The 278065-nt window shown below is 39.0% G+C and overlaps 4 protein-coding genes across 21 annotated transcripts; 3 read left to right on the forward strand and 1 right to left on the reverse strand.

The window, feature by feature from the left end:
- Window positions 1-5660: 5660 nt before the first annotated feature.
- VEZT (vezatin, adherens junctions transmembrane protein) lies at window positions 5661-107032 on the reverse strand. 8 transcript variants are annotated; one of them, XM_074827035.1, is made up of 12 exons: window positions 106924-107032; window positions 90611-90745; window positions 83223-83312; window positions 80572-80747; window positions 77170-77445; window positions 71979-72128; window positions 63119-63266; window positions 59684-60015; window positions 58850-59043; window positions 53498-53598; window positions 52144-52351; window positions 5661-5683 (listed from the first exon to the last, which is right to left on the reverse strand). In XM_074827035.1, exons 1-12 carry the CDS (start codon window positions 106957-106959, stop codon window positions 5676-5678), a joined length of 1854 nt encoding a protein of 617 aa, XP_074683136.1. In that variant the 5' UTR covers window positions 106960-107032; the 3' UTR covers window positions 5661-5675. The 8 variants fall into 8 exon arrangements, with proteins under 8 accessions (XP_074683136.1, XP_074683135.1, XP_074683132.1 ...); XM_074827034.1 differs by lacking the exon at window positions 5661-5683 and adding an exon at window positions 9716-9842; XM_074827031.1 differs by lacking the exon at window positions 5661-5683 and adding an exon at window positions 22246-22296.
- A 268-nt stretch (window positions 107033-107300) lies between these two features.
- FGD6 (FYVE, RhoGEF and PH domain containing 6) lies at window positions 107301-181540 on the forward strand. 4 transcript variants are annotated; one of them, XR_012623558.1, is made up of 21 exons: window positions 107301-107416; window positions 116993-119435; window positions 136085-136232; window positions 139675-139742; window positions 139833-139863; window positions 148196-148347; window positions 149172-149328; window positions 150555-150642; window positions 156233-156283; window positions 159369-159427; window positions 159551-159622; window positions 160129-160197; window positions 161864-161947; window positions 163119-163198; window positions 168754-168856; window positions 169377-169523; window positions 170376-170478; window positions 172018-172145; window positions 172857-172985; window positions 173189-173351; window positions 175521-175649. XR_012623558.1 is itself a non-coding variant. In XM_074827036.1 (21 exons), the coding sequence occupies exons 1-21, from the start codon at window positions 107404-107406 to the stop codon at window positions 178405-178407; spliced, it is 4311 nt and encodes a 1436-aa protein (XP_074683137.1). In that variant the 5' UTR covers window positions 107301-107403; the 3' UTR covers window positions 178408-181540. The 4 variants fall into 4 exon arrangements, 1 of the variants encoding a protein (XP_074683137.1); XM_074827036.1 differs by lacking the exon at window positions 173189-173351 and adding an exon at window positions 178371-181540 and having other exon boundaries at window positions 175521-175669; XR_012623557.1 differs by having other exon boundaries at window positions 172857-173235; window positions 175521-175656.
- A 2738-nt stretch (window positions 181541-184278) lies between these two features.
- Window positions 184279-239969, forward strand: NR2C1 (nuclear receptor subfamily 2 group C member 1). 8 transcript variants are annotated; one of them, XM_074827037.1, is made up of 15 exons: window positions 184286-184491; window positions 203144-203219; window positions 207777-207884; window positions 212632-212862; window positions 216258-216339; window positions 219097-219276; window positions 221601-221748; window positions 221850-221940; window positions 223239-223423; window positions 226862-227024; window positions 229085-229206; window positions 232367-232506; window positions 234439-234576; window positions 238771-238876; window positions 239410-239969. In XM_074827037.1, the coding sequence occupies exons 2-15, from the start codon at window positions 203166-203168 to the stop codon at window positions 239582-239584; spliced, it is 1923 nt and encodes a 640-aa protein (XP_074683138.1). In that variant the 5' UTR covers window positions 184286-184491; window positions 203144-203165; the 3' UTR covers window positions 239585-239969. The 8 variants fall into 8 exon arrangements, with proteins under 8 accessions (XP_074683145.1, XP_074683138.1, XP_074683143.1 ...); XM_074827044.1 differs by lacking the exons at window positions 238771-238876; window positions 239410-239969 and adding an exon at window positions 235345-238760 and having other exon boundaries at window positions 184279-184491; XM_074827042.1 differs by lacking the exon at window positions 212632-212862 and having other exon boundaries at window positions 184287-184491.
- Window positions 239970-250319: 10350 nt separating this feature from the next.
- Window positions 250320-266485, forward strand: NDUFA12 (NADH:ubiquinone oxidoreductase subunit A12). The gene is made up of 4 exons (XM_074827046.1): window positions 250320-250485; window positions 255183-255265; window positions 256217-256304; window positions 266213-266485. Exons 1-4 carry the CDS (start codon window positions 250397-250399, stop codon window positions 266391-266393), a joined length of 441 nt encoding a protein of 146 aa, XP_074683147.1. The 5' UTR covers window positions 250320-250396; the 3' UTR covers window positions 266394-266485.
- The last annotated feature ends 11580 nt before the right edge of the window (window positions 266486-278065 follow it).

Genomic DNA, 278065 nt, shown 5'->3' on the forward strand with positions numbered 1-278065 from the left:
TGAAATGCTTTGCTGTAGTGTTGCATGCTCTTGGTGTCTTTGAGCTATCAAATTTGTAAGAGTATTGATTCTACCTTTAGCTCTTGTGCCCACAGGCAGCCTCTTTATTCTGTCTCAGTGATCCTGAGATCGTGCACACTTCCCTTCAGCGCTCCACCAGTGGATCTGCCAGTGCACTGTATAGTCAGGCAGCTGTTGGAGTTTTCTTAATCACAGATGAACATCTAAAGGGTCGAAAGGGAGTTAGTTTCCACTAAACTCTCCCTACCCTTTCCGGTCTCTTGGGAGCTCCCATTTGCTTGGTCTGTTGTCACAGCTTTATTTTTTATTTGGTGAAGGGAATGCCCAGCAGCAGGCCATGCATTTCTGTGACTGCAATTCTAACCCACTGAATTCTTGTTTCTGACTCACTTGCTTTTCAATTTGTTCATAGTGAAACAGTAAATCTAGGGAAACTGAGCTTCCCTGCATTAATTTTAACGATTGCTTGGTCCACTCTTTAGCAGTCTGTGTCTGTAGCCGTTCTTTATCACTTCATTTGGACTTTCACATCAAGTAATCTGGTTTCTTGATAATAATCATTGCAACAGATGTTCAGACTGAATAGAAATTACACCCTGACCATTCATCTTGGGCAAATTCTCACCTTTTTAGAAAATCGAGTGGAGTGAGAGCAACTGAGAATCTACAGAAGTTAAGGAACTTCTGAAGTGCTAAGGCTTGGACAATAAGCCCAAGCCAGAGTTGACCTACAGATGAATCCTGTACATTTTATAACTGATAACCATTGTGCTAATAGGTATTATACTAAGTTATAGCAAACCATCTATTTTGATGTAAAAGGTGGGAATACTGAAGCCTGAGCAACAGGCCCTGAACTAAAACTGCTAACTCTGTATGTAGTCATTAATGAAATATGCATAGAAGATGTAGCTTAAACATCATAAAACATGTCTATCTTGAACGTATCCTTATATTTCTTTATGTGTGAGCAAGATAACAAGGCCACAGAAACAGTTGTCTGGCCTTGTGACCTTGCTCATAAATTAACTAGATAAGCAGGGAAACTCCCTTAGCTAATCCCTTAAGCCCTGGCCAGGCTCTGGGGGAAACCTAACATGAGATGAAAACCAGATATTTCTGCTTAAAACAAAGGTGCCAGCTATTCTGGCTTACTGATTTTTAGGTATATAAGGCTGGACCCGCTCACAGCGACTTTGGAAGCCTCACCTACGGGTGGACGCACCGCGTAGGATTTCCCACTTGCCGGGACAGGCTCTCCAAATCCTCGCTGTAACCGGGGCTGCCCAGCGACTGCGGATCTGGATGATGGTAAAGTATGCAAGTGGTGATGTATCTTTCTTAACCACTATTCTCTCTCTCAAGTAGTAATGATCTGATGCATTACCCTGTATTTTCCTATTTGTTTAAGTGCACTGTTCTGTCTTTTCTTACTGTATGTTTTCTGTATTATTCTGTTATATTATTTAGTTATTTCTAGTAAAATACGCCTGCTCTTTTCACTCTGGTGTCTGAGTTTAATTGATATCCCTGATCAGCAAAACAACTTCTTCCTCCACACTCCCACAGGCCTTCTGAAATCATCCACAAATGCTGCAAATGTGAACTAACTAAAATATACCTGCCACAGTGCAGCTGCAACCACAGATCTCTTACAGAAATGCACACTAAAAGAACCAGCCCCTGCTGGTCAAAGTGATGCATGGCTTAATTTTCCAACTACTCCAGATTGCTGCTGAGAATAGTTAAAGAGTCTGCATTACTTGCATCCCTTTTCAGCAGTGATCCTGGGCTGTACACAAGTCAGTGACTGGGATTGATGTGGGAAGTTAAGGTAGTTCATCTGAAGGTCTAACCTGAAATTTATCTGAATAATCAGTTTTTCTGTACACCCATCTTCTTCCTAGACATAATTTTCTGGTTTTGAGTTGAAGGCGTGTAGAATGCACATTCCCTCTTTCTCCCATTGTATTCTTCAAGGCAAAGAATCTGTTTAATCTGTTTAAGAAGGCAATTCCAAAGCTTCATCACTTTGTATTCATATGAATGACCCTTACATTCTGTTGACAGATGCCATAGAACAGGACTGACATTAACATCAGTCTTTACTTATGCATCTAACTCTAATCTCTCATTCTGTTTCTCTAGGTTGGATTTTCCAACTTTCTGACTTGAATTCTGAAGATGTTCACCAGAAGCTGCCTTATGTGTGGGCACTGGAGAGGTTAGAACAAATTCAAAACCAAATGTAACAAACAGAGGTTTTTACTTCCATAAGCAAAATTAGAATAAATGGCAATGTTTTCATGATGTAGAATACAGATTATGGGAGACCACTTAACCAAACCAACACGTAGTCTGGAGAGTATTATTGCTTTGAAAACTCCTAGGGTTGCGCTTAACATTTCACTATTCATGAGAGAGAAACATATACTTTTATTTTAGCTACTGTAATGGAAGATAAGAATTATCTCAACAGAGACATTTTCGGGGATTAGTGGTGAGACAATGTTTTCAGATTATGATTAATCTGCACATAAACTTTCCAACAGTTGTGAAAAACTGTTTGAATTTCTTTTGCAAATGAAACCACGCTCCAAGAAAATAATTTTGCATTTTGATAATTTGCTGTGATCTGTAGCCTGTTGCCTTGCCAGGACCTGAAAGAAGATTGACATAGATATTGTGGCTTTAGAGTTCTTTATGATGCTTATACTTAAGTTTTCTATTTTTACATAGCACAAGATAGCCTTAAAACCCTGGAGGCTCCCCATGGAGAACTGGTCATGTGTTTAAAATGTATGGTAGCTTCCAAATGTATCAGCCATTCTGTGAGTACCAACTATAGTGCTAAAATAGTATTAAGGGATGGAGGAGAAATAGTTAAGATTTAGTTTCCTGTCAGAAATAGCTAAGATTTACCCTGCCTGATCAATTCTCTGAGAAAGAAGTACTGGAATTTATAAAGCAGGCTAGTTTTAAATGAAAAAAAAAATTGCTGATAACTCATTATAAACATTAATTACTTGCAAGGACAGTTATTAAAGTTAACCTGTATAATTTTGTATCTACAGCACAGTTTCTGAATTTCAGCTGTTATGCATCCTGCTATTTAACTGGCAAAATTATAAATGTATTCAGCTTTAATAAAATCAGCATTGTATCTTAGGTGAAAAATCATCATTCATAATAATAGGTTTAGCAGCTAGTGGCTGTATAAAATCAAGCAGTTTTCAGCGTGTAAGAGTGTATATGCTACAATGTATTGTACATTGTACAATATAGTATACTAGCATATTATTCATTGTGGAATGGGTTAGTATCACTGCTTTATTTCTTGGGGAACTGAGTAGCCTGAAGTCCGAAAGAATTGATGCTGCAGCTAAAACTGGAGCTTGCATTGTTTGACCAACCTCTGTATGTCACCCTCCAATAGCTATATAATGTGCTTGCAAAGCCAAGAAAAATAAAAGCAACGAAAAAGCTTAATATTTGCAGCTCATACTGGAAACATTGTATTTTCTTAGAATTACCGGTTTTAGAGAACACACTGAAATGTGTCTGTCCTTCATCCTCCTGGATTCTGGGTTTTGATACACCCCAGCCTGCAGTTGTTAAGAACTGGATAGAGCTCATCCAGACACTGAGGATACCTGTGGTTGTCTGTGGTACAACTGTTCTGGGGTCTGCCATATTACTGTTCCCAAAAGCTCTGCAGTCAGCTGATTTAATCATCTAATTGAAGACAACATTTATGCCACAAATAGGGTCATAGGGTCTCCCTACAAGAAAAGTGTTTACTTTCACAGGACTTGAGCATGTTTTCAGGATTTGCAGACCCTGTTGGCCCATCAGGTTGGAAGTAAAATGCTGCTCCTCATATTGCAATACCCTGATGCTGTCACCAGATTCCTGTGTCAACGCCATGAGAGTTGGCTTAGTGTTCTTGAATATTTATGCTTAGCCTGGTCAGCAAAAAGTTTATACTAAGCAATATTTTATGGTGAAATTGAAACAGCAAGAAAAATTGGCTTGAAGACAAAAATATTCCTTTGATTTCTATCAGCTGATGTTTTACATAATTAGCTTGCCTCAAAATTGCCCAGCTTTTGTTCTAATTTTTTTCCTTTAATGGTTTTATTTACCTAATACTACTGTGATGACCTACACATTTTTATAACTGCTTAAAGACTAATTGATAAAAGTATGGATGCATGCACTCATATATACATGTAGAATACTACACGCAGAACGTCCTAGGTTTGGGTTAATTTAGCCAACCTCAAATTCTCTGCTTCTTTCTCAAGATCAGTCATAGGACTGAAATAGATATAAGTTTGGCCGTTAGATAAAGAAATGTTTAAATATTTAAGTATTGTTCTTTCTCAGGAGGATGAAGCAAGCAGTATCAATGAAGAGTAGCACAATAGGTGTATGGAATCCAGGATAGTAAAGGTGAAGGAAAAATATCAGTTAGACAGACTTTCAACAGGGGTGAATTTGACTGCCCCTCAGCATCAAAGGTTCTCTGCTAGGTACATGTGTAGAGGGTTGGTGCAGTCAGTTCTAGTGCCAGCTTAACCACAGGTGAATTATGTGATCTTGGGCAATGTACTTGATGCTTTTCTGTCTGCGAGCAATGTGTTTAATAATACCTATCATCAATGTTTACAAAGCTCCTGAGATTCTCATGTGAAAAACAAGTTAGAAAAGTGCAAAATCATATCATTAGCTATAGAGAGGTCCTAATGAAAGGCTATTGATGAAACAAAAGAGAAATCTGCCACTTCAGGCTGATATTGCTTGGGGAGGGAATTGGGAGATCAGCAGGTTCTTCTGCATTAAGTAGGAAGGAGGAGATTAGAGAAGAACAATCATTCAGGCGCATTTTACTCATACTGTAGCTGAAGATATAAACCTAGTGACTTGCTAAGATAATTGGAAGTATACAATAGCTGAGACTTTAAACCAGAAATTTTCATAGTCACGCTGGCCATGCTGATCAGTAAGAAGTCTGAACCTCCACACTCTACTGCAACTCATGGGCTGAGTCCATTCACAAAGCACTGAAATGTCTGTAGCAAATTTAACAGGCGATGGGGCTGTTCACTGATGCTTGTGAGGCTGCCTGAATTTCTAGCTAAATTGGTAACCTTGATAATTTCTACCTCAGCTGAGAAACTCACAAATTAAGGTATGTTTTCTGCTTCAGTCAACCTTCATTCTAAACTAATGGAAGTATTGCCTGATGATTCTGCTGAGCAAGAACTAATCAGAGGTGTAATTTTTTTCCTCCCTCATGTAAACAGAGAGGAGCAAACATCCAAGCTGAAAGAAGTAGGGTCTGACAAACCAATTATTCTCCGGCATTATGGTGATCATAGAGAAGAAACTTTCTCCAAGACATGGAAGGTTCAGACTGGCATGACTGTCACACCAGAGCTGAAATATGGCAAACCTCAGATCCCAGTGGTCAAGAAAGCAGGAACAGCACAGAGAAAACTGCACTATGGGCTGAACGATGGTTCATCTTTCATTTAATATCCTTTCTGTTTACACAGCAGATATGAATTCTAGCAAGAGTGTGAGGAGTAGTGGGAGAACTTCTACAGGGGGAGGACTCGGACAACGTGTAGCTGAACAGCTTCCAAGACTCAACTACCTGAAAAAGAACAAGACATCATTCTTTTGTTTCTTATCAGACTGTATTTATATGGTACCAGCGCTATAGCCAGCTAGTCAGATTATAACAACAAAGCCCAATATGTGTCAGGTGGGTGGACGTGCCTCAGAAAGAAACATTCCAGAATGAAAAATGCAGTTACAAGTTAGTGTCATCAAACTGCAATCCATTTAGAGTATAACCTCATCTTGAACAAAGATCACTTTATCAGTCAAACCAGTTCAAAACCAGTTCAAACTGGATTAGGAACAGTCTGCTCTGTCACAGGGAAAACCACCAAAGATATTGTGCTTCATAAACATATATCTGATTCATATGTTGCTCCTGTGAAGGTCACTTTTGGCCTCTACCAGCCATGTTAGCTTAGCCAGGTGGGTGGACTGTACTGAGAGCTCTTCCCATCCTCCATCCCTCCCAACTCACATGTTCAAGGAAGGACATGACTGGGTTAGTAGCTTGACTTATCTGTATGCACCTGGACCGAAAACACCCAGGATATAGAGCTGATAGAGAGTGTTAGACCCTGTGTTCTCTGCCAGAGCATGTAACAGAAGCCATGAAACTGGAGAATGATAAGTTAACTCCTTGACTGTCATTTTAGCTATCCTTCTGAGTATCTTGCTGTTTGCCAGAGCTGCTGCAATCTCCCATGTGGGGGTTTCTATACCAACATATTTAGCGCTTCCCCAGATCACTCTATAGTTGGAACTTTCACCCCTTTTGGACATGGCAGCATCTGCCTTCCTAGCAGGTAGGTAGATGCACTATGAGCACTTCCCTGATGCTACAAATTAGAGCAGAGAGCATGAAGTTATACAAGGATGTGAATAATGTTCAAAACCATAACTGAAATGAGAAAGGTGATATGTTGTGCAACACAATTTTTTTTTCTGCAGCTTAGTGTCATGTCTTAGTTGGGTGCCTAACAATGGGTTGGGTTTATTTTGGTTGGTTGTTTTTCATCTACCCTCTTCACTCCAAAAAGTAAAGCCAGGCATAGTCTTTGGTGACCAAACTTTCGTTCAGACAGACTGAGAGTCCATGGAGAATTTGGCATTGGAGGAGGCTGACATCTACATGTATGGGAAGATGAAAACCACTATTTCCATCTTGTTTGCAGGTCACCTAGAGGTGAAGGAATGTGGAGGTGCAGGAACCTGTCCCATCTACAAGTCCCCTCTAGGAGTCAAATGCCACCATTTTTTCAAGCATCCCAAAAGCACTATGTTATCTAAATTGCTACGCTAGACAGAAGTCACTTTGAAAACTGAACTTCTCATTTGTGAAACCAATGCTGTGAGGATAGGATGCACTTTGGTTTACTAGAAAATTTACACATACAAAGGAGACAACAGACAATTGGGAGCCAGCCTTCTGGCTGCCTTGAGTGCGTGACATGAGCTGCACGTGGATATTCCACACAGACAAAATGCAGACACCCTTTTCCCCCCTCCCCTGCTGCCACTTAGTGCCTCACAATGCAGTGCATTATACAGGTCATAAAAAGAGCTGATCAAATGCTATTTGTTGTATGTATTGTTCAATCATCATTATGATTTTCTGTATTAAGAATTGGCATAACTTTATGGAGAAAGTAGGAGTACTGACATAATTTGGAATAATTTACACACAACTAAGAACTTTGTGCCTGGCTACCACCAAGTATTTGCAGAGTTGTTTGGTCCCTCCCTCTATTTAAATGTGTCTGAGTGACTTCTCTGTCCCTTCCAGCTCCTTTTTCTATGGTCTGTTGTTAATAAGGATGGAAATTAAGACTATAATTGCCTTCACTTAGATCTTAGTTAGATGCATGTTTTAAGAAAAGTCCTTTAAAAAGTATTGCTCATGGTTTTGCATTTTCATCTTGATTCTATTTCTTTCACTGGGTTTTATTTATTCTCCCAGGTTTGCGTTACATCATCTCGTTAACACAGTTGTAGGGATTTGTTTGGATACTTATCCTTCTATACAGCTTTCTTCCTTTTGTGGGTGGGTTCGCTATCTAAAGGGACATAGATTGGTCTGTCATTAAAAACCTGTCTAACAAAAGCTGAAAGATGAACACTGATATTCTCAATATCCTCTGTGTTGATTTCAAATGCAGTTGTAAAGAGCAGATCCCCACTTGTGGAAAGCATACACACAGGTGATTTTTTCTGAAGTTTCAGGCCCACTAGACCATGTAAATTGTACATCAACAGTTCTCTTCTGGGTAACGTTACTATCTGTTTGTATCTCTCTGTGTAGTTCTCTGCACCTTTACATGATACGAAAAAAGATTATCATTGATTCTTACTTACAGCACAGCCTTTTCCTTGTTATGCTCCTTTAGTGACTTTGGAGTACTCAAGACATCTGGAATCAAAATTTCATTCTGTGCAGAGAGGAACAGTAGCTATAAATGAGGGACACATTAACTTGCAGCTTCATTTTTAAAGAAGTCAACTTCATTGGCTTACCATCCTGAATGAGCTCTTGAGATTGGAGAAATATGTTTTATCAGAGCTATGCAGAGAAAGATTGTTCAGCTCTTGTATAAAAGGACTTTAAAAGGAGTTCAGTGCCCTCATAACTAGTGGAAGGAGCTGACCCTTGTTTATAAAAAAAAGATGAGAAGTCCAAAATATTTAAAAACACCATTTTTAAACAATTCTCAATTAGGATATAAAATCAAACCAAGCAAATTTACCTACACCAGCCAACCTTACATTATGAAAAGCAAGCAAAAATACACCGAAAATATAAGGTGCAAACATTAAATCTCAGGATTCCTGGTGCTTTGTCCTTGTTAATATGTATGCATTTATTTTTCAAAACCCAGTGGAAACTCAAGAAAAAACATATCTTTTATTAAAGATTCAGTTGCTGTATTCAGTTAAGTTGTGAGAAAAAACAGCAAACCCAGGGCTATCCCTGGTACTTTAAACAATAAACCCCAAAACTTTCCAATTCCCTGTGTCCAGGGAAGACCATCAATACACAGAATCCACTTAAAAAAACTTCTGATGACCTGAGGACATTTTCTATGTGTTTCAAAATTTTTGTCTTTCTGCAGGTCACCAAGTGTTACTTGGGTATGGATAGAAAAAAGAATCATCAGAATATATATTATTCTTAATAAATATTAAGGATAGAGACATAAAAATGTTCCTGAAACTGTCAACTGAAGGCTCAGACATGAATGGTATCTACATGCCATTTTATCTCATTTGTTTCTTCCTTTAAATTTACAAAAGAATTTGAAGTGTTTTAGAACTCCTAGGAATGTACTAGTAAGTGGAAATGGTATGAAAATCACACCATTTGACATGTTTCTTTTTAATTTGAATTATTAAAACAAGTATTTAACCTGACTCTTTTGTCTGTATCACAGGGATAATAATTTATACCTGCCTCAGAGGCCTGTAGCATGTGAAAAGCTCGATGAAGCAGCGGATATGCAAAGAGGTTTTTAATTAAAGTCTTGTAGATCAAAGGGAGTTTCTTGGATTCCTTAGATTTTACTGAGATACACCAGGAAAAACAGGTTTCATATTTCTGCTTGTTTACAGCAACACTGTAACAGTGATGTTTAATCAGGAAGGAGGTCTGGTGACTAATAAAAAAGAAGAAGTGGTCAGAGAATGGAAATGGCCTCGGAATGGCAAGCTTGCTCAGCCAGTTATAGCACAGGTAGTATTCATTGCTTTACTTTTCTTAAAGTTGTTCATACCTCTTTTTTGTTAATTTCACATCTTCTGGTCTCTCTGAGGTGTCTTAATTGCAAGGAACATGATGTTTGCATTTCTTCTTCTTTATCACATTATTTACAAAGAATGGCTCTCCCAACAGCCTCTACATGAGGTATTGTTACCTCTGTTTTACTCATGTGGCATCTTACCGAGAAGAAGGAAAAGCAAATTGCCTAGAACTGTGGTAACTCAGGATTTCAATAAAAGAGGCTTATCTTTCCTGCTGGAAGCATCTTGGAAGAGTCTTTTCTGAACTTGGGAATATGAATGAACCATTAGTCATTTTTCTTTTGGGCATGTTCCGTAGCAGGCCAGTTGTTTGCCTTACTTCAGGCCTGATCCAACTTCCACTGAAGGCCATGAATATCTCCCACTGCTTTGTAGTTACCAGAACTGGATCTACCACACTGCAAAAATACCAGAAACAAAGGTAAAAGATTTGTGACCCAGGTCAGTAAGCGTGCCTACAGGCACAGAGTTTGTAAACACACCCATTATTTGCAGGGGTTGGATCAGGTGATTTTTTTAACTCCTTGCTACCTAATATAGAGGCATACAAGGCACACATAAGACCCTGACAGAATGACAGGTAGCCAAAGTCACAGCAGGTTTTCTTTACTTGGCTCATACTACCAGTCTGGCAGCTGACGTGAAGGAATAACTTCAAACAAATGGCAATAAAATTCTTACAGCTGCTATGACAGATATTCTTATACGGGGTTGGACTTGTGTGTTTACTCTGTAAAATCTGCAAGAGTTTGAGACTTCCAGAATATCATGATGTATCTGCAGTTTTGGTTTTTACAAAGTCTGTAAAAATTAAAGAAGGTAATTATTGAAAGAGTTTGGGTTATCAAATACAGAGTATAGAATGTTACAGAGTATAGAATGTGAATTACGTGCTATATCAAAGTAATCTGATGTTCTTCAAGAGCCACATGAAAATGGAGATTAGTAAAGCTGTTAGTTTTTGCAAGATAATATTTACTTTGTTTGAATGGGTAGGAGTGTCAGAGGCTGGAAAAGGCTGGTGCAAACTGGTTTTTGGATTAGGTGGAAGTGGTCCCAAGTCCCCAGCTTGGTCTCACCAGGGCATCCTTCATGGTCTGTGTGCACAGACAATGCTAAAGGCTTTAGTGACCATGATTTTAAGAAAGTACTTTGTATGTGTCAAAGTGCTAATTCTTTACTGGGGACTAAACATTGTCCAAATCCTGCCCAGTCTCACCAACAACAGTCGTTAAAGGGCAAGCAAGGACTAGAGGTTCCCGAGTCTGTCCATGCCTGACCCCACAACCTCTGCCTCAGAAGTATACATACTTTCCTGAGTGGTTTGAAGTAGGAGAGTTTCTCAGGTCTTCCTGCTGTACAGCATCACCTTCCAAAACAGTCTCAGTACATATGCTTTGGGTAGGAGTCATCTGGGAGCTGTCTCTGTCCACAGTTTTCATGCTACAAACTGACTTTGCAGGATTCAAATGAGAGTGACAGCACTAAAACTTCATTGTAGACTTAAGCCTAGAGTAACTGATCATTCCCTCACCTATGACCAACTGTCTTGAACAACCCTGTGAGACTTCAGTCTGCCTCTTCCATTCAAACATAAATACAAAAACTTGGTAGAGTTAGTAAATCTCCTTTTTTGCTCTTTCAGGTTAATGAATACATCACAGTGAGGATTGCAGGGCGCTTTGCAATTAGCTTGGTCTACAAGTGGCAACATGAAAGTGTGTGCTTGTCTTTGTCACCATTGCAGGGTGCGGCTCTTCCACAGTTAGAAGAATTGGTATGTCGTAACTGCTACAGTATTGCATTTTTTGAAGGCACTTTAAAAATATTTTTTGCTCTGCAAACTCTGGAATTGATGAGCTTTCCCATAAAATACACTTCCCAAGTTTATTTCCTTTTCAGAGTGCTAAGTACAAGGCCACAGAGTGATCAGGTAAGAGCTTCTAGAGACTAAACATAAACTCCTGTGAATTTATGCCAATGTCCACCTATATAGGTCTGGCCCGAAGGGACAGTTATTTCTATGTACTTAGGTTCCTATTTCTGCCTTTTTTTTCTGGCCTATTTCCTTAATTATTTAATGTATTACCTGTTCACAACCATTGGTGATTAAGTCCCTAATGCCCTATATCCAGTGTTTATAGGTGCAGCTAGAACACCAATGAATCTTCATCTTTGTTCAGAAAGGATGGTTAAATATTACCTGTAATTTATCTAGAATTCTCTGGTCTACCAGGCAGAATACTAAGTGCATTGACAGCCCATTTTGAGGTAGGTATAACTTATTGTGCCATAGATGGAGAGTACTGAATGAAGTCCCAAGAAATCCTGATCTAAATCTTTCTGTTCTTCAATTCCATGCAGTGAGCTGGCTGTCCAGCTAGGCTAATCATCCAGCCAAAACCCTACATTTTAATGGCAAATGCTGTCTTATAGTTTGGCTGAAACATTCTGCTCATAAAATAGATTTCTTATGTGATTTGGGAGTCAGGAAAAAGATAGTTACGAAACAGTTGTTGGAAAAGCGGAAGAAATCTGTGATCCAAGTAAAACAAAATTCTGCCTGTTCAGAGTTTATTTCCTTCTTCCTGTTATGTATGAAAATATAGAAAACGTAAAAGCACACATTGCAGGTCTATAAAAGGCATGTATACATGTCTCATTGATTTTAAGAGAAATTTAGATTAACTCCTGAACTTCTGAGAAATTCAATTTGTTGGAGTTATTAAATGGCATTTTGTAAGAGTTCCACAATGTGTAGCTCAGAGGCTTAGATGTTAGAATGCTGTCCGTGGAACTACTACAACTAACATCACCATCATTAGCAAAAAACCCCCCAACTTCTCACTCACATACTTTTCTGCTAATCTGAGCAATGAAGCATTCTAAATGATGGAAGATAAAAGTATTAAATTAACATATTCAAAATCTAACATAATTTTTATTTGTTTGGAAACAAATAATCAATCTATGTTTCATAAGCTGGACCTTAGTTTTTTTAAACAGTTAGGCAGTTCTTTGATTAAAGAAGACTGAGGAGCTTTTAATACTTCCTTAATAAACTCTAATCCCTCTGTTACACTGGGATGAGAATCAATACCTTATTCCTTCTAATTCTGGAAATGGCTGGGCCATAACAATGATAGAGCTAGTTCTGAGTCCCTGTAAGACTGCCATCTGAAATGCCACCAGAACAAGGCTTTCTATACAGAAGAATGGAGAAATTAAGCCTCTCTCAAAGTAGAACTAGGGAAGATGAAGCATCATGAGGAATTCACTGGATATCTTTCCCTGGTGGAATTGGAAGGCTCACTGCTCTGAGGGACTACAAGGAAATAGGGAGAATTGGTAGAGCAAGAATAAGTCTTTTGGCTCATTCACACCCTTGAGTGGGTGTTTAGAATTTATACAATTCTCAGTTCAGACCTACTTCTTTACACACAAAGCCTTCCTTGACACAGCACTGAGGCGGAGAATTTGATTTAAGAGGATTTGACTTTAAATAGCTGACATAGCAAATTCCATCTGGAAAAAATTATAGAAAATATATGGCAGGCAGCTAAGGTCTGAGTCAGAGAGAACCTGTGTCTTCAATTACTCTACTGGCACGAGGGTGTGTCTGTAAAAACCTATGAAGAAGGTATGACCAAAAGCTTTTATTGAGTCATTTTAGTTTGATTATGGGTGTCAACTCATTAAGAGATACTCCAGCAACACATACCAGATGTATATGGTATTCTGCAGTCTTACCGTCCTCCCTCCTCCAAGCAGATTTATCTAATTTTAAACACTACTGATCCAAAAGAAACAACTATTTTGAAAGGTCAGGCTTTTTTGAAAATGGTATGAGAAAGTGGCATTTGCTTACATCAGAATATCAGCTGCAGTTAGTGGCATTTTAAATACTTGTACCTGTTATTTCATTATAGATTAACTGACAACACCAAAAATGCTCTAAACTTTGAGGTAAATCAGCATTTGTCTTTGTACTTTGCCCTTCGTTTCTTATTAATGAAAAGGATCTTTCCTCTGAATTTTAAACAGTGCCTCTTACTTATAGTCAGCAAGAATCTCTTGGTAAATCTTTTTCTCTTCCAAAAGTCAAATAATCTCCTTTTATAGCAATTAAAATAGCTCTAATTTTTTTTCAGTTGTCAGCAATCCAAATAATTAAAGACAGTGCACAGTTAAACCTTGTAAAACAACAAACATTTAAATGCCACACAGTGAAAACTGTAAATCATCACAGCAGAAGAGATGAATACTCTCTTTAAAGCCAGTTAAGCATACTGGGTATTTGTCTTTCTTCAAGTGATAGATTCTAAGACTAATACCATTCTTTTTGGAGTCCCATTAGCATCTACTTTCATGTTAATGCTCTCTTTGAATGTTCTTCACCCCAAGAGCTCTCCTGCACTAAGCATGGACATCATTACAAGGAGTTGGACAATAGACAATGTAATCCATATCCTACTGCCGGTTACACCTTTAGAAACCAGTTAATCCTTTCAACTTTTTCTGCCCTAAGTAAGCATAGCATAATCAGAGATCATTAAAACCAGATATATATTGCCGCTACCTGTCACTCAGTAGTTCCCTACCATCTATATTTTCCACCAGCAGAAAATTATTTTCCTCAAAGCTGAAATAATTTGGACAAACTATTAGAAATTTAGAGGAGATTATAGTTCATTCTAAGGAAATTCTTCTGAATGCCCTTTGCAGGGGCAAATCTAAAAGAGAAAGAGGAGTATTTTCAGGTAGATTTAAGTTAATAGTCACACTGTGGCATGGTAGAATCTGTAACATTTTTAGAGAAACAGAATGTTGGCATGCAAACTAAGATTTTGTTAAAATATAAATAAAAAATAGTTACATTAACCTTCAGCAAGTAAGCAGACGAATTGCAAGTAGAGAAGAAGATATTAGGCTGATGTTGATTTATGCAAGAAATTAACAAGACCAAAATCTGCATAGAATGAAAAATACACTTCAATCTTAACTGGAGAGAATCCTACAGCTCTGGAGAAGAGTGGGTGATCTAGTATCTACCCCAGTTTAAAGAATTAGGAAAACAAAAATAAAACCACAGCAGTCATGCTATAGCTACATTCTGTCTGGGAAAAAAAAAAAAAATCTCAAGAAGAACAATATTCAACATGTTTATTTTTAATTTAAAAGTATTTCATTTAAGGTATGAAGTAGATATTCTGTGTGAAATTAATTTTATAGTAATTTGAAGTTACATCTATATTTTTCAGAGGGGCCTAACTTTGTTAGTTGTTAGTTTTATTTTTCCATAGCTATGAAGGGCTCTTTCAAACATACACTGATGTATGACTTATTGTTTGTAAAATGTTACTATGTCTATCACACCATTACTATGTATGTTCAGAACAAATTAAAGGTAGAGTGTTTGTTTGGAATGCAAAGATTTAAATGGTGCTAGATTCAGTGAAAAATCTAGCAGCTATATCTGCTTCATGCATTTTTTTTTTTTTTTTGCATAGTGCAATCTTTTTTGTCCACCAGAGTTTTCATGAGCCCAGTCAAGCAGACAAATAGTAAGAGCATTTACTCTGCTTTTCAGTATTTATAGTCTCTTTGTCCAGGCTAGAAGAGAGCAGGATTCGCTATTGCAACTATTCTCCAACAACAATTGAGTTGGCTAAAGGTTCCTTTTTAAATTACACCTCCTTCTATCAATAACTTGTACTTAGAAGGTGTTTGTATCTCTGGGGCATCTAATAGTGTTATGCCAGCATCAGCATCATTGAACACCAGATGGAATCATTAAGTTCTTTAATTTGTTTTTCCGTTGTTATTTTTAAAGCCAAAGTTGACAGAGCTGTTGATGAAAAATGAAGTTCCAGAGGCAACTGTAAGCCACATAAATGACATCAGTGCGGCCAGAGAACTGAGGAATTTGCAGAGGAAGATCCGGAGCATTGTGGATGACTGGCTGCAGTATTATCGCACAGCCCTAGGTCAGACACGGTTAGAAAACAGCTGGGGATGTGGGTTTATGAGCTTGTTTCTCTATCAGCAGGTACCACAGTAGACTAAATAGTCGTTTGAAAGTCAGCCCTAGACTGACCATCAGAGAATACTGACACTGCTGGCTTGAACACTGAACTAGACAGGAGGCCAATGGGCAACCTGTTACTCAAATTGGTGAGCAAGTACAAGGAATACATAGTTCCTCTGGGGACAGCACATATGTCTATGTTGAGTGTTTCCATACAGCATGGCATTAAAATTGCCAGGCAAGTGCTGAAGAATCCCACTCCACAACTGACAGTAGTAGAGCTGTGTCAGAGTGCCACTGTATTTGGACTGATCAGTCCTACAGGGATGGGGACATTTAGCCCAGATGCAGCAGCATGTTAACACACTCTACAGTTCCCAGGGCCAGGCTAATACCTCTGTATGGTACTTAGCACTGAGCTGAGCACATTGACTTGGTCAGGGGTTGCTGCAGTGAGGTACATTGCATAGTACAGACATGCCCTGTGTAGATCCTTGAGATATATTTGGGTTGAACGGACAGTGGATTCCAGTCCTGTACTGAGGAAACTACTGGGGACAATGGGACAGGTAATGACCTGTCTGATTCCCTACTTCCCTTTTAGTACAGCTTTTGTTAGACTGAGACTGTGGAGATGGAGGAAGAAAGGTTTGGAAAAGTGAAGGAAACAAGTGTGTAGTAACTAAAAACCTTTTTTGAAGACTGTTGCTCTCTATGCATTAGCTATAACATTTAAATGAACTACCTGATAAAGTAATCCACTGTGAGTTCATGTAACTGCTGTCCGCATGAAAGCCAGGCATGGGCAGAAGGCTAATATAAACTTGATTTCAGCCTTGAATGGAATGAAATTGGTTTAGAGAGCTCATGCTGGTGCATTACATGCCATGGGAATCATTCTGTGAGTGCTTGATGCATAAAAGTCTCCTTAAGAATACAAACAAACTCTATAAGAACATGCTGCGGTTTACTGAACCAGTGGTTCAGAATGGTTCAGTAAAATTGGCACTGTCTGAATTCTGTCTTTGCTGATTAATTTAGAAAAAGATACATTCCATATATTGGAGTCCTCTTATGGTGAAGACAGTTTGAGCATCACCATGTTCCTTTGGCAGGATTCATTTTCCCTCTTCTACTTTGTCAACATCATCGTCAACACTGATGTTTTCTTCTGCATTATAATCTAGTCACCATTAAAAACAGCCAACCTACCTAATCCAACAGTAGGGAACTGGTTCTGAGCAGGAAGAGGGAGGTATAAAAGGGTGAGGACCAGATTTAAGATCTACCTAAGTTAAGGGAGGGGATCCTTCCCCTCTACTTAGCACTACTGAGGCCATACCTGAGTACTGTGTTCAGTTCTGGGCTCCCTTGTACAAGAGAGACATGGACATACTGGAGACAGTCCAGTGAAGGGCCATGAAGATGATGAAGAGACTGGAGCATCTCTCCTATGAGGAAAGGCGGAGAGAGCTGGGAACTGTTCAGCCTGGAGAAGAGAGGCTTGGGGGATCTCATCGATGTATGTAAATACCTGACAGGAGGATACATAGAGGATGGAGCCAGGCTCTTCTCAGTGGTGCTCAGTGACAGGACCAGAGGCAATGGGCAGGAACTGAAATACAGGAGGTTCCCTCTGAACATCAGAAAACACTTTTTCACTGTGAGGGGGACCAAGCACTGGAATGGGTTGCCCAGAGAGGTTGTGGAGTTTCCCACCTTGGGAGATATTCAAAAGCCAACTGGACATGGTCCTGGGCTGTAGGTGGCCCTGCCTGAGCAGGGGAGCTGGACCAGACGACCTCCAGAGGTCCCTTCCAACTTCAACCATTCCGTGATTCTGCAATTGTGTGCTTAACTTTCACTGTTAATTTTCCAGTTTGGCTCACACAGCAGATGAGTTACATTTATAAGTGCAAAAACACCATCAGTTACCAAATCAGGGCCTACTTTGTCACTGATTTCAGCAGTGGTGGTGTATTTCAGGAATTGACTGCATACGCCTTCAGAAAATGTCTGACCTTCCTCTGCAACCCTTAAGGAAGGGCATAATTCAGTCTGCAGATGCTCTTCCAGTTACTTCAGGTATGCAGAGATCACAAGGGAAGAGGAAAGAGAACAGCCAAGCTCCCAAGTCAGAAGTGCCTCTCCACCTAGATCAAATGCAGTCGCCTCCTCCTTACAGCATGCAGCAGGAACCATACTCTTATCCTCCCAGGTAAATGAGGGGCACAAAGTGAGGAGATGAAAGAACTACTTTTCCCCCAAGTCACTAAATGGTTCTTTTAGGATTGCTTACTTATGCTACACATAAGAATTTACATTCTTTTCCCATGAGATGTTATTATCAATACCTCAGGGCCTTCATATATCCCTGTATGATACTCTAAAAGCAGCAGTTGCAAAGGTTTGGAAAAATACCCATGTTAGATCTTTAAATACTATTTCAGCAAATCAGATTAACCTGTTCTTACTATCAGCTACATTTTTGATAGTAACATCCAAAAAACTCTCTTTGGGAGCAGTGCCTCACTACACCAGCATTTATGAAGCTGCAAGCCCTGTGTGTCATGTGCTTGAATGATGCTCTGCTCTTCCAAGTGCCACTACCTGCCAAGTATAATAGATAGAAAATATGAACTTCAGACTTGCTTTTTAAGAGTTTATTTAGAGTCGTAGTCATACAATTTTGTTTCACTTCTTAAAAATGTGTAAGGAAAGTCAGAGAAATGGAGGGAATATTGTTTTCAGCATCTTTCCTGAGTCCTTGATTTTTCAAGCAAGACAGTCTGTATTTGATTTCAAATTATCTGATAGTCTCAGACAAATGTCTTTTTAATCAATCCATTAAAGCAAAGAGGTTTGCAATATCCTTAGCAATTATCTGAAACTGACTTCATGCATCCATGGCATATCTTACTAATGCAAGATGCTTGTCTGTTTTGTTTTGCCATTAAACTTTCACTTACTTGCTGTTATTTTCTCATACAGGGCTTCTGTTCTATTAAACAGTAATACCAAATCAGAGAAGCTGCGTACAACTCAGTTCAATGTAAACAAAAGAAGGAATGTACTGTATGTCATTAATTCACGGTAAGGAAATCTAAGCTAAGATTGGACAATGATGGCTCCAGTGTAAATATTGATGGTAGTAGTTTACTAGCAGTTCATTTCTGGATATGGTTAAGTAGTTCACCTAGGCCTCCAAGCTGTTAACCATTGCATAGTATGCATTGCATATGGATCAAAAGCAGTAGTAACTTTTCAAACCCAAGTAATCCACAATTGTCATTCATGTTGTGTCTGCAGTTTCTCATAACAGGAAAACAAGGTGACATGATTTCTCACTGTATTTTTGGTAGCTCAAGGTTCCCTTGTGTCTTTGAGGCAACTTTGTTTTTATTGATACCTTTCCTACGGGTGAATAGCAACAGTGCTTTTTTACAGACTCAACGATGTCTGAAAATGAGCAAAGTTAAAGGAACAAAGTACTTTTAATTTCATACGACTAGTCTGTAGCTCAACTAATAAAGTAAAAATACCGTAAATCTCAAGTATTTTATTATTGATCCTAGTATGATGAAATTGTAATCTTGTTTTACATACATGTGAAGCTGAAAACCCAAATTTTGCACATTCTCCTGCTGTCTGTGAGATCAGTTATGGTCTCTTTTCCTTGATCCATTTATTTTAGGCTTACTTCCTTTTTCCTTCTGCTCTCTCCAGCACAACATCTAATTGAGGCCAGTGCTTCTCATAGCTCTCTCTCCTTTAATGCTTTTCTTTTGGCACAGCCATTTAGAGATTGTTCCAACATCCCCAAATACAGCAACAATCTTTACATTAGCTTCAGAAGGCCACAGGGGAGGCCTGTGGGCTTTAGAGTCTATTGGTTTTTTTTCTGGTCTAAACCTTTCGTAGAATTTGCTCTCACTATGAGGAAGCTGTGTTCAAAAGGTACCATCATCTAGAGCAGGTTCTTACTGATGACATAATGTCTTCACTAGAGATCTAGAGATAAGGCTCTGGAATCTGGCACTCCTGCTGCCTGCTTTACAGGAGCAAACAACCTACAGAATCCCCCCAAAAATGCTGAAGGACTTCTCAAACAAATTAGTCTTCACCACACTCATGAAAGACAAATAACACCAACACACATAGCACATACACATGAATATAAAATGAGTATACTACAATCAGCTGTCTGAGATAAGAGGTACCTATGAGACCTTCAAATAATTAGGGAGGAGCCTTTGAAGTCTGCGCTTGGCTGCTGCCAAAGCCTGCCTGGCTAGCTCATCTGGTTAAAGCACATCCCTCTTTCTCCTGCCGGCTTGGTTTCAGAGGCTGTGTTTTGGCAGAAGCCAGGAGCTCCACAGAACTCATGGTTGCATCAGACCTTAAGAAACACCTGAAACACTTAGATGACTGCATGCCTTACATAACAGGGGATGACTGGGCCTAGGCCTCTCATTTATAGCAATGACTTTAAATTATTCTTCAATCTGTACTTGATTTATTTGACAATCTAACTTGCTAACACTTTCCCCTATATTTTCTCTTCCTCGTGGCAGGGACAAACTGTGGGTCAGATCCCAGGCTGCTTGTCCTGCTGTGATTCGAAGAATTATGATGGGGGAGGAAGGAAAGACATGCAGGTGCAGTAACCATCGGATTCCCTGTGTGTCAGACCTGGAATATGATCACCTCATTAACAATCAGATGTCTTTTAAGGAGCAGATTATAGTGGTCTGTGTCTCATCTTCTTCACAAATAAACAAGGATCCTAGTGAAGACAAGATAGAGCAGCTGTATAAAAGAAAGAACAAGAACAGAAGTATGCCATGTGCTCAGGTGGGTTTTATCAGACAGTAAATAGTTTTTCCAACACATGATTGAAAACTTTAAAGACTCTTTTTGGAATAATTTTCTGTTTATCTGGTTGCTAAAATATCTTGAAAAGTTGTGTCACCGGAAATGTCTAATTGGCACCAACTCCAAATATGTGTTCTATAGGAAATTTAATATTAAAAAAATACTTCCAAAGTAGGAAAAAAGTTTAGAAATGCTAGTTTCCTACAAAACCAGGCTATTTTAAAAAAGCCTGTTTCTGAAAACTAAATATTACTTGAATCCATATCTCTGAATATGGAGTAAATTGCTATTCCTAACTTAGAGGAATTCCTCGCATCATTCTTTTTTCTGGAACAGCTGAGGGAGTAACCCTGAATAATCCCTTGGTGTAGAGCAGGGACCTCAAACCTTGATGGAAAATCCCTAGAATTGAGTTTGGAGGGGCTTTCTAACTCTGTGGCACAGTACTAGGAAACCCTGTGGAGTGTGTGTGTGGCTACTGTGGCCTTGTGGGCCCCAAGGATTAGTAACCACAACAATCTTTTGCATCAGTTGAGCAGAAACCTGTGATTTGGTAGCAGTGTGACAAAATACCTTGTTTTGTTGAAACATTTTGGCTTCCAGGAATCAGCACTTTGTAATAAAAATGAATAAAAAAAAATTTCACACAGAATCATGCTGCTAGAAAATTTCAAACCAGTTCATTTTCCTTACAGTATAAACTTAGTGAGTAGTGATTAATGCAAGACTCTGTCCTCACATTCTCATGGCCAAGTACTAAGGAAATCACAGCACAAAGTGTCTTTGTATAAGTCTGTATTTAGAAGGACTGGAAATACAAGTTAAAGTTTGGAAGGGCAAAAAGGCAAATGATAGGTAATATGATAAACACTTTAAAACAAGGAATGTTTTTTGTTTCAATGTCCCCCAGACATTGTCTATTCTTAAAATTACCTGAAAATTTCTCAGTAAAGCTAGCAGTGGAAGTGGTAGTAGAGACTCAAAAGGCTTTTTTATCATCTTGACATAGTGGGCACAACAGTAAACATCAGTGACTGCTGTATTCAAAATCTTCCGCTTGTCACTAGACATTAGCGGAGCTGCACTGAAATTAAAATGTTAAGAGGATTTGAGTCTGCGTAGATGCAGCTTCAGTACCAACTAAGGCATTAAAATTACTTCTTTTGCTATGTCTTATTTGTCCATTCCTTGAGAAACTGGTCACACAGTAACTATAATTTCTGATTTGCATTTGAAAAAGTTAGCACAGAAGGGGTCAAATTCTGGCCTTCACGAAGTCTTTGGGAACAAACTCCCATGCATTTCAGCACAAGCAGAATTTTTTGGCCAAGAAGCAAAGGCTAAATCTGAATTAAATATCTACATTTTATATAAAGAGAAGAGGAAGGAAGTAAGGGTGTTTTCAGACTTTAATTTTCATATTGTTCTTTCCTCCTGGAGGCCTGGAAAACCTCAGGCCCAAAAACCTATTTGGGAAATCAGTGGAAAAAAGGCTTGTGTATTGCCTCCTTGTCCCACAATGTGGTCCTGTAGTGGGCCCCTGTCCACTAATGGCAGGAGCACAAGAGTTCTAGAAGCCAGGATTCCAGAGGATTATGACAAATCCATAAGGAGACTGCACAGTGACCAGCTACCACCCCCGTTCTCACAACTATGAAGTCTAGTTTTATAAATCAGAGGACCTGTTTCTTTTAAGAAGAGAGGAAGCCACCCACAAAGAGAAACTGAGAAATTTAGAAGCCTCTGTCATCAAACTTACAGTGTAAAGAGCCATTGCTACCTGGTCTGAAAGAGAATTCAGTTAAGTTCATAAGAACTTGTTTAGAAGGAAAGTTACTAGCTTAATCAGTTGGGCAAAATTTACCACCTACTTGATTATATAATTGTACTTCCTTTGTTGCTTCAGGGTCATCTGGATTCCTTTCGCCTCCTCAGATATGATACCGCTTCTGCAGATGCATTGACAGACCGTAAGGGTTCCTTACTGGAAAAGAGACATAATGTAGCTCCTGGCATGTTTTTGGTATGTTAAAACTATTATCTCAATTATTTAACTTTTAATGCCATTACTGTGATCTGATTAGAAATGAGTGACTTTGGGATTGCTCCATGTCATGAGTATTTGGGCCATCAGGAGAGTGGAATGCTTATCTTCCTTCTTGAGGAATACTGAGTGTTGTCCCAGCAGCCCCAGCTCTTCTTTATCTGTTAGTAGTTCAGGATTTACAATGCATCAGGTCAGTCTCATTCCACTGCAAAGGGCAAGGAGCACATGCTAGTTGCCACAGCATTAGAAAAGGAACATGATTTCTTCCACTGAACTTCACAGGTTAGATTTAGCCATCTATATGCACTTAACCCCATTTCGGCTTCATCTGTGGCAAAAAGTCTTGAAGCACATCACATAACAGCATGTTTTAGTCTTTAAAAAAAGAAAACTTTTGTTTTCCAACATTCTGAGAAGTACTCTTTCCAAATCAGGAAAAAGTCTAAGATGAAACATGCACTGAAGTTAGTTTCAAGTATTTGTATAGTTTTCATATGTGGTCAGGAAACATTATAATTTCTTGCAAGAGATTAACTCATAGGTGATTTATCCTATTGAAGTTTTGCATGCAAAGCATACATTGCATGTTTGGAAATACATTACTGTAACACTGTGAAGAAAGGATTCTCCAGGTCTTGTTCGCCTCTGTTGACAAGCTGTTCACCTCTGTCGCAAGCTGTTATTAGGCTAAGAAAATGCAATCTTGTTTTGCATTGCACAGAATTGCATTGTAATTGGATTTTAATAATCCTCACATCTTTCCATAAACACCAGCACAAACACTGTTTTACTTGGTTATTTTAGTACTTTCTCCCAGTAGAAGAGAGTGCCCACTAATTGTTGTTTGGTTATTCTTTGTTCACTTCCTAATAACAGTGAGGAACAAGTACTGCTTCCTGTGTTTGCTCTGCACATTTTTAGTAGTGGCCGTGGCATTAGAACAGAAGACCTTTCAAATATTGTCTCATCTTAACTACTGTAAAATTAAGGCTATTTCTGTCAGTTAGGAACGAGCTATTCCTGCAGAAAGAAAAACTTCTCTACATGACACTTACCTGTGATCAACTTCCCTGTCCACTGGGTGACACCAGCAGCCTATCCGACATTGTTTAGCTGTGTATAATACCGCAGAACACTTCTGAAGAAGATTAAATTCTTAAGCATACAGCTTCTTTTTTCCTGGTAATATTAATAACATTTTCTTTCTTCTCTGCTGGCAAAGTGATATAAATAAACGGGAAAAACAAAATGCAGAAAACTTCTTCCAAACCTACTACCTGTAGTTTACAAAGCTGAAGGAGACAAAGTGGGAAATGCTCGGTAAAATACACAATGAACTGAGGGCCTGCTGTAGAGAAAGATGAAGATGACGTGCTTTAGTATGAATGTCCCACAGTTGATGAAAGTGATTGTTAACAGCTCTGAGGAACTCGGGTAACCAATTATTGAGGCGCAGTTTAATTCTTTTCCATATTAGCTTTTTGCATTCCCATATGAAAATAATTTATTATTTTTGAAAGAAAAATCAGGATAACAGGCTATTTTCGTTGTGGCTGATGAACTGATTAATCCTTAGAACATCTCAGAAACTACTTTTGTTTTAAAAATCATTTAAAGACATTCTATAGTATATGTGCAGCATTTTGTTTCATTTTGGTTTGTTTGTTTTTTTAACTTTACCTGTAATTCAGTGCTACAAAGATTAGCCACCAGTACAAGCTCAGTTTCAGTCAGTACCAGCCATATATAAACAAAAGATGCATGAGGAGTAAGACCTGAAACCTAATTAACCTGTCAGCATGGTCTTAATTACTATTTTTAAAAACTGAATGGTAAAGACAAGGTGGCTATTTCTTTTGCTTGAACAAGAAACTCACCATTGTTTAAGGAAGAATGGAGTTTGGTTTTAGAAGGAATGTGTTAATAGTCCTTTCTATCGATGTGCATAATGTCTCTCAGATGGTAAATAATCAGTCCAAGCAAACAAAAAGTCCCAAAGGTATGAGCTACTTCACCTGGCATAGTGAACATCCTATACAGATGGAGCCTTCTTTGCTGTTTCCTGGGAGGTATTCATCCCATCCTCAAGCAATTTCCAGTCAGACTCACCCAGCTGTTACCATGCTCAGCCAGAACAGCTTTATCTACAAGAGCAGTAGCTATTCAGAACAGTTTTACAGGACTGGCTTTGAAGGGCAGACTTTACCAAAGCTGTACTGCAGGACTCAAGCATTCTCTAGGGTCCAGGGAGCACTAAGGAAACCTGCTAGAAGTAGCAGCTCCAGCTCTCCTTATGTTATCTGCATACAGTACTGACTTGCAAAGACCAGGAGAAAGATAAGAAGCTGTCAAATGCAACTCTACCAGAAGTCATTTCCAGAGCAGCTCAAAAGCAAAATAATAGGTAATGTTCAGAAGTTCTGGAACATAAAATAGGCTATGGTTCTTTTCTGTTGGACAAAAGCATGACCTCTGCTGAAGAACTGGGACTGGCCTGATTGCAGTTTAGAAGTAATAATCATTAAGAATGAAGTCACTACATTTAGGGTAGAAACACAACTCTCATTTTTTTGTAGTTCTGAAAAATAGGACATGACAAAATGCCAGGTCACACTTGATTGTCTGGAACGTTCAAAGCTGATCACAGAGAGCTCCAGAAGGATTGTGCAATGTTCAGTAATTGATAATCAGTTGGTGTATGAAATTCACTGTCAATAAGTGCAGAGTAATTTACATGGGGGAAAAGAATCATAATTACTTATACAGATGCAAAGATGGACACAATAGCTCTTAACACTGAAGTAAGAGATCTAAGACTCACTCGTTGTCATATCCCTGAAAACTTCGGATCAGTGCTCTGCAATGGTCATAATGCAAGCAGAATGTTAGTTAAAGGGTAAATAAAACATTCCTGAGATTCTGGTACACAGCACGTGACTGTCTTCACTGCATCTCAAAAAAGGATATAATATGGAAGGGCTATTCGTATAAGGAAGGGCTAAATAGGGTAACTTACAAAAGAGACTGAGACAAGATATGAGAAAGTTCTATAAAGCAAAAATGGCATGGCAAAGGAATAAGAAATAATTATTGTTTCTTAAAACACAGGCACCAATGAAGAGATAAGCAGCAGATCTGAAGTAAAAGGAAGTTCTTTTTCTCATAGCACATCATTAAATTGTGGAACTTTTTGCCACAGGATGTTGTCGAGGCCAAAAGCATAAATGTGTTCAAAATGGAAATAGATACATTCCTGAAGGTTAGCTCCATTGGCAGCTATCAAATGTGATGGCCCAGACACAGCTTTTGGTTGAGGAAATCCCTGAATCGTTAACTGCTTATGGCTGATATGGTCACAAAGAATAGGATTTTCTTATAAATGTTCTTCCACTCCTCCCCCAGCTACCAGCCACTGGCAAGGATGGGATATTGGCCAGGTTAGATGAGCCTTTGGTATAATCCTGCACAGCTGCTTTTACACCAGCATGTGCAAGGCTGTTGCTTTAATTGGGGTAAAACTTCAATAAAAGGATTAGGGAGGGAAATGCAGAATTCATGAGGAGAAAGTTCTTTGCCTCTGAAATCATCCTCAGCTACATATATCAAACAATTTTGTATAGTTTAATTTGTAAAGCTTCAGTAAAGCAAAGTTAATGTTCCCAGGAAGGGAAGGTCTCTCTCAAACTGTGTAAAAGTAGGATTAAAAATGTACTTAATTTTACATGCTTTCTTCTTGAGCCATAGAACTAATTTCCTCTGGCCCATGGGAATTTCTTCAAATGATCAGGAAAAAAACTTCAAAATGAAACACAATTGTCCTCTGTGTCTAATGAATCAAAAGACTACCCTTAGTACACTGAGAAGGACAAAGTCCATCCTTAATTTCCTACTAAAATAACTATTGTTCAGCTAAATAAATACAAGCGAGTTTAAGAGAGGGAATTCATGGCTTCAAAGAAAAAGAACTGAGTTTAAGTTTTAATGAACGTATTAGGCAAGAAGGAAATGTTGTATGATATTAAACATTTGCTTTTAGACAGATTTCTATATAGTCTTTTAGATGCCTCAAGGAAATGGTTTTACAGAAGCACTACAATAACGCAGTTGCTCCCAGGGGCAGTTGCTTCTCTCTGATCATGGCATGCACTTCCTGCCATATGGACAATTGCTCTCTCTCCCCCTGCCCCCCTAAAGATCTTCAGCCAGGACTTAATTCCTGTGCCTTCAAAATGTTAGGGAGCTGCTGTGTGTTTGAGGGGCAGGAGGCAGAAGGGAACCAAAGTTTTTATTTTATTTGTAAGACGTGGCTTTTCAAAAGCATTGTTTGTGCTGAGTTTAAAAAAACACAACCACCAAACACCAAACATTCCTGCTGTTTTCTTTCCCATAGGATTTTCATTCCTCTTTTTTCCAAAGTAGATGCCTTTTCTGGGTAGTTTACAAATTTATAATCGTACATTGCAAATAAATTACTAGGATAACAAATATATGAATCTAACAATAACAAAGCATGGTGTGCTTACATACATATACACACCCAAACACACACTGCTGTTCCACTTTAAGAATTAACTTAAGCCAATATACTTGTTTTCATCCATCAGTGCTGTACTACACAGAATGATGATTAAATATTGTGGGAGCTAGCTGAAGGGAACTGACATCAAATGATTACATTTCTAGATTTATAATTATCTCTGGATGTGACTGACTGAGTGCTAGCAGCACAATTCTTAAAGATTGCATTTTCCAATTTCTGGAGCATGTCAGACTGACACCGATGCAATGGAGGGAAGAAGGCAGCCTGAGGTCAAAACCAAATCCATGGGTCTGGAAATGTGTTCCTGCACTTGAAGAATGCAAAATGAGCTGTGGAAGTTACTTACATTTACTTAGCTCTCACTTGCAGTGAGGACACATAGTCACAGATGGAAAGCAGCAGCTTTAGATTTCAATCCATTTGTCCAGATTGTCTGTTTATCCCAAACAATAACAAAGGTAACTGACCTCTCCAGCAAGCAGCAGTGTGCCTGGTTTGTGTCATTGGTAACTGGCTAAGTATGAAACACAGACAGAAGTCCCCCAAATACATGAGGAAGCTAGAAGAGGAAAAATAAAAACAAAGCAGGAAGGGGAAAAAGCTTGCCCTTAGTAACACCTGCTGCATTTGCCTTTAGTGGTGAGACTCACACACACCTATAAACAGGTATCTGTGGAGAAATCAGCCATACAAGCATAGATGCAAGGCCTCAGGTGAAGAGCAGGAGAATCCATGGTTTTTCCCCCCCAAGATGTGAATATGTACAAGACTTCCAGAAAAGGTCAGGTGAAACCAGTCTGACATTAACCTATCCCAAACTTCTCCTTCCCCAGCCAGTGTTCTAGCATGCAGGTTTAAATGGGAAATATAATAAAGATTTCATTAAATCCACTAGTGAGTTTTTAATTGCCATTCCTAGATGACTACAGGTCGAAAATATTGAAACAGCATAGCGATAAGGGGCAGTACACATTTATAACTGGTTGTACAAGGGACACTAAGCTATCAGTATGAGAAACTTCACAGATGAGATTTTCTTGATTCTTCTCCCTTGAAAAACAGAGTACTGCCCTGAAAACGGTGAGGGAAAATCACACCAATGCATTTAATTCCAGCTGATCTCAAGATCCAAAATTTTTTAAACGAAGTCTGGGTTCTGTAATTTCATTTGCCTTGCCGCCTTGCTGGCTTCGTAAGTGCACTCATTATGATACAGACTGAATGCTTTGAGCTGATTCTGCAGCTTATCAATAGCATGGAGGGAATTCAGGCCATTCAGTGAGTTTGGACTTCTCTGGATTCAAGAGTTGAATGAGAGTCCTCTGGGAATATAATTCAGAATTGTTTCTGCCATTTTCTGCTGCAGATAATCCAAGATGACAATGTTTTTAATCATTTTTCTCTGGTAAAAGTAATGCTTATGAAATAGCCCAGGATGTGGAATCCTCTATTTATACACAGAACCTAACAATACACTCAGCAACTGTTTGTACAGTTTTCTGTTTCAAAAAGCTGTTCTGGAAAGGCCATAGTCAGGAACTTACACGATAATCATCTCTATGCTGCTTCTACTCATGACTTCTTTGACTAACTAAGAATGCTGGTTTGCTCACTGTCTGGTGATAATGTACTTGTTTGCTTATTAACCATTAAATTATTCATTATCTCATTCCAAATTACTCAGCCAAGCAGCCATCAAACAATACATTTTTGTTACTGTCATCCTACTGAAAAGGCAACTTTTGATTTCAGTTAGGCCTTTAGTTAGGCAGATCTTCTGCAATGACAGTTCTTCATTTCATTCATAGTCTAGAAACAATCTCAAGAGGACATATAGCCTCACCATTTTCACCAGTACAAAATCAACTCTGTCAGTGCTATTATGGAGACAAAAGATGGTACAGGCCTGACAAAAGCTGTAGACATCTACAAAACAGACCTTTAGACTCAAACTGGATTTCTGAAGTCTTTCACAGCCCCTGAAGAGAAACGGGCACTTCCACAGTGCAGTTAATCTCCTGCCAATGTATGGTGGAAGTGGCTCAAATGCATCACATGCTGGAAATGCCTGTTTCTCTCTTGTGGCATTCAGCCATAGGTGAGGTGAATTCCACTCTCGCTGCTTAAGCTGTTCATAAAGACTCAGTGATAGAGAAGCCATAATATCCTTACAAAAATATATCTGAATGCTTTATACTCATACTGCTTGACAGCTTTTTGTATTTAATCTGTCTTCCCGCAGTTAAAGCACATTATTTCTTGCTCTGTTTATCATAGACATGGAAAACAGGCCATTCTCTTTCTTTCTGTAGCAGGTCATACTTCTATGTTCCTTCGGCCTCCTGTATACTCCCACACTCAGTCTTCACGTCTGTATACTAAACAAGCACATGTTATGCAACCATTCTTTACAGGTCATATCTTCTGGAGCTCTGGTCATTCCCCTTGCTTTCCTGCCAATTCTTGCTGGTTGATACACATTTGGCCACTCCAGCACTGCTGAGCTTACAAGTTATACTTTGTATTTCACAGCTTAGATTCCTATTTGCACAACCCACAATGATTAAAAGTTGCATGTCATCATCAGCACAGATAATCTATAACATGAAAAGGACAGCTCAACCTTCTTGTTTGTACATTACCAGCCCGAGAAGGGTGGTACTGCAAAACCCAAACAGATAACAAAGCTTTCATTAAATGTATTTCAACGCTGGTGATTAAATTTAAATGAACTTTAGCATGATCAAATAATTTTTACTTGAACATCTGAACAGACGTGCACATATACACATGATTTTGTCAATTGTTTCTCTAAGGGGCAATTTGAATCAACAGAACTGTTTTTATAATATGAACATGTGAAGTTTGCTAATCTGCATGAAATATTCCTAGACAGAAGCAAGAAGGAAATTAACCTTGAGAATGACCGTCTAGGTCAAAAAAGCCAGGGAAAGAGAACTTGTGGTAACTTGAAGACAGCCTCATTTTAATCCTTCAGTAGCTGGAAAGATTCAGAAGGACACATAAGGGAAAAAGTATGGGCTGAACTCCCAAAATCCCAACTATGGATTGCTTAATGTCTGTGTTTAATATCTAAAAGTTCCCCTTCTCCCAAAGGTTAAAAGGAATCAGGACGGAAATATATATGCTTATAAAACCAATCTGCTGTTGCCAATAATAAAACTATTTTTTTGACTTTTTTTAATGTTCTGACATATCACTGCTCTGAAGTTCAGAATTTCTTTAGTATTAAAGTTCATCTTTGACCTTTCACCTTTTTATGTGGAAGAATTAGTCAGGGAGAAAAAAACATTCCTCTTTGCCCTGGCTTGCTTATTATGACTCCTTCAAGAATTTCAGTCTGAGGCTATTTGCCAGAACTATGTTTAGTTCTGAGAGGAGAAAGAACCTCCCCCACTCCAAAATGCCGCCATCCAAATTTATCTCTTGGCTTTCACTAAAGACGGGTTTTAAACCACTCTGGATTAAATTTACCCCAGTAGGGGTAAAAGAGCTTTGCTATGCCAGGTTATACCTACTGAGAAAAGTTGACCTTCAGAACTGCTTCTAACAAACCTTCTTATTCTATAAATTCCTGGTGTTTTAGGAGTGAACCAAGCCAAAAAGATACCCCATAGAAGATAAAATTATTACTCATGCCATAAAATGCCAGCCTGTGAAAGTCACATGCTACAGAAGGTCATAATGAGAGTGACAGGAATTTGAAAAACACTGGAAAACTTTGACTGGTAACATTTATGTATTATGCAAGCAAAGCAAAGCACAGCTTCAAGCATACTTGAATTTTATGCTTGAAGGCACAAATTGATTGCTTGTGGTGGAAGGAATAATGAAATTCCTCCGTGTCATAACATCACAGAATCAACCAGGTGAATTGTAATGGAAAGGGCTACATTCCTCTGACAGCGACAGTGATTGCCAGAGGCAGCCTTCTTATTTATATTCACTTAGAAAAGTTTCAATGCATTGTGTATTCATACATCAGATCATCTTTGGAATAGATTTATCTATCCCTTCTATCAGACTCTTCATTTTGTACAATTACAGAACACATATGTATCAGAGAATAGCAGTGTCATTTTCAAAGCATTCTGTAGGCAATCCTGTGGTGGCAAAAGGTTCCTTCCCTATCTGCTTGTTATAATTTTCATCATTAGCCAAACTGAAACAGAGTCAGAGCTCTACGTGAAATAACAAACCTGCACCCCCACCACATTTTGGCAGTAGGACAATGCCAGTGGCAAAACAGTCCCAACATGAGAGGAGTGTTGTGTGTTGCTTCCTTATCAACGTGGCAGTGAAAGGCACTTAAATTGGACAACACAACATGTAAGGGCTTGCAGCAGCAAGAAGAAGCTAATTCAAGTTATCTGTATGGGGAACCCAAAGGCTAGAAGAGACCAGGCAGTGGTGCCCAAACCAAAGCACAAATCCCTGGCATGTGGAGCAAGGGAGTAAGCTGGTCTGTAGGTGGGTGGAGGTTTCTTCTCTGTGCTCCTGCCTCAGACAAGGAAAGAACATGCAGAACTGAGGGAGAATGATAATAGAGATAACAGAGAAGTATGAGAGACTGGACATCAGATCAGAAGGATCTGCGTAATGAGAAATACAATAGGGAAGGGGAGATAAGACCAATTATGGGAAGCAGATGAAGCATTGGTTATGAAAAAGGTAAGAAGCAGGGAAAGAAACATAGGTACAAGTAAACTATGAGTAAGAAACTAAAAAGAGAATAGGAAAATCAAGAGAGAGTCAGGAAAATCAGAACGAATGCAAAGAGTTCGCCTGAAGGGGAAAACACACAGACATAAAGGGGTACATATATCCAGAGAATCAGTAGCTCAGGCCAAACGTTACGGTCATTTTCACCTCCTGACATACACTCAAAATTATAAGGAGAGCTTACAGGATTCCTGTTGTTATGATGCTGACACTGCTTACAACTCTGGATTTAAGCAAGGGAGCAGAGAAATTTGGACCTGTGCCATAGTGTACCATGTATTAAACTGTTCATCACTTCCAAATCTGCACTGCTGTGAGCACTCCTCTCACAATCAGGTCAACAGAGCTGTTCATAGTAATGAGACAAGTGACTTGACTGAAAGAAAAATGTTTCAGAGTTGAGTAAAAGACTGCTATCATAATAACTTTTACCTATAAAACTGCAAGATGCATGATACAAAATGTTTTTTCTCCCTTTCCATTACCCACAGGCAAAAGCAACTTTCTATGTCATGGTCATTACTGCTTATATTACAGATGAATACATATTGGTGTGAGCATAAGATGAAGACAATTCAGTGGTCCTCTGGATTTCCTTCTAGTGAATACATCCATTGTTACTTGAATATGCATTACCCTGAAGTATTCAGAGTCCTGACTTGGAGTCCTGCATGCTGAGCTTCCATGAAATAAGTCAAATATTTCCAATTGTGTAACACTGGTAACATCCCACAACACAAGCAGCTTTGGATAGTACACCAGCTTAAATGACTCTTATAGTTTTAAATTCAATGAAGCCAATTTTCATTTAAACAAAGGCTCCTTTACTCTGCCAGAACAATGACACAGGCCTTCATGTCAGTGAGGATCTGGCCCAACTATGTCACTGTTTCTTTACTGACTGAGAAAAGGCTGTTTCTCTCACCTTCATTCTTTTTATATCTATTATTTCAACAGGCTTTTCTTCAAGCCCTAATTGTGAGATCATCCATATGGTCCATCTGTGTGAAACAAGTCTTTGCAACATGTTGAAAAAGTATTTATATTTTCTTGAACTTGCTCTGGTAATTTTGAGTCTGGGGACATTGAAACCAAAAGGCCCAACCCAACAAACTGATCCTAAACCAACAGAAATACTCTAAAAATCCAAAAGGCTGCCTCCTTTCAGTTGTTGAGATCTTACTACAAAATGCATCATTAATCTGACTTGTTTAAGAATTCTATGTTCCACACAAAACAGGATTTGGCTTTTAACTTGTCTGTTTTGTGGAAGATGTCATAAGATATTCATCGACAAATGACAGCTTCAGGAAATATGCAAATGATTGACACATCATGAAATATACTTCAGAATCAAAACCAAGTTCGAAATTGTGGAAATAGTGTTGAAAAATGTTTCTGGATCTTTCAGAACAGCTCTGAATTAGCTTTAGTCTCCTGGTTTACTTTTCCAGGGAGAGAAAATTGCTGAAGTTTCAGATTTTGCGCACATTTTGAATCCTTATGGCTTTGAACATCAGGCCTAGTTAATTCCTGTAGGTTTGCAATCACTTGTCAAATGATTTTGGTCACCTCTCTTCTCTAGAAAACTGTTTCCAATGAGATACAGTATTTAAACAGGAAAGTTCATTGCTACTTATAAAAGTTTAGAAGTAGGATACCCTACTTCTATTCCTTTTCAGTAAAAAAACAAACAAAAATTTAGTTAACATATGCAAAAGAAAAAAACCAAACAGCTGTTTTTTCCTATGCCTAACGTATTTGTCTGTGTTCATCTTCAAATACATCATGTTATGCCATACCTAAACTGAAATATTATCTGGATGGATGGTGGTGAGTTTTGGTAGTCCATGAAGCAGCATGCAAAATGTTGGTTTATACACTCCAGTGTGCTCTGTTTTGAAATCTTGGAGGGACTAGAAACATGTGAATATTATTTTTTAATTTCTTAAATGAAATAAAGTATTTTACATAACAAAATCATGAAAGGTGAAAGCTGTAAGCCATAGTAAGTTGTAAGTCAGGCTACCTAACAAACAACCTTCTGTGTTTGTTTCTCAACCTATCATCTTCGTTTAGAATAAGGGGTTGCTCTTGCCAATTCTGCAATTTTTTTGTTCTCTTTGGCAGATGTACATTCAAGGAAAGCTACTCTTTGCCAACTATATTTTCAATGGGTACAGCAAGTCAACTAAAGACCTTCAAAAACAAATAGCTCAGACAAGGAGTGATTATCGCATGGGTTACTGTCTTCCAAGTGATTTCAAGTTCAGGTATTTCTTTTATCATCATGGTTTTTAAATCACTTCATTCTGACACCTTTGGCTTCTTTGTTCATTTTCTTAAACATAAAGCACTCAGAGCAGCAAGTACAGCAGTCAATATCAAAGCCTTTGCACCTTTTTGTTGTGTTTACAAGTTCTCCATCTTGTATATTCCTTCCTGTCTAATTCAACAGTTAGGACTGTCTAACCCTAACTGCTGAGCTACAGCATCTTTACTGGCAGTTGCTGGCAAGGAGGAAATAACAAAACAGAGGTGAAGGTCCTGGGCACATCCCTCATTTCTTTTGTGCATGTCTGACTAAGACTGACTTGGTTTATGGGCTGTTCTATTTACATTTTGGCACTATCCATAAAAATTTAATTGCAATTAAAGGACCAATTACTTTTGTCGGGTGTCTTCTGGCAACTAGCTTCTTCATTTAATTAATAGTTGCAGGGAAGCTTTAGAAGCATAACCTGGAGAAATAGCAGCACATGGTCAACTATTTCACAGCTGCATACTGAGCGATACAGCTCACAGAGGGAGCATTCCCAGGAGCTAAAGCATATGCTGCAACAGTTAGCTCTCTTGTAGGAGTTTCCAAAGCAGAAACAAAGACAGGCAGAAAGAGGAAATAATTGCAAATTTTGCAATGTATTTATTACTTAGCTTTTAGGAACCGTATAATTATTTTTAATTTAGGGGTACTGCAAACCAGTAATCAAACTGGAATGTCAGAGTGCCTGGTACGAATGCAAAGGCCACTGCATTCCACTACTGATGTAACCAATACATCTTGCAGGGTGTGATGATGATGATGCTCTATTAAACTACTGTTAATAGCTGAGAAGCAGTTGACAGCAGTGACAGCAAAGAAGAACACAGGATATAGCCCAAAAAGAAGTGTGCAGTCTTTTGCTGAGCTGCTCTTAGCTAGCTTTCACCAGTCACGGAAGGTCTGTTCCTTTCTTGTATTTCTTTTTAGCTTAACAAAACAATGTATTTCATTTATATTGAACAACAGCAGCAAACAGCACATACTATAGTTGTAGTCCATTCTTCTCTGAAGAAAGCTTGTCATTTCACATGTGTACACAGAATAATTACTGGAATAGTAGAGAAGTCAGGGATTAAATATGACAGGTAATTAACAGTAGCATTTTCTAGCGCATTAATTACTGGCCTACTGTGTTTCCCTCCAAGTCCGTGGCAAGCTTTCTTGATTGCAGTCAGGACAGATTAGCTTTAGGCTGGGTGTTTTGCAAATGCTTCTCTGAGTGACTAGAAAGGCTGCGCTGGCCTGTGGAATTCCGTGTGATGGTTCTTCTCTGCACTAGAATTTTCCTAAGTATTTCCCACTGTGGCATTATCCCTAAATGCAACTTTAGAAGCAAATGTACGCAGTCACACAGATGGGCATTTGACTAACCTAAATCTAAGCATAACCAATGTCACATGTGGTTGGAGCCAGCGTGGTTATTCTACACGTTTTTCTGCTCCTTGCTACCACAGTGCCGTGACAAGAAATCCTTAAATGCTACCAGTGGGACATTCCACAGGGTTTGTGCACGGACAGGCTGTGAGCACATGGGCAGGTGCAACTGGGGGTACAAAACCAGTTTTAATGTAGGAGAGGGTGATGAAGAGTCTGAGAGAAAACCAAGGCTAGGTGACATAGCTATTTCTATATACACTACTATAATTATATAGGTAGTGCTAAAGATGTGATTAATTTAATCCTTAAGTGTCTAATTACAGATGAAACAGTAGGTTCTCCAAGAGCAGATACTCCTGGTATTTTCCCTCTTGTCAGCTGATCTCCCAACCTCAAAACTGCCAAATACTAAACACATAGGTGCATGTGCATGGTCTGTTCACCTTCTTTATTTCGATACCTTGGATCCACTGTAAAGGACCTTTGAACTCTTCCCTCCTGCATACCATGCTGTGGAACAGATACTATTCAGAGGGCAGCTGTAGCTCAAGGAAGATCCTGCACTGCTAAAAAGGGATTAGCATCAGTGAAACACTGAAAATCTTGCTTTTCGCTGGGAGGATAAAAGAAGCACTATCCTTTCTCTATCTGTTCATGAAGTGATTTCTTGGGAGACGGCATTTTCTTGTTTGGGAAGTAAGCAAACAGGTCCTACCCTGCATTCATTTTTTCCTCTTCATCTGCCTGGAAGATGAGTTAAGCATGGCGACAGCATAGAGAACTGACTGACTTAAGTTGAAGGCCACATTTCTAGGAAAAAAGTGCTCTTAGATCCCTCTTCCAAATCTCAGCTCAAAACTTGCTTCGCTCAGGAAGACCAGGGGTTTCTTAGCAAATGTCAGCAGAAACAACCATCCATGAGACACATGGACTTCATCTCTCAGTACATTTTTTGTGTCTCGTCCATTTGTTTATACCATGGGTATCCCATTCTAGGTTTCTTCTTCACTATCTTATAAAAGTATGGACTATGCTGCAAAATAACCCTAGGGAAGCTTAATACAGTAGAATTGATTACATGTTGAGATCAGTGGAACAATATAATAGAAGTCTGAATGACTGGCTTTTTAGGACTGGTCTGGCTCCATCTCAGCCAGACTCACTACACCAGACCAGGTTACCTGATAGGGTGTGAGTATTTCCAGTATGAAGCAGCACAGTAGAAGGATGAGAAGAACAGGTTTTAATGAGAGAAAGGAGAAATACAGCAATACAGCTGATACAAAAAAGTACACAATATAACACAAGTGTCTAATAAATTAGCAGAGAACTTGAGAAACAGGAAGAAAGTTTCAGATGGTTGAAGAAAGAGGCTTGCTCAAAAAGATACAATCTTAAGTCTTCAGAGAGATATATATACATTCTTGGCAGTATAGGAAACGTACAGTTCTTACATAGAAAATACTGACTGTCTGAAGTGGTAGTATCAATTCCTGAAGAATATTTGCATATGGTACATTATGAAGAATACACACAGGCAATTTAGCATTCAAAAAATCTCCAAGTAAAGGAAAACATTGCGGACCCCTCTTGGTAAACACACTTCTCCTTCTAACAGCAGCAACTGGACCTGTTCAGTATTCCATATGAAAACAAACAAACAAACCTGGAAATACCAAAGAATAAGCAAGACCTTTTGTACTGCACAAGAATTATGCACCAATTAGGCAGCAAGATTCAATACATAAGAATAAATACTCCTGCCTCACCAAGCTTCCCCTTGCCTTTCAAGATCAAATTATTTCCCTTCCTCCCCAGTTATCTCTGAGCTTTCCTTCCTGGGGATATGAATTAGGTGAGACTGAGTCATACCTAAGTAAGAAGAGCGGTCAACAGCTGTTAACCTTAAAACCAATACAGGGAAAGTTTAGAGGAAGAGGTGTGCATCAGCCACAGCTCCTAACATCAGCAGAACACAGCCTTTGTTCTAATAATAACATGTAAGCACTATGAGGGAGACACAGAGCTTCAAGATAAAAGGAGCCAGTCTGTATTGTTGCCACTATTTTGGCACTTTTGAAGCATACAGAGGAAGACATCTCCTGCAGAGTACCTACACCTGGTTCCTAGGTTAAAGATCTACCTGCTACCAGTCTCCTCAACTGACACATTATTCTCTTCCTAAAGCCCCACCAACTAGCCATTTCTGTGATGCTAAAAGGGATTCTGCTAATATTTGCCACATGGTTGCACAGCATACAGGTCTCCAAAAGATGATGGGAAGATGCAACTGGAAGCATATGACACACAGAAGAACATTCTTTCTTCAGTCATCACTTATTTAGACAAGAGTAACCAGTGTTCATTACTAAAGTGCTTGTACTAAGGAGCCAGCAAAATATACTGCAGAAACTAACTATTGCCAGGATTGCTTAAAATTAATTTCATCTTCGGGATGAAAGAGGAATTATAAATAAACTTCTGTATAAAAGATCAAACAAAGTGCTGATACAGCATTTATGTGTCCCTGTAAAAGCATTCCCTATTCCATTCAATCATTACTAATTGAAGGATAGGTAAGTCACATCCACGCCACCTAGGCAGCTGTCAGGGATACAGGATAAGGAGAAAAAGCGATACATGGAGTAGTGGGGCAGAATTTTACTACAGATGCTGAAGAAATAATAGCAACCAAAAAGACTTTGAAAGTGATTAGCATTACAATTGAGAAAACGACTTCTGAAACTGGGGAAACCCAGCCAAAAATTGTTTAAAATGGCTTAAAAATAATCCTGGTGATGCACATCATCAAATACGTAAAAAATACTTTAGGACCTGATTCATATCCATGGGAAAAAGGAAGGAGGTAAAGTGGGAAAGTAAGGAAAAGAGAACCAAAAGGGTTTGGGAAAATATCACAGGCAAGAAACCCTATCACAAAGAAAGGACAGAAAACCTGCCTGAGGCTGATCTAATCAACTGTGTTTAAAGCAGCATCAGCAACTGGCAGGGTAGGTGCAGAAGAGGCTCCCAGTGGAGCCAAACCACACAGGTTTTCAGTGTAGTTGAAGGAGAGACTAACATCATACAGAGCTTAAAGGAAGAGATATGGAGATTGATTTATATACAGCTTGATACACCAGCACAGCAGGATCTAGTCTTTCTGTGGAAATGAAATGTAGATAAAATAGAGGGTTTTTTAAGAGCTGCTGAAGACTACCAGTCTGGTGAACGTTTCATGTCTCCACTTCACACTGAAGAGAAATTGTGGATCTTTCCCAGCGGCTGCAAACTTCAGCATGTATCACATGTGATTTTCCTCTGTAGCCCTGCCAGAAGTCTTCTGCTGCATTTTGTCTTTTAAATATTTCTTCTTATATTTTAGCTCTCATTTATTAACCAGTTAAACAGCAGCTTATCAAGATTCTTTTCTTTCCCTTCCTTGTGGTTTCCTTGGCAATCTATGCTGCCCTTAGGCCCTGTTTTGGGAGACTCTAAGACTTAGCAGGCAGGAAATGTTGAGGAACATGTATTTGTTAACATGCTTAAGACAGGGCAGATGGGCACACAGGCACTCACAGCAGCTCAGGGGCAGAGCCTTGGTAAGAGAAAACAAAGTTAAATAGCTTTTCTAATTAAGGGTGTAAAATCAGCATGCATTTTAAATACCTCCATACAGCCTGCCTGGCAGAACAGAATTCAGTTCTTTTGCCATTAGACAGCAAGAATTAAGTTTTTGTTTACCTTCTGAGTAAGTAACTAGGAAGTTTGATATGAGAAAAATAGTTCTTTGCTAGACAAGCCTTTCAGTGTGATACCTGGCAATACGCATGTACAATATGAAGACTGGTGGGTGTATATATATACATATATATAAAAAAACCCTCACACAAACCCCTCAAATTAAGTTAAGGAACAATCCATTAATGCTGCTCAATAAAAATTCAAAATGGTTCAATTCAGGTGAGGTTTAGTAGTAATTGTGTTCTGAAAACATGTGCTCCTTGACAGTGGGAAAGGTTTAAGCATGACTGCTAGATCCCAGAGCTTCCAGAGCTCAAGGCTAGGCAGCCGTGGAGCCAAAGCACATTGGCATAGCAGCCAGAGAGCTTGTTTCCAGCCCCCACTGCAGGAAGAAGCAAGCTTGTTCAGGGGAACGCAGACTCAGCCATAACTCTGCCACACTCCTGTTGGAAACAACAAGTAAAGCTCATGTAATGAGGAACATGTGTTCAAACATCAGTCTTGCTGAGGAGACATTACCATCTTATGATCATTAAGGAGGGAGATTTCTGGAAGTGAATGTTCTGAAGTCCAGAAAGGAACAGGAGGGCCAGATTGAAATGCAGGTCAAAGCTCCTTGGAAATAAAATCAGGACAGACAAGTTATCAGCCCTAAGAATCTTTCTGTTTACAAGTTTATGACTGGGAATGTGCAGCAGCACATTGGTGTGGATCTCCTGTAACCTGCCATTTCATAAAGTTTAGACAACAGGTTCAGAAATGAAGAGGAAAAGTGGCCAAGTTCCTAAAGAGCTGGCAGCAGAATGAGTAAGAGCTCAAAACTGCTAAGAGGGAAGAGAAACACCACCAGAGGAAAGACAGACCTAGCAAAAACTGGAGCTTTGAAAGATACCTGCAGAGTCATCAAGCCTGCCTCAGCACCCCCATAATCAATCACCTCAGTACAAGCCTTCCCAGAAGTGGTCAAACCAGAAGAGCTTCTCCAGCCCATGCCCAAGTCCCATCTTTTGCAGTGTGGCCTCTAATGTTTAAGCTTCTATTGGAGATATATTACCTGGTGCATTACAGGATAGTAACCTAGGTGAGAAACAAACAAACCCCCCCCCACCCCAACTGGTTTGTGTGGCCTATGAAGATGAAAGCTGAGAAGGGAAAAGTTTATGAGTGGGATTGTGTATGGCATGGATGCTGCAACAGACCAAGACAGAGACAGTAAACCTCAAATGCTTGTGAGGCATCCTGCTCCCGTATAGGTTTCACTCAGCACCGTTCCATGATCTCTACAAGCTCTGCAGACCTCGAGCACACAGGTGCATGCAGACTGACTGTGAACACTCACGCTAGAACATTAAAAACTTTGAGTACAATGTCATACTGAGCAATGCAGGAACAGACAGCATGAACTTGTTTAAATCTGACCAGCTGTGGCTTTGGATGAAAGATCTGGAGGACAATTCATAGATTTCTGGCTTATATTCCATAATACATTTAAAGCCTATTATTATTATTTTAGAAACAGAGATATCAAACATTATAAAACAGCCCTCATTTATGGTGCTTTTATTGAGATCAAATGCATGATGACTACTGAAGATATTAAGCACTAACTTTTCTCTCTTCTTTTTTTTTTTTTATTTAGGAATGGACCTCTTTTTAATAGCACAAAGTAACGGAAAGCATTGGTCACTCTCTATTTGGAAATTTGAGATTATTTTCAGTTCTCGTCCATGCAGCTGGAGAAGGTCAGGAAGCAGTCTTTAAATACTAAGATTTGAGCAAAAATCAAGCCAACTAATGACACTTATTTGGGGACCTTGTACTAGAATTTACAGTGATTTCTAAAACACAACTGGTGTTTTTCAGTAAGCCAGAATTATGTATAAAAGCCAATATACACCAAAAGTGTGGTATAAATTCAAGCTGCTATACATTACTATTTCCATTTTGACTGTAGTACTCTCCATTATGGTGTCCACCTTCTGTTTCAGTTCTCACGTCAACTGGGAAAGTTAGCATACATTTCTAGATCTAGTCATTCCAATGCTGAAGATACAGAAGAATCAAGCTGTGTTACAAACACACACAAAAAGAATTTGTGTATTATTTTAAAATCTGAACCTCTTAAGAGTGGTTGTAAAGGGAGAGGAGCATGGGTGTCAAGACAGACCAGAAGGGTTAAAACAGTAAGCAGAAAAAGAACATGCATGATAATTTCAGTTTTACTGTCAGTATAATAAACAGTCCATAGATACTCTGTGGAGTAAGACACAACAGGTCTTGGGCAGCCTAGGCCTGAAGAACAAAAAAAATGGAGTCAAAATGAGTGAGGAAAATAATGAGTGGCATCATCCTCAATCAACAGAAAATATGGAGATGAAGGAAGCAACATATGGAGTTGAGTTTATGCCACTTCAGTACAGATGCTAATGATGTAACTCACAGCATGTAAACATTAATTCAAACCGATTTAAATTTGAGCTATGGCATTCCTCCTCATCACCCAGGCATGTATTCCCTCCTGCTCCCCTGAAATGCTACTACTGCTCTTTCAACCACACGATGAATTAGTCGAGGGAGCCAGCTGCAAGTTATAGCAGTGGTGCATTTTCAGCCAGATCCATGTCCTGAATCACTGAGTTATTACAAAATCCAGCCTAAAGGGGGGACTGAGATTGCAAGGCCGTGGCAGGGCTGTGGCAGCCTGGACCTGGACTGGTTTAAGCTGCTATAGAATGGCATCCCCTAAAGCAGACTGTCTGTGAGGCCTTTCAGATTTAAAGCTGAGAAGGTATAAAGGTCAAAGTATGCTGATCATGTGAAAGTATTCAAGTATGGTCCTATTCAACCCTTTTAAAATAAGCCACTTTGTAACAGAGAAACAAACTCTTTTTCCTCATCTACTAAATTATATTCACTTCTTCAAAATCCTGTGTTCAATCCAGAAAGTGTAATGTGGGCTAACAGAGCATTCAAGCTGTTGAGTCAAGTTTTATTCTGACAAACCTGCCCATAACTAAAGAGACGGCAGTGTGAAAGGTGAGGCAGAGTATCGAGAACAGTTACATACTGATCTGTAGCTCAAACTATACTGCTGTATCCATCTACAAATATTCATGGTAGGTAGATTTCACCCCTACCTATGACCACGTCTTATCATCACAGTTACAGTACCATTACTGCTTATCTGATTACTGCACAAATTTCCAAGTCAAATAAAATTCAAGGTGGTAAAATTAAAACATACATGAGGGAATTGAATATCATGAGAATACGAATAAAGCATAAACCTCCAAGCATTTCAAAAATTAATCACAGAAGCCTTCCGTTTGATCCCTGATATCTATATATCCACTGCCATGTTTCTTGTGAGATAATATATTTTGTGATACAAGCTTATTCATCAGAGACCAGAACAGCTCTGAAAAGTCAAGCTGAAATTGAAACAAGTGTTGTTTGGCATCTTTAGTTTGTGTTAGACCAGGTGGCAGCTGTTGGAAGATCATTTTGATTTAACAACTTTTTGTTTTGTTAGCAAAGAAAAACATTGCCAGCCAAATCCTGCTGACAGTGAATAAATATTTCTCCTCTGTTAGACCAAATATTTATATTTGTCATCCTAATAGCTAGGGGTAAAGGATCAGAGAAGATTTTTTTTCCTATATGGACTCAAATATATTTGAATGCTTCAGTGGTTTATGCAAGGTGATTATTACTCTAACTTCAGCACTGCTGAGGTTACGTCTGGAGTACTTCAAAAACTGGACAGATTTCTAAGGAAAGCAATCAAAAGGTGGAAAACATGACCTCTGCAGAAGGACTGAGAGAAGTGGGCTTGCTCAGTTTAAAAAAGAAAATTAAAAACCATAATATTGACAAATCTTCTTGTTTGTAAAAGACTGTAATAAAGATGAGTGCATAGTGGCATTGGGACTAGTGATAATTGACCAAACATGAGACTGAAGAAATTTATGGAAGAGAATTCCGTGGGGACATGTGAAGCTGACAGTCACTACCACTGGCTCAACAAGTCCCTGGCCACAAATTATTGGGGAGTACCCTGGGGAAACATCACTACATGATCTCCCTTTTCTCATACTCTTCCCTCAGCATCTGCTACTAGTCCCTCTCCCAGACAAGATCCCAGAGTAGCCTGACCCTTTACACTGACCAAGTGCCATTCTCACACCCTGCCCGCTTTTTCAGATAAGACAGTACGAAAACCTGTTAATTCTAAAGAGTAATTAGCCCTGGGAACAAGCCACTTGCAGAGCAACAGCAGCCCTTCACTAAATACTTTAAAGAACAAGGGCAGTTTAGTATATTTGACCCCTTGTTTCTGTTAAGAAAAAGGAAAAAAAGAAAAAAAAGGGATAGAATACAAGATTACGAAGTTCAGTGTGGGCCAACAACTCTACACAGTCCACCACTTAAATGTTTTTTTACTAACAAAGAAATTAGTAAGACAGTTGCAAATTCTGCACATCAGATACACGTAAAATTTCCAATATTGTAAACAGTCGGGTCACACACAGATAGGCGTGCTCATCACAAAGTCTGAAGCCTCAGTAAAACTCGCTACTCTACCAGATTCCATCTTCTATTTAGAAAAATAAGTGCAAGATTCAGTGATGTCTAGTAAACCTCTGTCAAGAGTAAAACTCTCATTACCGCAACTGATAGCAGAAGCCTTCACATTTGCGAATCTTGCTTATAGCTGACACAAGCACATTTGACTCTATTTGAAAGATGCTCGGTTATCTGTAATTCTCAAAATTTGCTTCCATTACACTGCTATTTCATTTCTGTCATGAAGACAACAGACCTAAAAAAAGGGACAGATCTTTGCCCCCATTTAAGCCTTTACCTAGATTGTTAGCTGTAAAGTTAAGTGACATAAAAGATGTAGTGCTAGATTGTAATCCAACCTAAGAAGTAAATATTGTCTGTGGAGTGCCTTCCAGGTAGGACAGGAGAAGAAATGATTTAACCCTATATAATTACTTCCTTCTTTACAACTTCACAGAGCTGCTAATTGGAAATGGAATAGGGAAAATGCATTTATTGGTAGCTCTGCTCTTCACAAAGAACTTTGGCTGCTGCTATCCTTTGGCATAACCCATTATTTAGCACGGATTTCCTGATTAACACATTTCAAAAAGTTACAAAGCTTGAAGAAGTTTTGTTTTCACAAAAATCCCTATCTAGGGTAATGAGCTGAAGAACACAGGACAGCACTCAGACCTTGACATGCTCAATATATTAACACAACTCTTTAGCGCTAATGCATATTTCAGTGTGTGCATACATATTAAATGCAACAACAAATTATGATTGCCAAGAAATCTGTCAGGTTCATGAAGGAATCTACAGCATGTACGCACAGTCCTTTCAAATGACATAAGAAAATCTGGATTCTAACAGACTATTTCTATGTAGATGGAACTTGGTTATCAAATCAAGGGAAGCCATGCTTTGTGTGCTGCACACTGTTAGCCATAATTTTCTGCAGGGAGAATATTAAATAAATCAAAAGAAATGATTGACCAAAATAACTGATGGCCGTTATATATAGCTGTGATGAGAGGCAGAGAAAGCAAGTGAGCCCAGGTGTTCGTATGTGTAGCTTCTAAGACTGCATTAAGTAAGACCATAGAAATTAGTTAAATTGCTTGTAGAAAATCTATTTGTTCAAAGTAGGATCAGAACTTGCTCCAAAAAGTCATCCTTTGATCATACCCATGTCTAATGTTAAGTCTGCAATTTCACACTATACCACCTTTGCCAATAATGTAAATGTGAACAATCCTGAGTCTCACGCCAGGAACACAGTATGTGCTGATACAGCTGTTTGGAGGTAAATGCTGTAAACTGCATCACTGCAATAAGAACGGTGAAAAGTAACCTCTAGAAAGAGTGGATTTTTGACCCAAGTAGACTAATGAGCTGGTTTATAACATGGCCACAAAACCCTGTGTTGACCCAGCTGATAAGTGAAAATGAACAAATGATGGGGTTTCTTAGGCCAGTTTCATCACCAAGACCAGCGTATTATAAAACTTGGTCCCAAGTGAGCCACCAAAGTAGATTCTCCAGATCTTTTACTAAGGACTGCAGCAAAGGAATAAAGAGCTAACAACTGTTATAAATGTGAGATCTGAAGCCTATTTTAGTAGCAATGCAAAGCACTCAGGCTACTACTGACTTCATCCAAAACTGAGAACAGTGATAACTCATATCCTAAATCTGATCATTTTTCCAGGTTGGTATCATAGCCATACAGATTGTAAACTAAGGTTTGAATCCCATGGGAAAAGTTCAGGAGTATCACTTCTGGGATACACAACATCAGATCATGAGATGCTGGTGGATGAGTTCATGAAAAAAATAGTAATGGAACATACATTTAGGCAGAACAATTAGCTAAGAACAAAAAATATCTGGGCACTTTGTGAACTCAAGGATCTCAAGTCAAGGATGAGGAAGACTTCTTTTCCAGAAGCATGGACAATGCTTCAAACACAATTTATCCAAAGCAGTTGTTCTAGACTTGGTAAAAAAACCTGCTTACCACAGAGAAAATAAAACAGTGTTTCATCATCTTAGCCTAACCTTTACAGGTTACAGAAGAATGTACTCTACCACTAAGAGGAGGCTTAGCTTCTGAATACACTATGCGAAGCATTCTTTTTTCTTTTACGAGTTCCCCAAGACATCATCCATTCAGCTTCCAGTCACCTACACAAAATTAAGGGCACAGAACACAGTATTACTGGTTAATGAAAAATGGCAAAACATTCTCTTCCCAAAATCCGTGTGTGAGGGAGAATACCGACATAACATTGTGAAAGAACAGTGTAAGTCACACTCCCTTCCCTATCAGTTGACATCTACCTCTTTACGGTCTGTGAAAAAACCCACATATTTAACAGCATTCATACAAAATCACTAATAGAAGAGACAGAGGGTGAAAAAAAGCTCTTGTTTTCTGACATACGGTCAAGAGTGCCACCCTAAGTTGCTGACCTTCATCAGCTTCCCCAACTCCCGCAACAGCATCCAAGGAAAGATATTGTGCCAAACCACTTGCATCTAAAAATCCCTTTATAGAATCAGCAAGAGACAATAAATCCCCTAAGTAACAGATGAGGTGTCTTGTGACTGGAAATGTATCCAGGCCCAAGGAGAGCATTCCGTACAAAGAGGCAGCACTCTTGCCATTAGAGACATGAGGCCTTTGTTTCATTTTGTGTCAGAGGGCAAAAGGAAGAGAAGGCAGTGAAACCATTAACCAGCTCCTCTGTGAGGTGAGCATCCATTTGCTGCTCCTCGTAACACCACCACAGAGAAAGAAAACAACTCACACAACCTCATACCAAACATCCACACTTCAGTGTCAACTAAGTTACAAGATACACCTTAGAAAATACACAATTCTTGTTCTCTCATGGATTCTTAATCACACAGGTTATAGTTGTGATCTAAGGAAAAATGACAGAACATCAGGGAAAAGCAAGTATGCTGTTTAAACAAAGTACTGTATGTTGTTAAGCACTCAGATGATTTTGCTTTAAGAAAATTACTTCAGGACATAAACAAAAATGTACCAACAATCATTACATCAAATCAAACAATTATATTAAGGTTCAATTTACAAAAGGTTAACAAATAATTAATAGCTGTTTTAATAAATAGGTGTTTACTTCTCATCTATTAATAATCCAACAGATAGCTTCTAGCTGCCTACAGTACTTTCTACTGATGTGTTTCTAACCCTCCCTAACATATACTACACATGAATTACCATGAATTACAAGATCTAGAAATCATTTATTAACCCTTCATAAAATTCTACATAAACCTTAATATGAAGCATGACTAACTTTATACTATTTCAGCCCCATACCCCAGGACACATCAAATACTAGCTCTTTCAAGTTTTTATTTAAAATTCTACATTTTAGTTGGGAGCCACATCACTAGTCACAGAATCACAAATGCCTACGGTGGCTTAGCCAACACACTGCAGAGACAAGTAGTGAAACAAAAGTGGTGGGGAAAGATCACAGGGAACAGTTCAGGTTCTTCCAAAAGAAATGTCCTGGCTTTTTTGTTGGAACAAACATCGATACCACGATAGCAGAATCAGAGAGCAAAAAAACCAGTCTGTTGTGATTCAAGACATTGTTTTTCCTTCTTTTTAGAACCAAAAAACCCACAATACATTATAATATAAATAAATAAAACAGAAAACAGAAAGGTAAATTCCAAAACCCACCACTAGGATCTTAAAAAGGGAACAGCCAACTATTTCTTGGATGCAGCCTACACTTCTCTTACCTGCAAATTTTCAATATACTTAGAAGTCCTATTTAGTGTATCAGACTTAGGGAACAAGATGCATTATATTTAGGTCTCCTTTTTTTCCATCCAGTATCTTCAAACCCGCACCTTAGTTTTTTCCATAAAATTGCCTGCTGTTGGTTTAACAATGTTCAGCTCAGACTTATACTTTTCCTTCATTTTCAGAGCCTCTATCTTCATTCTCACAGGCCTCCCCAAGGTCTTCACGCTCCTGTGTCTTCTCTTCCTCCTCCTCCTCATCCTCCTCCTCATCTCCAAAAGTCTCTTCTTGCATTGTAGTAAAAGTGAAAGACCTGGCAGCAACTTGTGCAGCCAGACCAGATGTGAAGTTTAAATCTGTTGATATGTGGAGCTGGGCCAGCCTATGCTTGATTTTTGAATGTAATGCATCCTTAGGTGGAGACTGTGAAACCTCTACTCCATCCATATTGCTTGGCTTGAGTTCTTCAATTTTACCTTCATGCTGATAACACATTCTTTCTTCAGCCCCTGTAGAAATACCTTCATCAGCAGTACTGTCTTTGTTTTTCTCCATCTCAGGATCTTCATACAAGTATTCTGTCCTGCTTTTATCAGCAGCATTCACTTTTTGATTAGAGTCTTTTTCTTCAGATTTATCACAACTTTGGCTGCAGTCCTGATTTTCTGTATCTGAATTCATATGTGATTCCATATTATTTGGTAGCTTCAGCAGTTCTACAGGAGACAAGGGTTTCACTGCAGCTTAAAAAGGGGGAAAAAAATTAAATGATAACTAAAAGCAAGCTGCTATATATAAATAATTTATTTGTGTCTGAAAAGATGCAAGATTGTAAGGGTCAAAATGGCTTAAAAAAACCCCAAAACAACAAAAACCACAATCAAACAAAAATTAAAATAAAACAGTGTTTTCTAATCACAAAGCTGAAGTGAAATGTGATAGCTACTTGTTGTAACTACTCCTTAAAATCTGTGGCATAAAGAGACAGCACAAAATTGATGATGCTTAAAACTGGCATCAAACACAGATGATGCATTCAATGTTAAAGTAAAAACCAAGAAAAACTACTGCACTGTATACAGATAAGAACTTTCTTCGTTTTAAACAACAGTTTACCTAATCCATTAAAGACAGCTGGTACATGAAAAAGTCCTCATAGGCAATATCTGATCTCATACACCACAACATATAAATACAACACGTGTTCATACAGTCAGGTAAGGTGTCCTCACAAATAAAGTGTGGTTTAATTTAGCCTCTCTTGAAGTTAGTAGCAGCAGCGAGTCCCATTGCCAGCAACGGGATGCTTGCCAGGAAGTCTCTCCTCCCAGTGTTAAGGGTTAGTATAACTTGGTACAATCACTTCTTGAAGAACAGACGTCTTTCTTTTTAAGAAAACGATATAATGTCCATTTCCAAGTAACAGATTCCCTAAACTGCAGTAGCTCCATTAGAGTAGCAGCACGAACATAAATGAGAGCGGCAACAGCAGATTCCCAAGTAGCATTTCCCTCTCTAATTCCATTCTGACTTTACCCCTGTAAGCAGAGATGAAAATAACTCTGGGAAATACACAAACTTTTCATGGGAAACAAAATTTACGGTATTGATTTTTCCATCGCATCCTATTTTAGTAATATTTACTTTAGCTAGCTGAAGGCAGGCACATCATTGTGGTTGTCACATTGATAATTATTGTCATTATCACACTGAAAGACTGTGGCTTCAAATTTGTATTGTATTGTTTGTTTTAAAACCTTGTATACCAAAGGAGCACTGCACCAGATTCATCTCTATTGTTAATTGGGTAGTTCTCTCCCCATCTTGTAAAAAACATGCTCCTGCTTATTTCTGCCCATTTGCTTGAAGAGGCAGGAATATGCACAGTAATCTTATCATTTGGGAGCGAACTCGTTGCCTACTTCCTCTAAAGAATACTTCCAAAGCCAAAATTTCTTGAAAAAACCCAGATACTTCAGATTGGTAGCTGGCCAATTTGCTGAGTTGATTAGTTAATAAGGAAGATGGAATTCATCAATTCTCAGAGTGTAGCTTCCCAACTCTGAGAAACAGCTGTATAAGAACTATTGTATGGACAAGGTGGGAGAAGGGGAAACAGCTGGGTACAACACAACCACTGCCAGAATGAACTTTTTTGGGGGGAGACGTTAGAGGAAAGACTAGAAGTGATTTTGCACCAGAAGAAAGTTGTTTTACAACATTTGGCTGGCAAATGAAAACGAAGCCCCTCACAACTTCACAGACCTCTTCAAAGGCACTTCCATTTTACTGGCTCAAGAGGACGAAAAATATAAGGTCACCAACACTTCCGTAAATTACCTACCGCCCATAAATTATCTACTGTAAGCAGTATTACCATGGTGCTGGGCCTTGGCAAATTTGCTTTAGTGTGGTGCTCTGCTAAGATGGTGTTTTTCTTCTGGAATTCAACCTATCATCTCCAGTTGACTTCATGCTGTGTTCTTTAGACATATCAACTTGCTTGGGGCTGACCTCTTTTATGTGGAAACCCTCACTAGCTCCTCCTTCAATGAACCAAAAACCTTAACAAATCACAATGGCTTGCTGGGTGCCTTGACTAACAGACTAAAGCCTTTGAATTTTTCAGGATCTTTTTTTACAGTAATCACAAGTTAGGAGAACACAGGATTTCTGGAATACAATCGTCCTGTAAAAGCAAGATTTAAGAGAGCTATGGAAAAGTGTGATATCATGGCCATCCGTTGGCTTGGGCCAATGAAGAACAAGAATATGAATCCTTCTGAGTTTAAATCTTCCAGATAAAGTAAGCCACAAATGTGGAAAACACAGCTTACAAAAATGTTTCTTCAAGGAATGACTTGTGTGTATGGATAAATTAAAGTCTGCAGCAATAATATGGCAGGGTTCATTATGTCATATTTAACTGACTTGTGGTTTTTTTGAAGACATACTGAAGAAATTCCTTAAAAAACAGTAGAAGATGTTATGCCTGCTGTCCATATCAGTCTTTCAGATTAGACCCACACAGTCTCTGAGCCAAAAGGAGACAATATTAATTACTTTCATGAACTGCCCTCATGTTTTCCAGTTTTGTACAGGATGGAAGTAATCAATGATCAGTCTTAGGCAGTTGGAGGAAATCACACTTTCCTCCCTCCCCACCACTGAATCTCTAATCCTAAAACAATGTAGTGCCTATACATGGAAAGGAACCAACATGAACCACAAAGGCTTTCAGGTGAATTGTTACTGAAGACTACAGGAGTCAGCTGACTCTTTCCAGCTATGGCCACAAATGACCTGAGGATATACAGATGTGGACAGGTATCACGTGTAAAACTAGATAAGGAAATACCCTATGAAAGCTCTCCTGACAAGAACTCTTTCTGCAGCAGTCACTAGATCTGTCAAGACTTGAACTGGAGGTAGGATTCCTTCCTCCTCCCTTCAGCAAGGAGTAAGGGAAGACTAGAAGAGATTTATGTGAAGAGTTGTGTGGTGTCACATCTAACATAGAATACAGAAACCCTGTTCTTGAGCAGACTGATGCAATCTGATGTCTTAGGTTTTTTTAACTCAACTTATAAGTCAGTACCAATGGCCAAGTGACTTCTTTTACCATAGCTAAATGGACATGAAGTAAGTTGTGAAGAACAGATATTTTTGTGGATTTGATGTCAACAGAAACAGTCTCATAAATAGGTATGGTCTGTTACTGTGTGTTCCCAATAAATTATTAAAAGATGCAATCCATGGTCTTTTTTTCTGGTAGACACTGGCAGAGGCAGAATCCTTGGATATGTTGCCAGACTTGAGGGTTGGTTTTCGTAACACAGAACTTGAAACTTTTTAGAGGGCTTTTCCTAACCTGTCTTTAAGAGGAAGGAATGAAAATGGGAAAAAGAAGGGAAAAAGGAAAAGACGAACTACTGCCAATTTTGAAGATAATAAATCAAACAGCTCAAGCAGTGAAAAGAATCAGGGTGTACCCAGTCTTATTGCTGGAACAGAGACAGACTGGTTGAGGCAAGAGAAATTTTCATATTCCTGCCTTCAAGTGCAAGTGGATGGAGCAGTTCTCACAGTTGGTAAAGGCTAGTTTGGAAGAACTCTTCTTGTTAAGTGCTTTTTTGTTGTTTGTTTTTTTTTTTTTTTTTTAAACCCATATTCTATATACTTACTTTCTCATGGAAACAAAAGCCAGTCTTACTCTTTTATGACCCTTTAATATTGCAAAGTGTAGCTCTTCACTTTAACCTATATGTTTTTGTAAATCTAGGATAATCTCTGATGGTTTCTTTAAATTCTGGGAAGTAATTTATTTATTTATGCACCCTGATTAAAATTCATATTTACTGGAAAGCCATGAAAGAAAGTCAGTTCAGTTTGCATGGTTTATAGCCTGACAGTTCTCTTTATGCTTTCTTAATATTTTGTGTGTTTAATATTTTAGCTCAATATTTTGTTTAGAGCCAAATTCCCATTTCTCTGACTTCAATAAATAGTAAAATGATTGTTACAAGTAATATGAAGAGATGGAATAGCAAACTAAGGCCACACAGATCTACCAAAGACATTACTATAGCTAAGCACTGTCCAAATTCTAACATAGTCAGAAGTTGATGGCAGACACCCACCCTTTCTTAGAAAGGCATTAATTTTCAAAAGCAATGCTTACCATGGTCACTGAATAGCAGCTGTTTCCATTTCTGTCTTTCTATTTCTGAAGCTTTAAATCCCAGTACAGATTTCAATTCTTGTAATACCCTCTTAGATTCTTGTCTCTCTCGTTCTTGTCTCTCTCTTTCTTCCTGGGAAAAGCAGTAAAAATCTTCCCGTTTGTATTCATTCTCCGTATCTGAATAATCAACATATGCTTCCAATTCCTACAGAAAATAAGAAAAATAATATTTGATCTTCACTGTTAGTGTAGACCCTTGTCCTACAATCTGATGCATGATCAAGTGATCTCAACACAAGCCAACAACAGTAATAGGATGGAGTCCTGTTTGAGTAGAGCCAGTGGATCTGACACTGCTCTCAGTTATATTTGTATAATTTTGGAGCAAGCCCACTCATTGAAAGTTAACATTACTGCAGTCATCTAGGATTTACTTCCGTACACAAGTATGATCAAGTGCTATACCTTGAAAATGGGAGTCCATTTCCCCATAATTACAGGTGGAAACAAGCAATGCCAATGTGGGTTTCTTTTTTTTTTTTTTTTTCAAATTTACACCGTAAGGAATTCTTCCTCAATCAGGCATCTTGCTAATTTAACTTCTGTAAATCCCTAGTAAGAGGATGTTGAGAATAGCAAACTCCTCCAATTTTAACTATATTGGCTTACAAGCATGAAAAAACAGAGCTCCATTTATGTTGTTACAGACAGCCAGTAAAGTTATTAGTCCGAGCAATTTGTTATGGAAAAAAATCTAGAAGGAGGCTTGGGAGAAGGTGAGGGCATGGGTGCTTTCAGAATGCATCTCCCACTCAGGTCTGGGATGGAGGAGGCCAGCCTCTCTCCAAGACAGCCCAACACACGAGTTCTTCAAACACCACAAAACTGTCCAGTGTCACAGTCTGTTTTAGGTATCCAAAACTGCAGAGATTACTCAAACTGAAGTCAGGCTGGTTTGTTCTGGAGCTTGTCACTTTTGTATCTGTGTCAGTTCATCTAACAATATGGAAGTAGGACTCTATTTTATATACCGCCTTTTAGCAATTCATATTTTTTTTCTATGTTACTCTGACTTGTGTTGCTGCTCTGTTTTTGTCACTTACTTCTAATGATATATATGAGAAGAAGTGAATGCTAGTGCTCTTTTTTCCAGGATGGGGAATACCTCCCCATGGAACAGCAAAAGGAATATACATAATCTTTTTCTCGAAGTCCAGTTATGAAATGGCACTGGTTGCCTACTGGATCTGTCTTGGCAAGACAAGAAGATCACTGCACAAGCAACTGAAAAAGGAATGGATACAGCAAACAAGCCCTAATTATTCTTTCAAATGGTCCTCTTTTTTTTTACCTGCTCTTCAGGGATTGGATCTTTGTTTTCTATGTATAGGGCAGGCTGTGTTAAAGGTACTGTAGTACGCTGTAGGTTGTCACAGGAAACTTCAAGTTTGCCTTTAGAGGGAAAGAAGAAAAGGGATTAAAAAAAAGAAAAAGATTGAGTGTTGAATGATGTTTTTGACTCATTCAGGCAGGATTGACACACATGAAAATAACGGTGAGAAGGCTGGTTAGAATACATTGAAACACCATGTTAGAGAGCACTTAAATAACAGCTATTTTGATATAAGCTGGGTCTGATGAAGTTCATCTTGAAATACTTAAACTAGCAAATCTCAAAATTTTTATCGACTTTGAAAACCTGCAGATGGCAAGAAAAATTGGTAAAACCAAAAAACAGACTTGGTGCCCAAATTTAAAAAGAGAAGTAAAATAGAAAAATTATAGGCAAATCAGCATCAAATCATTGGAAAATATTGGAAGAAATAACCAAGCAAAATTTGCAGGAAGCTATTTGGAAGGTAGCAAAGAGAGGTGTGACAGCCAGTGGAGGTTTGCTGAAAACAGAAGATGTCAAATCACTCCAATTTCATTTTTCAATGCAGTAACAGGTCTTATGAATAAAAAGAAGCCAAAGACATTCTGCATTTTGTTTTCAGTATGGCTTTTGACACGGTGTCATGACATACTCGTAGGCAAAATGCATAGGCCAGGAGAAGTTTGTATTGGGTGCATAGAACAGTCTCTTGGCTAATCAGCGTAGTTACCATTTTCAGACAGGAAAATATATTGAGTGAGGATTTGTCTCAAGTCCAATACTCTTTAATATTTCCAACGGGTGAAAGAAAAGTGCTTCAGCTCATTAAATCTGCTGACATTGGGATAATCTGCAAGGATACTGAAGGGCACAATTAGAATCAAAAATAATACTGGAAACTCAGAGATACGGCCCAGGAAGAACTCTATTTCAGATACAGCAGTTTGGTGACAGTGGCTGCAAATTTCTGTGCTTTGGTACAGTCAAATGTACAAATATATGACAACTGACTGGGAAGCACCACTGCAAAAAAGATGTGAGGAGCCTAACAGCCAACTATACCCTGCTGCAAACAAAAAGCAAAACTACATACTAGTACACATAAACAACAGCACTGACTGTTAGACACATGAAATTACATTTCTACTCTGGCACTGATCAGGCTGTGGATGGAACATAGAGCCCAGTCTGGGGCTACTTCATTCAATAGTATTGTGGACCAACTAGAGGGAGTCTGGAGGAAATCAGTGGAAATGATCAGAGGACTAAATAAAGTATAGTCGTCAGGGAAGACCTGAAGGACACAGAGTCATGTGGAGAAGATAGAAAAAACCATATTAACTGTCTTCAAAAATATAAGAGCTATAAAGAGGAAATGGGTTTCCATTGTGGGTAGATCAAAAGTACCGCTTTTAAATTGCAGCAAGAGCTATTTAAATTCAGTAATAACTTTCTGCTGGTAATGGAGTTAAGTGCTGGAATAGATGCCTGGAAATACTGTAAAATGTCTCTAAAGAGAGGTTTGTAGAAACAGGTAAACAACATTTATTCACAAACACTAATTTACCCTTGAGAAGGGCAAATGGGCTAGATGACCTTGCCAAGCCCCACCTATCCCTCTTTTCAATTTCTAATCTATACACTGAACACTTAGGGAAAATAGGCAGCTCACATTAATGACAATTTTAGTGGTGCTCAGTTACTTGCTTTTGCAAACAAGGAAAGTATGTAATTCCCTAGTTGCCTGGGCTGAGCTAAAGATTTGACATTCCAGAAGTATCTAAATGCAAAGTTTAAAAGAAAGGTGAAGCACGTTGTGAAATTTGACACATGGAAAATTGACAGAAGATACTTATCAAGCCCCCTTGTCCATTGCATAACTCTGCCTTGTAATAAAAACATTTTAATAATAATAATGACAGCAACAATAGAAATATGCTCCTGAAGGTATGAAGACAAATTTGGAAGAGTATATGGAAGTTACCAAATAAAAGCTTGCCTTCCCAAATCAGGAGTAAACCAGCTGTTCTCATGTGTACAGACTGCTCTGTTTGCCACCTATATGGGATGATGCCATTGCTAAGGATATGCTTCAAGATCATGAATTCACAGTGTTTAACTAAAACTGCTGCCGTGCAGTGGATCAAAGGACTGCAAGATCCAGGAGCTTGCAGCAAAGTGCTATGGCCTTGCTCTTATGAATATCTAAAAAAGTTGTATACATTTGCAAAGATAGAGACAGTTTAAAAGAAAAGAGCATTGAATTTAAACAGTTTAAGGGATATTATTTCAAAGATCATTAAAACAACACTGTAACTAGCCACAAAGGGTACCCCATTCTGTAAAATTAGCAGCAGATTACTGCATGCTTAAATTGTCAAGGCCTTAAGTGGTAAATCAGTTTTATCAGTGATAAAAAAAGGTGAAAGAATAAAGAGAAGATGACTGAAAGTCTAGAATCAGCTTATGTTGGAAATAAGCAAAGATCTACATGTAGATCAATGACAGATAACTCTATCATTGCCCAATGAATTTAAGTAGAGGTGAATTCCCCTCAAGGTGCTAAAGCCCCACTTGCTCTCAGGCTCTTCTCTATCTGATAGGATCAGTGACTAACGGCACTGGTTCCAGATACTAAGTCCTGTAAACAAAGAGGCCAAACGGCATTCGCTAACTATATACTATAATATATGCTAGTATACTATATACTATAATATATGCTAGTACCCATGAAAAACTGATGGGAGTGTATGAATGTTCAGTCAGTTAGACTTCAAGGCCTGGCTTTGACAGAGTTTGACACAATGAACTATTTAACATAGCTGTGAGAAACCTGCTTTGACACAGAATGATTTAGGGCAAGAAGTATGTAGTGCTTATGGAAGGAGACTTATCTGTTTAAGCAGAAAACAACTAAAGATCACAAAACTGCTCTGAAAATAAGTGATAGGCAGCTATACATGATGCCTCAACTAGGACAGCCCACAGTTCAAAACAGCTCCTTAGTGGTTGGAAACTTTCAACTCCTGGTTCAACAACAGCACTCTGATGCTGGATGGACCAATATGTTCCCAGTTTCTTCCTCTCTGAGGAGCAACATGGGCCCTTTGCTGCTGCAACTGCTGAGCTGACTTCTACTTCTCATGGAAGAAAACCTTCCCATGCTGAGAGCAATAGGAACAAAGACAGACAAGCAAAGATATGGTTTTGCTCAGTATATAAACATGGTAAGAATGAAACCCAAGCAAACAGTAAATTTAAATACTGGATACATTTGTATTTATAGATAAAGAAAAAAGACTTACTTTGTTTAAATACTAAGCACAATTACGAGATACTGCTAAAAATATTTAACAAATACATACAGCTTTTAGGTAATGAAGTATTTCCTCTCAAAACTGGGTCTAAGCCATCACAAACAGCTGCCTCTTCAACAGTGTTCATAACTGACATTGAAAATGGTATTTCTACTGCTCTACTGGTTGAACTAGTTAGTTGAACTAAACATCTATTGCAGCAAATGTGCTGGGCATCCACTTAGACACAATGGTTTACTACCACGGGGTTCTCACTACAGGTCTTCTCAAAAGATTGATTTAGTTTTGGATAATAGTGTATAAAGACAAAAGAAAGATGTGCTTAGCTGCTATATTATTTCAGCAGGAAGGTGTCTTCTTCCAAAGAGCTTTCAGGAAGCATTGAAAAAAAACCCAAGATGATTTAATGAAGTAATTCACATAATCATAACTGACAGCCAGCTGTTAAGATTTGTAGAAACACAGCAGAAGAATTAGATTTGATTTCATGCACAGCTTGAAAAGGTCAGCTCACAGAAGCTGGTCTGCTTAGAAATACATCAGGAAAGTCAAAGTAGTCAGATAAAAATAGTTTTCCATGACCAACATAATTTAAAAGTAGCTCCTGTGGAGTAATTCAGTAAACTTGTTGTCAGATAGAGATTCAACACCAGCACATTTCCAGGGAAGTCACTGGGCAAAAGTGAAAGTGAAGGATTTTTGAATTTTTTATTTCCCACACAATCCCTCCCTTCTAGATCACACACTAGGTTATTTTTGTACTGAACTTTAAAAGGAAGCAAGTTACAATAAAAGTGCCTGCTGTGATATTTATACACAAAGTAAAAATAAAACTAAAATCACTAAAAATACTATGGCATGCAGTCTAGAAGAGCATTTAAGGAAAGGGGAAAAAAAAATAATCAGTGGAACTCCTGGTTGTTGAGGGCATCAACAAAACACAACAGGTCAGTACATGCAAATGCATCAGACCATCTAATATCCTCACAGGTTGTTTTACACAGCACTGAGACGGAAGTTGTAAGACTAGACTATCAGGCCAAGTACACACAAATTTGGTTATACTGTGTCTGTACCTGCACGGAGCCTGCATTAGGCCTCCCAGTGCTCCCAGTTCTGATGTAAGCATGAACAAGGTCAGCTTGCACACCTCTAGGCCCACAGCAGTCTATCTATCTACTGGATATCCCACCCATGTATCATTAAGGGCTTAGCTCACTACAGATTTGGATTTCTGTAGGTAACTTGCTGATACCCCAAGTCATAATTTTCCTAATGCAGTCTCCATTACCAGCATTTTTCAGTTGCTGGCCTGTGCCTTCCTAGGACAGTAAAAAAGCTCCTGGAAAAAAGAAAGTTTAGAAATTATAGGTTCAACTCCATGTCAGGAGAGCCTAAGCTCACTTCCATTACTTAAGCTAATTATGATTCACAAGGAGAACCGCATGGGTAGTACAGGTCACTGAGGAGAGGGACATGAGGCAAAACATTGGGATATGGGCTCAGTATGACTTTTAAGCACACAGAAGATTAGCTCAGTCTGTCTCAGAGAGCAGGTAAATGGGTATTATACGCTCAACACATCTTCTACAATTTAAAATGTTCCAGGAAATGTTAATGTCAAGAAAGTTTCATGACAATGCCATTGTCATTGCAATTAACTATGAATTTTTACACAGTAAATAAATGAAAATCTCAGGGATGGTTCATTAAAATCCTACCCCTTCACATGTGATTCACCACTATCGGTCTACACCTGGAAATGTAACAATCTGAATCCACAGGTCTAACAGACTGAGTTAACATGTTTACATTTTTTGCTGAAACAAAAGCTTCAAGGTCATCACAATGAAAAAGTCTGACATATGTATATAGTTTTCCAGGCTGTATAGTTGTAAGACCTTCTTCAGCTAAAATTCTGATACATGGGCTGACCACTGTTTTGATCCTTTTGACCATTCCATCTCTAGAGTGTATCCCATTAGTTGTTAAATTTCTCTCTCACATTTACCTTTTTTATTCGGGTTTCTTCCACTCATTTTTTCCACCTGAGAAATGGCTTCTTCCCAGCAGCTGTTGCTTGCCTGGATATGAGGCTGAATAAACTTTAGTTTTTGTTCCAGAACCTGATGGGCTTCTGTTGTCAACTCAGGTGTCTCCTTAGTGCTAACAAGTTTCTCAAGTTCATCCTCAAGAATTATTACCCTAAGTGATGAGGAGGTGAAAGGAAATAAGTAAGAATAAATACTTGACTTCATCATTCCTTCGAGTATTTCATTTAATATCCTGTTAATTTCTTCAAGTTTTAAGAATCTAACTCAGCCAACTGCTCAAAGATGACCCAAAATTTTAAAAATAAGATGCTTTTCTCCACATCAAGATACATTGCTCTCCTGCATTCACTATAGTAATTCTTACATATAAGATTAAAGGAGTAGGACAGTTTCAACTATTTCACCAAGGCAGTGAGGAATCTTTAAAAATATTTACTAGGTAGTTACTATGAGCTAAACTTTCTTATAAAGCATTTGGTATGTTGCAAAATTGATGAAAGATGTTTTCAGATTTTTTTCAAGGGAGTGACAGAAGTGAGGCAAGATCTTAATGCACTGCTTAGCTTTGAATTTTCACCAGATACTTAAATAACCAGGAAACAATATCAGATTCCATATTGAACCAAGGATCTTTGACCCCCTACTATGTGAAGTATATGCCTATCATTGCAATGACTATACATATCTGCCTTTTATGGTTTTAATCTGGGATACAAGCTGACAACTCAAAGAACTCAAGTCTGAAGCCTTCTTCCTACAGGCATATTCTCATAATTCATGTGTAAACTTACTCATTGAGCAGTGCCTTGAGATGAAGCTGCAAGCTGCGTACCGCTGCCTGAAGACTGTTCAGCTCTCTTGACTTCTGCTTTGTTCTGGTTGGCCATTCAAAACCCGACTGATGCTGAGTTTCAAAGTATCGATAAAACTCATAGCTTCGCTTAAGCTCCTCTAAGCAGGCAGCGTGTGTATGAGGTAGGCCTTGAGTCACATCAGACAAGATATGATGAGGCAGCCGTTCAGGGGAGACCAAGGGCTTGGGGGACGCGTTGGCTGGGGAGAGGAGCAGCACCAGCCTCCTGAAGAATTCTGAACTCTGCCCTACCCAGAGCTGAAAGAGGACCTGCAAAACAGGGTACAGTTAGCTCTGTGCACCTGGGAAGACAGCCAGCATCCAAAGTAAATGTACAGATACACCATAGGAAAACATTCCTTGGCCAGCAACAGGAACTTTGAAAAACTGAGAAAATCCGCTGAATGTCTTCGAAGGGTATCCCAGACCATGTGGGGTTCAGATTTTGTGAACCTTAGGTGACTGTTAATTCTTCGATGAAGGATATTACATGCAATTATGCTCGGAAGGGTGTCAGAGGCCTAAAAACTCGTATTCTCATCAGGCAGTTTCATTATTTGCTATAATCTCCACATACCCTACAGCTCATAAAGGGCTGCCCAAATTCCAGTTGAAGCAAAGCTGTTGTTTCTATGATCTACTGACTACCACGCTGCCCCACACCCAACCTCAAAACACGAGTCTAACTGCAGTGTACTTCAACAAAAAAAATTCTACATCTGAAGAAAGCCGTGCTGTTAACTTAATATTTTTTTTTTTTCCAGTCAAAGTGAAAAATTTCACCAATACCACTAAGGCAAGAAAGGCTTATAAGAAATGAATTGATTCACAGTGTTATATATGGTACAAAAGAGGTCAGTCCATCTGGGAGCAAGGAAACGCTCTATTTCAATTTCTTGAGAACTTCCACTTCCAATGAAACTAAAAGAACTGTTTTCTTAATTTAGAGAAGACTGTTGGCTCAGTAGACCATGACAGAGCAGTAGCATCTTGTATCTCTAAAATGAAAAGGAAAGGTTATGACACTTTTCTCTGCAATACTGGCCCTTACTAAAAGGGACCAACTGTAGGTGGCTATGAGGTGTAGTCTGAAATCTGTTCTCAAGCGTTTCAGACCAAGGAAGATGAAGTAATTACTCATCACGCTTTTTTCCACCCCACCTTCAGCTACAAAATAGGACTAACAATGTACTTGCACTGTGATTTTGGATCCACAGGATTTGAAATAATATATTTAGATTTTTGTACTCATACTACTATGGACAAGTAGCAGTTTTTTCCACTGTGCAAACAATCAAGAGCAAAACATTCAGAATAGTAACACAAAAAATGAAATGCCTTCAGACAGATGTGGTCTGATATACCTCAAGGGTATATAAAAAAATACTCGGATGCAAACTAATATTCCAAAAGAAAAAAAAATTTCTCAATTTACAGAAGATGGTTATGAGAAGAAAGAACACAGAATGATATGAAATTAATTTGGGGCACACATGCAAAACTGATTTAGCTGGGTGCTAAAACAAAAAGCAAACAAATGGGCAGCAATCACCCAAATGTCCCTGAAGGTGTGGTGCTCTGGATAGAAAGTTAAGAGCTCATGCTATAATAAGCACAAAAGAAGACCAATCCCTTCCACCAGACATAAGGCAAAAGCAGTGATAAAGTAGCACACAAAAGTAGTGGACTCCAGGAATTGATAATAATAATCCAAAACCTACCTGAAAAAAGGCACAATGGTGAGAGAAAAGGAAATTTCAGATGTTTAGGGTTGCAAATAGCTTGCTCTGCCAATGAATTCTGATGATTTTTACTGACAATTAAATTTTACCCAAAACATCCAGCTGGCTCTCCTCAGCTTGAATCAGTATTTTTTCTTAAGCCAAAAATTTTCACTCTTTAAATTGGTTTAGCTCAAGGACAAGGCAGCCAGAAGACACAGGCTACATTTGTCATACGGCCTAGACATGGGCTTGAATGAAAATGAAAATATTAACCAAATCTGGATACACACCTGTATTCTACCTGCATTTTAATATACAGACAAGTTCTTTCAAATTAAAAAAAAAACTGAAGAGGACTGGACATAAATCCAGGGCTTGCAACACAAATATGTCCCAAGGTTATCGAAGTACATCTATTTTATTATCTATGCCAGAATCTGTTTAAGGACTGATTTATGTTAATTTAGCTTGGTTCAACTACACTGCACCTAGCCTACATGGAGTTAAGGTAAACTGAGATCTACTAGTTGTGAGCTTAACTGTACTCTGAAAGCATCCCAACCAGTTGAACTAAAACAGATTTCAGCTAAATTACTGCAAATTGCAGGTAAACAAAGACTTAGCTTACAAGCTTGGGCACCTCTGACTAGCTGCTTGTGCTTAAAAAGAAGTGGGTAAATAAATGGGATGAATGGTTACAACTAGAACTTCAGCTAATGAAAAGACAAAAAAAAAAAAATTCCAAAAGTTTACATCTGATGTAGCTCCTAGTTTACAACTAGTTAGACAAAGCCTCAAAACTTAGCAATCACTATTACTGGTAACATTCACTGTCAGAATAAAAGAAGTCAAGGTCTAGGAATTAAGTGAATAAAATGTAACAAGAGCCAACCCCACAGAAACACAGAAGTCAGATAATAATGGAATTTTCCATTAAAAAAATAATGTTAAAAGGGAACTGCCTCAGCGGAGAACCACTAGAGTGTGGAAGGCTTGCATTCAAATTAGATCTTCTTTCCAATTGCAAACATTGACTCATGCAAATTAAAAATACCTAACATCTCAAAACAAAATAGATAAAAAGGCCATTATATGGTTGTCATTCTGTTCAGTTAAATGTTTTTCAAAGATCAAAGAACCACACTGGCTCATGGCAGCAGGGGTCCAAGCTTATGATTTCTACTCCTCACTGTAACTAAATGCAGCTATTCCCCTTGGCAATTACAACTAATTTATATCTTATGATGTTTCTCTTTTTATTCAAGTCAAGAGATTAGCTAAATAAGATGTAAGTACAAATCTGGAAATTATTTTATTCAGCTGGGAATCAAGTGAAATCAGAGAGCAAAAAATCATGTTTAAGAAGGATATTGATCAAGCTGACTATAAAACACTGGCTTGAATTTACAGGATTTGCCAAAAAAAAAAAAAGCTAATGTATTGTGCAACTTCTCTTCAACTATATGCAAAAAAAATCACCTAAATGCCAATAAATGTAGAAACACATGATATGAGACTAATTACATCTCCCCCTCAGTTGACTGTGTTACTACAGGCTAGTACAAACAAGCCACAGGGCTTCACAACAGCTGAAAGAGATTTTCACCAGGAGCCTGTGTGGATGCGTCTGTCCTTCTAGGGTAGGTTACCTTGAGCGCAGGCAAGCTGAAGCCATCAGTTAGATTGTGTGCCTCCTCTTCAGAGACCTGCTCTTCGCTCAGTCCCAGACCCAGCTCCTTAAACGGGACTACACAGATGTAGCTGGTCACGTTGTCACTCTCTGAGTTCAGAGGGTAGGTTTAGCTGGAGTTAAGGTGGTTAACAAAGCAACTTTTGCATTAAACACACAGAAAAGGAAAAAAACCACCTAATGAGGTTTCTTATTTCTGGCAATTTGTATGAAAGCACATACATTCCACCCAAACTCACCTGAATCCTGTCTAATTGAATGTTTTGCAATCCTTGTTCAGAGCACAAGTTTTAAAGGCTCTTAGAAGGATGAGAGATAAGACACTGACAAAACACCTTTGGCTAAATACAAAGATATAAAAAGAAACAAAACAGATTAATGAAAAATCCCTGCATCCCTTTCAAGTCAGGAAAATATCTTATCTTTAAATATTAAGTTTCTAAGAAGTAGCTCATGTCAGTCTTAAACCAGAAATCATATATTTAACAGAGGAAAGAGAACAATTGTGCAATTTTAAGTTTCAAAGGTAGCCTGTGTTAGAGACCAAACTCAGGATGATGCAAATTCCCTGCGAGTTCTGTCTGTGGAGGAACCACCCAGAGATCTCCACAATAACTGCTCTTTGACATTTCAGACAGTACTGTGAAGAACAGGAGCTCCCCGACTGTCATACTATTAATTTTATTGATTAAATCGCTGTAAAACCACCACGATCTTGGCAGGAACAGTGGCGAACTGCTACCTACCAACACTATTCAGCATATTTAAACTTTGAATATGAGAATGTACATTTCCAGTCATCAGAAATGCTTAAAAAGTAGGAAGCAAGCACGATATAACTGATACCAGAAGACAGATAAAAATACTTCATAGACTAGGCAGCATTTATCTTAGAATAGCACTAATTTTAGGCTGGGGAAGGGGGAGGAGGAACAGTTCAAGATTTCTGCACATTTTGGATAGTTACCCAGTCACAAAATAATACAATTTGCTGTAAAATAGAAATGTACAACTTATAGTCATAAGCACATTTGTTGCACAGAAATACATAAAAAATAGTATTTGTGAAGCATTCACGAAAATAAGGCCTTAATTTTAACTATGTTTTTTTCATTTATATTTTGATTTACAAACTGAAGACTCTCATCTCTTGGGGCACATAAAGATGATTACAAGCACCTGTCTCCTGTCCAACTAATGTGTTTTCTGGGGAAGCTACAAGTCCCATCCACTTTGACTCCCAAATTTTCCATGTGCTAAATCCTCATAGGATTAAACTTGTAATAATGGTTTGCCCAAGAACATTTTTACCACTTGAGTAAAAGAACATTGCATAAAATAGTATTTCTGTGGCCCAGAAAACAGCAATATTAAGTGTCCAGGCGCTAAACAAACAACTACATTTCTCCCTAATTTCTACCCTAAATCTAGGAAGAAAGAAGCTTATTAAGTTTATTCTCCAAAGCCTGAGTGCAGACAAAAACCTGCAAGGAAAATCACTCAGAAACAGAATATATTGTTGCCAAGCAGCTGCTGCCTCACATAAACATGGTGTCTATTCTAAGTTAACCTGACAGCAGGCCCAGCAGATGGAGCACATGGGACGAGGATGGGAACTCCCATCAGAGATTGAAAAGGCAGGTCAAAACCCTTCAGGGTCAGTTATCTCAGGCCAGTTATTCCTTGTTAATCTTTTCCTGCAACAAGACATTTCCAACAACAGGAACACTATTAAAAAGCAGTTTGGACACATGTGAATTTGTAAGTCGTGCTAAAAAAATATTCCTAGGGAACCTCTCAAATGTGTGGTCTGACCAAAGGAGCCACTTACTGATATTACGTCTCAGCTAGGGATTCCCAGTGGACTCACACACCTCCTTCCTGCCTTGCCCCCTCTATTGTAGCCCTCCCACTCCCATTTCTATGTGACAGATGAAAGCAGTGAACTGATCCCATGTCCCATTAGCTTCCTAAGGACTAAACCTTTAGAAAGTTTAAACACATACACACAAACATATACACAAACACACATCCTTCATGTGCTTTGCTCTAAAACGCAGGAACTTTTAGTGCTAATGTTTTCTATTAAAGTGAAAATACAGTAACTAACCATAGGTTAGTTACATTTTTCTATGTCCTTGTGAAAACATTCTATTCATCTGTTTAACTTATATTCCTTATTAGCCTGGAAGAAGGCAAAGCTACTTAAAAATAAACTGTCAAATCCAGAATAAAATATCTGTATCATGGATGTCTAACCTGTCAGGAGGCAGATCTTATTTACCTATACAAAAGCAAGAACAGAACACTAATGTGTCCCTGTACATAACAATTTAATATTCATACTTTGCTCTGCAAAAGCACATTCCCATCTGAAAATCTAACAGGAGGGTCTCACAATATCACTGAGAAATCCAAGCTGCTCCTTTACAAAATTTTCACCTGCTCACCAGGCGGGAAGGGATGAGCTCAGTAAGCATGTGATAAACTGACCGGTCAAGGGAGAAACATCACACTGAAAAATACCCAAGTATCTTTACTCAGACCTTCCAGCATTGGATTTGTTATTTAGGCTTTTATGAGCCAAAGAGGATACTACTTTTTGTTTAGCTTACCGTTTTCTTGTGTGAGCTTTCGCAGAATCATCTAGGTTGGAAGGGACCTTGAAGATCATCCAGTCCAACCGTTGACCTAGCACTGACAGATCCCAACTACACCATATCCCTCAGCGCTATGTCGACCCTACTCTTAAACACCTCCAGGGATGGGGACTCCACCACTGCCCTGGGCAGCCCATTCCAACACCTAACAACCCGTTCTGTAAAGAAATACTTCCTAATATCTAGTCTAAAACTTCCCTGGTGCAACTTGAGGCCATTCCCTCTTGTCCTATCGCTTGTTACTTGGTTAAAGAGACTCATCCCCAGCTCTCTGCAACCTCCTTTCAGGTAGCTGTAGAGGGCGATGAGGTCTCCCCTCAGCCTCCTCTTCTCCAGACTAAACAACCCCAGTTCCCTCAGCCGCTCCTCGTACGACATGTGCTCCAGACCCTTCACCAGCTTTGTTGCCCTTCTCTGGACACGCTCGAGTAATTCAATGTCCTTTTTGTACTGAGGGGCCCAAAACTGAACACAGTCATCGAGGTGTGGCCTCACCAGTGCCGAGTACAGGGGTAAGATCACTTCCCTGTCCCTGCTGGCCACACTATTTCTGATACAGGCCAGGATGCCATTGGCCTTTTTGGCAACCTGGGCACACTGCTGGCTCATGTTCAGCCGGCTGTCAATCAACACCCCCAGGTCCCTCTCTGACTGGCAGCTCTCCAGCCACTCCTCCCCAAGCCTGTAGCGCTGCTGGGGGTTGTTGTGGCTGAAGTGCAGCACCCGGCATTTGGCCTTATTGAAACTCCTACAGTTGGCCTTAGCCCATTGCTCCAGCCTGTCCAGATCTCTCTGCAGAGCCTCCCTACCCTCGAGCAGATCAACACTCCCACCCAACTTGGTGTCATCTGCAAACTTACTGAGGGTGCACTCGATCCCCTCGTCTAGATCATCAATAAAGATGTTAAACAGGAGTGGCCCCAAAACCGAGCCCTGGGGGACACCACTCGTGACCGGCTGCCAACTGGATTTAACTCCATTCACCACCACTCTTTGGGCCCGGCCATCCAGCCAGTTTTTTTACCCAGCAAAGCGTGTGCCCATCCAAGCCTCGAGCAGCCAGTTTTGCCAGGAGAATGCTGTCTTTCTCTTTCCCAACTTAAAGGTATGTGTTTTTCAAACATTTCATGATGCAATAACTAAATTTTTACAGAGAAGGAATAATTTTTTACTAGATTTACTAGAGGAAATTTGCAAGTTTCCCTGTGCTCAGTGCATCTCAAAAACATGGAATGTATTTTATATCCATTTCACCTTAATGGAGTAAGGTATCATTCAGTTTAAAATACTGCTATCCAATGTCTGTGTTTATAACGCTATTTATGCCTTGTCATCAGAGAATGACACCTTACACTTACAACAAAATTAAAGTTTTTTCAGTTTATATGGTCCAATGCCCAGGTCCTACCTATCAATATAGTTCAATAAAATGGAGTATCGCACCATCTTGCACCAGCTGAGAATAATTAATACCATCCAGTAACATAAGCTACATAATTTCCTCCATCCAGCTTGCATATAATTAAATCATTGAATAAACCATAGATTTCCATGACACAGAACCCACAAGGCTCTAGAGTATAAAAATATTAAGGAACTAGCATGCCAACTGAAGTACTGCCCGAGTTACTACACAATTCAATGGAGTGTAGTGCAGAGATCTGTTGAACTAGTAGTGATTGGTCTGCAAAACATCCTGTAAATACTTAACCCAAAATGCCTAATTTCTAGTTTAAACTTTTGCCATTGCATCCTGCTATATCCTTATCTTCCAGATTCAAAGAGAAATACTCTTCTCTTTTCTCCCTTCTGACTTTTTCTTCTATGATTTTGAGCAATGTACTCTTGCCGATATGAACAAATCAGAATAAGAACGTCATGAGAAAATGCTGAATTGTTTCTGTAAGTACCCAACTGCCCCTTCACATAAAATGTAATGAATATGACTTTCCATCTCATTAAATTACTGGTCCACCAAGTTTGATACAAATGCCCGGTGTAAGGCTGAAGTATAATTGTATTTTTTTTTCTATTTTACATGGGAACAAATTTTAATTAGGACAGTATTAGTTTATTCTACTCACTGAAGGGAGCTGTCTAGCTAAAATATTACTAAGCTTCTATTTTTACTGAAGCAAGTAATGACAACATATCAAGCTCATGCAATTTGTATTGACATGGATAAAACTGTGAATTAAGATTTTTAATTCTCTGTAACAGGTTCATCAGACAGACCTCCCTCTAACACGTTTGAGATAAATATTAACATAAGAGCCTAATTTGCTGCAGGTATTTTGGCTGGAGAAATAATACTGATGGTTATAAAATCTACACCTAATGGATTAGCATAGATCAATATATCCCTTAACATTTAAGATGCTTTTACTAATTTATTGTTACTTAGTCACTCATTTGTGTCTACAATTAATACTTAAATTAGACAGTTTTTAAGACTCAGCCCAACAGTTACCAGCTCAGCCCCTCAAGTATATTTGTTACAACTTCAAGAGAGAAAAGGAAGAAAAGTGGCTTAAGTTCAAAGCAGTTTCCCTTTGGCTTCCGATAGGATTAGTCTTACTGATTCAAAGTATGAATTTGAGACTTATCTCAGAAATAATCAAGTATATTAAAGTATATGTTTAGCAACCTACTCAAGATTACTAACAAAAAAATCTCTCCAGGCAGTGTAAAATAAAGAAAAATAAGCTTTGCAGTTTGCATTTTTTGACAAAATGAGATACAAATCTATAAATGTTTTTAAGATTAAACATTTCTTTATTTTACTGCATAGTTTTAAAGATCTAGATTTTGCTTATTTCTGAACACTTTTTTGACTTAACATTACATGCATGTAACCTGTCTTAGAAAACAGTTCTTAGAAGGCTGTTCAGCTGATTTTGTTAAGCACACGATTTTCAAAGTAGAGAAAATTATCAGTCCTTATGAAGCCATGAGTAAATTGATCTTGTTGCAAATTATTTTTGAAAGGGATATTCTGACATAGTAAGCTTGAAAAATAATTCAGCTACAGATATTTCTAAGAAGTTCTGAATATATAAGAATGTTTTAAATGGAAGCTTAAATCAAAGTATACCTTTTACTACATTAGTAAATTTAATACCATTTTCTAGAATAATTTAACCATTATATCTAATAATAGGCATGTCTCAGTTCAAGTCATGTTTACCATAGCCTTAAGGCAACAATTATCTTCACTCCACTCTAAACTTCAATCTCAAATTTCCAGGTTTATTATAAGAAACACACGGATGAAGGAAAATAGGACATACTTCACATTATCATCCTTTTGTAGGCCTGTATACCACTCAGAAGGCCCAGTCACAGACAAGGACCTTATTTTGATAACCGGACATCACACAGAAAGCATCTCTGGAGTCAAAGGCTCACCGCTGTTGTTGAATGACAAGTATCATGCCCACGTTGCAGTATCAACTGAAAACTGTCAACCAAGGAAAGCAAACTGTAATATAGAAGGTTATGTCCCATTTACACATGCACATAAATGTTTCCATGAAATGTGCACTCCATGGTTCAAAGCAGTGTCTGTCCTATGTATTTGTTCACACTGTTAAGAAATTATTACTTCCTTATTCTTTAAAGAGAAAAATCACCTGGAAGAATGATCAGCCATCAGTTAAAATGGAACTAAGACTTGATATTTAGTGTACTAGCTGGGAAGATTCAATTTTTATTGCTGTTGAGACTACGAGGTGTTTCACATATTAAATTTATACTGAAAATTGTTCCAAGCAAAAATAATTCTGTTTTTCACTTGCCTAAATACAGAAATACATCTGCTCCGCAACAAAAATACAAAGCAATATCCAGTAAAACAAAAAATATTTTTTTAAAACAGTATTATGACTAACCAGGGAAAATAGGTTTTGGGTTTTTTTAATGTAATCTTCTAATACTAATCCAAATTTTAAATATTTGGAATGTTTCTCTAGTATCTTTAAAAAAAGCATTTTGTTTGCTGTTGCCAGTGTAAATCACTAACAGTGCTACTGGATTCATGTCTCTCACAATGCGCAGAAAAAGCATATTTCAAATAGCAATTCCTACTCAACCTAGAGGAGTTAAAGTCAAGGAGATCTGATTTTGTGCAAAGCAGAACTTACTAAAAAGAACTGTAAAAGTCAGAATTGGGACCTCACTTTCAGACTTTGGATGGGAGTTCCTTTTCTTTAACTTATCAACATTCCTTTCCTTCAATTTATCACCTCACTTTATTTAATCTCTCTAGTTCCTCTTTCTCCTTGCTGTAGGCCAGATTTGTGCTAACAATCTGATGACGGACAAGGGCATTAATGTTGTCACAAGTGGCAGCTGTGAATGCTTTTGACATGAAGGAATCTTTGTCCCTTCCAGCATAATAGTACTATTTAATTGCACAAGGCACTGGAATCTATTTGAAAGATGCTCCTTGCCATCAATACCCATGTAATACACATAACATTTTCAGGCATTCATGATATGCAGGGAAAAATTCAAACTAAGGCAACTTGCAATTACCTTAAAGCTGCTCTTAATTATCTTGGTGGGGAGGAGGAATCCTTCATTCACCTTCCTCACGTTTAAATTACTTACTTTCAGTTTTCATGCACTGCAAAATTGGCTCAGCCTGCATCTCAGCTCACATGCTACCACTGTTTTTGCCACTACATTCTGCACAAATATAATGCTTCCCTTTCCATTTGTCAAGAACTATATACACATAACTTCAATAAATTTTTGGCAGTTTATTACTGCTGGACCTTACTACTGTGACACCTTTGTGAAAATTTGGCATAATGGTACTTGCATCTTTAAAATATTTCAGAGACAGATATAAATGTCAAATTATCCAAAGTAAACAAAATTTTATTTTCTCCCATTCCTTAATTTAAAAGCCACAGTCTAATACATGCCAATATTCCTTGAACCTGTAACTTCCCCTGCCACAGCAACAATCTACACACCTGTCATAACCACTGCTGGACTGACTTCCCCGACGCTGAAGGATATTTGGGAAGGCCATGTTAACTGATCCTGTTTTCAGATCTCTCTTCCCATGTTCTTAGAAGTGATTCTTGATTATTTCCAAGCTAGGTATCAATTGCTTTTATTAACGTGTCTGAACCAGAGTTTTTTTTTCTTTCTTGACATAGCAAATACACCTTACTCCTCACAGCTAAGAGTGGTCTTGAGCCCACAATGAGGATGCCTATCCCTACACAACTTACTATTTTGCAAAGAAATACTCATTTCCTTCAAAATTAATTCATGCACCTGTAGCTTTGTGTGCCTCTGTGTGTGTACACATCATCACTCAATATATCCATCCATTTGCCAGGCAAGATATATCAGTCAAATATTTTCCAGTAAGACAAAACAAGTAATTTGTCGTGACGGATTTTCAACTCTCACATTACCACCAGCTTTTGTTTCCCTGCATGTGTTTTTTCAGATCAGGAACATATCTGTTTTATTCTTTGCTGCAGCATGAAGAAATTGTTATTTCCTATATAGTACAGTAAGTACAATAAACACAGAAAAAACCCTTGAAATGCTAGTGCCATTAAGGAAAGTATACAATTCACTGAAGAAATACAGATGACACTTCACAAAATGGAATCTGAACAAAGTGTTCTGCTTTGATTCAGAGTAGAAACTCCTCACTCTTAATGTGCCTTTTGGCTAATTAATGTAATCAGAGTTTCACCCAGCTTGTCTGAAACAGGAAATCAACTTACCTTTGAACACTGGGATGTCGAGTGGAAGGTCATACTGTTCAGAGAAGAGAGTATTTTGGTGCAAGGGAAAGAGACAGTTAAGAGGAATTATAAAACAAAGTCCTGAAGGACTCTGAAACACATTATGAGTACTCGCACCAAAGGCATGGGTGTCAGTAACAGGGACAATGTTTTCAGTGCACAGAATCTTATCTCACACTGCACAGCACACAAAAATACAAAGATTTAAAGAGTGTTCCAAACCAAGCATAAGTCCCAGTTTACTATGCTACCTTTTCTTTATCTTGTTTAGATATGTAATTAGATACTGTATGTTTCTAGATATACTAATTCTAAACATTGTCACAATTACAGGTAGGAAGCATAGAATATCTGAACTCATGGGTTTTTACAAAAAGGATATTTTTTCAGCATGTATAGAGTAGCCAGTCTTGAAGCTCGAAAGTTGGCTCTGACAGATCGATAAACAGCTTTCCGGAGACCAATAAGATGCTGACTAGGATGCTGTCCAGCTTTATTAAATGGGCAAGCGGCACTGACCCTGTCAAGCAAACTTGAAAAGTAAAATGTGATACAACTGTACAGATGTCCTAAAGTATTTTTAAAAGACAGTACATCAGATTTTCTTACTCCATTACTTAGAAAACTTTTTCAAACCACCCAGTAACTATGAGAACAAAAAAAATTCCATCATATTAATGACATATTTAACCAAAATTTCAGGTAAGCAGCCAGGATTCCTCAGTAGACAGCCTGATTCTGTTCTCATCTGAGCCATGGCAAAACTCCTGAGGATATTTGTCTTCTCCAAAGTTTTCCAAAATGATACACTAAGGCCATAACATTATCCCTGATACAAAACTATCACAAGCCCACTGTAAGCTTTGGAAGTTTTAACACACAGATATTTAACATATACCTCTTTATATGCAAACTTGTTCTTTAAATAATTCTTGCAGAAAAAGCGTGCTACTACATATTGCTCTTCATGCAAAACACTATATTCTTTCAACCTTCTCCATGCAGAATCTTCTCTAGGTCAACAGAAATATTGATTGGTGACATAGATTTTATCATCATGCAATGAATTACAGCTGTGTTTATGGGAGTCTGACAGGTAACATAAGAAATGCAGACAACCCTAAAAGCATATTTGAAAATATATTTTGGTGTCCACATATTCAGGTGAATGCACCATTTAAAAGAAACTGTGCCATTTGCCTATTAGAATATGCTTCCAAATGGCTTTAGAACTGTAAGAAATTGCCTCATCTGGAAATAAACTGAATTGTGAACTGGGTGAATGTTAAACATGTCTGTGCAACATTAAGCTGTAGGAAAGTAAAAAAAGATTAATATCCAGTTACATCTATTCATATACAGTCTGATGCCAAATCTATGACTGCAACACTGAAAACAGTGCATTCTACTTGCTGGGACTGTTTTTACTAGAATCAACTCAGGAATGGATGTAGTGTGGACAACAGGATGATGAATTGTGATGAGTTGTTGGCTGGACTGGAAGCCTGCTTCTGCTTTCACCTTTCCCAGGGCACGGTGAGGAGATGATTTCATGTCCACAGTCACTTAAAAGGGAAAAGCACACAGGGTATCTGGCAAGACCAAGGTGGGTTGCTGCATTGGTAACTATTTCTGCAGCCCATCTGACTGAAGAGCTAAGCCAGTAGATCTGACCCTGCTGGAAAAATATCAGTCCTACTGCACGTGCTTAGCTGGACCGAGAAGGGAGATAACTTATCACCTTCACTGTCAAATATGAAAAGCAATGCAGCCCACCCAGTGAGCAAGGCTGGACACATATCAGTATGTTAAACATGATTAACACAAGGAGATTCATGCCAAATACTGCAGTTAAATTGAATACGCTAGCTGAAATACCCTATTAAAATATCCATGTACCATATTAAATTATGTGAGTGATAATAAAATGGTTTATATAACATCTCAGAAAGTACTTTAAAACATAAATAAAAACAAACTATGTTAATTTCAACTTCTAAACATAAATTTAAAATGCTAGTCCTGCCATACATTCCACTAGGGAACACACCACGTAATATAGTACGTGCCAATCTCTAATGTTTCCCTAGCTTTTGAAGGTAAGAACTGGAGGTATTTATGGATAAACTCTCACATCAGTTTGTAGACTCAAGGCCTGAGTGAACTGTCCGAAGCAGGCTCAAAGAAAAGGAGCAATATCCTTCTACTGTAAAAAAGAGAGAGAAATCTATGTTCTGCTACAGCAATGTAAACATTTCCAGCTCCTACACAGAACACATATAGCACAACTCACGCGCAGCATGTGTTGCCAGTATTCAGCAAAACAATTTGCTTTACCTCTCAGAAGGCTTGTTTCAGTGGTTTTTTATAAAATAATTCTTCTTTATTCCAGTAATCTTAAATTAGTATAACTTGCTATAAATGTCTATGTGCCAGACATGCCATATGCCTAACCTCCTTATGTTCCATTTATCTTCTGTATATTTTATTTGGACTTATGCAAAGCTGATAACATTTTGTATGAGCCACAAACAGCAAGAAGAAAAAAAGGTTGACGGTCAATTTCCTCTTTCCTACTGCCCCAAACCCATTTTACTTGTAGAGAACAGTGATGTATTTCTCCATTAATCTCACAAGCCAAATTTTAAATCGGCTCTCAACTTTTTAACAAACTTGTATAGACACATTAATAAAAACCTATTACTGCACTCCAGTATGAAAGCAGTTCTATAAAGATGCTATATATATACCAATATGTGATTGTAGAGCTTGATTCTAGTTTAAAATATAGTAAAAAGGAAGCATTTTGGAGAAAAGCTCATTATTTCGGTGACAGACAAGGAAATAACTACTTGGTGCTTATTGCTGCAGCCTTTCATTACTCATTCCTACAGTTTTTATTTTATAATGTGCAAGACAACAGACATACTTTCATTACCCAGTGGAAATCCCAGGCTGCAGCGGGTGATCAGGCTTCATTTGTCTAATTGCAAATGAAGCAATTAGACAGAAATACTGCCATTCTGCTGGAGCAGAGCACTGCCCTACCTTGGCTACACAATTTCTGCAATCCAAACCACCCTGGTGAGGTCTCGGCCATCTCTGCATCGCAGAGCTTTACCATGCAGACATACCTGAAACGCCAACAGCAGTGTTAAACACTTCTGAAGGCCATTCTGAAATCAGAATATCCAGTTGCTTTTGAGAGCAGCTAATATAACAGAGGCCTGACAGGGTTCGTAGTTCCTTTTCTAAGGTGCTGCTGTGGGGTTTTTTTGTGTGGGAGGGGGATGAAGGCAAAATGATGCTTGAACTGGTTAAGCATATAGCAGTCACTACCATGCAGTAGTAAATCAGTGAAGCGGTGGACAACTGACCAAAATCTCATCAAGAACAATTTAACATTTACAGAGACAGTCAAATATCAATTAACAAGGGGCAAATAGGGTAGAATAAAGCAAAGTCATAGATATTTCAAAGCATATGTAAATTAGCCTACAAGAACACAGCAATGGATGGTGCAATGGGGAGAAAAAAACAGCAGTGGAACACAAGGAACTTCAGGTCAAAGCTGCAGACCTAGGCTTGCCATATCAGAGTTTGGCTAAGTACAGCTAGCCAAAATCTGAACTCACTACTATTTAAATGTCAGCTTTGGTATCTTTCCATTCACAACATGGTTAATGCACAGTCCAAACTAAGCTGAGCTAGCAGTATACTAAAACAGCAACATACATGTCATCGAACAGGGTGCTGTGCTACCTGGTTGAAATCCCATTCCTTCAAGGATGTAAAATGACACAGGAAGGTACTCAGCAGCTTTTCAGATGCAATCATTTCTATTGCCACATGACTCTTTCTGAACAGGCATTAAGACTTTGACAAGGTTACTACAAGAGAACATACTAAACTTTGTTTTGCTAATGTTTACTGTGACAAAATTCTGGAAGAAGAAAGGGGTAGATATTTTTTTGGATCACACATGAAGCGCTATCTCAAGCAAAGAATTTCATGGTGCCTTGTGCAGCAGCATCTTTTGCATACGTGGATGCAGAAAAGGACACTGTGGAGTTATAACTTCCTCCAGGCTACACAAACCAAAACCTATACAGCACTGACTTCATACTGGACAACTGTTCCAATGAGGATACTGGCACAGCCAGACTTCTCCCACTCCATCCATACTCCAAAGTCTTTTGAAAAGCTTGCCAAAGCTTTAAGTAAAGAGGCTATTAGATCAAGCATCAGCTTGAAGACCAGTCTGGTTTTTGTTAATCTGTTATCTAAGATATGTAGTAAAAGAACAAGGCACCAACAACTTAGACATTGACCACAAGTTCATTTGCTTAAACTCAGGAAAAAATCCAAATGTTTTTCTCATTTGTAATTTGGACAAGCCCTAACAATAATTTCTCTTAAGAACCCATTTGCAAAGATAAGACTGCCTATTGCTTAACTATATGCTTCTTCAGCAAAAAAACAAACCAAAACAAAACACACAGCTAGGCAGACTGAAGACGTGCTTATGCATTCCAAAGGGAGAATGAAACATTTCCTCAGTGAAGCATACTGAAGGTATCTCAAGCTAGAAAATTAATTCAAAATGTTAAGTCTACAGTTTCAAGCTTGGATGTAAAAACATTTGCCTGAGTGAAGAATAGTTGGTCTAGCATGAACAATTTCTTGGTGCACACAAGGGAATTTTTTGTTGTTTTTAGAAACAAATCAACTGGATTTTAGCTGTCAGTGCTTCCCACCTCCTTTTAACCTTAAGTCTAACTGGCACATATCTAACCATAGGTTGTTACAAGGGAAAAGCATACATGGCAATTAGAGTGCACAGAAGCGGGCCCGTTGGCTTTGGGATCACTGCATACACTGAACATGTTCTGATGTTCTTCCACATAGTAAATAAGCAAAAATCATCCAATAGCTACAAAAGCTAAATAACCAGGAACACTTTCATGTCCCTTAAGCGGACAAGAGGCAAATTCAGCAGCAGATAATATAAGAATCTAAACATCTCAACAATTGTATGCAAGAAAAAAAAGAGTAATGTAAACTTTATTTGAGGTGGGAAATGACCTTTGATGGTCTTTGCTGATTGCTGTGTTGTCATTACTTCGGACTGTTACTTATTAAATAAAACCAGAATGGTTTTCATGTCATTTTGTTTCTACAATATGAATGACTGCTTGCAGGTCAGTTTATTTGGTAATAGATACAAAAAACCCTCAACCAACCAACCCTCTAAATGACTCCCAAAATAGTTAACTAAATTGGTTCAAAATCCATTTATTCACGTATTTCATTGCTAGCAGAGCAGATTTCAAAGGCATATGAGTTTTGTGAGGCTTAATTCTCCTTCAGGTTGCAGGGTTTTAACACTGAGTTGTTAGAATTCATACTTTTAGTATGAATGGTAATTATACTATTTTATGGAAATAAAAAGCTTTAAGTATTATGTTTTTCAGTAACTCCACTTGTTATGGGAGACAGTGTAACAAGACAATTTTAGAAGAAATCTGACTTGAATGGATCTGTGTATTAAATAAAGTGAAATATAGACTCACAGGGTAAATCCTCTGGAAATTACTTCAGTCTCTTGAATGAGTCGTAGAGCTTTCCTCACGAGATTAGTAAATGCTCGGCTATTCGCCACTGTTTCTTCCAGCTGGATACAGTATTTTCGCAGAGACATTTGCAGCTTGGCTGTCCTCCATGTGCCCCACACTCGAAAGACTGCATAGACAAGCAGAACTAGTCCCCACAGCAGCCACGATGATTCCTTCCACCATGAAGGGAGCATAAGCAGTGCACTTACAAAGGCAAGAAACAGCGAGACATCCCTGCACACAGAGAAAGTATTGTCAACCACAGATTCCTGAGGTCAAACAAGTGGAAAAATCATTAAGATTTCAGTTACATTTGAGATGACAACATTTTATTAAGGGGCTTTTATGTAGGTCCTGAAGGGAGCTGTAAACACCAAAAACTATTCCTAGTGGCAGATTCAGATGTATACATACATGATATTGGTTGGTATACTCTAAGGAAATATTTCTCCAACTTTTTTATGGCACAAGTAGAAGAATGATGCACCACTTTGAAAGGTCAGTTTCTCTTACATATATGACTTCTTTAAAAAAAAAAAAAAAAAGAAAAGAAAATAGAAAAAGAAAAAAACCTGGCTACTCAGCATTATAAGCCAGGGTGTGTAGGAACTGGAATATCCGTACTTCCAGGTTCAAGAGTACAGTAGGGAAGGGCATGTTTCTTTTGGTAACAAAACCCTCAAGTAATGCCAGCTTTATTTTTTCAGAGTCTGACTCATTTAACTTGGACATCAACACACCACTAGTTTTTAACACATTTTTATAAAGATGGCTTGTATAATAATTTTAAATAATGTGGCAACTTTTGAAAATCCTTAAGGAATTACTAGTGGCTCAGTTCAGTTATTTCTCAAGGACATTTTAAAAACTTCATAAAGCTGTTATTTTCATCTAGAAAAATTCAACAAAAATAAGTAACTGCTAGAAAACACACCGTGTTTCTTGTGTAGTATTATAGTTGCAGTTTCATAAAATTATGACAGTCTTCACAGAGTTGGATGGGATATGGGCTTCAAGGTGCATAACAACTTTACTTTTGCAGAATTTTTTGAAAGAAAAATATTCACTTTCTTCGCTCTTAAAGCTGCATGTCCTGTATTTAATTTTGGAAGTATTCACAAGGAATATTTTCCCATTTCTAAAATAAGACATGATCTCTGGGTTTCTATTTTCTGGACAGTTTTGTGGCTGTATTTCAACAAGCTTTACAAGTATTAACTCTTCAAGGCTACTGATAGGTTTCAGTAAAGGTCCAGGGTTAAAATATTCCAGATATGTAATTAACTTTAAAAAGGACAGACACACAGTCTATCACTTCTTTGGTACATTAAAAAAAATAAATCGCACAAAAAAATTTAATCACAACAATGAAAGACTGGAAGGGATTTAAGAGCTCACTTTGTCTATTTTTGGTTTCTGGTCAACCCAGATCACTGCAGACAGACTGAAGAAGAAAATGGAGACTCCACAAGCCACCCAGGTAGCTATTTCAACTCATAAGTATCCTTAGAGTTCAAAAGATTTCCCCCAAGTCCAGTCTGAATCATTGGGAAATTAATCACATTATTTTTCCTCATATCCTTCCCTCTTCTGAACAGAATAAACAATTGATCACCACCTTCTTATTAACTACCCTCTATACACTGTAACACTGTCCCACCCCACCTCAATTTTCTCCATTTTGGCCAGACAATCCTAGCACACTCTAGTGTTCCTGAAAGATTACATTTTCTCAACTGATCACTCTTCTTTTCCTGTTCTGGACTGTCTCTAAATTACCTGTGCCTCTCCAAGTGTGGCATCCAAAACCAGACGCTGTAGTCTAACACAAGGCTTAGGGAAACAGACAGAAAAGTAACCCCCTGTGTCCTGCATATAACAAGGAGACCAGGATAAGGTTTGCCATTTTCTGAATAATTTACTGACTCATTCAATTTATGCTCTGCAATGATGTGCATATCCTTTTCTGAAGTAGTACTGCATACCCAATTATTCACCACTTTGTGTTTGTTAATTTAATTTTTCCTTCCCAAGTGTAGCAGTAGACTTCTGTTTTTATTGACTTTTTATTGAGCTACTTTTGAACTCCACTCTGTCAAAATACTTACAAACTTGGTGTCATCTGTAAGCTAAGCAATATTCACAGATTTTGTAAGTGTACTTTATCATCTGAGCAGTTAAAGAAACAATGAATAGAGCTAGGACCAGGACAAACTACTGGAAAAATCTCATTCAAAAGTTCCCTTCTTTGACAGAGATCATTAATAATGACATATTACAACTTAAACAGTTGGGTTTTTTAGCCTGCTGTGGCTTTATAATAATTTTATCTATCTTCCTAACATAGGTATGAAAACATAGCACTGGACTGTGTTAGGAGATATTTTTATCTACTGATTTCTGTCCATTTCTGAAAAAGTCACTCTGTCAGAACACCCACCGTCCTTGTTATTTTTCAGATACAGGTGGTAGCTGTTCAGCCACTGCTGCAGCTAGCTCCTTCAGTATTGTAGGGTGAATTTCACCAGCCTCTGCTGGTTTGAATGCATCTTATTTAAATATACTGTAGTCTGTTCTTCTGGTATTCTACATCCTGTCCTGGTTTAACTAGGATAGGGTTAAGTTTCCCCAGCAGTGGGGGGAAGCTCTAGCTGGGTTATTCAATACCATGCTGACCTCATGTCCTGGCGCCCAAGCGCGGCAGCGGGGGAGAGTCGGTGAACGCGTGTGTTATGCCTTCTCTCTGCTCTCGCTGTTGTATCGGTAGATATCTTGCTCTGTTCATTGTTATTACTGTTATTGTTGTTGTTTGTTGTGTTGCTGTTGCACTGTTGTATTAAACCTCTCCTTATCTCAGCCCCGGGGCTTTGTATTTCACTCCCTTTGTGGGGGAGGGGCAGCGGCCGCGTGGTCTCAGACCCCGGCAGGGATTAAACCACCACAATCCAAAAATTAATTGTACGCACCCACCCAACGTATTTTATGAAGATCAAAGCAAAGAAAATACTTTTCAATTCAGTCTTCACAATCATATCTCATTTATCAAAATCACCATTGTATAGCTTTAGAAATTAATGAATTAATCAACCATGTTAGTTCTTCCTTATAGCACATAATAGGGTTTGGAAGTATCCATTCATGTTCATGTAGCTGTCTCAAGTCTAAAACTCACTCTTTCAATAAAATGCCAGAGGAAAAAAACATGCTTATACCAAAATTTGGGGACTAGGGTACCAAAAACTCAAAGACCTGAGAAAAAAAAAGGAGTTACTTTATTGCTGCATTTTACATAAAGAACACACAACATATTTTTTGCTTGTTTCTCAGTGAATATAGTGGTAGATATTCTCTGTACAATACCAAATATTAGGAGTTGCTAGGGAGCGTAGCGTTGGAAGCTGTCTGTTTTCCTGTTGCTTACACTGCCCTGCAGACAGGATACTGGGGTCAAGGAATTCAATCAGTTCCACATCCTCCTGCAGCAGAACTTCCTGTTGCAGGATGGTACGGAGCGTGTCAAATCGAAATCCAACATCCTTACCACAAATGGGCAGGAGAAAAAACAGGCATTAGTGAAGAATATGCAAATTCTTAAAATTAAGTTTGCAGAACAAGAAAAACACCCAGACACTCTACTGACACAATCTACTCCCAAAGACTACAGGAATGTTCCACATATATCACAAGTAGCTACTTCGTTTTTATTAAACTTGCTTAACTTTAAAAACTCACATACTACCTAACAGTTCAGACTTGCAGGATGCATCACACTGACTTTGTGGTCTGACCTAGATAGTAACAATACCTGGAAACATGCCACAGATTATGCCAATATATTTGCGTAAGAATCAGAGAGGTACTATATCTATCAGAAGATCATTAATAAAAAGCAAACACTTTTTTTTTTTTTAAGCCATGAAATAATTTACATCATTAACAAACAAAAATTAGAAAGAGTAAGAGAGAGATTAGAAATTAGTCAACAAAAAGTCACCTGTGGACACCATAACAGTAGGGTCAATGCACTGCTCTCAAGCCCCAAGACAAGGCAGTGAAGTCCTCTCCTGCAGGATTCTGTGCCTTTCCCAAGGGAACTTGATCTAAACATGCAATAGCATGGGACTCTGAAGACCTCACACTTGCTGAACTCCAGGCAAACTTCAGGGAGTTACTTGTGGATTTGATGCCAGGATAAGCATTTATTATTTTTTTCACTACAACTATAGCTCTTCAAGACAAATACACAGCTCTTGAAGACAAATGTATCCATCAGAGAAGTCCCCTGAAGTTTTACTTTGCATACTGCACCAAACTATAATTACAGAACACTTCAACTTAAGAATGTCATAACAAAACCCAGTAAACACTGAACATGTGCATCTTTGCATCTAGCCAGATTACAGGACGGAAAGGAGAGTATTTCTGAAAACCCTCCAATAGAAGCTGTTAACAGAAGTTATGACATTTCACAGTACAAAATATGTTTAGTTCTGTCATTGACAGAATGAGATTCTTTATGAAACCATAATATAGCTAGTCAAAAGTTTAATTCCATACATTGATGTCACTTGAGGTAACTTGCATTCTACTTTTAATGGAAAACATGTTTCAGGATTGTGTGCAAGAGGAAACTCTTCCCTCTTCCGATGCATCCTGTGTCATTTCAGTACCCTACTGTAGCAAGCAGCAGGAGAAACATGTTTTCCATATTCTTTGGTTGTGTCTCCATCTCAAGAAAGTAAGGCTAAAAAAAGCTGTTAAGATAACACCTTTGATTCATAGGGGAAGATGGAGAAAGAAAAAAGACAACCAAAGATCGCTAATAAGTTTCAGAGGAAATTTTGTCCTCTTGAGATAAGGGAGGAGAGAGAGCAACTGGACTCAGCAGAACTCTCTGAGAAATGGAAACCCCTAACTTCTCATGTTGCTCAACATCTTTTTTTTTAAGCTACATTTGAAGACATCATCCCTACATCATGTTAGAAAAAAATAAATCAAAATTCTAACTTTTAGATTCTGGAACAGTCTGACTAATGTGACATTTGCAAGCCAGACTAGGAACTTCAAGCAGCTGGGTGCAAGTTAAAGCACATCTCAGACAAGCCCAAGCTAGAGACTGAACTGGCTAGAAAGTGGCGCTGCAGAGAACGGGTGTAAAGGCAGCACAAAACTATTTTTAACTATCTAAGGTAGAACTATCACCCTTCAGGTCTACCCCACACAGGCTGACTTCGGCCCTAAAAGTTCCTGCAGGCTCCAAGGAGTAGGAGAATACAACTCCTGGTGAGGCAGATGGACACCCAGCTGGCTTCTGAACTGCAGAGATGAGAGCACATAGGTAGTACAGAGACCTGTTCTTGCCTCTCCCTACAGCCAGGCTGCTACACAGATGTCACCTGCTCTTAATGGTAACTGTTCTGAAGCACTGTAATGGAGGTGCCTTAGTTTGCTTCATTTTTCCCAGATGCAGAAGAACTGTGGACAGCAGTGCAGAAACAAATAGGCCAGAATGGGTCCAGGAGTAGTAGACTGCACTGTGGTGGAGTTTCAGCTCCGGCTAAAAAGCTGAAACAGAGGGTGAAGCAATACTCAGATAAAGCTCTAGAGCCTTCTGTCTTGAGCTGTGTCTGCAAGGCACGAGGCTGCAACATATGGACTTTCTCAGTCAGTGTCTCCACGCTGCCTTCTACTGAAGGGGGTAGCTAGGTTAATTCCTTTCAGCTTTCAAGATTTTCTTTAATTTCCCACACATTTTATTTTAATTTCTCTTCCACATTTTGAACATCTTCAACCTGGCTACTGATACTGTTCCTGTTCTTGTGTGCCCAATTTGCCTGGCACAGCAGCTCTGAAAACCAGAATCAATATTATCTGAAGAATAAGTAGAACTCTTAGAGCCAAAACGAACAATACAGACCAAAGATGGTGCTCAGAGGATGAGGTACGGAGGAGAGGAAGACTTGTGGATCAGGAAAGGAAATGGGGAAAAAAAAAAAACAGTGATCACTTACCAGTCGGTGAAGTATGTCATCATTTTTCTTATACTGTAGAAAAGGAAACCAACTTCTAAAGAACTCAACTAGTTTTGACAGGATGCTTTGCTGAAGGGAACAGAAATTATGCCAATTAAAAAAAAAAAACAAAGCCAAAAATAAATAAATAACAACAGACAATTCCTTTATTTCTGCATTTGCTTTTCTTGTTAACTCAGACTTAAGTACCTCTAAGGAAGTTTCGCTTACTCTGTCTGGCCTAACTTCAGAGTACGCTAAGGGAACATCTGCTTCCCGTCAGCTTGCCTGTACACAGGCACGTGAAATAAAGCTTTCAGTAACCCCACCTATTTGGAGCATAATGGATTGTTATGTTGTACTGTTAAAAATAACTACAGCTAGAATTAGTTTGATCTCAAATTGGCAGCTACTACATCAATATGAAAGACTTTCTCACTCCTTGAGAATAAAAAAAAACAGGTTAAATGGCTGACAGGGACTGAAGAAAAGTAAAAGACCAGAAGAGGAACAACCTCTCTTTGGAAGGCCACTGCAGCTTGGAGACAAGGCTCTGGAGGATTTGTGAACAGAGACAGGGAAGAGTGACTGTAAGAAGAGGAACTGTGCCAGAAACTCCCTGTCCCAACCAGCATGTGCTATCAGGTACTTTATCTCCATGCTGCTTCCCATGCAACCTAAATCCACACTTTCATCTGAGCTGTAAACACAACTTTGAACACCACTAATTAGAGGACTCCCTCTCGGTCATCACACATTTTACTCCTGTATCTTCCTAAAATGTGGTGCATGAGAGATTGTAATTAAACACATGCATGATTTGGCTTCATTCTGTAGCCATTCAATGAAAAAAAAATGAGTTTTTGACACACACTATATATCTATTTTCCTCAGACTAGGCTGACAGGAAGTATTTTTCAAAATATTTACTTACACATATTTCATGAATTCTGAGGCCCTACCTCTTAATCTTCAGACTGCTAACCTTCAGACTGCTGACATGCAATACAATCAAACAAAATGCATGCCAAAAAAAAATTAATTGTAGAGCACTTACATTTTGTGGCATACTGTTTCAAAATAAAAAAACCCAAAACCCAAACAGATTATAATAGCTTAATGTATAAAGGGAGTCTGTATTGGATCAGATTCTTCTGTCTCTCCTTCGTTTTTTTTTTTTTTTTTTTTTCCCTTTTTTTTCCCCAGCTATAAAGGTAGGAAACAGAAGAGTAAAACCAAGTAACATGAGCTTGGAGCTTTGTGGTTAGCCCTGTGATCAGCCCGAGAGCCCTCTGAAAGGCAGTGTGAAACAAGTTTGATGCAGCAAGCCAGGGCAGAAGGGCTTTGAGTAACATCAGAAATTGTTACCCTAAATCCCTTATGCCTCAACAATTTTTGAAATAACTTACTTTAGCATCCATTTAGGTAACCTAACTCAAGTTTTTCTTTACGTATGTCTCATCTTTCTATGTTAGAAATTGCAGACCTATGCCAAAAGGAAGTGTTTTTAGGTCAGCGGAGAGACAAAGCAGTAATAGGGGTTTCAAAATGATAGCGAGCTATCCCAGCAATCCATAGTTCTTAGACTGGAATAAATCCAAGTGATTGTATTTTGATGTTGCTCAAGAGCACTGACATAAGTTGGAAGAGGAGAAGAGTATCACAAACTGCAACACTAGGTTATCTTCCAAGTTTCTTGTCAAGTGATGCAAAATAAAACAAAATTTTCCCATTACAATTTGTAGAAAATTGAGATTCAGTAAAGGTCCTTGCTCTGCATCTGAGTTGCAGACAGATACTTCGTTCAGAATTACTTTTCCCTGTACTTTGAAAGCAGAGTACAGAAAGAATTTCCATTTACTATTTCAAATTATGCTTCTTGGAGCCTACCATTTTCAATGCTTAGCCTTCATAAGTCTGGGTTTTTATCATGAACATTTGAACCTACACCAAGGATAATTTCAAACTGCTACCAGCTGAGTAAACTAGACTGTGGAATTACTTAAAAAAACCCCACACTAGTGTGCTACATAAGTAATCTTTTGGTTTATTTTCCATGTTTTAGTTTAAAAATAAAAATCTGAGCTTGCATAAACACTCAACAGGCATGTTAGTGCTTGAAAACACAAAACAAGACAACCCACTGTCTTGGGCTGTGACCCAGTAGAGTACAGTAACACATTAAATTATTCAGATCCTTTGAATAGTGTCTCACAGTTTGCATTCCCATTGGGAGTGTTACTGACAAGTAAAACAACTTTCATCAACACACAAGTCAGGTCATGTTGCCAATGCTTCTGGAGCATTCTTCTTACAACTTTAGAACACCACTCAGTCAAACTCGCTGTAAACTGAATAACAAAGATGTATAACTCCTAATATTGAAAAATATAGCATAGGACATGCACGTTTTAGGTACATTCATTTGAATCTAAAATAAAATTCTAAGGACTATTTATCTCTTGTACAGGATGAACCTGAAATGGCAAACTAGCAGGTATCTAAAATATCACCATTCCCATTGGCACCTTCCAATTCTATGCACTTCAGAAAGAAGATACTGCTAAATATTAAATACCTCCCAACTACCCAGAGCTAGCATTAACGGGTGGGAGCCCTAGACAAAGGCAAAGGACTGGCCTCTCTGCCTTTCCACATCAGATCACCTGCACAGCTACTGAGGGGTAGCCCCAACACAATCCTCAGTAGCTGCCTCTAGCACCAGCCCTGTTCTAGTGATGAAATATTATCACATCTAAGATGGGATAAGGTGTGACAGTATAATAAATTTAAATATTCAGATATGCACAGCCGTCCAGGAAAATGACCGAGAAAGGAAAAAGGTAAATGGGAAGAAACACATTCCTTAAAGATCAAGTAGAATTACCTAAATAGGACTTAATTCCAGAAAACAGGTCTACAAGTTCTTGCAAACAGTGATTTGAGTACCAAATGATCATGAGACCAGATGTTTAGCTGTAACTTTCTCCAGAGATTGGTACAGCCAGAAACACTGCACATGTAAATACTGTGCTAAAACACATCTCTCTACTCCCTCAGATGGGAGCTTGGCATTTCATCAGCCCTCAGAACACAACCTTGAAGCACCTTTACACCTTTTCAGCTCAATGTTCATTAAGACCATGTTCTGATTAAAAAAACCCACCAAAACCACACACACAGAGATCTATAACTCTATGTGCTTCAAATTCAACCGACGCCTCTGCCTTTTGTTAAGCCTGAACCAAGCTCTGCTTAGCAGGACAGCAAGACACAGCAGCAATGTTGTATCAGTCATTAGGAACCTCTTTTTTTTTCCAGATGTGTTTTTTCAGTCCCTGAAGATCCCAAACTACATCTTTGCCTTGCCAAAATCTTGCTGTATGTCACCATATCTGCATCTGCAAAGAGTTCCTACTTGACTGAATACAAGAGGAGTAAACAATCTCAACTCAAAGACAAAGCAATACTGCAGCTTTTCTATTTTTATTTTAATAAAGTGTTTAAGGCATTTGTAATCTTGCTTTTCAGAACAGAAGGAAAACGATGTACACATACTAGGCATCAATCAGCATGAATCATCATCTACTCTCTGTGATTGTATTCTGCATTACACTAAGCCTCAACTAAGATCATTTTATGTTAGGACTGTGAGTAGGTACATATTCAGAACTCAGAAATCATTTGTTTCCCAGACATTTTATAATTTCAGTAGACTAGGCCAGCGAAGGTTGAGAGAAAGGAAGTGATAACAGTATCATGTAAAAATGAGGAAATGATTGGATGGGAGTGTAAATGATTTGCCTGTACGTCATACAAAAGTTTCAACAAAGCCTCAGATACTCCTAAATCCAGTCTACTTTAAACGTGTGGCCAGCTGCCTCTCCCTCATTCTCTTTCCTTTTGAGACACCCTACCAAAATGGCACACAGAAATCAAACAACAAAAACAGACTTTCCTACATCAGAATACAAAAGAAAAGTGTTAATGTTCCCAAACAGGTACTGGAACAGCAGCAGGAAGAACCTATGACATTTTATCACTAGAAATTTCACACAGGTTTCTTCCTTATTTCCACTACATATCCTTGTCTAGACAGAGATGAGACAATGTGAATGTCATCCTAGTATTTGCAAGACATGGACAGCCCATTTTCACACACCCACTCCCTTCAAGGTGCAAGGCAATCCATGACAAATTACTTCTACATCTGACACAATACTGGAGGACTTGCTCCCAACACAACAAAATCAAGTGCAAAATGCTTAAGGGGAAAAAACAGAATACCTGAGGCTTTTAAAAGCAGTATATCTTAATATTTTTGAGGTTCTTAACCCCATGGCACTTTTGTAATAAATGTGGTGGAAATTATATATATGAACACAGCATCATACTGCTTTACTGATTTCCACAAAAGTAATTATGCAAAATAAAGTAATGCAGCTAACAAGTGATAGTCCATGTATTACTTCATAGTAATAAACAGATAATCAGCCAGTGAAATACGTCAACCTAATTTTCAATTAACAGTGGTTTAATTAAAGTCTTCCTGCACTAAGCCAGAATAGGTATCTTCATTGTAAATGTACCACAAAACTGCCAATAGTTTTAAAGCTATTTTCTCAAGTGGTTTCTTGAGAGTTATGGTGAGTGCCAGCTGCCAATTCGAAAAAGTAAGGGTAGCAGACCTAATATTTCCATGAATACTTTTAAAGGTAGTCTATATTAAATTATAAAAAATTGTGAATTAAACCCTGAATTAAATTCAGCCTTGCCTTGTGACCGATAGAAGCAATCATTATTACAAATGTAATAGCTATCCACATCAAGAGTAACTAGAAATCAATTTATTCACTAAATTTAAAATAATCTTACATTAGAGAAACCAGCCAAGGAAGCATGGAGACACTGCAAGAATCACTTCTCCTCCTCCCCTCAGTTACTCTGTTTTCTGGGCTCACAAATCCCCAGCACACTAGACTGGAGTTCTGTATGAAGATCCTTCATAATTTTTTCTACATGATTGCTAACTCTTTGAAAAGCTTTAAACTCTACAAGAACACAGCTGAACAGTACTAAATTTGGGGATTCTTATTACAGTATGATTATTTTTTACAGGCTGTCTAATCCATGTGCTGGGCACACAGTGGTACTTACTGGTCTGCTCAATGTGTATGCACCCTGCATCTTATCTACATGGTCATCTTTGACCAGAAAGTGGGGCATGAGAGAAAGGAGACATAGCACACTTCCACAGGACTGACTACAAGTCTCATAAACTGGGGACTGAGGCTGTGAAGCAAAGTGTGCAGTGCACTTGTCCAACAGGTAAACACAAACTATGCCCAATCTATCCATGAAGATAGACTCCAACAGGACTGAAGACCAAAGCAAAACGTTTCATGTTTTATTATCCTGTCTTTTCAAATGGACTGATGAGTGTGTGAGGAAGCTTATATAGTCTATACAAAGAATGGTTGAAATTAATATCACTATGTGAAAATATGACCCATCAACACTTCTCTGAATACTGCTAGATGAATACTGCAACTTCTAAATTTCCACTTCAAAGACTGTGCATGTCAGTCTTTTCAAGTACACCATACTATTGCAAACATTTCAAAAAACACATTCTTCCCCCAGATCAGAAAAAAAATTGACTGATGTTATCCACATCAATCCACATACTTCTGAATCCTACCCCACCTAAGATCCTACACAGGGCAGAATAGATTAAAAATGCCACAAGAAAAAAATACTTCTGACCTAAAACAAGGGAGGAACAAGAGGGACACGTACAAAACTGGAAAAATGTTGTTGAAATAAAGCCTAACTGTGTCTATTACTCAGCTAATTCCTTAAAGCATCTGAGAACTGAGTAATGGATATACGTCAAGATGGCATTATTTGAGAAAAGATCCTAAGAAAAGCATCAGCTCTCCTCATTTGCCATATGATCCCCCATCCACCAAAACCTGCAAGGAGACCTTCTGGAGATCTCAGGGCCACTCATATCATATTGCCTGTGTTTGGGAAAAACAGGATGCTCTCCCCAGTTCACTGCCAGCCAATTGTGAGGGTGGAACATTGTAGAGCAGAGAAGCAGCAGGGGTTACAAACAAGAGGAAAGGGGTTGTGATCCTCTGATTTGAAGATGGCTGAGGTATAAAGCAAGAATGAACAACACAAAAACTGAACTCCAGTGGAAGGTTAAAAGCCACAGCAGGCAAGAATCAGATGACCTAAGGTGCACAAAAATGGAAGCTCCTGTAGATATGGGGAGAGAGGAGAAAGAAATGGTAATTCTTCAGAGTCAACGCATCAACCCATGAATGCTTTGTTTGGGTTTCTCCCTGTGAGGTGCTGTCCATCTCAGCCTGCAGTGGCCAGGACAGAGAAGTCTACATGGAGGCCTCTTTTTTCCCCCCTGACTTAGCACATAGTGGAGCATGTCCACTGAAAATTGAACTCTCCACTGTGGAAGTGAAAGAGGTAGGCAGAAAATAACTGCTCTTTGCATGCTCCATCTAGGTGCTATGGAGAAGATAGACAGACTACTGAATTTTCAATATACTTGTTGCAAAGAGATTCCTACATTAGCTGCCTCAGGAGAGGAATTTCCTCACCCACACTACAGCTCCTTGTCTGAATCACACTGCCTGTACACTACCAATAACAGTAAAATACCATTTAATTTTAATATGGAAAACAAAAAATGTGTAGGTGTAGTAGGTGTTAAATGGCCAAATTCTCAAGCATAATTTTAATAACAAAACGTTTTAAAAAGATCCACAAGTCTTTACTTAAAATGACAGAGAAATAAGAAGTCTGAGCTAATCAGCTGATGATCCTTGTCAGCTGTTACTGTTAGAAAATTGCCATAACCTAAGCACAGTTCTCCTATCTCATTCAGATTGGTTATTGTATTTATACTTCCCAGAAATCCACTTTCTTAAAACGTTTTGTCACAGATTAAGCAATATTTAGCAACTGAATGCCAGAGAAGGGCTGGGAACTATAAATATTTTGTTCCAGAAAATTACAGGTTTTATTCCCAGAACATCATGCCAAGCTAACATAATAATATCCAGTAAATAAGATAACTTAAAACACTAAAAAAATTCATTGTCAAAGTCTCTTGCTTCACTAGCTTACATAAGTGCAAAGAAACACTCCAAACTATACTGGTAAACCATGCATTTCCAAACATACTTGCAGATAAGATATGACAACTGGTTGGGGCTTTTTTTGGTTTTGTTTTCTTTTTTTTTTTTTTTTTTTAAAATACAGTAAGAAATTCATGTTTATCCCCTCTGATTTTGCCTATTTGAGAAGTAATGTGGTTGTGTTTTGAGAAGAGAAATACTCAGGAACAGGAGAGTGCTCACTTTCTGGGCAGCATGCACAGTCCGCTCTTTCTGTCTTTCCGCTGCTGCACATTGCTCTGCCTTCTGCGACACAGATGAACATACTTCAAAATCTGTGTGTCCCAAATCCTGCAGATATTGGTAGAGTGGGGAATTCTGAAAGAGTTAAATAAGGAAAGTAAGAAAAAACAATGTTAAAAATCATTCCCCATTTCCCACAAAACACAACCGCACAAATATAGCAACCACACAACTAGCAATGAATGGACTGAGAGCAGCCCTGCACAGGCCTTTGGGATAGTAGTGGATGAAAAATTGGACATGAGCCAGCAATGTGCACACGTAGCCCCGAAAGCCAACCATATCCTGGGCTGCATCGAGAAGTGTGGCCAGCAGGTTGAGGGAGGTGGTTCTCCCTCTGGTGAGAACCCACCTGGAGTACTTTGTTCAGCTCTGGGGCCCTCAGCACAAGAAAGACATGGATCTGTTGGAGTGGGTTCAGAGGAGGACCACGAAAACAATCACAGGACTGAAACACCTCTCCTATGAGGAAAGGCTGAGAGTATTGGGGTTGTTCAGCCTGGAGAAGAGAAGGCTCCAGGAAGACCTTAGTGTAGTCTTTCAATAATTAAAGGGGGCTTATAAGAAAGACAGAGGCAGACTTTTTACCAAGGCCTGTCGTGACAGGACAGGGGAGAACACCTTTAAACTAAAAGAGGGAAGATTTAGATTAGATATAAGGAAGAATATTTTCACAGTGAAGGTGGTGAGACACTGGCACAGGCTGCCCAGAGAAGTTGTGGATGCCCCCCTCCCTGGAAGTGTTCAAGGCCAGGTTGGTCAGGGCTTTGAGCAACCTGGTCTAGTGGAAGGTCCATGGCAGGGGGGTTGGACTAGATGGTCTTTAAGGGTCCCTTCCAACCCAAACCCTTCTGTGATTCTATGCAACTGGAAAAAAAAAATCCCACAGTTAATAGCAAAGAAGCCAGAATTTTACTTTAAATATCCCCCTTAAGTTTTATCCTGACCATAACGAACAAGGCTGTAAGACAGTCAACATACAAAACAACGTGATGAAAAATAAGCATGCAACCAATCAAATCTTTCCACAGCAATATTTTTTCTAGGTTATCTGATAGGGTTCTTTAGCTTATAACTTACATGTTTTCAATAAATAGTGTATTGGGTAATATATTTTAAAATATTATTGTGTGACTTCTGAACATTTAATGACAGTTTTCCTAAAGTTTATAAAAATTGAATAGACTATACTTTGAACCACTTCTACTGAAACAAACTTTAAAACTAGAGCACTTTTCAAACTTTAATAAATGAAACCTCAGTGTAACCTGACTAGGTACCTACAAAGTGTTTTACAGAAATGGAAAAACGAGTTAGAAAAAGGCTTCTGCTCTCTCCAAGGACAGTACTAGCACTTCTGGCAAAGGAGTATCACAGTTATTTAAAAAAACCCCACAAAACAAAAAAAAGACCCAACCCAGCTTTTTTAAGCTGCTGACAAAACTACTAATTTACAAAAAGTCCTTAATAAAACTTCTTAGAGAAAGTATGGAATTCTGATTGCCAGAAAGTGGGTTTTTACATGTTTAGATAGTTATCTGTATAGACTTCTGAAATTTCTTGTTGTCACCTACATTAGATACCTAGATTTACTTAACTCTTATTTTTCTGTTTGCAACCACATATATGGCAGTATCTAAGACAGATTTGACGGAAAGGACATTTATGCTAACTCCAGTTCTACTCAGGACACGTAAAGAGACTTCGTTTTTAAGAAAACCTCTTAGCAATCAGTCTTAAATAGCCTAGTTAGTTTGGGATGCATTCTGAATGCTGAAAAATTTTATCAACATCCCACACTAGTCTGTGAACACTAGCAAACTGCATAGGAAGATCACAAACAATTTTAAAAATCATAACATACTATCAGTAACAAAAATACTGTAAATAAAAATTTAAAACTTTACAGTAAATAATGCACAGAAGTCTGCAGAAACAACCACCAACAGAACATCTACTACAAATTGTTACATTAACTATCATTATCTTTCTGGTGTAAATTGCAAAGGTGACCCATCCACTACAACCGTGTACCAATATGGCCAAATCTCAAATGACTGCTTGCCATACAATAAAACTTGGAAGCAATCATTTGTATTAGCCGACAAATTAAACTTGTTACCTCTAGGGATTTTTTTTTTAACCCCATCACCAAAGTACTATTTTGATCACTTTTACCTATTTAAAGTATGAAAAGTCACAGTTTGCACGCTCTGCTTGAGTTACTCACAACACATTCAGCGTCCAGTCATTACGTGAAACTCAAACATTCGTACCAACTCACAGGTACAGACAATACCCCTCACCCACAACGACAATGATTGTGCAAAATATTAGGACAGGTTAATGACTCACTTCCTTGTGGGAATTTTTCCAGCGTGACAATTCAATCCTATCTTTTTTTCTAAGTACCCTTCCCTCATGGTTAGGCTTCTGTTTTAAATGCATCTAACTCTAATTAAACAATGTGCTGTTCTGGACTGCCTGGAAAGAAGGTATGTTCCTCCTTAATGAGAACATGACACTGTACCAGAATTACTTAACTAAAATGGAAAAGAAAACATAATAGAGTAGAATACTTCTCTTATTTAAGACACTGTTAAATTCACTTAATAACTTCAGGACAAAACTCAGAATGCGAATGGATATGCATGACCTTGTCTTCTTAAAAAAGTTTTCATACAGAGCCAGGCTGTGCACTGGCAGTGCACCTGGAACAACCTGAACACTCTAACATGAGAGGCTTTAGGGTAGCATGAAGATTTCAGCCAGAACCAGCCAGAACTTTTCCCATTTAGACAAAGACACATAGACAAAACAGTGAGTGAACAGAGAATGTTTTATTCAAAATCATAGTTCGATGCTCGCTCCAGGCAGGACTCCAAGGAAATCATATCCTGGCTCTTGGCAGACCTGTCCATCATCTTGATCATACTTGTCACAAGCAAGGCCAGCCATCATCTGACACATGACTATTCTTGTACCTTACTGGTACTCACCTATATACAGACAGCTCACAAAATAAACTAAATATACCGAGGAGTTTTTCCACTATATCTCAGGGTGAACCTTGCTTTGGGGTCCATGATGAGATAATCTTCTAAAAGCTCATCAAGAAAACCGGTCTAATGCTGCTTAGATTGGTTCCATTTCCCCATAAAAATGGATGAAGGAAGGCAGAGAGAGAGACAGACAGAGACTATGTCCACTGAAGACAGAATTAGCTAAAATCCTGAATGCTACATTTAGTAAGTGAAATATTGCATAGATGTAAGAATGACCAATTCTCCCCTCTTACTGGGTATCTGGCAACATCAAAACCTTCCATCTAACTGTAATTAGTACATTTTCTACTCTACAGAAATAAATACACTATCTCTCCAAATGTTAATGAAACTTTAGTCCCTAGCTAGGATGGATAATTTTATTTGTTCTTGTAATCAAGGTGGAATACAGGCACTTTACTAGGTTTTACATAATTCCTTTTGATTCACTTTTTGAAAGTTTTACAGGGTCTCATTATGGGTAGATCTGCAATTGTTTATCACTGCTCAGAACCAGAAATCAGTTTTCTGATTATTGAGTTAGCAAATGATCACTGATTGAAATTTAACTTGAATATTTATCACATATTCCTTCAAGTACATAAGGATTCTCCTCTTTCAGTTTCTCAGAAAGTACTCTGGCTACAATAATCCTCCTTTAACACATTTCTCTGGCTGCCCATGCTTTCTCTTTCCCATTCTTTTCTAAAAGATTAGTAACATAATTTAAGTGCACACTGGAAAACCTCATTTTTTTATTAACTCAAATGACCAAGAACTATACTGTGACTAAATTCCCTTATGCTGTAAGTAAAATCACATTGTTGCCCATTCTGAATACATTAGTAGCCTGCAAGATGTGGGCAAAGAAAGCACTGAAGTGTGTTGAGGCCCTTGTGAAATTAGATTATTAAGAACCTTAATGAACCGAACATAAAATTCTCCCATTAAGAGTGAGGTCTCTTGCGTAGCATACTCAGCTGTACATTTTGCTCAGAAAATTTGAAGATTACACTCCTATCAGAAATATCACTGATGGCATCTATACATTGGCCTGTGCTAACATAAACACACACTATTTATTTATTTATTTACTGCTCAACTTTAACTTCTACTGACAAGCCTGTCACCGGTAAAGCTGTTTGGTCTGTATAACTCACTGATGATGTATCCACCAGTCTACAGCAAATTTCGCCCATGACATATGTAAGTAATGGCTAGAATATCCAGTAAAAGAATTTTTAAAGGTTGAAGGGTAGATTTTATGTATGTGAACATGAAAGTTCCAATATTATCAAAGAATCAGAAAATTAATAATGCAACTACAGAATTGCAATGAGATACCATTAAAATATCCTATTCTATATACTGTTTGTTTCAATACAAGAAACTAAAGTATTATATTTAATGCTTACAAAGCATTTTTCATCTGCACAGTTTTAAAAACCATAATTAAATCTCATAATGTGTCTGATATCCCACAAATTATAGCTCTGAATTTCTAGCTTACATCCTTACGCAAACTTCTCACTCCTAAATTCATTATTTCCCATAAAAAAGACCACAGATATGCATATATTCCTGCACATGCACTTCTGTAAGAAAAGTTCCTTGGTTTCAATTCAGCCTGTCATTCATCAGCATTGTCAGGCTCAGCTGTTTTCACCTGCAAATACAATGATAATAGTAAAAAAAAAAAAAAAAAAAATCTACTTCTTGATTGGGGAAAATAGAAGAGATCTGGTTTTTTTCCTCCCAATTTTCTTTGCCCAAAATTCATGCATTCTTTTTTTCAACAGTCCAACATTAAAAAAAAAAAAAAAAAGAGCAACTGATTTTACATTTCTGCATATATTATAGATACTATACTTTTAGTTTAAGAAATTCAGGATATATGAGAAAGTTTATCCTTGCAAGCAGTAATAGGTTGTAATGTAAAAAAATATAATTTAGACTTGAGAGAAAACTTTTATGTTAGGATGTGAAGTAAAGGGACAGTAAGGTTGTTTCAGTGGATGGCATGAAAAGGAAATTTAAAATACAAAATCTCATCTTCCTAGCAATACAGTACCATATTATTCTGGAAGAATCTATTTCCATGTATTTATGAATCTTTAATTTCAACCACTCTCAGATAATAACTAGAATAGTTACTATTACTCATGTTTGACAGTCAGGTTTGTTTATTTATTTCTAGTTGTCTCTGATAGAATAACATGGTAATGAATCATTTACAAAGTAGAGAAGAAAAAAAAAGTTAATAATTCAGCTTATTGTTATGTTACCATCATACTACCAGTTACTGATGGGAAATATCTAAAGTAAGTGAGGATACCAAGACAGGATTTTTCAGCAATATGCTGTATTTATTTCTGAAGTTTCTTCTAAGTTTCTTCTTCTTCTAAGTCACTTTCTGAGACCACCTAGATACAAGAGACAGGCGTTACATTTACAGCCAGGGAATTTTTTTATTATGTTATTTGTCCAAAATGTGGGCTGGAAATGTAAAACAGTTCCAGGACAGACAGAAAACAAAATGTCATTATTCTTTGGTGTATTTCATACAGATTATACATGGAAAATCTTGTTAAGTAAAGCAAGGTAGTCAGAAACTGTTGATGTACTGAGTAGGAATATACTTTTTGCAAATTTTAAGAATTAGGGTTTTCTGGGGACTGAGCAGACACTGACAACAAAAGACACTTATCTTTCTATGACTTTTCTAATTCACTACAGTCAGTCATATTGCAAAGCCATTCAACTGTAACTAGATATTTATAGTATAGGTTTATATAAGCTCCCGTTTCCAGAATCAAGAAAGAAAATCCTTTCCTCCTCATTCATAACTCCCTGAGCGTATTTATATTAGATACATACTACCAAAATTTGTTTAACTCACATACATATGTTTAATTACAACTCTCCTTTCTTCATTGTTGAAAGTGGTTGAGTCTCATTCTAAACTCAAGATATATTATGCAGAATTAAAGAACAGTCCACTAAATCAGTTTTGTTCTTTAACCCTTTCTCAGTGCTTACTTTAATGCCACTGGCCATACAGCACTTACTTGGTTGCAAAAAAAAAAAAAAAAAAAAAAAAAAAAATCACCTAAACTGAAGACTAAATATCATGTTTGCAACTCTAAGCCTACAGTAAAAAAAATACAAAAAACCCAAAACCAAGCCAAACGTTAAAAGATAATCAAACATGTAACATTGCCTACTGCTATGTCATGGAAAGGTTGTTATAGTAGAGAATTCCCTAGCTTCAGGAAAGAGCTTACTTTTGATAGATATCTACTCAAACACTTACATCTATAGCAGCCTTGTAAGCACAGACATTGCACTTCAGTATGTGAGGTATTTTGTGTGTATTCTGAGAGAAACCTTTGCAATCACAAACCAGATTAAGACACTGTTAGCTTTCATAGTCTTGTTACAATAGCAGCTGAAAATCAAAGCCACACCCAAATTATTTTTGCTGATGCATCATGAAGTAAATGACTCAGGATTTCTCCATTAAAGGCAGGGGCTTCCCACACCCAGTGCTCTTTACTATGATAAAATTTACCACCTAGTAAACCCCTACTCTAGTTTCCAACCATAGCTAATGGAACAGATGAACCTTAAAAGTAATATTTAATGCCATTTCACAAAATAAGAGGTTTAAAGATCTCTTCTTAAAATATGTATATGTTTTTCCAAAGCTGAGGTTTCCACTATGCCAAAACCACTGAGGGAGCCTAAATCACCTCCAAAATAAGTTATAAATTATCAACTAAAAGAAAAAAAAAACAAACATTTCTATCACAGTGACAGCAAAGTCTAAGATATGCTGAACAGGTGGCTAAACTCAGAACAAAATAAACAGTATTGAAATCTCACCCCGCCTCTCAAAACACAGATTTGAAGAAGTTGAGCTAACACTCACAGACAGCGCGATCTTTGTCTCCTGGAAGAGGGTATTCCATTTTTCTCTTCGGTACCGCTCCCATGCACCTGACAGAATCTCACCCGCCTCCCCGTTTCTTTCCACTTGTCCCTCCAGGATGACCCGAGCCGAGGATGAGAAGCAGCTGTCAGTGTAATTGCACCTGTGCCCCTCCACAGTAGCATTTTCCTGACGGCATCAGCGGATGCAGTTTGAAACTTCCCAGGACTGTGCGATTTCTCCTGACTAATGTGGCTTTCTCACTGGGGGGAGGGAGACGAGGATGACAGATTGCTAAAGGCTTTTAAAAAGATACTGCTTGAAAGAATTACTGCACATCGATCTTCTATATAGCCATTAATAAGACCTTCCAAGCAAGAGTATTTAAAAGCCTTGGTCATATTCTCCTGGCTGGTAACCACCTCCTCCTGTGCTCCAACTGACAAAGAGCCAGGCACTGACAGGGCTAATATTAGACAATGAGTTCAAGGCAGCGAAAGAGTCATTTAAATTTCCTATTCTGCTTTCACTGCCACAGGAGCATAGACCTCTCCAGCACTACTGTACCACTTGTTTTAGAAGCAGGCTCTCAAGAACTTCTGAAGCCATTAATCTGTTACTGTTCCCAGCTATTTTCTGCACGCACCCACATGTCCTGAAGAGTTAGGAAAGTTTTATAGTCTGTGTATAGTTCTGTATCACTGGATCTATAACGTAAGGAAGCTTTTTCCTTTGCATTTTCAATGGGTGCTTGCACATTACTGCCATTGTGGAAAAATCTTAGAAAGAAATATTATGTACTAGAAAAAGCCCTGAAACTCACTGAGAGCTCTGGATTATTTACCTGTTCAGAAGTGGACCTGTGAATACAGGTGAAAAGCTGAGCAGTACCTTTCTGAAAAGGACAGAGATGAAGAATACCTGAAAAACTGGAAGTGGTAAACATCACCTTCCCTGGAGGATGGGGTAACAGGCCAGCCAGACTCTATACCTGGAGCTTTAGGTGGGAAGTCACTGATCACACAGGTCATTGGCCTAGCCTGATACAGGAAAACTGGTTTGGTTTATAGCAGTTACTAACAACTCATAGATTTTACCCTTCACTTACATTCAAAACTAAATTAATGAAATTAATGCATCTGACTGGTAAAACTTGTGGAATATTTCAGAAACATTTTGGAAATCTCTTTAAAACACCAGCTCCAAAGAATTAACTTGTTTATCCATTGTTAATTCTGACTCCTAATGGCAACACACTATAAGCAAACATCTTGACTGAAGTGAAACATATGCAAGAAACAAGAGACATTATAAAGCCTAAAAGAAAAGTACAGTGAGTCATTTCTTTTATTCAAGTGTCTTAAGGAAGTTGATTCATGACTTGAAGTTGTGAGAGCAGTACTGTGGTATTAACCCTCCTGTAAATGTGACCCCAGAGTAATTAACACAGAGGAGGGTTAAAAAATTTTTGGACCAACAGACCTCAAAATTTACTATGGATCATCATGTACTTTTATCTTCAAATTTTCTGTTAAAAATAATAAAGGCAATATGGGCTTACACACCATACAGCCCATTTAATACTTTTCTCTATTCGTCCAGATACAACATTAGTGTTATCCAAAAACACCTGATGAGTTTACCTGGCCTTTGCAACAACCAGACTGTTCTTTATACAGTTTTAAGCTTGCAGTTTCTTTTATTTTCTCTCCAGTATCACCTGCCTCACAGTCATGTGATGAAAAGGAGTACAGCCTGTCTGTCCTCCCCTTCCTTAGTGGACTGCTGAGAAACAAAATATCCCAAATAGTCCATCCCTCACTAGTCCAGGTGCCTCTACAGTACACTGCAATTTGTAGCAGAGATAACCAACCCAGGCTGCATTTACATGGTCAATTTAATCAGCTATTACCAGTGGGTGCAGATGGAAGCTGCAGTACCATTTTAGAACACTAATGGTAATATTTATACAGCCAAATGGTGAGATGGAACAAGGTACTGATCTGGTTGTAAAAAAAATAAAAGCCACCTTTTTTTTTTTCTCTTTCTCTTTCTTAGCCAGGTTAGTTTATAGTCTAATCAGTCTCCTGAGCCAGCTTACAGCATCACTCACAAATCCAGGTGCCAGCATAAGGAAGAAGATGAGAATAAACTGGAAAAGAGTCAACCCTGAATACCTCTCCGACAACAGCCCACTCTTCAGGCAGACAATGCATAGTCTCAGAACCAGTTCATCAGAATGACAAGTAAACTCTGGTTTTGACAGAACTGTGTATTTAAAATTGGCTTTATTTCATGCATATATATATATAAAATGAGAGTACTACATCTTTCATCCACTCAATATTCAGTGAGAAAAATCCTGTTGAGGGAGCATTACTAACACTACCATTGAAGTTATGTCAGTGTTCTTTTTCAGTTTCTTCTTTTTCCTAATGTATAATGTTTGAGATGTTATTTTTTTGAATACAACATTTATAAGCCTGATGCTTGACAAAGATCACATTACTTTGCAAGTCCTAAAATTTTCAGGTTTTTGAATGAATATGACTTAAAATTTTCATCACAACAAAAGGTTTCTGAGGTTAGGTTTCCTGGCATTTTCATTTGGTTGGTTCATTTTTTAAACAAAATAATTTTAGAACAGCTCAATTTAGGTGGAGAAAGCATTTGTGGAAACAAACACCACTGAGTGTTCTGATAAAAGCTACGTTTGGTTTAAAAGGGTTCAGATAAGCATCTCCATTTAGTGATGCCCCAGTATTCTAAGCAAAGAAATATCTTATTTTAGACATGTTTCACTATTGTAGGCACACAGTGAACACATCAGCTAAAGGCTGTTCTGAATATAGTTGTATTATACTGGGAAATGGTAGTGCCTCTTGCCAGAATCTTTCTTAAATCTTACAGAAATCTGCATATCAGAACATTCTATGTAGTCACCGTCCATGCCCCTCAGCACCAAGCAGCATCTTGGCTTGTTGCCTAAATAAGCAGTGAGATGCCTTCCTGAACCTGACATTTGAACGCATTATGATGTTGCCCAATATTTCCCAAGTACTTCTGTCTCATATCCCTCCTAAACGGACTCCACCATACCTACCTCCTCCCCACACAGGCCAGACCCAGTGCCATGTAGTTGCCAGCTCTGCTGAGCCCTGGTGCTTCCTTTCTCTCTCAGGATGGCATGCTGCTTGTAAAGCACTTCTCCACTGTTTTCAGAACTCATTTTTCACATTAGCTTCTTCCACTACAGGAAGAAGATAGAGAATGCAGACCATGTCTTGGCCAATCTCTGGAAAGAGTAATTCCATTTCTGTGCATATTTCCCCCCAATGATGGGAAGATGACAGCTTGAGCAAGGGCTGGCTGTGAAATGAGAGCACCTGTTATACATTCAGAATCTTTGTTCCAAGTTTGTGGGTTCCAATTGTAGGTTCAGTAGAGCTGTGTTCAATATTTCACATAGATATAAACTTTTGAATTTGGACATGAGATTTTTGACTCTCTTTGTGTTCATTCCCAGCTTGTTTTCTTTTTAAATGCAGATTAGTATGGACTCTGAGATTGGGTGCAGATAGATGAGCCAAAGAAAGTCTCATTTTGTTAATTTGGTATTATTCTCCCATTTGCACAAAACAAAATTTGAAGGCAGGAAAGATACATATACAATTTATATTGTATTTTTCAGTCTGGGATTTCTAATGGGACAAACAGTAAATCCCAAATTTAAAAGTCTGAAGTCATACTAATGATCAGATCTTCTAGAACTAGAATAAAAGATTAGATTCCCTACCATCATGACACTCAGCCAGCCTTTAGTGGGGCTATTCCTTAACATGTATTTCCATTAGTACTGAAATAGCTAACGAATAGCAACTTTACGTAAATAATATGGACAGAACTGGTTGTAAGAATGGCACAAGATTCATGAGTCAATTAAAACAATGCCTCAAGTGAGGAGAGTTTTCTTTCCTAAGTAAAAAAAAAAAAAAAATCAGAGATGTTTATGGCAATGAAATTAATTCAACACTACATTTTACACAATTCTACATGCAAGGCCTTATATTTCAAACATTGTGTATGAAAAAGCCCTTAAAAATAGAAGGTGGTGGAAGTTTGACATTGCACTAAAAAAAGGAGATTTTGACATGCACAATCTGATGAAAAATCTTGCACGGATTATCTTTCTTCTGCAAACACAGCATTAAAATGGAAAACAACAAACGTCAGCTCCAATTCTTCCACCAGAACCATACAGAACATACATCTGACACAACCAGGAAGACTTTCTGGGATTAGGTTCCAACAACAGAACAACAGGCTGAGTGAACCTGAAGGAGGAGCATCTCACACATGAGGAAAGGCTGAGAGAGCTGGGAACTGTTCAGCCTGGAGAAGAGAGGCTTGGGGGATCTCATCGATGTATGTAAATACCTGACAGGAGGATACATAGAGGATGGAGCCAGGCTCTTCTCAGTGGTGCTCAGTGACAGGACCAGAGGCAATGGGCAGGAACTGAAATACAGGAGGTTCCCTCTGAACATCAGAAAACACTTTCACTGTGAGGGGGACCAAGCACTGGAATGGGTTGCCCAGAGAGGTTGTGGAGTCTCCATCCTTGGGAAGATATTCAGAAGTCAACTGGACATGGTCCTGTGCTCTAGGTGGCCCTGCCTGAGCACGGGGGTTGGACCAGATGACCTCCAGAGGTCCCTCCTAACCTCAACCACTCTGTGATTCTGTGAGCATAGCCTTAATATCTATCCACATGTGAAAAACAAACTTGCACAAGCTCATTAAAATATAGGACAAATGACTCAGCTGGAAGCAGAAATTGGGAACTGAAAATGCACTCAAAGAGCAGTGTTTGGATTACCTTCATCCCAGTGTTCTGAAAGAATGGGCACAGGAGATCAGAGATCCAGCAGAAAGGATTTTTAATAAATCTCTAAACTCAAAAGTGGAAAAAAACTAACATAGTGCATACATTTACAAGGAAAAAAAAAAAGGCAATAAGGAGTATGTCAGGCCTATGAATCTGATCAAAAGTCAGCATGCTACTGAGAATAATTATTATTTCTTGCAAAATTCAAAGACAAAGAAGAAAACAGATGATCATCAAAGAAGATATCACATGGGTTCACCAGAGGAGGATTGTGCCAAACTCACTCAACATCTTTCTTTGAAGAGACATTTAATTTGTCTAGATAAAGGAAATGCAGGAAGTTTATATGGACTTTTTATACTGTGCCATATGATGTATGGACTTTTGATACTGTGCCACATCAGTTAAGATGAAAAAGATGGGAAAGGAACCAAATATGTAGATGGCAGAGATAACTGGGTTATGCTGAACGGAAAGCTATCAGATCAGAAACAGGTTACTAATGGAGTTCCTAAAGAATGAGTCTTTGGTCAAAGCTTTTGAATTTTCTTTAATTAACCTTATAACAAAAAAAGCATGCCAACAAAATTTCCCAATAACATCAAGTATCATCATATATGCAGAAAAGGATTGAAGCATCATACAAAAGGAACTGGATAACCTTGAGTGGGCATGCAATTTAACAGTAGACAACAGCAAGACCTTACAGAGAGGGATTAATAAAAACAAACTCTCCAATAACGCAGAAGCTGTTCACAAAAATAAGGACAGACATTAAGTGGTTACCCTATCACATCACATTACAACAAGTCAAACAGTATGAAGACTTGAAAAAGTTGTTGGCAGTCCGAGGATACAAGAAACAAAGTATTCCCAGAAGAAGCACATGAAAATAGTTGTACAAGACCCCAGCAAGAACACCGATTACCATGCTGCAAACTCAGGTAACTAAAGATGAACTCAAACTGGAGTAGATGTAAAAAACCCCAACAAACAAACAAACCAAAAACCAAACAAAAAATGAAGAAGAGGAAAATCTGTTTTGTAAAAGGAAGCTAAAATATATTGGATTATTCAGTTTAGCAAAATTCTTAGCCCAGATAAGATTGCTTTCTATGAATACATGAGGAGAGGTAAATTCTAGAGAACTATAAGAACTATATATGCTAATGGACAATAGTAGCAGAAGTGCGAGTAGGTATATAGTGGCCATCAATAAATTTCAAACCAGAAATTAGATGTCAGTTATTAACTGCCAAAGCAATGAAGTTCTCATATAGTCCTCCCACTGCAATAATGATGCAGAAATTTAACCAGTTTAAACAAAGAGCTTCTTTAATTTATACATTAAAAAAAGAAAAAGAAAACAGGGAGGAGATGTTATTGTCCAAACAACAACAAAAAAAACCTAACACAATTCCAGTCTCATATCAAAATAGACAAAACACTGGAGTTTTCCAGAGGACTTGGGTACACTAACTACAGGTAGTGTGCACTGCAACTACAGCATTCTGTCTTCTAGCCCATTTTGTAAAAAACTCATCTCAAGTAACTTAACATCAAATTTCCTATCTCATGGTCTCCCTTAATAAATTAAGGCAGACATTATTAAAGAATGCCATTCATCATTCCTCCACTTTTTAGTACATTCTGCTCTACCCCACAACAATTTTTAATTTGATACACTGCTAGCAGACGAGCTCAGGCCAAGAGTATCAGGGACACCTCTGTGTTTCTTGGGTTCTGTTTCTTCCCCTCAATATTTGTAGCATTTTTATTACAAGAGCAACTGGTTGTAACAAATGCAAGAACTGAAATGCTGAGGACTATACAGTGGGTGAATGAAAATTACTGGCTGCTGTAGGAATTAATTTATAAACTGGGCAGAGTAAAACGCCCATCATTCATTATTGTTCGTGATCTGCAATGGCTCTTGAACTGGATGGAAAACACTGCTTTCCCAGGGCAGTGATGCCATGTCTGTGCTTCCCTTCCTCCCTTCCTTTTACATTAATGTAAAAGATACTCCAATAGTGAGAAAAATGATCAGTCCATAAATATCTATCAGTGGGCTATCATATGTTTGATGCTGCAAAACTGGTAATGCAGACAGCTGTCATGGATGTGTTCAGGGCCTGCTGGACAGGGCTATGACCTGAAAAGTGTGCAGAAAATATCACCATGCATAACTGTCATGTGGAACTGGTGAAGCATACCCCACGTGTTTCTTTTCCCTCTCCTACCCATTCTGTTGTGTGTGAAAAACATGAAGGACTACTCCTTTCCTGACTATGCATTTGTTAGCACACCACGACTGCTTATAATATTGACTGATACTTTGCTCACATGAGCTCCAAAAGCACAGAGGAAACAGTTGTTCACAGTAACCTAAGTCTGAGAGCTGAAGACCTCCTTGCAACAGTGACTACTGAAGAACAACATAGGAAGTGACCTTCTGAGCTGCATAAAAAACATAGTTGCTTACCAGAAACCACAAATAATTAATGGGAGAGTTTGGGGCCCAAGAAAAAAATTAAAATAGTAATTAAAAAATAAGCACATTGTAGCATTTACTACCCAAATACTTTTAGGCGCCTTGCTAATTCCCATCTGTAGTTCATCTGTGTGGAGTATGTTCATAATTCTCTGTTGAACCTTTACTTTAGAACAGCATGAACCCTGTTGAGCACTTCTGAAGATAATTTTTGCAGGTATTTCAAGGTGCCCGTTATTATCAGCAGGTATCTCACCCAGCTCTGCACCCCAACCAATCAAAAAACCCCTGTATTTTTCCCAGTGTTGCTTATCTGATGTTATAGTTGTACCTTACTACATGAAAGATACATTATGTCACTCAGTATACCTGTGTATATATAAATATACACACACACACATACATACTTGATACAGCACCATATCAAAGAGCCTTTCCTAGTGATGAAAATCAATTCCCAAAATGCAAAGAAAATAGTGACGTGCATATGCACATGGAAGGGAGATCTTTTACTCCCTATGCAGCAGAACTTTTTCAATCAAAACTGTAACTGCTGCACAAACTGAAGAACTGTGGAACTGTAAAACGTGTACCACTTTCACTGAAGAAGGAAATGCAGAGAGCAGGCATTGTACCTGTGAAATAAACTCTCACCAGGGATTTACGCCATTAAAGCAAGTGATTTAACATAGCAGTAATGTAAATAACAGATTTTGTTAGGATTCAAGGTTGGTTGTGGATAAACAAAACTTTGTGGTGCAGGCCAAAGCCATATACAGGTAGTGCTTATGCAGCTGAGAAGAAATCATTCCTTATGTAAGGAGCTTTTTGCGTCCTGGTAAAACCAGAAGCCTTATAACTATTATAATAATTAATAATTTTAAAGTCAGTATTTCTCTAGAACCACTTTCTCTGTACACCTGCAAAAACAGGTGTGCCCTCCACAAAGATGCAATTACATTTACCTGCTGCAAACTGATCTGATTTTGTTACTGAACTGCAACAGCAGATATATTGAGCCACTTGTTTCAAATAAGGCCAAGATAGTACTGTGGCCGCATTAGCTAACAAGACATGCAATATAATTGTAAAACTTTTATGCAAACCCTGGAAATAATACAAACACTAGAAAGATACGGTAGTTTCAGTATTTACAGGGCATGCTGAAATGCACCTTTCACGTGAAGTACACTGATTGAGAAGTTGGGTTTATGAGCTACACAGAGGGTTTACTACCTTCGCCCCGATCCCAGGGTCAGGGCAGAGCCGTGGGAAGCCTTACGCACGCCCTGTGCTCTCCGCACCCGCAGGTACACGGATGTGCCGCCGCGACACCCCACGCCGCCAACCCGGCCGGCCCTTTACCCCTCCTCAGCCCCTAACGGGTCCGACGGGCCGGCGCGGGCGGCTCTAAGGGACACGGGCCTCCGAGATGCCTCACCGAGATCGCAACGCCGACAGCACGATACGCGGGGACAGGCAGCCCGGCAGCCGCCGACCCGCGCAGCCCCCGCGGGCCGCCGCACAATGGACCGCCCCTTCCCCGGCTGCTCCGGCCCCGGCCCGGCTCCCTCTCCCGCCAGCGGTCCCGCCCTCGGCCTGCGCGGAGGGGCGCGGCGCGGCTCCGGCCCCCAGGCTGCTCGGGAGCGCAGGACACCCCATGCCGCCTCGCCGGTCCCAGCGAGCACCGCCCCAACCCGCCGGTCCCGCCGACTCCCTCCCTCCCCCGCCCGCCCGCGGCAGGCGCTGCCCCCAGCCGGGCCCCGCGGCCGCCTCACGCCCAACGGTCACCTCGGCCCGCCCGGCGCACGCCGCCCCCGGGGGCCGCGGCGCAACGCCCCAGCGAGGGGCGGAGAGACACGGGCCCAACCCGCCCCGGGTCGCCCCCGCGCCCACCTCAAACACCACTTCTTCGTCAAACTCCGGTGTCATCCTTCTCCGCCATGCCACCCCCTGGGGGCACGCTGGGAAACGGAGTCCGCCGCGCGGCCGGCGGCCCCTCCCCTCCCCGCCCGGCCCGGCCCCGCGAGGCGCCGCAGAGAACCACAGCCCCCAGAAGGCGCCGCGAGTGCCGCTTCCGGGCGCCCTGGGGCGGTGCTGGCTGGGGAGGGGTCGGGCGGGGGCGCGGCCGCGCGCGGGGGGGCGGGGCGGGGCTCGGGCCCGGTAGGGGGCGCCGCTGGTCGGCGGCGGGCGCTGCTGGCGCTGACCCTGCCGGCAGCCGCGGGGCGTTATGCGGCGGCGGGCGGGGGGGGTGGCGGCTGCTGCTGCTGCTGCTGGGTGGCGGCGCGGGGGAACAATGGGCTCCTTCTCCTCGGCCCTCAGAGGGGCCGTGGTGTAAGGGACGAGGGGAGGACGGCGCGGCGCGCAGGGAGCACTATGAGCTCCGCCGGTGAGTGCCCGCGGAAAGTTTGGGGAGCGGCGGTTTCCGCCCGCCCGGCGGGCAGTCCGCATGTCCCCGCGGCCGGAGAGCCTCGCCTTATCCCGGGGCGGCCGGCGGGGCACGGCGCCGCGGCGGGGGGGGGGGGAATGACGACGGAGGGGCAGCGCGGCCGCCCCGCGGTACCGGTGCGGGACGGGAGCCGGAGCTGCCGCCGCGGCGCTCCTCGTCCCGGCGGCGCAGAGCGGTTGCGCCCGGCTCTGCCCCACCGTGGCGGAGGCGCCGGGCGCTGCGTCCCCCCCTCGCCAGGGGGAAGCGCGGGGGGCGAGCGGGGGTGAGAGCCGCAGCCCTTCCCCGGGGTCCGGTACGGGAGCTCCGCTTCTTCTCCCCCCCCCCCCCCCCCCCCCCCGCCCCGGCACGTCCTGCCCCGGCGCTGCGCTCCGCTCCCCCTCCCGGCGTGGGGCTCCGGCCGCTCTCGCGTGTCCGGTGGCGGAGTGGGTTTCTTGGCGTGGGGCTGAGCTGGCGCCAGGAGCCTCCGCTGAGGGCCGGGGGTTCTGGCGGGGAAGCCAAGCACCGGGACTGGGCTGTCGCTCCGTCTGACTTTGGCGGAGCTGCCAAAGTTTGCCAGCGGCTGAGCTCCGGCTGCGCTCCAGGGACATACCTGCCCCGGTCCAGCCCGGACAGGCTGGAGCCGTCGCGCAGGGGCAGGGGCACGGGGAAGCGTTCGCTTCTCGCCTTTCCAGCTGCTGGGTTGAACTGACCTATTTCAGTGCTTTCCTTACCTTTCCGCCCCCCCCCCCCCCTTCTTTGACCGCTGCCAATTTTATGGCTGCAAGAGCTGCAAGGCAAATTCTTGGTTTTAAACAAGAGCTCCCCGTGTTTAAGGGAGTTGCTCGTATTTTTTGTTTGTTTGGCTGCACGGTGGTGTGCTGTTAGAACTTTTGTTCACCCATCTGTTAGATTAGTAGATTCCTTTCTTAGTGTGCTTGAAGACAAGAATAGGGCTTTCTGCGTTGAAAAGATGTCATGTGTAAGTTATGATGTACTGGGTGGAAAACGCAACTAATTACAGTGTAACCCTGAAGCAGCAAAGTGCTTCCTGTAAGGATTGGGGTGGGGGGTGTTCTAAAGAAAAAGCAATACGCAGACATCGAGCAAAAACATCGACCTAGTTCTCAGTGTTTTCCTTTGAAATATGTCAAATTGTTACCAAGTCCAGCGTTAATTATCTGGGCTCTCTTAGTCAGAATTTACTGGAAAATAAAAACCTATTTGATGCATCTTTCTGCTCCATTTAGTATATTTCTACTTTTAATACATATGATAGAACTGAGTTTGTTTAGATCTCGAAAAACATGTAATGAAGAGGGATATCATCTCTACTTAACAGCTGCATTGTAAATTCATGTTTAGGAGTGCTGCTGGTAGTGCAATTCACCCCCCCGCTCTTTTAAGAGTTAAACAGCTGTGCAAATAAAAGATACATGTTAGGGGGTGCTCAAGAGCTTAGAGTTGGGCTCTTAAAATTTGATATGGTACTACGTTTCAGAAAGTTGGGTAGATTTTCAGCACTAAACAGTGATTTCAGGACTTGTAGAGCTGAGATTGAGTCTCTCTGTTTTAGTTTATGTTGTGATGGTGTTTGTGGGAAAGGGGAGGAAGAAGGGGTTCTTGTGAAGAAAGTCACATAGAAGGCGAAAGTGAAAGGGATGCTGAGGAATATCAGTAAGAAGAAAGTGAGACAGTTTCATGGAAAATATGAATTTTAGCGAGGGATTTGAAGGGGAAGGCTTAGACAGAGTCCCGGTGGGCAGGAAGAGGGAAGCTGAGCGGTATGTGAAGGCTGTTGAAGAGGGGATGAAAGGTTTTTTTGTGTGTGATGAATTATGTGAGGATAAAGAAATATATGGGGAACAGGTGAAACAAGATCAGAGATTCACGATTCTGCTGACAGTGTTATGACAGCTTTTGACATTTTAGTTAAGGAGCTCATGGGCAGGGTATGAAAAGACTGAGGACTGCCAGGAGACAGTTCTGAAGGTTTAATACCTGTCTCTTGGTGTTGCTGCAGAATTCAGTTCCTGAAATATATAGACATGCTTTATAAAGCTATTGCTCACATAAAAACTTATCAACTCCCATATTTTAATTTCAGTCTTGTGATCTGTAGGATCTATGTCTTACATTGAAATTATTTAATTGTTAATTCAGTTATTACTCTTGTTTGTGCTAGGTAAGGTAGCTTTCTGACAACTGATTGGTAACAGCCTTTCAGTAAAAATGTTATCATGTGTGAAGGCTTCAGATGGAGCTTGAAATGCCTCGAAACCCTGCCACTCTTCCTTCAGTTTAACTTGAAGGGCTTGAGTGTCTCTTGCATCTTTTTTTAATGTAACTTTAGAACAAAGCAACTGGGTACAGCATCATCAGTATTGATTTAATATTTTTAAGTAGGATTTGCAGGTATGAATGACTTCAGCTTGATATGCAGGACTCTGTAAGAGATACTCTGATACTTGAGGAGACCATGGTATGGAGAGAAATATTAAACATAGCTTCTGTCCATGGACAGAAGTTGCAAAAGGTCCAACATTGACAACCCAGCATTGAGTCCACACCAGTTTTCTTTCTGCCTTTCTAAATAATGCAGTGCATATTCAGTTTCTTACTAGATATTTTTTTCTAGTTCCTCTACAAAGTTGTTTCAGTTACATCTCAGTCCAGAGGTGGACATAATTCGTTGATAGGTGAAGGAGTTCTGCCACAGCTGTTGCTTACATATTTGAAAGTGTATATATAAATTTGGGCTTGTTAGAACTAAGGAACTATAGCACTTATTTAAAATACTTCTAGATAATTAAAAGATTATCTTCTTATAGTGATCAATCTGTATGTTGGTTTCAACCTTCATTTATAGCTATTCTCTCATTGCTTTCTCATGTACTGCGTATTCTTTATATATGATGCTGATGAATGCACATTTACTCATTTTCTGCCTGGAACTATTGTCCTGTCTTCAAGTACGCACTTTGCCTTTAAAAGGGAAAAACAAAAGCTCAGAGTTATGAGTTTGCCATTTATTATTTCTTGCTGAAGAAGCAGTCCTTATATGTGAGTCTATACAGCTTATTTAATGTGGACAGAATGTATAGCTTAAATTTGAAATCTGATTTGACAACAACAATGAGAAATATGTAGTGTATTTTAATGTCAAAAATGTAATTCAAAGGGAAAAAAATAGCAGGAACAGAATAAACAAAATCAACATGACTTTTCCAATCGAACCTCGTTGCTTTCAAGGACCGAAAAAATGAGGCCTACAGGGTTTAATGTCCCTTTAACCCTCTAATATGTCAAGTCTCATTAGAGTTACTCAGCTCTATCTCTGCATGCAATCTTAATCTTAAAAGGTCGTTTGTTCATCTCTTGTCCTTACTCTAAAGTTATCCCCAAGTTTCCTGTTTTACTTCAACAAGTCATTGAACAACCTGAGATTTTGAAATTAATGTTTTCCTTTTGCAGTTTATTTAGGATGTTTTCTAAAACGGTAGTGTCTTGGAAACCATCGTTTTCCCTTGTATTTTAAAAACTCCATGTGCTATCTTCCGGGATGTCATGACTCATTCCTTTTTGTTTTCGTTTGAGCATTGTGGTACCTGAGAAAATCAGAGCCTCTGCATAATGAGAAAATAAATACACATTCACAGGAAATAAATTAATGATCTCAGAATACTTTTTTGAGGTGTTTACCTAATGAAACTTTCTTTCTGTAACTGAAAGCAAAGTAACTGAACTGAAAAGCCTTGTTGTGAGTCATTAAAGCGTAAGTTGCTGGAGAACAGGAGTTTTAAAATACTTTATATGCTTCTCTGTGCAATGTATTAACTGCCATCACAAAAATCTCTGAGTGTAGCCCAAACATACAGCAACAATTATCTCTCTCCCTAGATGGTCTTTAACAGCCGGATTGGCTGTTTTGTGTCTGTGAGTTGTAGTGGTTTATGCCAAAAGTAGACCCAAGAATAGTGAATTGGCTGTTGGAGTGAGCTCTTCCTTCATGTAAGAAAGAACATCACATCAATCACTTGGTAGATAACAGCTGGGCATCATATTATTTTCATATATAGCCTACAGATGTGATTTCCTAACTCTGAGAATACAATATGCATATGTAAACAAGGTGCCATGAGAAAGCTGATATGTACATTTGTAGTAGGCCAGCTGCTAAGCGGTAACTGTTTCAAGCCCTTTCATTTACTTTTCCTAGTGCACGTGAAATAGATTTGTGAAGTAGTACGTGAAATAGATTTCACCTCGTAGGTGAAAAGGAATAAACTACCTTGTACAGTGTGTGTTATGGTAAGAGTATATGTATGGCCAGCTTCCACAGAGCAGCTGATTTGTTAAATTCACACCTTGGTTTACCCCATAGTAACTTGACTGTGTGCCCATACCTTAAGTTTAGGTTCTGCTGCTGTGAAAATCTTATGTCACACTGATTAATTGTTTTACTGTCTTCCTACTGTTTTGTGGTTCCAAAAGGCTATTGCTTCAGGGTGGGTTGCAGTATCCTGCCACGGGATTACCTCTTGGGTGGCTAGAGACAATCCCATGGGGACCCTGAATACCAGGAGAGAGGCCTCTGTTCATGTGGAATGTTGCAAGGAAAGGAATACTAAGTTATGCTTGCACAACAGCATCCAGAACCATTTGTCCCTGTTTCCTGGGCAGATGCACGCAAACGTAACTTGTTCTTTTGCTGTTCCCAAGTGTAGAAGTTGTTAACATAATCTCAAAAGTAAGGGCATAAAGAGAACCTGGGAAAATGTTCCTTTAGCAGTAGTAGGGTTTATTGCAGAAGAGGTAGTGCTCTTTTTTTTTTTTTTTTTTTCCCCTCTCCATTCAACTTCATATATCTTTTTTTCTCCCTATTCCTGTGCTGGGCAGGCAAGATAACAAGAGGTTATAACAAAAGGAGAAGATTTAAAGCTGTGTAATAATAGTGCATTAAGACTGCACTGTCTTACTGGCTTTCCTGCTCATTCATGATATTGCCTAGGAGAAGAGACAGCATTTTTAAGTGAGGTGTTCAGTTGCCAAATCCCATCATCTGAAGAACAGAAACGGACACTTTAAGGCCAAAACATTGAGAGTAGAAGTTGTTCCAGGGTGCTATTCTCTAGAACAACTTGAAGGTAGCACTGGAACATGTGCTAGTTGAGCAATAACAAGCGTCAGTTGCAGAGGAGCTCAGCAGGATGAGAATGGGTGTTGCTTTTTCCTCAGCATGCTGAGGAGATAATCCACCGGAGGGACAAATGTCTGTTCTGTAGGCTGTGATCTGAAGTCGGACAAAGAGCATATGCACTGACCTGCATAGGTGGTGCTAATGGCTATTTATTGTCAGAAAAATAATGCTGGTTTTAATCCACTTTTTAAAAGAATGTTGGGTGTTGGTATTTTTAAGTGTGTGTTTTGGTTTTTTTTTTTTTTTCTTCAGCACTGAACACAGTGTTGGCTGTTCCTACATAAGCAGTAGATTTCCTGTTGGTGATGGCAGCTTTGTTAGTCACTTTATTTATGGATTTCTTCCTTTGCCTAGTCAAGCAAGTCAGAGGATATCTCTGGCTGCTTCCCCTGGCTCTTAATCATCTAATCTGTTTATGCAAATAAAACTTGGTGTTTCTGCTCTTACATTTGGGTTTATTACTGGTCACCTGTGATGCTAGTCTGGATGCAGGGATCCTCTCTGAGAAATGGGGTAAGATTACATGGGGGAGCAAGGGAAGTCATAGTGAGTGTCTATTCTAATCTCCAGAGCAAAACAAGTCAGAGAATCCAATGTCCAGTCCAAAATTTCCTCTGAAACTTCTATACATCTCAGAAAGTGAGTTTAGTTTTACCGTAATTGCTAGTGACTCCACCACAGCCCTAGGCGAGATGTTTCTGTAGTTAATTATCCTTTGGGTTTAATAATAATTTTAAAGCTTTGTTTCTAGTTTGAACTTGTCAAACTGTGGAATCTCATTGTGTCTTTTTTTTTTTTTTCTTGATTAAAGAGCCATCTGTTATCAAAAACCTTTCACATGTGCATAGGTATATATGATATTACCATCTCACTTCTTAAATTCTTGTTTAAATTAAGCAGGATGAGCTTTCTTGGGATTTGAGGCATGATTTTTACAGCTTGGATACTTCTGTAGTGATTTCTTGCATTTGTCCCAAGTTTTTATCTAAGAATGCCAGAAGATGACATGGCATGTCACTGAGTCTGGCAGGTGCTGTGTACAGAAATATTTTCAGCTCCCTTCATCTTTTTATATTTATCTCCCTGTAATTTGACGGATTATTTACCACTTGCCTGCAGACCTGCATGGACCTCTCATAAAATAACTATCTACAATGATTTCCAAATTCTCTTCATCTCTGGTTTTAGGTGAACACTTCCATATGGCACCAGGAAAAAGCCCATTGTCCATACAACTCACCACTCCATGTATTTGTTGTATAATGTTTCCTTGATTATATTTACGGTTTTTCACCAAAGAGGCTTGCTTATGCTTGTCACTTAACAAAAAGTCATTCTCATATGACTTCCAGTCATTCCTTACACCTTTATATATAACATTTGCCTCCTACTTAGTTTTCCTTCTATTCAGGATGGGAAATTGTCCCTTTTAAAGCAGTAATATGTAGAACTGGTTTTTTACCCTCACACAGGGGATTAGTTTATAATCAACTGAACTTTAATTTTTGATTTCTAATCAAAATTTAATATACTTTTACCCTTGCCTAGCTGCTGTGATTTTTTTCCTAGGAAGTTCATCACTTGTATTTTTCAGAAACTTAAAGATACTTTGTTGAGGAAAACTACTGGTATGCATTCCCTTCCTGGAGTCTTTCGTCTCGCGTCATATTTATGTTTGAAAGGGCTCTTCATCACATTCCTTTCTGATTGAGTGGTTGACTGCAGATCTGTGTTGATACCAAGATTGTAATGTGCCTGTTAATCTACTCTAGATGAAATGAGCAACCACTTTAAAGCAGATAGTGGTGTCTTTATTATACCACACAACCTGCCCATCTCTTTTGTTTGTCCCAATGCTTTTTAACATTGAAGTAATTTGAAAAATTCTAGTAGGCTTCAGAAATCATATTGAATCACACTTATTATCAGAAGTAAATTTTTCTCCCTCTGTTCATTATCCAGGTTTCCACTATTGGCATATAAGCAACTGGTTTGTTTTCTTTGCATCCCTTTACATTTTCATGTTTTAGTTTTGAATCTTATATTCAGGTAATGGTATCATATCGTAATTTCTGAGTGTCTTCCCTAATAAATACTAGCTGAAAGTCCCGCAGAGTAATCTAGTTTGATTGCTATCCAAAATGTTAGGCAGTCCCACTATAGAGAGAAACTTCCAAGGTTTATGGACTTCAACTTGCGGATGAATAATCCACAGGATATCACTTACCTAGCCAGTGTTTAATCTCCTGTATCTTCTGCAATCTGTTTCTCTCATTTGGGCATCAGGAAGGATTCCCAGACAGACTGTCTCTCCCTTATTTTCAGGGAGCTTTAATAACTTAACAAGTGCTACTGAACATGGCCCAGGTCTACTACTGCTTTGTGTCCTGTGACAAAATGGGCATCCCTTCCTCGTTTTTTAACCATAGAAAACAAGTTCCTTTATTGCCATCACTTTATTCTCCAACTGAATAGACAGTTGCCTTGTCTGAAAGTGAGTGTACAGCTCTCTTCTGCTGTTCAGGATCAGTAGTTGCCCATCCAAAGGTTTGGTTTTTTTTTTCCTAGTGACTCTTCACTCTGTGGGAAACCTGTCTTTGGAGAGGAAGCAGGAGGTGGTACAGCCTTTGCAGTAGCAGGTAGTCACTGCTGGCTGTTGTCAGTGGCTATACGGAGCTGTACCTTTGGAAAGAAATTCTGCATTCCCTTTTGCACAATGTCTTAAAAATTGTCTCTGCCATGGCATTTACCTCTTTGCTAATATAATTGCAGCAAGGAGAGCTAATCTAAGTGTAAGTGGAGTCAGTCTGGATACCATTTAATGATTCATGTCCTAGAAAAACATGGTTTTCCTGTTTCTATAGTAGAGACATTGTTTCTGGCCATCTGCTTAGAGCAGTGGCTTAGCGTTTGGGAAATGCTTGCAACTGAGGGCATCTGCTTTTTTTTTTTTTTCCCCATCTAGATTCTTTCAAACAAACAAACAAAAGTCTAAAACAAAAAAAAACCCCAAACCTGAAACTTTATTCTCTTATTTCTAGGCTAGAGATTAGGATATAGTTGCACATCTATAATAATGATAGTGATAAAAAACAACCAAACACGAAAGCCACAGTTCAAAGGGAATAATAAATCAATGGATTAGACAGTCCCTTTGCATTTGAAACGCTAATTAGCATGTTTTCTTGAGAGTTTTATTTAACATGTGTATGACTTCCTGAAAGCATATGAAAATATTATTCAAAATAAAGGTAATAAATACAGAGGTAGTACATTAAAAAACAGCATGAGAAACTTGTTTACTTTATAAATCAGTTTTCATATGTCAAAAATCACTCAAAGCACTTAGAAATCTGAAATTATTGCAGCACATGGAAATAAATTGGTCATAAATGATCTCCTACAATATTAAAATGTTTCAGGCATACCTTAAAAAAAAAACAACCAACGACCACAAAACAAACAAACAAAAAACCCCAAAGCCACCCAAAACCAACAACATGGTCAAAACTCCATAATCTTCAAGTTCCTTGTGTGCTCCTTTTCCTGCTGTCCACTCTCCCCAGGGTTTGTCATATTGTGCTGTCAAGCAGATCATAAGTCATAGCAGTGGTGACTGTTTCTAGGTTAGACAGTGCCATGTTGGGAAGAGTAATATTCTAAGATGCGCAGAAACAGTATTTTACTTTTACGGTAGGAAACTACTGATTTGCTAGAAATTATTGCATTAACATCACACCACAGACTCATTTAACTGAACTGATGGTAGTGACATGCCAGCTTTACAGCTGGTACAGTGATCCATCTCAATATTGTTTGAAAAGAAGAGGAAGGGAAAGGGGAATTTTAGGCTACACATTTCCAAGGTGGTAGGGGAAGGGACTGGACTGTCATGGTAGTTACCCTAGCTGTTTTGTTATCTTCATGGCTTATTATATATGAGGCACTTAACATATTTGTACCATTTTTAAACAGTATTATAATAGTTCAAACTGCAAGACCAGGCTAATCTGCTCTGCTTTTATTAGCATCATACTTTAGCATCTGAGCAAGTACATGCACTTTCATGAAGTTAAATGTTTTTTAAAGAACAAGTTACCCTTGAAGACTTTTCCTACCACTCCTTGTTTGTCCCTGTTAAAACTAAGAAAGGCAACTAGTAAAAAAGCGGTGGTAGGGAAGGGAGGCATGCTTTTAGGAGAAAAATGTATACACACACACATCGAGATCTTGTAGATCACATGATTTAAATGTCACAAAATTCTAATAATACTGTGGTGTAGGTGAAGTTGTTCTGTGGGCTGATGGTGACTAAAGTCTTTGTTTTCTATCCTTCCTAGAAATTAAGAAGCCGCCAGTGGCCCCCAAACCAAAATTTGTGGTAGGACACAAGGCAACACCTCCACCTGTTGCACCGAAGCCCGATGTTGTACTTTCTGGTGTTATACAAGCAGCAAGGAAAACCAAGCCAGCAATTGCACCAAAACCAAAGGTTCTCAAGAGCTCATCTGTTCCAGAAGTTAAACCTCCATCATCTACACGAAAAAGCACAAAAAGCTTTGAGGAGCACAGGGGAGATTCTTCTCAAACACTAGACCACTTGAACTATAAAAATGAAGCCTCAGAAGGGAGTGCTGGTAACACAGCGTATATTCTACCAGTTTCATCTTGCAAATTTGAATGCCTTCATAAGCTTGGAAATGGGGAGAACACCTGTAAAACTCAGATCATTTTTGAGCACTTTGAAAACTTAGAGAACATCAAAGTTGGTGAAAAAAATACACTAGCTCTGGAGGACAGTCACAGTGAAAAACTGGCAAGTAGAAGTCAGGTGGTTTTGAAAGCCAGCATTTTGGAAGAGAAACTTAAGGATGTTCTAACTCATAGTGTGTTCCCTAACAACAGTCCTGTGAGGCACAGGTATGCAGACAAACTTGACAAAGAGGATGGCAGTGGTTCCAAGAACGATGTTAAAATAGAGTTTATGGAACTTGTACAGTCTTCATTGTCTTCTGAGATAGCTAAAGGGAAGCAACAAAACACTGACGGTAATCTTGGTGCTGATGAATTTCAGATGTCTGAAATTTGTCCTAGTTTGACTGAAAATAACCACAGTTGCTCTTGTCCATTAGCCCAGGAAATACTGGAAAATGAAAATTTAAGTAGCAATAGTGCATTTTCAGGTGAAATAGATATGAAAGCAGATGCTGATATAGCCTCCTTTGAAATGTCTTCAGTCCTGAGCTCAAAAGTGCTTCCTATCCCTAAGCCAAGAAAGCCACGTGCTGCATGTCTAGTCCGTCAGGATGGCATAGACACCCCAGGAGAAGGAACAAAGGAAACATCTAATTCAGAGAAAGATTCCTTTGGGCTTGTGGACCAAAGCTTTAAAAAGCCAGCAAAAATTAATATCCTTGGTCAAAGTGTTTGTTACAATAATAATAATGCAGAAGTGCTTCATCCTGAAAAATGTGAGGTAACTCAAAGCAATGCAGACAAAATGGATCACGTGAAGGAACCGTCTATGGAAGAGTCAACTTCACAAAATCTTTTACCTCAGTTGTCACACAAAACTTCTGATATGGTGGAAAGTGTTGAATGTTCTTTAGATGCAGACCATAACTTAGTTAACTCCATGGATGAGATGACAGATGATACCAGTATGTTAGATGCTGTGGACAGAAGGACTAACTTCATTAGGTGTGATACTTTGTCCATGAGCTTGCCAAAGCAACTTAAATTAACTAGCAGTCAGCACTCATCTGCCTCCAGTAGCCTCCATGTTTCCCCACAAAGATTGGAAGATAAAGAAGTTAAAATAAAGGATGAAAGTTCTCCAAAAATCATTCCTAAGAAACCGCAGAGGCACAGCCTTCCAGCTGCTGGCCTGCTGAAAAAAGCTGCATCAGCAGAGCTTGTGGAGAAAAGTTCTTACACCTCCAGTGAGGACAAATCGAACAGCATTCTGGAAGGATCTCGCTTCACGCATCCACCAGCCAAGGAGCAAGGTGTACTGTCATCCTGTGACATTCCCAAACGTTCTTCTGAGAAACCCATCTGGAAGTTACCTCATCCTATTCTTCCGTTTTCAGGAAATTGTGAATCATTAAAAACTGCTAACATTGCTACCAGCTTCAACCACTTGACTGTTGTGACAAAGCCTAGGGCCAAATCTCTCTCTTCTGTGGACATGGATAGGACAGACAAGCCTTGCAAAGACCATCAGAAGAAAAACAGCTTGAAAAAGTTTCTCAACATGAAACTGTCAGTTTGCTTAATGAAAAGCGACTTCCAAAAATTTCTGTCTAAAGGCAGCCAGTCAATGGATAGTGCTATTGTCAACCTTTCCACCAGGGACGGATATGGAAGTGGTAACAACCAGAATATAGCATCTGTAGGCAATGAAAGGAAAGCTAAATCTGCTAAGGCACATTCCATAGAAATAAATAGTCCGGCGTTACAGAAGAAGAGGCAGAGAAACAGAAGTCAACCTGAGATGCGAAATAACCAAAGGCTGGAATCTTTAGATGGGCATGTACTTTCGGGAGAGGATTTCTCACAAATGCATTTGAATTCTGTAACCACCACTTGTGCTCCAGAGTACGAGAACGTGCGTCACTATGAGGAAATACCTGAGTATGAGAACTTGCCTTTTGCTATGGGTGCTGGGAGGAATCTCTGTTTCGAATGGCATAACTCCAGCAGCGTGGAAGACCAGAGCCCTGGCTTCTATGAGGTTGAGGAGCCTTGTGAAGCTACAAGCAGGCATTTGAGACTTGGCAGGTAAAATAAAGAGAAAAGGGAAGTTAAACAGCTCCATTGTTGGCTGTAAACATGTTTAGATGATGACTTGAGATGATGTACTCCTTTCTTAAATGTCAACAGGACAGTCATTGCTGCATATCTTTCTATATGCTTTTGCTGTTTTGAAAACTGTTTGCACTTGGTAAAGAGTCAAGAGGAAAAGTAAGCTAGTTATTCCTCATATAGGATCAACATCTGGGAAACTAACGTATGTGCTTTTCCAGATTTAATCAAAGCAAATCAGATTCAGTCATGTATTTGTATGCAAGAATACTTAAACGGGGAGGAATGAACCTTACCACAGTCTCAGGATGAACTTGAATATGTGTCCATAGAATGCATAGTTGCTAGGTTAGTAGGGGAAATGAATATATTTTTAGATAGCTGATAGAGCTGGGAAAAGCAGACAAGGTTCTGAGTACGCAAATTCTTCATCAGGTCTTGAAAGCTTTTCAGGTATAACAGAAGATAGGGCCTCTCCCCGAATATAGTGAGTCTTCTGCATCTCCCAGCAAAGGCAGTAGCAGTGCACGAGTTCTGTGTGACTCACACAGAATATTACTGAAAGACGGGGTTTGGTGGCTCTGCAGGTTGCTGCTGTGTTTCATCATCTCAGGAGATGGTGGAGACAGATAATATCAGCATTTTCAAAAAGGGATTGGACCAATTCATAGATATGTCCAAAACAGATGCTAAATGGAATAAGCAGGAACAGATCTTTTAGTATCTGTCATACTATGACTGTGGATGATGAGAAGAGTGGCCAGGCTCATGTTCTCCCTAAATAGCATCACTTACTGTGTCTGTCAGAGTGTAGTAACAGGTGAAGCATTGTTTTGACCCAGTACGGTACCATTTAACTTCTTAACTTCAGCTAATCAGTTGGTTTTACAGATCCCAAAGATTTTATCTCAAACTAGCAATAAGGATTTGAATGAAATATGCAGCCTGTATATCTCATAGTCCCCAGCAAACTTCTTTATACTGTTGAGAATATTTGTATAATGACAAGAATAAATGAGCTAGCTTATAGATAGTCACATTTAACTTCATTTTTCACTAAGCTTCATTTCATCTTGGATGTGTGTGTAGCAAACACATGCTCTGAAGAGTCTGATAGCTGGCCATTCTTTAGGGGAGCATGTCCCCTTACATAGGAGAAGACATGTTTTAAGTAGCATCCTGTGTTAATTGTTTATAGAGTTGATATTCTCAACATTGGACTGTTTGATGGAAAGCATGAAGCCTTATCATGGGAAATAGGATATCTAGTTATGTGCTTGGTATTGGTATATTTATTCATGTGGTTGTTGAGTATTTTTCTTGTTTACAGTAGGGTGTTTCTTGGTTTTGTCTTTGGTATACCTTAAATTCCTGACTGAGTGTATGCTTTTTGTTTAAATCTAATCTTTAGGTATCTTTCAGGGGTTTTTGACCACACTCTCTTGGTATTAGCTTGATTTGGTTTACCGAAGAAGGATGACACCAAACTTAAACAAGAATATATTTTATGTGTTTATGTGATCTATTTTGGTTTGTGTTGTGGTTCTGGATCCAGGTGAATGTTTGTTTTAGGAAAAGAACAGGACAGTTTTGCTGTATGAAGTATGGTAGACATTGAGACTGCAGTTGCTCCTTGAGTGAAATTCTGTAGTTTTCTTACTTGGCTGAGTGCATGAGATGTATAGTTATTCCCTCTCCACACAAACCTTCCCCAGTGCCAATGGTGATTTAAGGGTTTAAGTGATCTCTTGCACCTTGGCACATCTGCACATGTAGCTGCTTCCTAAGCTGGATGTTCTTGACATAAGCCTGTGCTGTGTTTTTCTTTAAAAAGCATACATAGAAAACCATAACCAGAGCCCTTTATATAAGTGTTTATTTTAAACTAAATTACATAGTGAGAAACTACCTTAGGAAACAATTAATGCATGCAGTTACTTCAGTAGACCTCAGGGAACAAAGGAATCCCTAGGAGAAAAAGGGGACGCAATGGGGCAGTGGTCTCCTGATCTGGATCAGCTGCTGGAGAAGCAGGTACAGGTATTCATCTTGTCTCTGGCTTGGGAGGTGTAAGGGTCTCCGCCCAGACGGAGCTAGGCAGGAAGCTTTTCCAGTTTTCCCATCCGTTGTTATCTCAAATCCTTTGAAGCTTCTTTATCAATATCATCTTACCTTTTATGCATAGTTCTTTAAGAGCCTTTTATCATTTCCTGGGCCGGGTGGCATTATAAAACTGGTTAGAGAAACAGTGCTGATGTTATTGAAATAATTATGGCTCTCATTTTCTCCAGCCTGTCAGAACACGCAGTTAGCTCTTTTTTTATAGATCATGGCACTTAAAACTCCTGTAATGCACTGGTAATGGAGATCTCAAAGCAAATTATCTTATGATTAAAGCCAATGTACAAATGAGATTATTGTTCTGAGAAATTCATAGACCAATTGCCTACACTTCTAGTCATAATAGCATATATGCAGTATATTAAGTCTGAATGCCAGGCTTGCCATTACTGGAAGAGTTCAGTGGTGTCTTTACCTCATACTACATTTTTTTTCTGGAGGAAGAAATAAAATTTTCATGATGTACCCAGTGCTTTGGTGTTACTGAGAAATTTCCTGCTGATCCCATCTGGTGAAACCAGTATGCTTTATCGGAGGATGGTAATAGCTTCTGACACTCTAATCCTAACTTCATACATCTTATTAAATTCAGATACGTTTTATTTGCTTGGGCCTTCCCACAGGGATTTAAATGCAAATGGCGGGCCTGGGTAATGGTGGGTATCAGTTGTCACTTACCGCTTGATTTTTGCGTAGATGTCAGCCTCCCTTCAGCTGAAGGTGGGCTTGGCTTTGAAAGGAAGAGAACCAAGGTCCTAATACAGTGTGTGAACCACTGAGGTGGGACAGGCGCTGCTGATGGGAGACTGCTGGGTTTTGTTTGTGCTACATAGTTCAGGGGAATGTTCTCAGGAAGTAATGACAATACCTTGGGAGCAGATAATCCATGCTTTGTTTCCACTCTAGAAAAAAAAAATCTCTTGAAACGGTTTTTAAGGATTGTTTATTTTGTACTAGTCCACCTGTTTGACTACCAATTTAAAATGGATAATTAAGATGAATGTGTTATTATGAGGACTCTGTAAACAAAGTGAGTGAACAATAGCTGCTCTGGAGTAGAAAATATACTGTTAAATGTAAAAGAAATTTTAAATATCATTATCCGGTTGCAGATAACAACAGGGAAAGCAGCTCTTTGGGTTTGTTTTTTTAAGAAATGAATGGTTCAGGCCTGAAAAGTGAGGTGAAAAGTCAGTGCTGCTGGTACCACCACAATTCATTTTAATGTTGTCAGAGACCAGTAGTTGTAACAGTTCTGTTTTCAAGTAACACCATTTCTTTAAAACCTCCTAATCAATGAGAAATTTTTATGCGTTGCTTATCCTCTTTTTAGTAACAAACCTTTATTCTGAGGAGGACAGCAAAATCTTCCTTAAAACTGAAAGTAAAATCGAGTCTACATTTGTCCAGTAATCTAAAGATGCAAAGGAACAATGAATGTACTTTAGGACATCTGTCATGCCATAGAAAACAGAAACTTCTGGATCTTGTGGGCTTCCTTTTTGTTATTTTATTCTAGGCAAGAGAATTGCCCTTCAGGTTGAGCGAGTCTGCTCCTTCACCCTTCAGGGAATAGCATACTGTGTTTACTGGTTACTTTTGACAGTGTTCCTTCAGATGCTGCAAATGTGCATGACTGGTAATTGATTATGACGAATTTTATAGCTGTGTCGTGTTTCAGGCTAGGATTTTTCTTTGGAAAGGGCTGGGGTGAGGAGTATCATTCGACAACAATCCTTTGAGATCTTAATGTTGGTTTAAGTAAATACTGTTTCCTATTTTTCCCACCCCTGCTGATTTAGAATAATCCATTGCTTTTCCAGAAATGAGCATCTCAATGCAAAATGTAAGTTTAGTTTTCCAGACTAAATTCTGCTTTGGTGACTGAGTCCCCAGAGGTCAATTAAGTGTCCATGAAAGCCTTCCTGGAATATTGAATTTAGTATTGAAATCTGTGTGGTTAAGCACTTTGCTTTGATACATATTCCTCTTTGATGTACTGAACTTTGTTGGGGTTGAGACATGCTTCTCATGAGTGGTATTGCACCAGATAAATGTGGTGTTGTTTACGGATTAGCTGCATTAGGGAAGGCAATTGCAAAATTCCCATTCAAAAACATTTCAAGAGAAACACTGAATTAATAAAATACTGCAGGGTCTAAATAGCATTTGAAAGCAGTTTCCAAACACTTGTGCTGAAATTTGAATGCACAAAATATATTTTAGATATTGAAGTTGTTATACATTAAAAGCCACTTTTTTCTTTTTACTGAATTTTATTGAAGGATATAATTTCCTGATAAGTAGAGGCCAGGTATGTGGATTTCATCTGCTTCTTAAGGATGCTAATGGGTTAATTTCTGATCTGAAGAAGGCAGGTTCCTTTTCCTCCATCAGCTCTGCAGTCTTGTCCCGTCTTCTGATCTCCCCCTCTGCTTCTAGCTGGATTCTGCCACCCTTAGTTGTACGTTAAATTCTTTGTGTGCAGTTGTACCTCAGATTTTAATGGAATAGCTTTGACAATATGCTGTGTAGGTTCCCTATCAGACTTCATTATCTTCGATCATGTGTTATCACTGACTTTTTCTGCTTACTTGAGCCTGCCTTTTTCTTTTCCCCTCTCTACCTCACTTTCTCATGTCCGTGTTATGCAGCTGGTAGGCTTCTGCCAACTCTGAGGGCTTGTCAGTAAAGAGTGAGTCAGATGGCTTAGATCTCCACTTCCCATCCCCCATGAGGCTGAATGCAAAGCATATCTGGCATCCCAGCTCTGGTGCTTGGGAGCAGGGAATGGACAAAACAGTTCTTGGCGACTGGGCATAAGGAATATTACGTTTTGCTGACTTCTCATGTTTTGCTTTTACAGACTATGAAGAAACAAATTCTTTAATGAAGTTAGGGGTGTCTAATCAGAGTCCAAATTAGTGAAAAATGGAAATATTGGTGAGAAGTGGTAGTACTGTTGCTTGGGAATATTGATGTTCTAACACAAGGACTTTGGGAAGGAATTGGGTGCATGCAGATGGTGGGACCTTCATCGTGGGGCTGTACACTGCTCAAGGAGCTCCTCTTTCTGCACAGTTAGGCGAATCACTGATCTTGGGTCTGGAATTATTCTACTTTGTAGTGTCAAGTTAATTATTTTATACTACTAGGGTAGCATGTGAAACTACATGAAAGACTTGCAGTGAATTTTTTTGCTCAGGAAAGCATATGGGGTGTTTTGGGTTTTCTTCTCTTTCCTTGCAAGAAACGTTATGCAAGTCATTGTCTCCATGGTCTGCTTTTCCAGTAACAAAGGGAGTTTTCCTTAGTATTGGGGTGGCTTTTGGTCATACAGCTTTACAGTTTAGTATGCTATACAACCTGAAATAAAATTTATCTGTTGTAAGGAGAATATATGCACTCTGGGAAAATGCCTAAATCTTCTAAAGCAATCTGGGAGAAGTATGCCAATCCCTCCCCCCCCCCCCCCCCCCCCCCCCCCCCATTTTTTTTATATCAGAATAAATAGGAACTTCCTTGCTTTAAAAGAATCTTGACACATTCTCATCCAAATGTGTTTGAGATGTGCTGATTTCATCTGTTTTGATGCTGAGAAAGATTCTGAGGTCTGATGCTTTCTCTCTCCAACTAGAGAGAGAAAGGAGTTGGAGAACTGCATTTTTCTAATACCAAGTCCATTATTCTATTATACAATCCAGTCTTGAAAAGGTTTGAAAGGTCTTATGAAATGGAAACAACTGTTGTCATGAAAGAGAATTTTTGTCTTTGGTATTTCTTTCATCCCACTTTTCAAGGGCTCCCTGTTGATTTTGGTAAAAGAGGTGGGTGAAGCAGGTTGACATGAACACGACACACAGGGAAACTTTTGACAGAGTTGGAGGTGCAGTAATGACAGATTTCCAATTTATCAGATGGTAGGACAAGTGCTACAGAAAAACAGATGTGGTTTAAGTTCTCGACGTTATCTTTTTAGCAAGTGTAGTTGGGGCTGGGCATGTTTGTGAGTATGAGAGAGGGAGCAAGCTGACAGTGGTGATGAGGCAGGCGCTGCTGGGTTGCGCTGCCCGGCTGCTGCGTGAATCCCTCTGCTGCTCTCCAAAAGGTTTGGTGGTTACTTTTGTCAGTCTTCTGCAGTCTAGAAAATTGCATCACGTTAACCCTGGAGCACGTGCAGTCCATGTGCATTAGAAGAGACATTTTGAGGGTAAACTGTGCTATCCTTTGTTTCCTACTGAAGAAGTGCTCAGCAGAGATGGCAAAAATGTCCTAACTGTGCTGTTCCCATCGATCTCCCAGTACAATACAAGGATGTCCTCGTCCTTCCTCCCGGTGACGTTGCCTCAGCTCAGCGTGTCAGCTCTTGCTTCCAGCCGAAGGGTGACTTAGTGGTATGCAGGAGAGCCTGAAGTAAGCAAAGCAGTGCATAGAAACCCTATGTTCTTTAGCCTGCTTCCCATAAACAGGATAACAGGAACTCAGGTGTCATGCACTTTCATAAATTAATCACCAATGCTTATCTTTTTCTTTCCTCTTTTATTCCATGTCTGGTTTGGTTTTTTTTTTCCTAATTTTGGCATTCTTCGTATGTATTTCCTTTTCCTTAAGATGGGGGAAGAGAAGTTAATGTTGCATATTTGTCACTGGATGCTGGCCTTTCTCCCCCACCTCCAACACACGTGCTCTGTCTCCAGTTGTCAACTGTGGTTTAACTGCAGGTTAACAAAATGTAGCTCCAGAGAGTATCTCAGATGTAGAATGGAGAGTCAAATGTGACATGAGAATTGATGAAAGACCCATTTATATGCTCAGCAACAGCTTTTTCCTGTGGGTTATTTTCAACATTGGCTCAGGAAATGTGTTTGTGAAGCTCTGTGGTACTCTCGTTTGTATAGTGGTATTTTAACTGCAGCAAGTTCTAATGTAATTGTATATGAAAAACAGTAAGTTTTTTGGGGCGTAAAATAAATGTTGAAAGAAAGCAATCAAAGTATTAACTTCAGTTTTTATTTAAATGTCAGCAGTGATATTAATATGCCTCATTTACCCAATGTTTACATTTGATCCAGTTAAAGATATTTTAACAAATAGACTTACAAAACTATGCAACTATGTTGTTGTGATGCACTAGACAGAATTTAGGTTAAGGAATGCAGATTTTATTTTAGATGCTACAATCCAAGAAGTTTCTTTTAAAAATAGTAAGTTTACACAAGTTTTAATTTTTCCTTAAAACATCTTTGTGCTTACAAGAAACTGCTCCACTCGAGCAGAAGTGGACTAAAAAATATCTAAGATGCATGTAAATAAATGAGTTTTTAATCAAAACTGCCATTTTGATAGCTACAGCCTGAGGCTTATGGCTCAGTGATCTCAACTACACAGAGTTCAGTTTTGGTTTGTTGGGTGTTTGGGGTTTTTTTTCCCCCCAGTGGTGTTCCTGGGGGTCAGATGTTCTGTATTGATTTTGAGATGAGCTGAAAAGTTTAGGCAAAAAGTGTCTAAATCCCATTCTTTTTCTAATCAGTGCAGAAGATTAGAGGAAGAGAGAGAACAAGTCCAATCTTGCAAGCCACTCAGTTATTCTTTACAGCTAGTCTGTGTTGGCCTCAACCAAACTATTTCATCATCTATTTTCCAGCAGACTACCCAGGAACCTGCATCAGCTCCCATGTATGCAGACGGTCATGTGTTTAATAATTATAAAATATATATATTTTAAAACTAAGTCACTACCTTTTGAGTACTCTGCTACTTAGCTCTCTTTTGTCATCTTATCTTCTAGGTGTCTGACATGTAAAAAAATGGACTGGAATAAGTTGTGCGTTATTTTTAAATTGAATGAGCAACTTTTTGAAGAGAGGTATTACAACCTTGATTTCAGGGACAAAGTCACCCAAAAATCATAAAAATAATGATAAATTAATACAGAAGGTATTTGGGACCTTGCATTAACTCTGGTTTTAGTGAAGCAGAAATAGTTATACATTGGAATGTCATGGTAGGTCTGGCAAGGTAAAATCGATTTTGTTTGAAATAGGTATTAATAGGAGGTTTTGTTCTCATATGGTCTAAGTTTTCCCTTTCCTATTTGATGTATTCAGTTTGAGATTTTGTCACATTTTTATTACAGTTTTCTAGAAGTCTGTTCAGTGTGTGTTGGAGTTGTGTTACGGTTTTTCTTTTTTTGTGTGACTGGAAAGTAAAGTGTTATTTTTCTTTTGATCCTGCTGTCCTCTCCCAATAAGCATTTTCCTACTAGGGTCTGTTTTGTGAATTGAGAGAAGTTAGAATAGCGGGTCCTGATTATAAATGAGTGCTGTATTTTGGTGGTCCTGCTTTATACTGTTTATCACTTCCATGCCGGGAGTTTTTCCAATACTCTTGGCCATGAGCACTGCAGCTCTCCCTATGAAACAAGTATTAATGATAAGGGAAGGCAAAAAGCTGTAAATTCTGCAAAGACTTCCCTCTTTGCCTACCCTGGGAGGCAGGTAATCCCTTACAGTTTTAGGTGGTGAAGGGAAGAACTGATGCAGCAAATCTTTCTCCTGTACAAGTCTCCTGGCAAGAGTTTAAATCCCTGGGTTTTCTGCAGTATTTCCCTTTCCAGTACCAATGCTCCAGACTGTTCCCTTGTATCCTCTTGGATTATATTCTGCTACATTGGCATAATGTCCTTTTGGCACTTTTTCTGGGGCCACCCAGCAGAGGCAGGGTAATGCGACCATCTCTCCTCCTGTCACGATGACAGTGGTGCCATGCTGCTCGGGAGCACTGGTTTTCTTGAAGACTTTTAAAACTGAAGACTCTTCTTTTTTTTGAATGCAGCTTTTCTATGGTGAGTGTGGAAACATCTGAAGTACGTGTGTGTGTTTATGTTGAACTTTCCAAGGAACTGAGGAATTGTCAACAAATGGTCTCGCTGAAGATTGCTCCTGTGAGCATGGGAGGCTGCCTGCAGCGAGAGCCGTCCGCGGGCGCCTCTGGCCGCGGGAGCTCGTGTTTTCAAATCGCAGCTAAATATGGAGATAATCTGAGAGCTGTTTGCACCCTTTTTAAACTGTACTTTTTAAATAGTGCAACAAAGTACGCGCATGACTGTATTGATCATAGTGTGCCTGAAGTAGGGTGACTGACAGAATGGGTTGCTTAAAAAAAAAAAAGGTACAAAATTTATTAAGTGTGAAACACATATGACAAATGCCTTGCTTATTTTTTGCTTAGAATGTGAGTCTTTTTTTTTTTTTTCTTCTTGTGGAAGAAAGAAATAAGTACTGTCTTGGCCTGAGGATAACAAATACTAAACTAAATGCTGCTGACTGCAAACACTAGGAGAACTTGGTTACAGCAAGTCAGGTGTTGCAGTTTGCAACATGCTCAGCAAGTATTAAAGGAGATGCCAGTGGCATGATCTAACAGGCTAAATTGGTGGCAGCTCTTGGCAGTGTTTGTGATATACTCCTTGCACAGAAAACCCAGGTGTGAGCTGGGAGCGCCAGAGGTAAGGACGGGGACAAAGAGGGTAGTTCTTGGCGTATCTCTTGGCAGGAGCAAACTCCCTGCATTCCCACCTGACCTCTCTCTGAGCCAGCCCTTTGCCCAGGAGGCAGCAAGCAGCTTTCAAAATACAAGTGGCTCTGAACCAAAATCCATTTCACAGAGATTGTCCTGAGCTTCTCTTTTGACAGTGTATCACTGTCATCAAGGGTCCTGACTTCCTATAAAAAATGTAGATGCTTACGCATGCATACAGTACATAGGATACTGTTTAAAAGAATTCTGTTTCAATTCTTAAAGTCTTTAAATTGCAATTTGAAAAAGTAACCTGACATGCACAAAGTGTTTTCAATTTGAGTTGCTTAGCTAGATGCAGGTTGTCTCTGTTTCCTATCTGTGATTCTTGAGGAGTGTTTATGTTTGTAATTGTATCCTCCCCTAACCAGCCTGGAGAGAATTTAGCACAACAGTTGTAAGTGATACAAATAATCATGGATTCATTGGTCTAGTTTGTTTGCCTCTTGTTTTGTGGTGCCTTTTTTTTTTTTTTTTAGGACTGTCATGAAGGTCTGTTTCATTCCTCAGCCATGTCACCTATGGAAGGATAGCTTGAAGAAGGAGCTAATGAATCTCACAGGTGCAATCTGTTCAGGTGGTCTTAAAAAATATAAATAAAAGGGAGATCAAGATTAACTGCCTGTCATGGTCCCTAGCATCAGACCAATAAAAACTCTGGTCTGTTGCCTGTTTTGTTGTTATTAGTCCTAATAATATGAAGAATTTATTAAAATCATTGGGTTGTCACTGCAGAAGAATGAATGGCATAACTTTAATGCTATTGTGTAAAATCCTATTTGAGAGGACACCTTGCTATCTCACCCTCTCGCTGTGAAAAAGCACCATTTTTGGCAGAGAAGTTGAAGCCCAAGCAGCTCGGCTGCAATAAGGCAACCAGTCCTCAGTGCTGGCAGCCAAGCCAGCACTGCAAGAGCCACAGCAGTATCCTGCCTTCCTCACACTGTCCACTCCACCTAGAGAGGAGAGACGTGATCTCAGCTTCAGCTCTTCCCATCTGTACATTTGTCATTAAACCAGAGAGGTGACTGATGCTGTAGGAGTAACTCAGATAAGTAGCCGCCTGGTCCAGGCTGCCTTTCATCCTCATTTGCTGCTTAATGGTCTGGTATGCCTGAAGGAGAAATGAAAAGCAGGGGGACATGAAGAGGTCGATGAGGGAGGGAATTTTTTAGCTTTAATGGTAGATAGTCACCATTGTTCACAGAATCTGAAGTTTAAATTATGAGATGAATATGATGGGTTAGGGTCCAGGTGCATCTAGAGTGATAGGAAGTTCATCTTTATGCTTTCCAGGCTGGTTTGCAAAAGGAAGCATGCTGAGGATGGTTGTGGAACTGAGGTATTGCAGCAAAATGTAACTCATCCAAAAAGTGTATTGATGCATTTATTAATCTTGCTGATTAGTAATCCCATCATATATTTTCTTAAAACTTTCACAGGAGCTCACTAGTGATCTTGGTTAGTATTCATTATTATCTTTGTGTTCTGCCAAGTATGCTTGCTTTCTAGAACTGATTTCCTTTTTTCCAAAACCCTGCAGTAAACAAATATTAGATAAAGACACTGAACTGTCTTAAATAAAAAGTATTAAAGCAAAAGGAAATTCACTAAAGCAATTTTTAACCAATCAATAATTTCACTTTTGCTTTGGCTTTCCAAGAGCATTTTCTGTTGTCTTGAGCACCCAAATCAGATAATTGGTTCCTAAATTGTTTTGGGATTGTAACTTGATTTCTGTATTTGCAGCCCTTCTTTCTACCTCGAAAGAGAGATTCAAAATTTAGATAGGACCTAACAGAAAAGATGCCATAGAACTTTTTTTTTTATTATTATTCCTTTTTATCCTTGTGATTTCCCAGAAGCATACAGCTAGGATCCATTGAGGGAATTGGTCAGTGAGGCATGTTGCCTTACCTACAGCTACTACAAGTATAAGGTGCTATGACAAAATAGAACAGCCTTATCAGCTATTGCCTCCACAGAGAGCCAGTGTGCTTTCAGGTCTTAAAAAAAAAAAAAAAAAAAAAAAAAAGGCAGCTGAACGTGCCTTAATTTTTGAAATAGATTGCAGGGACTGGCGATATTAAAAACTGAAAATAGATGGACAGCAATAGTAATTGTTGCCTCTCTGGAGGAAAGGGAGATGCAAGCAGTTATGAAAGGATTGTGAAACGCTGTAACAATGCAAAAAAGATTTGAGATGAAATATTATAGGAGGGTATGCTTATTGGCTCTCTGATGTTATGGTTGTATTTGTTAGTTGAGTAGGAACTTCAGTTTGTGTACTTTGCCTGTATGTTGAAGGCTTTCTTCAAAAATTAACAAACAAAAATACACACAAAAACCAGCAATGAAATACTGGAGGAAGAGACAGAAGACTGGTAAAGAAGCTGGGGCACTGCTACAAAAAGCAGAGTAGAATGGACACTCCTTTACAAACAGTGAAAGGATGAGAAAAGAATATAACAGTGTGTTGTGTGCAAGTTTCTGTTCATTCAGCATTCCTACATATTTTTGATTACTTACTGGAAGTCGAAAAAAATATAAAAATAATGAAAATCACAAGGAAATGTGTGTAAAGCAGCAGCAGCATGGATGAATCTATTTTAACAAATACTTCGGAGCTGTAGAAACTTGCTTTTTAGTAATGATGGTGATGTTAACTCTTGAAGTAATTCCAATATACTATAAAATAATGTTAAGGTGTTCCATGGTAGAGAATCTCTCTGAATCATCTCAGTCAAGCTTAAAATACTATTTTTTTATATTTGCTTTCTAAATGAATTGGGAACTGAGACTGAAATTTTAATTGTGACTTCAGGCTCTAGTGTCCTATGCGGTGTCTAAATCAGCAGTGCATAAAAGTGAAGCCTCAGGTGTATTTGAAGCTTCTAATACCAATAAGCTAGTTTGAACTAATCTTGGTCGTCTTTCAAAGACAATAAGAAGTTTTTATGCTGACTAGGATTTATTTTGTTGTAATAGCTGCATGGCGGTTTTGACAGTTTATTTTGCTGTATGTCTTACTAGGACTGGCATGTTTTGTTTCATTAATATTTTACTATTACATTAAGAAAATACAGCGCAATGTATATACTTCATTCCATAAACTGCTCATTCCAAGGCAAACTAATGATCCTTTCATTTTACATGTCAAATAGAAAAACCCCACATCTATATTTAGATAACTTGCTCACGAGATACGGCAAGATATTCTTACTCAGTGGGCAGCACGTTGAGTTGGCAGTGATGGTGTTTCACATGACTGATAATGCAGAAGTTTCTCTTTAGTGCTGTGGGTAGGACAAAGAATCGTGATGAAGAGGGAACAAGATAGAGATAGTTCACAGTATCCCCGAAATACCTATCAGAAGAGCTGCTTAAAAATAACCATTACTGCATGCTTGTGGTATTTTGGAAAAGGGGAACTGATATGTGGTAGAAAAGATTCTGTTTATTTAAAGATTTACTACTCTTTCCAAACTCATTTAAAGGCTGAAAAGGGTTTCACTTCATCTAGACAAAACTTTTTAAGATAAATATATATACACTTACATTATAGATGGCTACAGAGGTACAGAAAAGAGTAATCAGTAAATACAAAACTGCTTTCTGTTTCAACAGAAAAGCCATATTATTTATGATGAAAGGTTAAGGGGTAAGGTACAAGGAGAGTCACATGTTCTCCAGCACATGGCTGATAAAGGCAGATCAACACAGTGACTTTGTCACCATCTCCTCTGAAGAAGACGACACAGACACAGAATGCCCATGGCTACAGTATTGCATCCTGTCCCTGAACTGGCATCTTGTTTGATTCTGGAAAATGCCTGGGTGTGAAATGATTTTTGATCGTTAATCATCTAATCATCCACTTAAAAAAAAAAAAAAATCAACAAAATATATCAGGTGGAAGAACCTGAGGGCTGTGTTAGGCTGTGAGCTGAGAAAATACAGGATAAAGATGTATTGGGATTACTCTGAGGTGCTTTGACTGGTGGTGCAGATAATGTAGGCAAGATTTGGTAGATGGTTCTCTCAGCTCTCATAGTTTCCTTTACACGAATAGTAGGTGCATGCGCACCACAAAGGCAAGAAGAGGAGCTTACCACTTAAACATTGTGATTCACAGGAAGAAAAAAAATGTATACAGCTCTCATTTGTGGATACTTACTAAACATCCTAAATCATCAGGAGTTAATTATTGAAAATGTGTAGTAGTTTTTTTACTGAAATGTTCTATTAGATAAACTGATTAACCTTTCATTTAGAAAATTCTTCAGCCAATATAGGCCAGCTAATATGATTTTCATCCTTCAGTGGTGACTGGATTATGTTTGTGGAAGCAGAATACAGCCTCACATAGAAATATGCTTGTTTCTGACTTCCAAAAGGACAGGTTTTCTGAAACTTTTTAAGTGTTGGCACAGTTGCCCTGAAAAGTTTAAATCTAAAATGATAGGAAAATATGGGAGTGGGCATCCTGTAGAATATGCTTAGGCTAAAGAACTATAATTTCACAAGTGTGAAAATAATGTTTTCTGTATGGGAAGGAACCTTAGTTAAAGGAAATTGAAGCAGCAATTAAAGCAAATATTAAGTATAGGAGAAAGGGCAATAAAAAAGGTGTGGTTACAGATAAAGTGCTTAATACATTTTTCAGTGGGGAAAAAATATCCCAGAACAGATGTATATTCAGTGACAGATGTGGATGGTAAAACTGTGACTAACATAGTAAAGGAAGGAATAGTAGTAGTAATTTCTGTTGCAGGTTTTGAGTAAAGCAGGGGGATATAGCTACCTCATGTAATGCTACAGATGTAATAAAAATGTTTGTTGTCTGTAAAATAAGAGGATAAGAGAAACATCTGCTAAAATAAACATTCTCAGGCCAACAGGTCATTTGACTGTGAATTAGATAGACTAGACGAGGAGTTTTCTGAATTGAAGTTAACAAGTAACTGCAGAAGTCTTATGCTAGTGCAGTTCCAGGGAAAGCTCCAGTGAAAAGACGCTTTTTTGCCTTCCTGAAGCTCATGGAGGCTTTGTGGGAGCCGTCCCTGGAGTACTCCACACACTGTTGTGATCAACGCTCACCTCTCTGGTGGCTGCTCTCTTCCTGTGTGAAGTTGATAATTTCCAAACTGAAATAAATGGGTGTCTCTCTGCACCCTGGGTGCTGCAGCTTTGGCTCAGGGACTCGTTTGAACTCTCGGTGATGAGCTTGCAATCTCCTTCCTCCACCCCATTAGATTCTGGGAGACAGTAACTGCTCGGGTGTTTCCTGAGTCCTTCCTGTGTTGTCTTAATAGAACCAAGCTATTTCAATCTTTTCTATGTCTTCATGGCTGACTAAGGTCTGTTCACAGGCCAACTTATCTTGTCTCATCTCTGAATATATTTCTATTTTTAATCAGGATTTGTGTGTTGCTTTGTTTGGTGGTTTCTTTTTTTTTCTTTTTTTTTTTTAACTCTACCTTGAGCACTAAATAATCAACGCATTGCTGTGGCTGCCAGAGCATCCTCACGCAGCTGGTATTCCTTACTTTGGCTTTCCATGTTACTGGCAGCCACCTCCCATGGGACCCATGCTGATAGTTACTAGAAACTATCACAGCTGGAGGTGGTGAGTCTGAAGAGCTGCCCTCCATCCCTGCTTTCTTGTGATTCAAAGCTGGGAAAAGAAAAGATCAGTTGTAACCATCCCTCATGTAGGGAGGGAGAGGGCAGCTGTATGAAGAAGTGTGTAGCCCCGACAGATGCTGGCTGCACAAAATTAGATGTTGATCAGCACAGTGAGATCTCTGCTGGCTGCAACAGCTTGGGGACAAGGGTTTCTGAATTTGCTTTTTGTTTTGTAGGGTAGCTAATCACTTTTGGCTCATATCACAATAAGCCTGCTGTGGCATCCCAGCATCTTTTTGCTGGCCTTGAACAGAGATTATGTGAATTTAGACGCAGCTTTAGTGTAATTGGCAGTTATCAGATATTTTTAAGGATTAAAAGTAGGAGCCCAGGGATTTGCTGTGTTTCTGTGTAACTTTACCAAAACTTCAGGGTCTGTTTCCTCTAGTCTCTGTTTTCTTCTTTATCTTTCCCTACCCCCTTTTTTACTTGCTTCTAGAATTGCATTTCTTAAATCTCTACTGAAGTTGTCAAGGCTAGTTAGAGGAAGAAGGTTGTGTGCCTGTCTCATGCAATTTCTGTATTGCAAATACAGCTGAAGCTAATGAAAAGTGACCTCCATAATCATTGTATGGCAGCAGAACAAGGTTATATTTTATAGCTTTGACAGCTACCTGGAAGGTGTCAATCTCTGAGGGATGGGAGTTTTTAATCACAAAAGATTCTGCTTTCTTGTTTCTAAGAAGAATTATTGGACAGAATGGTTACAATGTTTTCATCTCTGATGCAGTTGTTTAGCGTATGCGTTGAGAAACAACCCTGTATACAAACATGCCTCTAAAATTTCAGACAGAAAGCTCCAGTCTGAGTACCATATCTGGAACAAGTCCTGATGCTGTGAGATAGAGGAGAGCAAAACAGCTATGATCTTCCTTTATCCCCTGGCACACAGTACAAATATTGCACTATACATGCACATAGCAATAAGGGAATAGATTTATCACACTTTACTGTCAGGCAAACTCTGATGGACAAGAATAACATAGATACTCCGAAGGTACTGGTGGCTTTTGTTTGCTGTCAGTGAGCATTGTGTCAATACCAGCATAGATAAAACATTGTGGAGTTATGATTCCACTGTGGAAAAGCCTATCACTGTCATCGTCATCTTCAGACTACCCACTACTGTTCTCAATGTTTCTGATACCAAGTAGACCATTTATTGTGGGGTAAAACAGAAAGCTCATTACATAAATAAAGTATGGTATGTTTATCAGCTATACATATTTTAATTTTAGGTCCGTAGAAGAACACCATGGTCATCCTAATGTGATAATGGGAGATCTTCAGTCAGATGAAGAAGATATCATGAACAGTTCTGATGAAGATGATGACACAAATTCTGATTCCAGTAAAGGGGAGCCTGATCCTCAAGAAGATAAACAGGTATCCCTTTATCTTCTGAAGCTATTTCTCACTCTTGCACTGTTTTTAAAGTTGTAACCTGTTGGGATATTTTCAAATAAAAGGTATTGAGTGAACATAACTTTCTATATTTTTTTTTTTGTCATTCTTATTGTTTAGTGTTTTTTTTCTAAAATTTCAATTTGTCTACGTTAGCCTGACATTAAGAGGTCAAGTGTGGAAATATCCCACTACATACTCTGTGTTGCCTGGCATATTTTTCTTAATCTTTCACTGAATCATGGAGCTGTAGACCTGCCTGCCATGCCCCTCTAATAGAGCTACATGCACAGATGTATGTTCAGAGATCTTCAGTTTTGAGACTTGTAAATACCATTTAAGGAGGCTGTCTACGCCTCACAGATCCTAGAGTGCCCAGTGTCTCTTGCAGACCGAACATTTAAAATCAACCTTTGATTTGACAGTCTTGGTGAAGCCCAAAGAAAGGGGCCACGTGAATGTTGCTAGGTCTGAGAAGGCCCTTCTGAAAAATCTCTGGGAAGCTGTAGCTTTGACTGGATGGTCCTATTTTGGGGGTCTTGTCAAGGGCTGTGTCCCAGTAACCATTTCTGTGCAGGCAGCTTTCTTGCATTTGCAGGTTCTGCATACTAACCTGCCAAATCACTGCTTGGCACACAGGGGGCAGATGACTGAACCAGTTTTTAATTCTCCTTTTCAGTGGCATGAAACACAAAGGGCGCAACCTGCCTTTCAGCTTTTAAGTTCCTTAATTCACTCCTTTGGTGCTGAGGAGAGATTATTGGTGTGCTCATGAGAGACACGTTGTTGTGGGCTTGCAGAGCCACCTCTATGGCTCATGGAGGAGTGTAAGCCACACTTGACTGTTGGGTTTGAGGTCTGACCTTCTGCTAGCTTCTGCAAGTGCCAGCTGGAATGATTCTCCCTTATTTCAATGTTGTTTACTTTTCAAATGAAGAGCAGGAAGACAGTGCTAACTACTCAGTATGAAGTGAAGTTCTGGGAGTCCTGTCCCTCTCCTTGGGGATAACCACTTTTGTACTTCTCGGTCCTGGATGCCCTGACACCAACCTGGTCATAGACCAGTGCCTCTCCTCAGCATCAGTCCTGGCAGCTCTGTTTCCTTTGGTAGTAGTTATATTTCCTTCCTTTCCTTAAAAATTAATAATAATTTAAAAAAATAATGAGACTTTTTAGTGCTGGAAGAGAAGACTTGATGATGACGTGTCAGACCTGAATGTCATTTAATCGAATTTTCCGAGAGGAATAAATTGGGGGAGAGAAAGAGAGTCGAGGGAAAAGCTTGTTCCTGTGAAACTAAGCAGGACTGTACCTGTATAGAAGCTAACTTACCTTGCGTGCCTCTAGAAATGCCCTCAACCTTTCACAACGGAGTTTTACAGGAAAGTATCCTGATTACAAGGCTTCTTGGGCAGGTTTCACGGAGTAATTCAGCGCTTGCTGTGAAGCATCTGCTCGTCGGCTTGCTTCAGCCGCTTGTGGCACGTGTGGCCGGCAGCTGGGGATTAACAACCAACTTCCGAACAGGGAGAGCAGCTGCAGAGGAGAATGAAGCAGTCTCTGCATTGGTCATCAGCTGGGCTTGTTCTTATTTTTCCTTGCCACAAGCATCTGGCTGTATTGATGCTTTTTATCCGTTAGAGGAGTTACAAGGTTCCTTTCCAATGCTGTGCCTGAGAGCCCAATTTGTATCCCTTCAGTTCTCCCATTAGAGACTCTCTTACGCCCAGACTATCTTTGAGCAAATGCAAAGTGGCCTTTTCAGTGCCAGCTGGTATGTGAAAAGTCTTTCAAATGGGGTTGAAAACAGACTGCGATATTTCGGTTTGTAATTGTTTAGTGGTAGCATCTTGTTCTCAAAATACTAATTTTCATCTCATTTGCAACTGTCACATCTACAGTGATGGCAGATACCTTGCTCTGCATAATTGAGTTTACTTGTGAATTCAGTCTTGTAGGGAGCATGTCAGCTGTGGTTTCTAAAGAGGCACGGAGGCCTGAGGATGGTGTCACAATCTCGCTTGAATCCGATTGACCCTCACTGGGTAGATCTAAGTGTTTTTTGGAAATAAATAGTATTTTACAAGTAAAATCCCAGCTCTGTGTGAAAATGTCTATGTAGTATGTAAAATAAATAATGTATTTTACATACATGTGTTGCAACACCAAATTATTAAATTTAGAAATTAATTTTAATTTTGTAGCTTGGCACTGCGTCAATTAAATTCAAGTGAAAAAAATAATTTAGATTTATTTTTTATTTTGAATATAGCGGTATCATTAAAACTAACCTATGAATATCATCAGTTCCATGGTTTGATTTCCAGCACTTGAGACTTGTTTATAGGTTTGGAGAAGAACTAAAACTCAAGACAAATCTTGCAACATTAGTGTTTATGAACCAAAAGTTCATACATGCAATGCCACCAGTATCTGCTTTTCTAGATAAACTGTTCAATGCCTGTATTATACTACCACACTCAATACAGCTTCCCCAGGACTTCCATCGCACTTGTGTTGTATATCCGGTGATGTTTTAGTGCTCCTCATCACGCTCTTTCTTTGCAGCCCATGAAAATGAAATCCTGAATATCTAATAGATGTGGTGACAGCTGGCAGCAGAGAAGCATATGGCAAACCATGAGAGCTGTTATAGAGAAAGGTGTTTTATATGAGGAAAATTATACATGGGAGTTATAATGTGTAGAAAACACATTTGCATCCTGACACCTACCCCCTTATGCTTTGCTATACCTGTTCCTTCTATCTGATGTTGAGCAATAGCAGTGATTTTTTGGAAGCCAAACGTGTACATAAAAAACAGCATATTCTCCACAGTGCTTCATGTAGATGACAAGGCTCACACTTCTGTATCTTTGTAGTACAGTTGCTGTGTATTCCAGCAGCTCCTTTAGTAGATTGCCAGAAGCTGACTTTCTCTTCAGTGTGATTTTTTTTTTTTAAATCTTCTTTTTCAGTAAAGAAAATGTGTATTTTTTTTAAGATGTTCCTGAAACCCATTTGAGTTTACTGCAAATATTACTGTTGCTGTATTAATTAGAAAAAAAACCCAACATAGAAATATTATCTGTACTACTTTTACTAAACAATAATTGTCATTTGCTAGGGCTTCATTCATTATGGGCTTCAGTGCTTCCTATAATAATTAAATAGAAAGGCTGATAGTGTTACAAAGCCTACTCTTAGCTAGTATCGTTGTTTCCAGCTACATGCTGAACTGATTTTCTCACAGATCCTGAAAAGCCAGAAGATTTCAAAGCCAAGAGATTTCAAAGCAGTATAAAACATTTTTATTAGAAATAACTATTGATTAATTACATTGGATTTGAGGAACTACTAGCTGGAAATTTTCTTTGTGACACTTTTAGTAGGTGCATAGTATAACATATAATTTTATTTGCAGAGTAAGGCAGCTGGAAAGAAAACTAAGGTTTACCATATTGCCAAGGAGATCATGAGCTCAGAGAAAGTGTAAGTGTCAATGCTAAACTTAACAGTTACTCAACTTATTTTAATTGGTCAATTAAAATGTAACTATGCTTTTTCTTGCTTTTCTGATAGGTTTGTGGATGTGCTAAAGCTCTTACACATTGTAAGTACCTCAAAACCAAGAAGTTTCCTCTTCTGTTTGTTTAATCTGTTACAGTTCTACGTTTGGGCTTTATTGTAATGAATGTGTCTTTTTCTGCTGTGTCTATGTATTCAAAATATAAAAATTCATTAAGCAGAACTTTAAAGTTTCAGATTATAAATAACGGATGAATATTTTGGTGGTTCCTTCTGCATCTTCTTAATTAATGTATGCAATCTTCCAGCTGAGTGGGGGTATTGCTTGAATATTGAAAATGGAATATATATCCTTTTATGTTAATCAGCATCATATTTATAAGCCAGTTTGTACCATAGCAACCAAAATAAAATCTTTGGTTAGAATAACTTTTGAAGTAGCAGGGGGAGGCAGGAACAATTTACCTTTAGAAATGGTGCATAAAAATACATGTTCTTTAGGTAACTAAGTAATTAGCTCTAATGGTGCATCCATCACCAATGGCAGCATTTTTTTTTTGAGGTGCAATTCTTCGATAGATGCTTGCTTTCTGATAACAGCTGTGATTGTAGTAAGTGCAATGTGTTGTCCACAGCAAGGGTTAAGTATTTAATCTGTGCTTATGCAGACCAGTCATCTGTTAAGCATGCTATGTTGAAGGTGATAATAGTAAATTAATGAAGACTTTAGCTTTCTCCAGCTCTGTTTTATGTGTTTTCTGTCAACTTCTAAGTGACATGTGTTTGTATCATTTTGTCACTCTATTAAGTGTAAGCCTAATGATTTTTTTTTTTTTTTCCTTGGGCAATAGAAGCGGTTATATTGCAAACAGATGCGTTGGTCTATCTCGGTCTCTTGAGAAGCGTGTTCTGTGAAACTGGGAACAAAGGCTCTTGTAGATGGATGTATAGAGTCCTGTAATATGGAGGTCTTTCAGGAAACAAAAAACTTACCACACCACTTGCTGATTCCTCTTTTGCCTTCCATTTTAGTAATTGATTTTCTTACTCTTTTCAAGCTTGGTTTTTAAAAGCTGAGTCCGACAGTTGTGGCCAATATATAATTTGTAATCAACATGGTTTCTAGTACAGAACTCAAGCTTAACTGCTGGTTAAAGGAAGAGAGTTGCCCTAATGAATATAGACAAGTTTTAAGCTGTATGATTTTTAATCTTCATATTTTTCAGGCATATAACTTATATCTTAAAGGTGTCTTCACCTGTAAGATGTGTTTTGTTTTCTTTTAATGGATAACTCGCAACTCTATTCATGACACTATGCTAGTTTCTAGTTGCCAAATAAAAACCATTAGAAATGTTTTTGCTGGCTAGCAATAGCCATCAACATGTATTCAACCTGATCTAACAGAGAGGATGCTAGGCTAGGAGTCGAGGAAATATTTTGTTCTCAACTTGCCTGTTTGCCTACGGCAGGAACCTTGGTGAGCATCCTTGTCAGAATGGGCACCAGTTTTGAGGCTCTGTGTGTGCACTCTTCATTAAAGAAAAATTGCCAAACCTGAGAAAGGTTGCAGAAACACATCTTTTTGTTTCCACAGAGTGATGGGCCTGAGGACTTGTGTATGTTTATCACAGATATTATTAAATCTGTTTATTTAATCATATATTTCTTATGGATAATATTTAAATGTTGACAGAACTATCCTTTTGATCTCACATGCAGTGAGCCACTTTGACTTATTAGCTTCAGTGTCAGGATTACTAACTGTCAGTCAAGCAACCTCTGACAGATTTCTGGAATTAAAATTTATATTCTACTCAGGCTGAGCTGTTCTACACATAGTAAAGATTTGGCTGGTCAGGGGAGGCTCCCTTACACCTTCTGAACCATCTATTAGTGGTATTCCAAAGAGTAAATAATATTTAGTTTAATTTCATTAGCCATGATCTGAAATTAATAGCATTTTCCTCAGCCTGTCTTACTAGTGCCAGTCAGTGCAGCTCATGGCTCTTAGTACAGCCAGGGAACAGGACTGTTGATGTAAGAAAAAGGTTTTTATGTTGCTGCTGCTACTTAGAGCATTTGAAGTGGAGTCTAAAGCAGTTGAGAAGGTGGGAATGTGGTTGCAAATTGGTTACAAGTACCACTGAATTTTTTTAGCATTTTTTTCTTTTATATTGACAAAGTCAAGTTAGGTGGAGCAACTCTTCCAAGATACCAGGGTGCCAGCCTATTTGGACACTGTCGCACTTCGTAAGTACACCTGACTGTTTCTGTTGAAGACAGACTACAAAAGTTCTCTAGAAAATTATAAACATGTGGTGACGCTTCTATAATAAGTAATAAGCTGGTCATAACATATAAGGGACTTAACTGGCTTTGCCCACTGATGCTCTCTCAAACATACTTGGTGAATGGGGTTGCTTGAGGGAGTCTAATCAAAGATTAGATGTAGTCTTGAATTCTCTGTATTTCTGTAACTATCATAAATGCTCTTTTAGAGGACAAGATTCCAGTAAAATGCTGTTACAAACTCCTGAAAACAAAGGGGCTTAAATCAAACCAGCTCATCTATATGCATCTTTGTGGGATGGTTCATGCATTGCCTCCAGAGGGTAAACAAGGGTTGAGAAGATGTGAGAAGTGCTGTTTCTTCCCTAAGGGCACTTGCAGAAAAAAAAAGGAAGGGTAAACTGGATGTAAAACATATGTGACATAAGAGAAACAAGCTTGTCACCGCTGTCTGAGATGCTCTGTGCCCAAAAAACACCTGGTGTTCCTGAAAACAGAGTAAGGCAGGATTGGTGCCATTTGTACTAACTTGTTATGGGCTGCTTTGGAAATGGTTTGCACAAGTGAGAGGAGCTCCTCAGCAGCACCGTGGTGCTGTGTAAGCTGCCTGGCTTGTTTGCTGTAATTTCTTTTGTCCATTTTTGTTCTGAATTTTGAGGTTTTTTTCTGAAACCCACCACTCTTTTTGTTTTCCCATCCTTTTCGATTTCCTTTTCCCCCTGCTGCTACAGTATGGACAGCGAGGCTTCTCGTCCAGCAGAGGAACATGCTTTTTGATATGTGTACTTCCACTGCAAGGCTTCATGTATAACTTTGTGCTGTGTGAGCAAAGAAAAGCTGAGGCCTGTTCTGTTTTGCCTGAGCTTTTAGATCTGTGCTTCTGACTTAGACCCCTGTTCTGTCCTTATTAGGACTCAGAGAGCAAGTAGGAGGTTGTCAGGAGGCACCTCTAACTTTTCTGTAGTCACAGTTGGAGAATTGAATCTACCTTATTGGAGAAGACAGACAAAAGGTCAAACATCTTTCTTTTCAGAAGGCAACTGCAAAACTATATATATATATATATATATATATAAAACCCCCCCACTATATATATAGTTTTATATATCTGTGAAAACTTATATTTTTGTATGTTGTAGCCAAATATTAGAAAAATAATTAATAGTAGATTTGGAAAAAGAATGTAATGTGGATATTGAGAAATAAAGTAGCTATGGGTTTTGGAGCAAAGGAAGTCCTGACCTCTCTGGTCCTGGCTTACAACTGACCTACTGTTTGGCTGTGAAAAATTCTCTCAACCTCCAACTCCTTTTTCTCCAACTATAAAACTTCAATATTTGACCAGTCTGAGGTGAACATGTTGATAAATTTTTAGTCTGTGAAGTGCTTTAGAATTGCTGATCAAGACATTTGACAATGAATTGCAGCTGTAGTCATCTTATTAAGAAGGCTAAAGCAATAGTTTTGGTTTGGAAGGAAACATCGTTCTACTACCCAGCCTATTCCTTGAAATAACATTCTGGGAATATGCCATAGTCAAATAATTGGTTATTGTAAAAAATCAACTATCTTACATTGTTAAAGACTTATAAATGATTTTACTACCTGAGAAAAAAGGTGTGGAACTACTTGGCAGCTTTCCAGAAGTAATCTGTGTTTGAAAAATGTCATGATCCCCACTTACTCATAGTCTTCATTAACTATCATTGCTAAAGTTTAACTTAACAGTATATGGCTAATAGTCTAACTCTACTTAAGACTGCCTATTTATATTTCAAATAAGGTATTTGTGAAATCTTCTGTAGCTGTATTCCTAGCAGTCGTGTTTACAGTTTGTCACATACAGCAGCCTGGCTGTTCCCCAGCGTGTGACGCTTCCTCCCCTTCCCGCCCCTGTGCGATGTGTGTGTTCCTTGAAAAGCATCCAAGCACAAACTTCTTTTTTTTCCTTAAATTGAACTGATATTTGAGCTACCTGCAGGTGTATTTAGCTGGGAGTTGTACCTCAGCAGAAGGCATTGTGGCTTATTTTTGCTTTGCTGATGGTATGTTCTAGGAGAACAGATCCAAGAGGAATATTGGTTGAAGTCTTAGGAGTAAAATACATGACCGCATTTAGATCATGTAGTTCTTTCTCTTCCAGTTAAATTTACCAGAAGATTTAATTTCACCCACTTGACGTTATCTTCATTCAGCTATTAGATACCTGAAGGTGCACTTAACCCAGTCAGCAGCTGAACGAGGGTTTAGTCTGGTCAGTACCTATTTTGGTTTACAACTAAACTTGTTCCTTTGCTCCTTAGGCTGGTGGAGGCAGGTCACTTTGCTGTGCACTGGGAATCCTCCGGTGGAAAGAACTGAGAGAGATTGTGAGTCAGGGCCTTTGCAGAGGGGAAGTGCGTGGGCTGATGGCAGATGATTCACAACAGGGTTAGAATTATTTCAGATATCACAGCCCTTTGCTTATTTAAGGAAGCTACATCGAATGAGGGGTGGGAAGAAACAAAAGCAGCGATAGTGTTATCCTCCTCAAATATTGTTTAAAAACTGCACAGCTGTAGGGTGTATACTAATAGGATAAATAAAATTCCCTAAACATTTTCAAGTTGGGAATGTTCTATGAGGCAGTAATTCAGCAACAGTTGGTACTCAGAAGCCTTTAAAACTGCTAAACTAGATTTTCATATGGACAGGTACCCAGTGGGATGCCATTTTAGTTTAGAATAAACTAAGACTGGTTCTGGTTTGGAAAGAATGTGCTTTCCAGGGATGGTGATGGGTGCTGTCCTCTTATAGTAGCTGTGTGAAGACAACTGCCTTTGCCTAAGCAGTAAAAAGTGGTATCAGAAGATTATTGGACCAGAATATAATGTAGAATTAGAAACTGTAAACCAGCATTTCAGAAAGTGTACAATAGCCTCCCCTGTTCCGAAAGAAAAAAATATCCTGGTGAAAAGATGGGATGATTCAGTATAACTAACATAATCTTTTGTTTTCTGTCATGCAGCATATGAAACTTTTGTCTAGAGTTGCAAATGGTGTTTTTCAGCGAAACAAATACATTAATTCCAAAGCATGGCAAGTTTGTTGTTTTGTGGTTTTTTTTTTTAAATAAGATTGTAATATCTGCAAAATTCATTTTTAATTAGAAAATCTCTCTTTAAAATTCACCATAATGGATTTCTGCATTGCTTCAAACAATAATTTCCAGGACAACTCAAATGACTGTCTGAACAGACTGATGAAAGCAGTGCTCTTCAGCAGTGTTATATAGTACTATATGCTAAATATGGTTGTAATATGAATCACTTCTTGCAGGTATATATAGATATCAGAGCAATGTATATATTATTTGCAACAGTGATTCTGTTTTTATTCAGCAGTTAACGGATTTAGTTTTAGAAGGAATTAGGTTCTGGTGTGTTAAATGACTATTACTGCAATTTCTAATTTCTAAGTCATTCACGTAATTGTACAAAAAGTTGTCCTTATCTGAATACTTTCCACCCTTTGGAGTGAAATTTCAGGGTTTACTTTTTAAATTAATATATTTTACATTTGGTAATTAAAGCAGACCTATTCTATGTTTTGTCCTTTTGGGTAAGAAATTACTTTCTCAGAAGGCCAGTACCTTCAAGTGTAAACACTGTTAACTCCAACCTTGTTACATTTGTTTGACTTTTCCTACCCCAATTCCTCAGGCATGTGCTTTCTACCTTCAACTCTTAAGTTTATCTCAAGATGAACTTGGCATGACAGTTACTTCACACCCACTGCCAGGTTAAAAATAAATTTTAATGTGATTACAGTGACAAATGCATTGTACTCTTCTGTAGTGAAGACTTAAGAATTTAAAAAAAAAAAAAAAAGTGTTGAAGTTTAGATCTTTTGTTGTTTAGCAGGCTGGTTTGCATCATTTGAAAGCTTCAGGTTATCTTTCTTCCCTGCGTTTCCTCTCTGCAGGGCGTCCTCCATTTACTCAGTTGTGGAGGGGGATGGAGGAGGTGATGAAATAAAGTTTTGGTTGGCTGTTTTAATGACAGAGTCTTTCATGGTGTTATCCAAAGCCTGATGAAGCTGATGGACTTTGGATCAAGCTAGTCAAAAAACCAAATCTGTATTTGGAAAAACATCCTGCAGACTCTTTGAATGCTTTATCTAAAAGTTAAATAAATGCTCTTAACTACAAATGACATTCCTGTCTTATCTACTGGTGCTTAAACCTGGCTCCTTGCTCTCCTTTTATTGTTTGGTCAGGGAAAAGCCTGGGTTGTTGATTAGTCTACAGACAAAACTGCTTTTCTTTTCATTGTGCAAGTAGCCTTATAACATTCAGACAAAATTCTTGTTTCATCCCATGGCAAAGTACATACAGTATATTGTGTGTGCATGTGATTGGGGAGTGAATATTATCATAATATGATGATGCATTTTGCATGAAGCTCTCCAGAATGCCTCATTTGAGCTTTTGCCATTGTAATTCCATGTATCATTTCAGTGTTAAGCAATGCCCTAGGGTCAGGAAAATCCGTAAGATGCAGCTGGTAGTTAACCTATGTGTCACTAGTCTGCACAGAGGATGTAAAACTGAACATTTCCATATGAATAACGCCATCTGTTTTTTAACTCCCTTGCATTTAGTTCTCAGCCTTCCCCCATCACAGCCATCGCCCTGTGCCCTGTATCTCCTTTCAGTTTCTTGTCATAACTGCCCAGTCACAGCCTTCATGACCCAGAGGGTCACAAAGCAAGAAAGTGTGTCTGGAGCTCACGCTGCCCAGAGCTGATGTAATGAGGAGAGAGGGCAGAGGAAAGTTGAGACTTAAGTTTGGGAGACCATAAATAGTGCCAGATGCTGAACTGATAAGATAGCTAGTAAGACCTGTAGTAGTGGACCTGGGGAGAGGCAAAGAGGACGCTGAATTTTTTTCTTTTTTTTTTTTTTTAATCCCCAACTTGAGGACCCTACAGATTTTCAAAGGCAGGTGTGGACCCCATGCACACTGGAAATATAACTCATCGTTGTACTTAAGAACATGTTGTTGGTCATCTTTTTCAGGATACCTATAGATTGTGCATGCATTATCAGGTTTCAGCAGACAACAAACTCAAAAAGAGCTATTTTGGATTGTCTTTTTTCCACTGTTGCCCAAATTTAAGTGAGACACAATAATACAGCACACCACCTACTTTAGATTTTCTTTTTTGTCAGTTTAGACAGTGTTGTTTTTCAATTGAAATGCTAAATTGCTAACCTTTTTTGAAAAATTTGTTTGCATGTGATCAGAAATACCTCATGTAATGGATACTGAGTTTCAATATGGATACAATTCTTGCCATACTGACTTGTCTGGGGCCAAGATTTTAATTCTGAATAGCTTAATGAGTACCAGTAAGCCTGAGCTCTGTCCTGTTGGTTGCTGGTTATCGCATAAAAATGCTATAAGAAGATCCTTCAAGTGTAAGCAGGGTTTTCCTCCTCCATGTAAATGTTTTGAAGGTACCAGTGTTGGTTTTGATCATTGTTAACGTTTGAAATCTCATGATTCTTGCATGTTGTTACCGTATCTTTTTGGTAGATGTTAATTTTCCTGTGTATAGAAGAGCTGCTACATATAGTAATTTTTGTGACCCTACATTTTTGTCCAAGAGGCACATCTTCCAAAGGGGCATTTGTAGATGACCTATGAATGATTTTAAAATAAGATATTATGATTCTGTTAGCTGATAGAGCATTTTTGCTTTTGACTCAAATATTAGCAAGAAGGTACTCAAGGCTGCCAACACCCTTACAGATACAAGCTTTTTTCCTCCCCCTTAGTTTCCTCATGTGTAGTACTAGCACATTTCTTAAGGGCATGCTATAAAAATAATGAACACCAACTATATTATGCATACAGGAGCAAGAAAGTAAAGCTCCAGTGTCAGACCAAAGGGATTAAGGCAGTCCCAGGGGAGTAAATTGAAACTGCAGAGAAACATAACCCAGATGGTACACGCCTTGTCTTTGGTAATAGGGAGCAGTGCCTGGAATGTCTGCAGAGAGAACGCTGTTGTCTGTGTTGGTGCTTTGAAGGCTGTTCTCTCAAGGGATGGGGGTTTCTGTCCTCTTTGTACTCCGGCAGGATTTCCGGGATGCTGTGGCGCATGCCTCTAGGCAGCTTGGAAAGCCAGTGATTGAGGACAGAATCCTGAATCAGATCCTTTACTACCTACCTCAGCTGTACGAACTCAATCGGGACCTCCTGAGGGAACTGGAAGAGCGATTATCGCACTGGTGACTATCAATAAAGGGATACCATTCCTTTGATGTTGTTGAAATTTATCTGTAGGCTTATGTGATTCCATGTGACCACGGTTTGACTCTTGTGTTTCATGAGCCTTCTTAAATGACAGAATTGACTTTGAAAGTATGGGAGATAATTTTTCGTTTAGATGTACTTTTTGCCATTTAGACGTACCCAAAAAGGTCCAGAAGGCATCTCAATACGTGTTTTTAGCAATCACACTTTTTTATTTAAAATTACATTTTTAATTGAAAAGTCTGGTCCCTGCATGGGCGTGATAAGTGGACTGATTTCACTAGGGGAAAAGGATGCTGTCCTGAAGACTGGTTTGCATTTTAAAGGTAGTTGAGATCTACTAACCAGGCACAGCACTGATTGACAGCCACAATACTACTGAAGTCCATTCTCAGTTACACTGGTGGGTGGATCTAAATCAGCTATACAAAGCTTACCGACAAAGGCACTGAAATGGGTAGATTGCAGTCCCATGCTTGCTGTTAAGGGATGGAGACTGCATCTTGAAGTTTGAAGATCTGTCTCCTCAGAAATCCAGCTTGTACTGAAGTGTTCAAACAGTTCAGGACCATTTTAAACAGACTGTCTATTTTGTCATCTAACACTAAACTAGTGTGTCGAGGTGTGCCTGGTTAAGGTTTTTCAGAGTAGCTACTGAGATGCATGCCTATCTGCTGAACTGTAAGCTTTTTCTTCAGAACATAAATAGCACATCTTGCTGTGAAAAAGATAAATGTATTGCTGTAGGGTTAAGGTGTACACTCTCTATGGCTCTAACTGCTCTATTTTTTGTTTCTAGGATCGAACATCAAAGAATTGCTGATATATTTGTTAAAAAGGGTCCCTACTTAAAGATGTATTCAACTTACATCAAAGAATTTGATAAAAATGTTGCACTATTAGATGAACACTGTAAGAAGAATGCAGGTTTTGCTTCAGTTGTCAAAGACTTCGAGGTACTGTAGTCTTTTGTAAGACATACCCTATTTTGTGGCTTTTCAGCAGTTGTGAGCCTCCATAAGGCTTTAGAGATTATTCTCTTTTTTTTGCTGCGGTCTTGGCTTGAGACTTAGTAGGGCATAAGTGGAAAGAAGTAAATTCAGATTTTGTGAAGTAACTAGTGATTTTAACTACCACTGTGAGATAAGATAAAGGAAGTTGATTTTCAGAAAATGTAGCACTTGCTACAAATTACATCAAAGACACATTAACAAAATCTCTAGCTGCTTTTTTTTTGTGTTCAGTTTTGTCTCCTGGTCGTACTATGCACCAATTAACTATCCTATTTTAACCAGGTCAGTTTACCTACCACATCATAGGGCAGTAGCTTACTCATGGAAATGTTGTTTCATTTTAGTTGGAAACATTAAAAAGTGAATTTTCTTATCTGCATATTTCTAGAAGTTTCAAACCCAGCGCATGCAGCAAACAGATGAAAGCTGATTCATGTCCCTAAGAGCATTGCCAGATTTTTACATAACTCCCTTAAAACAAATCAGAGAAGAGGTGCAAGCTCCCTAAGTACATGATCCACACAAATTGTGAATTTACCTCCTATTACATGGGATTCCCCTTGGGTAATCCCAGGTCTGTTTTTTTACAAGTGGTTCGAAAGGCTACTTACAGCGGTCAAAGGCAGAGCTTGAGGCAGAGTCAGCAAAGACAGGAAGAAGATAAGAGGCCTTTTTAAGGACTGGGTGTTTCAGATAGACATTATTTTGGATGCAAACTCAAGATAATTAACATTTTTGAAGCATGGATCTTTTCATTCTCTGTTACCTTTAGAGGTGTGGATTAATTAAAATATCTGCCGTGAGCATTGCTGTCTTCTCTGCCTTTCTGCCTCATGGGCACTGACAGTGACTACAACGGAGCATGTTGCCATTGCCACTGGTGTTTCCTTTATTTCTGGGAAGCTTCACCTCTCTTCCTCATAAGCAAAAGCACCTGTTTTGAATCCACAGAGCATGAGTGCTTACTGATGTCTTTTAATGCATGATTAATTTTGCGTGCAGTCTTCCACACGGAAATGCTTGGTCTGTAGCGTTTAACACTGTGCTAGCTGCACCTTTTTAAGATAAAGCTTATCCATTGTAACTGGTAGTTGTTTGTAGCTATGTTTTCTTTTGCTGGAACCCTTGACTACCACTGAATCGATACATATTTTGGGTTTTTCTTTCAGATGAGCCCCCGCTGTGCTAGCCTGGCCCTCAAGCACTATCTGCTCAAGCCAGTTCAGAGGATTCCCCAATACAGGCTCCTGTTGACAGGTACAGTCAAGCTCTTTTGCAGGCTTAAGAAGCCAGTCTTCACACGTCCCAGGAAACTTGTTTGCAGGCAGTTGTATCCATCTGTAAAGCGTTTATCTGACTTAAGATATGTGAAGCTTTTTTTTAAAAACATGGCATGGGTTTAGAGGTTTTCTTTGTTAATACTGGTTGCAATAGGATATACAAGTGAGGTGCTAATATTCCCAAAGTTGTGGTGTGTTCCCTGACAGTACATTCAGCAGTACTTGGAAAACATGAAACCTGTGGTGATTTTTGTTTGTTTCTGTGGTAATAGAAGCCTGTAATTTCCTTAGAGAGTTGGAATGCACCTATTCTGGTTTGGGTTTCTTTTTTTTTTACTTTTGTTCAGGTGTTTGTTTTTTTCTTTTTTTAATGAAGGAAAAAGGTAGTATGGAAAACTGGAGCTAGGAGAAGGAAGTGAAAGATCTCTATGCAACTGTGAACTTCTGCAAGTAGCTTCTCTGTTTCTCCCCCACCCATGTGTTTTGTCTGTAAAATCTATTCTCTTTTTAAAGGCAAAACACATGTTTTTAGTGTATGTTTACCAGTAAGTCCTTAAGACTTTTGTTACAGGAGCTGAAGAGCTGATTTGGGACTAAGAAGTCTGAGCTGTATACCCTGCTCTGGCATGTTTGGGTGACCTTGAGCAAGTCATCTCCATGATGCAGTGCTTTCTTTTCTGAAAAAGAAGGGCAATGATAGAGGCCTCCTTTGTTGAAGTATTTTGAGATGTGTTTGTTGTAAGAGGGGGATGGCTCCTGTAAGGATTTGGAAATACTTAAGGCATTGTTTTTGAAAACCATTGCCTCTTGATGAGCAATTTAAAAATAGCCTCTGTTTATGTAGTAACTGCAAAATAAAATGCTCTGTGACCTTTTTTTTTGGCTCTGTAGCAGCTTATTGGCATTTCCCCAGCAAGTACTCAGACTAGTGATGCTGTGAGAGATACAGACTTAAGTGTTATACAGCTGTTACCAAGTTATTAATGTTGACTGTTTTCATTTTAATCATCTCATTAGTCTCAGGTGTTGAAAAAAGGGTGAAAAACCCTTATTAAATGGAATATTTTGTAGGGGAAAATCTTAGTGACTCTTAATTGATGAAATCAAACCATAAAACAGCATTTGGGGAGTTGCTTTATTTTAAAAGGATACTGACTGGAGCATGGCATAGGCTTGTTATACGCACAAATCAGATCTTTGGGTAAATTTGGAGGTTTTAGTTAAAAATGTTGAAGGGAGGATCAGGATGGAGTGAATGCCATTGTCAATATACATAGCAAAGCAAGAGATGTTAGGGGTGAGTGGCACTGAAACAAAACACAGATGTTGAAGGGGAATTCCTCGTGATCATTAACTGTTATTGTGGCTGGGACAGGCTGTTTCAGACCTGAAAAAACTTATTCTGTGGTGATGGGAGTTGCTGTGAGTGTCCCCGTTCTGCAGACCTTACTGTGGCTGCCCAGCTTTAAATACACCTGCAAATGCTATTGGCAGGAATGGGATTGTGGTGCTGGCTGCTGATTTAGAAAAGTAATTTTGTATTGTTCTATGGGAGCAATAAAAGAGGTCAGGCTAAATTTAATTACGCTGGATCTGGTGAGTGGTTTTTTTAGATCTGTTTAATTTTTAGTCGGTTCAATCTATCATGCGTTTCTGTTGTCCTTGAGATTTTCACTCTTCTGTATCTCTGTGGATGACCCATCTGCTCTGTTACCCCCCAGCAGCTCTGTGCAATATTGAGCAATCTCTGTATAAACTTGTGCTGCAAAACCTTTGGAGGACATGCGAAATATTTGCATCTATTGTTGGAGTGGGTGAGATGCAGTGATACAGCAGCTGCCCAGGCCAAAGACACGGGGGATCTGTGGGTGAGGGAGGAGGGGGCAGTGGGTAAGAGCAGAGGAGCGAAAATAATCCAGGAAATGAAGCTGCTAGGCCTGAGTCAGCAGGGATTTCTTCCTATTTAGATGTTCTGTGTCAGTGGGACAGCTTTGTACTGGTAACCTGCTGCTTACACGGTCACATCACAAGATTGTTGCTGTGCTTTGAAGTGGAGTTACTTTTGTGCTCACAAAAGCAGGAGCAGGTGGGCTCGTAAATCAGCCAGGGAGAGGCACAGCTCAGCTGTGTTTCTGTTTAATTACACAGCTTCTCCAGTCCAGCAAGTGAACTTCCACTTCTCCACATACTGGCCCTGAGCTCTATACAGCAAATATTAGGTGGGTTTTTTGGGGAGGTTAATTAGAGGCCTCTGATTTCTTCTAGAAATGAAGGAGAGGTGATTCTTTCCTCCTGAAAACCTCTGATTTGAGTAGATGACTTGAGACTGTACAATATGAACAGGCTCTTCATTGTCATACGATAAGCCTCTCTACTCTTTTTCTCAACATAAGGTTTGCAGAGAGTCTTTTATTATCCTTAACTGAGGTATAGTGAGAGGAGGCTGAGGGGAATGAAAAATAAGCCTTTGAGCACACTGCTCCTTTGCAGCTCAGAAATAGAGTTGTCAGACTTCAGGCCAATTGCATGTTGGGGAAGGACTGCTTTGAGTTTAACTTAATTAAATTAGACAACCTGAGACAAAAAAGTAGTTTATGAAGCAGAAGAGAATTTTTAGTGGGAGAAGAAGTGATAGTCGTTGCCCCCCAGCAAGAAGGAAGAGAGAATTGCTGACTGCTGTTGGGTGGAAGCAGGAAATTTTGTTTGTCATGGAAACAGTACTTGCGTGCTCTTGTGTTGATTTTTGTTGTGTTTTGGGGTATCCAGCAGAGTTATGAATTTTAATTTCTAAGTCTGCCTTTCTGAAGGTATGCTTAAGGTTTTCCTAGTCTGAACAACTAAAGCACATTTCAGAGGGGAAAATTTTTTTGGCAAAGACAGTAGGTACCATTCCACCTTAATATTTGACTTCTGTATTTATTTTATCTAGGAATATTTTTGCTAAATTTTTACTGTAATGTTACTCATGTCTCTGAAATCCACTTGTCTGTTTAAGCTAGTACTTCCAGAAGGTACTTGCAAGCACGGAATTTCCAGTGTGTATTCACAGAAGAGACTAAAAATATCTGTTCTGATGCTTCTCTGAAGCTAAGTTTTAGCTATGAACTGAGGTTCACTTACCAGATATACATAGAGAGTATTAAGATGAAAATTATGTATTTATCACTTTCAGGATTGTACAGTTGCAAGGTTTTTTTAGCTGCTTCAGTCTTGTAAAGCAAAAGCTGCCTTCCTTTTTAAATACAGAATTTTAAATGAATGCAGTTATCTTAAAATCTCTGACTTTCCCCTCTTCTAGTCACTGATGATATGATTTAAAGTGCTAGAATATACCCATCCAAAAAATGTTTTTGAGTGATGTAAAGTGTTGTTGTTTTGGGGAACATGTCATGAAGCATGAATTTGCCAAGAAACAGTTAGTTCCCATGTTGGGTCTCTGGTTTTAGTTTTCCAGTACAATTACTTTGGGTATTAAATTGGATGTCCCCATGTAGTAGCAACAGTTTCTTAGAGTGCCAGCAGTACATTTGCAGATGACTGAATTATAATCACCTCATCTCTTGTTCCCAGCCCATAGAGGTGAGTATGTTGTTGACAGCTTTAAGAAGTTGATATGTCGATATAAGCTGTAGGGACTCATTCTTTATACTGGGAGGTTCCCAGTGGAGTCTTTTGTGCTGGCCCCGATGAAGATCAAGTTGCACTTGTAAAGCTTTAACTTGTTTGCTTTATGATGGAGTCCTGAGAGTGCTTTGCCTGGACAGGATGGCACAGCTTCGGCTTGAGAGAGCAGGCAGGGCAGGAGAGGGCAGAGCTGGTGTCTTATGTGTGACAAGTTCCTCTAGGTTTTCAACCAAGTTTAAACCAATGTGAACTCTCCTCAGTTCCTTTCAAAATACCTCCTGCTGATTTTTTGTCTCTCACACCAGCTTCTTGCCAGCATAACTCGAGGCGAAGCAAGATGAACATTGTTTTTAATGGAATATGTGTCCACCTAAATGTTGCCCTGGAATGTCTGGTAGCTACTACAGAACAAGATCTTGAGGGACGTGAAGGATGCAATATTTATGGAGTGTAGCTGGAGAGGTTTTGGTGCCATGTCAGACTTGCCTTAAAAGATCACACATTGACCAGTGCCTGATAATGATCAGACAAAACTTGGAGGAGAGCAGAAAGCTGAGGGTGTTCCCATGGCCCAGCCAGTCCTCCCAGTGCTCCCTTCCCGCTTCCCTGCAGGAGACCTCAGTCAGTTCCTCTTCCTTCACCCCAACCTGCTCTTTATGCTTCTCTCTTGGATCCTTCCTTAGATCTTTGCTAAAAAATAAAATTTCAGTGCCAAATGTTTTTCTTCCTGTAGTTCTGTTTTTCTCAAAGCTTTCATTAACTGACAAGATTTCTCACTCTTCATAGCATTTTTACTGCAGAAACATGTTTCATAATTCCTTCTTTTTTTTTTTTTTTTTTTTTTTCTTTTTGCATAAGGAAAAGATTACAATACACTGAACGGTCTCTGAGGGGCATGCATGAAGCAAGACATCTTATGAAGGCAGGAACAATTGGCTCCTGATCCTTCTTGAGTAAAAGGATGAATTTGGGTAGGGCAAACATATGGGAGTTGAATTATTTCACTCCTACATGAAACTTGTACAACTGCAAAGCTAAAATTGAATGCTTGCTAGATCACATATAATTAGTTTTCAGTAGATCTGCCAGAATCTTAATACCTCATTTAAAAGGTAATTATAAATCAGTATTTGTTGATATTATCAATCTAATGTGTATATTTATTTGAAAGTTTCTGATTTGGTTTCTTTCAATCAGTTCAAAGCTGTAGCTTGTAGAGAATAGATGGTTGTCTTTTTACTGAGGATGTATATTAATTTTTGACAGGATATTGTACTTTTTGGTGAACTAGACACTTGACCAGGGAATGTAAACTCAGGGGGGATGTTTTCTTGTATAGTCTTACATTTGGAGTTAATTTTAGCTAAGTAAAATAGATTTTAAAACTACCAAGACTTTCATGGGTTGAGGGTGCCATCTCGTGGCTGAGGAACTAAGTTTAGAATTGAAAACAAAAAATGCCTATTTGAACATTGGGGGGTGGTATAATACTTTTATTGAAAAATATTAATCATAATCAGATCTTCTGTAATGGCCTACTTTTTTTTCTTAGATCCTATAGACAAGTTAGGTGCTGAGGCAAGTATCTATAATCTTCATAAATTTTTGCAACAACTTAAATGTAAATGATTGCAAGTATATACTTATTTTTCACTTGCTTGTTTTGTTCTGGAATAATATATACAGCATATTATTTTTCTTCAGAAAAGGGCACTGCTTCAGTAACCTTCTCTTTCCTGAACAAGATACCATGATATACTTTCATTATGGAAACTCTAGTTTTCCTTTTCTTATTACTTTGACAGATTTAAAAGGTTAAGCAGCAGATCTTTGTAGCATAGGTCTGCCTGGAAAGCAGATTTCCAGGAAAAAGGTGGTTTTTTACTACTTTCTGATGCTGTTTACTTCTTTAACAAAACTATATTATTTTTTTCTTTATACAGATTATTTAAAGAATCTTTTAGAAGAATCTGCAGACTATAGGGATACTCAAGGTAAATGTCTCTTTAGATTAAAGAAATAACGGTTTATGTACATATGATAATGTTTCTAAATTTTAAATGCAAATGCTAAGCTAGTATATAGAAATGTTTTCTATTCAGTTCTAAGTTTCTCAACAGAGATACTGAAAGATTGCAAACTTGTGTTTCAAAAAAGTTTGGAGCTGACAGTGGTATCAGTTCACCCTTGAGTTGAAACCAAGAGGTAAGAGTGGAGTTCCCCAGGCAGCTTAAGCAGGTATTTTGGGCACTGCTATTGAAAGAGGTGGTCCTTGCATCTGTAGACCTCTCGTGATAGGGAGTCTGGTCTACTTACTGCTCTCCCCCAGCTATGAGCCTTTATGGCCGCCTCCTCTCTCATTGTGCCAGGACAATTGTTCATGTGTCAGGAGTGAGCAAGATCAAGGAGCTGCTCTGGGTTATGTTTAACCTGAGGAGTTTTCCAGTTTGACTTATCACAAGTTGCACAAACACAAGTGACTTCCACAAGTTTGCCCGCACATAGCAGGGAAGGAGACAAGAGGAAATGAGAAGGAATAGTTGGTGATGGAAGAGGACAGGACTACATGTTTCATGGTAGTTTGGGATTAAGTTGGTTTAACTTGAGCGTAGCAATGCAATACACGTTCACACTGTTTCCTTCTTCCATGTATGTGCCTCAGCAGTACTAAAAATGCTCCCAGTCAGTGTTTCCATTTCATTTGCATGAGCCCCTGTCACTTATTTCAGTCTGTTTAGTGACATTTTTGCAAGCCTGTTATCTTTAGGCAGGTTGTGCAGGTGTAGTTGACTGAACTGCAATGAGTGCCTTCCATGCACTGAGCCAAGTTTGCTTTCTTATAGCTTTGTCTGCTGATATAGTACTGTAAAATTTATGAGCAAATATCTTTCTTAGGACATTTAGACATATTTGTTTGAGTATATTGAAAATATGAGCCAAAAATATTTTAAATTATGTCTCTTCAAGAGATAGAAAAGTTTGTATTGCACTTCTTATGGCTGGGAACAAACTAGTGCTTGCACTTCACATTAAATATTTGACCACTTGAAACGTAAGTAATGTAAATATATATTTAGTTTACATTTTCTTGTGATTTCTCCAGCTTCTGTGTTTTTTGTAGTTGTACCTCCCACAGTATTTTTCTGTCCATTCATACATCAAAGCAGAAGCTTAGTTGTAACAATAGCAGTGTTAATTTTACTCATTTGACATGTCCCATAGTCTAGGTTTGAAACTGGGTAAGAAAAGAAAATCTAATCTTTACTCACCTAGATCTTTCCTTGTGATAAATAAGTTTAACTTAGTTCCGACTTTGCTTCGTTATTAAATTCCCTGGCGGGGGCAGGGGGAAAGCTAGGCTCGGTTACGGTTAGTATTCCTGGAAAAAAACCCAAACAACACAATTTTTCCTGATGACCTTCATTTGAACGCATTACTCCAGCTAAGCGGTACAGGAATTGGAATGCTCTTCCCTGCCAAAAATGACTTTGTTTATGGACTTTGATCCTATACATTATTTTATGTTGTCGTTTAGATTTGTTTAGTCTTGGCTCTACAAGTAGCCCTGAGATCTTGGAACTTTCCCTTCAAAACCCAGCAAATTTTCTCTAACGTTCTTCAATCTATCTTGAAGTCAATGAGTAAAATTTTAAGTTTTTAATAGATATAATAGATGATAAATGAAGGAAAATATAACAAAAAAATTCAGGTACTCATTCCTGTCCTCACGAATTTAGCTATATTTCCCTTCATTTTCTTTCAAGCAGGTGGGAGCTGAGGAGTGTTTTGTCTCTGGACAGCAGCTCCAACATTTCCTAGTAGGAGACCACCAGCTATTTTTCAGCAGGCTCAGTTGACATCATGACATCTATATCTATACTTAAATTTTGATCAAATATTTGATATGTCCTGTGCCTTTTAACTATTTGACCCCTGTGCTTGCGTTGCCTTGGTTCATGAAAATCTTGAACAAAAATTCTCATTAGAATGACTTAGGAGGAGCTTTTTGTTTGCACCTCAGTTTAGTTTCTTATATGGCTTCTATGACCTTCTGAACCTTTCAGTTCAGAAAGCTGTAACTTTTAACGTGCTTTCTTTCTGAATATGAATTCAACAATAAGGGAAATATACATTCTGCAGTACTAATACTCCAATGATTATCTGGAGAAAAACCCCAAGGCTTTGGTTTTACCTGGTTTGGTATGCTTCTCTGTGGACTTCTAAGCAAACATAGTTCCGCCTGACTGCACTTCATTTACTCAGAAGGTGCTAAATGCTTTAGAGACTACATTTTATTGGAGCAGTTGTTTTAGCTTTCAATTAAAGGAGTCTTTTTTTTTTCTACTTAAGTAAATTAGAGGTTTTTGGATAAGATCCTTGGTTGGATTCTGTCTCATGTGCACTCACTGTTCAGTAATTTACATAATCCTTTTATGTAACCTCTTTTTGCAATTACGCCTTAGCATATATTATAGTCAAGTTACTAGTTATTAAATATCAGTACTTAATAAAATCCCTCAGCTTTGGTAACTCTCCTCTTTCAGAGAATTTTTTTTTTCTTCTGGTATTAAAAGTTTGAAATTTAGAAATTTGAACTTTATACTATTATCCTGATGTACAGCAAAGCTAAAGGCAGAAGAAAGAAATTGCAAAGATTTGAATAATTTTTCTAGGTAGTCTTCCATGACTGGAACTGGCGGCAGTTGTGTAAAATGGAAAAAACTAAATCTCTACATAGTCTCATTTAAAATATTGTTAACTTTTCTGCTGTAAATAGAGACATTGAAATTAAAGTAATTCTTTCTGTGAGAAACTAGAATTTACTTTTGCTTGTGGACTGTTTTGATTAACTGTAAGAAATGGTTGACACTGTTGGTTGAAGCAATGAGTTGGCAGGGCGCACTTATTAAACCATGATCCAAAGACTGAGATCTGTGGGAAGTGCTCCTGAATGCAGCGACTGTACCATCGGTCCTTGAATCTTGGCATGATATGGAAGGGTGATATTTGACCTGTGCTTTACATAATACCAATGCTAACTAGTCTGAATAACCAAAGAATCATTTCTTCATCCTTCAGATGCTCTAGCTGTTGTCATAGAAGTTGCAAACCATGCCAATGACATCATGAAACAGGGAGTAAGTATTTTGACTTATGAAGATGGTTGATGAAAGCTTTTTCTTTCATTTATTTTTTTTTTTGTTACAAGTAAGTAATGGATGCAAGGGCAATTACTTACCTTTTGCTTTTTCTCCCTGCAGGATAACTTTCAGAAACTCATGCAGATTCAGTACAGTTTAAATGGACACCATGAGATTGTACAGCCAGGAAGGGTAGGTCCTCCAGATGGCATTCAGCAAATTGCAGTAAAAGTGCAGCACAGACGATATGCAAGCGAAGTATTGAAGCTGGCATATACCGAGAAGAAAAATGGTCCATCACTTAATTATTCAGTTCTAACAGTCAAATGAATACTGCCTCTCCATATGTGTGGGGTTTTTTTTAGACATTTATCTGATGAAAACTTACCATTTTTAGAATATGATTCCTTGCCAGATCTTGCAGGCAGGTTTTTTTCCTCAAGCTTAACCTTGTATCTGTCATGGTTTCAAATGCAGCGTGGAAAACTGTAATGCAGCTATTCACACTCACTTTTAGAGAAACCTAAGGATGAACAGCCTTTCTCAGAAAGGGAACCTTGAATCCCAAAACTTCTGCAGAACTTCTAGTGTAGTAATAATAATAATCATAGTAATAATGATGATGGAAAAAGTCAGCTCATTTGTACGGTTTGTGCCCTGAAAAGCTAGATTTTGAGTTACTTGTTCTAATTTGCTAGGTCTTTCTGAAAGAGGGAACACTGATGAAGCTGTCCCGGAAGGTCATGCAGCCACGAATGTTTTTTCTGGTAAGTTGCTGTGTATGTTGCTGTGTGCCTCACAGTAGTGTAATTTTTAGTGGTTGAAACATTACACTACAAACATAAATAACTAGTAACTTCAGGCAGTGGAAAAAATGACCAATTGTTGCTGTTCTGCTTGTTCAGCTCTAATTCAGAGAGATTATCTGTTGCATATGCACTAATTTTAATAGAAAACCATTTCTCACTAAAATGTACTGTTTTGAACAATGCTCGCTTCAAATTTGAGTGCTCTTATGAGATGTTACCTGTAGTAGTGCGAAAACTAACACAGTTACTCCATCCCACTTAGCAACACCAGATATTAAAACCTACAACTCTGCCACTGCTCTTGCACCCTTCCCTCCCTCCTCTTCTCTCCTTCCCCTGCCCGAGCCCACTCTCATCCTGAGCATGGCACTGGGCTGGAAGTTAAGTGCTCAGTTCTCTTCCTGTCTCTGCTACCGTTTTGTTTTGAAACTCCTGTGCATCTCTGAAGTTTCTGTTTCCACTTGCACATTTTGTTTATCTCTTCTGTTTAGATAGTAAAGCAACTGTTGCCATGTGTAATTTGTGGCATTATTTGTCCACAGTCCTGGCCGAATACAAATAAGTATTTCCCGAGGCAGTCATGGAGTATGTATTTTAAGACTGTCTTACGCTCTGGAGATGACTTTGTAGCATATAAAGCACTGAGATAACTGCAAATTATATCAGTTAAGGAAATATTCTCAAAAATCTGGTGCTATCTGGAGCTGGACTTTCCAAATCAGATGTTGCTAATTTGAGTGGCTCTTGCTCAGATTTTCTTTGTTTCGTTTTTTGGGATGGTGGTTGGGGTTTTTTGTTTGTGGGTGTTTTTTGGTTGGTTTTTTTTTTTTTTTTTTTAAATATAAAAGGTATATAATATATAGTATATAATAATATAGGCTAGTCTTTATACCTTGAGGCGCTTAAGCAGTGATTTTTTTTCCATTATCATGTGAAGATTTAGCAAGACTCATTTGGTCTGAAACATTTGGTTGAAACATTTGGTTATTTTGCAAAGAACCTCATAGCAAAAACTTATGACACAGTTCAGTTTTCTGTCTGTGTTTATGTGCAGTAAATGAAGTTTGGTTGAACAACACAGAAAATTTACAAAATCTTAATAGCTGTTCAGTAAGTGCACTGAATGAAGCCAAGTCCGGTAGAGCAGGAAATAAACAATAGATACACATTTAACCTGGTAAAATTCACATGGTCACATGGATAAATTTGTCCTTATAAATTGCTAATCTTAATTCTGCTATCTCTGAGTTTCTGGAATGTTTTGCTTTGTTTGAATGGTTAATTCTAATATCCTTTTAAAGTAGCTTGTTATACAGTATAGCTGTATACACAAGAAACATTTTTGTCCTTTTTGACAGCCTGTTCTTTGACATCCGTGCACTGTTTGCTCATGTGCCAAATGTATATTTACACAAGGAGGATATAAATAGATACCTATTGTTATCTAAATTCATACACGAAAATGTTTCTTGGCTTCTAAGTGGAATAATAGGAAGTGGAAGATGCCCTTCTGGACAGTTGATCTCAGTGCTGTATGAGTTCCGTACTTCCAGTAAAATGCATCTAAAATTATCTGTCTCTAAACAGTCTTTAGTCATTAAAAAGCATTGCTTCTATATTGCAGTTCAATGATGCCCTGTTGTATACTACTCCAGTTCAGTCAGGGATGTATAAACTCAACAACATGCTGTCGTTGGCTGGAATGAAGGTAAGTCACTTGTTAAAATGAGTCTTTCTCCACATCTATTTAAACTGAGGCCTTCAAATTTTCAAAATGTAACTATGTTTATTATTGGAGAGAGATATTAAAGAAGCTTATGTTCCAGAGCAATCCTATAGGCTTAACGTTTCTTGCATAATATGGCCTGTGGGATTGCTGTCTAGGTTTCGCTAAAAAACTGTTGCTGCAGGATCATCTCACCTGCATTTCATCCAGTATTGTACTACTCTGAAATAGTCTTCCTACTTATTTTTTGTATTGTATTTTGTTTAGAGTGCCTCACTTTTGCATTGTAACTGCTTTTTATTGCCCACACCCAGAGCTTAGGCAATCTCTGCCTGATAAGTTTCTGGTGGATCAAATCTTCATGGTTTATAGAGATTTGCTAAGGGTGAGGGAAGATACAGCTTTTGTTTCGGACCCTTTGTGGAAAGCATCAAAGTTAAGCCCTGAACACTTCTGGGTGGTGATAAGGGACATGCATGCCATATATTGACACAGTCTCTGACATGACAGTCAGTGGGAACAACAAGCCGTTGCCTTGGAAATCAAGTAATTTGTCTCTGGTCCTGTCAGAGAAGAGCACCAAGTCCAGCTGCAGTGTAGATCTGGTGCTCAGGTCGACGCCTTCACAGGCAGAGCTGCAAAATCTCTTCTTTCAGGAGATGTCTCCTGGTGGCTCAGAACCACACTTAACTTTTAAAGCTCCTATGTTTGAAGCTTGGTAGCTCAGAAAGATCAACAGGGGTGGTCCAGCCCCTGTGGGTATGGGGCAGGTGCCCACTCTGTGGTGCACCAGTAGGCTACATCTTGTCCTGCAGCAGTAGCAGTGCCTTTTCTTGCCCGGTTGCAGGAGGTGCTCAGAGGCCGACAGGCCTGGGCATGTTGAAGCACAGCAGAAGGTGTCTGACAGCTCTTGAGTTTCATTCCCCTGTATGTCTCCAGTGTTTGTATGGAACCACAGTGAAATAAAATGGAGGGTTGCATGTAATCTTAGTGTAGCTGGGCCTTCTGGACTGGTGTATGATCTCCTACTTTTGAAATTTTTCTCTCCAATGTACCCCTCTGCAATAAAAATGTAAGAGACTTTACAGTAAGTAAAACTAAAGCAACTATAAGAGTACCATTTCAGTTTGTCAATTTTCTCTCTCAACTGAAGGTTAAAAAGCCAACCCAGGAAGCATATCAGAATGAATTGAACATTGAAAGCGTAGAGAGATCCTTCATTCTTTCAGCAAGGTAAGTCTTAACAAATGAATAATGATTTAAAAAACGTGATTTCAAACAGGTCACGTAAGCTTTTTATAGCTTTATTTTGCATTTATGTAATGAGAAGTTACCCTTGGTTAGAGTAATTACAGAATAGAGGGACTGACAGATGGGTTTCTGGAAATAATGTAGACTTTGTTCTAATTTACTTTTGTTCACATTCAAAATCTGATTTTGAAAATTTAAGTTTATTTTTAAATGGGCTGGCAGAAAGGAAGCCTGGTCACATGTAAAAAGTTTCACAGATACCATATGAATTTGTAGTCTCTAATACAGTTCACCCTGTAAGGAAGGCTGCCCATTGTGAAGTGATGGACAGAAGCACAAAAGCTATAGTAAATATGGCTGGTATTTGAGCAATTTGGGCTTAAGGCTGCAACTGGTAGGGATTCTGCTACCCTCAAGACAGTTAACTTAGAGTGAATAAAACTCTTGCTTGGTTCCTTCTTTTCAGCTTAGTTACACCTTCAGAAACTTGAAGTAAATTGAAATATTATCCTCTCACTGCCTTCCCTTGAGAGGAACAAGAATTAAAATTGTTTCAATTCAGTTAATTTTAGACTTTGCTTTTCAGTATTTTTTGTTCTTCCAAAGTTACTGATATGCTCAGTTCATTAACAGGACAGGGTATAAAACATGACAATATATTTTATTATTGATAACTGATATAAATTGGAAGAAGTCATCCTGGTATTCTAGCTAAAATAATAGTGTAATTAAAACAATAAATGGATCTCAGTGAACCTGAAATTATGGACATGGCAGCAATTACTGGAATGGTGCTTATCTTTACCAGAAAACCAAATTCTCCATTGTTCCGATCCAATGCCGGGGGAGATTTCGATATGACCCCAAGAGTGAGATTAAGACACAAACGAGGTCAAATGCCGTATACCCAAAGGTTTTTATTATTAAAAAAGTGAAGAGGAGTAGCGATAGGACAGAATGGAAGGAAAAGACAGAAATAAAGCAAGGATGCGGGATAGGGCTGCAAGAATAGTCACCACCATGGATCCAGTGGCGTCCCATTGGTCCTCAGTCTTCAGTTCTTTGGTGGGGGGTGCACACAGATCTAGCTTCGATGGTGGATGCACACCAAGCAAAGTTCTCTGTTGCCTTTTTAAGTTCATCATGTCTGCTGATGAGCATATCTGCCCACCTTTAGGGTTTTTTTTGTCTGATCCCACCGGTTTTGTTGCATCTGGCTTCAGGGCAGAAACGTTTTCCTCTTACTGTTCATTAGCAATGCATGCATGGGGTCTGACCTACACAATAGAGCCAGGAATGGCTACACGATGGGGCCAGCTCAGTACACGTCTGCCCCTTTGAGGCTTGTCTAAAGAATCCAGCAATGCGACCGCAAAGAAGTGGAGGGGTCCATCCTTCAATACACCCCCGCTTCCCTGGGCGACATCCCCCAGACCAATTCACAGGCTGCAGCAGCTTCTCTTGGAGGTTTGCACAGACACAAGCAAGCTTTGAGACAGTCATAGGACATTTCAGTCTCTCACATCCATATAGCAGCAAAAGAATACATGGACACCAAACCAGAGCAGCTCTGGTCTGCCTTCACCGAGATGCCTTTAGCAAAGACCTGTTTTTGTGGATTGTTGGTTTTACTGTGTTTGAGTTGGAGTTTTATATGTTCTGACATCTGTGACAGTGCTGATACCAATGAAGACAGACATGTTTTCTCTTTTTGTTTAGCAAAGTTGAGCAAGGGCAGCCTACTGCTTTTTGTGTGACCTTGTAAATACCAACATAAGTATGTCTGCACAAAGATGGCAGTATCTCTAGCTGAGGGGTAGGACAAGGTTAACCTTGTCACAGTAGCCAAAGGAAGCAGCTCAATTATCTGATCAGTAGTTGTTTATAACAACAGACTCTAAAGGAGTATTTTTGTATTTTCTCAACAAATTTAAATGTTTCTTATGGTTCTTTTGCACATTGGGGAAAAAAAAGATGCATTTCATAGTTTGGGGTGTGATTCTGATCCAGTATAATATGAGCAACTCCGTGCTGCTTAGGTGCCTTGGTGACTGGGTGTTGCACAGATACATGAAGACATTTATGGGATTGCAGTAGGCAACGTGGATTTATCTCTGCTTGGCTTGAAACAGTTTTAATTCAGTCGTTTTAAAAAATTGTAAAAAAAAAAACATTGGAATTTGTGAAAATATTATAATCTTTAAATACAACCTACCTATTTTCCACAAAACAGGTTAGACTTGTCTTTTTGAGGAGCTGATTAAGTGGTGGATTAAAAGCAACTCCTGTGAAATACGTACATTGCATCTTTGGAGAGCATTCAGCTCTGTTACTCTGTTATTTTTATACTTGGGGGAAGCTGTGTGTGCAAGAGCCCTGAGTTACACAACAGTGACAGAGAGAAGTTGCATTTGCTTGGGATGAAGGAGGTGCTGGGGGCCCAGGTGTAAATGAGGATTTTCAGATTGTTATCTGTCTGTGAGACCTGGGTCTGTTATGGTGTAGGAGGGAAACAAGTGAAAAACTACCAGCAATAGGTGCTTGCATATATTTTTTCCCAAGTAATGATATTGTCCCTATTGATAAATATCCTCCTGGATGTGAAGAAAATCAGTATCTTGTCAATGCAGACTGCATCTTGCTTTTGATGATGCCTCATTCTAACAGCTTCTTGGCTCCTATGTGGTAAAAGTCTGTACAACAGTACAAAACTCTTCAAATTAACCTTACAGGCATTGGAGACAAGTTTTACTTCTGTGTTTTTTTCAAATAATAAGCATTACGTGGAGCGTACACCGAAGAAGAGATTCTGAAATGATGTTGGGGGCAGAGACGGGGAGGGGAGCAGTTAAGCCGGTGAAAAATTGCTAGTAATAAAATGTAAGCCAGTTAATAACAGAAGTATAGATTAATCCCCAGACAAGAGTCTTTGTCACTTCAGGTTTACTGACTGCATTAGTATTCTGCTTTATCTAGTCTAGGTTGTGCTTTCAGTTTTCCTGGGATATCTGTAAGAAAGTGTGTTGTTTTTCCATGGTACAGTGCAGTATTGTAGTAGAAATCTCTTTATCAGAGAAACAAGTTAGCGCATCTGCACAATACAGCACTGTAAGAAGTAAAGCTCCAGTCCTGAAAACAATAGTCATGCCAGCCTAAGGTGGACTGAGGCCAGCTGGCCCAGTCCCCCTCAATAAGGCTAGTGAAAAGCTACCCAGGGGCAGACATAGCTGTGTCACCTGTCCTATAACATAAGGATAGCTCATGCAAGGCTAGCTCAGCTGGGAGAGGTGCCCTAAGGCTCTGATCCTGGAAAAGAGGGGGGTACACTTCTGTGAGCCCTCCCGAGACCACCTGGCTGCTTAGCTCCATTGGGCAACTGCGACGCATGCCTCTAGAACACACGTTTGCCAGTAATAACAATTGTTGGGGCTCTCTGCAGTCCATTTAAAGTTTTCTAGTGTCTTGTTAAATCCTAAGTAAATAAAAAATAATAATTTTTAAAAACCCTAAGAAAACCGTGCAATTTTAGTAAACAAAATTACTTTTGGAAGGATGCAACAAATACTGGACCTGCAGCAAGGGAAGTGGTAGGGCTGTGAAGCTGTGGGGGAGGGCTGGGAATGACAGCAGAAGAAACACTATTTTGCTGCAGCAAAGCATTACATCAATTCAGTTGCTGATGACACCGCCTTTGATCTTAAGTTCTGAAGGATTGTAAACAACCCTAAAGTGCGAGCTCCCTAGTGAAATATTAGGGTGTAAGCCATGTAGCTCATTGTGCAAGCAGCCCCATGTGTAGCAATCCCTACATGATCAGGGGATGCTTGATCTCCAAAACCTGTGCTAACTTTAAATTTAATTATTTAATATAGTTTTAGGAACCTAATTAAACGTAACCAGATTTTCAGAAAGCCAAAGGAGTTGATTAGTTATGAATGTTGTGTAGCTAATGCAGACCAGTTGTTCTTGCTGGATGAGGAAACAAAGGTAAATAAACTGAACAAAATGTTCCACTCTGAGATATCGAAACAGACAATAATACATTGCTTTGCTCTTGCTTGTATCTTATTTCCTCTTCTTTTGTTCTGATTTTGTTGCTGTGTGCACTACATCATTTTTTTGCCCTCATGTCTCGCAGGCTTCCCTCATGTTTACCTTACCAGATTTGTCCTCTCTGATTCTGTATAGTACTCAGTTTCATCCAGTTCAAAACACCAGCTCAAAGTATTTTCCTTAAAGGTTTAAAGATGATCAAAGCTTCCAAATTCACCTACAAAAGTAATTTAACAATAATTGGTGTTGCACACCTAATTTGTGTAAATCATTGCTCTCTTCTTCCCTAATTTTCCTTTTTATATATTCATCATGTTCAATTACTTGGTATAAAAAAATTAATTTATTTGATAATATTTAAGAAGTGGGAAATAAAAATGTTGGTAGATACTGGTTTAAATTTTAGAAGCCCTTTTTAAGCTGGCATGGCATCTCAAACAAGCAGTCTAGCTGTTCCTCTGCCACAAACCTGCTCCTTCCTTCCTCAGACACCCTCCGTGGTGCTGGCACAAGCAGCTGCTCAGCTGCGTGATGAACCCAGTTGATAAAGTGATCCAGAGGAAAGGCAGGTCCATGGCTTGCTTTAATACGGATTTGTTTCCCAGTCCAGCCCATGGCGTAGCATGTGTGCTCTGGCACAAGGGAGAAAATAAGACGATTGGGAGGGGGTATAGTAGGCTGCCCTTTGTGGCAGCAGCAGCATGGATTTATATATGAAAGCAGTGGTGTGCCCACGGCCCGAGGGAAGTGCCCGTAACCCAGTATAGCTGCAGGCTCCCGCTGTGCCAGGCACTGCTTGTTCTTCCACCCCCCACGCCGTGCCACTTCAGCCTAATGCTTTCCTTGCGCTTGGTTAGCGACCCACCAGCTGTGGGATAGATGCAGCAAGCTCATCTGTTTATCTCTTTGGGTTAGGTAATCCAGTGGAAAAATTTGGGAAGAAAAAAAAAAAAAGAGCGGTTTCAAAGCAGCATGACCTGGTAGGAGCTAAGTCAGGAGCACAAGGCCGGGGAACAGTTTTTTCTGACAGAAGCTCGGGGTTTCACAGGGCTGCCTATAACTGCAGCCTGAGGCGGAAGGAAGGGGGAAATTTCAGAGTCACTCAAGAGAGAGGGCCCATGCCTTTGTTCTGGGAGCACCTTTTACACCAGTGTTACTCAAGCTATTCAAAGGTCCAGGGAGAAGGGGGAAGCTATGACATACAAACCTTGAAGCAATCACAGGGTATTTTGGAAGGAGGAAAGGGTGGGAGGGAGGGAATCCACATTATAACAACAGTCACAAAATATTTTTTAGTATTCATCAACACAAATAACTGATACCATGTGGAGAGTTAAAAAAATAATGCCAGTTTCAGTAGGAACTGGAGACAGTCTATAAAACAGAAATTGCAAGGGAGTTAAGTCAATGTGTAATAAAGCTAATGGAATTCTAATCAACACTTGCTTAGTTTTAAATGTAATTTTTTTTTTTACTCGCAACAGTTCTGCTACAGAAAGAGATGAGTGGTTAGAAGCTATCTCCAAGTCAATTGAAGACTATACAAAAAAGAGAATCACGTTTAATCCTAGCAAAAGTCTTGAAGAGGTATATATCACACCATTATTGTTGGTTTTATTCCCTTTTTGAATATAAAATTTCTTTGCAGGTGTTTAGAGAAACAAGAGACATTCCATTATGAATAATAAAACAGGATGGTAAATGATAAGCGAACAGATGATAGAACAGAATGATATTTCATAATGTTATCTACTTCATACATTTAAAATTATTTTCTTCCAAAAACCCAAACCATCTTTCTCAATTCTCTCAGTAATCTTGAGAACAGAAGGATGAAATGAAAAGATTTTAAAATATAGCAGCTATTGATATGAATAGGCTGGTAAAGCTTGAAAGTCACACAGCCTTTTAGAACTAATTAAATGCAGCTCTGTCTTCAGGCTTGAATTATAATGGTCACTGATGAAATAGTAGATAACATTTAAGACCATGACAATTTATCAGAGAAGGCTTTCCAACATAATTGGAATTAACCTGTAATCACTGATAAATATTAATCTTATTTCTCATCACTGAATGTAATGGTATTCTGCCTGTGTTCTCTCAGGCAGATCCAGAGAAACAGGAAGAAGATAGTCCGCTGGGATCAAAGGCTCCAATCTGGATCCCTGACACTAGAGCCACTATGTGTATGATCTGTACGAGTGAATTCACATTAACATGGAGAAGGCATCACTGCAGGGCATGCGGAAAGGTTGGACAATTTTATGATTACCTTTTCCATTAGTCATTCAGGTTCCTTGTGTGACAAACACAGGTGGAGCCTTGTTGCACCACAACAACCCTTTTAAGGGAGCGCTGTACTATCACACAATTATATGGATTAGAAACAATGTGTTGGGGTTGGTTTTGTTTGTTTGTTGGGTCTTTTTTAGAGAAAGGTGTTATGACAGACCAGCGTTCAACCTTTTAACCTGTTACATTTCTTATTTTGCGTTTTGGAGTACTATTTATGGTTGTCTTCTGCTTCTGAAGTTATGTACTACAAACAAAAAATGGTAGCTGAAATGAGAAAAATATCTTCCACACTAATCTTTATAAGATAAATAATGATTTTTTTTTTTTAAAGTTAGTACCAAGCTTATTTTATATTTAACACTTATGGAAGGTATATCTAATAAACCTTTATTTTTCTTGTTTTAATCAAGTGAAAATACAGAATTCAGTGCAGTTGAGACATCTGTTTTGTGGAGAAATTGTTAAGAGAGCAATGACTATTTTTAGTTATTTCTTTAAAAGCTTATGATTTAAACAATTCAGTAACACAGTAGGCTTATTCTGCTTTCATGGTTTGTTAATGTTGGCTTATTGACTTGTGTAATACAGTGGGGGTTTTTATTTAAATTTTTATCATTTAGAGGAGGAAAGAACAGCATGTTGAACATAAGGACATACAGAAAAGCCAAGATCTTAAACCACTTTCAGGGTTAAATAGTGCTTATTTCACGTTCTGTTATGGGCTTAACAGTGCTGAAGTGAACATCTTTGAGTGTTTGGTGATTTACAGATGCACATCATCTACAATAATGCTTTTATCTGTTTCCAGATTGTCTGTCAAGCTTGTTCATCAAATAAACATGGTTTAGACTATATGAAAAACCAGCCAGCAAGAGTATGTGATCATTGCTTCAGGGAGCTACAGAAACAAGGTAAAGAAAATCTGCACAAACTGTCTTATTTTTGTGGCCCTTATTAACATGGTGTATCTGTGCCTCATTTTTACTTCTGGGTTCAAGTGCCTAATTCTGCTACTGCCTGAAAAGTGATAGGCATAGAATCATTTCGGTTGGAAAGGATCTTTAAGGTTACCGAGTCCAACCATTAACCTAATGCTGTGAAGTCCACCACTAAACCACGTCCCTAAGCGCCACATCTACACATCTTTTAAATACCTCCAGCGATGGTGACTCTACCACTTCCCTGGGCAGCCTGTTCCAATGATATCACTGTCCCAGTGAGGTGGGAATCCAGTCCCATCTCACAAGACTTGCTCTGAATTCTGTCCAAAGAATTCTGTATGGAATACAGAAATGAGCTATAAGCAGGGACTGAAACAGTTTGCTGCCCTTCCCTCTAACAGAGGCTCCAGTTCGACACAAGCTCTCTAGGGTATCAGAAAATCTGTGATGCCCCAGTGAAATAGTCAAGCTACGGCTTCCAGCATGCTGGGAGTGACATTTGTCATGGGGATGTGGAAAGCAGCATCGACAGCTCGTGAAGTGGTGGTGGGAGCCTGTGATGAGGGGGAAGATGGATTGTCTGGACCACCTGCAGGGCTCTGCATTGGGCACTAGAGGCTGCTGTGCTGCAGGCAATTGCAGGTGCTTTTAGCTGGAGAAAGAGCTGCAGAGCAGGTGCAGGACAGCTGGCAATCCAGTTACTCTCCTGCTCTGCTCATTATTTCAGAGCCTCACCATGTTCAAGGACAACTCTAGAAGGGGACTTAATGAAGCTTAGGGCAGCCCTACTCCTTCCAATACGGACTGGAAAATAGTGGTGGGTGTTTCTAGAAAAGGGGGTTTTAAAAGAGCGAAGTGTTTCAGAAGTCTTCCAAGAGACGTGAAGGAACTGCCTGCAGCAGCATGTGCTCTGGAGATGGGAATCTCCAGAAGTGTGTGTGTGATGGCATGCTGCTGGAAGAGGAACCCTACAGCATCTGTACTGAAAAAAGCTGAGAAGATAACAGATGTAGATAATTAAAGGACAGAGTTGGGGAACAGAGATAAAGCACAGACTGAACTGTAGAGGACAGCTCTAAAAATTTGGTGGGGTTTTTAAGACTTAATTTTCACCCTGATTATGGACAAAGGTAGTTCAACACCAAGAAAACAGACTTTGAATACAAACAAGACCAATCCATTTAGTTTTGAATTTCTTGAGTTTTTTTAGTCTGATTGTGATTTGGGGGATTCTAACTCACGGTATTGATGATAATACTGAAAATTGATTCACAGAATCATCTAGGTTGGAAAAGACCTTGAAGATCATCTAGTCCAACCATCCATTAACCTAATACTGACCATTCTCAACTGCACAACACTGAATTTAATGTGATTAGGTGTTACTATTAAAACACTGTAATCAGAATAAAAATGTCAGCTGTTTTTAAGAAAAAAAGGTCCAAGAATCATTGCCTATGTTTACTCATCTGTGACATGAAAGCAATACGTTCATCCTATGCGTTTTAGATAACCAGTGCACTCCTAAGAGCGGATCCCCAGTTAACCATAAATCTCCATCAAGTGCCTTGTCTACAGTATTACACAGTATTCCCTCTGGAAGAAAGCAGAAAAAAATTCCTGCAGCCCTCAAAGAAGTAAGTGCTTTATTGGTCAAAAGTAATGCCTTGTTGGTATTATATCAGCAATATTAAGAATGAAAAAAACAATTCCATATTTTAGCCATCTTCTCTAGAATCAGAAGTCAAAATTCGCCTGTAACAGTGGTTTGGGCCTTAGTTTTCTATAGGCAGGAACTGAACTATGAGGCATTGTATAAACTGCATAAACACCTGTGAGACTGTTATTCAGAGAGATAGTCGGAATTATAATTTCTTTCTTGCTTCCCTGTGTTTCAAGGAATTGTGATATACCTCTTCAGCCAGTGAGAAGACTCCTACACCAAGTCAGCTCTTGGCTTATGATTAGGAAAGGTAGAGCTAAAGTCTGCCTACCTATGCTGGAGGCCTTGGGAACGGGAAGAAGTAATTTTTCTTCTTATATCGGACTGTGTGTTCTCCAGCTGTACGTGTTTTAGCCCTCTCTTGTCCTGTTGCATCCAATTTAAGTTCCAACCCTTAGTGATTGCAGAAACCTCTCTTCCAGACCAGATAGATGGTGGCAGACAAAATCATTTTTCTTTTAGCCATCTGAGTTGATTAGCAACATTAACTTGAGATCAGGTAAGAATCCGAGTCTTTGACAGGACAGGGCTCTGGAGATCTGTTTTAAAAAAAGCTGTACTGCAAAAACCTGGACAGATGCATACATACTCTTGCGATTTGTCTATTGTTTTTTTTTCTCTTCAGGTTTCAGCCAATACAGAAGACTCTACAATGAGTGGCTACCTACACAGATCTAAAGGCAGTAAGAAACCATGGAAACACCTATGGTTTGTTATAAAAAATAAGGTGCTATATACATATGCTGCTAGTGAGGTAAGAGACTGCATATTAGAAATCAAATATCCAATGATAATACTGTCTTTGTAACAAAGTTGCTTATTTTTATGATCTAGAAACAAGCTAGAAAATTAGATCATCTTACAGTAATTGATCTGATTGCGATGTAGTATTTTGAAAAGGCCCAGTGAGCTTGGTGCCATAACACGCTGATACAGCTACGCTGTTTCTGATTCCAGACCTAGCTTTGAGTACCTCTGCACTGCACACCATTGCACAGTTGTAGGTATGTTCTGAGTCAGTTGAATACATGGGGGTCTGTTTGGATGCATCACACTGGACTAGTGGAAAAGCCAACATTATAAAAGCATCTTGAAGTATGTTGTTCTGCAGTTTCATAAGGTATTTTGAATGCTTGGAAAATGAGCAAACTAAATCTCTTTACTTCTCCTCAAACTGCCATCTTCAGCCTGGAGTTATTATTTAATATGCGGTGCTGCAGTAGAAAAAAAGAAATGCATCTTATCTAATGGCATTTGCTTTTTTATTTAGAATGTCTAGTCCTATTGCAGTGTGGAATAATCTCTAACCGATATGTATACGCTCTGCACATCCTAGCATGTGCTGAGGATGTAGTTTTATTGCATCTTATAATGTTCTGCAACATACGTGGATGTATTGTAGCACTGGAAGATCTTGGGTTTTGCTTTTTTGTGTTATATGCTATAGTTATATGCTATATCCAAAGCATCTGTTTAAAGGTATTGCTATCCCTCACTTTCTTTCAAAATGTAAGGCCCAACCTATCCTAACTGTGTAAAGAATGGCCCTTCTCCAGCCCCACACCACCATTACTCTAGTTATTTCCTGGGTTGTGCTCAGATTTGTTCCTGGGTTGTTCCTGCTGTAGTGCCAACCTTTATTTTAAAACTTCTGAATTATGTCCAGAACCTGTGGTGTTATTTCCACCACAGCATTGGCAATAGTAAAAAAAAGCAAACAAGTAGTTCTAAATACATCTTAAATAATCATGTACAAAACAATTACTTTTGCAAAGATTTGAAAAATATTTTAGAGCATTGTGTCTCTTCTGGCAGTTGCAAAGAAGACTTTGGCAACTGTAAAGAAGGGCATATTAGTCTGTGACAGTCACCTTAAATTTTTTCTTTTGCTTGGTTTCCTCTGAGATATCAGCCTTCCAGAGTAGCTTCAGTTTGCAGCTCAGAAACACAAAATTAACTCTTTCTATATTCTTTAAACTAAGGAATATCTGTCCCTATTTTTCATGTCCGTGAGCCATTGCAGGAGACGTTTAGAGAGTCTCAAGGAAAGGTCCAGCGTTGCCTTTAGCCAGGAAGCCCTGCTTAAGCTACTCACATAAGTTCCAAGTGATATAATGATTAGTGGTGAAATGACCACTTATTAGTGGTACAAAGACCTAAGATAGTAAAACAGATTGCTAAGCCTTACTTGACTGTTTTCCAGTATGAAGAAATGCTGCTTTCACAGGATACTCTTGTTTCAATGCAGAGGCAATTACCAAAGTCTTCACCTGATTTGTCAGTGTTTATGTACCTTCTTTGTTTATTTTTTCTATCCAGAAGCATTGCAGGACCCTGCCTAGTTACAAAACACTGTTTTGGAATTTGCACAGGATGAAAAATTTTTTTTCCTTCCAAAAATGCTGTGCATTGTATTTATTAATTAAGAAACAAGAGTATAAAAAAAGGAAGTAGTTGAGATGAATGAGGAAGGGAAAGGGTTGCCTTTTTAGGCAGGTTTTGAAATTAAATTAAGAGAAGGTAAAAATATACAGCTTCTCTTGCTATTCTTTCCTAACCAACCACTTATGAACACTCAGCAACTTTTTTTTCCCCTATCCTGTTAATTTTCAGCAACAGAAAGCAAAATAAGTTTAGTCATCAAAAGTATTTGGAGTGTGACTCTAGTGCTTGAGACCACAGGCTACATCCATAGGTCCTCTTTTTAGCATACTCAGTGCAGCTAATATCATCCCATATCCCTTTTAAGACATGAAAACTCACTACCAAGGTTGTTGGAGGGAGCACTGGACTAGTTGGACCTTTGGTCTGCTGCCAGGGGGTAGTTGAGCTTTTGATATAAGAAGTCTTTACCAGGCAGAATGATGAGACTGTACAGTGAAAGACAAGGTAGGTGTTATCAGGGAAAGAAAAAGAGGAACAGCAATGTTGAAGTCTACAAGGTTTTGTTATTTCCTGTTCCCTGATTCATAGAATCATAGAATATCTCAAGTTGGAAGGGACCTATAAGGATCATCGAGTCCAACTCTCCCTGTTCCTCACAGGACTACCTAAAACTAAATCATATGACTAAGTGTCGTCCAGGCGCTCTTTAAACTCTGGACAGGCGAGACTCATGCATGGAGACTATAAAAAGCAGCATTTTGTGCATGACTATTTGTAACAACTTGTTTGTTGTATAATCTGTTGCAATGGTATGGTGCATGAGTAAAGTCTAAATGCATTCTTTGGTATTTCTTACAAGCTCTAATTTTGTCTTGTTTGTTTTTTTTTTTTTTCTGTAAAATAGGATGTGGCAGCGTTAGAAAGCCAGCCTTTGCTTGGATTCACAGTCAGTGAAGTTAAAGATGAAAACTCAGAGTCTAGAGTGTTCCATTTACTGCACAAAAACACTTTATTTTACATATTCAAAGCAGATGATCCCCATTCAGCTCAAAAGTAAGAAACCATTTGAATTCATTTCTGTTACTTTTTTCTAGAAAATGTTTTGGAAGTCATGAATGTTATTATTCACATATTGAGCATATGTAGAAAATATGCATATTTTATAATATGTAAATAAAACTTTTAAATTACTTAAACACAAGGTCCTGGTTTCATTAGGACTTCTGAAATGCTTTAAATGAAGAAGCAGACTGTCCTCTGCAAAAGAATGAATGTATAAGCATGGAAAAGTCTAAGATAAAATAAGAAATCTTTCTTTTTCCTAGCTCATACCTCTATCCCTGGTCTGCTTAAGTGAAAATTGAATGTTACCTTTGGAGAAATCCAGAAAATGTGTTTTAAGAATTAACTGATGTGTCCCTTTTTTATTTCCAGCTGTAAATTTTAGTTAATTTTTAATTAACACATGGCAGTGAAAAATAAAGCAAACCCTAAAAAGGGACAGAAGCTTGAAGTGTGTGTGCAGATGTGCACAAGCACCCAGAAACGCTTAATATGTTCAGACCAAAAGCTTGAATTCAAAGAATGCTCACACAAGCTGTTTCATTTCAAGTCCTACTGATGTGTCTGAGCTTGGAGTCATATTTATCGATTTATGTATTGTGTGTGTTTTATATAAAATAACCTAGAACCTTGGTCATTAATCAGTAGAAAACATTTGCTATATAAATCACAGAATAAACTAAAAATGATCGTGGAAGCAATACATTTAAGTTATCTTGCCTATATGCCTAGCTTATCTGACTGGTTTCACTGCAGTTTTCCCAAATGAATTTTACATTAATAAAATAGATTTCATGCGCTAACTAGTCCAAAGTTAAGCGTTCAAATGGCTGCAGTCATAGTTTTGTACAGATAGTGATATTCTAAAAATCAAAGTACGCAGGACAACTGAAAATTTTAAACAGCTGAGAACATGCTTAATGACACTTCTCTACACACAAAATCTGGAAGCCTTTATTTGATTTTAGGGGGTATTTTGACTTGCAGATGCACACAAATGTTTCCTTGTTAATTAAGATACTATTCTCTTGTTTCCACTGTGTCACTAAAAAAATCCAAGGCATTCAATAGCTTTGTTTTCCTATGCAGACAATGGCTTTTGTCATCAGCAGGAAGACTTGAAATTGGACATACTCTGTTTTACTGAGGCTAGGAATAATATTAAGTACCTTAAATTGCAAGCTTTCTCCAAGTATTTAATATCCCAAGGAGATTTATGCTGAACCACCAGAATAAATGCTGCTTTGATAGCATTAAAAGAAATAACAAAGAACATGCTGTTGTCCTGTTTGCATCAGTGGACACTATTTTTTCATGTTAGGGCCAAAAAAATATCTGATGTGTTTGTGTAAGTGCAATAATAAATTTTAACAGATGTTTGCTTTTTGATGAGCTTTTAAATTTCTTAGTCCAGTGCTTAAGCTGTTTATGAATTTGTTGTATTTTTATTCCATTTTAGTTCTTTTTAATGAATATATGGCAGTGGAAAATACAGTGAGCCCTAAAAAGTAAGGAATAGAAGTTTGAGTTGTCTGTGCAGGCAGGCATGAACACTTAACACATGCTTAATATGTTCACACCAAAAGGTTGAATTCAAAGAACATGCACACAGTTACAAAGTTAAACAGTCAGGACAAGGAAGACCCAACATCTGTGACTAACGTTTAGATACCCTGTGAATACTAAGACAGATTTGAATTTCCATGATAAAGATAACTTTACAGTCTTTGCCTCATTCAGTTCTTGCAAGATTTTCACTCAGGAAAAAAAATCATCAGTATGTGGGCCGCTTTACATGGACACAGTTCAGCCCTCACTTGAAAGATAGAATTATTCAATTTTTTCTATGTATTTGTCAGTGTAGCATCGGAGCACTTCAGAAACATTAATTTTTGTCGCATCCTTGAGAAGGTGAGGATGTTTATCACCCTCATAATCAAGTAGGAACAGAAACCATAGCTATAGGGAGTAAAATTATCTGAATATGAACTTTGAATTTCCATTTTGAGACACGTTGGATCAGCTCTCTGGGACTTCCACCCCCTTTACATATACTTGTATTTTCATGGATAGAATCTGCCAAGGTATCTGTTAATATGTGATTTGGTAGAGCACGTATTTGTGTGTGTGAATACAGGGAAGTTCTCTCATCATGCGAAGGCACCATTGCTCCACCCCAGCCCACGTGCCCTGTGGCTTTCTCCCTCAACCCCATTAGTCCTTCACTAATACCCTTGTACCAGCTCCTAAAGCAGAGGCCATGGGTTATGTAGGTGGCTACCTCAGTTATAGTGGTGTCCTGATTCATCCCAGATCATGTTTGCAATGAAATAAGAGGAGTATTGGGTTTCTTTAAAAGGTATGCAATCATGTTAAAGTTGGCAGAACCTTGGCATATCCTACTTTTTGAGCATTTGATTCCCCAGCTTCACTTGTTCTTTGTGCATGTAACTTCAGTATGGAAGAGGTATGGAAACAAGTTTCTATCATCTGGCCTTATACTGGTAATCTAACATGTCTCTAGCAAGCTTTGTATGTTTGGACTCATTGGATAGATTTCTGGCATTTGCACTAACAGACCAATTGGTAATGGAAGTATGATGTTATTTCTTGCGTGAATCTGTAGCTAGTTACAGCAGTGTGATTTATGCTTTTATCAGCAACTTCCTAACAGTGTTTAATTTTCTAATAGGTGGATAGAGGCTTTTCAAGAAGGCACCATATTATAGCAGCGTCAGCATCATGTCTGCAAGTGTAAAGGAACATGTCCAAGGATGGTGGTAAAACAGAATACAGCAGCTGTTCAAAGAAACGGAATCCTGCCGTCTCAACCTACACAAAATTGTATATTTGTCAGGATTAGGAGTTGTTGCATTTTTAGTGTAAGGTAATATTTTTTTAAAGAATTGTGTGTATTTCTGTGTTGATACAAAATGTGTTATTTATTAAATTCCAATGTTTACTTTAATGGTCAGAATTATTTGTGAGGTCTGCAGTGAGGTCCAAAGTTCCCATGTCTTCAGAATGGCAGGTGGTTGGTCAACATATTCCTAAAGTTTGTGCTTTTTCTAAAAAAATAAAACCACAACACAAATCTATTGCAATTGTACAGTTCCTCATGATTTGTGTATAGTTCTTGAGTTGCTGATGCTCACTTTGCAATTTAGCAAAATCAAATCAGGAGTTTCAAAGGTTTTGGATCTTTGTTGGCTATGTAAAATCCTTTATGAGAGGTTGTATAATATTGCTGCTCCTTTCCTTGAATGGCAGTTGAAATCTTGCATGCCAGTATATTTAAAGTGTACAAGGAATTCTGTATCACAGAAGCAACTGCAAAGTACGGTTCAATTATTAAAAAAGAGAAAAAGGAAAGTGTTTTAAAATGGACTTTGCAATTACAGAGATAAGGCATTAAAGCTGTTACAGTACTACAGATGCCAAAGAGACTAAATTGAGTTATCTTTGAACAACTGCAGGATATATTTCCTTTTACGTTTCCAGTAGTAATTTAAAGCAGAGTAAAAAATACATTTTTGATAAACAGGGAAGAGATGAAATATCTTATTTGTTTCAAAACTTTGTGTTAAATGAGTTCTGTACACAGTATGAAACACTGTATAAACTATTGTTCAAAGAACATTAAACAAATATATGCACACACACACCCCCCACCCCCCAAATTTTAAACTATTGTATATTTAAATACTAGGTTTAAACTGGAATTGCCATACAAAGAAAACCCAGCTTTTCTCAGTGCAGATGACATTGAAATGTATGCCATTCTTTGAAATACCTTTTGTTTACACTGATTTTTGTTTGACACTTTAAAACGCAATTAAGTTTTAGGTGTTTGGGGTTTTTTTCTTTAAGAAAATTGTCAGTATACCTCATTAGGAAATACTTACTGATGAATTTGGTGCATTTATTCTATTTAACTTTTGAAAATTTTTTAACACTGTAATAGCATAAATGGAACTAGAACTATGAAAGATACATGAAAGAAAGCCATTTTTATGTCAAATGCAATGCGTATGTAGCCAGTTAATTTTACTGTATGAAACACTTCTCAGTAGTCCTCTGAATCAAGCTAGTTGTGGTAACAGAATTAAGAACAATTCACTTCTAATTAATAGTTTGAATCCATGTTAATAGCTATTCTGTGGCCTCACAAAGGAAAGAGAATAGATGGTAGAATAGTTAGTAGTCATCACAGAAAGGCCAAGAATGAAAATGCAGACCAAAATTCTCTTACTCCCTCGTATACCTCAAGATCAGGTCTAAGATACTCACATAGCTCTGAAGAAACTTGATTTTCCAGAGCTTCTGTTAAGTTAGTAGTGGGCTTGGAAGCCTAATGCTTAATATTAAGTATGCAAGTAATTTCCTTGACTTCAGGCATTTCAGTAGAGTACCTTTCTGAATCAGGGACTTAAGGCTGTAGATCTGGCTTCCCTCATAAACACTAAAGATTTGACCAGATAGTGTTTGAAATTCAGTGGGAGTCTGATCAAAGCCTTTATTCTCTTTTATTTTAATACAAACGTGATCAATGAATGTTTTTCTCTTGTTATATATAAAGGGCTTTTACTTCATTTTCAAAACCAGCTGGTGACTGAAGCCACGTAAGCTATTAGCATGTCTCTTCAGGTTGATTTCTGACATGGTTTTTACTGTATCCAAAACAAACTGATACCGATGTAACATAGATGTGATGTGGCTCTTCCAGTTGGTATTATCAAACGGAAGCACTGCTTAATATTTTTATAGGAACTGCACACCAACCAAGATGGAAAGCCATGAACTGGCAAATGAATCAGAAATTTGGCTAGGAGCACACTAATTTAATTTCAGTTTATGGTTTGATATTGATCTCCCTGCTGCAAAACAGAGCAATAAAAGTCAAAACACATACTGAATAAGGTGCCCAAGGTCTGCCTTGTGTGGTGTCAAACTACCTCTCAAGGATTTGGTGCAGAGTGAGAAAATAGTTTAATATGTACTGTAAAAATCAGAAGACGACTTCCAGAATCAGGTGATCAATCAAAAAATCTTTCTGTGACAGACATAGATTGGAATGGAACCTTAAAAACAATAGTACCCATATTGCAGTCTAATTCTGTGTGAAATAAATTGTCTTTGTAAACATGTTTGAATATTTCTTTTCCTCTTTCACCAGCACTAGTGTTTTGTGTCATATGAAGAATCCACAACATAGGCATTTTCATAACATTTTCAGATGGCTGCTTTTCAAACTTACCCTATTTCTCCAGCTCACCTCCCATTTTGATTCATTACCATCAAAATAAATATTCACTTCTTGATTTGACTAAACACTAAAACAAGACCAGAAGTTTTTAAACACCTGGCTACCTCTTCTTATAAGAATCTATAGTTAATAATTAATTTAAGATTGGTTAGTAGAGTATGAGACAAACATTAGCATTGAATATTAGTTCTAGCATCTTTATTCTTAGATAAATGAAAGGTTCTAGGATTCTGAATTCTCTTTAACTTAAAGCTATTTTTTGTCCCCAAAGGACTTAAAACAAATGGATAGCTGAGCAGCTATGGAACACATTTTACTAAATATTTTGTGTGTGTGGAAACTTGATTATTCGATTATGTATATTACATCACAACATAAAGAGATGTTTGGAAAGACTCATTCAATGCATTTGTTTGCCGTAACTGCTGTCCCCTGTATTTACCTTCCAAATAGGCTTTTATTTGGAGCAGTCCTAAATTGTACTGTCTAAATGAAAGAATAGAATCTTTATTTTGTAAATTAAAACAGTTTAAAGTTGTTGTAAATATTCCTGTGGATATGTATCATTTTTGTATAAATAAATTCACATTAGTTGAGTCTGCCTGGGTTTTCGGGTTTTTATCTATTATGTAATTCGTGTATTCATTGATTTTTCAAATGGCAGAATTTGCTGTCACTATTCTGCACATCAATCTTGCTTTAAAATTCCTACTGTTTTGCCCTTATAAACAGAAAACAGCCTGCTAAGGTAGGCTGTGTGCACAGGCTATCATTGCTGCTGGATCTGACCACCTGAAACATTTAAATGAATTACCTTGCTCGTGTCAGCCAACACACTACACGCTCTCACTACCAAAACTGCTGTCTTTACTACAAAAATTATTTCCATCTTCCTGCCCTTCTGTCTTTCCTTAGTTGCCTCATGCTGTCTAGTTCTTCACTTTCTGTTCCTTCTTCCCTAGCCCCCCAGACTAAAAGCCTATGCCTTCATGAGCCCGTGTTTTGTTTTCTATAAAGCCCTTCTGCAACTGGGTGTGTCTTGCAGACAAAACATCACAATCCAATCCTGAGCAGTCCCACCTGTAGGACACCAAGCAGTGGGGTTTCATTTCCTGAAGCCACCTCCCAGCCCTGGGGAATGACGGCCCTTCTGAGCTTCATCAGCCCAGGAATGAACGAGGCTCCCTACACCGCCATGGTATAATGCACAGTGATGTACAGGTCTGTGAGCAGAAGCTGTAGTGGCAGCAAGAGCTGACTGGGATACATTAGCCCAAAGAGAAAGGACTTTGTTGATGCAATATTCTTGAACGTTTACCAGTGGAGATAAGGCTGTTCTGGAATATAGGATGCAGGATGAGAGAGCTGTTCTCTTGGTCTCCTGGTGAATAGACATCCCCATGGCAAAGAAAGCATCCTAAGAAACCATCATTCTAAAGAATTAAGGGAGTTATGTCTGTGTGAAGGTCAAATGAAGGGTGTTACATTAATAAACCCTTTTCCAAAATCCAGCTCTACTGGATTTATTAAAGTATGCCTGAATCACACAGTTTCTGTTGGCATAAGTATTTTAGCAGGGCCTGTAAGGGAGAGATTTTTCTGTCAGGTTAGTTATGCTGCCTCCCTGTGCTTCTCTGACAAATGTTTGATAACTTGCAGTAACAGCATGAAGGGTTTTGCTTCTTTGCATGTTTTTGATAGGGATGTGTCTGTTGTAATCCTGGCCGACACAGCTACATAGACACGCCTTTGTAATACAGATCAAGTGTGAATTGGGTCACTTGCTAAGAAAAAGAATCAAAACATGTTTTAGTGGTTAAAGTGACATTTCTGCTCTATTGAGGATATCACAATACTTGTCTGAAATAAGCTTTGGTGCAAATTCCTTGGTATTTGTTAAATTAAACTGCAATAAGCTTCATTTAGAAAGTGGATATGCAGCTCAGGCTAGTTTGGGAAGTGACATGTACTGTAAATTGAGAGTGCTATAACATTTGACACTTTCAGGAAATACTTAACAAGTTAATTGCTCCAATTTAAAAATTCTTCATAAAGTTCATTTGCATTTGGCTTTTGGGAATGTGCTTGATCAGAAAGAAAATGCGATGCTTGCAAGTACTGACTGAACTAGTGATCTTGAGCTGGGGTAGCTAGATCAAGTGCAGCTGTGGGACTTGGTGGGAAGAAAAGCAGTAAAGGAATTGGCAAGATAAGAGCGTGAATTATTAATGTTAACACATAAATGGCTTGTATTCTTTGGGGTTTTTTCATATCTCAGCTTATCAAATGTTGATGCTTATTTCATCTGATTCAGTAGAAATTGCATAAAATGATTTAAAAGAATTTCAGGTAATGAAATTGTGCATATGGCCCTGGTGGTCTAAATGATCTTGGAAGTTCCTGCTGATCAACAGCCACAGCTACACAATCTTTGTAGAACAGATGGAAGAGGAGGAGGGGAAAGGGGCATATTTAAAGTATAAAACTCGTACTTAAAATTAAGGTCACTAAAATAATTAGCATAAACTAACTAATTAGCTAACACAACTTTGGTCCAAACGAATGCCGAGACACAGCCAGAACAGCAGTAAGTGGTTCCTTTGGCACTTGTTCCAGGCCCTACTCCAGCAGGACGTGCACACAGCAGCAGCGAGGCTCCCCGCGGCTTTTCCAAACCCTGTTCAGAGCAGCGTTGACACTTAACGAAGTAATTTGCGGCTGCCACGCCGGCGGAGAAAGCCGGCTCTTTCAAGCACCGCTGGTTGAACTGCTACAGTAACTGCGAGGGTAGTCACGGCGTGATGAAGCGGTTTAAGTCTTCATCGTGTTGCCTGTTTCAAGCCGAACCTGCAAGTCTCATCTACGTCTTTGCCTCAGCGGGAAGACCCCACCAGGCTCCCCAGAGCCAGAAGCGCACGCTTCGCGCCTGTGATGTTGGGAGCTGACTCGTTCCTGTTTCCTTGCAGAGGACAGCAGTGCGCGTTTGCAGACTCGAGTTCTCTCGACGGGCACGACGGCGCCCGCAGGGCTGTCAGACCGGCCTGGGCCAGAGCCGCCGTCCCCCGCCTACGAGGGAGCTTCGCCTCAGGCGCCCCCTCCCGAGGCGCGCTTCGCCCAGGGCCCGGGCCGCAGCACCTCAGCGCTCGGGGCTTCCCACGGCAGCACCCTCCGCCCCGCCGGCGCGGACAAAGGGCCGCCCGCACGGCGCTGCCACCACCCCGCCCCGCCGCGCCCCCGGGCGCCGTTAGCGGCCGCCGGAAGGGCGGGGGAGGCGAAGGCGGGCCCGGGAGGCGAGGCGGGTGCGACAGCGGCGCCCCAGGCCCCGCGCGGACCCCGCCCCGGCTGGCCCCCCGCCCTCCCCGCGCGGCGGCCGGGCGCGAGCGCAGGCGCAGATGCAGCCGGCGGGGAGGGGAGGGGAGGGGCGGGGCGGCGCCGAGCGGAGCCGAGCGGAGCCGAGCCGAGGGGGCGGGGTCGCGAACTCTGACCCCCGGGAGCCGGAGCCGCCGCCGAGAAATAAACCTGCCGGAGAGGCCGCCGGGCCCGCCAGGTGAGCGACCCCCGGCCGCGGCACGCGGCCTGGCGGCGGCGGCGGCCGCGCACTAACGGTGCGGGCCCGCGCGGCTGCCGGCCCGCCTTCTCCGCGCCGCGGGGCGCCGCCCGTCCCGTCGCGTCCCGCCTCAGGCCTCGGCGCGTCCCGCGGGCGGCCCCGCGCCCCCCGACCTTTCACCTACAGGAACCGCTTGCGCCTCCCGCCGCCCCGCATCCGGGCGGCGCCGGCTGCCGCTTCCCGCCGGTGCGGCGGGCTCCGGTCTCTCCTGCTGGGGAGAGGGAGCCGCGGCGCGGCGGGCGATGCCACCCTCATGCTGGGCTCCGGCTCCCCGCCCCCCCTTGGCCCGGCCCCGCGCAGCCATTTTGTGCGGGGCGCCGCTCAGCGGCCCCGCTAGCCGTGGCGGAGGGCGAGCCCGGGCGCTGGCTCGCCGCCCCTTCCCCCTTCCCGCGTTGTCTCGCCACAGCCCCGCGAAGCCTCCCGGGGAGAGGCGAGGGCAGCCTGCCGGCGGGTCGGGGCAGAACGGGCCCGGGGCGCTGGGCTGAAGCCTGGCCGCCACGCGTCTCCATCCCCCCTCCCTCCCCGCGGCTGCTGTGCGCGGCCTTAGCCCTGGCGGAGGGGTGGCCGTGCTCCCCCCCGGCCCCCCAGCCACTTTGTGCTTGCTGAGTCCCACCACTCCACTGGCTCGCTCTTCTCAGATTATCTGTGGCGCTGTCTGGGTTTATTTGGGTTAAGGTAGTACGTCCTGTGTAACACCCGGTATTATTTTTGTTGGGGCAGGTGACCCTGTCGCTGTTCCTTATTTTGTCTCGTTGGGTGGGGTTTTTCTTCTAAGCTTTGGGATTTGTGGGTTCTTTTCTCAGTGCTGCAATATACTGTCTAAAGTGTAAAACGCACAGCCCTGTACTATAGGAGGAACTTACATTTGCACGTTGTGGAGGGAAGAGAGGAGATAGCATGTGTTTTGTGAATAAACTTGTGCAACAGGGAGAAAAAAAGTATTTTGATACAGGTTTTACTGCAAGATGAGTGTGTGGACATGATTCTTGAAAAACTGAGTCGGGCATTCTTCATATGTGAAATCTCGCATCTGAAGCTACTGATACCATTATCAGCAAGGTGGGCTTGGGAAAGCGGTGTAGTAGGAAGAGCTGCATCCACGCCTATCATAGAAAAATAAGATGGCAAAAAATTGAAATAGTTTTCTGTAGAACAGCTTTGTGGTTTTGGAATAGGCATTGTATAAATAATAATATAAGTATCATGGGGGAGGCAAAACACTACTGTGCTGGATGAGGCAGTGTTCATCTGGTGACCCTTCTACACTTTGTAATTTTGGATGGCTTTTTCTGTAACAGCATTTGTACCTGAAAATAACTGTATAAATACTTTTCCCACCCTGTTAGTCCATAGTAGCCAGTTGTGACATGAGATGTTCAACAGTATTTAGCCCACAGCTTACTCCTTGCTCTACAACTTTCCTCAGGGACACTTGAGGGAAGTCTTAAAGTCTGTGTAATGTTTGACTGTGTCTGTACCTCTTTCTCCAGAGACATTGCAGACCCTCTCTTATGACAGGACTGAGTATTTCCATGTGATGGTGGTCAGCTGTATGTGTGCACGTGCATGGTAATGTAAGGAGCATAACTGACACCACTGGGTGGGGTGTACAGTCCTCAGCTGCTGCAGTTCATGCAGACTGCTCTAGCTGCATGATTGGGCATGACTTGCTATGTCTGTAGGATTCTGCAGGATCAAGATGCTTATTACAGAAAAGAGATTGCAGTACATAATTAACTAGCTTTAACTTTTTCTCTCAATTCTTACTAATACTTCTGGGGGTTTTTGCTGGTTGCATTTTCTTGTGAAATGTTGTCGTGAAGGGAACAAATTTGGTGATAGTTCTGATGTCTTTTTAAGAATAACCGTGGCCCTGGCTAGATTGTGGGGTAGGAGGGGAGATTGGGTTTTGTTTTGTTGGTGTTGGTTTTTTTTTTTTTCCCAAGCCTACCTTGATTTTTCTGGTCAAGTTTCTTAGCCTCTGACAATAAAGACCTTAGCAATGTGTGTAACTGAAGCAGACCTTGCTTTGGGGGAAAAGGGGTTGGACCAGATGACCTCCATCCAGAAGTACCTTTCAACATGAATTATTTCATGATTGTATTCTGTTGTTAAAGTGTGGGGGAGGGGGGGGCACGGGAAACAGAACAAAAACCCACTGATACTGTAGCATGCAGTTAAATAGTTCACATGCAAAATATAACTACAGAATGCTTAAAGCTAATGTGCTAGTCCAGTGAAAACTGGCTTTCATCTATAATGTGAATTCTAAATACTTACACTGGTAAGATTAGTTTGCTTGTTTGTTATGCTGATACTTAGTTTTTGTTTCGATTTATTGTGTGCTCATTGTATTATTCAATTAAAGTTTGTGCAGCCAGTGAAATTGCTGGAGTTTCCTTACAGTTTGTGAAGGAAAGCAATGTCCCAGAAGAAAGTAACCTGTGTATAATGTCTGGTTAAAAAAATCCCTGAAAAAAACCCAGCACCTCTTGCTTAAAGTAGGGAGCTTAACTGTGTATAAGGAACAGAGCAGTGTCAAGTTTTTAACTTGTACATGTTTGTTCTGCTGGCGGACAAAGTGTGGATCTCAGCTGGCAGAGGGTATGTGTGCCTTTCCTGCTTCAGTAGCCATTCTGGCTTAAGCAGTTTTAATAGTAAGCTTTGCTAACCTGAGTTATTTTGGTTGATACAGGTCAGGGAGCTCTCGTGAGTATCTGCTTTCCCAGACCTGTGGAGGTATTAGCATGCACTGTGAGGAAGCAGTGAGCAGCTGGGGTGGGTGCGGGGGCTGCAGGCTCTGGCTGGCACAGCTGTCCGCATATGCTTTTTTGTCACACACAGGCTGCAGCATGCAACCCAGCAGTGACCATTGGGGAAAACGAAACAATACCTAAGTTACTTTCTGGTAAACTTTCCTCATTTTTTCCTCAGTGGTGTTTCAAGCTGCTCTTAGGACTTTAAACTTGTGCCTGTACACTACTGGCATTAGGTAAGCTGCTGCAAAACAGAATTTCATCAGTGTGAGGATGATGAATAAAACTGCAAAGGTACAATTAATCAAATTCTTACTCTTGTGTATGCAGACCTGTCCATATTCTTACCCTTCAGTCAGCAGCTTTTGATTCCAGAGATTACTGTGTTAGATAGTACTGCCAAACTCTTAAAGCAACAAAGGATTTATCTTCTGAAGAATCAAACTCTTAATTTCCAGTTCTCTGAGACTGGAAGGTTGCTTGTGCTTTCTGAGTGAGTCCCGTGTATCTTACGGTGCAGTGCTGCAGATTTTGTAAGGAAGTACTTTCCTTCCTGATCATGGTCTAAGAACTGCCTTTCTGTATCAATATTTAGATTATTTTTTTTTTGTTTGGCCAGGCCTTCTTTCAAAGGCTGTTCAAATTTGTTTAACTTAAATTATTTTTGTTCAACTTGATAGTAGGACAGTCTGGAGTAAGCTAAGTATTTGACTGTAGGAAGTTAAACCAGAAACTTAAAAAACATAAACCACCAAAAAACTAAAGCCAAACCCTCTGCTGTTGTCGTACTAGCTGAAATTAATGGTTATTTCATTCCAAATAAGTTGAGGTTGCTGTTTATAGCTTAGCAGTAAATTTGTGGTGTGAAAACTGCCCCATTTATTTTGGCAATATGTTTCCTTTGAAGTATTAACAGGACAGTGTGTCAACGTGACTAACATTTTCACTCTTGACTGATTGATCTGAGTATTTCTTCCAGAGTGCTCTACATACATGTTTACAGGAATTAAAAACCAGAAAACTACATACCAACTAACCAAATCTAATCCTGTGGAGTGGATAAAGCAAAAAAAAAAAAAGGGGAAGAGGCAAGTGATGATATTTATAAAGGTTATATTTTTATCTGAAACAACGTCAACACTGATTTACTGGAAGGATGTGTGTGAAACTCTGTGGTTTTTTTCTGAAGGAAGTTTCTGTGGATATGAGCTTGTGCAAGTTGTAAGGGGAGAGTTAGTAGTAGAACAGACTTGCAAGTCCTTTCCATAGTGTACTTTCATGTATCAGCTACCTCTTTCGTGGCTGTAGTTCAGTGAATACTCCAAGCAGTCATCTCACACCATACCTATATAAGCAGTTTGGTGTTATACATAAGCTGGTGTAACAGTATGGGCTTTTTCCAAAAGAAGTGGTCTTATTTCTGCTTCTACCTCATTTCCTTGTGTGACATATAGCAATTGTTATTCAGAAGATGAGCTTACCTTACAGCTATGCAACCACAAGGTCAAATGCAGAGGGAGACAAAGCTGTCAGCCAGGAGCTACCTGAGGCTACCTCTTCGTGAAATGCTGTAATTATACCATAGTGGATATAATGCCTCCTCAGTGTGTTTGGAAAGAAGGGTTTGCACTCACTATGCTGTGTTAGCAGAATCTTTGCATGCCAGGTAGGAGAATGGACCTGGCTGAACCTAATCCAGTGAAGGGGTCGGATGAACTTCCTGGTCTGGTTCATTGTGCAGATTCAGCTCTGGTGCAGGGAACCAGTTTGGGGTTTTTTTCTGTACCAATGCAGGATTTTGCAGGCTTCAGGTGGAGATGCAGGCTGTGGCTGACATTATGCAGGGCAGCTTGACCTGATTAAATGGCTGTCTCCTTACCTAGCTCTGGCATGCAGCCAGTGCCCGTGTGAGTGGACTCAGCTTGCAGGCAGACCCCTTGTCTTTCCTCCTCCTTCCTCTCCCCCGGTTGTTTGTGGGGCTGGTGAGCTGAATCAGCTCTGCAGCTGTTCAGGCAGGTTCTAGAGATGGCAGGATAAAAGCAACAGGAGCCCACGGCTAAAAGTGAGACTGTCCCTTTGGTGGCCCAAACTATGAGAATGACTTGACAGACTCCTGAAAATTTATCCTAGCAATTCTGTTTTCTCAGTTCTCCCACTGTAGCAGTCACTTACATGAAAAAGCAGTGAGAGCAATCATTCTAAATTAACTGTACAGGCATGCCTGCAAATGCATCTCTTTCTCTGTTGCTGTGTGCTTTTTAATTACTCCCTTATGCTTTTACAAGCATCTCATCTACCTTTGCTTGCCTGCAGGTTTAGCTGCTTCCTGTTGTTATCCGTCTCTTACATATGTACTCTCTAAGTCTTGATGTCATGCACATTTAATAAACCATATCTAACTGGGTTTCAGGAGTCACTAAATATTCCTCAGTTCACTAATAAAGAGAATGTTACTCCTTTAAGTCTGCCAACTGTTCTGCCATCTTGAGCAATATGGGTTATAGAACGATAATCCAAGAATAGCTCATTTAGCTTGCTGTGTTCATTGAGTTTTTCTTGTATGTTGAGCAAAGTAGGGTCATTTGTTTCACAAATGTGTTTGGATTCCTTGGCTTAACTTGTTATCTATAAAGCATTGCAGAATACTGTTCTTAAGTATAAAGCAATCTTAGTGCTTAAAACAAGTAACAGAATCCCCTAACTCTGGCACTTTTAATCATAGAGGGATTGTTAAGTGCTTTCTATTTTATGTGTAGGTATTATTTAATAAGTTTGGCACATGTTAGGTTGAATTCTTAATTAGTACATGATGAGTTTGAGAATTGAAGTAAGGACTAGTTTCCATTTTAAGGTACAGAGCAGTTGTAAACCCAGTGTGATGACCTGTTCTAAAATAGCATATCCTTAGTTCATTCTCTGAGATCTGTTGAATTATTTACTACTGAAGCAGTATGACCATAGAGAGAGATAAAGACAGTTTCTTATAAGAGGGAATACTTTTCCACTTAGCTTTTCATTTGTCGAGGTTTGATCCCAGAGGGCAACTGAGTGCCATGCAGCCCTTCACTCACCCCTTCCCCCCTCAGCACTGGGAAGGAGAAAAAAAGAATCAAAAGGCTCAGAAATGGTGATAAGGACAGGGAGGGGTGGCTCACCCATTAAGGTCACAGGCAAAAGACACGCTCATTAGGGGAAGAAAAAGGACTTCAGTTCAAAACACTAAGGACAACACCACTTATCAGATAGAATGGGACAGTGAGAAGTGTTACTATATCTTAAAAACTCCCCCCACCCCTCCCCTCTTCCTGGGCTCAGCTTTTTTCCCCCAGTATCTGTACCTCCTTCCGCCAGCGGCACAGGGGCAGGGGATGGTGGGGTGCAGTCAGTTCGCTGCTTCTTCCTGCAAGGTGTGTGGAGGAAGCACTCCTCTGCATTCTTCCCCCTGCTCCACGTGGCATCCCTCTCATGGGAGACAGTGCTCCACTAACTTTCTCCCTCATGAGTCCTCCCCATGGAATGCATTCTTCTCAAGATGCTATGGCATGGGTCACCTCCACATGTTGCAGTCCTCCCAGTGCCGAACTACAACAGTGGGGGGCTGCTTCTTCCCACAGAGTCCCAGGGGTCTTCCATAGGCTGCAGGCGAATCTCTGCTCCTCTGGTGACCTCCATGGGTGGCAGGAGGGTGGCCCTGCCATCTCACCATGGAATACAGGGGGGCTCTCTGCTCTGGCGCACCTCTCCCCTTCCTCCTCCTTCCTTCCCCTGACTTCGGTGTTCACATAGGTGTTCTAACTCCTCCTCACAAGTCCCTCCAACCCCCTCCCAGGTTCCCCTTCTTAAATATGTTATCACAGAGGCACAGCCACCGTCACTGATTGGCCCTTGGCCAGAGCCGGGTCTGACTTGGAGCTGGGGGAGCATTCAAGAAGCTTCTACAAGGGGCCCCCACTGTAGCCTCCTCCCCTGCTACCAGAAACCCCACCACACAAAGCCAGCGTAACATTATATTAATCTTTTGAGCTTTCCTAAAAAGTCATGTTGATCTTCCTTTATTTGTCCTTACTGTGATAGAACTAAAGTTCACAGTAACTTCTGCAGTCATAACTAGTTACCATGCTCATACCTCAAAAGTATCTAGAAAGTTCTTATGTAAGTTTAAATGTGCATCTGATCTTCTACGAGGGGATTTAATCTAGGGGAGACCCCTGTATTAACACACATTACATACATCTACATAATCATTACCAGAATCTTTGCGCATTCCATACCTATACAGAGTCAAACTGGTTTGACAGTGCCATCAGGGTAAGTTTTTTACAAGCATTGTTTTTGCCGCAGTAAAACTACACTGGCCAGGTTTATGACTTTTTTTTAAAAAAATAGTAAACTGAAGACCTCTGGGGTGGACAGAATTTTCATGTTGTATCTTTATACCAATGCAGTTTGTTCTTACTGATTTAAAGGGTGTTAAATCAGAATTAAGGTACTTGATAGTGGGGTGGCTATACCAGCAGTGCAATATAATAGAACAAGAGATGTTACCATTTATATCAACGGAGAGTCCAAATATAAAGAAATATTCATGCTACTGCTCTTAAAGTCCTTGGTCTGTATTGGTATAATATTTTGAAATACTATTAGTAGGAACTTCCTACTAGGACAATTAAAGTTGTGTAACTTTTGTCCCTGGAGAAGAGTGTGAGTTAAATATTGATGTCTTCTGGGTATAACTGTACTAGTGGAGAGGTTAGTGCTTCTGATTACCAGCCCTCAAATCTGCTGGCTGTTCTCGTGAGAATGTTTCCTAACCCATTTCAGTTGAAGTAAGTCAAAAACTATTTAAAAAGTAAGGCTTTCCTAAGTTAGTTTGACTAAAACGTTGGGGAAAACTCTGGCACATAAAAACTGAGAAAAAAGTAGAGAAGAGTGGTTAAAGTAGTGCAAGCTAATGAAAGTTTTCCACTGAGGCAGTGACTCATGGAGTGTTTATCTAAAGTAACAATGGAAAACCGTTAGCAATGGTGCCGGGTTCAACACCAAGTTTGGGCTAATGCTGATGATAGTGATGTATTTAAAAGTAATTCTGACTCCTCCTGCCAAGAAAGCTCATGAACTCATTTACTAGGGGCATAAACTAACAATATTTATATAGGATTTACATACAGAAAGAGATTCTAGTTGCATTTGAGTCTGAAGGTTGAAGAAAGATGCAATAAATGCACTGTAAGTAATACAGAGTAAGTCTAATGCCCATCTTTTGTCAAAACACCTGCTTTTAGATGCTGCTTCTAATAGGGTTGGCGATTGTGGTTTTGAAAAGAAGAGATGGATATATAATTCTGTCTCTGTGAGTTTCTTTTTCAAAGGTTTTTGAAAGAGCTTAATTTTTTTGTTTAATTACATGGGAAGTAATACTGTCAGGCACTCAAGGAATAGCTGAGAACAAATGCAGTGATTACACTTGTAAAGCAGGTCTGATCAGTATAAATACAGATGCTAATATTTGTGTTAGTCTGTACCTAGAGCAACAGAAGAGGAACCTTACTGTGTTGGGTATCTTTCAAGAAAGGATTTTCCCTGGCCCCAGCAGTTTACCACTAATGAGAAAAATACACAAACGGATCATCACAGACTAAGGAAACAAAAGTAGAGTATATTGGACGGTTGGAGAGGTAGTGATCTAATCATGTTGACAGTCTAAATGTTGTCAGTTTTGACATTGTGAGCAGCACATCTCCTTTAAGACAAATTGAAGGAAGGTTACATATTTCTTTTGTAGAGTTCTAGAAAGAGTGTTTGCAATCTTAATGGCAGATCTGCAAAAAATTGTAGAAGAAAGAGCTTAAGCAGTGAACAGTATCATTAGCTAAATGGTCATGGGACAAAGCATTTCTTATCGCTTCATTTTTCAGAACCTTCATGGTAAAAGTAAAGGCAAAGATCTTAGGTCTGATGTGTAAAAGGAAAACCAATAATTGCTGTAAGCAACTATAGACTCACTTGTTGATACAGTGAGTGAAGAAAATTTTTGCAAGGGTATTCAGAGTGAAACATAAATGAAGTAAAGTTTAATTGAGCAGTGTTTGCTGCAACTTAGTGCTTGGTTGGCAGGAGCCTCTTGGAGTAATAACTAGTAATACAGTTACAAAGAAGATCCTAAAAGTATGTACAGTTTTTTCATGTTGTGTTCTCTGGTCTCTTTTAGAATTCCAGCTCTTATCCTTTCATTATTTTAGGTAACCCTAGAAAGGAAATATAAATGTGATTAGCAGTCTTTAACTAGCATCTGGATAAAGTTTGATTTGTGATGATTTGTCTCATTCTCTTTAAAAAGAGTACAAAGCATTCTCAAGCAAGAAACCATCAATTATTTGACTCAATCTACTTCTTTTCTATCCTAGCAATAAAAACCATTTTTCATATGTTGCCTGATGTCTACTTTGAATGTGTGCAGCATGGTTTGGTCAAGCGTGGGAAAAATAAGCATTTCTGAAATCAGGAAGATTCACATTAGATGAGAACACCTTGAAGATTACTTCCAGTTATTGAAGATCAAAACTCAGACTGTGGCAATAGTTACTTTAAATCTTTCTCTTTACTGGGAAATGAAGGTTTCTTCTAAAGTGTTTAAGGACTATTTCCCGATTGCAGATAGCTCAGAGTTTAGAATATATTCATTTCACATGAAACAATTCAGCCTTTGAGAATGCTGGCTGGAGTAACTCAGGAAAAGAAGCTTTAAAAACATGAAAAATACGCTAAATTTGAAGGTTTACATTATAGAAGAAAGAACAGCTAAAACATTTTTTTCACTTAATTCTTTGCAGGGATCTCTAAAGAGTGATTAAGCATACCAGATGTGAAGCTTAACATAAATACCTTAGGTAGGCCAAAGGGTTTTTCTACATCTGTCCCAAAGTTAGCTTAGAATTTGTTGATAGCCAGTTCTCCTTGACCTGTCTCGCCCCTCCGTCTCCAGCGTCAAGATGCACAGCCTAACAGGTAGGTACTGCTCAAAGAGGGAGCCTTGCTGCTTCGCACAACTGGAAGTGGAGCTTGTCTCACTCCACAGTGAGCTGCAGCAGGCAGCTGGACAGACTGAAAATAATGGGTATAGTTTCACAGTGCAGTTGACCTGAATTATCAGCTCCCCAACTACAGCAATAGAAAGGGAGGTCTGCCTTTTCCTTAATCTTCCTTCTTTTTCCTCCCTCCCTTGACTTCTTAACATGTTCTCCCTTTTGTCTGCAATGGACTGAATCTGACTGCAAAGTTAGTTAGTTCAGTGTGCTTACCTAGCAGATGTTTCATGCATTTCTACTGGATTAGTTTTCTGTCTTTTTAGTGAGTTGAATTGTCCTAGTGTGTGGTCAACACCACCACAGCTTGGTCAGGGTGAGCAGGATCTTCTCCCCAAGGACGAGCTGTAATTCTGTTCAAACTGCCTTAGAAACTGTGGCCTGACTCCACAAATAAGAAAGAGGTTTCTGCCAGTTCAGTTCCTTGAACTCACTCCTCACAGCATTATGTGTATACTGATGCCAGAACAAGAAGAGATGAAATGATAAAGCAAAAATGGGGAATGGGATAGGAATGCCTGTTTCAGCTATCCATTTCAGCAGTTGAGCTCTGTCATGAAATGATGTCCGGAAGTTTATCATGTCAACATTGAGGTTGGTGAGTTTTTTGACCAGTATACATGCTCTTCAGAGCAAAGTCATGTGGCTTATTGGAGGTGATTTAAGTTAAGGCATTTCAGTACAGAGTACCATTGTTACAAATACTGGATTTGTCAATTAGTTTGATGTTTAGGGTTCACAAAGTTAAAGCAAGCAACAACACACAAAAGAACCTACTACTGAATGTTTATGCAGCTTGAAATTGCAAGTGTCAAAATGTGAAATACCATGTAATTGATCTGTAAATTCTTGTCAATAATACTCTTTAATTTTACATTATGAAAAAAGAGAGAAAACGTAAGGGAATAATTCTGTAAATTGTATCACTTTTTCAGTGTATGTAATTAGAAGTCACACTGGTTACAAAGGATGTGTTTGCACTGCATGAATTTGTGCAGCAGCATGAGCCATAGCCTCACTTATGCCATGTCAGGTAAATGAGGGAGGAACCTGATCTTCATTAGCCTTTGTTTTAGGATGTAGTTGAACATGACATTTGCAAGCGTCAGAGACACTAATCATTCACAGTCTTTTCTTAAAGTCCACAGAAACTCCAGCTCCTCATGTTACTGTAAATTCGGTCTCAAAAGAACCCCCTAAGACTTAGGTTAAAGTTCTAGAAGGCAGGCATTCTTTATTGCAGCGCTGGATGCACGGGGGGTCATTCCACCGAACCTGCATGTCAAAAGACAAAAGCACAGTTATTATATACAATAAAAGAAATTAATATTCATGTAATTCCTGAAAAGTACACACCTATTTCCAGAGGATCTAATGCACATGTTAATACATTGCACAAGTGTACTAAAATTTGAGGGTCTCTGAGGGACTTCCATGGGGGTTTTCGGTGGTCTGTGGTGGTCCCTAGTGATTGTAGAAGAGGTATCTTAGTGTCCTTTCCATGAGCTCTGAGGTTTTTTTCGTATGTGGCCTCTTCTTGGCTCATTGCTCTGTCTGTAAAGTTTCTCAGCTTTCTTATCTTTGACTACCACAGGTGTCTTTTGGTTTCTCTGCCCTCCCCAGGACGTACCCATCACAGTTGCAAAAATTATGTCCTTGGATGCATTCTTGTGGGAGGCACCTTACAACAATTAGCACCAACTGCTTGCAGGCATCAGCTAGCAGGCATCACTCGGGCCAAAATTTTACACTCTTCAAGAGCTTTCTTACATAATCAAGGACCTCAGTGCAACTCCTGACAGCACTCTTAGCTCTCATCCCACTTATAATATACAGGTGCCCGAGGTGTTGAGCCAGTTGCTGAGCAGTACTCTTTACTGCATGACATTCTGACACAAGTGGTAAAGACAAACTTCAGAATATTGCACTACTCTGGTGATTCAGCAACCAGTTCAGAAGTAGCTCATCCACATGTACACTTCAAGGGAAGCGATGAGACAGGGAATTAATTCAGTAGGGTGTTCCAAGCTATGCTGCTTCTGCTTATAAGCACTGTTAAAGTCTGACCAGTGTTTCAGACTGCTTGCCTGCTTCTGAGAATTTGAATCAGTACTTTACTCACTAGCAAGAGCCGCAGTGGGACTGACTGCTAAGGAGTATTAATTTGGCAGTTGTTTCTTTGTACACAAAGGTATTTCACCTGCTGAAGTGAAGCCAACATAAGATCCTATCTTCATAATCAGTATAACTTTACAGATCAGGCCTGATGTATATCGGTCCTAAGAAGTGATTTAAAAAATTTTATTTACAGGTTTGTTTTACTACAGAAGTTTAAAAATGCGACGTTCCAACAGTGTAAACGCACCGCTACATTATCTGCCTATAATAGAACTGTTTCTAACTCAACTCTGAGCTTTTAAACTTAACAGAGTCAAAGCAATTAAAATTTCATGGCTTCTACATAAATGGGTTTATCAGTATTTATAACACCAGAACTCCAGACACCTCTGTAGTCTATCCTCAAAAACATGTAATCACAAGATTAATACCCTCAAAAACAATTTGCAGTGAAATAAATAAGGCTTTACCAGAAGTTTGGTGCTTCATGCCAAAAAACTCAACTATATATATTTTTTAAATTTATTTAGTGATGGATTTGAATGACAAAACTTCAATGCAAAAATGTGAAGAACTAATACCCTCTTCATTTAGTTCAAGTGACAGGTTTTCTAAAAAGAATCCAGTAGGATGATTAATGTCACATCAAAACAGGCCTCAAATTTCCAAGTTCTAACGTGTGCATGGAAATGCAGAAAAACTGAGTACAGTCTTCCAATGCATCAATTACTGTTGTAAACACTACTTTAAAAAATTGCTTTCGTAGCTCTTTTGTAATGTAGCAGTTGTCAGTTGGTACTGATATGAATTATATCTAGGAAGGAATCTAGTTATTGTGTTAGTCGAAAGATATTTCTTTTTTAGAATTGTAAAGGTATATTAACAATTTCTGTTACTGCAATTATCCTACTTGAGTCCCAGAAATTGAATTTTATATATATACACATATATATGCACACACTTTATGCTATTGCAATACTTTCATTGTAACATTTTTCTAGGCAATGGATTGTTGCATATAGGTTATAATAGCTGCATGTCAGAGGTGGTTTGCTTAATATTTATATTGATTACCAATATGGTTTTCAGGGTATCTTCTAAGTTATCAAGAGCTAGTGTATACTGTTTCTCTACCAGCTTCTCTCCAGAAATTTTCCATTGCTACTAGTAATACAGTTGTAGCAAGAACACCACTGACAGTGCTGATGTTTTTATCTAAGTGGTAGCCCGAGCTAAGGAAACAACATGTTAATAGGCATTCAAACTATTAGAAAATTCTTTCAGTTTTATACGGCAACTATTGTGGTCTGACTGTAGTAGTTGCAGATTCTTACTCAAATGAGTATATTCCTTTTCCATTGTATGCACGTCCCATATGCTCATGCTCAGATGATTTGTCCAGCTTTGACAGTTGTTTCTGCATCTGTGGCCTGAGTTTCCTTGTGCTTATTCCAGGCAGCTTGAAGAGATAGGATAGCCTCAACCAATTCTCCAGATTCCTCTTCATCATCAGATTTCAGTCTTGTTTCTGTGCTTGTAGTACTCTGTTCACACAAGTCTAGTTCAAATGAGTCAGATGACTCTTTTAGATAAAGCTTCAAAAGTTCACTTCTACTGGTTTATGTCTCTCTCAGAGTTAGTTTCCTGATGTCTGGAGCATCATAGTTGAATACATGTGTAGTCCCTCATTGCTTTACTGAAAGGTAAAACACGTTAGTTTAAATCTCTTTCAGTTTTTAAGCTAACTTGTTTTACTACAACATCTTAGCTGTGAGGGCAGTCATGTCTGGTTTAGGAGAACTAACTATCAGGTGCAAAGTAATTCCTTAAAGCACACATGTCTTGATTTGGAAGGTCTGTCTTTTTGTTTCCTACCAAGACAACACTGCAGAAGCATGCCTCTGAGCTGTGGGATGATCTAACTAGCAGCACAGAATGGTTGGGTGAGCAATTGAAAAGCTTTTGCTTTGGTTTGAGGTTTCTGTGTCTCAACAGGTTTGGGATATATGGAATTCATACTTGAAGCTCATAGCTGGTGAATTCATTACTATGATCAAGAATTTATGGAGTTTCAAGATGTGTTTCCCTCTTTTTCAATTTTTATTGTTAACTACTTGTAGATAAAAGAGAATAATTTTTCTAAGATGCACTGTCAGGCTACAGTGAAGCATTTTTAAAAGCTGTCCTTGTGGTAGAGGCCCTCAATGACAGAAGCTTGAATGTTTGTTACACTTCTTTGAGGGATTTTTTTTCTGGGAGTGGTGCCATTTATAAGTCATTCTCTAAAGATTATAGCTATTAAGAAAAACCTTCTTGAAGGTGCTTTGAATGGAGAGGTGACATTCTTCAAGTCCAGAAGTAGCTGGGTTTCAAAGCTCTTGTGAACACAGATTTCTCTTTATTGGTTCTGAGAATCACATTTCAAAGAAAATCTTTTTGACCAGTAGAATTCTTCTGACAGGTGAAGGGTAGGAGCATCACTTGTTTAGGGAATATTAATCCAGTCAGGCTTTCACAGTCCATTGTAATTTCATTAGTTTTTTGTTTCCAATCATCACCTTTAAAGAAGTTTGATTATAAACAATTTGTCAAAAGATTTGCTTACCACTGTTCTTTTGGTTTTCTTTAATTTTGCTTATTTTGAGGGCATTTATACTGTATCGCAACAGATGAATACATCTTGGAGGTTGTGGTTGATTAACTCTATTCTGTTCCAAATTCCTTCCTACTTTTTTCTCATCTGTAATTTAGGATTCCTGCAAAAATAATAGCAAAAATAATACATCATCAAGACAGGGAATCTCTTTTAGAGAACCTTTTCCACTGCTCTTAAGAGTAAAACAGGGTATACTTACATTCCTCCTAACAGCAAGAATAAAGGATGCCTATGGCCAATTCTGGATTTGAGGGACCTGAGTATTTTCAGTATTTTACTAGCTCTGTTTTATAACACTGAATTAATAATCCTCTGAATTAATAATGTAAAAATACCTGTTCTCCTCATAGCCATTCATTGTGCTCACAAGAGAGAGATGTTACAGACAGGTGTTAGCACCATTATAGAATTCTGCCATAACCTGTACAAACTCTCTCCATGCTATTGGTGAGGATTTGGCAGTATGGCAAAGAACACAAAATCCAACATACCAAAGATGAAATGCTATTTAGTTCTGTGTTGGGACTTGAAAAGGTCAATATCTGTTAACTGGAGGACTAAAATCTGCTAAGAGGTTGAAATGTCTATACTGAAGAGTATTTCTACTAGAGAATATGAGGGTTAGCTCTAAATAAGCTCATATGTGTGAAACATGACTGCACTTCTTTCCCTGCATTGTTTTTAAAAGTAGCTTTGACTATTAAGGTTCTCATAATTAGAAAAGAACACCCTCCCTAGAAATAAGGGGTGAGGAAAGAAGATAGATTTCTGTCAATCTCCTGATTGCACAGTACTTTAGTTTATGGACCAAAATTCTCTGCTAGGCCACTTCACCATCATAAGTGTTGCCTGTTTTGTCCTGTGGCTTTTTTTCATCCTCTGTTTATTGTTTCTTCACCAGATTCATCTGTAAAATCCAATAATAAGTGTGTCTAATCTGCAAGGCTCATCTTGCAACAATTTATAGAGCTGTGGGAAAGTATGGGAGACTTCAGATGGCTTAAGGTGATGTAAATTTCTACTGCTGTGGAAAGGTGTGATTTACAGTTCCACTCCATCACTGGTACAGCAGCAGCATTTGCATGGTAATATAGCAAGTGCAAGTCATTCCTTGGGCTGAGAACTAACACTAACACGGACAAAAATAAAGCTTTGCTGCAAGCTGTGAAGTCACAGAGGTACCAGTGCTGGCAGCAGGGAGAGATGTTGGAAACTCAGGCCAAGAGATAGACTCGGGCTAGCCCTTTTTGGTGACAGAATTGTTTTGAATAAGGTAGTAATGAGTCTGCAACGTAAAAAGAAAATACCTTTCTTTGTTGTTAAGACTGTGGACAAAGTACTCATGGAAGCTTGGAGAAATCAGATCCCTACATCTTTCATTTATGAGTTTGTGGCAAAAATACGAATGTGTTAATGTTATTTAATGCTAGTTTAATGTTAATTTCATGAAATTGTATGATAGAGAACATTAAAGAAAATCTTTAATTATGATTTTGCAGTGCCACAGGTGTGATAGGTAAGAAGCTTTTTTTTATTCTTCATGTCTGAGTCAATTTCTGTAAAAGTTGTTTTCCAGATTTTGCCTTCTGTGCAAGTTCAGTATTTGACTGCAAGCTTTTACTAGATGAACAATAAATTAAGCTTTTCTTTTCACTGCGCTGTATTGTTCATTTTCATGTGCTGCTGAGTTGGTGCAACACAGCTATAGCAGTAATAATTAGTATTCAGTATTCTTGTTGGAACATGCTCATTCTGCAGGCTGAAACGCTGAGAGTTTTAGAAAAGCATAAAATAAAGTAGCCGTAGGCTCTGTTGGTAAATATGACAAAAATTGAGAAGGTCATAGCCATACTTTGTTATGGGAAGGATTATAGGTCTTGCTTTTCTGATGGATAGTATTGATGTAGTCTAGTTTCTTTGGGGAAAATAATGTAGAAAATTAGGAATTTTTTGTAATTGGAAGCAACTCTTGCTGTTCCTGTAGCTAAATAGTGTAGTTTTTAGTTGTACAATATTCCACGTGGGAAGGGACATCAAGAGGTTCTCTAGTCCAAAACCTCACTCAAAGCAGGATCAACTCTGAGATCAGACTAGAATTTCAGCATTTTACTTAGTTTACTCTTAATTTTTTGCAAATTACCATGCTATGCACAATATTTCTGGTATGTCAAATTGTCATGAAGCACTAAGATCTTCCTCTGAAATAGCTCTTTGCAGAAAGTACATCTCTCTTACCCAAAAGTGTCTGTCTTACTAAATAGTTTGCTAATTTGCTTTTAAGATGTTAAGGTTTTCTTTGTGGCTTTTTTTTTTGCCTTTTTTTTTTTACTTTTTTTTTTACTGAAGTACTAATTTCTGGTACTGTGTGTATAAACAATGCAGTATTTTGTTGCTAGTAAGTATTTTATTTAAAAGAAGAAAACATCTGATAGAATACATTGGCTGACTTGAAAGTGCTCTTTGATTGTGCTGCAGCTCACTGCATGCAGAAGTGGGTTAATAGATTGCTCCTGCAAGGGTGCTGACGTTTATTGGATCTTCTAAGGAGATAATGCTTTTCAACATAAGCTTCAGTCTCATATGTTTTATGCATATGCCTGTCATCTTTTGGCTTAATTTAACTAACAATGCAGCATGCTGGTGGGTGATTTAGAATGGTCTACAGTGCCCAAATATTTCTGTAGTCTTCCCTTCCACACATCGATCAGGGTTTAGCATACTGCTCTGCATACTTCCAAGGCCTGGAGTTCTTGCCCTAGTCAAAAAAGAGCTCTCTTTGCAATTATAAGAGCAGAATGAGCTTCAAAATGAGTTAACATTTTTATTTGTGTAGTTGCTTGGGAAAGTTGAGAGAGAACTGGGGTAGGAAATAGTTTGTAGGAGTTCTAGCAAAGTTAGAGTGAAAACCAACTAGCTGTATATACTGCTTTTCTACATATGTAACTACTTTCATTAGTATTCTAACTTTTTGTATGCTTACACAGCACCATTTCTGCTTATTAAATAAATAAATAAATAAATCTTCTATACTGTGTAAAAAATCCTTTACACTGACACCATTTATTTTTATGTTAATACAGGAATATCAGTATTGGTATTAAACATCTTTTATAACTTTGTCTGCAGTGAGGAGACTGTATAACCTGAGTAGATTGTATATTTGAAACAAAGCAAATTTAGTACATAGGCAGATCCTTTAGTGTAAGAGTACTCTCTTTTTTCATATAAGAGGTATGCAATACAGTTTTTTTAAATACAGCTTTTGTCAGGAAAATTAAGTGTATATGGTGCTTCATAGTTTGTATATGTTCCTTTTAAATACTGCCTGGTGAATATTTGTAAATCAATACCCAGACAAACAAGGCATACCTCTGAATACTTTATACTGTATATTTATATTCATGTAGTGGTGTCTGTTAAATCCTACCAAATTCTTCTTATGCAGATTTGGACTTCTTATGCTGTAACTACAGCATTGATAACAAAACAGCACCTTTTTTTAGACATGTTATTTTCTGCTTCCCAAGTAGTTTCTCCTATTAATTACAAAATTGACCTTCAAGCACTCCTATTAATACTAAAAATCAGTATGAGTCAGAAGTTGGATTTCCCCCCCTTGATTTGCATTAACAAAACTGGCTCTGTTCCAGTTTTTAAGATGTAAATTATGTCCCTGCTGATGTCATGGTCAGTTATACACTTCTTTTCTCACAGGAAGTTTATTATTTTGTTGCTCTTTGGGAAGTCAGTGGAGGAAAAATAGAAGGTCTCTATGTGTGTTATTTGAGTAAAAAGATACAGAATTTTACAAATAGAAAATAAATTCTTACCTTTATAGTATAATCAAACTTTAAATTCTGCAGGGGTGATACCTTCAGACAACTATGAACATACTTTACTTATGTAAACTCTGTTTTCCCCAAGATATTTTTACTTTTGAGGCTATAGATATTAAGCATCTTCTTTCCTTTCTTTGACAGGAAATTCTGGTGATTAAAGATCATGGCAACCATAGAGGAACTGGCCCATCAAATTATTGAACAGCAAGTGGGAGAGGTATATAAATTTTGAGTCCTATTTAAGAGACATTGAATAATAGAATGTCCAGACTGATATGTAAAAACCAAAATCATAAGAGAAAATAATTTTTAGTACACCCAAAGATTCTGGAGACTCTCCTCTCCCATGGAAGAAGAGTAGAAGAACTTATTATGTCTGTTTTAAAGTTATGCTGCAGTCTTTTTTGTCAAAGTTTGCCCCACAGAAATGAAGCTAAGGAAAATCTAGCAGTGTTTCCAGTAAGTGACTAGCTGTGCAGCTCTGCTTTTTGGACCTGTAGTGGTCTTCAGAGAGCCATCTGGTTGTGTAATTGCTTTGCTAACTTTCAGTTACAAAATTTACAATTGAGAGTTGTCAGTATATAGCTTTTACTTTCCAATTAAGCAATTGCTTCAGTTGTCATTTTTGTTTTAGCTAGTAAAGGTTTGCCATGCTCTGCACTGTAAAATATTTGTTGGTGTTTGGTGTAAGTCAAAAGGAGGACTGAACTCTTGTTTCTGCTAACTTCTGGTTCTCATTTTCTGTAACCTGTATGCAGAATCTATGTACAGCAGCCAGAGAACTTCCATAGTTTGGGAGTGTGGATAGGAATATACAAACTTATCTAGAACGTTTAATCATAGCATAGTCTATTTAAAATTAGCACTGCTTTAAATTAGATAAAAGCAGTAACTTATCTTAAATAAATAGTATTTTTTAGCTTGCAATGTCCAATCTTGTTATCTTGTCTAGATATAGACTTACTTTTCAAGTAATTTTAGTTCCTCTCAGTCTAGATTTCAGACAGAAAGGCTGGAGGTGGTGGGGTGGGATGCTTAATTTTATTCTGTATAAATTCTTACAGCTTTTATTGTAACATCTGAGTGTTGCTAATGCTATCTCAAAGGACATGAGTGATGTATGTGATATATGGTGTTTTATTCCTCTCACTTGTCCTCTTTATTGGTGAGAATGGTGTGTGTAGTGTAGCTTTGTTTTGGTAGTATAATTCCTTGTGGAGGTCTAAATAGGGCTGTATTTCCTGTTTATTTTTTTTTTTTTTAAAGTACAGGCTAGTCAAATCTAGCTGAAGCATACATTCCACTTGGAAAAGAGGATGGTGTGATGATGGTGTTTAGCCTCCGTGAGGGGTCGTTTCTCAATTTAATAATGTGATTCCATGGACACTGAGCTGACTTAGTATGTCAGTGCCATGGGAGAGGGAAGGTCCTTTTTCTCTTTCTTACCTTATTTAATTTCCACACTAACAGCAAGCTAACCCAGCCAAAACAAGTGGAAGATTAGTTAGTGCATTAAGTAGGGTCTGAGAAGACTAATGAGTACCAGAGCCAGTGTAAAGGAGATGACTGGTAACCAAAGGAAGGCAGGGGAGAAGATGGAGGGAGTGAAGGTGCGACACTGCAGAGAGCTGTTAGTTTTTTCTTATTCATGGTGAAACTGCAGCCTTACACTTTTCATGGATATCATTCTGTCAGCAGTGTAGATTAGGGTTTGTCCTTTATCAAGGTTTTACTAAGCCTGAGACTGTCACGTCTTATTTGGCAGCAGTGTGGCTTAAGCATTCCCCAGTCCTCACTTAGCGACTTATTCTCACGCTATGCTAGCCTTGCTTATGTAAGCTCTGTGTGTTATAGTGTGGTGGACAAAACTGGAACAAAAAAATTACAGGATAGTGGAGGAAGGTCTCCTCCCTCCCAGATGGGGTCAGTTCCCTTCTCTGGTACAAGGTGCAGCCCAACCTGGCACATGATTAGAAGGACTGAAAAGCATCACCCAGGGCAGTGCAAGGTAAGCCAAAATTACTGTCAAAGGTGCATGCCGTGCATGAGTGCACTGCCTGAAAGGTGAAGTCAGCAAGGAGAGTGGTCTTACAGGGGCCTTCATGTAATACCTTACATTCCTACCTACCTGTGACCTACCAGCTGTAATTGCTTGGTGGTGTTCCTATTCGATGTAATCATTGAAAACCATAGTTTAAGGTCTGTGGAACTTCAGCGGTATTTTTGTCTGCATTTGTAACTCTCTTGTATGTTGAAATAGTTTTAATTGAATTTACGAGAAAAATTTGCATGAGTAGAATGTGAAAGGAAAAAGACAGGTGTTCCCATTCTGAGAAGAATGGAAATTGCTCCTGTGTCTCATTGAAATAATGGTCAGAAGCATTCTGTGATATAGGTTTAGATTTATTTATAATATTCTTGTTCATGAAGCATTTTAAAAGACAAAATTATCACAGACAATTTTATGATGATGTTTGCAAATGTGTTTTTGTTAACTTAGGGCTTTTTTGATAAAAGCAAAGCTTATTTAAAAAAAAGATTATAGCCTTGTCTATGTGGAGCATAGCACAATGTTTATATTTTCTCAAAGTCTGCCAACTGCTGATCATCTTTTGCTGAGTGTGAGATAATGCATTTTTCTATATCAAGATCACATTCCTTGATTCATGTAGGGAAGTCGTCTTCAAGAGCCTGCTGCAATCTTCTTTCTTTAATCTGTGGTTGGGTACACTGGTATATGGCGATTTCTTTCCGCAGTCCTGCCAGGTAACAGTAACAGAGGAAAGCTACATATTTGTTGAAACAGAGTCTGTCATACACAAAATACAATTTTTAACAAATACTGCAGTTATTCTTATCGGTACTTTTTTTAACTGCAATAAAAAACTGTATTGTGTCTAGAAGTGAAACTGTCAAGCTGACATTTTGTGGGGTTGAAGAGCACTTTTACCTTGCACAATAAATAGACTGTGACATTTTAAGGGAGCAAGCATAAAGCAGTCCTGGAATATGTAGCTTATTTTGTAAAGCAAAGGTAAATTCACATAAAACTCCAATTGCCTGTAAATCACCACGTGTACATGTCATTTGAAAGGCTGATGCAGAATTTGAAACTGTAAATGTTGCTGTATAATGAACTCTTCTTTGTCCTTTACTTAAGCAAAGAAGTGGATGAATTGTTTGAATATGGAAAGTATTCATATTCATGAAAAATTGGGTATTTTTAGACAGCAGTGTTTGAAAATGGCTTGAGCAGTAGTTTGACAAGCATTTCTTTTGATGGTGCTGGCAGTTTAAGCATTCCCCCCAGCAGCTTAATCCCACTCTCTCATTTGCTCTGATGCGTCTGCTTCTGAGCGTTGTGGAGATCTGGATTGAAGGTTTGATCTACACTAAGAATAGCCTTTGTCTGCTGGGCTGCTTTTTAACCTGCATCAGTGTCCTATTCCAGATCACTGAATGACTAACCAACCAGTTTTACCTACCAAGCTGAAGAGATAGGAGCAAATGTGTTATAAGAGCTGAGACTGGTACTAAAAATAATGCCTTTTCGGGTAAAATTTCAAAGTCAGCTTAGTCTGATGGAAGCTTGTATTTCTGCTGTAAGGGGAAGTCCCACCACTCCTTTCCCCTTTTCATACTTACCTCCAGCTGTGTGTTCTTGTCTCCTTTCTTCTGCTGGTACTAGGTGGTGTGGTTGCAAAATCAGGAAGCTGATCCAGGAGGAACAAAAAAGCTCTCAACCTGTTATGAAACAGTACCTTTACTGTGATATAGATATATATTCTCTATATTAATTGGGGGGGGGGGGGGGGACGACAGTTGAAGAGGAGCATTTTTATAATGGTGTGAATACTGGGAATTATTATTAATACAGAATTGCAGGATGTTCCAGAGTTTTTGAACAGCAAAAAGTTTGGGATGTTACTTGGGAATTTAAGACAAAAATTTCAGTTTGTAGGTATCTGTAAACTCTGTGAAGACAGACTTCCTTTGTACTACAAAAAGTCCGACCTTCCTGATCAAGCCTCTGCAAATAGCAGCTGTACTTCTTAATTTTTATTGGCAAATAATGTAATGAATCATACCTTCCACCATATTCCTTTGGCTATAGAATGTGAAGAATTTTTAAAATACTGATAATCATTAAAGCACTTCCACAAATTGTGTCCGAGAGCATTCACACAGGGATTTAAATTTGTTTTTAAGATACACTGCTTGGCAACTTCATGCATTTCATTAATTCTCTCTTAATTTTCTTGGTAGTTCTCCAGTATAGAATTTTGTTGTTCTGGTTTTGCTGCTTTAACAGAAAAACAGAACAGAAAAGGCCAATTGCTGTGTTTCCACACCACATATTCTTTTGTCACTTTAAGTAAGCCATTAAGGTAAAAATATTTTAGTGTAAATGTACCACAGCTATGATGAAAGGTATTGTGTGTCATGAACATCAACAGATACTCAGTCTGGTTGACTTACATGGACTTGTCACCAGTGAATTGTTTTACTTGTTTCTAAATTTCAAATTGGAAGGTATTTCAAAATGGGTTTAAAACAGTGAAACAAACAATTTTCTAACTAGCAAAATTAATCTATTAAATTAGATGACAAGCATTTGCATTCCATATGCAGTAAGAGTGTCAGACTTCCCATGGCCTTGTGCAGGGAAATCAGAAATCGGTGAAACCTTAAGATCTCATCTTTTAAGCTAGTGTATCCATCCTTAAGGCAGTATATCCATTCTTAATCCATTACATTTGTTTCCTCTTTCTAGATTGCCCATTCCCAGGAAGCTGTTACACAAACACTAATGGATGGGACAGCACAACGAATACAGATTGTCCCTGCAGATTCAGGCCTCTCTTTACCACAACGTATACAGGTATGCTTCATCTGATATATTTTAAAAGCAAAGATGAACTATATATTTCTGCCAGTTTTCACATATGGTTCTTTTTTCTTTGCATCATATTATTTGCTTGTATGTAAATATTCAGCCCTGGGTGACAGAGACCATTTCTATATAAATGGGAATAAATATCATTCCAGTGTTTCCCTCTTTTTTTCTTTTTTTTTTTCCTCCTAAGAATTTTAAGATTACAAAAAACTATAACTACTGAACAGAAAATGACTTTTCCCAATACTGTAATGATACTGCTCTTTAGAAGCTGAATAATTTTTAGATTTGGTAATTCAACTGAGTTGGAACATTTCTAGATTTTGGAGCAGGGAGGGAGGGAAATACTGGATTGTATTATTGATAGAAGTCATGAAAAAGTGCAAGGCAACCTAATGTCTGAGAAGGATACTGGTTTTTTGTTGTCCCAACTAATGTTATATGTCCTGGTATGCTAATTCATAGCCTGGCCAGATAATAATCTCCAATTCAAGTGAGGGTATGAAGTTCTTGCAATGTAGGTAGTTAAAGCAATATAGATATGTGTGTGTGGAGATTAGGAGGATTTGGGGAATGGAATTTTATATTTTATCCCTTTAAAACTCAGTGCAAGTCCTTGCAAACATTTTATTTTTAAATTTCATCCTAGAGAAAAATACCAACTGCAGAATAAATTTTAAAAATATTCTCAGATATATGTTGTTGCATACAAAAACACTCATTTAAGCAAGCCAGCTGCTAGTATAATCTTGGCTGCTTTTTCTTTTGCTGGCTTCACTCTTCAGTATTTTCCACTGTTTTTTCCTTTTGGTGCACTGTGTTCAAGCTTTCGACCATCCAAGACTCTTCACAACTGCCCCCCATACATGATCTTGTGTTTTGTTTTATCACCTGTGCACTAGTCATGGTATCAGTCTTATCTATCCAGTAGATCTTTATTTTTTCAGCTGCGTCTACTCCTTTTCTATGCTTTGTGTATAGCTGTACTTTTTATTAAGTAATTTATGTTAGTCAATTAACCATCTCTTTATCCTCTGTTTTCATTGTCAATACCCATATGATATAATGTCCCTGTAGTGTGAAGCCATTTAATGTAATTTCAGCATCAGGGTCTGAATGTGGGACGACGGCATACAAACCCATGAGCCTTTATTGTTGAACAGCAGGACAGTTCTGTTGGTTCAAAGCCAGTGGCAGACTTCTAACCTTGCTGCGTCAGCTTTTTTGTGGGGGGAGATCTACTTTTGATTAGGCGCTATAATTACTGCAAATATGATGAACATAGAAGAATTGTATTTCTAGGGACAGGGACCTTTATATAGTTTTTCCTTGTCTCGTGGAGCTGGAATGTCACTTGTTTCTAACCCAGCTACTTTGTGCCTTGTCTATTTTCACCACACTCATTGATTCTTGCTTCAAAACGGATGGTGAGCGCTTTGGGGTGGTGGTTGTCTATTGATATGTACGAAACAGCACTCAATCGAATGGCATCCTTCCTGCAACAGGCATCTACAAGCATGTCACCAATATCAATAATAATAAATTAGATATGAGATAAAACTTAGCAATGAAAACTTTCCTCAACACAGCATTCACATGAAGAGCAAAGAACTTTGTAGGAACAAATAAATCTCAGTGAAATGTTCAAAATAAATGTTAAATTCATTCATTTTTAGTTTATATTTTCAATCAGTAGTTTATTATTGTTAAATACATGTAAATAATTATCTGAAGTCTCGAAATACAAAATCCTCAGTAAAATGTTCTTTAAAACATGTTTCGTTAGTCACCCTTTTTAGGGAATGTTAACATTTCTCTAGGATAAAAGTTGAATGTCACATTTATTGTTAAACAGACATTTCTGTTCAAAACTGACTTTGTTATAAGCAGGTGGATTAGTCCTCTGTGTTTAGACACTTTTTTTCCCCTAAAATAGGAACACAAAATTATTGAGGTATTTAATTTATTGAAATTATGTTTAAATGGAAGTCAAAACTTGTTAACAGACAAGGTTTAAAAGCAATAAAGGAAAATACTATCCTCCATTATCATCAGGCTGGTTAAATGAAATACATTGGGGAAGCATATTTTTTAAGCAGACAATCCTGAATTAATATATTCCTCTTTTATAACATTACCACTTTAGTGATACTGATTTTCAGATTATTAAGAAACATAATGTGTTGTTACTGAGCCCAGATGGATTCCCTCGAGAAGATAAGTGGTTTCTTTTTTCCTCTGATTATTTTTTTCTCTTATCTCAACATTTAGGTACTGCAAGTTGTTATACTTTGGTGAACTGCTCCACTTTTCAGAGTCCCATTGCAAGTTAGGTGGAGTTTTTGCAGGTATATGGCCATAAGAGGTCAGCTGCAGACAGACTGTGCTTAATTGTTTAAACTGCTTTCTCTTATGCCTTTGACAGCTGTCAAATGCTTGACAGCTGCAGAAACCAGTTGTGCAGATAGCATAGCTTTGTACGGATATCAATGTAACACTATACCTACTATATCATGTAGTGAAAACTACATGGGCATCCTCCTAGAATTTGAAGAATTGGGACGCTATTTGTTAAATAGGTGAGTTGTGTGAAGTAGCAATGGTTCTTCTTCCTACTGTCCTACCTTTTTAAAATTATGGAGCTGGACTACAATAGGAAAAAATATAATTTAGCATTTATATCCAAAACATTTCAATGTTTTTGGATATAATTTTGAATTTCAACTTTAGTTCAACTTTAGGGACATGCTGGGTTTTGAGTTAGTTTTATACTATACTTTGTATAAACCTAAGTAGATCAAGTGTGTGCCTTTTTTTATGTACACATAGTTGCATTTTTAAGTTTTGATGGGGAGGTAGATTTTAGAGAAGAGTGTCTTTCAAAGAGCATATCTGGAAATTCAAGAGATGACACAACATTCTGTGTTTGGCTTTTGTACGTGTATGCACCCTGTTGAGGATAACATACATTGGATTTCTCCTAATCCCAACAAAGTAGATTTGTTTGGAGAGAAGGGGAAGGGAACATCAGCTACTTTGAAAATAGCCAGAAATGACACAGGAGAAATAATGATTGTAAATGAAGAATTGTGAATGGAAGGAGAAAGCTAAGCAAAGAAGGGAATTAAAAGGGCAAGGAAGTTTGCCTTCTCGAGAATATAGAATCAGCATAAAGGAATTGAAAGGAGAGATAAGGGACTGCTGTAGGCATTTGTGGTCCCGGACATGTGGATATCTGAGAAAACTGAATGGAAAACCCTGTATTAATCATGTTGATAACTACTGGGGTTTTGCATTGTCTTCCCACTCTACACCCCAAATCTCATGGTGATTTACATTCTTTTATTACATCTTTAGTGTCTGGAATTTTATCATCTTACCCAGACTTCTCTCTTAAATAATCTTTTGATTGTGTTTTGCAGAGAAAAAAATTGAAATTTGATCTATTAAAATGTTAATAGCAAAAGACCACCTAAAGGAAACACATTCCTTTTGTATATTTTGAAACTCATAATTTCTGAATATTTGAAAGTGGCAGTATTGATTTATAACTGCTGAAATTAGATACTCAATAATTTATATCTCTCACTGCTTATCTTTTTAAAACAGAAGCTATACACACGTTTTGTAACAAATATAAGTATATTGATCATTTAAAGTAATGAGCTAGTTGTGAAGGTGCAATAACAAAGTTGATAAAGACTTGCATGAAATTGTGCCTCATTCAGTTTCTTTGTGCTCTTGTTCTCCACGTAGAAAATAAAATTATGGCTGCCCTAATTACATGAAACTAGTTATGATAAGTGTTAGACCATGAAATAAATAATTTCATCAGTAATAAGGACCATATAAATGTTAGGGGTGGATAGATGGACATAAATGATTGGTCATAGGTCTTTGTAGGATGAGTCTCCTTAGTCTCCAGAATAAACCAGGCAGTTTTCCGTATAGGCATTTTGATGGAGAAAGGCAGGAAGTGACTAAAAGTGAGATAATGGAAGATATATGGAATCTTGATTATTTTCTCTGAGGATTATAATAGTGATAAAATGGAAAAAACAGTCTGTATGTCTGATCTTGATTGTGAAATGAAACATGAAAATAAGTTTTTCCTTTACAAAAATAAAAAAAAAAGGCAGGGAGAGAGATTCTGATTTGTTTATTTTATTTAGGAATATATAAAGAAAAAAAGAAAAAGCCCCCTGAAAAAATGAAGCCTAAAATGTATATAGAGATACAACAAGATTATTGCTTTTCTTGCTGTTTAATGCTTGCTTTTTTCACTTGGAAGTTTACGTTTGTGTTTTTAAGAAGTTTTTTATTAAACAGCCAAACACAAGAGGTGCTAAGCACTTCATATGGTATGCAGTGAATTCAAGAGTTAAGATTTCTTGTAACCTGGCGGGTCCTAGGGCTGAGCTACAGGCATACCTCAAATTCCAGATGCTAGAACTGTCAAGGGTTTCAGTAGTGTTGTAAAAGCATGGGCCAATTGTAAAACTTGAGTATGAACTCAGGTTTTGACTTCAAACACCCTTGATTGAAATGTGTTTCAAATACAGTGAAAATCCAAGGTTTTGCCTGAGTTTACTTCATTCTTGTGTGACAGAGGGGAAGACGATCCTGCTTCACAAATGTCAAAGGCAAAATTCCCGTTTTCTTCAAGTGCCCAGATTGGGCCCCAAAGGTGAACTTAAATTACCATAACAATTTGAGATAAATGTATTATTAGATTGTCACAGATCAGCAGACGGGCCAGAAGATTCAGATTGTTACAGCACTTGATCAGAGCTCAGCAGGCAAGCAGTTCATCTTAACAAATCATGATGGCTCTACCCCAAGCAAGGTCATCCTTGCCAGACAAGATTCCACTCCAGGAAAAGTTATCCTAGCAACTCCAGATGCTGCAGGTGTCAACCAACTGTTTTTTGCATCCCCTGATATATCTGCACAACACATCCAGGTAGATAATCCACTTTATTTCATAATTTTGGTTCAAATGGGATAAGAAGAGTTGTTTTATTTCCAAATATGTCTGTCTGGGTTCTCCTTTTTTGAGTATTTTTTTTAATGATATACTTTTCCTTGCACTAGGACTCAGCATGGATACATAGAAATTCTGAAGAAAACTTTTTTTTTTTGGTAAATTTATTGCTTTTAAAATATATACCCTGGCTCATGACATTAGAAAGAATACTGTTATTTTTGTTGTAATTTCCAGCTCCTGCCATACCAACAGTCCTTCTTTATTTCTGCTTCATTGACTCTCCATCTGTTTTCACGTATTGTTGAAAAACATAGTCTTTTCTCCATCGTCTTTACCGCTTAACATTTCCTTCTGCTTGTTTTCCTTTTTGTACACTGTTGTAACTACTGTTCAGCTGTGTGAACTGTACTTCAAGGTAGTTTCTCAGAGAGACTATTTAGAAGTCCATTATTCAGTGGGGATGGGGAAATAACAGTAAAGATTTTGGATTTACTAATGCGAGATTGCAACTAGTCAGGGTTGTATCTCCCTAAACTGGTCCCCAGTGCACCTTACTCTCAGGCACATTGTATGTGCCACTTCCCAAGTCCGCACCCTCCAACTTCGAAGCTTTCTGCCCCATATCCTCACCTGGCAAGGATGAGGTGGCACTGATGTGAAGAACATGCACAGAAGACTTGGGAGATGTGAGCTCCTTCAGCATGAAGTAGGAGATTACTGCACTCCAGCTAAAGTGTAGTTATTGGATATTGTTTACCCACATACATTTATGCTGCTGTTAAAATACATCAGTGTGGTAGACCAGGCAACATTAGGATAGCTACAGTCCATTTAGTCCAATATCTTACACTTAAACAATGACCAGCAACAGTTGCTTAAGGAAAAATATTAAAAACTGGACAAGTAAATAATGATTCTTGTGAGCATATCCTTTCACTTCCATTAGTTGATGATTTAGAGCAACCTCCTGATCTGGAGATTGTAGTAAGACAATCATATCTGATAGCTGCCATTAAAGTTTAACAATCTTTTTTGTTATTTATATAGACCATATATGCTTTGGTCTGTATAATATCCTGTAGTATAACTGTATGTTTTGCAAAGAATACTTTAGTTGATTTTGATCTTCTGAGGGAAGTATTTAATTAGGTGTCTCTTGTACTATAAGAAACAGCTACAAAGGATCCTAATGTTTTTATAAGTCATTATCATATCCTCTTCCCAAGTAATGTCTTTTCAACTGAAGACTCCTGGTATTTTTAGTTTGTGTTCTGCTGGGAGCCAGTCCACTACTCTGACTCGCTACTCACATGTTGCGTAAGCTTGAAACATATCTCTGTATTACACATTTTTTTTGAAACTCACAAATCTTTGTAAATGGACATCCAAGGTCCTTGCTCCAGAGAATTTGATTGCTATGAATAGGGGAGCCATAACAAAAGCCAACCTTATTGAGAGGCATTTAAGCATGTTTAGTGGTATCATACACTTTGTATTTTAGGTAAACCTCAACAAAAGTATAAATCAGTGGGATATGATTTGAAGTAATCCATAAAAAAAAATTATTTTCAAAGACAACTTAAGAGATGAGAGGTGTGCCACACTGGTTTAAAAGGCAAAATTCAGGAATATAGGAAGTCTGAACAAAAAATTGAAAGCTCTAGTTCCGATTGTACAGTTCAGGCAAAATAGATTAGTCTGAGAGGCAACAGAGTGTTCTGTCACTTTAGTTAGATTGTTCTATTGTCAGCTAATATGTATGGTTAGAGATTTCTTTTTTCCACTTAAAGCTCATGAAATACAGGGTACCATTCATTTATTGTTCAACTGCATCCTCTTTGGGATCTTTTATATTTTCTCCCCTAAATGATCTTTTCACCTGCAATTTCACCTTTTTTGTTGTTCTTCTGTAGCCTCCACTTGAAATGCCCATTCATTTGCTCTACAAAAAAACTCTCTTTTATTGCATCTTACCTTTACATTGACTCATTTGGCAAGGCCCTTTCTCCCATCATCTATTTTACCTTCAGTGGCTCTTCTTCATCTTAATAATCAATTTTTATTCCTCATGTTCAAGGTCAGTTGATAAGTTCTCTGAGTCTGGGATTTTTATCTCCTCATGGGCCCAATTCTATAGTCCTTCCTTATGTGGAACTTCCCATTTCAGTGTAGGTTTCATTTATGGAAGGACTTAGAAATTGTTTATATATATTTTATATAATATCATGAAAATACATAATGTTAATAATGGAAATTAGGAAGGAATGAAAGGTTAATATTCTTCTAACTCATCAATATTATTTTTTCTTAAAAGAAAACTTAATAGATGAATCTCTGAGGCAGTATTGTTAACAAAGGCTAACTAGAAAGAAGTATACTTGTTAAACATTCCCATATATATCGTCTATACTATCTTCTGAACCTTCTAAAAAAAGTGATTTCTTAATTTTCTCTATAGAAGATAGGGTACTTCCGGTAAGTTCTCTTTTTATCAGAGGTCCTGCTTTGAATATGCAAAGCAAGAATGAGTCTGACTTCCCATTAAGACACAGTAGAAGTTAGAAACTCTTTAAAACTTCTAAAGTATAATCTTTTTAATGGGAAGAATTTTTTTCTTTTCTGCCTTACATAATTGTCAATATGATGCTTGGTTGTTACTCGTGATATGTGTGTTCCTTTTTTAAATTGTTTTTTTGCTGTGCTTTATTTATGTCACAGTGAGATAGAGTTTTTAAAGATCAAATGAAAGGCTATAGTGCCTACCCTGTAGTGCTGGGGTTCTAATACTATGTGCTTAATGAAGCTTTACAGGTATCAGAGGTTAATGAGATGAGACAAGAATACTGTAATAATGACAAAGTGTTACTGAAAGCCAAACTATATACCACTTGATAGTTAATGGTAGTGTCCAGAATACATTTTCTGTTGGTCCACCATTTATGCATATCATTTAAAAAAAGGAGTTAATAAACCTGAATGTAGATCTAGTAGCCTTTACAAGGGATTTTTTTGTTCCATCTGTTTAATGCTTAAGTCTCTTTGGTAATATGAACAAGTCATTAAGATATAAATACAAAATTGAACAAAAGGTAAGAGTATGCAAATGCTGAATGTTTTTCAAAATGGCAGTCTGTTCAATGAAATGTTCTTTTCAGAAGTATTACAAGTAAAACATTTGTTCCATCCTGCAAAGGAGCACACTGGCATGGCAGGTAGCTCCTTTGTGTCTATGAAGACTGTAAATTTTAGTCAAGAAAACCTTATACTTTGTAGAATTGGTCCCCTATCTTAGAGAAAAAACACAGGCATGAAATACATTTTAATCTTTCTTGATGATAAGAAAAATTAAATTCTTTCACAATTTTTTCCAGATTTTAACAGACAACTCCCCCAGTGAACAGGGCCTAAATAAAGTGTTTGATCTGTGTGTTGTATGTGGAGACAAGGCATCAGGTATTTATTTTTTCTTTCTTCTTTTTTTTTTTTTAAGTGGTGCAATTTTATAAAAGCAGTTTAAAATTCTTCTGAAGCTATATAACAGTTCACATGCATATATATATATATCTTCATATATACACATGCACAAACAGAAAGGATACACTACTCCTTCAGTGGAGAATAACACTAAATGGTACTCTGGTGTTCATGGTTGGGATTTATTGTTTTGCATCATAAAGTTAAAGTTTTCTACCACATCATTTTTGCCTTTTTTTCTTAGACTGATGCATTTTATTTTCTGTTATAAAAATTACTTAAGCAACAATGTTTTTCTTCCTTAAAGTAAGGTCATGTGGTAAACTTCGTTATTGTTGACAGGTTCTCTTAAAATATATGAGAAACATGTTCATTATTCTGAGTATGAAACCAGTAGACAAGGAAGACTTTGCAAGTATATGAAAAAAATGCTAATATGAGATTTATGCAGGACAGTTTGGTATTTGAAGAACCATTATTAAAATTGTAAAAATGCATTATAATTCCAGTAAAAAATAAGCTTAAAAATGGTATAGTCATATATTGCTAAGGTAAGAAAAGGAAAATGTTTCATGCACTAAATTTTTTGTAATGATATTAAGAGACCAGGAAGAAATATAATGGGAGCAGTGCACTGGAGAACTTTGTCTCCCACATTTCCTTTGTATATGCGCCTGCCATCAGGTGTTCCAGATCTGTCAGAGTTGGAATTATTTCTTTATTTTATTTTCATTTTTATTTTATTTTATTTTTATTTTTATGTATTTAAAATTCTAGTATATTATTTTATTTATTTAAAAAATAAAGAGGAGAGAGAGAGAACTACAAGGGCTGTTCCTCAGCATGGTTTAGCTGAAAGCTTCTTTTTTCTTTGCACTTTCTTTGTTACAGAAGATAATGGGGCGTAAGAGAGATGAGACATTTAACTTTACTCTATACTTACTTAGCTAAAATTAGTCTAAGTAAGGAAATGATTGCTCCATTAGAAGACTTCTATGGTTTGTCAGTGAAGTCTGTATGATAGACCTCCAGTAATATCAAAATATGACAGCTGCAGTTAAATGCTCCTTTTGGGAAGTGATGGGAATAAAGTGTATAAAAATGGGGGGCCAGGGGAAAAAGTAGTTAATGTTAGGATATCATCATGAAAAGTAGTAAGATGGGGAGCAAGCTTCCTAGAAAACAAAACTAATTAAAAGTTTTCTACTGCAGCAAAGTTTACCATTAAAAATATAGTTCCTAGAGCTCTAAATACATGTCAGACTTCACACATCTCAAAGGAAATTTCTGGCAAACATAAGGCAAAGATCTGGTTGGTCTACTCCAATTGGCAAGAGTCCTCTGGCTCCCCAGTGGAGGGCTGGAGTATACCTTGAGAGGCTTTAGATCCCAGGAGCTACTCCTCCTGTCCTGGCCCAGGGATGTCGAGCAGTGGTAGTGAATTTGGGGAGAGTGCCACATTTCCCCAAGCAGCTGCAGGTTCTGGGGAGCCTCCTGTGTGACAAGCAGTGTCATGCAAACTGCTTTGCAGGCACCTCCAATCTGGAGTCCAAGAAGCTACATCAAAGAGCAGGTGAAGAAGCAGCCCCCTGGCTTTGCATGATGTGTATTAGATATTCACAATCTAACTGCTGTTAAAATGTTTCACTTAGTAATATTCTTTTAGCATATATGATGCTTTATAAATTTCACATTTTAAAACCAATCAGAATTTCTAGAAACTTCAGGCAGATGAGATTGATGTATCTAAAAAAAATTTGTGAGGAGTGAGGAAAGAATCTAAAAATATATTTTCTCTTAAATTAGTTCATATTTGAGATTTGTTTCTGTAATGTGCCCTACTTTGTTCAAAGAGCAGCCTTAGTGCCTCCGCAGTATGTGTTTTGAGTGTTTGTCAGTGATCTTTGGTTTTAGATTTTTTTTTTTTCTTCAGGATCATAGAATTAAAATTGTTGGAATTGCCAAGCATGCCTTAATCAAAACCAGTACTTTTTAGTAATATTTGTATTTAGTGCTATAGCAGAATCAAAACAATTTACTTCTGAAAAATAATTTTTAAACTTTACTTTTTTCTGTAGTATGTCCTAGAAATTTTTATATGTTAGTATTATGTATCAGAAAATTCACGGAAAAACTCATTTTTTAAAAAAATTATTTAGCTATTTTAAATTATTCTTTCCTTGAAGTTTCACTGGAAGAACTAAGGATGTACTGTTACCCTGTTAAGAAAATGAAAGGTGAAAGTAAGCATTGAAGTGATTACCTATTGCTGTCAAATTCCATGTTTGTGCTTTCCATGGTTCCGTTAGATTTAATGCACACAATTTCATCAGCTGAATTTATAATGAGCAATAACAGGGCTTGACTGTAGGGACATTTTAAAAAAATTGCTAAAGAATGTATAACTAAAAGAGTTCCTTCTATGTTCTTACTAACATGTTTTCTTAGGGTTTTTTAACACTGCTGTCAACAGATTCAGCAAGAATTTAATAAGCAACCTGCCTATTTGTAAAATCTGTCTTGTTTAAGTGCTTTGAACTAGAAAAATTATTCACTTGCTTTTTTTTATGTTGTTTTATAGCCACGATATATTTTAAGATCTGTAACCTATGGGGAAAAAAAGGTGTTCTTTTTCTAGGTAAAATAGCATATACTTTGTTTTTAATAAATATAAACTCTAAAAAAATAATATTACAGGTTAAATTAATGTCATGATTTATGTTGTTCTGTAACTAGGGCGTCACTATGGAGCAGTAACTTGTGAGGGATGCAAAGGATTCTTTAAAAGGAGTATACGGAAGAATTTAGTTTATTCGTGCCGAGGAACAAAAGACTGCGTCATTAACAAACACCACCGGAACCGATGTCAGTACTGTAGGCTGCAGAGATGCATCGCGTTTGGGATGAAACAAGATTGTAAGTCTGAATAAGCATAAAGTGTTTTAGCTGGCAGCTATGTTAAAGTTTGTGCTACAAAAGATAAGCTTTGTGTTAATACAAATTGTTATCTCGATTTATGTTTCTAAATCATTGTATCTTTTTCCTTTAAAGAGTTCTACAAGTTTGGTGTATCAGAAGTCTAAAATGTTTTCAAGTGTACATACTGCTTGACAAACTTAAGTACATGTGGTAAAAGTGAATGAATTGTTATTCCTAGGTGGCAAATGTCAAGCATGTCTCCATCATTGGTTTTTATATATGCAGTTCAATTTTTCTATGCATAAATTAAGCTACTGAATGTTTTGAATCCTTCTACCTTGTCACTTTTTTCACAACTGAGATTACTGGAAACTGCTGTTCAGTTTTGGCAAAACTCTGCAGAGATTCACAAGGCAGAGATCCATAGTGATCTAGAGTTCAGTTCTTACCAATTCCTGCAGATTTCAATTTCCTTTTTAGATTTCCATACATTAGATGTAGTAATATTGCAATACCACCACAGTATCAAAATACTAAATAGGCAGAAAATCAAGCAATACACAGATTCTTCAGCCCCAATACTGCCACACTGTTGCTGTATGCACAGTATTAGTCTTGTGCTCTGCTCTCTGCAATCCAGCTCTATTTTGCTGACCATCTCGAACCTCTGTGGACATTCCCTTCCTTACAGCCCTACTTCTGTCAGCAGAAACGAGTAACACTTTTCCAGCACAGAGGAAATTAATTCAGAAAGGGAAGAAAAGCTGGGGTGCTGGAAGTGGATCTTTACCCACTAGTTCAGCTGGCAGCACTTTGCCCCTCTACGGAAGACTTTTCAAGCAGAAAAAAATTGCTGGGGCTGGGGATCAGAAGGCCGGAAAAGGATCTCTGGGTCATGGGGGAATACTGAGCGGAGGAGGGAATTGTTTTGGAATAAGAAGTCTCATTCCTCGGTGGAGAGGGGAGGAAAGAAAACTCAGCACCGTCTTGTACTGTAGCTCCCTCAGTGAGGTTATTTGTCCTTTGAAGAAGTCTTGGCCCTTTCTTAGCAAACTGAGATCCAGCTAGCAAGCACAGGGTTAGCAAAGGAAGGAAGATAAAAGACTTGCCTCCGTCTCCCAGCCTTTGAAAGTACCATTCGTGGGTTACAGGCTAGTTTTAATGGCATTGTCAATACTTGATATTATGATGTTTGGGTTTATGATACTTACCAATGTAAAAATTCAAATAGCATCACAGTCTACTACTAACTTGAAAGCTTTTTTGTTTTTTTTTCTTTAGTTATACATTTTCCAACACTGCATAATTGAAGAAAAAAAAAACCAGATCATTTTTTTCCTATTTGCCTGTGTGTTTTAAAATAATGGACATTCAGGATTCTCTTCATAGGCTTAAACAGTTTCTATGTGCAATACAATATTAAAGAGGCTCTGCTAGTCAGTAGCCAGTGCTTATCAGGCTGGTGACTTGGTGCATGCTTTAAATTACATATAGGTCTGATTTTGTGACTCTCTTTCAGGATCTTATTCCAATCTATAAAATTACTTGCACCACTTTAAAACTGTGGAAGAACAACTTACTGCATATTTTTAAAAGATTTGTACTTTGTAAATACCTTTTATTAATTCAGTTTTACAGTAACAGTGTTATGTTACTGTTATGTTATTTTTCCAGAAATTATAAATTTTCCATTTAAACTTTTAAAAACAAACTGTAAACTGGTATCTTTTGGCTTTATTCAGTAGGGCTAGAGAGTTCCCCATAGGGTATAATACTGTAAGTTTCATTTTACTGTTCTCTAATCAATCCAAAGCAAGGCGATACATCCGTAGACTAAAGTCCAGATTCATTCCATCTAGTTTCACTGAGCTATTCAAAAATCTGATTCAAGTGCATAGAGTTATGTGGGTTCAACCCAGACCCACAATCCATAGAAAAGGGTACCGTGAGTCCTTTATGAATGAACTGAGACTGTGGGATAGTGAAATTGAGAGGAGGAAAAGCTGTAAGCCTCCACTTAGAGATCCAAATTAAAAAAAAAGGTATAAGGGGATTTCTCCCTTAACTGTAAGTTGAAAAATTTAGTGACTATATGTTGGGTCTCAGACTTTGACTACTACATCATTTTATTAAGAACAAAGCAAATCAGTGTGTTGGTTTTTTACCCAAGTTGTTAGCTTATTGGTTACGGGAAATTTTTTTTTAGTTATTTTCAGAATCATTATTAAAATTGCAGATTAAATAAAGAGAGGGGAAAAAAGGGATTATTTCTTAGTCTGTAATTTGGCATCTGACTTAATAGTTGCATATTGTTTTGTTAGCTGTGCAGTGTGAGAGGAAACCTATTGAAGTGTCAAGAGAAAAATCATCAAACTGTGCAGCTTCTACAGAAAAGATCTACATTCGGAAAGATCTTCGTAGCCCATTAGCTGCAACTCCAACTTTTGTAACAGACAATGAAACAGCAAGGTATGTAAATTCTACTCAGAAGCAGCTATCTCTGTTTCCTGAAACAGGAAAAATTTATCTTCAAATTAATCAAAATTAAAATGTGTGCTGTTTTGTGTCAGATCAACAGGTCTCTTGGAATCGGGCATGTTTGTTAACATTCATCAGTCTGCAATAAAAAGTGAGCCTACTGTGCTGATGACTCCAGATAAGGTATCTGATGATATGACTGATACATTAAGAGTTCATTGCTGTATGTAGGGAGGGAAGGGTGTTCTGTTTTGTTGCACTGCTGTTTTAACTAATTTTTAAAACACTCCCTTACAACATCAGCCAGTGTTGCAAATGCCTTCTCTTCACAAGCATGCTTTTAGCCTTGTGTATTAAAAATGCTAAAAACTCCACAAAGTAAATGCCTTTGTCCACGTTTTTTAAGAGCTTTAAGGGCTGCATTATTTTCCTTTGTATTGGGCAATCCTGATGCTTGGATACTTCTGTTGTACCAATGAAGTGAGGTGTTTGCAAAACCTCACATGGCATTATCACAATGCATTTCATAAATATTTTTAGTTTTTTTCTCCTGAATCACTATTTTTTTTGCAAAGCTAATAAGAGCTATCTTAGCAACAATCTTATTTCTGAGCTGGTGTTCCTTTGTTTCCGTTTTATTACACTTACTGATCCACTGAAGCCATGTGGTAACTTCCCTACACATGCACAGTAGGTAGCTTTTGTATTTTTCTAGCTGATATTAAATTACCTCATACTGTTTTCATGCATTTTGCCTCGCTTGCTCTGTCTGCAAAGGGGCCCATCAGAAGTTGTTTATTCCATTTCACTTTTCTGGCTCGTGTCAGTAGAGTATGACAGCACAAGCTAAATGACATGTAGCATGCTGGTGTTAGCAGCAGCTTACTTGTCTGTGATCATGCACTTTCCTTAAATTTTTTTTTTTTGTGGAGCAGAGTGGGAAACATGTCTTACTGCCTTTCTGAGTTGCTGGTCAGTACGGAATCACGTTGTTCTCTTGCAGTTAAATAAAGACATAAAAACCAAAAAGACTGCAGCAGAATTCTTTTTCTGCTCGCTTTTAAAGGTGGCTTTTTATCCATTCCTTCTTTTCAAACATTCTCCTACACTATTACTACTGACTCATTTACACGAGAAAGGAAGGAAGATGCTAAATATATAACCTAGTGCAGTCGTATAGTCCTGGTGATTGACTAGTGAGTACGGGTGATAACTTCTCTTTCTGCACTTGCTTACCATCTGTAGCATTCTTTCTGAAAGAAAAGCTATTACTTGTAAAAGTAAATGTCTAAATATTTCATATTTTAGAAGCATTGCAATGTCTTAATTGCTGCATTATGATTACTCATTTACTGAAAACAATAATTTTCTCACAGGTCTATTCATATGCTCAATTCTTCATTTATGTAAAAGTAAGGTTCTTCTATTGCAAGTTAACTGCTGCCAATATGAGAGAATTAAAAGCTGTGCTTTTCCCTTAGGTTGAAGCATGTCAGGGAGATTTAAGTACACTGGCAAATGTCGTGACTTCATTAGCAAATCTCAGTAAATGCAAAGACATGTCACAAAGCAGTACAGAGCTTTCTATGATTGAGAGTTTAAGTAATGGAGATGCATCATTATCTGAACTCCAGCAAGAAGAACAAGCTAGTAGTGATGTTACAAGGTAAGGCATGTTACACTTGAAAATACTGTTCTTTTTGGGAAGGTCTCTGCCAATACAGACCATTAATTAAATCATCACAGGGTAGGAAATTTATTTGCATTAAAAATAATAGTAATAACAGCCTAAGCTCATGTTGAACATAAATCTTGTGAGATTCTTCCAAATGAAATCGTAAGGAAGTTCCATTTGAGAAATAAATACTTCTAGTTGTTTGTACTTGAAATGTATTTCAATGTAAATATTACAGCTGTTTTTCTTACCTTTTGGTTGGCCTTGGTAAGGTGTGTTAGGTCTTGTACTATATATACTCTTAATACATTGTGTCATCCTGGAAAATGTTTCTTAGAGATCTCATCTGTGTATCTAGTTTAATGCCTGTAATTATTAATTGCCTTAAAAGCTAGAGAAGCATTTTCTTTCCACATAGAAGTCAAAGAATTCTCACCATCAATACAAATACATTCATTGAGTATCTTACAAACTTGTGTCTATCACTGGTTTTAACTGAGCCATTTTGGTGAGCATGTGTAAGATACTCTGTGTAGTACGTACTCAGTTGTTCCGTCAATCGCAGTTGTGTTCTTCCTTGGTTGTCATCTTATGCAAGCTTCTGACAGCTGTCCCAGCAATATTCCTTTACACACCATCTGCATTGTACATACTGTTTTGAAAATGTGTAAGTGGAGTAAATCCATCAAGGAAAAAAAGATTAGTGAAGTTTGTGCTGACTGAATATGGGATTTCCACTATGGTCTTTACTATTTTGCGTAATTGCAAGCGGAGTGCATTTCTTCTGCTCCTTTCTTTATATGCTGCTTAGAAACTCAATGTGACTTATATAGGTACTGATTTGGGCCTTTGCTGTGTCCTCCCAGGTAAAGAATATGCTGTGTAAATTGTATTGCTGTACGTGGTGGTAAACTTCATTCAATACTGTGGCTGTTCAAAAAGATTGTCTTTCATTTCTTTATTTTCTGGCACTTTCAGATGCTTCCTTTTGCCAACTTCTGTGTTTCTGTTCAATTTTAAAAATCTGTCTATGGAAAGGCATCAAGTTCTCTCAGCCAGAGAGCTTGAAAGAGCTCTGACTCAGCTTAATGCCTATTCTTGTCCAGTAGGTTATCTAACAGATTTCCAGTGAGGAGAATCAAGTTAAATATTCCTGTGAAAGGGAAGTTGTTACCCAAGCAGAAACTAAAATTTTTATCTAAATCTTTGATTTCCTTGCTGGGCCCTATGCCAGCTTGGTCTAACAGACACAGATGTTTATGGAAGAAAAGGAGTTTAAGGGATTTCAGCAAGCAAGTTTTATCCATCTGTGTTTTTCATGTATTTTATTATATTCCACTGCTTGCAGCTACAGTAGTTAAGCTTTCACTTTTGCTGACACAAACTTAGTGTACAACTTTGCTGCTTGCGTTCTGCTGCTTTTATATTGTAACGTTATACACCATGTCCTCTGATGACTTCATTATCTATGTTCATTTTTCACAGTTTAGCAGCAGTCCTAATTTAGTTAGCAGTCCTGTTAGTGACTAGCCCGACAAAAAGAGAACCAAAGTTGTTTCTAGCAAAGGATATCAATACCATGTATTTTACTGTTGATTATACCTTTTTTTCCCCTCACTTTGTGGGCTAAGTTTTTGTAGCTTCCGGGCAAGCTTTGTTCTAGATTCTCTTTTCCTTGGTGTTTCACCTTGCAATCATTGCTCATGTTGAGGCTTCATGTATGAAAAGGACCCACAATGCTGAGCCGGGAGGAAGCAAAGCTTCTACTGACTCCTGCTGGCTTACTATTGTCAGTTTCTGAGATAGGAGGGAGAAGATTTCTTTAAAAGCAAACATTCTAGAATAAGTTGGAAACAAAGTATCCATGGGCAGGCATGGTTAACCAGCATACCTGCACACCCTATTTAAAAAGGATGCTTCAGCCTATACTAGAATAAATACAGGATCATGGCAGTTGCATATGGCATTTACCTTTTGTGGAAAGGAGAGATCTGGTTCCTCTCTTCCATTTCTGTCCCAACTACATGAAGAGCCCTGCAGAGATATTTTTTTCCCTAATAAGCAGGTGCCACTGGGCTGCTGGGTTTGCCTATTCTACCTAAGGCTGCCAGGAGTGAGCAACGCAGGATCTGAAACTCAGATCTCCTAACAGGAGTCCAATAATATAGCTTCTAGGGCTTACCCATGAATGCATTCCCTTTATGCCTACGTTCCTTACACCGGAGACAGAAAACATCCCAGGTGTATCTGTGTAGTCCACTTGCATCTGTTTAGTCCACTCTTGCATGCCTCAGTCACCCTCATGTGTACACATCAAGGTATACAGGCTAGTGTAGGACCTAAAACTAGTTTATTTACCATCTCAAGCCTGAGACAATGTCAGCAGCTCTTCTGTTGTGATGTTTCATTTGGTTGTAAATGGTTATGTCAAGCATAGTAAACATTTAGATTTTTTTAGCATGTTAATGAATTAGATAGCTAGGGAGTGTGGGGGAAGAGAAGGTAGCAAAGTCCCGCTCCAGATTTTGGCATTAAATCAGTGATTTTAGATGCTGTGGTAATAACCATGTCTCTATAAATTGAGAATCAGCTCTACATACAAGCTAATAATCATCTTTTGTAAAGTTTTAAGACTTCAGTGCATACATTTTTCCATGCAACACTATATACAAATGATACTGCTCTCAGGTTATGTCATCTGTAGGCAGTGATCAAGTCTTTATATTTTTGATTGAAGATGTATCAGTTGTGGTTCTCAGGTGTGTTCATGAATAGAAAAGAAGCGATCTGTTATCAAGTAGCAAAGTAATTAATATATCTGTGCTTGTCCTGACATCTCTCCGTAACGTTTGTGCACATGACAAGAGTCACTGCCCCACATCAAAGGGTACTAAGGATGGTGTTGAAAGCATGAGAGTGCTTTCTCTTACATATTTCAAAACAGTGTTTTCAAATTAAATTGAATAACCTAACCACAACTCATTACTTTAAAAAAAAAAAAGCTTATTGTTTGTGCTTCATAGCAGCAAAAATCTGTAAAATTTATAGATGTATTAAGTTGCTTTAACAGCATTCTGTTGATCATGTCCTCAGCACGCTCATGCCAGCACTCTCAGTAAACATCACTAAAGAGATCTTGAAAGGCAAACTGTGATTCAGCAGCACAATCAGTATGTCAAAACTGTGAATTTCTTGGCAACTAGTGTGAACAGGATCTGCTGCTAATTTTTGTTTCAGAGCCACTGTAATTTGGAATTTTCAGGGATTTTATTCAGTGGAGTGTTAGGAAAAGCATGCTACTGACTTTTTATTTTCCAAATCTGGTTCTTTGACACAGACATCCAAATACAGGTTTCAGACGTGCAGGTTCCTCCTAAATTGAAACGATCTCTAAAATGAATTGTTTGTTTGTTTGTTGTGATCTTACAGGGCATTTGATACTCTTGCAAAAGCATTAAATCCAGGAGAGAGTGCAGCATGCCAGAACTCTGAAAGTGTTGAAGCCAGTGTACAGCTGATTGGTGGAGAAACAAGCATGAATATCGTTGAAATAGAGGGACCACTACTCAGTGATGCACACGTAGCATTCAGGGTACTTAATATTTTTTTACTGTTCACTATTTATTACCATTTTAACATAGTAATATAAAAAATTATTTTATTAAATCTTATTTTGAATTTATTTGAAGAGTAACTATTTGTTCAGGTATTGGCATTAATTTCTGATGAATGCACCGCTTCTGTTCGCTGCTTAACTGTATGTTTGGGAAAATGTACAGCTCTCTTCAGTGGTTTAGCTGCACTGTTTATTTTATAGCTTATCTTAAAAATACTAGGTAATCCATGCAAAAGGATTTACATAGACAAGCGTCACACAAAGCAGAGAGTCAACATCCGCATTCCACTTGTTCTCAGGTGGATCTGATGCAGTCTGCAACTGGATTTTGAGACCCTGTATTTGTCAGTTTCTCCTTTGTGTATATACCCTGTTTTAGTATGGTATTAATTGACTTTAATCATTAAGGGAAGATATGTTTTCTTTGTTAGTGAGCCATTTATTTTCTGGCTTTATTGCTCATTTTACGAGCCTGCAGAAATTCTTCTATTCATTTTTTTCATCTTACTATTTATGGACAAATCAAAAAGCTTGCTCATCTGAAAACTTCTTCAGTACCAGGCATTGTATTAAACTTTGCCCCTCCATGCTGGTTTTGGCTGGGATAGAGTTAATTTTCTTCACAGTAGCTGGTAAGGGGCTCTGATTGGGCTTTGTGCTGGAAACAGTGTTGATAATACTGGGAAGTTTTAGCTATTGCTGAGCAGTGCTGACACAGCGTCAAGGCCTTTTCTGCTCCTCACACCACCCTACCAGCGAGTAGGCTGGGGGTGCACAAGAATTTGGGAGGGGACACCAGCCAGGACAGCTGACCCCAACTGACCAAAGGGATAGTCCATACCGTATGATGTCATGCTCAGCAATAAAACTAGAGGGGAGGTTGGTGGGGCAGCCGCTGCTCAGGAATTGGCTGGGCATCAGACAGTTGGTGGTGAGCAATTGTCTTCATCATTTGTCTTCCTTGGGTTTTATTTCTCTCTCAGTTATTTTTAATTTTTTATTATTTCCCTTTTCATAATCATTATTATATTTAAATTATTAAACTTTTTATCTCAATCCATGAGTTTTCTCACTTTTACCCTTACGATTCTCTCCCCTCTTCCTGCTGGGGGGGAGTGAGTGAGTGAGGAGCTGTGTGGTGCTTCGTTGTCAGCTGGGGTTAAACCATGACACCATCTCATCAGCAGATTTTGATCACTCAAATAAACATCTCTCTAATGCAAATGTCAGTTTTTAAAAAAAAAAATTGTGTTAGCCAAACCGTTATATCAAGAAGTGTTAATTTCTGAAGATAAAACTACAACGCTACGTTTAGCAGGTTTGGGTCAAATCCCACTTTCTTCACACATGCAGGTAACACTACTGATTTTACTCATCTATGTTGAGAAAGGTAGAGGTCGTCCTTTCTGATGTATATTGGTTATATTTGTAGGACTTGGGAGCAGCTGTATATTAGGTATTTTACTCATCAAAATATTTTTGATATATTTATTTGTAAATTATCAATTAAAAGTACAAAAAAAGATGTTTCGTGAAATAGAATTCACACACACACACACCCTCCCCAGGAATTGGGGGGGGGTTTCTCTTAATTTTTCAGACCACTTATTTCATTCCTATGGGGGAAGCTTTAGAAAGTAACGATGCTTCTGTGTTTATTTATCTATATATAAATGTAAGCAACTTCATTCTAATTACAATGAGTCTTCTAAAACTTTTATTCATTGAGTGTCTCAAAAGTTGAGTTTTATTTGGGATTTTTCCATCTACAGGCGTCTCAGACATGAATATTTATCTAAGATAAAGATTCAAAATGTTTGTTGTCTTTGTTGCTTTGTAGTTATTACAGGGTATAACAGTGTGGCTAATAATGAAAAAGGCAGTCATTCAATTTTATTTCAGGATTATCTCATGTTTATCTAAAAAAAATTTTACAATTCTCACTTAAACTCTAAGGCTGATTTTTTCTTACCGTGCTTTTTATGAAGAAAGTAAAATTATGCTTTTATTTTTCTGTTTTATTTTTTGGTTGCCAGCTCACCATGCCTTCTCCTATGCCTGAATATCTTAACGTTCACTATATCTGCGAGTCTGCTTCGAGGTTGCTTTTCTTGTCCATGCACTGGGCACGTTCCATTCCATCTTTCCAAGCTTTAGGGTAAGTGTTCAGTTACTCTATTCACTAATCTTGTAAATACACACTTTTTAATTTTTTATTTTCACTGTCTTATTCATGACATTTTGAAATATAAATCTACTTATTAAAACTGTTTTATAGATCTTCATCATGAAGATAGTTTTCTGAATCAAAACTACTTCCAACCTCAGACCAATTCAGGTACTTTGGTTGGGTTTTGAAGGAAAAAGTAGTAGATTTATAACAATTAAATGCCTGCCCACTGCTGCTACTTTAATAAATTTTCAGTAAATAGGACTTCCTATCATTTTTTTTTAATAGCTAATATAATCCCAAACTAAGATGCTTATCAGGCAGTCACCAGAAAGAAGCTTCTTTCTGGACTCCCAAATATTATCATCTTCATAGGTGAATTAGTAGTCATAATTTTTGCCTTTAATAACCTGTATGAAGAAAGTGGTTAGCTAGATTCGGCAAGCATTCAGGATGAAGTTGTTTAATTTCAGAGGATTTTCCAAAAACAAATGATTGCTGCAACCAGACAGTAATTCTTATTATTCTTTTTTACCATTTGTATAACATCCTGCTTTTCCAGTAGGACTCAGCGCATCACTTAAAATTCTTGAGCTAAATGTAGCAGTCCATTGCCAATCATCATGAGAAAACATCTCAAAACAGCATGGGGAAAAGTGATTTATGTTATTTTCAGAAGTAATTTTATGAAGACAGATCAAACAAATAAAGATACTGTATCAGCTGTGACACAAATGGAGTATAAATAATATTTGTCTCTTCTCATCTACAGTGGTTTTTTTTAAAATTCAATATCAAAATAGTGTATGACTGTGGCGGCAAAGAGAATTCTTTTTTAAAGGGAGGGATTGTCCCCTTTTCCAGGAAGGCTGTCAAAAGCAAGATGACCTGTGATTACCATTTGTGTTTACTCAGATCTTTAAACCAAACAATTCTACATTGTTTAAGGAAAGAAAGTGTACTGTATGTAATTGAAGCCTGTGTTTTGCAGAAGGAAAAATTAAAGTTCTATAAAGTTAAACAATAGCAAGGGTAAAAAATAAGGTAAATATGTTTTATTTTAGTAGAAATTGTTGCCCTGCAGAATTTTATGATACGTAGCAAATTAACATAGTACATTATATCATTATACATTTTTAAAAGGATTTTGTAACAAAGAGACACTGCAAATTAGTGTTATAACAACAAATGGGAACTGTGTTTTAAAAATAAAATGTTGTACAGAAGACTTGTCTCTCCAAAAAAATTAAACAAAAAATGCTTATAGAAAATCAGCATATTTTTTTAATATGTTACTTCCCAATATATTTTTCTGTTTGAATAAAAAAATGGAGGAGTAGGCTGTCTTAATAGTGTTTATATTCACCTGTGCTAGCATTTACAGTCCCAGTCAAGATCATGGGCAACAGTGTATTTAAACTCCATTTAACATAAATATACAGTTTTCCTTTTGAAGAGCATAAAATACTAACTTTTGTTCAAGTGGAGATTTATTTTAAGTTAATGCAGCTTTTTTAATTTGAGCCCTATAGTACTATAATTTTGACTTTTAGAAGGGTGACTCATTTCACTTTTAAAATGAAGATAAATTTATGGTACTAGTAATTGAGAGGAGCTGACAAGCCAAAACAAAACCATTGTAATGGTTTTGTAAGGAAGATAGATAATTGTATCTAGGTGGTTCCCTCCTCAGGCAATGTTTTCCTTAGTCATGGCAAGATAGTTGGCTTTGGCATACTGATGTAGGTAATGATGCCAAATTACTGCTTTATTCATCTTCCTGCATGAGGATCTTGTAGGCAAGAGAGATTCCTACTGAAACATTCATCAAGCTGGTTACAGCCTCTTAGTTTTTTGGTGCTGCCTAAGTTTGATCAGCTTGTTCTGGTCCAAATTTGGTCAGCCATAAAGGTGCTCTAGTTGATACGTTTATCTACACACATATCGCTGACTAGCCAGTACACCTGGCTTTCACTGTTCCTCAGCATAGTGCCTTTGACAGGAGATGAATAGGGATGTGACAAATATGTGTAGAAGCTGCATGTACAGTATCATGTCTACCATAACAAGAACTGGATTGTAGTAAAAAATACTGCCCTAGGTAAGCTCTCTGTAATCCAGTAGAGGACAAGTCTACATTAGTCTGTCATTTGTCATATTAGTATTGCAGTAAAAAATCAGAAATGTTCTTGAAGATTACATCAACATTCTTGCAAAAATCCATTCCATTGTATTTTTGCAGTTGAAATCCTAGCTTTAATATGCTTTTGTTCTTTGATAGCTCTTGTACTTCTTTTAAGTTTCCATTATTTATATTTACTGCTAAAACTGTGAAACATGGTACCTGAGTTTGACTCCTCACTGGCAGGATTTCCTTTTTAAGGTACTGAGCTCTTGTTAAGCTCTACGAGTTAGAGATGCTTGGCAATACTGAAAGTTAGGTTAGTAGTGCCTGAATATGGATTGACATACCTAATTTTAAGATTCAGCATTGGAAAAAAAAAGAAATTGACTACACATGAAACTTAATTTAAGGACTAATTCTTACAGCAAAGAAATCCTCATGACTTCTGTTTATACTTTGAAGTCTGTATTTCAAACCTTATTCCAAACAGGATACAGAAAGTAGCAGTGAGGAAGCTCAGGAACTTGATCTCACATGTTCCATCCACGTGTATTTTTAATTAAAAAATTATACCAACCTGCCAGATTTCAAGTAAAAAAAAAAAAACAAAAGACCTAGACCTTTGAGTCTATTCTACATCCACAATACAGGAACAATGCAAACTTTTTTTGTCCATACATGTAAATGTTATTCAAAAATTAGTGTAAATCCTAAGAAAACCAGCATCATGGAATATGCCTAGACAGCTGTCATTTACTGTAACTTCAGCTTGCGTTTGTCATAGAAATCTATTTCCCTTTAGATCATTAAACTGAAAATTACTTTTTTACAAAAGTCACTCTAAAACAGGAATTTTAATCTTAGCATGCAAATAAAAATATTTTTGATGCGGGGCTTCATTTTGGTACTGGTTGCAATGGTTGAATTAGATTAATTGTTTTATGAAGTGTTCTTCAAATTAAAAAAACTATGTGAATGCAAATGGCTGGGTTTATTAAGTGAAATTATTGTATTTTTTAATAGACAGGATAACAGCATATCATTAGTAAAAGCCTGCTGGAATGAACTTTTTACGCTTGGTCTTGCACAATGTTCACAAGTTATGAATGTGGCCACTATATTAGCTGCATTTGTTAATCACCTTCATGGAAGTTTACAGCAAGGTAAGGTGTATACTGTGCGCATTGCCAGACTTGGGGAATTACTTTATGTTTTTTAAGTTTTGAACTGCAAAGAAGCTTTTTACTTATCCTTCAGTTGTTAATGAAGATTTACTGTTTATAGAGTTTCGTGGTTAGTATTGAAACAAAACAATGCTAGAAAATACAGTTCACAAGATGGAATCTTCTAGCAATTTTGCAAAAGTCAGCTATGCTAATACTTACCCCCAAATTAAAAAAAAAAGAAGAAAAAGTTACCCATCTATCTAACACAGGTTAGCATTGTATGTTTTTATTGTGTGTCTGTGTAATGTCTAATACTGTTCTGCTGTTCTATTAATATCATCAGCTCAAATTAGGAATATTTCAAGCAGCGTCAACATTAAGAACACAAGTGTACTGTGAATATGATTCCTCTGTATCAAGGGTATAAAATAAAGAATGACCCACCTGTCCTTGCTGTTCATAGCTGTGAAACAAAGTAGCCAAATGCCAACTGATGATCCAGTTCCTTTACATAACTTGGCCCGTTGACTTCTGTGTACTAGTTGTAGGCTACATGCAAGTCTTCATCAGATCTTCACTAAGTATGCTTTGTTCCTTATTAATCCTACGCCCTGCATCTTTTGCACATTTTTCATTCAAATGAAAGAGATGTCAGTTGGTCTCCTCTTTCATTTACTCTACAGTGAAGGAAATGTTCTTCGGAGTGGTAGGGGACTCCTTTAGCTAATCTTTGTGTGCTTGTGAACGCTCACAAGGTTGTCAGCATGAAAAGCTAACCAATCAAAAACAGTATAGTCTTAATCTGTTCATAGTCTTAACACCTTTTTTATATGACAGATACACATACAAAAATCTTAGCATTTTCAGGTTTAACTAGATTTTTGGGTTATTTGCTGTTACGTGTATGAAAATTCAGTGTTGCTAATGCTATGCAAAAACAGACTGGTAAGCTGTAGAAAAACAGCCCGCCAGACTATATAGATTTTTCCTCTCCTTTTATAATGAGGGAATTAAAGAATTATTTCTAAGGAATATTCATGATTTAAAAATAGCCACAAGATCCTCCTATAAATAACAATAGTTTATAATTAAAACAGATTGATTAAACCACTAAATGTACTGAATCAGCTAAAGATACTAACAGATCTGTGAATGTCTTTAGGAGGGATACAAATGGAACTTGGGAACTTACTTTGGTCTACATAATTTTTAAGCATGTTCACCAAAAAGGGTATTGTAGTAATTAATCATGCTTTTATCATTACTACAAATAAATATTTTTGCCATTTAATTTGGGAATTCAGTTTGAATACAAAAATCAGAAATTTTTGACCAATGTCTTCGAGTTGTGTGCTATGCTAGCTGCAGCATCTCCAAGAGATAACAAGTTTGTGGGGCCCAGGGACCCTAGTTCGATGGATTGTGGAGGGAGCGGCATTTTCAGGCTGCTTAGCTTTTGCTGGCCCAAGGGCAACAGCTCTGCACCAACCTTAATCCCTTAGATGCAAAGTACACCTTTTTCAGCAGTGGCATGGTCTTTGACTGACTAAAATAGCCCACAAAACCGTACACTAACCTGCCTCATGGCACTCGACCCTTAGATGTAGAGCACAGATCTGCAGTAGCAGTGTATTCTTTACTTATAAGTAGTCTTTCCCTTCCTTGATTGTTTCAAGCTCTAGTCCACTCCTGATTTCTGGAAGCTTTAGTGGCAGGAAGAGACCTAATTGTACAACGTGAGGAGAAAAAAAAGATTGTTAATAGTCCATAATTGTCAGTGTCAAGATTATTCAGATCTAGTATATTAGTTTATAGATCTCCCACTGTTTGAATCTAATAAAATAATTATTTTTAAAATTTCAGTGTGACCACTTCTTTTGCATGTGTGTTGACTTGGGGGTTTTATATTTTATGTGTGTGTTAACTTAGATAAGCTGCCAACAGACAGAGGAAAACTAGTAATGGAGCATATCTTCAAATTGCAAGAGTTCTGTAACAGCATGGTTAAGCTTTGCCTGGATGGATATGAATATGCATATTTGAAAGCAATCGTCCTCTTCAGTCCTGGTATGTAATTATTGCAAATGTAAAACTTCAATCTGTGCTATTTTTTGCCATAAAACTTCTGCCTGTTTCATTATATGCAGTTACTATCAGCTGTAGAATTACTGCCTCACTTGTTGAGGAATCTTTGAAGGTGTATAATGAGGACTGTAAGAAGAGGAAGGTTAATCTTTTAATGTAAATAGTCAAGTGCTGCTTTGGAGACTTCATTTTTACTCTTGCCTCTGCCACTGATGTTTTGGGTTTTTTTTTTAATTTATTTATTACTTTTAATTCTATGCCTCCTTTCTGGGATACTTTTTCTGAGGACCTGCAGTTTAATTTTCAGAAGTGTTGCTCTTGCACATCCAGCTGAGATAGATTGAAGTTGGGCTTTTAATGTATGAAAGACTATCTCTCTGAGCATCTGTTCTTACATGCAAAATTACAGAAATGTATCACCTTACTTCACATAGGTATTTTGAAAATAAATATTACATAGAGCATTTCTGGTGAATGAACACCACAAATGTTCCCTTATACTATTATTTCTGTCTTCTGAACAGTATTTGCCTAATGTACTCCAAGCAACATTAATGGACATACATTAGACAGTGAAGATAAATAGAGAATAAAATAATGATTATTTTTTCCTTTGGGAGATTAGTCTACAGTATGGAGGAAGAAGAGTTCTCTGGTTATGGTAGATAATGTCTGAGTAGTTAGATCATATAACATATGTGTGGACTGTAGAAAACCACAAAATTAATTCTTTTTATTTGAAAATTGTAGAATTAACTTTTCACTAAAGGAATTCAGATATTCTGTCAGTGTCATGTTTTAAACCTGGCTGGCAGCCAAACACCACGCAGCTGCTCAGTCATTCTCCCTCACCCCAGGGAATGCAGGAGAGAATTGGAGGGGTAAAGGTAAGGAGACTCATAGATTGAGATAAAAATGATTTAATAATTGAAATAAAATTGAAATAATAATGATAATAATAGTAGTAATAATAGAAGATACAAAAGAAGAAATGCACAATGTGATTGCTCATCATCGCAGAACCACCAACTGATGCCCAGCCTGTTCCTGTCTGGTGATCCCGGAGAAGCAAGAATCCCAAAACCACAATCCTGGAAGTGAGCACAAGCTTCCTGGTCAACCCTCCTCTATATACTGAGCATGATGTATGCTACAGAATATTCCCTTGGCCAGTTTGAGTCCATTGCTCTGGCTGTGCTCCCTCCCAGTTTCTTGTGTACCTGCGCACTAGCAGGACATGGGAAGTTGAAAAGTCCTTGATTTCTTAGCAACAGCTAAAAACATCAGTATATTTGCAGGCTTAGATTCATCGTTCAGATTTTAGGGATTTAATATAAAAGCAAACCCAAATCTTTCAATAAAAGAAAAATGTACAAACCTCAAGTCCTTTCTGTATCTCCAGGAATTTTTCACTGTCACATTTAGAAAGTAAATCTTCAGTTACTCCGTTTTGCATTAAAAAGTTTTAAAAGCATCAGCAGCTTCCTTAATCCTTGTTGCTCTGCCTTTTTTACATGCTGATGTCCCACAGAAAAGATCAGAGCAAATTTTAAAAAGCTGGATGAGTCTTGACCTGCCCCTTGTCAGTAGTGTAGGATATGGAGGAGAACTGGGTATTTGGTTCTTGTCAGTTCTGTGGATTTATTAGAATCTGAGAACTTCCTTTTTCCATTTAGTTGCAGTTCACCCTTTCAGAAAAAAGTTAATTGAGGTGAGAAAATCTTTTGGAACTTGGGACACTTCCAAAATGTAAATTTTAATCAGGTTTTCTAATATATATATAAAAAAGAATTGTGAGGTTCTTGCTTTGCAATTTCCCTCATATTTACATGAGCTTTTCTATATGTAATATCCACATCTCCCAGTAAAAGTGGCAGCATCAGCAGGAATTCATGGTAACTCATCGAAGTGCACAACAAAACCCTGCATATCCTCCATTGCTTTTTTTCTTTTTTTTTTTAAATAGGAAAATCAGATCCTGAGTGTTTTTACTATAGAACATAATCCAGCTGTCAGTCCTGTGACTAGGAGAATCTTGCATGATTTTGTGTTTGCTTCTACAGTCCACTGAAGCACAGGAATTATTTCAGTTTCTGATAAGCAGTACTAATTGCAATATTAAGAGCGCTTGAAAATATTTGCAGTTTTTCTTTTCTGCTGAGGACTGAAGAGTTGCCTGGACTTTTCACCTTTCTTTCAGAATAAGCAGAGACTTTCTTTAAGTGGAGGGTGGGAGGGTACTTGCTTGCTTAATGTTAGTAGATAATGCTTGCAGGAGACTTAATTCTCCTTTAGGTGTTCCTTACCCCAAAATAATTAGTCCTTTCATGGCATTCCCATACTCAGATCTGGTACAAGTTGCTCCAGGAAAGAAACAAAATGATAGAACAACACCTCTAGTCTGTTTTTCTAGCACAATTTCTACCAGGATTTATGACATGATCTGTTGGCCTGGCTGAAGAAATCGGTTAAGACACCAGAAAATATTTCTCTAGGAACCTTACACTTGCAAAGCAATATTCACTTATTTGCTTAGTCTGAAGTTAATTTGTCTGCTTCTGATTAAATTTGACAACACAAAAGGTAGAAAAGACTATATCCAGTCTCATGATTGAGATGAATTTTCTTTATCTCACATGCTTTCAGGATCACATTCCTAATGATGTGTAGCTGCTCTAATGGCAATGTGTTGTCAATATTCTTGATCCTATGAGCCATATAACAAAATCTTCATATACCTGAAAGTCATGTTCAGTACCTTGAACAGAAGGGATATTCTGGCAATGATTCACAGGCCAGAAATTACAATTTCAGGGATTTTACTGCTCTGCTACAGGATGAGGCTGGGCTGCACATGCAGCAGAGTCCTAAGGTAAGAACATCTGCTTTAGTAGGCCCTGCTGATATGCTGTCTTCCATAGCTGGAGACTTGAAGACTACTGAAAATCTTCTGTGCCAAGCCAGCTGTTTGACTGTCACAAGACAGTCTTGTGCAAAGACGTGGGTGTAAAGGGAGGGCCTAGAAGACTTCGCATCTTTATAAATGGCTACTAGTATACTAGCAGTGGTCTTCAAACTACTCTTTTCCGAAGTTGACTTCTAGCTGTGTTTCTGACATTGCTCTAAAAGCAGCGTCATGAAGCGATGCGTATTGCATGTCAACAACAGCTCTTCAAAATGTGTTGCTTCTTTACAAAGTTGTTAACCTCTTGTCCTCTGCATAAATTTGAAATCAGGCTTTCAGAATGACTGAATTACTATACGGGACAAAATATTCCTCTGTGAAATTATGTGTTCAGGGTGTCCAATGTATCACATAACTGCTAAATTGCTCTGAAAGCTTCTATACCTGCAGAGCTAGACCAAAACCTCCTGGTTTTGTTGACAGAAGGCCATATATTTGGAGAGGAGGAGTGACTGTTAGAAATAACCTTTTATCTAACATAATTCGGCAGCTCATTTATGATCCCATTTCTGAAAAATAAAATTACGTGATTTGTCATGCTACTATGACAGTAAAATATTTACATTAAGATAGATGAATAATAAAAATTACAGACCATGTAAAGTGTTAAGAATTACTGGATAATAATTTCCAAATGTGACCTGGCAGTTAGGTTGATATCTTTTCATTTTACCAAGGCTTAGATTTCAAGTGTTTAAATCACTGCTAAAAATTATGTTTAACACATTTGAAAATTTTGCACTGAACAGTTGAAAAAGAATGTTATGCTGCATATCTTCTACAGTTTTTAGGAAACAAATGGTTCACAGCCTTTTATTCTGCTTTTTCTACCGATCCTAATTTTATCCTTCACTTCCCACCCAAATGTTATTTGTGCATACAGTATTCCAGTAAATGTCAGTGTATTGAAACAATGCTGTTACTGCTACACAGAGAACAGAGCTATATCATCAAGACTGATGTAAGCATTGCAAACACTGCTTTTATTTGAATGCTTAAAAAAATGTCTGGTTGTATTTATAAAAAACTAAGTAAAACATAAACATAGGGGAAAAGAAATACAAGGAGGTAAAGCAGTCTCCTCCACTGAAACTGTGAAGTTGCTACAGCTACCAAATAACGATTTCAGTATGCTTACAGTTAGATAATCTGTATGGATTTTAGTGCATCTTATCTAGAACAGGTATAACAATGTAGAGTGTTTTTTGCAGATCACCCAGGTCTAGAAAATGTGGTACAGATCGAGAAATTTCAAGAAAAGGCTTACATGGAGTTCCAAGACTATGTAACAAAAGCATATCCAGATGATACTTACAGGTCTGTAAACTAAGAAGCTTACTTGATTGATTCTCTTTTCAGAGCATTGGTGGTACTGATTTATACGGTATTTCTTGTCATAAATATGTACATTTTATTCTTACCTCCTTAAAGGTAAGAAATTACCTTTAGAGCACTTCAAATACTATGCATGTGCTCATACATGTTATGAGTGTTATTTATCTACTCGTTCATTAATTTCTGAAATGAAATACTGGAAATAAAATATTTTTAACGTTTTCATTTTGAAGCACCTTTTTGGAATACTTCCTCATTTAGTCTAATTCCAAAAATTATACAGTCCATGTAATTGACAGGCATATTCACATTTTTTGTACTATTGAAGACTGGACTGAACATAAATTTAATACTGTACTGATTTAAATATTTAAGCCTTTCATGAACTAGATATAGTGAATTTTGACCAGTATTGTCCCTTGCTAATTTTTTCTCTTCTCTTACGATAATGTGATTGTGAATAACACCAAAATCTGTGACCACAAGTAACACTTTTTACCAAACTTATTTTCCAGACTGTCTAGACTTCTTCTCCGATTGCCTGCTCTTAGACTGATGAGTGCTGCCATCACTGAAGAGCTATTCTTTGCAGGACTAATTGGAAATGTTCAGATTGATAGCATCATCCCCTATATTCTGCGAATGGAGACAGCGGACTACAACTCTCAGATAATTGGTCATGCCGTATAAAAGTAGCAGTGAAGAATTCTGTACCATGGCAGTCATGGTAATGTAAATGCATACCCTGTCTCCAAGAGATGGCAATAAGCCTTCCCATGCACCTTTCCAAAGAAGGCTAGTATTCCTCCTTTCCAGTACACTTGGGAAACATGGTGGAGTGTATTAAGGAATATAGGATCACTTCCTATTTTTCATCCGATCTTCAAGGACTTGTAAATTAACTTGGTATCTGAAGAAAGTCAAGAATTGTCCATCCTATTTTTGTAGATAGACGAACTTGGAATATTTGTTTATGAAATCCAGGCTTGTGAGGAAACTGAAGAAGCTTTGACTGAACTAAGGTATCTCAACTTAGTTTGATGTTTTAGACAAATAAATTAACTTTCCTCTCTGAGTTGTGTCTTCAGTGTTTTGCTACTAGTTCTTTCTCACTGATCAAATGGAAAATAAACGATCAAACATCCTGAAAAGGCCAGTGTTTCCATGGAAACAAGACTGTTATAACCAAACTTAGTTTTTTCTGTTGTTTTGAAGAGAGATTTTTCTCTTGTTGAATGAAACACTGGACAGCATTACAAGTGCAGGGAAAGTAGAGGAAGTTCACATTTAAAAATATTCTGATGATACGTTGATGCAGTTGATCAAAAGTGAAGCAGCAAAGGGTCAGCACTGACTGTTTTGTGGATGCAAAGCAATACCGTGTTGTAGTATTACGTCTTGGTAGACGTCAGCTGTTTTATACTATGAAAAAGTAACAGAGAAGTGTATACTGCAGGTATTCAAAGACAGCATCCTGTTTTCTCTCATCTCAGAAGTTAAAGCTTTTTCACGCTAACCCTCCCTCTTTCATACTCAGTGCACAACGATGGAGGCGTTCTGGATGCCTCTTAGCTTGCGTTCAGGTCTTTACTTTTTTATTATTGTTAACCTTTGGCTATGTAGTTCTCTTTTCCAACCAGTCTCATATGATTATTTTTTAAATTTGAGTTTGTCAGATCCAGTGCCTCTCCCTATGGGAGCATGGTCTCTGCTGCTTTTCCTTTCCTTATTAGAAATGGGCCTAGATACTTCATATATGTTGCCTGAATCATACTCCATAGCTCCATCTAAGGATGGGTTTAAATGTTTTTCTATCTTGAGGCATGTGCCTCACTGACAAGTAACACTGACACATGGTTGCTTCTTGCTTCCTTTTGCAGCAGGAAGTGATACTTCCCTAGCACATTTAATACTTGTTGCTTAAAATGAGAGAAGTATCCTAGTAAAAGTGGTGGTCTACCTCTGACACTAGCATTTAGGATTATCTAAATCTTGGATCAAGGCCGAATTCTATTTATCATGAACCTTCTCTTTCTCTGGCAACGTTGGGTGAGGAAGAGCCTCACCCAATCAAGAAACACATGGTTGCACCAGAAATTGCTTATCCAAAAGATCAGCTTAAATGGGGGCCTTTGCCCACTCTGCACTAGCAGCTCCAAGGCCACCCTAATACCAAGAGACCACTAGATGAGGCTTGGGTGAGTTCTGTAGTTTTTCTCAGCACCTGAGGATCTCAAACAGCCAAAAAGAATCAGAGAACTGCTTGACTCTCAATTTCTGTGTCCTTTTCAATTCCACTAACTGAGCTGTTTGGATCTTCATCCACCCAAGCTCTGTAATCTGAGGCTGTATTACAGGATCGGTCATATCCAATACCACAGGCCAGAGCACTCAGTGCTGAGGACCCTGGTGGGATGGAACCACCCCTGCTTTGCCTTGGCACTCAGTGACTTGCTGGAGAACAGCCTTCAGTGTTGGAGCTGGCCATGGCAGCTGAGCTCTTGCCACATTCCACCTTTCGATGGGCAAGCATTCAAGCTCTTCCTCAGCGTTCCCTGGAGAGCAGTACGAGGACTACTGTTCTGCGTCTCAGGAGGTACGCATCTCATCAGCAGGGTTTACGGAAATACAAAAGACAGTTGCTGCCAATATTCAGTGCTTGTTCTCTCCCCGGGGGTTAGAGGCCCACCTTGCTATCTGTAGTACCAAGTTGCAGATGGGAGGTATATCATTCTTCAGTTCAGCTCTCCTTAGAAATTCTGACCCTGCTTTCTCACCCTGTACTCTCCCTAACCCACTTCTGGCCCCAACAGCCATGGGAGATTTACAGTCCTCTGTGTTAAACCTTTTAAGGAGGCTGACAGCACATTACTCCTGAATATTTTGGAGGTGGTTTCCCACGCATTGCAATACTCTTGGAAGAGTTTTATTCCAATGTTCTCCAGATTCATGTAACCCAGATAATAGTAAGATGGAAATAAAAGCTTGTTTTCCTTCTAAATGCAGTACATTGTGCAACTCTCACATCTTGCGGAAACCTTCTACTCCATAGCTTGAGCTTCAGGTGTGATATGCACTTCTTTGTTTACAGCTGGCCAAAAGATTCAGCTGATGACGCCTCTCGCATGGTACTGTCCAGCTTCAGAAACAGCTGAGAAAATACCGGTGTTTCTACAGACGTACATCTTTAGTGATTGAATCCCTCAGCTCATCCATCTTTATCATAGAACAGTCTGGGTTTGAAGGGACCTTGAAAGATCACCCAGTCCAACCTTTCATGGAAAAGGGAGCCTAGATGAGATTATCTAAGCTCCCTGTCCAACTGCATCTTGAAAACCTTCAGTGATGGGGACTCTACCACATCCCTGGGGAGGTTGTTGCAGTGATTGATTGTTCTCAGCATAAAAAATTTCCTTCTTGCATCGAGATCAAGACTTTTCAAAGATCACAGACAGTGGCCTTGCACTAATGTCAGCCACTTCTCTTAATACTGTAGGGTGGATTTCCTCTGGTCCCATGGATTTCTGTGGGTTGAGCCCTTGCAGGAGGCTGCAGACCAGCCCTTCCTCCACTACTGGCAGGTCGACACGTGTTGTCATAGCTACTTGGTCCTGTGCTCTGTGGTCCAGCTGTGCTGGTAGAGACAGAGACAAAGAAGATACCAAGAACGTCTGCCTTGTCAGCATTATCAGTGAGTAGTTTCCCTGCCCTGTTAAGCAATGGGTCTATATCTTCCCTGTGCTTCTGCTTACTGTTCATGTATCTGAAGAACCCTTTCTTGTTCTTGACATCTTTGGCCAATTTCAGTTCTAGCTGAGCCTTAGCCTTCCTGACTGCACCTCTGCATGCCCTAGCAAGGTTCTTGTAGTCCTTGATGGGTATTTAGCTGCCTTTCGATAGCTGGTATGCTTCTTTTTTGCCTTTTTTTTTCCTGCTTTTTTTGTCAGAGCACTGTTTTGGAGGAGATGGCCTCAACCTCATTTTCTCTGGATTTCTATTCTTGTTTCCTCTTTGTGCCCTAGTCTGTTTGAAGACAAGTTCGCCTATTTCAGTAACGTGTGGACTACCATTACCACTGACTGCTGGGTTGACTACTTTCTTAGGATGTGTTAACTCAAAAGCACAAGAACCTTGGTCATGTCTCTCATGAGGTTCTTTAAATTCAGGTGTTTGAAACATGTCCTGGCTGTTCTTTTTGATGCCCATCACTTCTGCTGGGCAGCAGAAGATCCAAATCCCAATGGCTGACTTCTTCCCCTCCCACACCTTTTACTGTTCTTTTCCTGGCAAATCCCTTGGACTTCATCTGGGATTTCTGCCAGATCACCAAATCAGGAAACTCACCCATCCACGTTTTTCTTTTTAAATCCTGTATTTTCAGGTCTGAGATTTCCCTTCACATGTTGGGTAGCAAGAGAATATTGTCTTAATTATTTGCATGCGTCAGAGACTTTCAGATGATCTTTAATCTAGTTCACTTGACCAGCTGAGAAACCAAACAGGATAACCAGCTCCAAACTAGGTAACGGACTGTATTACCTCTCTTGAGGTATGGTTGAGTCACCATCAGTAATCAGGATATACTCTAATAGTTCTTAGACAACATTTGAGGCTTTGCCTAATAATATCTGTTTCTTATCTTTGCAAACTGGACAACTAGTTCAAGAAATCTTCAACCAAAGAACCAAAATGTCTCTGCCAGCCACCTTCTGCTGTAATACTGGGACACTTAATTACCTGTGGTGTGGCCATCTATATAGATACGCACATAAAGAAAAGTTGCTTATCTCAAAGAGATTCTAGCTACTTGTGTGTTGTCTGCATATGTGATAACCATATACCCTTCTCCCTTGCTGTGTGTGGCTGGGGGAATATTGTAACTCTATGCTTGCTGTAAAGTCAAGGAAGAGGGAGAGAGATGAGTACACAGCCACAGTATTGTGAGGGCCGAAAAACCCCCATTTTATGGTCTTGGATACCTCTGACATTTGGACCTCTGTAGAGCAAATGTGCATACATACAACGCATTGCAGAGAGCTCTGGCTACTGGTAAGTAAGTGTTTTTTCCCCAAAGTTTTCTTACATTTTTCCATAATAATAAATTTTCATCGTAATTTCAGTATTGATTTAAAGGTAGGGTGCAGCTGGTCTCTGCTGCCTGACAAGTAATCTCTCTTGTCTTTGTGATGATCTAGAAGCTGGATCCCATACTCCAGGTTGTTGCTTCAGTGTTACTCACTTTGCTCATCAAGATTTTTCATTAATCATTTTAAAATAATTTCATTAATCATTCTCAAACTATAAATCCATGCTTTTAATAAGGAATGTGGCATAACAGTTTTCTCAGGAACAGCAGCTGTAAAACAGGTAAAATAATACAGGGATGAACATGGGTTTTCCTTATTTCTGGTTGTTAACCATTGCAGTCATCTGAGAATAATTAACAGCTCATGGAAAGTTTAAAAAGTGACATTCTGGTTTTGTTGGTTTGTTTTTTTAAGATAACTTGCTGCTTAATTAAATGGAGCATATTAAGTTACCTTCAGCTCAGGCTTTTAGTGTTTCTAACAGCTATTTTTTATGATGACATGATCTCACATTACCACCTGTATGATATATTGTCATTTATAGTCTTGTGAATAAATGTTCTCTGCCAGTGAAAGAAAGGCTGGCTAGTATTACTGGTTTCTTTCATGCTGGTCAGTAACATCGTTAATCAGCTAACAAAAATGTAAATATTGAAGCCTATTCCACCATGGATGTTAAAACATCTCATTATTTTCGTGTCCTCTTCCTTTCACCTTTAATTTATTTTTCACCTTTTTAATCTTCAGCAGCCTGACAGTTTTCATACCCAATCAGGATTTAACCAAACTATGGCATTTACTAGCCAAAAAATAAGAAGTCTCTTTGTCAATGAAAGGACAAGTTTAAGTTTCAACACCTTTAAAATTTTCAATGTTAAGAGCAGGAAAAAATCATTTTAATATAAATCACATGAAAGGAAAAACAATTTTATATATTTTAGAATCCTGTCATTTAAAGATGGGGCAATATTACACATAAGAGCTTACTGGTTCAAACATTTTTCATTAAAGTATATGTTGTACATACGTACGTGGGTTTAGGTTACTTGTTTCATACTGGTAAAGTTCCTGGTGCAAATGACTGTTGTATTTTAAACTTTTTTTAAAAGTATATGCATTGCAATACCTTCTGCAGTTACAAACTTACCTGTCTGTACATTTATGTCCCTTGTGTGATCTTCAGTGTCCGTGAAAGTCAGTCTGTTCATTTTGCTCAGCCTTTGCAGTTTGCTATTACATCAGTTTCAGTGTAAGCATTACAATGTCACTGTTGTGTTGTCTTGATGTTGTATAAAAAAATCACTGTAAATGTCTTGAAACCTGGCTAAATTGGTAAATTCTATTTTGGCTGTATTTTTTGAAATAAATTGTAACTTTCTATTATAGAAAACAATCGCAATAACCTATTACTTAGTGTTTTATATGGATTGACTTACAGACCTAAACCAGTGCATATGATTACAAAGAGTTTGTGGATCTTTCACACTTTTATTACACAATGTGGTATTGTCAATTATATTGAGTCTCTGGGATTTGTGATAGCTGTAATATCTTGCTGTTTGCTAATCTTTGTTGCTATTAACCCTTTGTTTCCATGCTTACTACTTTCTGGCCTATGAATTTGGAAATGTAGTAATTTATTGTAAAATTTTAATTTACCAATTTTTTGCTTTTTAAAACACTACATAGAAATATGTATTGTAATGAACCCTGATCACAGATCTTCATGTCATACAATGCAAAAATGTGTATTTGAAAATGATTATTTGATTCATTATGGATCACTTTAGGTTGGACACAGGTTTTCTTTTGAAAGAAATACAGGCTTCAGATGTTCAGGTTTAATTGTCTCAGTTTTAAATATTACTGGATAAATAATGAATTTATTCATGTTTAAAATTGTGAAACTATCACAGTTTTAGTCTATTCCAGAATTGATTTCTCAATGATAATTGAAAAAGTGTAATTTTTTTTTAGTCTTTGTCTTCTGTTATAAATGAATGTGCCATTTGCATGAATGTGCAGATAACCCAGAACAGCATCCCAAATGAGAAACAAGCTACCATTCTTTCCATGTTTAAATTCTTAAATGTTTCTATCATCAAGTAAATTAATTACCCACTGACACACTGCAGAGAAAATGTGTAAGGTGCACTGGTAAAAGATAAAGTTTGGGTGATGCAATGAGTTTACTAATTATGAGAGCTGGAAATAAGCATTCAGAGTCTCTTCCCCATCAAAACTTACTCCAGAGTCTCTCTTGCCTCTGTTTTAAAAACTTACCTTTCTCAGTACTTGGAATCATAGTATCACAGAATGGTTTGGGTTGGAAGGGACCTTAAAGATCATCTAGTTCCAACCCTCCTGCCATGGGCAGGGACACCTTCCACTAGACCAGGTTGCTCAAAGCCCTGTCCAACCTGGCCTTGAACACTTCCAGGGAGGGGGCATCCACAGCTTCTCTGGGCAACCTGTTCCAGTGTCTCACCACCCTCACAGTGAAGAATTTCTTCCTTTACATCTAATCTAAATCTACCCTCCTTCTGTTTAAAACCATTGCCCTTCCTCCTGTCACTACAGGCCCTGGTAAGAAGTCTTCCTCCATCTTTCTCATAAGCCCCCTTTAATTATTGAAAGGCTGCAACAAGGTCTCCCCAGAGCAAACTGAATAGCCACGTACTTTGGCTGATGAAGGCTAGCTGAGGAACAACTGTAAAATTAGTCTTTCCTTCACCCTGTAACCAGTGGAATTTTGCCACTGGGAAACAGAAGATGAAGGTAGAGTTACTGCTGGAGACATAATCCAAACAGCTCCCACAAAGTGGCAGGTGTTTTTCTAAAAGTGCCAGTAAAGGCATTATTCTGGGGGGTTTGAGTGTTTTACTGTTGTCAAAGAGGTATATACATATTTGAATGGTTTTTTTAAATTATAAAATACGTATGTTTTGTAGTAACATTACACTTTAGTTCCAGCCTATGTACCTTTTAAAGCAATTGAACCCAAGTGACAAAATTTTTTTCAAAATCTACAGTTTGGTCTTATTTGTTAGTCTCTCTTCTATTGGATTTGTTTCTTAGTTTAATTAAGAAAAGGAATGCCAATTAATGTTGCAAATGTATGTTCCACAGTTGTGAGCCATTGCCGAATAAATTTAGGTGACTTTCCATACTAAGAGGGAATGGCAGTGAAATAGACAAAAATAGTTCTTCTAAGGTAAAATGTAAATACTAAATTACTCTGTAAATCGGTTGATTTTTGCACTTTCTGGGAATATATGAGCTTAGTTTTTTTATAATAAATTGTACCACTGAATAAAGCTCTAAAGAAAAACTAAAATATGTAGGATTCAGTGAGACTCTTGTGTGCTATCAAAGTCAAGGGAAACTGCATGTCACCCTTTGAGTCATTCAAGAAATGAATTTGTTTTTTGAAAAATAGGTTCTTGTTTGTTACACTCTGAATCTGTATTAGAAAAGAAGGAACTAATTCACGTCTTCAGACTTGAGAGGGGGTTTTAGGCCTGAAAAAGTTATGTCAGTAATTCTGTGCCATTTACTTGGACCACAGGAGAAAAATAAGGCTGCATTAAATATGTTTAGCAAGAGTTTTTGAGGCAGTGAGGTTCAGTGTACTAACTGGGGAACAAAAGCAACATCTAACAGAGTCTTAAATTTTAAAAACTGGGAATTAAAAATTTCTTATGGGTGCATGAGTTTTATAAGTTACTTGAGTGACGAGACAGCATTTTGATGCAGTCTCCCAAAGATGCCCCAATAAATTCTTAGGAAGACACTATACTTGCATTTGCACTCCAATGTATTCGACCATGACATTTGCCCCGAGTTCAGGGAGAATTCAGAACACAGTAGTAAGATTCTTTTTTCATGCTCAGTGACCAAACACATTATCAAAAGCAGTTTAAGTAGATGTGATGGGACTTGAGCAGCTAGTGAAATTCTGAGTAGAGATCTCACTTGACCCAATTAATAGAGGAAATAGTACAAGGAAAAATCAAAATGTAATTCAAAGGTGCTGTGAAATGTTCCTGCTACTAAGAATGTTATTTCCACAAAATCTTCTGTAGGATCAAAGTTATATTAAGAAGTTGATCCCTTCTTCCAGCTTTGTGTCACAATGCCCCAACCTCCACAGTGGTCTCAGTCTAAGAACCATGGTGCCACGTGGATCAGAGAAATGATCCAGATCATTTTAACCCTTGGGAAAAAAAAAAAATGTTATTTCACTGCCAGCAGAGAAAATGGTCATGGAATTATACTCTTAGTCAATGAAAATGATCCCAGTTACATGAATCAGGAATAGACTTAGAAGTTGGTTCAAGAGTTGAATCTATCCAGAGCTTCAGAAGTTGATGACCTAATTTAAACTACATTTCTTTCATATTTTACACTCCATCATCAGTAGTTTATATCAAAAGACTGGTTTCTGTGTATGAAGTTACAGACAACAAAACAACTGAATTCTGACTGTAACCGTTCCTCCCTATTTTTCTGACTGCTAATGTACAATTACCTGTGCTTATTTTAATATATTTAATATATTTTCTAAGAGTTTTGATTCTAAAAATGCAGATAACCTGCCACAAGTTTACTGAAGCCTGAGACTTACCACAAAATAGATGCTGTGGTTAGAGGACAGAACACTGAATCAGCAGGGCTTGTGCTTTGTGTTTGAACACAAAATCACTTGTGTTCAAATTAAAAAATTTTGAATGGAAAACTTAGACCACTAGACTTTACATTGAAATGAGTATTATATTTCCACACTGTAAACTTGGCTGACAGACCTTTCCAGTCTCATTTTCCTTTCAGGTTTAACACCACCTACTTCACTTTTCACTTCAACTCCTGCTTTGTCCCTTGCCAAATCCCCAGTTCCGATGGTGTCAGCGTCCAGCAATTTGGCCTCTCGGTGCTGACTGACAGCTGGGCTCTGCTGATTGGCCAGTGCCAGTTGCAGCACTGATGTGTTTACCTGGTGCTTTTCCAAGTCCTGCCTGCTCTGACAAGGTACTGTGGATCTATTTTTGGCTGGCCTGTGCAACCGTAGCTTTGTGAAGGTCACTGAAGTAGTTTCTGCACCTTGCCAGACCAGCCTGGCAGCAACAGCAGTAAAGTACTCCCAATGCCCACAGCAGGGTGATCAAAAATATTTCTTCCTGCTGGTGCAGAACCAGAAGACAGTGGAACAAAATGGAGATGGTGGGGTGGAGAGGTGGACGAGGTAAGAGATACACGTTCATGGCCTGCCAGAGTTGGGAAAAGCCAGGGAGAGGCAAGACTGTTAAGCTCTTCTCTGACCATCACTCACAGTTTGCATGGGGTGAGATGTTACCTCCCCCATCTCCTAATTTTTGATCTAGGCAACCCTGGACTCCTCACTGCCAGTCTTGGTAACTCTTCTCATCACAGATCTTGTGACCTGTGTGAAATAAGGGATAGTCAGTAGACATTTCTGTTAAAAAGAGGTTTTTTTCCCTATTGTGAAGTTGTCTCTCACTGCTCTTCACATGAGTAGGCAAATGCTCTTTTTATGGATCTAGACTATGCAGGTTGGAAGCCCAAATCTGTGTCTTCATCAGAAAACACCCTTCAGCAACCTTAACAAAGGGCAGAAGAAGGATCTCACTGCTGGATGTTTCTGGATATTGTGTGATCTGTTACCACAAACAAAGCAAACCACACACTAGCTGAAGCATGGGTGAAGCATGGTCTGCCAGTCCTGGGAAATAATCATCCCCTTGGCTGGTGAGGCGGTACCTGGGATACCAGGGTGCTGTTCAAGCGGGATGTTCAGATCCTGCTCCAGCAGAAGCTTGTTGCAACAGCCCGGGACGTGCATTTGTGGAGTTTTGAGGGAGTTCTGCACTTACAGCCTGGTGAAGAGGTGGTCAGGGGCGTCTAACTGCAGCCTACAACTGTTTGCAGGGGAGTTAACAAAGACGATGGAGCCATATTCCTCATCGGCGTGGATCAGAGAGCAGGAGGAGACGGCTGAACACCTGCTTGGGAGGCTGCGGGAGGATCAGGACTAACGTTCTCGGCAGCTGGGCAGGGCAGCACCGGGCTGCCCGGAGCGCAGTAAATCCCCCTCCTCACCCGTTCTCAGGGGCAGGTCAGGGAGAGCCACGGCGGGCCTGCCCCGAGCCGGACGCAGGCCTGGACGCCCCCAGAGGCCACGTCCAGCAGGCCCAGCCTCCGAGGCCCGGGGCGGGAGCAACCACCAGGCAAATGGCGGCTGGTAATACCCTCCCGCCACCTTCCCGCCCTCCCCCGGGCGCGGGACGGACGAGGCGGTGCTGCCCCGGCGAAGGGGCCGGGCCGAGGCGAGAGGCGGGGCGGCCCCGGGCCGGAACGGCGGCGGCGCCGGGAGCAGGCGGCCCCGCCTCGCCCCAAGATGGCGGAGTATGTGCAGGTGCTGAAGCGGGCGCTGAAGCACCTTGGCGGCCACGGCGGCGTCCGCGGCGCCCTATGGCAGCTGCTGAGGTAATGGGGCGCCCGGCGCAGGCGGCGGGAGTGGACTTCCCGCTCCCTCCTCGCCGCCCCGCGGGGTCACCTTGGCGGGCCGCGGTCGGCCGGGAGGGCGTGCGCCCTGTCCTGCCCTGCCCTGCTCTGCTCTGCCCCGCCCCGCCCCGCCCCGGACGAAGCGGGCTTGGCGGGGTGGGGGGACGACCCGACCCGACCCGGGGCGGCCGCCGCTCAGCGCAGCGCCGGGGCGGCCGGCGGGCAGCGCCTCGGGCCGGGCGGTGCGCGGTGCTGGGCCAGGCCTCGGGAGGAGGCGGCTCGGCGCAGCCCTCCGTGCGCTCCCCGCGGGGTCGTGCGGGTCGCCCCGGGGTCCCTGGCGTCGGCAGCGGAGACCGTGGTCAGGCCGCGCCCCGGGCGGGCTCCGGCCGTTGTTTTCTTTCGGCATCTTGGCGGGTTCTTCGGTGCTGAGCCGCTAGTATTGCCCCAGGCGGCCTTTCCCGGTGTTGATTAGTCCCGTTGATGGTTAGTCCTGTTGATGCCTCTACTCTGCTCATTCTAAACTTGTAAATAGAACAATGACAGGGTAAGTCACTGATTTAAGAGTGTTGTGGTCAGAAGAAGGAACCATGAGGTAAGGGAGTGAGTTACTCCAACTTTGTATAAACAGTGCATGTCTGGTTAACGCTAAAAAGATTGATAGGAGGGGAGCATCCTACCCCAGGAGTCGCCACAAGATGGATGATTGACTGAGAAGATCGGCAGTAACTGGGGAAAAGATAAAGGCAGCAGGGAAGGGAGGCTGTGACTGCTGACTCATTTTAGGACCGAGGCGTGCCCCACCCCCCCCCCGCCTTGAGTTTGTGAAGATTAATTAAGACACTGTAGCTTTAAATCGAGATGGGGCATGTTAACCAGTAGAGGACAAAGTGATAAGAAACTAACCTACAGTAAATGTGTCTTCGTGTAGTCTGAAGTGTATAAATATATTGGAGTTCTTTTGTGCGGTGTGCTGGCTTTGTGAAATTACCACCTAGCACCCCACTCTGCGCAGACATGGAATAAATAAATACTTCTACTCTGTGTGTATATTGGCATATTGCACACTGGGTAAGCGACCCCACTTGAGGGACAGCACTGCCGCCACAGCTGTGTGTGGCTGCTCTGCTCTGCTGCAGCCGCCTCCCAGGCTCCTGCAGGCCACCATCGCGCTGGCCCATGGGTTCTTTGTTCTGGATCGCCTCAGGTTGGTGATGGCTTCCTTGGACTGTCCAATGCACAAATGAAAGCCATGCTTCTGCTGAAATCCTGTGGTATAAAGCAGAGAATGAGTTTATCTGCCTTACCAGCTGTAATTCTTTAACACTTCAAACCCTATGTCTGCCTGTTTGGCAGTGGGTTTTCACCATTGACCATTGGCTTTGGATGCCCTCTAGCCCACAGTGGCATTTTCTGCAGAATTAGTTGCAGCCTTTGTTTTCAGTCATACCTGTACTTTGTTCTCCCAGCACAGAACCATGCACTCATCCACATTAAACTTTCTCCTGTTTTGTTTGGTTTTTTTTTTTCCCCACTCACATCTCATCTCTACGTTGTGAAGAGTATTTTGAATTGTGATGCTTTGTGCTTGAAACTCCTCCCAAATAGGAGGAGCTGCAGATTTACTAAGGTACTCTTTGTCATTCAGATCCTTGATGAAAGGTGGGGTGGGAGTCTGAATGGACCATCATCTGAATTCGGCAGTGTCAGTAACCTGTGTTATCTTTGTAGCTGGTCTTGGAAAGTAATGGAACATTTCTTAAGGGTACAGTGAATGTTGTAGGCCTGACCACATGGTGAAAAAGACTTTTCTTAATCAATAGTGGGAAGTCAGGAGTATGGGATAGGGAGGAGTTGCAAAGGTAAAGTTCCCTTCTATATATCAAGGGCTCTTTTATGCTAGAATAAACAAGCCAAGCTTTCTGAGCCTTCTTGAAGACTTTTTTTTTCTTCCAGTCATCATAATAGTTCTTTTTCTGTTATTTCTTGTAGTTTAAATTGATCTGTTCACTGAAGACAGCTCAATTCACCTGGAACATCCTAGGATCAGCTTGACTTTTTCTCCCCACATGTCACTTAATTGGCAGCTCATTATTGTTTTGTGACATCCAGATGTGATTTTCCTTGTGATTATACACACAGTGCTTCAGATTTTATTAGTCTCCAGGTGCATCACCTTGTGCTATGATCTTCGTACCATTGAATTTCATTCTGGTGGCATCACTCCAGCCCTGAAGACAGTACAGAACTTCCTGTACAATAATGTGACCTTTGTCTGTATGGTAATACCATAATCTGTCAGAACCCTGTGCTTTTTGGGGATGAGATTTCTGTTTTGTTTTGGTCAAGCACCCTGTAAAGTGTTAAATAAGGGTACTGTCATCAACATTGTTTGTGGAACTTCCACTAGTTCAATTAGCTCTGTATTTCTTCTTTCAGCTGAGCATGTTGTCTTCTTCCTGTCAGTCAGTGTATTGCTCCCTTTACAATTATTACACATTTTAAATTATTTTCTCATTTGTTTTGTGGCACAATATTCTATGCTTTTCTGAAATCAGCTTGACTTTTGGGAGGCCTCAACTTTGTATTCCTCCTAGCTGTGGTGACAGGCAGCTTCTGGCTTTTTTGTCTCCACCGTAGAAAGCAGCTCAGATAGACCTTCCTTTTGCACAGCTTTTTAGAGGAATTATTTCCCTGGCTAGTATTTTACTATTATTACTGTTTTCTGTCATCCCCCCAGTTTTTTTTTTTTCCACTTCTCAGGCTGTAGCTCTTACACTGGCAGTTCTCAAGAAGAAATGGAGCTGGGGAAGTAAAAGTGTAGAGGAGTTTCAGTACTAGGTTTCACCAGAGTACCTCTTCCTAAGCACATCTTAATGAATGTTTTGTCAGGGAGCTTTTGTAGTCAAAGATCATAGGCTATGTTGACACCTTTCTACCACACAGAAAAATGGAGCAGGCAATACTGGAGGCAGCAGTCTCTCTTCTTCTTTCATAAGACTGAAGTTAGAAGAGCAGTGTGCTAGGTGGAGAATCACATCTGATCCTCATAACAGTACCAACCACAAACATAGCTGCTGCCTCCCCTTCACCTTTCAGGCCATTGAATCTTCCCTCCCAGCTCAAGGAGTGGACATGGCACTTACAGGAAGACTAATCAAGGCGTATGTTTCTTGCAACAATTGATGTCTTTAAGAAGTAATTATTGGTAACTTGGAAAGACAATTTACCCAAGTCAGGAGACACTTTCTCTGCAGTGGTTTTATTCTGAATTTCCCTGTTTTTCTCTGTGTTTCCCACTAAGGTGGTTGGAACAGGTTTTATGGAGTAGAAGTCAAATTAAGAGCCTGTGTGCCTGGAAACATTCTCCTTACTCAAGACTCAGTGAAATTGTCTGGAAAATGTCCTCTGGAAGCCATAAATACCTCTTAGTGTTTGATACCAGTATGAGCATGAAGTCAGGACAAGGGTATAAGAACCCTTACAAGAAGGGGAGGGGAAGAAGGAAGGGAGAGCAGCAGTGAAATGGGTCGTCTTTTTCTGGAGCTGGGAGCTCGGGCTTGGATAGCTGAGTCAGACATCTTTGAGTGTTTCTTTGACAGAGCAGAGCTGTGTCAGAGAATCTTTCTGCCTGGGATCACAGAAGTTTAAAATGGGTACTTGGTCAAGTGATTATCACTTTCATGCACCCTGGGACAAAAGATGACAAAAAACTTTATCTGTGCGTTATATAGTTAAACTCCCAACTAAGGAAGCATGCATGTGCTTCTGTCATTCCTTCTGTCACTTGGGACTGAGTTGAGAGTGTATATAGTGCTACAAACAGCTAAAACCATTGAGAGTAAACTTTTCCTGATGTAATTCTCTGCCTGGGATAAATGTCAGTAAAAAGGAAAGCAAAGATACAGATCCAGAGGCAAAAGAGCACTTCAGTAATTTTAAGATTTTATTAATAGAATGTAAATCATAGGTTCAGTTTAATTATTGATACATACACTAATGTTAAAATATGTTCTGTATAAAGAGTTGAAACTGGTATATACCTTATCTGGTCAATATAAGTCTCTGCTTTCATCTTTCACAGTTATACAAAAGCTAGAAAGTAACAGTTGTAATTTAGGGTTTAGAATGCATTTCCTTGGCAAGCAGCTACAATGGCTTAAAATGTTACTATTCCTCTCTGGGAGGTTAGTGCCCACACAGACGTGCGAGATCTCTTAAGCTGTTCCAGTGCTGACTGCTTTCCATGGCAATTCAAGCTGAAATGGTAGTAACAAATAGTTGAGAAGGATGGTAACATCTTCAAATAAGTGAATTAATGTGTCTCTGGGACTTCCTTCCACAGTATTTAAGGTTTTGAGGGTGTTAAATTGTGCTGTATTGCAGAGTTGCTTTATCTTCCACTATAAAGAACTTTTAAATAAATAATAGCCTCCAAAAGCCTTTTTGTATGACTTCCATTATCCTGTCAGTAGAGCGCACAGTAAAAGCACGCTGACATTAGTTGCAGGAATTGGTGATTATGTATTGCAATTCTTAAGCTTTAATAGTTTTTTTAATAGCTTTACATACATGTGTTTAAGAGTTTTCATTACAGATTTTTTACCAACCCCTAAGAAACCTCTATCACACCTTCGTTCTAAGACAATGTCAACTGAAACTTTTGTTTTGGGCATTCACAGGGTCAATGATTTGAAGACTGGTACACTGATAGGAACTGACAAGTATGGAAACAAATACTATGAAGACAAAAGAAACTTCTTTGGTATGTGTGTACCTCCTGACTGACTGTCCAACTCTGTATAGCTTGTGTAGTTTCTGCTAGTGAAATAGGACTTCTTGCCTGCCTGACATCCTCGCACTTGAGTTATGTGAGTCTTAGAGAGCGCGCTCATAGAAATGCTTTGACGTCTTCTGTCTTTCTACTGCTTCCCTCAATTCATTTGCAAACATGGTCAATCTGAAATAATAAATATGGGATAAATATAAGCCAGTCAGAGGCTCTCCATGTAGGTCTGCCTGGATGATAATGTGATTGAGAGCTGAATCTGGTCCTTGACCTAAAAGCTGATAGCTTAACAGGTGGGGGAAGAAAGAGAGCTGCCTTTAAAAGTTCCTTGCAGCTGTACTTAGATGATCACTTCAGGGCAAGGAAACACAGGTTAGCTTAAACTTCCGATTAAGTAATGGGATTTTAAATAACATTTGTAGAGTACTTAAAAAGGTAGCACCTAAAACAACTAAGGTGATGTGTAAGCAATTGATATGCTGGTTAGGGCAAGCTTTGCCTACTGTAGGTTAACCTGTAGGGTACCTGGGGAAAGCAGTTGCTGGTAAATACTGCTTGGTAGTTTTATATGGCGGAAACTTAGTTTAATCTTGGGTTACTAATGACAATGTCCCTTGGGAAAAGACTCCTTCTAACAGAGGAAAGAATCCCCAGACCTGTTTCGCTGCCTGAAAATTTTGTAAGTTCCTATTTCCCGTTACTTATACAATAACAAATACTAACTTCCTTGTGGAAGTGTTAGATTCAGCCAAATAAAAATACAGTAACAGTGGAAATACAGAAGACTTAGAAAAAGAAAAGCTGTACTGACTTTGAAATAAGTGCCCAATCAAATTACTTTTCCTTGTGTTTTCATGAATTCTCTCCTTTATATGAAAATCATTTTTTTGAGCTAATACAATATTTCTGTTTGTTTGTTTATTTAAGGTCGACACAGATGGGTCATCTACACTACTGAAATGAATGGCAAAAATACGTTTTGGGAAGTTGATGGAAGTATGGTGCCCCCCGAATGGTAAGCGATTTAACTTAATAATGTGGACAGATAACAATTGTGTAATTGCCCATATATTTTCTTGTATTGCAAAGCAGAAGACTAAAAAAAAAACCAAACAATCTTATGGTAATAAAATTTTCTTGGACGCAGCTATTTTATATATGACCAGAAGATTTCAGACTGGTTACTTTTAATTTCAAACTGCATTCATAATGTTACATTGCTCACTGTCCTGACAGTCTCACTCACTGCTTCTTGGAATGAGAAGAGCATTTTGCCAGACAGATTGAGCGGGTCAAGCCAGTCTTCCAGTTTTCCTTATTAGTTGTGATTCTGTCTTACAGGCTTTGCCAAACCATTAGCGTTGAGCAACCAGAGGTAGAAAAAATATTTTTATTATCCATTCTAGACAAGAACCTAAAGAATTTAAGGCAATGATGGAACAACATTCCTTAATCCACAGCCATTAACAGCATAATTGTTTCAATTTATATACATTGTTACTCTACAAAATGATGAACAACAAGGGGCAGGATGCTCTGTATGTTGACTGCTACTTGACTATAATTTTTCTTAAGATTTTATTTTCTGTTTATACATTTCAGTAATAATTCTGTACAACCTCGAGTTCCAGAAGGTCTCTGGCCACACAACTGTTAATACTTTTTTTTTTTTTTTGTCTTCCTAAGTAACTCAGGAAAAACACACACCAAATAAAGTAATAGTGTATGCTTGCAAAAACAATCTCTACCTGATTCTTGAGGAATATGAATAGCACTTTAGCGACAAAGCAGTGAAAGGTGATATGAAGTAAGAGGTGCTTGGCTAGACTGAGCATTGGTGAACACTGGTTTTTATTATTCCTGTGACAGATGTTTTGTGCCAAGGCTGAGACTGATTATCTAAACTCTTAAATTGTGTCTCTCCTTAGAACATTTGAGAAATGCATGGGTAGGTTGTCTAGGTAGTCAATTTTGTCAAATTCTCCCAGCCTTAAAATTATACTTAATGCAGTTAATGCTTTTTTGTGTCTTCTGCAGTAAGAGCTTAATGGCATTGTTTGTTAGAGGTGACATTAGAATCTCCAAAACTAGCATGTTCGTGCCAGTGCTAGGCTGTTCCTTGTTATCTGCATAATAACTGTTGTTTGGTTCTATTTTTTCTCCTTTCACTATTACACTGTGCCAGTTTGCAAGATTTTCCTAATTTTGAGGCACAGTTTTTGAAGTGTTTGTTTTTCTTTGCTCATGCTTATGTGTTGTTTATTGTGTCCTTACAAACCTTGATGAAGGGTTTCTTCCTGAATATCAAAGTGATGTTTCTAGGATTAAGTAGCTTGTTTAGATCACATAAATTAGTGAGGTAGAAAAACTTGTTTTCCTATCAGCGTGGAAGAAAATTGCCTCAGAAGAAGCAGTATAAGTTTCATTATTTTCAAGACTAGCTGGTGCAGTGGGCCACAAAAGGATAAACGGGCCTGTGTTCTAAGGTATTTTTGTCAGGAGACTTGGTTGTGCAGTACTGTTCAGTTTTTTGGTTTTTTTAATTGCTGATAAATTTGCATTTCCCATGGCATTCTTAGATGTTTATTATTAGGTAGGAAACCTAGCTTTGTGACACATCTATATCACTGACCTGTGTTGTGTTTAATCCCAGCTGGCAACTAAGCATCATGCAGCTGCTCGCTCATTCCTCACCTCTCCCAGTGGGATGGGGAGGAGAATCAAAAAAAAAGTGAAACTTGCTGGTTGAGATAAGAACAGTTTAATAACTAAAATAAAATATAATAACAACAATAATAAGAAGATACAATAATAGTTGTAATGGAAAGGAATACAGCAAAAAGAGAGAGAAATAAAACCCAGAAAAGACAAGTGATGCACAATGCAGTTGCTCACTACCCACCGACCGATGCTGGAGCAGTGATCTGCCCTCCTGGCCGACTCTGCCCAGTTTCTATACTGAGGATGATGCTCTATGGTATGGAATATCCCTTTGGCTAGTTTGGGTCAGCTGTCCTGGCCAGGCTCCCTCCCAGCTTCTTGTGCAGCTGCTCGCTGGCAGAGCATGAGAAATGGAAAAATCCTTAACTTAGGATCAGTGCTCCTTAGCCACAACTAAAACACCAAATTATTCTCACACTAAATCCAAACCACAGCACTGTACCAGCTACTAGGAAGAAAATTAACTCTATCCCAGCTGAAGCCAGGAGAACCTGTAATTCTATACTGTTTAGGTACATTTTTAAAAATACTTCTATTTTGACTGGGAATAAATGCTCTTTTTTAAGATTTAAAAAAAGATTTTTAACATGGCATAGACTTCTAAATTGAGACTGTTAATATATTACACAAGTTGCTGTCAGTGTAACACTGGGGTTCTGCAACGACGCAGGAAACAAGTGGGTTTTTTGGATCCAGAATTTGTTGGAAATAAATTTAGATTGTGGGAAATTACTTCTACTAAAAAAGAGATTAATTTTCTCCATAGTATAATAGTATCTGTCCTGTCAATTGTAAAAAATGTTCATTTCTTAAAGCACTAGCCCTCCCTTCAACAGATGGAAAGGTGAGACAAATTTGTCATCCTTGGGTCAACTGTGAAGTATATAAAGTACCATTGTAACAGCTGGGTTGTGATCTGAATACTTCTTCTAAATACTGATTTTGACTCTGGGTTTTAGTTAATTCAGCTCAGTAGAGCATTTTGTGGGTGTGGTGTTGTACCCTCTGCAGGTGGAAGCAGGTTTTACTGCATTGTTTATGCTGGTGTTACTTTCAGAAAATAATTTGCAAGTGTCACACCTAAAGATGACACTTTAACAAAATGGAGGTTTAAGACCAGGACTAACCTAGGGATTTCAGATTTTCCTTTTTTAAATAGTAATGCGAACTAGCTTGAAGTGATTTTCTAGTATTATAAAAATCCTACTGTGTGTAGGGTTACGCTACTGATTACACTATTTTCTTGGGAAGTATAGAGAACACTAGCAGATATGCAGGAAAAACACTTTCTTCCTTTTATTTTTCTCAGTATGACATACTACAGGTTGTTTTTCTCCATGTTTCTGGTTGTTGAATACACTGTGCATCTTAAAGTACAATTTTGTGGTCATGTGCCTTCAGGATTGTGGAATATGAGTGATTGAAATACAGTCATGTGTGATGAATTGGAAAAAGGCATTTTGGTATATTGAAAAGTTCTGAAAACAACTGTCTGGAAAAAATACAATGATAATTCATTTAGCTACCCTTTACCTTCTGTCAGATACTGGAGAAAAGGAAAAAACAGCAAGAAAAAACATCTTGTATGTAATAGCATATTGTAATACCATTTTTAGAAACTACCGAATATTTTCAGTATGCTGAAATAATTGATGTAATGTCTTTTGACAACGGATGTACTGAAATCACAGTCTGAAGGAAATCAAGAGAGTTGTTTTGACATACGTCTGCTGTACAGGGACTTGAGACTGTTGCTTTTTTAAAATGTTGCCATACCAGAATATGTAGGCTTGTGGCTTATTCTGATTTAGTTGTGTTATTTAACCTCTTTGTTACTCTGGATTTTCTTTTCTTACTTTCAAAATCAAGATGTTGGTATCCACTTTGTTGGACACAAGTTAATTAAATTTTTTTATATATATATTCCCTCAATACGTGTATTGGGAATGATTAATACTAATCTTGTAATGCTATACAAGATACTGGGCACATTTTTTTTTCCTACATGAAGACATCTTTTACACTGTTAGACAGTTAGAAAAGCCAAAATGCTTGTTTTGTCTCCTGCTGTTCAGAGCATGTTGTTTGCAGGAGCTTAGTACTTCCATTTTGAACACACTGATCAGGTGTGCTCTGTGAACATATAAACAATAAAAGTTAAATCTGTTTATACCAATGCCTGCCTGTATGCACTCTATTTAGTGTTTTCATAGATGTCTCCATTACAAATTGCTATAATCGTTGGGCTGTGTGTTGAGCTCATTTCCATTTTACTGTTGCTTTAGAAGGCCCAGTATCACCTTTTGTTCATCATTCATCTTCCAACCTAAAAATTCTGCAGCAAATCACCTCCAGGAGCCCCAGGTGATACTGTTTTATAGAACTGGTATATGCTGCTTCATGCATGAACTCACAATCACGTGTAGTCACAACTTATGTATGGATGCACTCATTACAACCAAAACTTTTTTCTGTTTGCTCAAAAATAATCAAAAACCAAGTAGGAACATGCCGACGCGGAAGTCTCGGACACAACTTAGACGACCAATGTGATCAAGTTGATGCCACCTTATTAAAGGCTACACAGCAATTTATACTCTATCTCAAGCTTCACGCGCCGCTATCTTATTGCTAATAGGCTAAAGCTACTTGTTCACGTGCCCTTCTGCCCTCTATGATTGGTCCCAGTGTGGTGTCCACGCGCTGCTCTCCCCCCAGGTAGACCCCCTGTTTTCGACATTCCAACGTCTTTATCTCTTGGGCAGGAATGTAGTTTCTCAGGCCGTCTCGGCCTTGTTTATGTCCTTGAACCCAGCTGCAGCTTGCTGTTACAGTGAGGCCCCTTGGTCTGGATCGCTCACAACATGTCCGTTGTTCTCCAGCGATGCCACAGGAACATGATACAGATAAATGACTTTCAGGTTTAATATGTTATACTTTTTGTTCTGTAGAAAAGCTTTTGAAAGGTTTCAGGGAAGAAAATGTTAGTGTTAAGACTAAGAGGAAAATGTGACTCCTTGGGAATCCCTGAGCAGCTTGTAAGTATTAGTTAGGGTACCAACAGGCAAAGAGTTTTCATAGTAAAAACCGGCTATCTTGAATGTGTACTTCTTGATAATAATGTGATTTGCAGTCTTTGTAGGGCAAGGGCTATATAGGGGTTATAGTTCCCTCCATCCACCCTCCCACCTGCTGCAGTAGAAGCAGGCTTGGATCACAGGCAAGCTGAAGCCCAGGTGAAATGTTCTGGGCAGGTTTGTTAGTAAGGAAGTGTGCTTAAAGGAGTGTTAGCTGGCTTTCCCCCTTAATCAAAGGCTGCACAGAGAAGTGAAATATTAGGGGTGTAAAATATAGATAGATGCATCAAAGAGCTCAGTGCTGCTTCTTTCATTGTTATTACCAGCTGCAGGTTATCTGCACTTATAAGTCTGGCAACATGGCAAGTTGCAGTGTCCCGAAAGGAAAAGGAGGAGTGAAATCATAGGGCTGAGAGCAGAGACAGAGGGTAGGACCCTGCTCTTCTGGCATCTGCAGCGTCTTACTTTCTGGTGTGCAGGAGGAGAGCAATGGGCAGTGCTGCAGGATGATCTAGGTGTTGCATAAATCCACATTATCATAGTGCTGAGAAAGAAGTGTGCCATCCTAAGAAGTAGAAAGAATTACTGCCTGCGCTCATGCAAAGTGACTCTTCCTTTCTGCTTATTACCAGGAAAACTTATATAGGGTATAGTGTTTGACTCTGGGCACAACGCTCTTAAAAAAACCAAATACACACAGACCAGTGGAAGAAGCCTAGGGAAGAGCAGCAAGAACAATGAAACCTCTGAGTCTTAAGAAAGAAGAACTGGAATTTGAGAATGTTTTTTTCCTTTTGCAGGGACACGTCATTCTGCCAGCACTGTCCTATGTACGTGTAATATCTGTCCCGTACTTTGGTGTTTGTTTCCTCATGGTGCAAATCTGACATCTTTGGACGAAGCTTTAGGAGTGCTAACTTCATGCAATGAAATATTTCAAATTTAACTTCAGTTTAATAATCTACATCCTCTTTGTTAGTTGATTTGACAGCTGAAGGAGGGTTGAATGTAGTATCTCAGACTTAAAGTGCCAACATACTAAAAATGTAAAGAAATGTGCTATTCTCCTGTAAAACTGCTGCTTTTCAAATCTGCCTCCAAGGAAAACAAAACAAAAATTTTGTTTTCCTTGGAGAAGAGAATGGGGGGGTAAAATTTCCACCCTTGCAGCAGCTTCACAATAAATTTATGGGTTTTGTAACTAGATTAAATGCTAGTGTGGTGTTTTCAGGTAAATGGGATGCTGTCTCATTACCGTACAATGGTATCTTATAGTAGCTTGCACGAGAAATCAAAGTTATCTCCCATGTGTAAACAAAACATGTTTCTTGTCCCTTTTTCCTTCTCTGCCCTTTGACCGTAACACACATCTTCACTTCCGTGCACTTAGTGCAACGTGGTTAACTTGTTGAAAAAAATGGATGCTAACAAGTTGGCAAACATCCTGAACTTACATAGATGGTGCCTGAACCTTGCAGATGCACATATGGTAGTAGCTACGGAGTTTGTGTAGCATCCTTTCTTGTTTGACAGCTTGTACATCATATAATTGGCTCCGGTCCCTTGTAGCTTCAGTTTAAAATCTCCTTGCTTTTAAATATTTGTCTGAACTTGGGAGAAAATTCTACATAGTCTTGAGAGCGTTTGAAGATACTATGAGGTGTCTTTCATCTGTTTATGCAAGTAAAAGTCCAGAGGCTTTGCTAGCCTCAGTCTGCTTGGTAGTGACTCTGCTCTGTGAATCAGGAAGCTGCTTCAGCCTCTTCAGAGCTTTTGCTATCCTCCAGATTTTCTTTGCTCTGTGTAAGTTGTCTGCTTCTTTGTAGGTTTTCAGTCATTAATTGCTTTTGAATCCTGTTTTCTCATGCGTGGATTTACAGGCAGAGTTTGTATAGAAATCTGGCCATCTGCAAGGCATCAAATCTCTTTATTCATGCTGTTCAATTTAGTGCATGAAAAGCTTTTCTTGAGCATCTGGGAGAGGAGTCTATGAGACATCAGGGCTTCAAAGGACTCTTTGAGGGAGGTTGTCAAGGGGAGAATCTTTCCAAAATAAAGTTTTCAGATTTTACAAACTTTTTCTTAAGTGGAGAGTGGGAGCTTTTGTTTGAGAGAACAGACTCTGCAAACCGAAGTGCTTTTGCAAGTCACATGTTGGGCTTTTAAGGGGAATCTGACCAGGCTTAAGCCCTGAAACTCTTAAATATAAGCATATTTAATAGTGAACTCCACAGTGTCCACCCCATGACTATAGTTCTGCTACTTGCGAGTGTTTGAGACATTCCTCGGCTCGGAGGGCCTCCGCTCCCCCCCATCCCTTATCTCTCTCAGGCTGTTTTTTCTTGCAGGCCTGTTTCTCTCAGGCCCTGTTTCGGGGAGTTGTAAGTCGTCTCTCACAAGTTCTAAACAAACTTTTGAAATCTCTTCAGGTATTTCAGTACCTGTGACTGTACTGACATGTCTTATAGGTGAGCAATTTTATTTCTACTTTCAAGTGAGAAAATGGGATTTAAGGATTGATTTTGCTGATCTGTTTACATTTTGTGCCTGATATCATATTGATGTTATAGAACTTCAGAAAATCCTGAAAGCAAATATATTAATTACTCCAAAATACTGTATTTTACAGGACTTTATGGGTTTAGTCCTAGAAAAGCTGCAAAACAATAGTTTAAATGACAGAACAAAACTATTCTGTAAAATGAGTAAATAAGTCAATGTTGTGGTAATTTTTCTGATGTTTCAAGGAGTGAGTGTAGGACATAAGTACATTTCTAATGATGGAGGTGCCAGACATCGTGTAGGCTTGAAATCTAGTTGATTTTAACTGAGCTTTGATACAGTTCTTGTGCTCTGCCTGCTCCAGCCTGTCTTTCAGGGCCTTTGTAACTGCATTTCTGTCTGAGAAGACAGTTTTTTGTTTGTCCTGTTGGTATGCACGACGTGCGGGAGTGTGAGGCATGATGACAGTTGCATAAATAGGGTTTTGTCTGCAGGATCCCTATCCACTATTACTAGAAGCATCACTAGGTGAAGGTGTGCGAGTTTAAGTTGCCTCTATATGTTATGGTAAGCAGTTTTGAAAAGCTGAGGCTCCTCTGGAGTGATAGTATGAAGCATTTTGAAATGTCGTACTTAAGTCAGTATTGTCAGAATGTATACATATAGATGGACTGTTCTTTTCCCCTTCCTCCCGTGCCACAAACTGTGTGTTTCTTTGTGTTAGCAATGGAGAGCCGGCTTGTTGGGTATGAGCATATGATGCCGCCTCTTTTAGGCGCATCATAAAAAATTAGCTCTTTTACAGCATTTCTGCCAACTTTGATGCTAGCTGCCATAGGACACGTGATATCTCAGGTGGTGTGGACCACAGTAGTAGACCAAATTCTTCTGATGGGCGTGAATTGGGAGAGGGAGTTCACCTAAGGTCAGCGCTCTGCGTAGTGCGGCCAGGGCACTTCAGAGGCTGGTAATACCTGGTTTAAAATCAATCAAGGCCTGATCCTGTATCCTCAGACCACATCGTGATTAGTAGTGCTATGGGGCTGCCTTCTTTCAGGTAGAAATCGTTACTAAAATAATTTTTAAAAATCTTTTTTAATAGAAGTAGTGGGAAACGTATACTTCAAAAATTACCAGATTTACAAAGGAAAGTGGGGGGAGGAAGAGGAGGAGCCCCTTCCCATTCATATTGTGTTGGGTCACTTCAACTGAATGTCCATATAACTTTCAAACTCTTAGGTGGATGATTTTTCCCATAGGAGGCCATTCTTTACCCCTAAACAAGGTTTTTCTTCGTACTTTTAAAGGATTTTATGGTTCCATCTGGTTTTGTATTCAAGTCAATTTCCTGGCAGTCCTTAGTCCTACAAGGTGTGGCTTTGGTTTGGGGTTCTTGTTTGTTTTTTACTTACAGAAAATGAACATGTGGCTGACTTTTGTTTTTAAAGTGAGATTTTGTACTGAAGTTATAGCCAAAGTTGTGAGTTTTTCTTTTTCTGAAATAACTGTCTAGAAGCTATTTGACTGAAAAGATAATTAACCTTCTGTAGAGATCTTCAGGTTTAGAATGTACTTGTCAGTCTGTTTCTCACTACTTTCATTGTGGCTTTGTTTTGCTGTATCAATGAAGTGTGCCAGATCTGTTTCTAAAGGCTGAAGATGCAATTTTTAGGCTTTCTAAAAACAACTGGAATAGAAGACTTCTTATTTTTAGGTCAGGTCTTTGGGAAAAGCTGATTAGCAGAATCTTCTTTAATTCTACCTCAGTAAAAAATACGTAAACTTGAAAAAAAAGTCAGAACCTCTGTCATAACTGTGCATACAGTATGAAGTACATGTAAACTGGCAGATAATTAAAATGTTATTCAGGTTTGAAAGTTGCTTTGGGCACTGAAGCAGAAATGGCATGAAATCAGTTCAGTAGTGTTTCAGTAAATTGTTAAGGAAAATACTTTGCTTGCTCATTAATGTTGTTTGCACAGGGGAGGATTGACATTTAGTTAATAGGTAAAGGATAATCACTATAATCACTTGGTAATTACCCCATCACTGTTTGGTAGTAATAATTTTATTGTGCAGTCAGTAAACAGTTACATGATTATTTTAGGTGAACCTGCATCATTAATCTGTATCCTAAGTGGTAGCGTCATGAATGCTTTGGAGATGGTATTGAAACTGTTGTGCAGTGTAATCTTCAGGTAATTCAAAACAAACAAAACAAAACCCCAAAACCCAACAAAAACCCCAGACGACAAAAGAAAACCTTGTGGTTTTGTCATCTGTAGTGCCTGCCTTGACCTGGCTGGCTGGTTAAGGCCATACAAACATGTAACAATGAAATACTGTCTGCCCAAATACTAAGCCTACAAAGGAACAGGAAATTCAAACTCAGGTGTACTTTCAGTTGCTTGGAAGCAGAGCTGTTATGTTTGTGTAATTACTTTAAATCAGTATCCTGTAGTCTCAGTCAAAATCATACTTGATTAAAATTATTTCCCACCATCCACCCCGCCCCCTCAAATACTTAGTATGTATTCAGAGGAGAAGCCTTGGGAGTCGGGAGGAAGGCTTGTTACACATCATGTAATGTTCCTTAATAACAAAGTGTCTTTTTCCTCTTAAGGCATCGCTGGCTTCACTCAATGACGGATGACCCTCCAACTACTCATCCACCAGTTGCTCGTAAATTTATCTGGGAGAACCATAAATTCAATCTGAGTGGCACTCCCGGACAGTACGTACCTTACTCTACTACTCGCAAGAAGATACAAGAGTGGATCCCACCTACAACAGCTAGCAAATAACAACAACAAAGAATGTGACTTGTCTCAGCTTTGGCTTTCAGCATAAATTGTATTTTCACTGATTTTGTTCAAAATAAAAGTGTCCTATAACAGCTGTAGTTTAGTGTATTGAACTGAGGGGAAAACTAGTGAGAAAACATTGGGAAGAGGTAGAGGACAGAATATATGACAAGTCTTAATCTTGTAAAGATATTGGGCTTTTTTTCATATTGTCAGTGGCTCTTGTCTGCACATAAGCAGCTTTCAAACTCTTTTTAGCATGATAACCATTCCTGTGACAGTCATGTCTCACATTTGCACCATTCAGCAGAATACAAATATAAATTTGAAATACAGGATTCTTATCTTTAACATTATCCTGTTATAGTCTCTGCCTGGCAAATAATGTACTATTCATTTACTATTTTAGGAAGCCATCTCTAAATATTTATAAGACAAGTTAGAATAATAAGGCCAATCAAGAATTATAGTTTTTATTCATAAATTCTTTGTGCATGAGTATGCATGCATTGCTGTATTACAATATGGTATGATCAATATGGTATGATAGGTAATATAAAACTTATAAGGCTACAGTAATCAAATGACATCTTGGCCCCTAAGGGAACTCAGCCATAAGCAGAAGGCCCCCCATCACAAAAATATTTTTTGTTGTTTCTGTTATTGAGATTCATTAGAAGGTGTTCTCCCAAGGATTTGGGATGGGCTGTTTGTCCGGTTGTGACAAGACTTTAAAGGTTTTTGGGAGGTAGAGAAGTAAAATGTACCAGAACCTATTCTCAAAAATGTGAAGTTTGCAAGTCCACATTTGAAAGAGAGTTGGTTGGGGCTGTGGCTTTTTTCTGTATCTTGCAGTGGGCTGATTCTTATTCCAGCCTGCTAATATTTTTTAGCAGAACTGCCCTCTCCACAAGGCTTCCTGTATCTGATGACCTAGTCTGTAGATAACTGATGGTGGTGGGGTGCCCACCCAGACCCTTGCTCGTTCCACCACCTCAACTAGATGGGGGAGAAAACGGAAAGCTCATGGGCTGAGATAAAGGTGGGGGAGACTGCTTGCCAGTTACCATCATGAGCAAGAGAGACTTGACTTTTAAATTTATTGCCAATTAAAATAGATTTGCATAGTGAGAAACAAAGGTAAAGAAATGTAAAACACCACCTTTCCCCCCACCCTGCCCTTCTTCCCAGGCTCAACATCACACCTTCTTCATTCCTGACTCTTCTACCTTCTTCCTGCAGCAGCACTGGGGAATGGAGTTGTGATTAGTACGTAACAACAGCTCCTCTCTGCTGCTCCTTCCTCATGCATTCCACTGGCTCCAGCGTGGGCTCTCTACAGGCTGCGGTTCCTGTTGGGAACTACCTGCCTGCTCTTCTGTGAGCTTCTCCTGGGGCTGCCAGGAATCTCTGCTCCAGTACCTGCAGCACCTCCTCACCCTCCTCCCGCTCTCATCCTGGTGTTCATGTGGCTGCTGTGCACTCCTTTCCCCCTCCTCCTCTGCCTGTGCAATGCATTTGTCCTTTCTTAAACTCCTTCCCCAGAGGCACCACCATCTTGGCCAAGGGGCTCAGCCGTGCCCTCCGGGTGGTCAGTCAGAGCCGGCTGGAACTGGCCGTGTCCGGCGCGGGGCAGCCCCGGCTACTCCTCACAGAGGCTGCCCCTGCAGTCCTGTGCTGCCAGCGCCTTGACAATTACACCAAATACACCCACTTACTTAGAAAAATCATTCTTAAAGACAACTAAGAAGAGTTTTGAATATATTATATGCTTCCAATTGCCTGTCAAGAAGAAAAAACCTACTTCAGTCTCCAACAGCCACCCCAGTGGCTGCACTGCTGGCTTCCTTTCCTTCTCATCCCCACCTGCCTGGGTCACTTAACCCCCAGTTGCTTCCTTATTAAAGCAAATTCTGTATTAATTCATTATTTAAAGGTGGGATTTTTAGCTTTAATTGCTTTAAACTAGTTCCAGTCTTTAAATTAGTAGGAAGTAGCACTTACTGAGATCTCCTAATGTATCTAATTAAAAAAGGGTAATGTTTAATTTACTTTAAGTCAACAAAAGCTCCGAGGACAGCTGAAAACCAATTTGAGCCATACTGAGCAGCATATGTGGAAAGGAATCTTTCAACATTTTTATCTTGATAGATTATTTGACCTTAAAAACCAAGTTTACTGGAGCACTGCTGAAGAGCTTCACTACTAACACTCATCTATACATGCCCTAAGGGCACCAACCTGAGTAGAGCAATTAACTTAGTTTTAGCCTCTACTTCTTTTAGTGCATTTTCTACCTATTTCATTCCTCTTCCTTCTTTGTCCTGAGGATTTTTTGGATTGCAGTCTAAACATGTGTCAGGAGACACAGCTGGGAATGAACCTATGGATGCAGGGGACAGACAAGGATGCAGTAACTCTTCCTACACCTCCTGTGCTGAAGAAAGAGGCCTCAGAGCTGGTTTGTCCTTTTGTTGTCAGCTGAAACAGAAACGTTGAGGGAGCAAACACTTTTGAACAGTTCTGTGTGCAGCAATACTCCACAGAAAGGCAGGAAAATGGGCTCATCCTCCTGCTCCACTGGGCTGAAGCAAGCCTAGGACTCAGTAGCTTGGTTTGGAAAATACCATCAATCTTGTTTCTGGAGAGGACAGAAACCTGCTCATCCTGCTTTAATCAGCAGGAACCACAAATGCTGGATTTTAAATGCAGAATTTCACTGACATCTCTTGTAACATTGCTTCTCCAAGGTAGATTGCTTAAGGCATGTACAGGATATAAAGCATATGCAGAAAAATCAGCTGTTTTCCACAGGGCTCTCTGTAAACGCTTCTGCAGTTCAGTCTTTCTATCAGCAACCTCATTCACTTATAGAAGTTCACCTTTGCTGATGACATCTGCCTCAGTATCCAGACTCAGTTGCTTACTGGTGTAAATGACATTTTAAATGCCAAGCTGGTCGAGTGTTGCAGCAGATGTGTCTTCAATCAAGTGCAACCAAAGACTGACAGGAGTATTCCCCTTGCACTAAATGTGAGTTTTAAACGAGTCAACTTTCTGACATGGGAACTGTCTCATTAAGAAAACAAGTACCTCTTCCAGGAGCAGCAGAGTGCTGAAACTCACTAAAGTTGTGTCTTTACCAGTAGCTTTCCACATCCCCACCATCAAAGTCAGCCCTTTGCTGTAGCTGCCTCCAGGCTATTGCTGTGCTAACAGCATGCTGGGCTCAGCCATGCAACCGGGCACTTCATCCTCCCTTGCTGCTGCCCGGGGCTGTGCCTCGCTGCCTGATACAGCCAAAACTGGCCATGAGACATTAGGGTGGAGAATGACTGGGAAAGGAGCTTCAGGAGACCCATCTCCCCGTGTGAAGATCCCACTAACAATAGGTTAATACTGGGGCATGCAACAGCTGCTCTGCTGGCCACACGTGCCACCCATGTGCCATGTTCAACCCCGCTGCCAGGCCAGCTAGTGTTGCATAGCAGGACATGCTGCCCAGTCCCCATCACCAGGGGTGACTCTGCCAGCAGAGGGTTTATCAAGACCCTGGTAGTCCAACAGCCCAGGTCAGCACAACACCATGTTAAAATAACAAGAGCAGGGTCCATCAACAGGATCCGTTGGCAGCACATTGCTTTCTAAGACTCCAGATTTTGACCTTAAGACCCACAATTGCCCTGCCTGTGCAGGTCTGGAGCAGGTGGAGAAGACCTGTGCTATAGATGAGTACAAACAACACTGGTCAATGCTCTCAAGACTTGATATTGGCTGTGACATTGAAAGCGGCTAATGGATCCACTATAGCTCTGTTTGGCAAAATGTTACTTCACCAGGTGAGATAGATGAAGAGTCAACATCAGCATCACACTGAAGAGCTTGCAGCAAAGAGTTAATATTTCATAACCATTTCTAGCTACAGCAAGAGGAGAACTCTTTGACAGGTGAGGACACCCTAGACCATTTAAGAAAGTTGAAAGGAGAGGGGAGGAGGCCTTGTTCTTTCCTACCCAATTTGTGCTATACTACTGACTACTGCATGCTGTGCCCACCTGGCTCCTTGAGAGCACACTGAGAACATTCAGATACTCTCCACTTTAAATTTCTATGTCATATAAGCTCAGGCTTCAATTTTTGGGATGTTTCCTGCTAAGGTTGGTGCTGGGAAGCAGTTCTGAGTGGGAGTTAAAGGGATGATTGTTTTGGATGCAGTTGGAAGTCATCAGCCCAGAAAGCTGGAGTATATGTTTTCCACAGCTGTGATGCATTCAGAGTGAAACCTTTGAGTTACTAATTCTGTGGGGCTTATTATTCTGCTGGCAGACGAGGGGGAGAGAGGGAGCAGATTCTTACTTTGCTAAGAGGTTAAAACAACTGCAAGTCTAAAGGCTCTCCCTTCACATGGCATTTGCAAGGGGTGTACAAAAGCAGGTACTTCAAGGTGGGGGGAAAGTGGCAGCCTTTAAATGGCACTTCAGGTTCCTCACACAAATCCCACAGTAAATGCTGCATTATGTCAGGGGGAAGCCTAGCTCAGTGGAAGAGATCTGAGCAACATATGTCAGCGGGGAAGTGCCCAGCAGGGATTTCCTCCTGGAGACCTACTAAGCTTTGAACACCACCCTCCAGTTCCCAAGCAGAGCAGGGCCCCCACACCAGAGCTAATGGTGGCTCTCGCTTCCAGCCAAATTTAAGCATGGAGTGCAGGAAGGGGAGCGCTTTGCTGCGCGTGCCATTCCCAGCAGGACCATGACCACGCTCAGCCCACAGAGGGTCTCGAAGCCCCTAGAGAATTCCCTTGGCTGAAGAGCCAAAACCAGGTCTGGCCCTTTCCTTTACTTACGTTTTCAGGTCACTTGAACCCACATAACGTCGTTTCCCAGAGTGATGAATTTTGCAGGTGCTCTTAGCTTTGTTCACATGTGACAATTACAAAGGGCAGAATCAAAGCAGGATTTTGAGAAAAAAAGCAGCATATTCAAAATTTATATATGTAGTAATTACCTATAAGACAGTTTGGGTTTTGAAAAAGCACTTTAAGACTTACATGTATAATTTCCTCTCTGCATTTTACTTAGAGGTTTTGATTCATGATTTTTCTCCTATTAAATATCAGGGTAAAAAAATAGAACATGAAGACACATGTGCTAAGCAATACATGTATACAGAAATGTGCATAGATAAACTTTTAGTAGGAAAAAGAAATATCAAATTTAGCATAAAGATGGTATTTAGTTGGAAATTTGCATTACAGTTTCCAACAAATAATGCTAAACTTTCTTCATCCAGTTATGAAGATAATAATGTAATACAAGTTAAAAATTGATATTTAAATCAGTTTCTTGCTTGTTAATTAAAACCATGAATCACTTCATTTAGATCAGTTTATCCTGTACTACAAACCTGGTAAGGCAGAAGAAATTGATTTTGATGTTGCAACCAAAAATTTTTGTTTGCATGCATAAGAGCAAAACCAAGAGTTACTAACTAATTTTTAAGGACGTATTTAGAGCAGGGACAATGATTACAGGACAGCTTCACAAATTGCTCCTAAAATATTAATTGGTTTGGAATTTGTTCCCATTAAGAAGGACATGGAGCAAACTAAAATTTTAGGAGCCTATTTTTTCTTTATCTAAATCACCCACCAAAACCCACATTAATAGCTTAGTGTAATTTAATCTCTGTAATAACAACAGCAGTTACAAAATCTATTTAAATAATCTGTAGTACTGTTAGCATCACTTAAGCAAATTGCAGCTCAAAAGACTTCTGTTTTACATTGATTTATATTGCTATGATATTGTATCTGTTTCTTTCTCTTTGTCTATGGTACAATTTCTTTTCCACTCCTCTAATGGACTATTTGATTTTTCCCTGTGATATAAATTCTAAATAGTACTTTTAGGGCAAGTGGTTGTAGGACTATTTTATATCCTTCACAGCCCAAAGGATTTTTAGTTGATGGAATAGTAATCCATCAAAACACAGTCTGAATGTAACAGATGAAATCTTACGAGGTCGAGCATTCAGACACAGGCCTATTAATAGTTTGTTTTTTGAGAGTAACCATCCGTAAAAATTCAATGAGGCAAAACCAAATTCAGCAATATCAGTGCATGTGGCGCTTCCCTTGTGTCTTGCCTCCTCTGGCCATTGTTTCACTGCAAGAAAACTGTAAATTTTTTTAATTTTGAGGCAGCTGTGTTAAAAAAGAAAAGAAAACCCAGCCTGTTGGAGAGTCTGTGGAGTTGCTTTATTTTCCAAAGAAAAAAAAGCTAAGTGCAAGGTTTTTACAGCATGACCCTCAGGTACATACACCTCACTTGCCCACAACGCAGCAGCAAGACCATTGTTGGCACAAGTGAGACATTTTTGTTATTTGGCACATCTCAACTCGACCTTGAACATCTCCAGTCTGACCTTCACGTCTCTCTGGGACCCAGCCTAAGGGTGGCTTGAGCCACTCGGCACAAAGCTGCCCTGAGACAGAGACCTTTCTGCCTCTAGCAGTGGAGATCACCTCCGAATCTTAAACTGAGCCTCGTCACTGTGGGTCTAAATCAGGTGCAACTCCCGGCAGTGCTCTTGGCCTTCTGCGTATATCAAAGCTTAATTTCTGGATGTCTGTGCCCCAGAGAGTCCATTAATAATGTGAATCTATGCAGAAGAGCAAGTCTGAAAATAGAAACAGAAGCTGACGAGGGAGCTGCGCTATCTTTCTTCTGTTTCACGGATGGGAGGATATGCAGGTGACACCAAGAGCTCTGCCTGGCACCTGGAAGTCGTGGTGGCTTCAGAGGTCTCTCCAGCTGGAATCTGGCCAGGCAATTGGAAAACACATCTCTCCATTCAAAAATTTGCAATTTTCTGTGAATAACTATTAAAATGGAGGAAAAAACCCTGCCACTGAAATGAGCCTGTTACAGATCACAGAGAGGGAGAATATACTTTAAGTGATCAACTCACATTTGTGTATTTAAAGAGCAAGAAATCAAAGCAAGATTTAGATTTCTTATACTAAAGTGTAAAAATTCAAACTTTTTACTCATTTGAAAAAGGAAGGGTGAGGGGAATATCTGGCTTTATTTCTTCTGCCTTAGAAAAAACTTTCTTCACTAACTCAATATCAGCTGTGACAGTTAAAGCCCATGGGAGGATCATACAGACACCGACTCAGACACAGGGCTGAGATAAAAGCCATGGGCTGCAGGTCAGGACATAATCTTACACTGTCTGAAAGAGGTCAGCCTGAAGATATTCATACTTTTTTTTGGTTTTGAATTATTTTTTAGCTATCAGATTAAAATCTACCTGGCTTTCGTTTAACTCCTGTTGTTTAGTTTGCACTCACGTCCAGTGGGATTTGGTTTCATTTTTATAAATAAGCTTTTTCAGCTTGGGGCTCTCTGTCCTGCAGTGCTGTTGCAGTGCTGTTAACAGAAAATGTTAATTTGTGTTTTATCAACTTCAAATTATTTCTAATGGACTTCAAATGATGGACTTCAAATAACTTCTGATGGATTTTTTTTCTTTAAAAAACTTCTTTACACATCTGTTGGTCTTTGGGCTTTTAAAGTTTGATTTGGCCATTAAAGTTTAGGTTTTGGAAAGCAGCAACAGAAGCTAATGCGTCCTGGCAGAATCACTTCAAACTGTGCAGTAAATAGCAATGTGTCTTGTGACGCATTTGAAAGTACAGAGCTTGAGAGGGCAAAAATTAATTCAGCACCCAACTATTACTTGCTGTAACCAATTATCAAAGCTGAAAGAATTAAATTAAGCATGGCTTCTTTTTTGCACCCATCGAAGTGGGTTGTGACACTCGCAGTAGGTAGGTAAGTACCTGGCAGCACAGGACTGGGGACCTGGAGCTGGGTGCAGGCAGCTGGAGTGCGTGCACCAGGAAGGGGCTGCCCAGGAGATGTGGCTGTGTGCTGTGGCTGGGTGCTCAGCTGTCCTGTGATAACCTATGGTTATTTACATCCATAACAAACAAAACTGAGGTGTGGAGATTAATCTCATCCACAACATCCAGCTTTGCCTGGTGACTGGGGAACCATATTACCCATTGGACTTGGATCTGTGCATGCTGTCCCTGCTGTGCTCACACTCATCCACAGCAACAACTCCCCTGCAGCGCACACATCGTTGGGATGTGGCTACCTGTCTCTGTTTACCCTTCACCCCCCAACAAATCTGTCCTCCTGTCAAGGTGCCAGCCACTCACTTGGATCCAAACTTTCATTAGAGCATCTATTTACTCTGTGCTAATAACCACCTTCATCCCCAGAGCTGGAAAAATTCTCTGAAGCACAATCATTTCTGCTGCTTGCTACTTAACACCACAGCTTACAAGAGAAAGGACAGTAATTAATTGCTGTGTAAGTTACACCGTAACGGCCATCTTACAGCTACAACCTTACCACAGCTACAGGGGGCTGGTGGTGGCTCTATCACCTACCTGTGCTATGGCTGCAGACCTGCTGCTGGCAGCTGAAGAAAAGCACAAACTGGTTTCCAAAAAGCAAACATCAAAACAGTGAACATCTCCGTTGTGGCCAGGAACAGACTGGATTCTCCAAACCCAACCTGTGAGCACAATTACATACCTACAAAAGAAAAGCAGTGAGCAGCAATTAATCTGTGCTATAACACTTGTCAAATTACACTGAGTAAACTTTTGTTTCTTCTAAAGCTCAAGTGGGTTCTTATTTGTACTTGTAGCTCCTATTAGTCAGGATTGTAATTGCTGTTGTTCCTCAGCAATAGGAAAACACAAGCCATCCAGGACTGATTGTGGCAGCAATTCTTTTGCCCATTTGTCTAACACCACACTGGGCAAATGAATGCCCTCATGTCACAATGCATAATTCTACAGTATAATTAACATCATGCTCTGCAATTACCAAAATAGCTTCTGATACAGAAAGATATCAAGGAAACAAACAACTTTTGTCACCCACTATATGCTGCCTAGAATTAAGTGTTTAGAAGTTGCTGTAGTCTCACAGTTATGCATTATAATTTACACAAATCTTTCAGAGAAGATGACATTTTGCAGGCATCAAGACAGTATCTTTCCCGAGCAGCTTGCCAGTATTAACAAGGAGCTGTGAGTGAATTTGTAGGACTGTCTTGTCCTCCTTTCTGTTGTTCCCTTTCTGTCCTTCCCCTGTGCCTCAATTAAAATAACATTAAAATAAGAATTATCAATTAAAATAACAGTGTCCCAAAAGAAACACTAACGTCCTAAACAGGGTTAATAAACACACATACCTTTATACATATCTATGTTATACAGGGAATATTTGTGCTTATCACTGGATTTGCTTGAGTCTTTAATTGTCTTTCGGTGACTATTTAGTTTTGGTATACCTTTAGTCTATAAGGGACCTATTCTGACCTCCAGCATTGCCTGGAACTCTCACTTCTCTTCATTTATCCCCCAGAGCCATGCCACAGTGGGTCAAGAAAGCCCAAGCCTCGGGGGTGCATAAATGTTTTGTCTCTGCATATTAGTGAAGCCTTGAAGAGCTCTGAAAAGCTTTTCACTCGCTCTGCTGGATTGTTCCATTTTTGCTGGGAAGCCCCACACTGTTGAGAGTACTGTGGCCATAGTCAGTGAAATTCAGGAGCAACTTCTTTGCTGCAGCTTGGTTTTTCCACAGCAGGGCATACTGCTTTTAGTGGTGACTGTAGCAGGCAGTGGGAGGCTGGTAGTGCAAACAGATTTGTGGTTGTAATCAATTCTGAGAGGAAAGCAGGGAGAAACTCTCTGCAGGTGATAGTTTTGCTTCTCTTGAACCAGTTGATGGGTGCCGCGATTGAGAGACGGGAGACAGGCTTGATGCAAGCAAAGTTCTCCACTTTATTACATGTAACACTCATTTTTATAGAAAATCAGAAGATGCGTGTGTTAAATTGATTGGTTGCTATGCTTCAGAATTCTTATCAGTGCGCGCTAATTGGTAGCTACTTAACCTTTAGCAATGGGACTAATAGCAACTAAGCCGCTCCTATAAAAAACTCTAAATTCCTTGCTGTCTTCAGCCCTTTATCAAGCATGACTCACAGGTTAGCAATTCTTCATCATATCAGCAGTTCTCTCAGTGCTTTTCTCTTCCCTTTATCAGGCCTCCCAAGGTTTGTAGCCTACAAGTTCCAGTACATCCCCCTCTAACAACGGAGCAGTACAGGCCATTCTGTCTGAGTCCTTCAAGTCATACCCGACAGATGGGCTCATGTGTTATTGCTCTGAGGTGCACCCATGCATCTTTCCAGCTTCCCTGCAGTTTCCTGCATGTTATCGGCCACCTTCCATCCTCTTCAAGGCAACTCATTCCAGGGGCCGGCACTGCAGCTCTGTGTGCTGCCTCCTGTCCATCACCCCTCATCCACAGCCAGGGTTTTTGTGCCATCCCTGACTTCCTACACCAGCCTCTGCCCTCCCTTCTCATGCCAGTAGCTGTCTACCTCTCCCCTTCCCTGTCTAATCCTGCAAGGTCGCCCTTCTGGGCGTTAATATTGTGCTCATCACCAATGGAGCTGAGTGCTTAATGCAACTGCATCAATCCAATCTCCAATCTAATTAAAGTTGGTCTCTCATTTTCTTCCCCCTGACATCCTACCTGACAGTAAAGTTGCATGATTACTTACCAGTATGAAGGAACTGAGCAAAAGATGTGAGATTTCCATTTTGTCCTGCTAGCACATCATTCTTGGCCATTTTTCTTTCAAATATGAGTGGCTCTTTCATTAGCCAAGAGAGACTGGAAAGATCACCCCTTGTTCTCCTAATCTGACAGACATTCACAAATTGAGTAAAATAGACTTTTTTTTCTTTTTTAAATAGCTTTTTTTTTTTTAAAAGTAGATGTTTGACCATTTAATTTCTCCTCTTAGAAATTACTAACTTGCATTTATATTTCTCAGAGTTGAGTGGAACATCTTGGGTTTGGCTAAAGCATATCTCCTTGCAAAGCTTCCTGACTTGCTCTGTGGAACCATCTCTCCTTAGTCACATGTCATAATGAACAGGTGCCCCCACTGTTATAAAACTGGGCCTGATTTCTAATTGAATTTGTCTGGTTCCAACTTTCAGCCACTGGATCCTGTTGTTGTCTTTCTCTAAAAGCTGAGAGAAGTTATGACTACCCAGTATTTTCTACCTGTGAATGCACTTGTACACTGTAATCAAGTCACCTCTCAGTTTTCTTGTTGACAAGATAAACAGATGGAACCCTCCATCTCTCCATGAGAAGTACTTCTTCCTTGTAATTTTTGAGGTTCTCCCCTCTCTGATTTTTCATCAGCCTTTTCAGAATGAGGATTACCTACCATACCAATCCTGTATGCAAAATGTACAAATTGTCTTTCTCCTCCTGCTTACTTTATTCCCCTCATGCCTGCAGCATGGAGTCAAGGACATACTAGACTTTTTTTTTTTTTTTTTTTTTCTTCAGGAGTGCACAGGGAGCTCACTTCAGGTTGCCCTGAAGGCAGTGGGTGAGCAGGTCCCATCTGAGAACCTTGGCTGTGGTTTGGCACTTTGCAGCAACCCCAGGCTCCTCCAGCTCCAGTGCCAAGTATTGCTCACCCTGTGCTCCAGACCTACATTTTACCCTGCTGTTCCCATCTCACCCACGTCCTGCTGGGTGCAGCTCCAG

The sequence above is a fragment of the Strix aluco genome, chromosome 5 (genome assembly GCF_031877795.1).
Source record: "Strix aluco isolate bStrAlu1 chromosome 5, bStrAlu1.hap1, whole genome shotgun sequence".
NCBI lineage: Eukaryota > Metazoa > Chordata > Aves > Strigiformes > Strigidae > Strix > Strix aluco.

What these genes read in the sequence shown, in the direction of transcription:
- FGD6 (XM_074827036.1), top strand. An exon ending in GAAGAGCGATTATCGCACTG is followed by an intron (nt 148,348 to 149,171) that starts GTGACTATCAAT and finishes TTTTGTTTCTAG; the next exon opens with GATCGAACATCAAAGAATTG. An exon ending in TGTCGTTGGCTGGAATGAAG is followed by an intron (nt 161,948 to 163,118) that starts GTAAGTCACTTG and finishes TCTCAACTGAAG; the next exon opens with GTTAAAAAGCCAACCCAGGA.
- VEZT (XM_074827028.1), bottom strand. Translation starts at nt 106,959, where the DNA reads ATGACACCGGAGTTTGACGAAGAAGTGGTGTTTGAG. An exon ending in ATTTCCAGAGGATTTACCCT is followed by an intron (nt 72,129 to 77,169) that starts GTGAGTCTATAT and finishes TTACTTTTCAAG; the next exon opens with TTTGCTTGACAGGGTCAGTG. An exon ending in GCTGCTATTCAGTGACCATG is followed by an intron (nt 48,206 to 52,143) that starts GTAAGCATTGCT and finishes CCCCTTTTTAAG; the next exon opens with CTGCAGTGAAACCCTTGTCT.
- NR2C1 (XM_074827037.1), top strand. Translation starts at nt 203,166, where the DNA reads ATGGCAACCATAGAGGAACTGGCCCATCAAATTATTGAACAGCAAGTG. An exon ending in TGCTGATGACTCCAGATAAG is followed by an intron (nt 221,941 to 223,238) that starts GTATCTGATGAT and finishes CTTTTCCCTTAG; the next exon opens with GTTGAAGCATGTCAGGGAGA. An exon ending in CCATCTTTCCAAGCTTTAGG is followed by an intron (nt 229,207 to 232,366) that starts GTAAGTGTTCAG and finishes ATTTTTTAATAG; the next exon opens with ACAGGATAACAGCATATCAT.
- NDUFA12 (XM_074827046.1), top strand. Translation starts at nt 250,397, where the DNA reads ATGGCGGAGTATGTGCAGGTGCTGAAGCGGGCGCTGAAGCACCTTGGC. An exon ending in AGACAAAAGAAACTTCTTTG is followed by an intron (nt 255,266 to 256,216) that starts GTATGTGTGTAC and finishes TGTTTATTTAAG; the next exon opens with GTCGACACAGATGGGTCATC. An exon ending in AGTATGGTGCCCCCCGAATG is followed by an intron (nt 256,305 to 266,212) that starts GTAAGCGATTTA and finishes TTTCCTCTTAAG; the next exon opens with GCATCGCTGGCTTCACTCAA.